The sequence below is a fragment of the Schistocerca americana genome, chromosome 7 (assembly GCF_021461395.2).
Source record: "Schistocerca americana isolate TAMUIC-IGC-003095 chromosome 7, iqSchAmer2.1, whole genome shotgun sequence".
NCBI classification, from domain to species: domain Eukaryota; kingdom Metazoa; phylum Arthropoda; class Insecta; order Orthoptera; family Acrididae; genus Schistocerca; species Schistocerca americana.
Genome location: NC_060125.1, coordinates 83,684,000 through 83,972,357, shown reverse-complemented (window position 1 = coordinate 83,972,357; position 288,358 = coordinate 83,684,000). Strand labels below are relative to the sequence as shown.

Here is a 288,358-nt window from a genome sequence, read left to right as displayed (position 1 = left end):
TGTAGCAGACAGTCTAGTCAGTTTTTTTCAGGGAAAGCAATGGAGAATGTGTGAGTGTTCATGATTTGAAGGCTCTTGTTAAATGTGGTCATTGCAAATATATGTACTTGCATATGGTTCAGTGATTGTTGCTTGGTGGTGCAGAAGCTTGTCATGTCCCATGAAGGATTGAATGAAGATCAAAAATGTTAACAGCTTGCTTTACCAGTGGTACCATAAACAGACAGTCTGCCACAAAATCACAGATTTGACAGAATCATTTTCAGAGAATTAGAAAAATAAAGTGCAAGCCTATGAACTGATTCAGCCTGAGGAAACTGTTATTCTGTAGGAAGCAGAGAAGAGGGCATTAGATGTGTTTGAAGGGACTTCCACCTCAGATATTGAGAAAGGTCAGAATTGAAAAAACAGAATGATTTAGCCATTGCTATCAGAGTTGCCATACAACTTGAACAAACAGATATTTGTACTGGTGGCTTAAGTGATTGAAGTGTTCTCTCCTTCGAGGTAAAACATTACAGATTTGGATGTGTATGCCATGTTAATAAGCAATGCCATTGACCCTCATGTTACAAATGTGGGTAAGTACACTATTGAGCATGTGATTGTCGGAGTAGGAAACAGGACAGTGTTAATATGAGTGTTCACTGAACAATTGTAGCTAAGATGTTCCCACAGAAACACACTATGGGTAACAAACCAAATAAATCATACTTCCATTGTTATTCTGTAACAAGCTGCTGGAGACTGTGGATCCATTATACCAAAATACTCACAGTACTCCTGAAAAATGTCTACAAGTTTGTTAGCGTCCTTGTTCACCCTGTATCAGTCCTCTAACCCTGAACAGCATAGTAAAATTGCTTTAACATTGTGTTCATTTGTGCAGTTATTAAGATTGTGAGCATATGTTAAATTCAGTGCTAACCAGAAATACACATAGCAAAACTGAAGCCTTAGAACCAACAACCTTATTGATTTAGTAGACATACTGTTCCCAATTCAGAGAAATAGTAATTGATTTATCTTAAGTTTCCGTAATTCAAAAATTATTAAGACAAGATTTCAGGACACCACTCATCTCCATATCTGTGCATTGGTGTATGGAATTGCTTGTGCGTTACTTAGACACTGACACACAGAATTGCTATTTATCGTCAGTCTACTCCCAAGGTATATAAAACTTTAATGGTGCCAGATATAGTCTTTGAATGCGGCGGCGGCGGCGGCAATTTTAAATCAAACACTAAATTAATATAAAAATTTCCAGAGTTTAAGACGCACCTGAATCTACGAGGCCATTTTTCAGAGAAAAGTGTCTAATAGTTCGTAAAATAGGGCGATATCTCATTGTGAGTAGTCAACAATGATAAGTGTGGGTTTGATTCCATCAGCAATGAACTCTTAGTCACGCTATTTATAGATGAAACATGCACATATATTGCTACTGGTACATCAAATTTTGCTAGAAAACAATAGTGATAATTCCTGGGTTTCTATCCTGGGAAGGCAAATATTCATTTGTCTTGTCATCTCAGGTTCAAACATCATGCTGCTGTTGAAAAAAATCAGTGTGTAAATTTTTATTGTGCTTAGTTAAGTCTGATTAGAACCCAGTCCACAATTGGAGTCAACACAAAAGTTTACATGATCTAGTTTCCAGTCTCTTACTTGTGAATGAAGCCGTATTTTACATCTTTGACAGTTGTTTCAAAGGGACAATTTTATTGGATCAGGACTCCTATCCAGTGACTAATATTTTCATCATGCAGTTTCAAATTCATCTATTCCAACTGATACTAGTTAAGAATCAGGTGTACCATGTCTCTTTACAGTTAGTGAGCAATGAAGATTTGTCCTATGTTTGACTCTGTCAGGTATGACAGTTTTGCTTCATTTGCTTTGCCTGCAGGTACTGAGTTTGAATACATGTTCAGAATAAATACAGTTGATATTACATTTTAAAGTTCAAACTGACACACAACTAGCTTTTAATGTAACTTTTTGTTAGGTAACGAGGATGATAAGGTGACTTTGGAGACCCGCATGGCATCATGAATAGTGAGATTACTAGTGATCCGTTGTCGATGGCGATCACTCGATGCTGAAAATTGCGATTTTCTAACTGGTTAGTTCACTAGTTTATGCAAACAACAGTAACATGTGGTTGCAAATTCTTGGAGAGCAAGAATGCTTCAATAATCATTGAGCTTTGGGAATCCACATATTCTTGAAAAATCTCTTATTCACAAAAATCGGGTTTGGGAAAGGATTACAGAATGACCTATGTGGTTGGGTCAAGGAAGTTAGTTGTTTGAGCAGCTAACAAGCGTGTTACAACATTTTAGAAATGTTACTTACTGTAATAATCTAGAGTAAGGAACACTTCATTATAGTCAAGGCAGTCCGTGATATTTGCAGTATCATTGTACTAATTTACACCTAGAGTTATTGCTGCACAGAGAAGTTTTACATAATGGTAAATTCTGGTAACCATTCTGCATAGTTAAACAACTTTACTGAGAGGACATTGGAGAAATTGCAAGGCAGTTAAGATATATGGGCAGCACACTAATCTGGCAGAATATGCAATTCATGTCATTCAGATACTTTTTGAGTGTGAGAGTTTAATTTGTCTGTACTGACTACTACACAGCTATAAATCCCAACACAACTAATCCTGGGTGTAGCTGCTTAATCCAGATGTTTGTCACCAGTGACTGTTGCCCTTCACTACTTCAAGATGCAGCATACTTACAGAATATCAGCTTTTACGAGGAACATCTCCAGTTGACTAGTCATGTAAAACATTTAAATTTAGTAAGGCACTGTTAGCTGAGATAAGTTGCCTGTTAAAAGGATGTTGTTGCCCATGCATATTTGATGATTTCCTCATGGGTACAAGTTATTTGTGTACTTGTAGAGTGTACATAAGTATAACGGATGAGAGTATAGGGTAATTTTGCGGTAAGGTTTTATGGGAACAAACTGCTGAGGTCAGTGGTCTCTAAGCTTAGACACTACCTAATATAACTTAAACTGACTGACGCTATGGATAATGCACAAACTCATGCCAGAGGGAGGACTTGAACCTCAGACAGGGGGAGCCACATGGGTAGGAGAAGCTTGGCAGCCTCTCAGTGCTCTTAAGAAGAGTAGGCCATCTGCTGGCACAAGGCTCCTTACAGTCCCCGATAGACGTATCACCATCAACAGTGTAATGAGCCTTCAAATTGAGGCGTTCAGAATTTCATTCAAAAGAATGTTGCATATCCTGGTGATCAGAAAGCTTACTCATCACCTCTACTCTCCTTCCTGGCCAAATATTGGCACCAAAAATTCTATACACTATGAGTATTTGAACTGGTTTACCTTCAAATTGAGCACCACCATGCAGGCTCACATAGCAACCTTGGCAACAGAAATAGGTTTGAGTATTATAGTCGTCTGGTTACATGCAAATTTGTAGCTTTACTCTGCAGATCTCTTCAGCGTCCCTCTAGAATAGTTGTTTCTATGATTGCATACATGATATGCTGTGGGGACTGTGATTCTGGTTTATAATTAGATACAGACTGCACAAGTGGCAAATACTTTCTTCTGAAAATAATGAAAGCAAACAGACCAAGAATGTATGTCATTCTATAATCTTCAGTTATCACCCTTACGCTCTTAGAAGGGACTGTGTCCAGACCTCCTACATCTGCATAAATGTCTGTACTCTCCAAACCACTGAAGGGTGTGGCAGAGGGTACAGCCCACTATGCCAGATACTAGGGACTTCTCCAATTCTATTCCATTCACGTTGTTCCAGTTACATATGGAGTGTGGGAAGAACGACCATATAAATGCCTTAGTGCATGCTGTAATTAATCTAACTGTAATTAGACTAATCTTCTTCTCATGAACACTATGGGAGTTATACACAGAGGGCTGTTATATGTTTCTAGAGTCATAATTTAAAGTTGGATCTTTTCATAAGTGAACTTTCCCTTTACAGTTGGAACTGGTAGTTTCTTGAAGATAGATGCAATTTCTGCAGCATATCTGCCACAGATCAAAATTAACCTGTGATTAAATAACTTATGGGAATGAGGCTGGGTGGTGATGTCAACTGACAATTTCTCCAGTTTTGCCTTGGAAAACACAGGGGGATGGTCCGTCACAATATTATGTGCTGTGCAAGGTAATTTGAAACACCAGTTTGCAGAGAAACGTTTGATACCTCCGGTATATTATTCTCAGGAACTCTTGTGACACACCCATCCACAGCTGCTGCAAATTGTTTGACAGTAGTCTGGGCGACTTCAGTCTCCATGCAAACATTATGTAACTCTTCCCATGTTTGAGAACATCATTCCCAGTGAGGCTGTATTGGTTAAAAACAGTCTTGGTTGCAATTTAGTTTTTTATTTTTCGACGATGCGTTTTGCCTTATTTAGGCATCTTCAGGTTATCTTTTCTAGATGGATGCGAGAGGCACCAAGATCTGCATAATGCATTCCCGTTCACAGGAGCAAGTAACAGAGTAAGATGGGGTCTCAGGTAGTAAGCATAATGCATTGTGGCTGGTGCAGTGTTCTGTGAGACAGTCAGTGAACAAATAACTTTAAATCAAGTGTGCTATCTTCTAGCCTGTTAGTCTAAATATAATTACTAATCTTTTGGAACTGAAACAATTAATGCAGAAAATCAGATTTCTGTGAAGAAAAGGCAACAGAAAAGCCTGAGGTAAAAATTAGTGGTCTCCTAAAACTGTGATTTTATATGGCAAACTGGAAAATAGCCTTACTTTCTTAATTTATGATATAAGTAGATAATATGCACTCCTCTTTAAAGGAAAATCTAGATGTAACAAGATACGCTAGTAAATCGGTATTATGATTAATTTAGTGTAGTACATATTATAACTACATAATGTGCCTAAGCTATAACAATGTTAACTTTCAAAAAACCTCGAAAGTTTACATTCATATACACTGAAATTGGTGGTGAAATTTTCCTTTACAATAACTGTGACTCGCAAATAGTGATTTGCTATGAGATATGTTGCCCCTAAAGTCTGTAACTCATGAAAATTTTCAAAAATATACTTTTGTAAATGCCCAAAAATTCTCAAAGTAAACCTATTTTTCGTGTAGTTGTACTATCAAATCAGGGAATGACTGCTCTACAAGAAACTTTCCCCCCCAGGGGGTCCACAACTCTTTTGTGGATAAGTGCGTAGCGAGCACGGGACCCCGAGCTAATGTGGCTTTCCTTCCTTTCTGGGCTGCATACCTTCCCTTTCCGCATACCTTCCCCATCCCCCATCTTCGCCCCCCACCTCCCCCACCTCTGGCTCTTTCCTTCCCTTTCTCCCCCTCTGGGAGTATGGTTTGTGCCTACGTCCGGAGACGGACGCTCGAAACAGTTGCAAGCGGAGAAAGCAAAGAATTTGTTAGTCTTCTCTTTTCCTTACCTCTTCTCTTTGCCCTTTTCTCCACTGCGGCGTTTGAGGCCCCTCTTCTTTCCTTTCCCTTTCTCTTTTTTCCACCCTGTGCGTGTCTGAAGGCTGACCCACGCATTTCTATGCATAGCCGGTGACGGGGTAATGCGTAATTCCCTGCCCCGGGTAGACAGGGAGGACACGTATGTACCCCCTGGTAACGGCCAGGCCCAGGGAGGGGTGATTACCCGAGCTGATACCTTCCGAAAGTGCCGATTGGTACCTCCGTCCGTTTGTCCGGAGGTGTGACCTGAGGTGTGAACAATCACCTAAGGCGGGAGTGCCCTCAGTGAGGGCCCCCACAAGGGAGGAGCGCACCATCGGAGACGCCGGTAATCATGGGGGATTCTTCCGCAATGGTTTCCTCACCTTCCACAAAGTCCGCTCACAAGTGTAAGTTCACTGAGTCTCAGCCACAGACAGTTCTTCATTCGTTGCCACAGTTCCTTGTTGTTTCTCAGTCTGACGAAGGTCACGACTTCTCCACGGTCAACCCTTTCATTATTCAGAAAGGTGTTGACGCAATTGCAGGTCCTGTAAAGTCTTGTTCCAGATTATGGAATGGTACCTTGGTGTTAGAAACAGTCAGTGCCCTCCAAGCACAAAAATTGCTACGTATTTCACTGCACCACACCTTCCCTGTCCGGGTTGAAGCGAACCGCACTTTAAATTCCTTGCGTGGAGTCGTTTATACGCGCTCCCTTGACGGATTGTCTGACTAAGAAATTCAGCACTACCCGTCTGACTAGGGCGGAACGGCTGTCCATAGACTTATGAAAAGGGTTGACACGAACATCATTCCAATCCGCACTGTCCTCTTGACATTTCACAAAGTTCAACTCCCATCGAAAATCAAAGCAGGCTATGAGATAATTTCCATTCGCCCTTGCGTCCCAAACCCTACGCATTGCTATCGGTGTCAGTGGTTCAATCACACCAGCCAGTCCTGTTCCAATCCGGCCAAATGTGTTACGTGTGGCAAGGACGCCCATGAGGGTGCTTGTCCACCTCCATCCCCTCGCTGCATCAACTGTATGGATGACCACGCTGCTTCCTCTCGAGATTGCCCCATTTTTAAAGACGAAAAGCTCATCCAGGAAATCAGAGTGAAGGAAAAGGTGTCGACTTTTGCTGCTCGAAAATTTTTCGCCAGTCGACAGCCCACTGTGCCTCAGACAGGAAAATGCAGCACTGTTCTTGCTCTCCTCGGCCAACAAAGGAGGCGGCCACGCAGACTTGCGACCTCACCTTTCGTGCCACGGTCGTCAGAACCGCCAGCGCAAAGTTCGCCCGTTCAACCTCACCACTTTCGCCTGCCCACTCTATGGCTCACCCTTCATCGGGTTCTGCTAAATCTCGAGACAAAAAGTCAGACACGAAGACTTCGAAAAAAGAGCATTCTCGTGAAGATATTTTAGGTACCCCAACTTCACAACCATCGGTTCCTCCTTCATCTAAACATCATGTTTCCAAGAAGGCTAATAAGAAACCCAGTTCCTCTCCTTCTCCGCCAAGGCGTGTCCCATCTACAGCACCACCTGGCGGAAATCGCCCTCGGCCATCTTCTGTGTCGCCGAGGCGCACTGCTGGTGGCCGGTCAACAGGCCGATCGTTGGTGGCAGGAGCTGCTCCTGACCAACCTATGGATCAGGATCTTCTGCCTTCGACTGAATGCCATTCCATGCTGCCGGTCGCAAGCTCTGAGCAGTCGTTGAGTTGACAGCAACCTTGGTCACATTCCTCCATTTTCTGTTCACCCTATGTCCATTATCCACTGGAATATCCACGGCATTCGAGCCAGTCGGGATGAATTGTCGATCCTCTTACGATCCTACTCGCTGGTCATCTTCTGTCTTCAGGAAACAAAGCTGCGTCCCCACGACCGCTTCATTCTCCCCCATTTCAGTCAGTCTGATTTGATCTCCCCTCTGTTGAAGGCACTCCAGCACATGGAGGAATCATGATTCTTCTCCATGATACTCTCCATTATCACCCAATCCCCTTAAACACTTCCTTCCAAGCTGTCGCTGTCTGTCTTTCATTTTCTGGATATACCTTTTCTCTTTGTACTGTATACATTCCATCGTCCACACCAATGGCACGAGCTGATCTCCTTCATCTTCTCAGTCAGCTTCCGCACCCCCTATTTGCTGGTTGGGGACTTCCATGACCATCACCCGCTTTGGGGGTCTCCACATCCACGTGGCTCACTATTGCTAGACGTCTTCCACCAAACGGATCTAGTTTGCCTCAACACTGGGGTCCCTACATTTTTGTCTGCCTCCACGACAAATTTCTCTCATTTGGACCTTTCGGTCGGTACTGTTCCGCTAGCTCGGCGCTTCGAATGGTTCGCCCTTAATGATACACACTCGAGTGACCACTTTCCATGTGTCCTTAGACTGCAGCCTCAACTGCCATAAATGCGCCCGTGACGGTGGAAGTTTGCCCAAGCCGATTGGACACTGTTTTCGTCTCTAGTGACATTCGATGACAGTCACTTTCCTAGCGTCGACGATGAGAAACGTGCAGCGGAAGTGCAACCTCTTGCTTTCTTCTCTCAAAATACCGAAAGCTATAATACTGTTTTCTCCATGCGGGAACTCCAACATGCACTCTCTTCTTCTCGCTCCTCCGCCCCAGGACCGAATGGTATCCACGTCCAAATGTTGCTGCATTTATCAACCCATAGTCTGCGTTACCTCCTTCGTCTTTATAATCGAATTTGGACCGACAGTACTTTCCCCAGACGAAGGCGGGAATCTATCGTCGTTCCTGTTCCGAAACCTGGAAAGGACAATCATCTCCCCTCTAGCTATCGCCCCATTTCTCTCACGAATAGTGTATGTAAGGTTTTGGAGCGTATGGTGAATTGCCGTTTAGCTTGGTGGTTGGAGTCCCGCAGTCTTTTAACACCTGCCCAGTGCGGATTTCGAAAGCATCGTTCTGCAGTTGACCATCTTGTTGCTCTCTTCACTTATATCATGAACAATTTTCTCCGGAAACGCCAAACAGTAGCAATATTTTTTGATCTGGGGAGAGCATACGATACCTGTTGGAGGACAGGCATCCTCTGCACACTGTTCTCTTGGGGCTTTCGAGGTCGGCTGCCCCTGTTTCTTCGCGAATTTATGGCAGAGCGCACATTTAGAGTGCGGGTGAACACTACTCTCTCCCGTACTTTCTCCCAAGAAAACGGGGTACCCTAGGGCTCCGTGCTGAGTGTTGTACTGTTTGCCATTGCCATCAATTCAATTATGGATTGTCTCCTTCCTGATGTCTCGGGCTCCCTCTTTGTGGACGATTTTGCGATCTACTACAGCTTTCAACGGTCCAGCCTTCTTGAACGACGTCTTCAAGGATGTCTCGATCGCCTCCACTCTTGGAGCATCGAAACCGGCTTCCGTTTTTCTCCCAGTAAGACCGTTTGTGTTAATATTTGCGTCGTAAGGAGTTTCTTCCACCCTCCTTATATCGAGGACCTGTCAACCTTCCGTTTTCGGACGTCGCTAAATTCTTGGGTCGTATGTTTGACAGAAAACTGTGCTGGTCCTCCCACGTTTCCTATCATTCGGCTCGCTGTTGCGATCCCTCAACACCCTCCATGTCCTGAATGGTACCGCCTGGGGAGCGGACCGAGTGGTCCTTCTCCGCTTCTATCGCACCTTAGTGCGCTCGAAATCGGACTATGGAAGCATAGTCTACTCCTCTGCTCAGCCATCTATTCTTCGGCGTCTCGACTCTATCCACCACCGTGGATTACGTGTAGTGTCTGGAGCTTTTTACACCAGCCCTGTGGAAAGCCTTTATGCTGAGACTGCTGAACCTCCGCTGTCCAATCGGCGAGCAGTCGTTCTGAGTCATTATGCTAGCCGTCTGTCTTCCATGCCTGCTAATCCAGCCCATGACATTTTTTTCGACGCCTCCTTGGATGTGGGGTATGCAGGCCGCCCTTCCTCTCTACTAGCACTGGGAATCCGCTTCCGTCAACTGCTCCATTCTCTTTCCTCCCGCTTTCCTGAAACTTTCTTGACAACTCGGGATACAGCACCACCTTGGCTCCGTTCGCGGACCTGCCTGCTCCGTGACCTTCGTCAGTTTCCCAAGGATGGTACCCCTTCACTTGTTTATCGTCGGGCATTTTCTGCTCTATGTGCACAAATGAAGGAAGCCACATTTATTTACACTGATGGCTCGAAAACATCGTTAGGTGTAGGGAGTGCCTATATTGTTGGCGACACCCCAAATCGATTTCGGCTTCACGACCAGTGTTCGGTTTATACTGCGGAGCTTTACGCTGTTCTCCAGGCTGTCCACTACATCCGCAGCCATCAGCGGATACAGTATGTTATCTGTTCAGATTCTCTCAGCTCTCTCCTCAGTCTCCAAGCTCTCTACCCTGTCCACCCTCTGGTCCACCGGATTCAGAACTGTCTGCGCTTGCTCCACCTGGGTGGCGTTCCTCTGGCTCCCGGGACACGTTGGTATCTGTGGAAATGAGGCGGCCGATATTGCAGCCAAGGCTGCAGTCTCTCTTCTTCGGCCAGCTATTCAATCGATTCCCTTCGCCGATCTACGGAGCGTTTTATGTCGTCGTGTTGTTCATTTATGGCACGCGCATTGGTCGACACTTCCCCATAACAAATTGCAGGACGTGAAAGCTCTTCCTTGTGCTTGGACCTCTTCCTCCCGAACGCGTCGTCGGGAGGAGGTAATTTTAACTAGACTCCGGATAGGGCACTGTTTTTTTAGCCATTGACATCTTTTAAGCGGCGATCCTCCCCCACTCTGTCCCCACTGCTCTCAGCTGTGGACGGTAAGACACCTTTTAATTGAGTGCCCCTATTTTAATCCGTTACGCTCCCGTCTACAGCTATCGCCTGATATATCGTCGATTTTAGCAGATGACACTCGCCCAGCCGACCACGTTCTCAAGTTTATTAGTGCCAGTGAAATGACGTCAGTCATTTGAAGCTTTTTTTTTTTTGGGGACAACCAACCCCTTTCTGTAGTGGATTTTTAAGCCTTCCTTCTGCTTTTAGTTTCTCCAATTTTATGACTTTCGTTCCCATTGCTGCTGGTTTCCATTTTCGGTTTTTTACTGTTTCCTAAGTCACGGACCGGGCGCTAATGACCATAGCAGTTTTGCGCCCTAAAACCAAAACAAAAAAAAAAAACAAAAAAAATCTACAGCGGCATAAGCGGCACTCTTCCCTGGAGCACCTCATAGCCTTTAAACGGCTCCGTGCCTGTGTTCGCTACCTTATCTCTCCCAACAATCCTCCTTCCGTTGTTTGATAAGTCTCCACCATTGGATGCCACACGTCACGTTGCCCCAACACAGCTCCTGGGCCTGATCGCATCCACAGGCAGATGATTAAACATCTCTCATCTGACTACAAGCGATATCTTCTCGTCATCTTCAACCGGATCTGGTGCAATGGCGTCTGTCCATTGTAATGGCGGGAGAGCACCATCCGGTGCACAAACCCAGTAAAAACCTGCTTGATGTGGATAGCTATCAGTCCATCAGCCTCACCAACGTTCTTTGGAAGCTGCTGGAACGAGTGGTAAGTCGGCGGTTGGATTGGGTCCTGGAGTCACATGGCTTGCTGGCTCCATGTCAGGGCGGCTTACGCCGGGGTCGCTCTACCACTGATAATCTTGTGTCCATTGAGTCTGCCATCCGAATAGCCTTGCAGTCTTTTTTGACTGCATAAAGTATACGACATGAGTTGGTGACATCATATCCTTGCCACATTGTATGAGTTGGATCTCTGGGGACCACTCCCGATTTTTATCCAAAACTTCCTGTTGATCTGTACTTTCCGTGTCCAAGTTGGTGACTCCCATAGTTCCATCCATATCCAGGAGAATAGTGTCCTGCAGGGCTCTGTATTGTCTCTCTATTTTTAGTGGCCATTAATGGTCTAGCAGCGGCTGTTGGGCACACTGTCTTACACTCTCTGCATGCAGACGACTTCTGCATTTCGTACAGCTGCCCCAGTACTCTTGTTGCTGAGCAGCGCCTCCAGGCAGCTATCTGCAAGGTGCAGTCATGGGCTCTAGCCCACGGCTTCCAGTTTTCAGCTGCAAAGTCGTGTGTCATGCACTTCCGTCGGCGTCGTGTCGTTAATCTGGAACCCTCACTTTATCTTAATGTCTATCCACTCACTGTAGTGGAGACATATCAATTCCTGAAACTGGTTTTCGACGATTGATTGACTAGGCTTTCTCATCTTCTTTAGCCTAAGCAGAAGTGCTGGCAGCACCTCAATGCCCTCCATTGCTTGAGCAACGCCAATTGGGGTGCAGATCGCTGTACACTGCTGCAGCTGTACGTAGCCCTTGTCCAATCCCGAATTGACTATGGGAGCGTGGTTTATCGTTCGACAGCGCCTTCAGGATTGCATTTAGTCAACTCTGTGCACCACCGTGGAGTTCGATTAGTGACAGGAACTTTTAGGAAGAGTCCAGTGACCTGTGTACTGGTAGAGGCTGGTGTCACTCGACTGCAGCTCGCCAGTTACGCAGCACACATTCATAGTTCCCCTGAGCATCCGAATTACCGTCTCCTTTTCCCGCCCGCGGCAATCCATCTCCCGCATCGGCAGCCCAGATCGAGGCTAACGAATAAGGTTCGTGTGCAGTCCCCTCTCTGAAATGGAGTTCTTCCCTTTACCACCTGTACTTGCGATCCGTTCACGTATGCCTGCATGGTGTACGCCTCCCCCCTGCGGGTCCGTGGTAAGAATAGGCCCGAGGTATTCCTGCCTGTCATAAGAGGCGACTAAAAGGAGTTTCAACCGTTTCGGCCTTCCATGTGATGGTCCCCCTTGGGGTTTGACCTCCATTTTTCAAAATTATACAGAAGTACGAGCCTTTTGGGGAAGGACGCCTTACGTGGTGTATCACTGGTCCTCAGTGCACTACGACCTCGGCACTCAGCATTGTAACGGCGTTGTAACCACACCCATTATTCCTCAATTTGAGCCTAAACGCCTGATGGGTTGCACAAGTTACGCCCATAGTGCATCCCCATCTGCACCTACGATCATGATGGACTTTCCATGGCACCCGAAATCCAGCACGGTAGCCAGCCCGTTGTGGTGGGGTCGTCATGTACCCTCTAGGTTGTAGCCCCCTGACAACACAGGGATCGTACTGCCGATACCTGAGCTGCACCCTCCCCATGTCGGCCAAGGAGTAGATGCCCGTCTCCTTGGGGCATCAGGACTCCCGGCAACGGTCATCCGGCCAGGTGGCCCTTGCTGAGGCTGGGTGGCGCCCGTGGAGAGAGCCCCTGGTCGGAGTGGGTGGTATCAGGGCGGACGTTTTGCAGATGAAACGTCAACATGTATCAGGTCGCTCTGCGGCCGAGACTTTTAAAAAGGAAGGTACTGTCTCTGGTTCTGGTTCTCCTGCCCTTTCCCCCTTGGCCACTGACTGGGAGGAAGGACAGGCCCGCCGGCTTGGGGCGAAGTACTTCCCCCGCTATTTAGTCTGTTCTCGGACCGATGGGAGGACGTTCACCACCTCCAAGTCCATGTTCTTTGTTCAGCACATCGAGGACATCTTCGGGCAAATCGAGGCTCTCAGTAAAATGCGTTCGTGGTCCGTTCTTATAAAGACCACCTCCGCCACACAGTCGGCGGCGCTCCAGGCGTGCAACCGACTAGGGGACATCCCAGTGTCCATTGTCCTGCATCTGGCATTGAATAGGATGCAGGGGGTTATTTTTCATCAGGACCTCCTGCTGCAATCTGATGAGGAGCTCAGGGCCAACCTGGAGCGCCGAGGCATGCATTTCGTCCGGCGAGTCCAGCGCGGCCCCGAAGACCGTCGCATCAATTCCGGGGCCTTTATCCTCGACTTCGAGGGGGACATTCTCCCCCCCTCCGCCGCCTGAGAAGTGATCCTCTTCTCAGGCGTCCATCGGGGAACCATTCCGGACCCCGGCTTCCGGGGTCCGGCGTTCCAAAACGAACCCCGCGCGTGAGGACCTTCTTCGGGTCCAGCCCACCATCCTCGATCCTCATCGGACTTCCAAGAAGGTCTCCAAGAAGTAGTCTTTATCCCCCTCACGGTCCTGGCACGTTTCGTCTGACGCCCCATCCGTGAGTCACTGCTCCTGGCCATCCTCAGTTTCACCGGCACGCTCTGCTGCCAGGCGCTCAGCTGGCCTCTCGTCGGCGTTCGTAGGCATTCTGACTGCACTTGAAAGACAGGTATACAGTGTGTTTCACAATTTCTATTACAGGTTTCTAAGGATTGTAGAGGATAATTAGTAAATAAATTTTTGTTTAGGATCCCAGTGTGGAGCAGTCACAGGGCAAACCTCAGAATGTCACATACGGTTTAATTTTGTGTCCTGTTCTATTTCTTATACATGTGACTCACTCAACTTCACATACAGCAGGCAGAGTTAAATGTAATATAAAATTGTAAAGTTTGGATCAATTTAAATCTCCCGCTTCGTGGTACATACACAAAGCAAAGGACATGCTGTCAACAACCACTCTTGTAATTGTTATGTCATGTACCATTTTTGCCCAACTACAACAACAGCTGTAAGGAACTGATAGATTAGAAGGGTTGACTAGTGCTTAATGGATCTGCCTCACTGTCAACATTGAAGGAGATGTTAAGGGCTCCTGCAGAACATACATGTCAGAGCTCGTTGTTTCCACTATCTGCACATTGTGAAGTGGGGAATTTGAAAGTGATCAGATTTTCAAACTTAGTTTTGTAACTATTAAGTATCTATGAAGTACACTCTAAGACAGAAAGAATCAATGCACTATGAAAGAATTATCCTAATGGGATGGAAATTGGTAGATGTGATATTCATGTACAGATGAACAAATGAGTACAATTTCAGAAAAAATTGGATGATTTATTCAAGACAAAGAGCTTCACAAACTGAGCAAGTCAGTAACAAGGTGTTCCACCCGTGGCCCTTATGCAAGCAGTTATCTGGGTTGGCACTGATTGATAGAGTTGTTGGATGTCCTCCAGAGCGGTTGTTGTTGTTGTTGTTGTCTTCAGTCCAGAGACTGGTTTGATGCAGTTCTCCATGGTACGCTATCCTGTGCAAGCTTCATCATCTCCCAGTACCTACTGCAACCTGCATCCTTCTGAATCTGTTTAGTTTATTCATCTCTTGGTCTCTCTCTACGATTTTTACCCTCCATGCTGCCCTCCAATACTAAATTGGTGATCGCTTGATGCCTCAGAATATGCCCTACCAAGTGATTCCTTCTTCTAGTCATGTTGTGCCACAAATTTCTCTTCTCCCCAATTCTATTCAATACCTCCTCATTAGTTATGTGATGTACCCATCTAATCTTCAGCATTCTTCTGTAGCACCACATTTCGAAAGATTCTATTCTCTTCTTGCCCAAACTATTTATCATCCATGTTTCACTTCCATACATGGCTACACTCCATACAAATACTTTCAGAAACAATTTCCTGACACTTAAATCTGTACTCGATGTTAACCAATTTCTCTTTTTCAGAAACGCTTTCCATGCCATTGCCAGTCAAAATTTTATATCATCTCTATTTCGACATCTCTACTCTACCATCAGTTATTTTGCTCCCCAAATACTCATTTACTACCTTAAGCTCCTCATTTGCTAATCTAATTCCCACAGCATCACCTGATTTAATTCGACCACATTCCATTATCCTTGTTTTGCTTTTGTTGATGCTCATCTTATATCCTCCTTTCAAGACACTGTCAATTCCGTTCAGCTGCTTTTCCAGGCCCTTTACTGGCTCTGACAGAATTACAATGTCATCGGCAAACTTCAAAGTTTTTATTTCTTCTACATGGATTTTAATACCTACTCCAAATTTTTCTTTTGTTTCCTTTACTGCTTCCTCAATACACACATTGAATAACATCGGGGATAGGCTACAACCCTGTCTCACTCCCTTCCCAACCTGTGCTTCCCTTTCATGCCCCTCGACTCTTATAACTGCCATCTGGTTTCTGCACAAATTGCAAATAGCCTTTCACTCCCTGTATTTTATCCCTGCCACCTTCAAAATTTGAAAGACAGTATTCCAGTCAACATTGTCAAAAGATTTCTCTAAGTCTACAAATGCTAGAAACATAAGTTTGCCTTTCCTTAATCTATTTTCTAAGATAGTACTTAGGGTCAGTATTGCCTCACGTGTTCCAACATTTCTACAGAATCCAAACTGATCTTCCCCGAGGTCACCCTCTACCAGTTTTTCCATTCGTCTGTAAAGAATTTGTGTTAGTATTTTGCAGCCATGGATTATCAAACTGATAATTCGGTAATTTTCACATCTGTCAACACCTGCTTTCTTTGGGATTGGGATTATTATATTCTTCTTGAAGTCTGAGGGTATTTTGCTTGTCTCTTACATCTTGCTCACCAGATGGAGGAGTTTTGTCAGGACTGGCTCTCCTAAGGCTGTCAGTATTTCTAATGGAATGTTGTCTACTCCCGGGGCCTTGTGTCGGCTTAGGTCTTTTAGTGCTATGTCAAACTCTTCACACAGTATCATATCTCCCATTTCGTCTTCATCTACATCCTCTTCCATTTCCATAATATTGACCTCAAGAACATCACCCTTGTAAAGACCCTCTGTATACTCCTTCCACCTTTCTGCTTTCTCTTCTTTGCTTAGAACTGAGTTTCCATCTGAGCTCTTGATATTCATGCTAGTGGTTCTCTTTTCTCCAAAGGTCTCTTTAATTTTCCTGTAGGCAGTGTCTATCTTACCCCCTAGTCATATATGCTCTACATCCTTACATTTGTCCTCTAGCCATCCCTGTTTAGCCAGTTTGGACTTCCTGTCGATCTCATTTTTGAGACGTTTGTATTACTTTTTTGCCTGCTTCATTTACTGCATTTTTGTATTTTCTCCTTCCATCAATTAAATTCATATCCCTTCTGTTACCCTACGATTTCTATTAGCCCTTGCCTTTTTACCTACTTGATCGTCTGCTGCCTTCACTATTTCATCTCTCAAAGCTACCTATTCTTCCCTACATTCTTGTCAATCATTCCGTAATGCTCTCACTGAAACTCTCTGCAACCTCTGCTTCTGTCAGTTTATCCATGTCCCATCTTCTTAAATTCCCAGCTTTTTGCAGTTTCTTCAGTTTTAATCTACAGTTAATAACCAATAGATTGTGGTCAGTCTACATCCACCCCCGGAACTGTCTTACAATTTAAAACCTGGTTCCTAAATCTCTGTCTTACCATTATATAATCTGTCTGAAACCTTTAAGTATCTCCAGGCTTCTTCCATGTATACAACCTTCTTTTATGATTCTTGAACCAAGTGTTAGGTATGATTAAGTTATGCTATGTGCAGAATTCAACGAGACGGGTTCCTCTTACATTCGTACCCCCATTCCATATTCACCTACTACGTTTCCTTCTCTTCCTTTCCCTACTGTCGAATTCCAGTCACCCATTACTATTAAACTTTGGCTCCCTTGACTATCTGAATAATTGCTTTTATCTCATCATATATTTCATCAATCTCTTCGTCGTCTGCGGAGCTAGTTGGCATATAAACTTGTACTACTGTGGTACGCGTGGGCTTTCTATCTATCTTGGCCACAATAATGCATTCACTATGCTGCTTGTAATAGCTTACCCGCATTCCTATTTTGTTTTTTGTTATTCATTATTAAACCTACTCCTGCATTACACCTATTTGATTTTGTATTAAAACCCTGTAGTCACCTGACCAGAAGTCTTGTTCCTCCTGCCACCGAACTTCACTAATTCCCACTATATCTAACTTCAACCTATCCATTTCCCTTTTTAAATTTTCTAACCTGCCTGCCCGATTAAGGGATTGGACATTCCACACTCCGACCCGTAGAACGCCAGTTTTCTTTCTCCTGATATCAACATCCACCTGAGCAGTCCCTGCCCGGAGATCTGAAAGGGGGACTATTTTACCTCCAGAATATTTTACCCAAGAGGACGCCATCATCATTTAACCATACAGTAATGCTGCATGCACTCTGGAAAAACTACGGCTGTAGTTTCCTCTTGCTTTCAGCTGTTCACAGTACCAGCACAGCAAGGCTGTTTGATCTGGCCTTGTAACACTGACCAAGTCAGTCATCCAGACTGTTGCTCCTGCAACAACTGAAAAGGCTGCTGCCCCTCTTCAGGAACCACGCATTTGTCTGGCCTCTAAACAGATACTCCTCCGATGTGGTTGCACCTTCGGTACAGCTATCTGTATCGCTGAGGCACGCAAGGCTCCTCATCAATGGCAAGGTCCATAGTTCGTGAAGGGGAGACTCCAGAGGGGTATAGTGCCAAATTCTGTGCAACTGGTGCATTGGATTATCAAAATCCAAAGCTAGTTGGGGGCCCTGCCCATAATGCTCCAAAGGTTTTCAATTGGTGAGAGATCCGGTGACCGTGCTAGCCAAAGTAGGATTTGGTAAGTACAAAGACAAGCAATAGAGACTCTTCCTGTGAGAAGGGATTATTTTGTTAAAATGTAAGCTCAGGATGGTGTCCCATCAAGGGCAACACAATCCTCAGATGACAACCTAACAGGTCCTGCTGTGAAATGACATGGCACCCCAGACAATCACAATTGGTTGTCTGGCCATATGACAGGTGACATTTGGGTTGGTACCCCACCACTGTCCAGGGCTACTCCAGATACATCTTTGCCGGTCATTGGGGTTCAGTTCAAAGATGGATTCATCATTGAAGACAATTCTACTCCAGTCAGTGAGATTCCAGGCCGTATATGCCCGAAACCACTGCAGACAGGTTTGTTGTTGTACAGAGAACAATGGTGGTCAGCACAAGTGGCACTGAGAGCTCAGACCTCTTTCTGAGATCCATTTATTAATGGTCCTTGTGGTCACTGAAGCATCAGTTGCTCGTCAGATTAATAGTGATGGTGAGTCAGGGGCTCTGAGTGCCTCTGTAATGATTGCTGAGTCCTCACATTCTGTTGTCTCTCTAGGTCAGCTGTTTCCATCCCAATGCTGTGTTCAGCCACGGTTAACCCATTCCTGCCAACATAGTCGAATATTGGCATCACTCGAATTCATTGTGAGTGATTCACTGGCTACTCCAACTGTCTTTTTTGAATCCAACTATGCGCTGTCATCTGTGTGTATTGTTCACGTGGCACTCTGTAAGGCATAGCTACTGTCAAACTGAGTGCACTGAATGGAATGTGCAATGACTGTATGTCTTGGTATCAACATATCCCCAGTTTACTAACCTTGCCAACTGTGTGGTGAAATTTCATTGCACCATCATACATCCACCTGTCGACCACCAAAGTTTACAGTTTTGCTTTTTTTGTGTGATAAACTTCGCTCAATTGACGAAACTCCCACTACATGGCATTCTTACCTCTGTCTTTCCCAGTAGGAATCTACCATTTTCTGCCATCTTCATGTGTCAACTTAGTATGGCCCACACAGTTTTTTACTACACAATGATCCCCTCCCCCCCCCCCCCCCCCCATCCCCGTAGTGGGGCTCCCCTTATGGTGATTCATATTTTGCTCCCCTCATGGTGATACATATTTTGCTGGACTGCCCCTGCCTTTTGGTCCTTTGCACTAAATGTGCCATTGCGAGGTGCCAGCAGCCAATCCTTGGATGCTTAAGTCTGTCCTCAGTTTTCTTTGCGAAAGTGCTTTGTCCTCTCAGGTTTAAGTTCTTGAATTTTTGTCTGGAATTGGAGTCCCTTGGCGTTCGCGTTGGTTATGGAGGCCATGGCCTTGCCTCCACACCAGCTAGATTCTTTCCACCATTTCCGCTACGTTTTGTGCAGTTTTTTCCCCATTTTCATGTGTCTTCTTCCTCTGGTGTTGTCCCCATAATGTTGTGATCGTGGTATATAATATGCAGTTCGGGAAGGATCGATGCAGGTGCTGGTGCCCCAATGTGCGTAGCATTTCTGGGTCACCCTACTCTCCCCCGTTTTTTTTCCTCTCCCTGGTGCCCCAATGTTCCTTCTACCTCTTTGTTAGCCCGTTTTTCCTTCCCCGTGACTGGACTGTGGTGTTTGTGTTTATCAGCCAGGCTAAGGATGGTGCGATCCTGTAACATATTGGCATACTTCACACCTGCCATGCTGACAATTCAAAAAGCAGTACTATGCATTTCCTCAAAGAAAAAAAGCCCAATCATGAGTGATGTGGTAAATCCACACCACATTGTGACTTCCCCATCATGCCATTGAGTTTCCAGTGTCATTGACTTGTTGGCTGGTTTTTGCACTCATTATTGATTTCAATAAAACTCCATGTCATTTCAGACGTGTAACAAGTTGTACCTCTCTACCTTCTTTATTCTGTGTATTAGTGCATTTTCAAATGCTAACAGACTTTTGTGTCACCCTATATTTTACTCTTAAATTTACTTTGATCTTGTTCTTTTGTTAGATGTAATGTAATGTGAGTGCAGACTTCTATTTATTTCTTTTTTGTGTTCACTAGGTCTATGGGAAGCACGTACATCGATCACACAACAGCTTCAGTAAAATCAAGACTCAAAAGTGATACTGTGACACTTGTTGATGGCAATACCTGCAAGCTCATAGGACAGTTTCATGATGTACATAATTGTAAGGATGTCTACAGTTTTGTATCTGAGTTTTAAGGTGTTATGTAAGAGCTAGTCAAATGAAAATGAGATAGATGGCAAAAAAGTAAGAAAACTGTTTATGATTTAAAAAGTAATCATGATAACTGTGAATACACTGAATGTGAGACAGGTTTGCACAGGGAACAGAGTTTGGCAGTAACTTTTTTCAATAATCTACACAAAAAAACACTGATTTAATGGAGAGAAAGTATAATCCATCTGTTCAGATGCAAACCAGAAACATTGGGGAATAACTGTTGACAAGTCGCTAGGTTATGTTTTCCTCCCATGGTGTAGCCCAGGAGAAAAAGTTTCTAGGGTCACAATAATAAGCACAAAATTGCAATCTGTTCAAAAAGTCTGCAGAAGATTCATGGCCACCAGCTGACAACTTTGGTCATTACATGACACAAGACATTCACCACAATTCCACCTACTCTGAATGAAGGATCTCACAATGCATGCCACCATGTCAGAACAAAGGCCACCTGGCACAATGGTCAGTGCCCAGAGTCTCAATACCCCAAAATGGCAGGCATCTACTGCTTTGTGTAAGTGGGAGGTGAAGGCTTGGGTATGAGTAGTGTGATCCATGTGTGGTCAGGAGGGCTACCAACATACTGGTACTTGATGACACTCCACCCCCCTGGCCCCCTCCCATCCAGACTAGCTACGTTGCTGGATGGTGGGTGACCCATCTCGCATGACACCATGGCTAGGTTAGCAGAAGAGTTTCTGTGTTAGAGTATAAGTCAGAGAAAATATATAGTCAGAGTAAAACTTCACCACAGGTAATGAAAAGGTCCTGCAATGGTTTGTGGGTCCATGCTCATCACACATATACACATAAGAGTTCTGAGCTACCTAGGTGCAAGATTCTTATGTGTGGTATGGTTCATTTATAAAGAATTCTTTTAAAGCAGTCTGTCTGAATGAGGTATTTAGTCTCTCACACCTGTAATCAAAGGAATTATACCATTTTTGCCCATGCTCTCCCTTACATCAGCTGAACTGACAGCTGAAAATGTATCTTTTCTCGTCCTGTTACAGTTTTGTCTTGTTTATTTCTGTCTCCCAATAGCAGCAATGTGCACAGCTTCAATGTGAGCGACAACCAATGTCAGTAGAAATTCAATGCTCCCCTGACTGCTCTGTTCATCCAAGATTGGCCCACATTTGTGTGAGAGTTGTGACACCTAGCTTATCCCAGTCACTTCTGATACTATCTCAGCTTGAAGGCCACAAGTCTTTGCCTGTTGTTCTTGAACCTCATGTCTTTTACAAAGAAACCTACATATCCCTGTGAAGAGTCTCACCAGAAATCCCTTCTCCTATCCCACTGCAGTTGTCAGTACAAGGCAATTCAGAGTCACCACCCACACACCAATACCAAACTATTAACTAAATTAAATTACACAGATATGTCTCTACATAATGGGTCTGTTACAGCTGTGTTGACAACTGCTGACACACAAAGAGAAGTGTGGCCTACTTGTCACACTGTAATCAAACCTGCTTTAATTTCTATAGATAAATAGGAAGTACTACAACACTTAGTCTTTTAAATTCAGGTGTACATAGTACTTATTTAACTTTAGGTCACAATATCTCCGGATGTAATTAACATTTTAAAATGCAACAAAAGGGCACTGATTACGTATTTGTTTATATGTTCAGATGTGCTAACAAAACTAACGTGGTTCCATTTAAAAAAAAGTAGGTTTGTGTTAAAAAACATAGTTCTGTGCATTTTTTTTATGGTTTGTATCAACCAATTACACTAGCCCCTCTCCTCACGTTCGTTCTGTGGAATAGATTCATCAGTATTTGATGTGGTTTACGAAATATATCTAGCGGTAATGTTAGGTGACTCACCCTGCATATATTTTGTAATATTACTAAGGACACAATATCCAAAAATAAATTTAATAACTGCAGGGCTCTGTTAACGTTGCATGGACGTAAATTATGTGGTGTGAGGTGTCTTTGTTTGTGTGTGCACGTGTTTTTGTTAGTTTTTGGTTAGTTCTGTCACGCACTCTAATTTTACACTGGCGCTACCTCTATACCCCCATCAAACGTGCACACTTCTCCCAATACTAAATACTAACTTATTGTACTACCCTATGCCTTTGCTAATACTACCGAAGCGAAATTTAATGCATTTTATTCCTTGTATACTCCTCTTTTATTTTTCGATGTCCGGCGGTGTTTGTCTGCTGACGCTGAAGTGGTCAAGAAATGCGTCTACTCACTCAGGTGCTGGTGATTTGCCTGAAATCTTCGCAAAATTACGTGTACACAATCATAAAATGTCACTGCATAGTACAAGGATGCCTGCTGTCTCCTCCGTCAGAATCGCTGCTGCTGAAATGAAACACAAGCATCTGCATTATTTTCTAATGTAAGTCTCATCCATGGTCCGTCAAATGGTTCAAGTGGCTCTGAGCACTATGGCACTTAACATCTGAGGTCATCAGTCCCCTAGAACTTAGAACTACTTATACCTAACTAACGTAAGGACAGCACACACATCCATGCCCGAGGCAGGATTCGAACCTGCGACCGTAGGGGTTGCGCGGTTCCAGACTGTAGCGCCTAGAACCGCTCGGCTACTACGGCCGGCCATGGTCCGTCACTTTGTTTCTGCTTCCTGCTTCTGGGTGTGGGGTGCGCCATTCTACCGTGACTTGCATTTGTCCGTGCTAATTCCCCATACACAATATTACGCCGACAGCGTTCACATAGCACTGGCAAAATTCCACCATGAGATAGGCTACACCACACCACAGGCGATGGCTCATAACACACCGAGTCTTAGCAGTCCCGGCTTTAGGCGCGTGTCGACACTAACACCATACGAAACACATCTGAAGGTCGAGACGCACATACTCATAACACACTGAGTGATCCACACTTTGGTTGCGTGTCGACTGTGTGACTAACACCACATGAAGCACATCCAAAAATCGAGATGCACATCTTGACTGCACTGAAAACATAAAGTGACGTACATCTGTCCCTTGGGCAGTGTTCAAGAAACTGCTTTAAGTAAACAAACAAGTTCAGTGCCATGGTGATACTTGTGAAGGCTCTGAAAGGTGGCTTTCATTTGTGACATTCATTTCACAGATTATTCTGCATATTTGAGATAAATAAACTCATATAATGGTTAATTAGTTTTATTTGGTGGATTAGAAAGAGATATACATGATGATTAAACACATATCTGAAATAATACGGGCTTTGGGAATAATAATATTTAGTTGCATGCTGTAGGTGTAAGCAAAGTAAATTTGCCAGTGGAGGCGAGGAGTGATAGGGCACAGCCGGGGATGCAAAGGCCGGCGAGCGCCGGAAGAGCATTGTGCAGGGGCTGGGGTCCCAGGGGATGGGGCCAGTGACCCGCAAGCATCAAAAAGGAACGCCGCCGGGTGCCAGGTGTGTGTGTGTGAGAGAGTGAGTGAGGGAGGGGGGGGGGGGGGGGAGGGGGGAATGTCGAGCAGACAGAGAGCGTCCAACGTACGCGCTGGCGCCGCCCGGTCGCGCGTTGTTTTAGCGGCAAATGGGCTGAGCTCTGATTGGGCAGTTCATAAGAAAGTGCGGGAAGCGCTGGGGATCAACGCCCGCTGTTTGGACAGAGAAATTTTTGGATAGGTGGAGAAATTGTATCACTCCGCGAGGGAGATGTGGGAGGCCTTTGCAGCGTCGGGATTGGCTGATTAGAGTTTGGCGGCAAGATTGTCGCAAGAACATCGAGCAGAGCGAGGCAGAGGGGAGCGTCTTGTGCCGTGAAAGCGGACAGTCGCAAAGTTCGATAGCTCTGAGATAGGGACTTAGATTTTGAATAATGTGCTGTGTATGATGTAGAGTCTACAGCTGCAGTGGGACACCAGCGTCCACGATAGGCATTGCATTGACTACTAGTATAATTGCACTTGATTCCGCCTTATAGTCTGGCAGTCACCATTGAACGTAGTCAGCCACTGCACAGAGATATCACACTGGTATTGCCCGTTAGTACAAGACACACTGGGCTGCACCTTAAAGGTTGTTGAGCCAGTCTTGAAAGCGTTGTATACCATTTAGAGGATATATATAGTGCTTGTGGTATTAGCAGTTTCTGAGTAGTTTATTCTGCTCAAGGTATTTGAGAGACTTATCTTAATTCAGCGACATCGCAGCGGCAGTCGTCGCCCCAGTAGTATCGACGGAGCCAGCACGCTGGTAGACGGTATTGTAAAACTTGCAGCACCGGCAGTAAAGTTCAGATATAGTTGTTGGATCGTGTTCTTGCCATCCACTGAGCATCCGTGCAGTTTTGCTTACGATTTGTTATTGGTTATTTATCTTTTGCACGTTGTTTGGTTTGTTTCTTGGTGGTGGTGGTGTCCGAAGTGCGTATTATTTCAGACACATTGAGATTATAGGAACACAGTCAGATCGCATTTATCATTTGCTTGTCCAGGGGCATAATTAAATCTAACTTCGCATCAACTTAAATTAAACAAATTGTAGACTGTTCATAGATATACTACACTGGTAAGATTGGCTCTCAGCTCTTAATGTTGTTTTCATTCATGATTTGTTCAATACGATCTAATTTCTATTGTGAGATAATTTACAATAAATAAAAGTTATTTACTAATATCGCTTTTGGCTTCAGTAGTTGGTGGTAGTTAGCCGTCACTTTTCCAGTAATATATTTTAATCATGTTTAATACCGGCCGCTATCCCAATAGGAACCTCTACAGCTCTTCGATGAGAAGGCTATCACAGTACGATGCTCAGTTGTGGTCAACTTACGACAGATCTCCCCGCTCCTCTGGGAGTGGAAATCAGACAACAATTGTGAGGTCCATAGAAATAATAGCAGTACTTGGTTTGTAAGGGTGGGGGGTTTTGCTTTTGCTTGCTTATTCTTGAATTGAGAACAACTAATGTGGTGAGAAATATTGCGACATTAAACTTGTCATTTCTCCTGACTCACAGCTTTTCACACAGTTTTCAACTCGCCAACATAAAAACAGCACAATGGATAATGCATATTGCCAACATCAAAAAGTGAAATAAGTTTATACACAACAATGTTAAGTATTACCTCTCTGAAGGAATATTAATCTTAAGCACAATAATATGAAAGTTTAATTGAACATTTCTTTACAAAATTGCTCCTACACATACGTTATGGTGTTGGTCAGTACTACGAAAATCGTCCGATTCCGGTTCGAAGTTCGTTACTGTTTAGGATGAAAATCATGTCCACGATGGATGATTAGTCAAGTGACAAATTTGAGCACAAGATTACCCAAGGCCGCTCGAGTTTACGGTGGATGCAAGCTGGTGAACCAACAAAGTTTACCCCTCTGCACGTGGTATTTACCTTACCTTAAGCTGCGACGTGCTACTGTCTGCAAGGCCGTTCTCTCCCACTGAAATTCCTACAAGACTAATCCGGCCATTGCTGAACTTTCCAGCAGATACTTTCCCTATGTTTCTCGTTATGCGAGAGAACATGCACTTAGCCCTAGTCTTATTATGTGGCGATATACATGCGCGTGGTTGGAGCAGGGTGCATATTATAGTGCCCTCTGTTCTTGCGAGAACTGAATTAACTAATTTGGCTCGTTCGTTTCTCCACAGTTGGAGCTAAACGTTGCTACAGCTAATTTCAGTTGGAGTGCAGCCGCTGTGAACGCAGTGTCCACACCAATTTCTTCTCTGCGTTGTCCGAAGCGTTAAGTGCTTTGTTCTGCACTTTATGCCAGTTCAGAGAAGAGTCCCCCACCAAAATTTCTCTCTTGTCCTACTCATAGCAGAACTGCCTCCCTCCACTTGGGTTCCTTTTGCACGTCACGGCTTTTTTCAACCAATAGGGGCGTTCCTCTTATTTTGTAGAAACACCCTCCACCAATCGCAACGTCCCTTCTATCAAACTGCATCGACACCTCAGTAGTTTTCTCGTTCCTAGTGAGTTTCCACCAATCGGATGTTTTGTGCCCATTCTAGATGCCTAAAGTACATTGACCTTCCCATGTGTTGCACTCACTGGACGAAAATGCGTCACTCTTTTGTTCCCGTTGGAATTTCGAAACGCAGTTTTCTAAAGCTGCTTCTCTGCCCTTGTGCCGATGCCCTCGCTACAGGCGGCCCTCCAGCTTGAATACCCTGCCCAAGGTCGCTGTTTTCCTTCCTGCCACCCCTGTAAGTGGTTGCCAGCGTAACTCCCACAGTGCAGCTTCGCTACGCCATCGTGGAGCTGGCTTTTCAAAACTAAAAGTGACTCGACTCGCGTTCCCTATTCTACCTTCCGGTCAAAGACATGCGTTGTATAGGAATGGTGTGTTAATTACCATAGATTGACTGTCATCCCTTTTTACATTACGTACTGATAGGCAAATGTTCTCATAACTGTCTATTTACGTTAGGTGTCACCTTCTCCTTCTCATTGCGATTTGTAAAGATCTCATGCAAGGTGCAAATCTTACTATTTATTCTGCCACCTTACAAGTTGTTTGGAGTACTCAGTATTGCAATGTGCCTGGTTTGGCATGCCACAAAAGATGTCAGTTGTTGATGACATATAACTTGCAACTGAATTTTAATTGAATCTGACACCTGCCAGTGAATGATGCTGTGAAGATGTCACAAACACACAACTCATTTGACCACGTTCAGCAAGGACTCATTTTGTTTGTCATTTCCATTAGTTTTCAGCATAATACCAAAATAGAACAAATGGAAAATTACGCTAAGCAACACAATATCAACATTAAATTACGTTAAACAATTCATCCATAGAGACCATTTACAAACTGTACCACCTCTTCCCGTAGCGGTTCTCTTGTATTTTCGTACTCTAACAGGTTAATATCGCTCGTTCCGATAGTTTCTGCGGCATTGTTTTGAGCTGAGTCCGCAGTGGCTGTGTGACAATTCCTGTTTGAATTTTATCTGCACTGCTACTGCTTTGCTGTTGTCCCTAGAATCCTGTTGACCTTGGTTCGAGTTCTGTTGCTCTTTCCAGTTTCCGTTTCGTCGGTAGTTGTTATTATGATTATAATTTCCGCATCTTCTTCTATTTTACCATGATGGCTGGTTATTCCAATTGAAGTATGAATTTTGGTTTCGATTCGATCGATGTTTTCGTCCATCGTCATTCCTCTCTGGGGAACCTGGCCAGTTAAGGTCATTATTTCTACTTCTTTCCCGCGTGTTGTGATTTTCATTCATGTACTCGAGTTCGCACAGCTCACTTCTTAAAGCTTGGATTGAATTGCTGCATCTACTGATGAGCAGTTGCTGGTAACGTAAAGGTAATTTAATGTAGCAGTGCTTTATAATTTCCTTGGGACTGTACGGTTGATCCAAGAATCGGTTCTTCTTGACCAGGATACGAAGAATTTGACAGGACTGCGGAATCCTGACGCTTCTAAGTCCTTTCCTAACATGATCTCCTGTTTTATCTTCTCCTGTGTGTCTTGCGACCAATGTGTGCTAAGGATTGCGTCCTTAAATTCTTGGTAGGAGCGACAACTCTCCGCAACTCCGCGCATATGTTCTGCAATCGACGCTTGTAAGAAACCACAGATAAACTGGAGCTTGTACTTCAATGGCCAAGATTCTGGTAACACGTGATCGTACGGAGCCATCCAGGTCTTTGGATGCAATGCGTTGTTTGCCTCCTTGTAGACTTAAACTTTTCTTGATCATCCAGAATTTTTGTGGTCGAAAGGTTCGTCGTATCCGCCGTATTTAATGAAAACAACACGTTTACTGTTACCAGTCCCTGTTTTATTTATTTCCACGACGCGTTTCAAAGGTTTAAACCTCGATCATCGGGTGGATTTACATTAGTTAGTATGACATTTGTGTGTGTAACGATTTTTTGGAGGAACTTGTGCCACTGTCTATTGGAGAAACAAGACACTATTTCAGAACATGGTTTTGGGTTTCTTCTGACAAAAATTAAACTTATATCTAACGGTAAACATAAAATAAGTAAAATAGAATACCTCCAGTGCTCACAGGTTCGTTTCGCTGTCGTAACGCATCACATGTACACTGTCACATTTGTAAACAAATATGGCGTCTGGAATCTGCTGGGTGCAAGGTTCGTATAGCAAAAGAGAAGACATAATCGCAAAGTACAAAGAATATACATTGTAACAATATTATTGTTGTTGTTGTGGTCTTCAGTCCTGAGAATGGTTTGATGCAGCTCTCCATGCTACTCTATCCTGTGCAAGCTCCTTCATCTTCCAGTACCTACTGCAACCTACATCCTTCTGAATCTGCTTAGTGTATTCATCTCTTGGTCTCCCTCTACGATTTTTACCCTCCACGCTGCCCTCCAACGCTAAATTTGTGATCCCTTGATGCCTCAGAACATGTCCTACCAACCGATCCCTTCTTCTAGTCCAGTTGTGCTACAAACGCCTCTTCTCCATAATTCTATTCAATACCTCATCATTAGTTATGTGATCTACCCATCTAATCTTCAGCATTCTTCTGTAGCACCACATTTCGGGAGCTTCTATTCTGTTCTTGTCCAAACTATTTATCGTCCATGTTTCACTTCCATTCGTGGCTACTCTCCATACAAATACTTTCAGAAACGACTTCCTGACACTTAAATCTATACTCCATGTTAACAAATTTCTCATCTTCAGAAACGATTTCCTTGCCATTGCCAGTCTACATTTTATATCCTCTCTACTTCGACCATCATCAGTTATTTTGCTCCCCAAATAGCAAAATTCCTTAACTACTTTAAGTGTCTCATTTCCTAATCTAATTCCATCAGGATCACCCGATTTAATTCGACTACATTCCATTATCCTCGTTTTGGTTTTGTTGATGTTCATCTTACACCCTCCTTTCACCCCCCTGTGGGTTCGGGGGTAAGAATAGGCCCGCGGTATTCCTGCCTGTCGTAAGAGGCGACTAAAAGGAGTCTCAAACGTTTTGGCCTTAATGTGATGGTCCCCATTAGGGTTTGACCACCATTTTTCCAAATTCCACAGAAGTACGAGCCTTATGGGGAAGGACACCTTACGTGGTGCACCATCAGTCCTCTGTGTCCTATGACTTAGCACTCTTGATCGTCTTGGCGTCGTACCTGCACCCTCCATCCCTCATTTTGGGCATAGACACCTGATGTATTGTGTAAGTACCGCCCTTAGTGCGTCACCACCAGGACCCACGATCACTATGGACTACCCATGGCACCCAAAATCCAGCACGGTAGCCAGCCCGTTGTGGTGGGGTCGTCATGTACCCTCTAGGTTGTAGCCCCCTGACAACACAGGGATTGTACTGCCGATGCCTGAGCTGACACCTCCCCACGTAAGCCAAGGAGTAGATGCTCGTCTCTCTGGGGCATCGGGACTCCCGGCAACGGCCATCCTCCCAGGTGGCCTTTGCTGTGGCTGGGTGGCGCCTATGGGGAGAGCCCCTGGTCGGAGTGGGTGGCATCGGGGCGGATGCCCCACAATGAAGCGGGTGAAATCTCAATGTGGTGGTCGTCCGACCGCCAATGTCTCTAAGCGTGGTAAGGTGGAATTTAACGCTGTGACGTATAACCCGAAGTCATTCCCTTCCCTAGTCACACCATGGGAGGAACGTAGGGCTGCAGACAGACAGGAGCCGTATTCGCCACGATACCTTGTATGCAGCAGAACTGATGGGGATTCGTTTTTGGGGATTAAGCCTCTTTTCTTCGTGCACAATCTCGAAGATAAGTTTGGGGAAGTGGCGTCTCTTTCGAAAATGAGGAGCGGGGCCATTTTGATACAAGCAGCTTCATCTGCGCAGTCCCAGGCATTACTCACCTGTGAGAAGCTTGGTGACGTCCCCATTACTGGCACTCCCCATAAGTCCTTAAATTTGGCCCAGGGGATTATTTTTCATAAAGATCTTCTGCTACAGTCTGATGACGAGCTACGTGAGAACCTGGCACGAGGTGTACACTTTGTCCGTCGTGTCTTTAGGGGGCCGAAGGATAATAGGGTCGCTACCGGTGCTTTCATCCTGGCCTTTGAGGGCGACTGCTTGCCTGAGAAAGTCAAGGTCATGATATGTCAAGCCCTATGTCCCGCCCCCTATGCGATGCTTCCAGTGCTGGAAATTCGGACACATGTCCTCCAGGTGCACTTCCAGCCCCACATGTCGTGATTGTGGACGACATCCACATCCTAATGCTCCATGTGCTCCACCTCCCACCTGCATTAACTGTGAGGAGCATCATTCTCCCTGCTCACCAGACTGTGCAGTCTATCAACGAGAGCGGAAGATACAAGAAATTAAGACCTTGGACCGTTTAAGTTACCAAGAGGCAAAGAAGAAATTAGAGCGACTCACCCCTACACCTCTGTTGAGGAGTTATTCTACCGTCACACTGCCGCCACCAGCTCCTGCACAGACTACCTTCTCTGTTGGCCCACAGAGAAATCAAGTAACGTCTGCCCCACCGCTGGGACAGGCCGCTCTCTCTTCCAATGCTCCCAAAACACCGAGTTTGGGAGCAGTGCGCCCCAAGCAACCGGGCACGTTAGTCCCCAACTCTCAGCCGGAGCGGCGACAGCCCTCTCCGGCTCCTCAGCCGGGGAAGCGACAGCTCTCTCCAGCTGCTCAGCCGGAGACGCAACAGCCTCCTCCGGGCTCACTTGTTCTGATAATGCATCAGGAAAGCCCTCCCAGCATGCCAGCCCTCCTCCCAAAGATAAGAGAGAGAAGAGGAAGCTCTCCAAGAAGGATAAGGACCCAGTGGTTCCAGCACCAACGCTCCCTGTCAGCTCAGCCTCTGAGGACGAGGTCGAGCTCTTTGCGTCCCCTGATGACCTGGATCTCGCCGTCTCCTCAGAAACGATGGCCGTAGTGACGTCCGTCGCTCAGTCGGTGGCAGCATGTGACCCTGCCAAGTAATTTGCCTTTTCAGTGCCTGAATGCCCCTACCGGACACGCTTTGTACAATCCTCCAGTGGAATTGTGGCGGTATTTTAGCCATCTCCCTGAGCTACGACAGCTTCTAAGCCTGACACCTGCTTTCTGCATTGCCCTCCAGGAAACCTGGTTCCCGGCAATGCGGACCCCTGTCCTTCATGGATACAGGGGCTATTACTGCAACCGTAGCACTTACAATTGTGTGTCAGGTGGAGCCTGCGTGTATGTCCTTACCTCTGTATATAGTGCTCCTGTGCCCCTTCAAACATCATTGGAAGCTGTGGCTGTCCGTGTAAGGACTACCCAGGACATAACCGTCTGCAGTGTCTATCTCCCTCCAGGTGGTACAGTCTCCCTGACCGAATTGGCTGCACTTGTCGCCCAACTCCCCACGCCTTTTCTTCTCCTGGGGGATTTTAACGCCCACAATCCCCTGTGGGGTGGAACGAAGGTTACTGGCCGAGGCAGGGAGGTCGAGAATCTCATCTCTCAACTCGACCTCTGCCTCTTAAACACTGGCTCTGCCACACATTTCACTGTGGCGCATGGCACGTTCTCGGCCATAGATCTGTCGTTGGGCAGCCCAGGGCTTGTACCATCGGTCCACTGGAGAGTCCACAAGGACTTGTGTGGTAGTGACCATTTTCCGATCTTCCTTTCACTACCACAGCGTCGCTCCCTTGCGCGCTCGCCTAGATGGGCATTTAGCAAGGCAAACTGGGACACGTTCTCCTCTGCTGCCACTGTTGAATCTCTCCCCCATGGTACCATCGATGTGGCGGTTGAGACACTGACTGCAGCGATTGTTTCCGCTGCGGAACGTACCATTCCTCGTTCGTTAGGGTGCCCCCAGCGAAAGTCGGTGCCTTGGTGGTCTCCAGAGGTCGCTGACGCCATTAAAGAACGTCGGCGGGCTCTTCAGCGACATAAGCGGCACCCGTCTTTGGAGAACCTCATTTTATTCAAACGTCTCCGTGCTCAGGTACGGAGGTTTATCAAACGGCGGAAACAGGAGAATTGGGAGAGGTACGTTTCCAACATTGGTTCCCGTACTTCCCCCTCCCAGGTGTGGCTGAAGATTCGGCGCATCTTTGGATTGCAGTACTCTACAGGTGTCCCAGGGCTTACCATCAATGGGGCAGTATCAACCGATGCCGATGCAATCGCCGAGCATTTCGCACAGCACTATGTTCGGGCCTCTGCGTCAGGGAATTACCCGCCTGCGTTTCGCGCGCTCAAACGCCGGGAGGAAGGCAAACGGCTTCCTTTCGCTTCTCGCCACCCTGAGGCGTATAACGCCCCATTCAGTTTGTGGGAACTCCAGAGCGCCCTGGCGCTGTGCCCCGATACAGCCTCTGGGCCAGATGGCGTCCACAATCAGATGCTCAAACACCTGTCCCCGGACTGTCAGCGATGTGTTCTTGCCATCTTCAACCGCCTATGGGTTGATGGTGTCTTTCCGTCGCAGTGGCGAGAAAGTACCATCATTCCGGTGCTGAAGCCTGGTAAGCACCCGCTTACTGTGGATAGTTATCGGCCCATCAGCTTAACAAATACTCTGTGCAAGCTGCTGGAACGCATGGTGAGTCGACGGCTGTGTTGGCTGCTTGAGTCTCGGGGACTTCTGGCTCCATGCCAGAGCGGCTTCCGTCAGGGCCGTTCCACCGCCGATACTTTAGTCTTCCTTGAGTCTGCAATCCGCACTGCTTTTTCCAGGCGCCAACACCTCGTCTCCGTCTTTTTCGACCTCTCCAGAGCATATGACACGACGTGGCGGCACCATATTCTCGCCATGTTGCACGGGTGGGGTCTCCGGGGCTCTCTCCCCATTTTTATTCAGAATTTTTTATCTGTTCGGACATTCCGCGTTTTAATTGGCACATCCCATAGTTCACTTCATATCCAGGAGAACGGCGTTCCACAGGGCTCTGTATTGAGCGTACCCCTTTTCCTTGTGGCCATTAATGGCCTTGCAGCAGCAGGGTCGTCTGTCTCACCCACGTTATATGCTGACGATTTCTGCATCTTTTTCAGCTCCTCCACCATTGGTGTTGCAGAACGTCGGTTGCAGGGAGCCATACGCAAGGCGCAGGCGTGGGCCCTAGCCCATGGGTTTCAGTTTTCTCCTGCGAAGACTTGTGTTATGCACTTTTGTCGGCGTCGCACTGTCCATCGCCACCCTGAGCTCTATCTTCAGGATGTTAAGCTCAGGGTTGTTGACACTTACCGTTTTCTGGGATTGCTGTTCGATGCCCGGCTTACTTGGCTTCCACATATTCGTGAGCTCAAGCGTCAGTGCTGGCAGCATCTGAATGCCCTCCGCTGCCTCAGCAACACAACTTGGGGTGCAGACCGTAACACGCTGCTGCAGCTCTACAAAGCCCTTGTGCTGTCCCGACTGGATTATGGGAGTGTGGCGTATGGCTCAGCGTCACCCTCAGCGTTGCAACTGCTGGACCCCGTTCACCACTGTGGGGTTCGACAGGCGACAGGAGCATTCCGCACCAGTCCTGTTAATAGCCTACTTGCTGAGACTGGGGTTCCTCCGCTCCACATTCGGCGTCAACAACTCTTAGCCAACTATGCTGCCCACGTCCATTGTTCTCCCCGTCACCCTAACTACCGTCTCCTTTTCGCCGATGCGGCAGTCCATCTTCCACGCCGGCGGCCGTGGTCAGGCCACGCAATTGGGATCCGTGTTCGGTCACTCCTTAGTGAACTCGAGTCTTTGCCTCTTCCATCTGCTTTTCAGGTCCGCCCACATACACCACCTTGGTGTATCTGTCGGCCGCAGCTTCAGCTGGACCTCTCCCAATGGCAAAAGGATTCAGTTCCTCCTGCAGTCTTGCGCCGCCAATTTCTTGCTCTCCTCGACGCATCCCGTGACTCGGAGGTTATCTATACCGATGGCTCGATGGTTGATGGCCGTGTGGGGTACGCTTACGCTCATGTGGACTATGTCGACCAGCGCTCCTTGCCGGATGGCTGCAGTGTTTACACCGCAGAGCTCACAGCTATTTTTCGTGCCCTTGAGCGTGTTCGTACCAGCGCTGGCGAGTCTTTTGTCATTTGCAGTGACTCTCTCAGTAGTCTCCAGGCTCTTGACCGGTGCTACCCACGCCATCCCATTGTTGTTGCCATCCAGGAGTCCGTTCATGCTCTTGAACAACGTGGCCGTTCAGTGGTGGTCATATGGACCCCGGGACACGTTGGGATAGCGGGCAACGAACACGCCGACAAGTTAGCTAAAGAAGCCACCTGCAAACTGCCGTTGGAGATTGGCCTCCCGGCAACTGATCTCCGATCGGTGTTACGCCGTCGGGTCTTTGGGATGTGGGCAGACGAATGGCGCACCCTGTCTGTACCCAACAAGCTGCGGCGTGTAAAGGAGGCCACGACCGTGTGGGGTTCCTCCATGCGGGCCTCTCGCAGGGATTCTGTGGTTCTCTGTAGGCTCCGCATTGGTCACTCTTGGCTGACGCATGGTCATATGCTGCGTCGAGAGGACCCCCCTCATTGTCGCTGTGGTGCGATTATGACGGTGGCCCATATATTGTTGGACTGTCCTCTTTTAACCGCCCTCAGGCGAACTTTTAATCTCCAGGGTGCTTTATCATCTCTTTTAGGTGACAATGTCTCTATGGCAGATCGGGTTTTACGTTTTATTCGCGCAAGCGGCTTTTATAAGTCCATTTAAATTTTTTTTTAACATCACCCTCTTTTGAGCTCTCTCTTTTAATTAGTTTTGTGTTGTGATTCGACTCCGCCCTAAACTTTTAGGCTGGAGGTTTTAACGTGTTGCAGAGTGGCTGGCTCATCCTATTATTTTCGTGATCAGCCAGCCACAGTCCTCTGCTGTGCAGTTTTAATTCCTTCTGCCTTTGTTCTCTATGTTGTTCTTGTTGCTGTGCTCTGTTTTCCGTGTTGTCTTACAATGGACTATGGGGCTTTTCTTCCCCCGGAATTTTTCTTTTAGTGCTTCGCCTGACTGGTGGATAGTTTCACTCTGCTCTGTGTTTTTATGAAACAAGGGACCGATGACCTTTGTAGTTTGGTCCCTTTAATCTTTAACCCAACCAACCCTCCATTCAAGACACTGTCCATTCCGTTCAACTGCTGTTCGAAGTCCTTTGCTGTCTCTGACAGAATTACAATGTCATCGGCGAACCTCAAAGTTTTTATTTCTTCTCCCTAGATTTTAATATCTACTCCAAATTTTTCTTTTGTTTCCTTTACTGCTTGCTCAATATACAGATTGAATAACATCAGGAAGAGGCTACAAACCTGTCTTACTCCCTTCCCAACCACTGCTTCGCTTTCATGTCCCTCGACTCTTATAACTGCCATCTGGTTTCTGAATAAATTGTAAATAGCCTCTCGCTCCCTGTATTTTACCCCTTCCACCTTCAGAATTTGAAAGAGAGTATTCCACTCAACATTGTCAAAAGCTTTCTCTAAGTCTACAAATACTATAAACGTAGGTTTGCCTTTCCTTAATCTTTCTTCTAAGATAAGTCGTAAGGTCAGTATTGCCTCACGTGTTCCAACATTTCTACAGAATCCAAATGGATCTTCCCCGAGGTCGGCTTCTACCAGTTTTTCCATTCGTCTGTAAAGAATTCGCGTTAGTATTTTGCGGCTGTGACTTATTAAACTGATAGTTCGGTAATTTTCACATCTGTCAACACCTGCTTTCTTTAGGATTGGAAGTATTATATTCTTCTTGAAGTCTGAGGGTATTTCGCCTGTCTCGTACATCTTGCTCACCAGATGGTAGAGGTTTGTCAGGAATGGCTCTCCCAAGGCCGTCAGCAGTTCTAATGGAATGTTGTATGCTCCTGGGGCCTTGTTTCGACTCAGGTCTTTCAGTGCTATGTCAAACTCTTCACGCAGTATCATATCTCCCATTTCATTTCATCTACATCCTCTCCCATTTCCATAATATTGTCCTCAAGTACATCACCATTGTATAGACCCTCTGTATACTCCTTCCACCTTTCTTCTCTCCCTTCTTTCCTTAGAACTGGGTTTCCATCTGAGCTCTTGATATTCATACAAGTAGTTCTCTTTTCTCCAAAGGTCTCCTTAATTTTCCTGTAGGCAGTATCTATCTTAGCCCTAGTGAGAAAAGCCTCTACGTCCTTACATTTGTCCTCTAGCCATCCCTGCTTAGCCATTTTGCACTTCCTGTCGATCTAATTTTTGAGACGTTTGTATTCCTTTTTGCCTGCTTCATTTACTGCATTTTTATATTTTCTCCTTTCATCAGTAAAATTCAATATTTCTTCTGTTACCCAAGGATTTCTACCAGCCCCCATCTTTTTACCTGCTTGAACCTCTGCTGCCTTCACTATTTCATCCCTCAAAGGTACCCATTCTTCTTCTACTGTATTTCTTGCCCCCATTCCTGTCAATTGTTCGCTTATGCTCTCCCTGAAACTCTGTACAACCTCTGGTTCTTTCATTTTATCCTGGCCCCATCTGCTTAGATTCCCACCTTTTTGCAATTTCTTCAGTTTTAATCTACAGTTCATAACCAACAGATTGTGGTCAGAGTCCACATCTTCCCCTGGAAATGTCTTACAATTTAAAACCTGTTTCCTAAATCTTTGTCTTACCATTGTATAATCTATCTGATACTTTCTTGTATCTCCAGGATTCTTCCATGTATACAACCTTCATTCACGATTCTTGAGCCAAGTGTTAGCTATGATTAAGTTATGCTCTGTGCAAAATTCTACCAGGCGGCTTCCTCTTTCATTTCTTACCCCCAATCCATATTCACCTACTAAGTTTCCTTCTCTCCCTTTTCCTATTACCGAATTCCAGTCACGCATGACTATTAAATTTTCGTCTCCCTTCACTATCTGGATAATTTCTTTTATTTCATCATACATTGCTTCAATTTCTTCATCATCTGCAGAGCTAGTTGGCATATAAACTTGTACTACTGTAGTAGGTGTGGGCTTCGTATCTATCTTGGCCAAAATAAGCGTTCACTATGCTGTTTGTAGTATCTTAACAGCATTCCTATTTTCCTATTCATTATTAAACCTACTCCTGCATTACCCCTATTTGATTTGGTGTTTATAACCCTGTAGTCACCTGACCAGAAGTCTTGTTCCTCCTGCCACCGAACTTCACTAATTCCCACTATATCTAACTTTAACCCATCCATTTCCCTTTTTAAATTTTCTAACCTACCTGCCCGATTAAGGGATCTGACATTCCACGCTCTGATACGTAGAACGCCAGTTTTCTTTCTTCTTCTGATAACGACGTCCTCTTGAGTAGTCCCTGCCCGGTGACCCGAATGGGGGACTATTTTACCTCTGGAATATTTTACCCAAGAGGACGCCATCATCATTTAACCATACAGTAAAGCTGCATGCCCTTGGGAAAAATTACGGCTGTAGTTTCCCCTTGCTTTCAGCCGTTCGCAGTACCACAACAGCAAGGCCGTTTTGGTTAATGTTACAAGGCCAGATCAGTCAATCATCCAGACTGTTGCCCCTGCAACTACTGAAAAGGCTGCTGCCCCTCTTCAGGAACCACACGTTTGTCTGGCCTCTCAACAGATACCCCTACGTTGTGGTTGCACCTACGGTCTGGCCATCTGTATCGTTGAGGCACGCAAGCCTCCCCACCAACGGCAAGGTCCATGGTTCATGGCGGGAGTACAATATTATTACAGAATAGTTATTTAAAGGATTTGGAGGTGTTTGTTTTGAAGTGTCGAATACATGTGTGTGTACTTCAGGTGGCACATAAATCCGATTTTGACAAGTTAAAACAGCTTAAATTTCATACTCGTTTATACAGTCAGATAAAATGTAATATTTCACCTGACTGTCATTAACAAGTATGAAGTTTAAGCCACTTTAACAGACTTTGAATACAGTGATCATATTGGCTACAGCAATAAAATTATACATAAATGACAATACTGGTGTACATACAGTTTCAAGCTGACAAGGGGTATAAGCTGTTGGTGCGATGAATTATTTGTAAATGAGGTCAATCTCTTGTATTCTTGGCGGCTGTCAATATTTATGGTAACTATTAAGGTTGTGTGTGTGTGTGTGTGTGTGTGTGTGTGTGTGTGTGTGTGTGTGTGTGTGTGTGTTAATGATGTAGGCTGTTGCTGAAAATAGAGATAATACTATTGTAAATGTTGTCATTTTTGTCATTTAAGATGGATTCAGGTTGTTTTATTTGGTGTTTGGAGTGTTTCGAGGACGTCTAGTTTCCTGCTTTTTGGTTGGATGTGTAGGATGCTGATACTCGTGTTGTTAACATGGTGTTTTGTTTCATGCAGGTGGGTGGCTATTGTTGATTTTTTTTTTTTTTTTTTTTTTTTTTTGAGCTGCCATGTGTTCCTTGAATCTAATGTCAAATGATCTGCCTGTCTGGCCTATGTAGAAGCAGTCACAGTCCAAACATTCAATTTTGTACACACCTGTGTGATGAAGTGGGTTTCATGTGGCGATGTTGTGGTGTAACTTCTGTCCAATTTTGTTGTCTGTTGTAAAGGATACGTTTATGGCCTTTCGTTTGAAGACATTGGCAATCTGATATGAAATGTTCCCTAGAAAGGGGTATGTATGGAAGATGTTATTTTCTTTTTGTTTTTTGTGTTGATTGCTTTGCCATTATTGAGTGTTTTAAGGTGCCTCCTATGGAGCTGTTATAAAACAAACAGCTTTTGAGAATGGTTATTATTTCAAGTTCTTGATCACATTTCTCTTCTGAGAGTGGTAGTTGGATAGCTCTATTGATCATGTACCGGAATGCTGCCATTTTGTGTGCTGTGGGGTGACAAGAAGAGTTGTGGATTGTGATATGTGTAGTGGTAGGCTTCCGATAAATTTGACTGGTTCAGCTCACTGAAGTCATCTTTAGTGCCTTTGATTAAAATGGTGTTATCTACATATCTGTAGTAGTAGATGATATTTTCCAGGAGGTGGTGATTGGAATTTAGGATTTTGTCTTCTAGGTTACTTACAAATATTTCTACTAGCAGTCCGGAAAGATTTGAGCCCATTGCCAGACCATCCGTTTGTTTGTGGATTTTATTGTTAAATTCAAAATAGTTGTGTGAAAGTGTGAATTCAAGCAGGTCCATTAGTTCAGAAACGTGAGTTGAAAGGATTTTTTTGTGTTTATGTAGGTTGGCATTGATTATCTGTAGTGTGGGTTCTATTGGTACAGAGGAATAAAGGTTTTGTATGTCCAGTGAGGCAAGTGTGGCTCCCTCAGGTACTTGTTTGTTTATGACCAAAAAAAATGGCTCTGAGCAGTATGGGACTCAACTGCTGAGGTCATAAGTCCCCTAGAACTTAGAACTACTTAAACCTAGCTAACCAAAAGACATCACACACATCCATGCCCGAGGCGGAATTCGAACGTGCGACCGTAGCGGTCGCGCGGTTCCAGACTGTAGCGCCTAGAACCGCTCGGCCACTCCGGCCGGCTGTTTTTGACATATTGTGTGAAGTCTGTTGTGTTTTTAAGTGTTCTCTCATTATTGAATGTGTACGGTATGCTTCTTTGAGAATTCTGAAGAGAATTTTGTTAAATTTGAATGTTGGGCTGTTCCTACAGTTCACTATAGGCCTGATGGGGCTCCCATTTTTGTGGATCTTTGGTTGTGATCTAAAGCAAGGTGCTTGTGGGGCCATATTTGTTTACAAATGTGACAGCGTACATGTGATGTGTTACGACAGCGAAACGAACCTGTGACCACTGGAGGTACTCTATTTTACTTATTTTATGTTTACCGTTTGATATCAGTTTAATTTTTGTCAGGAGAAAACCAAAACCATGTTTTAAAAAAGTGTCTTGTTTCTCCACTAGACAGTGCCACAAGTTCCTCCAAAAAATCGCAACACAACACACACAGAAATGTCATACTAACTAATGTAAATCCACCCGATGATCGAGGTTTAAACCTTTGAATCGCGTCGTGGAAATAAATAAAACGGTGACTGGTAACAGTAAACGTGTTGCTTTCATTTAAAATCAGTAACAGTCACGGTAAAGCCTAACCTAAAATGTTCGTATTTAAAGTATCCGCTGTACTAATTTTCACTCTCGTCTGCAGCGCGTGATTCTATGTATCCGTGCCCCAACGGTCCCCGTGCACTGTTTTGGTATCCTCTCGTGTTGTCAGATTCACGTAATGACATTTCTGACGTCCGTAGACGTATGCAATTGTTTTCCGGCTCGGTCTCTGCTCCTGCCGCGGCGGAACGCACAGCATGTCAGATTCCTGTTGCATTCGCCTATGTGCAGGGGGTGTGTCCTCATACAGCGGTTCGGAGAGTCGGAAAACATTTTCGTCACTTCTGTGATGTTCTCGATGGCGCTCTGCCGGACGAGATTGTGTTTGCAATTACGAGACCCGTTCATGTGCCTGCCGAACGTCCTTAGCCAACTCGTTTTAATGGACGGCGACTCGGGTCTGCTGAACTTTTACACATTTTTTCTTGCGTTTTTTGAACTATTTTTTTCTTTGCCTTGATTTTGGAGAGTTGCAAGTGCCTTTTTGTCTTACACATCTCAGTTCTTGCCAGTTTAATTTGTTCTTTGGCCACTGATGCGTCCTTTCTTGCTACTTGCGCTACCAATCGCACTGTTTTGGCATCGCGCTTCGCCTGGTCTGCGACGTCACGTGTTTCTACTGTCGTTTTCTTGACATTTTCTTGGATTCCTGCGATCTCTTACTTGATTCCATCTATACCGTCTGTGACCGTTCTTATGACTAATTTCTGTCTTCCCTCCTCTTCCTCCCATCTCTTTTTCTCTGTCTCTTGCCTTTTCCTTTCTGCCTATTGCATGAATTGCATGAGAGCCTCCAACTGAGATCCACTGTTAACACCTCCAGGATAGATAAACGAGATTCCATCATTCTGTGACGCTTCGTTCGTTATTCTGGTCTGCCAGCCTCACTGATAGTGCTTCTCGTACCAGGATCGCATACACATTGTTCTGCTGCGGTCTCCCGTTCACTTTCGTCATCTGACTGAGACATGTCGTCATACTCTGCAGGTTCTACATTCGACATATCTCCCCGGCATGCAACAGCATTTACCTGAGAATCCCGGATAATATCCACCTGGGTACCGCTAATAATCTGACGTGGATCCATGGTTAACAAAACACAATTACTTCCCATATTCTGTAGCAAACGTGCCTTGCTTCTTGTAAGCATGCACCCAAACGAATTTAAACACTACACATTGCTATGCCCCACAGAGTCTACTCTAAATTACGCTCTTGTGAGCTACTGATTCATTGTTCCTGACAACGGATTCAAATAACAGCACGCTTGTCTATACTCACAAACGGAAATCTGAATTTACCCTAACAAATCAGTACAACGCCTTCGCCGTCAGAAACAAACAATCAAGTGACACAGAAGTCACAACCACAACATGAAAATACACACATGCTATAATTAAGTATTAGTACTGAAGTGTTGGCAGAAGAGCCAACCCCGTGTTGCTAGAGGAGGCCGAAATGCACGCTTTTAAGCTCACGCAGATTGGTGTGAAGTCTGGAACAAGGTGAAGTAATTATCCTATAAATAAAAGAACGTAGTTCTTGGAATACTTAACTTTAATCCATAATTGTAGAACAACGCTCTTGATTGTACATGCTTCAAGATAAACATCAAATGCTATGGCGCCTTGCTAGCTCGTAGCAAATGACGTAGCTGAAGGCTATGCTAACTATCGTCTCGGCAAATGAGAGCGTATTTGTCACTGAACCATTGCTCGCAACGTCGGCTGTACAACTGGGGCGAGTGCTAGTATGTCTCTCTAGACCTGCCGTGTGGTGGCGCTCGGTCTGCAATCACTGACAGTGGCGACACGCGGGTCCGACGAATACTAATGGACCGCGGCCGATTTAAAGGCTACCACCTAGCAAGTGTGGTGTGTGGCGGTGACACCACATTCCTCCCCCGCAAAGCGGCGTACGGTTGTGTTATAAGGCTTCCGCCCGCCGTGGGGAGGACCCCATGTTGACGTATGCGACGAGGTGGGGAGCCTAACAAAAGGCGAGCCTGTGCCACCCGCACCCGGCCATTCGGTCCGAGGGGTGCTAGGAAACGCCTGAAAACCAAGTCCAGGGTGCACGCCAACATGCGGTGTACGCGCCCGTAGATAGACAGGAGGGGCCGAAGGGTCGACCTCCATCGCGTCGGGGTGCCCGACGGGCGAAGACGACATCTGGTCCGGAGCGGGCAAGAGTTCTATGTCGGAGGACAGCTGGTCACGGGAAGCGATCGGCGGCGCGTGACCCAGGGAGGCACCCGGCAGTTGCAGCGACGCGTCCACTGCGGGCGTCGCCGGCGAGAGAACAGGCAGCGGCGGCGGCGCGTCGCCCTGGGGCAAAATGGAAGGCAGCGTCGGTAACACCTGGGGATGAGGCGAGCCAGTAGATGGGTTCCCAGGGCGCTGACCGGACGGCACCGTCGCTGAAAGCAGACGGGGAGCGGCAGAACCCGTGCGACGACAGAGGCGCAGCTGATTGGTTTTGGGGGCCTCTGGTGAGGTACGTCGGCATCTCAAATACATAGCGCGGTAGAGGCAGCGAAGAATGCGCCCTGCGAGCCAACGCCGTGAACCTCGATAGTTCTGATAGTAGACAACGTCGCCTGGAGCAAAAGCAGGTGTCTGCCGCTGCACAGGAACCTGATGCGGCGGATGTAGCAAAGACATCAAAGTTCGATGAGGACGACCGTGTAGCAACTCAGCCGGCGAGCGACCATCTCGGGGCTGAGAGCGATACGAGGACAAAAAGAGCAATAACGCATCCTCCCGAGAATGCGACTCTTTCAACTTCAACATCTGTGACTTGAAAGTCCAAACCAATCGTTCAGCGGCACCCTTTGACTGAAGCGAAAACGGCGCGCATGTCAGATGTTGAATACCATTGGCCTCACAGAATGACTGAAACTCTGCGGACATGAATTGTGGGCGGATAGCGGATAACGCTTGGATGGTGGCAGATGACGTCGTGGAAGACATCCAGACAACAAAAGGAAAATTACTGAATGAATCGACCAGAACCAACCATGGAGCATTCCAAAATGGACCAGCAAAATCGATGTGTAAGCGTTGCCAAGGGGAAGTGGCGTTCGGCCATGCAAAGAGTTTCTGCGGTGGGGCGGAGTTTTGTTCGGCACACGCCATGAAAGAAGAGCACATATTCGTAATCGCAGCTTCGATTCCGAACCAAGTACAGTGCTGACGAGCAAGTTCTTTCGTTCGCACTATACCCCAATGTCCTTGGTGGAGAAGCCGTAAGACAGAGGACTGTAATGAACGTGGGACCACGACCCTGGACTGATCATTATCAGAACGCAACAGCAAAACACCAAGTCGTACAAAAAGTCTCTCCTTGTGAGCAAAAAATCGGCGAACCAACGGATCCTCGATCCGTGATTTCGACAAGGGCCATTGCGTGGCAACAAAACGCAGAACGGTAGCAAGGACAGGGTCAGCAGCTGTGGCTGTAGCTACACGACGAAAATCAGTCGGAAACGATTCGACCACGTCATCGGTTTCCGCATCAATGAACATGCAAGCAAGTTCGGAAGAATCGAACGCTCTATCCTCAGCAACAGGCAAACAGGACAACACATCGGCGTTTCCGTGCTTAGCAGTGGACCGATACAAGATATCGTAGCGGCACTGCGAGAGGAAAATAGACCATCGAATGAATTTCTGCGCTGTACGTGGAGGTACAGGCTTGTTCGGATGAAAAAGCGATGTCAAAGGTTTGTGGTCTGTGACGACCATACAAGAAATCATGAAACTTAGTAACACCAAATACGAGCGTCAGTGCTTCTTTCTCGATCTGTGAATAATTTCTTTGTGCAGACGAGAGCAATTTGGACGCAAAGGCAATAGGGCGATCGTGTGAACCATTTTTGTGCGCAAGCACAGCACCGATTCCGAAATCCGATGCATCTACCATCAACAAAAGGGGTTTCCGGGGATCGAATGGCGTAAGGCAAGTATTAGAAAGCAACGCCGATTTCAGCTGGCGAAAGGCGCGCTCGCATTCCGTCGTCCAGACGAATGGAACATCTTTACGGCGTAAGCGATGAAGCGGAGCTGAAATACAGAGGCATGTGGCACATATCTGTGGTAATAATTAATTTTTCCCAGCACACTCTGTAGCTGCTTCAAATTCTGCGGCGAAGGCAAGTCTTCTATGGCATGGAGGTGCTCGGGACCCTTGGGATGTATGCCTTGGGCATTGATTACATGTCCCAGATATGGTACGTCACGAGCAAAAAACACACATTTGTCCTTCCGCAAGCGAAGACCAGTTTGTTGCAAGACCTGAAATAATGTCCTGAGATTGGCTAAATGTTCTTCTTCCGTCTTTCCGGTGATCACTATATCGTCCAGGGACCGAGGCACAAACGGTTTGCAGATATTGCTGAAACAATGCAGGGGCGGATGCACACCCGAATGGCAGTCGTTTGAATCTGTGGTTAACACGCATCTTGGTTTGTACCAAGACGTGCTGGGAGTCGTCGTCCACTGGTATTTGCAAGTACGCTTCTGCGAGGTCCAACTTCGAAAAATATTTACCTGGGCACAGTTTGTCAAAAAGATCTTCCGAGCGGGGTAAAGGAAAAGTTGCAATCACCAGTTGTGGATTCACTGTTGCCTTGAAGTCCACACAAAGTCTCAATTTTCCGGAAGGTTTTGGCAAAATTACTAAGGGTGATGCCCAGAGAGAAGCCTGCACACGTTCAATCACACCTTGTGATTCCAAATCGTGTAATGTTTTTGCGACCTCATCACGCAATGCATGGGGAACATTGTGTGCTCTGAAAAATTTCGGTTGCGTGTTTACTTTCAGTTCCAAATGTGCTTTATAGTTCTTAGCGCAACCAAGGCCCGGTGCAAAAATGTCTGTAAATTCTTCACACGGACAAGAAACACTGTCTGAAGGCACAGTCTCGTTCACTGATAGGACCTGATTTACTACAGACAAGTTAAACAACTGAAATAATTCGAAACCAATCAAGTTCACTGCAGAAGAAGAACGAAGGACGTACAATGACACAAGTTTTGTTTGTCCTTTGTATGTTGCAAGAAGGCTGCACTGTCCTAACACAGGGATTGCTTGTCCTGAATAACTACTGAGCTTAACATTTGCGGCATGCAACGGAGGTGTGTCCAGCCGTTTGTACGTGTTGTGATTGATCAGTGAAACTGCAGCTCCAGTATCGAGCTGGAATGGTATCACTTTGCTGTTAACGTCCAAGTCTACAAAAAGTTTATTGTCCTGCTGACGACAAGAGCGACTGTCTCATGCAACGTGAACTGACACTGGTACAGAATCACTTGCGACTTGACAGGATTTCCGGCGATGTCGATGCACACTATTTGTGGGACAAACACAGTCACTGTTAGAGAGAGTGGCACTGGTCAGAGTGAAATGAACTACATGAATATCCCTGGGCGAAGTTTCGCAAGCCTGAGTATCCTTGGTTCGATTCCGATTCCGGCGCGAAGCAAAGGGCCTGGAATGGTTGTGAGTGTCTGATCTAAGCTTTTTCTGGCAAACACTCTGAACATGTCCTTTTTTATTACAGAAAAAGCAAGTAGCCTGGTGTGACGGGCAATTCTCACGCGAATGTCTAGTAGCACACTGCAGGCATGATTTTACCACGGCATTTGCTTGGCTGCGCAGCACACGTTGCTGAGAGCCTGGTGGCAGCTGCGCGGCCAGGTGCAAGGGCTGTTTACTGCTCCGTGCAGCTCGCCCGGCGGGCCAGTTAACGTGACGCATGGCTGGTGAAGTTTCAAATGATTCCTGAGCAAAGTCACATGTGTCCTACCGATCCAATATGTCCATCACTTGTTGAAGGGAGGGATTGACTAGTTTCAAAATCTGTTCCCTTATATGAACATCAGAAACGTTCTGTGCAATTGCATCACGTACCATTGTATCTGAATATGGGAGTCCACTTTGACACTCAACAGCACAATCCCTAGTAAGGCCTTGCAAGGTTGCAACCCACTCCCTATTAGTCTGACCTGCCGTACGTTTTGTATGAAAGAAGGTATACCTTTTTGCAACGACATTGACTGATTCTTTGAAATATGCATCTAATGCAGATAAAATTTCGTCATAGGAGAGAGTTGCTACGTCGCGTCGGGGAAATAATTTGAGTATCACACGGTATGTTTGTGCTCCTACGGAGGAAAGGAGAAAAGGCTGCCGCTCATTACCTTGAATTCTGTAGACGGCGAGATAGAATCCAAATTGGCGTGACCACTCCGTCCAGCTTTCCGGTGCAGCATCGAAAGGTCGAAAAGTTGGTGCAACAGCGTGTTGTGGCTGCGTTAGCGGTGGAGCGGCGGCTGCTGCATCGTTTTGCATCGCACGTTGACCCTGGACGAGCTGTCCAAGGGCATCCAGTAAGGCCTGCGTCTGCTGATTCTGTAAGCAATAAAATTCGGACAGAACATCTGAAGATGGTGGCGAAGCCATTACACAAGTAAATCAGGGCTGTATAGTTAAGAACGCAGTGTTGCCTCGTCGCCAAAATGTTGTGGATTAGCAGGAGAGCCAACCCACGAATGTTAGAGGAAGCCGAAAGGCACGCGTTTAAGCTCACGCAGGCTGGCGTGAGGTCTGGAACAGGACAAGGAATTTAGACTTCAGAAAAAAGGAGGTAACTGGTGGAATACTTAACTTTAATCCATTAATGTTGAACGTAGCTCTTGTCTGTACATTATTTACAATATCAATAGTAACTGAATGTGGCGCCTTTCTAGGTCGTAGCAAGTGACGTAGCTGAAGGCTATGCTAACTATCGTCTCGGCAAATGAGAGCGTATTTTGTCAGTGTTGCATCGCTAGCAAAGTCGGTTGTACAACTGGGGCGAGTGCTAGGAAGTCTCTCTAGACCTGCCGTGTGGCGGCGCTCGGTCTGCAATCTCTGACAGTGGCGACACGCGGGTCCGACGTATACTAGTGGACCACGGCTGATTTAAAGGCTACCACCTAGCAAGTGTGGTGCCTGGCGGTGACACCACAGATGGCACTAAAGCCGGCGCGGTAGCTCAGCGTGTTCGGTCAGAGGGTTAGCTGACCTCTCTAATAAAAAAAAAGAAAAAATCTGAGTTAATCGATCAACAAACAACTTAAACGGATGTCTTACGACGTCTGCCCCGAGCAGATGCAACGCACAAACGAAAAATTCGGTACAGTAACTCAGTTTCTTATTACAGAGGGCAGCTAACCCTCTTGACTGAACACGCTAAGTTAATGGATCAACGACGAACTGAAACGGGTGTCTTGCGACGCCCGCCCGGAGCAAATACAACGAACAAAAACGAACAAAATGAGAGTAATAATAAAAAAAAGGATGGATATAGCGTCTGCCATCCAAGCAGAAGATCCTGGGTTCGAGTCCCGTTTGGGGCACACATTTTCAACTGTCCCCGTTGATGTATATCAACGCCTTTCGACAGCTTAGGGTGTTGATTTATTTATCATTTCAGACAAATGTAATATTTTTCTTCAGAAATTTGTCACTTTCCTTGACTGTCCAGTACATTAAAAATTATAGAGACATATGTACTACTAATAAATAAACAATCTAGATAATTAATGGCATTACAATATCATGTAGGAGGAAACAGGAGCTGTATCATAATACCATCTCTGACTATTCTTCAGATTTTGTAACAAAATTTCACTAGAGATAATACTGAAAAGCGATGGATAATGTTATCAAACATGCCAAAACACTGAATTACACTCGGAGCATAGAAAGCTTTCAGAACAAAATTATTCCATAGGGTCAATTTTGAAAGAGGCACCAGGGCAGAATGTGGGTGCTCAACTTGGTACACCTCTTTTATGTGGGAATGAAACTATTAGTGACACACCAGGATTGTGGAATATATTTCCTAATCATTTCTTGCCAGCAGTCAGCAACTTAAACCATAATTTTAATAGTACAGGTAAACATGTAGAAACATGGTGTTCCAAGACAACTACATCTCATTTTCTTAGATTTAATAAAACTGTTTCATTGCGTGGGCTGTACAATACTTTTGCATAAGTTTGAATCTTATGGAACTGGGGAAGCATCTCATCATTGGTCCATTTCACATGTGGAAAGTAAAAAGCAAAGATTGTCCTCCATTGCCAACAAAAAATTGCGAGGATTGAATTTAAGTGGAGACATTTCAAGTGGGAAGGGGAAACACAGGTGTCCGTTCTGGATCCATTGTTTTTCTTTATATACATCAATAATATGCCACTTTAGAGACGAATGGAAAAACTAGTAGAAGCCGACGTAGGGGAAGATCAGTTTGGATTCCGTAGAAATATTGGAACACGTGAGGCAATACTGACACTACGGCTGATCTTAGAAGCTTGATTAAGGAAAGGCAAACCTACGTTTCTAGCATTTGTAGACTTAGAGAAAGCTTTCAAATTCTGAAGGTGGCAGGGGTAAAATATAGGGAGCGAAAGGCTATTTACAATTTGTATAGAAAATGGCTCTGAGCGCTATGGGACTTAACATCTGTGGTCATCAGTCCCCTAGAACTTAGAACTACTTAAACCTAACCAACCTAAGGACATCACACGCATCCATACCCGAGGCAGGATTCGAACCTGCGACCGTAGCGGTCACGCGGTTCCAGACTGAAGCGCCTAGAACCGCACGGCCACATCGGTCGGCTATTTGTATAGAAACCAAATGGCAGTTATAAGAGTTGAGGGGCATGAAAGGGAAGCAGTGGTTGGGAAGGGAGTGAGACGGGGTTGTAGTCTCTCCCCGATGTTATTCAATCTGTGTATTGAGCAAGCAGTGAAGGAAACAAAAGAAAAATTCGGAGTAGGTATTAAAATCTATGGAGAAGAAATAAAAACTTTTAGATTCGACGATGACATTGTAATTCTGTCAGAGACAGCAAAGGAGTTGGAAGAGCAATTGAACGGAATGGACAGTGTCTTGAAAGGAGGATATAAGATGAACATCAACAAAAGCAAAACGAGGATAATGGAATGTAGTCGAATTAAGTTGGGTGATGTTGAGGCAATTAGATTAGGAAATGAGACACTTAAAGTAGTAAAGGAGTTTTGCTATTTGGGGAGCAAAATAACTGATGATGGTCGAAGTAGAGAGGATATAAAATGTAGACTGGCAATGGGAAGGAAAGCGTTTCTGAAGAAGAGAAATTTGTTAACATCGAGTATAGATTTAAGTGTCAGGAAGTCTTTTCTCAAAGTATTTGTATGGAGTGTAGCCATGTATGGAAGTGAAACATGGATGATAAATAGTTTGGGCAAGAAGAGAATAGAACCTTTCGAAATGTGGTGCTACAGAAGAATGCTGAGGATTAGATGGGTAGATCACATAACTAATGAGGTGGTGTTGAATAGGATTGGGGAGAAGAGAAGCTTGTGGCACAACTTGACTGGAAGAAGGGATCGGTTGGTAGGACATGTTTTGAGGCATCAAGGGATGACCAATTTAGTATTGGAGGGCAGCGTGGAGGGTAAAAATCGTAGAGGGAGACCAAGAGATGAATACACCAAACAGATTCAGAAGGATGTAGGTTGCAGTAGGTACTGGGAGATGAAGAAGCTTGCACAGGATAGAGTAGCATGGAGAGCTGCATCAAACCAGTCTCAGGACTGAAGACCACAATAACAACAAATATGCCACTGAACTTGACAGATCACACAAAAATTGTTGTCTTTTCAGATAGCACTAATATTATTTTGAAAGACATGGAGCGCAATGTAAACGATGTAGTTAATAGGATACTCAGTAAAGTCAGGACATGGGTTTCAGAGAAGGGATTAATGGTGAGTCGCAGAAAAACGTAATTCATACAGTTTCTGACACAATACACTTGTAAGAGCGAAATTTTGCGGTCTGAAGGTGATGAAAGGGTGAGTGACGTTTACCATTTCAAATTACCAAGAATGAGGATAAATGGAACACTTTCTTGGAAGTATTTCATCATTCAAGATTTTGTGCAAAAACTGAATGCTGCAACAACACTGGCCTCCAGTCTCTCTGATAATGAAACGTACAGGCTTACTAACTCTGCTTAGTTACATTCTTTAATCTCGTATGGTGTTATATTTAAGGCAACTCTGTGCACTCGGCAAGAATATTCTGAACTCAGGAAAGCGCGGTCAACCTGGTCTGTGGTCTCAGTTCGTGAACTTTCGAGCAGACCATCATTCAGGTGTCCCGAAATATTAACCCTGACGCATTTGTACATATAGTCGTCATGGGATTTGCAATTGGGAATAGTGACTCATTCGGAAAAATCTTACAACATTTGTTCAGTGAATACTAGGAAAACAATGCGGACTTCGGTGACGCATCCTTAAGTATTGTGCAGATTGATATGCGTTGTTCGATAGAAATCATTTTAATAGGTTTCGATCATAAACGAAAAATGTGTGTGTTTAATCACAGGTACTGAAACTTAGGTAGAAATGTTTCTTTGTGGCACCTACAGTCTATCCTGTACAAGAGTTCTTCACAGTAATGAACTTTTCTCTGTAAAATGTTATTTGTTTCTAAACTCTCTCGCAATATCGCTCCTGTTTTATTAACACTTTAATTCTTTTTATTGCCATTATTCCAGTTAGGATATTGACGTTGTATCCGGCCACTGTGGCCGAGCGGTTCTAGGCTCTTTACTCCGGAACTGCGCTGCTGCTACGGCCGCAGGTTCGAATCCTGCCTCGGGCATAGATGTGTGTGATGTCCTTAAGTTAGTTAGGTTTAAGTAGTTCTAAGTCTAGGTGACTGGTGACCTCAGATTTTAAGTCCCATAGTGCTCAGAGCCATTTGAACCATATTAACATTCTGTAAACTGTTTACTGGATTGTTAATGAAAATGCAGTTTTGGCTTGCAAAATCACACGAAATCTGACTGCGTAGTGTAACGACGTAAGTTTTTTATAACCGATTTTCGTTTGATATATGACCATGTGCAGACTTCGTCACCTACGTCAGTTACAACCCACTTCAAAATGATTTATATGCTTTTTAAATTGTCATAGAATGGTTCTTGAACGAAACTGTAAAACATCAGTTGAGTCGTATGCAAAGAATTACATCACTTGGGCCAATTGGTTTTCGTAACTTTTTCGATTTAAATTTCGTTTGTTTCTCCTCAGAAATTATATTGACACACGTTATCTTGATCTAATCGATATCAGAATCACACATTAAATAAACTTTTGAGATTCAAAGTTTCGATGAACGCTGTCAGAATCAATAATCTTGTCAAATATATTATTAATCCGTTCACATAATTCTTCATAAATAAATCCTCAGAACACGTGTTTCAACTTTAGTAGCATACACTATTTTATTAGCTTCCTACACATACAGATGTGAACTTGACCGTTGACAAACAATGACTGACTTTTCAATAAGATTAAGCTCTATATGCCGTCATTGTTGTACAAAAAGAGTATAAAAATTCATTTTTAATTTTTAGAAGCACGACGCAACATCTCGGTTCCAGGATCTTCTGTTGCTCCTTGGCTGTCGACCCGCGACGTATAGCGGCCAGCAATTTCCTCTCTGGTCGCGGCAACGAAGATGCTGTCTCCGTTCGTTGCGCCGCCCTCTCCGTACATGAAACACATAAAAAAATACAAAACTTTTAGATAATTCACAGCAAAACTAAATTAAACTTATATTCACCTGCAAACTAGGCTGACACTGGTGGATGGGTGACGCTTCAATTTCGTCCCACTACAACTGGTAAAGAGATAAATAAATAAAAAATTCCATGTTTATTTCTATTGTAGGTAGCGACACTACTCGAAATTCTGACTACCTCCATACAACTGAATACTTCGGTCACTTCCTGAAACGGTACATGTGTTCTGATCAAACCCCTCGCATTTTTCAACACTATGGTGCTAGACGACAGAATGCCAGGTCACCAGTGATCTCGATCTCGGTTGATGCAGTGGGCACACATCAGGTAAGAATATTGGGCGCACTCCACCGAGCGAGCTGGCGCATTGGTTAGCACACTCAACTCTCATTCGGGAGGACGACGGTTTAATCCCGCATCCGGCCATACTGATTTAGGTTTTCCGTGATTTCCCTAAATCACTCCAGGCAAATGCCAGGATGGTTCCTTTGAAAGGGCACGGCCGACTTCCTTCCCCAGCCTCCCCTAATCCGATAAGACCGATGACCTCGCTGTTTGGTCTCCTCCACCAAAAAACACCCAACCCCCAACGGGCGCACTGCGCTGTTTCTCCTTACAGAAAACAAGGAGCGGTGCTTCCATCCAGCGGAAAACACAATTGCGTTGGCCTCGCGTTACCACACTACTAGCCATTAAAATTACTACACCACGAAGATGACGTGCTACAGACGCGAAATTTAACCGACAGGAAGAAGATGTTGTGATATGTAAATGATTGGCTTTTCAGAGCATTCACACAAGGTTGGCGCCGGTGGCGACACCTACAACGTGCTGACATGAGGAAAGTTTCCAGCCGATTTCTCATACACAAACAGCAGTTGACCGGCATTGCCTGTAGATACGTGTAAGGAGGAGAAATGCGTACCATCACGTTTCCGACTTTGATAAAGGTCGGATTGTAGCCTACCGCGATTGCGGTTTATCGTATCGCGACATTGCTGCTCGCGTTGGTCTAGATACAATGACTGTTAGAATATGGAATCGGTGGGTTCAGGAGGGTAATACGGTACGCAGTACCGTACGGTACGGCCTCGTATCACTAGCAGTCGAGATGACAGGCATCTTATCCGCATGGTTGTAACGGATCGTGCAGCCACGTCTCGGTCCCTGAGTCAACAGATGGGGACGTTTGCAAGACAACAACCATCTCCACGAACAGTTCGACGACCTTTGCAGCAGCACGGACTATCAGCTCGGAGACCATAGCTGCGGTTACCCTTGACGCTGCATCACAGACAAGAGCGCCTGCGATGGTGTACTCAACGACGAATGTGGGTGCACGAATGCAAAACGTCATTTTTTCGGGTGAATCCAGGTTCTGTTTACAGCATCATGATGGTCGCTTCCGTGTTTGGCGACATCGCGGTGAACGCACATTGGAAGCGTGCATTCGTCATCGCCATACTGGCGTATCACCCGGCTTGATATTATGGGGTGGCATTGGTTACACGTCCCGGTCACCTCTTGTTCGCATTGACGGAACTTTGAACAGTGGACGTTACATTTCAGATGTGTTACGACCTGTGGCTCTACCCTTCATTCGATCCCTGCGAAACCCTACATTTCAGCAGGATAATGCACGACCGCAAGTTGCAGGTCCTGTACGGGCCTTTCTGGATACAGAAAATGTTCGACTGCTGCCGTGGCCAGCACATTCTCCAGGTCTCTCACCAGCTGAAAATGTCTGGTCAATGGTGGCCGAGCAACTGGCTCGTTACAATACGCCAGTCACTACTCTTGATGAACTATGGTATCGTGTTGAAGCTGCATGGTCAGGTGTACCTGTACACCCCATCCAAGCTCTGTTTGACTCAATGCCCAGGCGTATCAAGGCCGTTATTTCGGCCAGACGTGGTTGTTGTGGGTACTGATTTCTCAGGATCTATGCACCCAAATTGCGTGAATATGTAATCACATGTCAGTTCTAGTATATTTGTCCAATGAATACCCGTTTATCATCTGCATTTCTTGTTCGTGTACCCAATTTAATGGCCAGTACTGTATGTCAATATAGAATGCTCCCACGACTCAGTTATGAGTGCACTATCCCTGAAATGCACTGTTTACTACTGGATTGTTTACTGTACAGTGGCTCAAATGGCTCTGAGCACTATGGGACTTAACGTCTATGGTCATCAGTCCCCTAGAACTTAGAACTACTTAAACCTAACTAACCTAAGGACATCACACTCATCCATGCCTGAGGCAGGAATCGAACCTGCGACAGTAGCAGTCGCACTGTACAGTGAAATAAACACACAGCACGAGTAGAGTTTTCATATTTTATATGCGTTAGAGACGGAATGCAAGAAATAATCACAACTATCGGCTGTCCCTTCACGATAGAGACATGCTGATGAAGCTACACTGCCATAATGTGCACTGGCCTCTGCCAAAACCTGACCCCACCAGAAAGTGCTGCGTCATCACTGCTGCTTGTTTCCTTTGCCGTGAGTTCTTTGTTGGTCTACGTCTTCTACTAGTGGGCAACTGTGTTGTTATAACTTTAAACTTCCATAGGCTTATGTGAATAATTAATTGAACTGTGTGCAATGGATATATTAGATTTAAAAGCGTGACCTTAATGAAATGTGAGACTTGGGTTGTCTATCTAGTAATATTCAGGATGATTTAGCTGCTCCTACCACAGTGTTTTATGCAACCAGCAACGCCTTCAAATACCACATGTAAGTTCTTCACATTCTCGCGCTCACTGCGCGCAAACTATTATTTCTACAGGAAAAATGAAAGGACTTTTCTGTAGGAAATTTAATGTAGTTAAACTTGATACTGACCTATTTTTTCGTTTTAGGCAGTGGTTTTCGAATTATTCCACAGCTGTGACTTTCAGATGCGTTTTTATTGAATGACTCGAAAACGATGGCCTCCAACGGAGACATATCTGGTCATTTTTTCTGTAGGAATAATAGTTCGCACGTAGCGAGCGGGAGAATTTGCGAATCTCATCTGTCATTGTTGCAGGCATTGTGGGTTGCATAAAACCGATCAGTAGGGGCAGCTGAATCACGCTGAATGTAATTAGCGCCAAGCAGGACATCCAATTACCAAGTGCAACGGATTCCAAATCACATTAATTTATTATCAATTGCGGTTAGAAACGTCAGCAAGAATTTAATCATACAGTCTGACTGAACATCAGAATAGGGAAGTTAACAGGCTAAACGCTGTTTAACATGAGTAACCCTAAATTCTTGGGAAAGACGAGAGTAAAATGAAGATGCGTGATGTTACCGTCTCATAAGTCGTCTGTACAAATAGAAGTAGTGGTACCCACTCGGCGAATGCATCATTACGCCGAAAGAATGGCTATTAAAGCGTATTTACTGCATCAAAAAATAAACTGAATGTATTCAAATTCTCTCCATGAAATAACCACATCGAATCCATTGCTCATTCCTAAGACCACGCCTGCCAATAAATTATAAGTCTCCTCACCCATTTGCGTAAGTTTTCGTCATCTTACCAGACTCTGCACTTTATGGTGCCCAAATCATGATCTGCTCGTAAGTGTTGCTGGTGGGGAAATCTGCACTGCTGAGGGTGCACATTTTCCCCGATAGCTGCTGGAGAAGAAGGCTGTGCTTGGCATCAGGTGAAGTCCATACTGTTCTTTCTCAAGAGTAACTCTCACTTCTGCATCTGTATATCTTTCGCTGGGCCAATAACAGGATTTTACAAAACCATCAATGTCATCAGCGAATGAACAATTTCCGAATTTGCGATGTTAACATATGGAAAGATTCAGTCTCGCAATGCCACCACTCTGACATCGAGTTGTCTCTCTAGCCACTCCCCTGACTTTACGTTTTAGGCTTCCTGGAAACCAGCACTTCGTTTCTCCCCTCTGCTATATTTTTATTTTTCACTAGTAAGGACACTTGTCCTAAATTTTCAATAAACTGGCCGGGCTGTCTTGTATGAGGACTTAGGAGGTATCTTGCAGAACTATGAAAAACAGCAAGGCCTAACCTCACATGTCTGCACTGAGCAGATCACCAATCAATCTGACTGCTTGTGGGGACACTACGGCTGCGTAGCGGACCATACCTCCCTGCACTGACAGTATTGGGGAGATTAGTAGTATTCGGTGCAAGTTTCTAGAAGTCCGACAGCAAACCGACGCGGCCAGACCACGGACACAACGATATTAACAAATAGTCCACACAAAGGCAAACGTATCGAAGCAGACCTGGATCCGCTAAGAAGTGGGGGTCGACTGATCAGCTTGTGCATGGCCCTTAATACTCGACACAGTGTGGAGGGGAAGGGGGACAGGACGGGTAGCGAAGCCACTCAGACGAACTGGCCCTGAAGCCGAAAGGGTGGTGGTTGCCCTTGAGTGTTATCTGGGACTTCGCTTCACTGTCCAAAACAAGATTCGCAGGTGGCTTCTCGGCCTAGGTTTGGAATCCGTTCCATTTGGTAATTAGATGACCTGATAAGCATTAATTATACAGGGCGGTCCACTGATCTAGACCGGGACAAATATCTCAAGGAATAAGCGTGAAACGAAAAAACTACAAAGAACGAAACTTGTCCAGCTTGAAGGGGGAAACCAGATGTCGCCATGGCTGGCCCGCTAGATGGCGCTGCCACAGGTCAAACGGATATCAACTGCCTTTTTTTAAATGGGAACCTCCATTTTTATTACAAATTCGTGTAGTACGTAAAGAAATATGAATGTTTTAGTTGAACCACTTTTTTCGCATTGTGACAGATGGCGCTGTAATAGTCAAAAACATATGGCTCACAACTTTAGACGAACAGTTGGTAACAGGTAGGTTTTTTAAATTAAAATACAGAACGTAGGTACGTTCGAACATTTTATTTCGGTTGTTCCAATGTGATACATGTACAGCCATGCTCAAAAGTATCCGAACGACCTGAATTGCATTTCGCCTGATTCGCATACAACCCATATAACGCAGCTGTCTAGCAGGTCTTCTAATCGCTCCCTGGATCAGTCGTTTGACTATTGAAAATAGTTCTAACAAGTCACCACTAGAAAACACTACTCTGTATCGCAATAAATCTAGATGTAAAGAAATACTACGATAATACACATATCAGGGAACACCTTATCACAGGTAAGACTGTCCTTGAGGCTTGTAAGCTCACATTTATTACAATAAATGACATACCTGAAATGTTACCACTCTCATTATTACGTCAGATAGGTAATGCACCTAGTGAGTTCGTCGTATTCATGATTTCCTCTTCAAAGCAACATACCGTACTTATTATTTAACACAAAATGACATTAAAAATTTAAGTTATTCACGAGCAGCTAGTTGACAATATGTATGAACTTCAAATGACACGACGAACCGTCTCGTTCTGCATATGGATTCAAACCCAGGTCATGCAGACTAAGCAAAGATTTCGTGACTGACGGAAACTAACAGTCATTCCTGATTAGGCATACAGAGAGTGATATACCTCGATTTTAGACAGTATCAATTAGCAAATACCAACTTGAAATTACATAACGCAAACATTTTTTAACGGACCCGAATTCCTACCCAGCTCCTATTGTCCCTGTTAACGAACTATGAGGGATGTTAAATATTGCTTCTTAACAAGTAACTTATTTGAAATGCCGTGAGGTAAAGCTTTGTGTTGGACAGGGATTCGAAACCAGAACCTAATCGGATAGATATCGAAGCACAATCAACTGTGACATATCGCATTTTCTCGGCAGTAGCTAGATGTTTTAACTGAATTGACGAGACGAAACATTAATTTTTTCCTTCCCAGGACTCCTACCCGGCACCTATCGCTGTTATATTTTAGAGAAAACGAACGTTAAATATGGGTTTGTTGCACCAGCAGCGACATGTGAGCATGTTTGAACTAGAAATAATATGACGAAGAGTTCAGTGTTGACTGGGAATAGAGCCCCACACATATCGTTGTTGACTACACGCAAAGAGAATTTTTCTCCACCAGCAGCTCGGAATAACATCTTGTTGAACTTAAAGTGATCTCGCAAATAGTTGTGTCTCAATGGGAGTCAAAAACGTCAAATATCGTTAGTGTTGACAACGAATGAAAATACATCAAAAATCGAAATTATTATCCACCAGCAGATAGGTGTTCTCATGCTAGATCTTATAATAATATATAATGAAATCTTTAGTGCCGGGCCAGGATTCGAACCCATTCACGCCAAATATGTGTAGATGTTGAGGAATCTGCAATTTTGAACTAACAAAAAATTGTAGCCGAGCTGTATTGTCACGAAGAGAACAAATTCCGCGTTGAGGGCGGTTTGAGTTGCATTCACAGTTCAGAACCAATTTTATCGACATACAGAGGCTCAGATAAAAGATGGAATATGTGTCCTGTGAGCCTACATAGCGTTTGTTTCGTCACTAGAAATAAATGACTAGTATAAGAAAGGTTACTGGTGATAGAGTTTCTACATGTCGCCACTCCAGACTTTATTGTGGCTCAACCTAACGTCTACTTGGTAGAGAAGGAACACCATTTTTAACGTGAATTTCAGACCACAATGCCATTATATCTTCTTCACTTGGTGTAGCCAGAAGAGAATGGAATCTGTCTCCCCCTATCTAAAATCACTGACCGAAGTTGGAATCGAACCCAGACCATTGATATATGAACCTCTCATCAGCCCAACAGACCACCAAACGCTATTATGAGTGGCTCTTTTTTTCTATCATAACGCCGTTGTGCCACACTGGCTGAGAATTCTGACACACAGGCTCCCTGTATCAGTTTGCAGCATGTTCAGTAAATTCATTTACTTGGTTGACCGAATCACCATGAACTAGCTACCACGGCTACTCAGTGCATACATTCAACTTTATTTTGTAATCACCAAAATAAAATCACGTAACTGCCACCAACACAGAACTGCCAACAGTGTAGGATGCAGAAATTTAAATAGGATGTGTTCCTTTCCACTTGAGCTACTCTATTGCGCTATCTGTTTGTTGAAAACGTCGTGCAGTGCAAAAGAAAAGGTATAACTGTTTGTCTCTCATAAGTATTGACCTGGCCATATGCATTATACCACAGCGCTGTGGAATGCAGAAGTTCTGGAGGAATTGTTTTTGACTTCTGGAGCTGTTTTAGCTGTGTGTCGGCTAGTAGCGTAATGTTGAGTATCGCGCACGGTAGGTATGATGTCGCGAGTTCGAGTACATTCACTGCTATATTTTTTAAAACGCAAGTCTGCTGTCTGCTTAAGTTATCAATCTAATGGAACTTCTAACATAATTCCCTTCACTTCCTAACCCAAAACAGTCGTATGTGGAAAAAGGGCTAACTTCTGCGACATTTTGTTCATTTCAGGTTTAACAGACAGCCAGACAGTAGATGCATCTCGAAACCTTTTGTATTATGTATGGGTAGAGCACATCGTACCAAAATACGTCGGAAAAGTATTTTCTATATTAGCTGTCTTCTGGTAGTGGCATTTCATTCTTCTTCAAACCTTGTTTGAGAGCTTTAGCTCAGAACAAGTTTTCTACATGCATGTAATCAATAAACTGCATGTGCATTCTCACTGTTATAGATAACATCAGAGAATTCGCATATATCGTTGATGATTAATTTCTCTCTCATGTTTACTATTGTTTTAACAACATTAAAGGAAACCTTACGAAAATTGTCAACTGTATAATAAAAAATGAAATAAAACTACCCACGATAACCTTACGACGAAAGTCTGTTTTAATAAAATTGAGTATCTGTACACAACCGTGCCTCTATCGACACGAATTGGTAAAATACTACTCACTTAGATTTTGATTGGGTTTGTGTTTAATTGGTATGCTGTGTCATACTCAAGATGTATGCAAATGTGGCATTTTATAAATAAAGTTATGTATTCCTAGAAACCCAAAATTTGCTTTTCAGCAGCGGAAAGAGGCGTTACCTGTTGTGCAGCATTGTAAGTTTTTCACCATTGCACTATGAGCCGAAAGTATTTTCTTGCGATTTCCTTGTCGATGTTTGATTTGACTGTTTGTAGCTCTTTCATAGAAGGGATAGAAGCGTTACACTCAGTGAGACTGGAGCTGTGAACCATAACAGACGTTGTTTCACAGGTCAGCACGTTACTACAGAGCTGGCGAAGAAGTATGTCTTAGTTTCCTCTTACGAGACCAATAGTGGCTAGAACTCGTAAACAGCTATTTGAAGGACGAGATTAGTTGCGATTTCCACGTGCAACGACTTTCCTGGGCTGAAAACCGTAAATTTGCAATCTTTTGTTACACCTCAAGCGATAATAACAGATTATTCAATAGAAATGACAGGTAAAATAAGTGAACTTTGAGGCTTAATTCCTTGCACACCAGGAAGAAACTCGTTGAACACAGAGTTGCCAAACATACATTGCCTTGTTGCCAAATCTCAGTTACAATACCATCAGGAAGAAGACGAACCGATGTGATCTTACAGCGGGCTGGGAAGTGACCATAGCTGGTGTCTCTAAGTCGCAGCTGCAACGGCTTGGAGTACGTAATGCGTCTGATTCGCATTTCTGTAGCTAGGTTTATTGAGTGGAGAGTAGTTGCTAATAATACTTATAAAAACAACTATGAGAGTTACTGATTTATGATGCATAGTTTGCAGTCACTTGTATTTCTTTCGTAAGTGTACTCAAAACTAAGAAACTCATTCACAGACGTTTTCGTGCCTCGCCGATAGTCGAGCACAACAAATAAATAAAATTAAAAAAAGAATGTGTGTATGTGTGTGTGTGCGTGCGTGTGTGTGTGTGACACACACAGAGAGAGAGAGAGAGAGAGAGAGAGAGAGAGAGCGATAAAAATCAAAAAGAATGAGAGAGAGAGTAAAAAATTGTAAAGAAATTGAATCATGGTATGTAAAGAACTCTTTCATTAAAATGACACGTTCCACATCATTACGATAATCGTTTTCGTGATCTATGAAACAAGAATTAATTTAATGTAATCTAATCTAAACATATCATATTGATGACTAGCCATGAAGAGTAATGAATTACCGAAATTTTTGCTAATACCAGTAACCAAATCTAAACTTAAAAGACAATTTTTGTAATAAACCAGGACTTTTATCAAGACCCTTTCGTCCCTGTTAATTAACCACGTAAGATGTCTGATATACCTCTATTCTGAAGTAACAAAGTGTGCATGCATTTAAAGATGAAGTGCATGATGTGAAGTTCTGTGACAGAGATAAGAACCCATCACGGTTCATTCCCTGTCTACGGAATCCTTTTCAGGTTAATATCAAACATCAGCAATTACTCGTAGATTACATTAAAATTAAAGTAGTTGATGAAGACGTTACTTGATAACAAAAACGCGGTGCCTTTCTTCATTTAATTTCTCCTAGAAATGGCTATCGAGTACTGCCAACCCCCCGAAGGCAAGAGATCTTACTGCCTTCTGATATACGTCCTGTTTCAAGTTGTGCATGACAGAGAATGTTTTAGAAAATCATTGTTTTTCTTTGCAATATTAAGAAAGATTTTCATTCTAAGTATCCAAGTACAAAATTTTCGCAATATTAGTTCAAATTTAATATTCGCTTCTATAATGTAGGAAAGTATTTCACAGTTGCAATACTCGCATCCATCTCATTGACCTTACGCTTAGTCGCTGACCATAAATTCTAGCTCAGAGTGACACCAGATTAAGTAACCTAATGTAGCGAAGACTGTTTGCCAGTGCTCTTTCTCACCGGAAAATATGCATTCACTCATTGGGCTCCATAAGTACACTGTAACAGTAATTTCTGTGTGTATGCAATGCATACTGATTAGAATTTAGGGGTCCTCTCTCTTCCACTTCTGTATACAATATGCCTGACCTAAACGGGTCCTTCATCATTACAGGCTCTGGGCAGTGCAAACATCATACTGACAACAGTAATGAGCTAATACTGACAACCTGACTGTTCGTTATACCTGATTTTGCAATCACTTAAGTAAAACAACGTGACCTTCCAGTGTGAGGCATTTCGTCCATCCTTTCCTTCTGTGAAATTTGTCAGTAAACTTTTTTCCTTCCAGCCAGCTAAATGCGGCAGAGTAAGGCCGGTAAACGATTCACAAACCAGGATTTAGTGCCGTTAAGACGATTTCTTTAAACATTGTTGTAGCTGAAGGAATTTAGTTTCGTCTTAAATCGTCTCAGTCAGCAATGTTCACAGACACCTCAAATAGGAAAAAGCTCATTACCCAGGTACGAAGGTTGCAAAACAAACGACCCACAGTTTGTGTCAAGTTGATCTTTTCGTCTGATAGCACTGCGTAAGTATTTGGTCTATGAGGTATCACAAGTAGTGTTCCCGTAGCTGTGGGAATCATTGGTTGAAAACGAGTTTAACACCAATGGGTACAGTACTGCTAAATATTGTAAATGATTATCAGCCTAAGTCTGAGTTCTTCCGCAAACTGAGGCGAATTTATAATATCAAAGCTAGGCTGTGTATCCCAGTCTTCTTTGAGTGGGAATTGGAAGGCGTTTACACACACACACATACAATACTATGAATACTTCGAACGCTATAGTTAATATTGCTCTCATAAACTACTTTTGTTTTTTAATTGTTCTGGGTCTTCAGCGTGCAATATGTGTTGTAGATATAGCCTTAGAGCAAAAAAGTCGTTCACGTAAGGTGGGCAATGCAGTCGTGCTCATCTCAGAATCCTATGCCCGGCAATATGCTCGATTTGGCAACATTGTAGACTGCGGCACTTCCCAGAGGAAGTCTTGACTTCAGTCTTAGTACTTTATTCTTGACTACGACCGTAGTCTTGAGGTAAAACGCGAGACTAGCTAATGCGACGTGTGGTAACTAAAAGCACACGTCGACAAAGTTTTTATCGCCCCTTTCCTCTCGGTGCTAAAGCCATGAGTGTAATTCAAGCGAATCTACAATAGATTTCGCTTTCTGTCACACTGGTAATGACAGTTTGGTCCAACAATGTTTTAGCGAAAGATTTCTTTGCCAACCATCAGTCTCTGAACACCGCATGCGTCTGAGTTCTCTGGGACCCGTTTGCTGCCTACCGGCGGGGGCTGAGACACTGCATTGTCTCGCCTTCTGCCGACAACGTCTGCTCCACTCCGAACTCTCGACCATGTAAAATGTTTTAATGTTGTTGAGTGGTGACCCATAAAATCTGTCTACGATTTGTTCAAATGGCTCTGAGCACTATGGGACTTAACATCTGTCGTCACCAGTCCCCTAGTACTTAGAACTACTTAAACCTAACTAACCAAAGGACATCACACACATCCATGCCCAAGGCAGTATTCGAACCTGCGACCGTAGCGGTCACGCGGTTCCAGACTGAAGCACCTACGTTTTGTGTTTCACTCTTGATAGCAAAGGAGGCACAAAACCGTTCTTATTTGATGATTATTTTATTACACTAGAATGCAATACATCAATGTGGCACAGAATTAATTTCGTTGTTTCTGATCCAGTGCACTACAATTAAAGCGTCACATTCTGTTCTTCTCCCCTCATGGGAAGTTCCTCAAATAATTTATTATTGTCATGGATTCATATGTGTTAGTCATATGTCTGCAGGGAGTTCCTAATTGCTTCTGTGAAATTTAGCATAGAGACCCTGATCAAGAAGTTCATTTCCTTCATACTTATCACCCTGGCATTTGAGTCTTAAGTGAAGAACAATATTGAAATTCGTATCGCTGATGGTCGATTCTAATTTCTTCAGAGACACTGGTATTGCGAAGCAGCTTGGCAGTCAGAAACCCAAGATCTATGACCATTAACAGAACATACTGAGTAGAGCTACCAAGAGGATTTGATGTCTAAAGGTTTTCTTCCGATTTCGATACAGAATTTTTTCTGGAAATTCGCAGCTCCATAAAATATATCAGGAAAAAAAAACTCACGTACGCTGGCCCCTACCACGGTTACAACTGACGACTGATTGAGCCGTTCTAACCCAAGACACGGGCGGTACCACGGGACTACGGACACACTGCTGCCTGTACGGCACTCTCATCATGGTAGTTGTCGCTCAGCCTCATAACGCATCGTGAAAGATAACAAAAGTTGTCACTTATGTGAAGAATAGTATTTCTTTAGGCAAAAAATTGAATTTTCTGTCTCAGTGTCTTAGTTTACATGAGGATTATATAGCACGAGTCATTCAAATGGAAATGGAATATCAAGTGAATTTAGCGAGTCAATTCAGTACCACACGCGGAAGTGATTGCACTGTCACAGTGTTGCCTAATGTTTGTGACGATGTTGCCAATTCTCAGCTGTGCTAGGAACAGATCTGTAACGGTATGCGAGGAGAATCCCGAGCTCGTGTCATAGGAGGATATGGAGAGGAGGCGCGGGGTTTGGTTAATATGCAGAGTTTTCTCCTACCAGTTGTGTCAAACATTCAGGTGTATCATCTTCCATCACGATTACAGTTTCCTACAAAATATATACGGATAAAACACTTACCTTGTTACTTTGTGACAAAATATTATTTCAGTACAATAAAAAGTCTTTGGAAATCACTTATGCCCACCTGTCACAAAAGTAAGATAACAAACACTTTGCTCCTCAAAATCGATTGCACCTATGTGTGACGTTTAAATATATCGTCTTAACGGCACAAAATCGTGGTTTAGGAATCATTTACCTGCCGAACTCTGCCGCATTTCGCTGGCTGGAAGGCAAAAAGCTTACTGACAAATTTCACAGAAGGAAAGGAAGTACGAAATGCCTCACACTGGAAAGTCATGTTGTTTTATTTAAATGATTACAAAATCAGGTAAAACGAACAGTCAGGTTGTCAGTATAAGCTCATTACTGTTGTCAGTATGACGTTGCACTGCCCAGGGCCTGTAATGATAAAGGGCCCGTTTAGGTCAGGCATATTGTATACAGAAGTGGAAGAGAGAGCACCCCTAAATTCTAATCCGTATGCATTGCATACACACAGAAATTACTGTTACAGTGTACTTATGGAGCCCAATGAGTGAATGCGCATTTTCCGGTGCGAAAGAGCACTGGCAAACAGTCTTCGCTACATTAGGTTACTTAATCTGGTGTCACTCTGAGCTAGAATTTATGGTCAGCGACTAAGTGTAAGGTCAATGAGATGAATGCGAGTTTTGCAACTGTGAAATACTTTCCTACATTACAGAAGCGAATATTAAATTTGAACTAATATTGCGAAAATTTTGTACTCGGATACTTAGAATGAAAATCTTTCTGTTTATTGCAAGGGAAAACGAGTAATTACTGATGTTTGATATTAACATGAAAAGGATTCCGTAGACAGGGAAAGAATCTGTTCTTGGGAAACTACTTCTATAGTGACCAAAAGGCATCACATGATCTTCAAGTACAGTGTTCCAGCAGCGGTATGAAGAAAATGATAGTAATAATGACGGTAATAATCGAATTATCCTGTAACTTCACACCTCACAGTGGATTTTCTCGAACTAAGAAATTTGCTGAATTTGTGAAAATTTCAAAATGCCTAGAAGAGTCCTTACATCCTGCTGACATGTGAAACGTACCCCTTGGAAAAATTTATACAGGACTGTGCTTAAACTGGCACACAGTATTTTTAGCGCAACGCAATCTGACTTTCAAAAGTCCCTACAAAAGAATGGCCCTGAGAAACATTAACCTATACCTTTCACAAATCACTTACCTCACCAAAAATCTTCGTTACTCGAACTACTGCAATACAGCGAGCGCCACTACCGCCAGCTAAATAAAAGATTCAAACTACGGAAGGCACTGACTACTGATAGGCATAGTTAGCAAATGAAAGATTTTAATAGAGAACAAACAATGTATTTACCTTAATAGTCATAATATATATAGCAGCTCATGACATCCAGTCTTACAAATTTCAAAACTCCGCCATCTCTCTCCCCACATCCACCACTGCTGGCGGCTCACCTCCAACTGCGCAACGCTATGCGCTGTTAACATCCAGCTGCCCAACACTACAGTAGCCAACAACAATGCAAACCAGCCACAGACTGCACACAGCACAGCCAGTGATTTTCATACAGAGCGCTACGTGGCGTTACCAATATAAAAACCTCAACAGCCTACTTACATAGCCCCCATGCTCCCCACAAAAAAATTTACAAATTGTTTTGGGAAGTGGCCAATAAGGATTTGATAAAATTTTTCATAATTACAATAACAAAGAAATCAAATGCACACACTTATTGATACAATGTTGGTCAAAAGCTAAAATTTTCTCACAGTACATAAAGACAGTCCTGATCAATCATCACAGTAAAATTGCAGTTTTTTTCAAAGTCTGAGCAGTAAAAGAAAATGCACACGGAAGTAGTGGATTTCCATGCAGTCTAGAAGAAGTGGTGTTGTCCTTCCAACGGAAAGACAGAGCTGACCCTCGACATGCAGACACGTAATGGGCAACAACAGATGAAACCCACAGCAGAGTCAGTCTACGTTTTGAAGAATATTGGTAGGTAGGTCATCACAGCGTAGACCCACTGTAGTCCTGGTAGAGATTATGGTATTGGTGGGCCACCAGAGGTGCAGACCCTCTGCAGTCCCTGTAGAAATAATGGTATTGATGGATCATCAAAGATGCAGACTCACTGTGGTCCTTGTAGAAATAGTGGTATTGGTGGGCCATCAAAGATGCAGACCCACCGTAGTCCTTGTAGAGACGGCCAGCAACCATCTGTTGCGACTGTGCGGGTGCACAATCACCATCGAAGAGTCTTGCGGAGAATATAGCAAGTCCATAAACCACCACTTGTGTACTCATAAAACTTTTTGGAATGTCCTTAGAACCAACAATGCTGTTATCCAGTCCCTTGCTGAATTATCAACACATGTGCAAACACTAACAGTCGCTACTTCTCACATATTGTCCATATACTATGACCAACAGAAACGTGTGCAGTGAAATGTAACTTACAAGTTACTTAATTTGATGAACTGGTGTCAATTACAATTTTATAACATAAGAATACAATTACAAAGGTACAAAATGCATCATTAAAGAACATAACAATACAGATAACATTTGTAGTACAGGCTTTACAAAAGAATCGAAATAACATATACATCAGTGTTACAGCAATTGTGACATAAGTTCATACATAAAAGATCAGAATAACTTTTGAAACATCAACTTCACACATGAGCATTAAAACAAAACAGAATAAATAATGTCCAAACATCTTTACAAAGAAAATAACATATTATTAGAAAAATTCCACAACATAACTCATATCAGCTAAACACATAAAGACATGAAAAACACAAATGTACAAGAGTACACAAACACATAGCAGAATAACACAAGAGGAAAGGGCAGGGTTTGTTTTCAGTGTAACATTTGGTACTGCAGTCCAACCTAAAACTTCATTCCATAGATCTGTCGTCTTATTTCAACGTTTGTTTCCACCAAAAAAATCCTATCCAAGCATGCTTTCTGTATTTTTATGTTCACATATTTCTCACCTCATTATTTATTTTCCATTATCTTACCTCATTATTTATTTCCAAGACAATCCTACCTAAACCTGTTGTCCCTAAACCCTACTTTTTTGCTCATATCCTCTTTCAAAATACTTTTTTTTGCCAAACCATTTTCTTATAGCCTCTCAATGCATTTCTTCCAATTCATCTCATATAGCCTACCCCATCTTAAGCTAACTTAAATCTACTGAGCTCAGATGCTAAGCTAAGGAACGAGGCAATGCAGCAGCACAAAACAATTAACACAAACAGCAATGATAAAAAATACAAATGGCAAAGCAAGCAGCATAAATTAGCAAAGCAATTGCAATATTACAACTAATATAAGGCAATGTGCAGCAAACAATAAAAATAAATTAGTAGTAAAACTGGCTTAACAGAGTAATACAAAGTCAAATTCAGTAACACTATGCCTGGCAAGCAGCAGCAGCAAATGCAATAACTTATACCCAAACATGACAAAGCTCAAGCAGAATAAATAGTACACTAAAGACAACAACGCAGACAAGGGAAATGTATATTCACATCTTAATGTCTATGTAATTAAAGTGGTGCACCACAAGTTACTCTACAAAAGAAATTACCAAGTACTTGAAAAGAAAATTCTGTATGCAATTCCTGTGAAGGGAAATGTCTTTTTGTGATCCTTCGTTTTTTTTAAGTACATCATTAAATTACTGTTTACTGGATCTGTAGGCATAAAATATCTATATTAGTACACCTATTAAATTTTATTTTAACCAATGCTGCAGTGCAGCTAGAAACTAGATATTAAACAAAATGAGCAATCTCTCAACTAGAAAGACAACAGATGTAAAATGTTTATCATCATTCCATTAGGCATTTTAGTAAATATCATAAATTAAGAGCTCCACAGTGTAATCATATGTTTCCAAGTTTGAGTGTATCGTATTTGCAACGCTTTCTAAAAAGAAATTTCAGTAGCGAGGATAATGGCCTCCTTTTTTTTACCTGTGCCTCTGAAAGGCACACACTAATGGCTTTTTTCCAGGCGACTGTCGGGCAGCTGGGTGGCCACGACACATTACGTGAAGGTGGTCACTTAACTTTCTTACCGAAATATTTATGACACCAGTTTCCACAACAGTGACAGTCTCATATAAAATTTCACAGGTGGAGAATTTGCGTTACAAATGTGTAGAAACAAAATCCTTTAAATATAATAATGTCCAAATAATGTTGTCAGTATTGTGATACATTCATGCATTTACACACATTTCATAAGTCATTAAACAACGATTCTTGGTTTCCATCATCCTTTTTCACAAGTCAGAGTCCCTAACCACTCCTCCTTATTCCTTACCTTATTACACATATACATGTTCATCAACACATCTTCAATATTTCATCATAATAAATATGTAGCATAATCAGATTCCTCATATAGCATCAGCTTATTGATCATAAACATACCTCAACAGCATAATACTCATCGTCGTCGTAATAATAACATCGTAACACCTCAGTCAAATCTCAAAAATGTCATAGCTTTCTGCAATAATTTGAAAACTTAAAAAAAATTATCTGCTCATTTAAATAGTGTCATCTACCTCAAACGTACTTTAAAAATCATGATCCCATACCAAATACATCATTCAAAGTTCCCAAAAAATATGAACAGTTCACAAAGTACAGACAAAATACAATTTCATAAGTATGAAATTATCCAACTGAGTAATTGCATAAACATGTGTCACTGATGTAGTAAAAAAAATGTTTGACAGCTATCCGATTATTTAACAGAGAAACAAATTCTGTGTTACAGAAATATGGTGCCGATGTGTAAAGTTGTATAAGCAAATACCATATTAGCTAGGGCTCCTTGTGCTTGCCAAACACATGGTACACAAAGTAAGTGTGTACCCCCCCGAGGATTAATGTAATTATACCCTCAGGTGTTACAGATTATTGCAATGGAATGAAATGTATCATGCAAAAACTTTGTATCATTGTACTTCAAATATCTTTAATTTTGTACTTAAAACATTTATTTTTAATCACTCAACTATGTGTACTGTAGCGCTAAACTGTGCGTCTTGTTGTAAGATAATCTCTGTGGAAGTGTCGTAGTTATCGTCCTCCGAAAGCTAAGTTCTGCAGAAGTCAATGTACTTACTTCATCATAAACGAAAGCGAAATTCATTGCGTATAGATATCGTAGTTATTACGTACCTTACTGTGATCAAGAAAGTACTATAATGGAACGTATTGTTGTGCTACAGAAAAGGCTGTCTCACTGTAGCTATACCACAAAAGTTACTACTAAAACATGTTTTACTTTCCAGAATAATTCAGAAAAACTGTGCAGATATAAAACAGATACACCGCAAAAGCAACATTGTAAATCGTCACTCATTAGTAGCGTCGTGATAAAATCGTGTAGCTGTCACATAAACTAACCACTGTGTCATCTGGTATCTCACAGAAAGTACTTTAAATCCAGAATGTATTTTCAAGTAAACCAAAATGTTGCATTAAAATCTCATTAGCGGTACTGGTAAATGTTCTAAGTATGTGAGCCTTATAGTCGTTACGTAATCGTGCAACTAACAAGCAAGAATGTACACACACAATAACACTGTGTCGACTGTTCACAACAACAATGCATTCGTAATTTCTCTTTAAATAAGTTCTCTTGGTTCTTGACTGGATATTTAACTTCAAACATTGTTGCATATTAACAGATTCTAAGTCTGACAAGGCATACTAGTAAAGTGAAAAGTTATATGGCAAAGACAAAGTTAAAAAGCAGATTATGTTTCAATAAACGGGTTTACATGTGAAATGTGGTGCAATCTTTTACCCTCTATAGTCAGCAGACTTTCAGTTTCAACGTAATTCTCATGTGGTATACGTCGGTAAGGAATACTGGAATTTTTCTCAAGGTTAACTTATGTTGTTTTTCTCAAGCCCAGCCGGCGCACGTGGCTGCCTGCGAAGCCAGTTATTGTCTGCTATCTCTTTGTTGGCGTGCATCGTTATTGGAATTAGGAGACCTAACTTCTACAAATACACCTTGTCGAGAGCGCCCTGCTCTGTTTGAATCTCGCCAGTTCTGATGCAATTCAGGTCTGTCGTTACGATTATATCGTCTGTCGTCATGTCGGTAATTTCTGTAATTAATTTCTTGTCGGTCATGTGGTGAGTAAGCAATTAATAACTAAGCTATATTCGTGGATGCACGGTAGGTGTGCAGTTCGATTGCCGCTTAGGCACAAAGGTTTGTATCCTAATTTTAGATTCAAACACCTAGCAGCTGGTAAGAACACCCGATACGAAACATTTGATTTTACTTAGTTAACAAACCGATTACGTTTTCGGCTCTTCCCTCCGTCACAGAACTTCACATCATGCACTTCATCTTTAAATGCATGCACACTTTGTTACTTCAGAATAGAGGTATATCAGACATCTTACGTGGTTAATTAACAGGGACGAAAGGGTCTTGATAAAAGTCCTGGTTTATTACAAAAATTGTCTTTTAAGTTTAGATTTGGTTACTGGTATTAGCAAAAATTTCGGTAATTCATTACTCTTCATGGCTAGTCATCAATATGATATGTTTAGATTAGATTACATTAAATTAATTCTTGTTTCATAGATCACGAAAACGATTATCGTAATGATGTGGAACGTGTCATTTTAATGAAAGAGTTCTTTACATACCATGATTCAATTTCTTTACAATTTTTTACTCTCTCTCTCTCTCATTCTTTTTGATTTTTATCGCTCTCTCTCTCTCTCTCTCTCTCTCTCTGTGTGTGTCACACACACACACGCACGCACACACACACATACACACATTCTTTTTTTATTTTTATTTATTTGTTGTGCTCGACTATCGGCGAGGCACGAAAACGTCTGTGAATGAGTTTCTTAGTTTTGAGTACACTTACGAAAGAAATACAAGTGACTGCAAACTATGCATCATAAATCAGTAACTCTCATAGTTGTTTTTATAAGTATTATTAGCAACTACTCTCCACTCAATAAACCTAGCTACAGAAATGCGAATCAGACGCATTACGTACTCCAAGCCGTTGCAGCTGCGACTTAGAGACACCAGCTATGGTCACTTCCCAGCCCGCTGTAAGATCACATCGGTTCGTCTTCTTCCTGATGGTATTGTAACTGAGATTTGGCAACAAGGCAATGTATGTTTGGCAACTCTGTGTTCAACGAGTTTCTTCCTGGTGTGCAAGGAATTAAGCCTCAAAGTTCACTTATTTTACCTGTCATTTCTATTGAATAATCTGTTATTATCGCTTGAGGTGTAACAAAAGATTGCAAATTTACGGTTTTCAGCCCAGGAAAGTCGTTGCACGTGGAAATCGCAACTAATCTCGTCCTTCAAATAGCTGTTTACGAGTTCTAGCCACTATTGGTCTCGTAAGAGGAAACTAAGACATACTTCTTCGCCAGCTCTGTAGTAACGTGCTGACCTGTGAAACAACGTCTGTTATGGTTCACAGCTCCAGTCTCACTGAGTGTAACGCTTCTATCCCTTCTATGAAAGAGCTACAAACAGTCAAATCAAACATCGACAAGGAAATCGCAAGAAAATACTTTCGGCTCATAGTGCAATGGTGAAAAACTTACAATGCTGCACAACAGGTAACGCCTCTTTCCGCTGCTGAAAAGCAAATTTTGGGTTTCTAGGAATACATAACTTTATTTATAAAATGCCACATTTGCATACATCTTGAGTATGACACAGCATACCAATTAAACACAAACCCAATCAAAATCTAAGTGAGTAGTATTTTACCAATTCGTGTCGATAGAGGCACGGTTGTGTACAGATACTCAATTTTATTAAAACAGACTTTCGTCGTAAGGTTATCGTGGGTAGTTGTATTTCATTTTTTATTATACAGTTGACAATTTTCGTAAGGTTTCCTTTAATGTTGTTAAAACAATAGTAAACATGAGAGAGAAATTAATCATCAACGATATATGCGAATTCTCTGATGTTATCTATAACAGTGAGAATGCACATGCAGTTTATTGATTACATGCATGTAGAAAACTTGTTCTGAGCTAAAGCTCTCAAACAAGGTTTGAAGAAGAATGAAATGCCACTACCAGAAGACAGCTAATATAGAAAATACTTTTCCGACGTATTTTGGTACGATGTGCTCTACCCATACATAATACAAAAGGTTTCGAGATGCATCTACTGTCTGGCTGTCTGTTAAACCTGAAATGAACAAAATGTCGCAGAAGTTAGCCCTTTTTCCACATACGACTGTTTTGGGTTAGGAAGTGAAGGGAATTATGTTAGAAGTTCCATTAGATTGATAACTTAAGCAGACAGCAGACTTGCGTTTTAAAAAATATAGCAGTGAATGTACTCGAACTCGCGACATCATACCTACCGTGCGCGATACTCAACATTACGCTACTAGCCGACACACAGCTAAAACAGCTCCAGAAGTCAAAAACAATTCCTCCAGAACTTCTGCATTCCACAGCGCTGTGGTATAATGCATATGGCCAGGTCAATACTTATGAGAGACAAACAGTTATACCTTTTCTTTTGCACTGCACGACGTTTTCAACAAACAGATAGCGCAATAGAGTAGCTCAAGTGGAAAGGAACACATCCTATTTAAATTTCTGCATCCTACACTGTTGGCAGTTCTGTGTTGGTGGCAGTTACGTGATTTTATTTTGGTGATTACAAAATAAAGTTGAATGTATGCACTGAGTAGCCGTGGTAGCTAGTTCATGGTGATTCGGTCAACCAAGTAAATGAATTTACTGAACATGCTGCAAACTGATACAGGGAGCCTGTGTGTCAGAATTCTCAGCCAGTGTGGCACAACGGCGTTATGATAGAAAAAAAGAGCCACTCATAATAGCGTTTGGTGGTCTGTTGGGCTGATGAGAGGTTCATATATCAATGGTCTGGGTTCGATTCCAACTTCGGTCAGTGATTTTAGATAGGGGGAGACAGATTCCATTCTCTTCTGGCTACACCAAGTGAAGAAGATATAATGGCATTGTGGTCTGAAATTCACGTTAAAAATGGTGTTCCTTCTCTACCAAGTAGACGTTAGGTTGAGCCACAATAAAGTCTGGAGTGGCGACATGTAGAAACTCTATCACCAGTAACCTTTCTTATACTAGTCATTTATTTCTAGTGACGAAACAAACGCTATGTAGGCTCACAGGACACATATTCCATCTTTTATCTGAGCCTCTGTATGTCGATAAAATTGGTTCTGAACTGTGAATGCAACTCAAACCGCCCTCAACGCGGAATTTGTTCTCTTCGTGACAATACAGCTCGGCTACAATTTTTTGTTAGTTCAAAATTGCAGATTCCTCAACATCTACACATATTTGGCGTGAATGGGTTCGAATCCTGGCCCGGCACTAAAGATTTCATTATATATTATTATAAGATCTAGCATGAGAACACCTATCTGCTGGTGGATAATAATTTCGATTTTTGATGTATTTTCATTCGTTGTCAACACTAACGATATTTGACGTTTTTGACTCCCATTGAGACACAACTATTTGCGAGATCACTTTAAGTTCAACAAGATGTTATTCCGAGCTGCTGGTGGAGAAAAATTCTCTTTGCGTGTAGTCAACAACGATATGTGTGGGGCTCTATTCCCAGTCAACACTGAACTCTTCGTCATATTATTTCTAGTTCAAACATGCTCACATGTCGCTGCTGGTGCAACAAACCCATATTTAACGTTCGTTTTCTCTAAAATATAACAGCGATAGGTGCCGGGTAGGAGTCCTGGGAAGGAAAAAATTAATGTTTCGTCTCGTCAATTCAGTTAAAACATCTAGCTACTGCCGAGAAAATGCGATATGTCACAGTTGATTGTGCTTCGATATCTATCCGATTAGGTTCTGGTTTCGAATCCCTGTCCAACACAAAGCTTTACCTCACGGCATTTCAAATAAGTTACTTGTTAAGAAGCAATATTTAACATCCCTCATAGTTCGTTAACAGGGACAATAGGAGCTGGGTAGGAATTCGGGTCCGTTAAAAAATGTTTGCGTTATGTAATTTCAAGTTGGTATTTGCTAATTGATACTGTCTAAAATCGAGGTATATCACTCTCTGTATGCCTAATCAGGAATGACTGTTAGTTTCCGTCAGTCACGAAATCTTTGCTTAGTCTGCATGACCTGGGTTTGAATCCATATGCAGAACGAGACGGTTCGTCGTGTCATTTGAAGTTCATACATATTGTCAACTAGCTGCTCGTGAATAACTTAAATTTTTAATGTCATTTTGTGTTAAATAATAAGTACGGTATGTTGCTTTGAAGAGGAAATCATGAATACGACGAACTCACTAGGTGCATTACCTATCTGACGTAATAATGAGAGTGGTAACATTTCAGGTATGTCATTTATTGTAATAAATGTGAGCTTACAAGCCTCAAGGACAGTCTTACCTGTGATAAGGTGTTCCCTGATATGTGTATTATCGTAGTATTTCTTTACATCTAGATTTATTGCGATACAGAGTAGTGTTTTCTAGTGGTGACTTGTTAGAACTATTTTCAATAGTCAAACGACTGATCCAGGGAGCGATTAGAGGACCTGCTAGACAGCTGCGTTATATGGGTTGTATGCGAATCAGGCGAAATGCAATTCAGATCGTTCGGATACTTTTGAGCATGACTGTACCTTTGTAAACTTATCATTTCTGAGAACGCATGCTGTTACAGCCTGATTACCTGTAAATACCACATTAATGCAATAAATGCTCAAAATAATGTCTGTCAACCTCAATGCATTTGGCAATATGTGTAACGACACTCCTCTCAACAGCGAGTAGTTCGCCTTCCGTAATGTTCGCACATGTATGGACAATGCGCTGACGCATGTTGTCAGGCGTTGTCAGTGGATCACGATAGCAAATATCCTTCAATTTTCCCCACAGAAAGAAATCCGGGGACGTCAGATCCGGTGAACGTGCGGGCCATTGTATGGTGCTTTGACGGCCAATCTACCTGTAATGAAATATGCTATTCAATACCGCTTCAACCGCACGCTAGCTATGTGCCGATCATCCATCATGTTGGAAGTACGTCGCCATTCTGCCATGCAGTGAAACATCTTGTTCTAACATCTGTAGAACATTACGTAGGAAATCAACATATATTTTACCATTTAGATTGCCATCGATAAAATGGGGGCCAATTATCCTTCCTCCCATAATGCCGCCCCATTCATTAACCCGCTAAGGTCGCTGATGTTCCACTTGGCGCAGCCATCGTGGATTTTCCGTTGCCCAGTAGTGCATATTATGCCGGTTTACGTTACCGCTGTTGGTGAATGACGCTTCGTCGCTAAATAGAACGCGTGCAAAAAATCTGTCATCGTCCCGTAATGTCTCTTGCGCCCAGTGGCAGAATTGTACACGACGTTCAAAGTCGTCGCCATGCAATTCCTGGTGCATGGAAATATGGTACGGGTGCAATCGATGTTGATGTAGCATTCTCAACACCGACGAGTTACTGAATCTGTACAGAAAACTGGAATAGAGATCAACATAGACATCATTACCGCCCTTTCTATTGCTCATAAAAACTACACATTGCGTGTTGCACCCCCACACAGCGAGACCTTCAGAGGTAGTGATCCAGACTGCTGTACACATAGGTACCTCTAATACTACGTAGCACGTCCTCTTGCATTGATGCATGCCTGTATTCGTCGTGGCATACTATCCACAAGTTCATCAAGCGACTGTTGTTCCAGATTGTCCTACTCCGACGGTGATTCGCCGTAGATCCCGCAGAGTGGTTGATGGGTCACGCCCTTTTCAATCTATCACAGGCATGTTCGGTAAGGTTCATGTCTGGAGAACATGCTGGCCCCTCTAGTTAAGCTGTGTCGTTATCCTGAAGGAAGTCATCAACAAGATGTGCATGATGGGGGTGCTAATTGTCGTCCATGAAGACGAATGCCTCGCCAATAAGCTGCCGATGTGGTTGCACTATCGGTCGAAGGATGGCATTCATGAATCGTACAGCCGTTAACACGCCTTCCATGACCACCAGCGGTGTAAGTCGACCCCACATGTTGCCACCCCAAAACAGCAGGAAACCTACACCTTGCTACACTCGCTAGACAGTGTGTCTGAAGTGCTCAGCTTCACTGGGTTCCCTCCAAACACGTCTCTGACGATTGTTTGGTTGGAGGCATATGCGACACTCATCGGAGAAGAGAACGTGACGCCAGTCCTGAACGGTCGATTCGGCATGTTGTTGGGCCCACCTGTACATCGGTGGATGGTGTCGTGGTGGCAAAGATGGACCTCGCCATGGACGTCGGGAATGAAGTTGCGCATCATGCAGCCTATTGCGCACAGTTTGAGACGTAACACGACGTAGTGTGGCTGCACAAAAAGCGTAATTCAACATGGTGGCGTTGCTGTCAGGGTTCCTCCGAGTTATAATCCGTAGGAAGCGGTCATCCACAGCAGTAGTAGCCCTTGGGCGGCCTGAGCGAGGCATGTCATCGATAATTCCTGTCTCACTGTATCTCCTCCATGTCCGAACAACATCGCTTTGGTTCACTCCGAGTCGCCTGGACACTTCCCTTGTTGGGAGCCCTTCCTGACACAAAGTAACAATGTGGACGCGATAGAAGCGCGGTATTGACCGTCAAGACATGGTTGAACTATAGACGAGACATCTACCTCCTTCCTGGTGGAATGACTGGAACTGATCGGCTGTCGGACCCCCTCCGTCTAACAGGAGCTGCTCATACACGGTTGTTTGCATCTTTGGGCGGGTTTAGTGACATCTCTAAACAGTCAAAGGGACTGTGTCTGTGATACAATATCCACAGTCAACGTCTATCTTCAGGACTTCTGGGAACCGAGGTGATGCAAAACTTTTTTTAATGTGTGTATTTTCGCTGGAGGCCACAGTTTTCGAGTCATTCAATAAAAACGTATTTGAAGGTCACTTTTGTATGTGTTTCTGGAACAATTCTTAAATTACAGCCTCTAGCGAAAATATATCCCAATACGAAATTTAACTGCATTAAATTTCTTACCTAAAAGTCCTATTCATTTTGCTGTAGGACTAACGGTTGGGGCGACGTGATCGAGAAAATGTGAAATCTTGAGTATGGTATTTGAAAGCGTTGTGGGTTGCTTCAAGCCCAGTGGAAAGAGCAGCTGAATCATCCTGAATATTAATAGATGGTCAACTCAAGTCTCACATTTCATTAAGGTCTCGCTTTTAAATCTATTTTATCCATTGCATAGAGTTCAGTTAAGCCTCATGAGGTTATGGAAGTTTAGAATTATCACAACACAACTGGCCACTAACAGAAGCCGTATACCAACGAAGCACTCACGTAAAGAAAACAAGCAGCAGTGATGACACAGCACTTTTCAGTGCAGATTGTGGCAGTGTAGCTTCATCTGCATTTCTCTATCGTGAAGGGACCGCTGATAATTGCGATTGTATCTTGCGTTTGATCTGTAACGCATATAAAATTCGACAACTCTACTTGCGCTGTGTGTTTATCTCACTGTACCGCAAACAATCCAGTAGTAAACAGTGCATATCGGGGATAGTGACATGCATGACTGACAAGGGGAAGGCCTCAGACACGGCCAACCGATTCGGCTCAAATTTTGCAGGTCGCTTGTGTACAACCTACAACGAAGGACTCTAAGACATTTTGGGTCAACACCCCCGCAATTTTGAGAAAATCACCCCTAAAGGTTATGACGAGCAATCGACTCAAAATTGGAGGGATCTATGGATAATTGTAAATAGAGCATTTTTCATCATCAGGTGTGGGGTCCGCAAACGCATACTTTTCCAGAAATCGAGGAAAGAAACTTTTACAACTGCCGCTTCTGTACCCACATGGTAAACGCTTTTCGCCGACAGCGGCTATAGAGCAACGGCCAAGGTAGCTGGCAGGGAATCGGAAAACCCGGTTTCGAATTTCGAGGAAACTTAGCAGATGCTATTCTTTTCGTTTGTATTTTTCCATATCTCAATTGATAAGGATAGGAGGGTTAATAAGGTAAGTAAATCAATAAGGAATGATAATAATAAGGTAGGCAAACTAATTTCCCAAACGCAGTGAGTTAGTAAAGTATTAAACTTTTAAGCCTTGTCACATGAGAACAACTCCTAGTAAGAGTGCTGCGAATTCCTCACGAGGGATCACAGATAGCCAACTGCGCGACCTTGTTCTCAGCGAGGCGCGGGATGGAATGCACGGGACGGAATGCAGGCGGGGAGAGTTATGTTGTCCCAGTTGCCTCTTCATCACATCATAGTTGTGAACCTGGAAGAGTGAAGGTGTCCAGCACGAGCCTTATAGAAGTCAATCGGAAAGAGTTGTTTTCCGTCATTAGGCTGTCGCGAACCTGTAGTGATTTTTCCATCGTTAATGCGCCGAATGATTACGTTTTGTGAATGAATACAGTGTTCTTCCGTAAGTAACATATGACGAGTACTGTATGTAGTTTGTAGTAATTAGCTCGTCTGTTTATACCGTAGTAACTAATTAATGTTTGTTGTGTCATAACTTTCAGGTGCATAATCTGAATAATGAAGGATGTACACCCTTCGACTAGCGCTGTAATATATAGTTGAGAGCCTGTCGCAGACGATGGAAAGAGGGAAGTTACCGACGCTGTGTTTTGGTTTGTAAAAGTGTTGCAAGACACATGCATTATCAATGCACTACCGGAAGCAGGCAGTTCTGTTTCTTGGCGTTACAAGATGATAGGAGCGGCTGTCGTCGAGCGATTTTTGGAGCTGACGAACGAAATGACTTTTGTTGATACTGAAGTACTACACGATGAAGACGAAGCAGAAGGTGATTCAGTGGAAGATAATCCCGACTAGTGAATCGCAAAATGGTCATAACACTTGGGAAATCTCCACGTCACTGGGAATATGTGCTTCATCTGTTCCCGATGAGTATTACGAACCGGTTGCTAAATGATTGAACTACGGTGCCATACCCCATGAAGCAAAAGTAAGGCGGTAGCGCTAGCCAGGAATAATCCAAACTGGAACTTACAAACACTGCAAATGAATGGAGCAACTACAGCCCTGAAAAGGATGAAATTGTGGGAAAGTGATATTGTTAAAGGAGGGACAAGATACGACAAATACCAGGCGATAAATAAGTGGACATACGACAGATATGTCGAATCTCGTTGTCGTAACGAGAATGTAACAACGAGAATACTTCAGGAGTGGGCTGCAAGTGCAGCGCTTTAATATACGGCCGACAAGGATTTCATGTTTGCTGCATCATTATCCTGGGCAAGAAATTTCAAATTGGAGTACAAAATTCGTCAACGGCACGTTACTAAATACGTCTCTCATATGGAGGTACAAAACATACAAGATATACAGAAAGTGGCGGCTCTTTTCAGCACGCAAACGGCGTCACTTATGACCGGTTTTAATCGTAATTACGTGATCAACACCGATCAAACAGGATGCGAGTATATGCTGAACATTCGACGCACGTTATCGCATAAGTGAGAAAAACGAACCCTTGTCGCAGTTGGTAGTAAAAACGAACTAACACATTCGTACACGGAGCAGTATGCCATCACCGCCTCTGGAAAAGTGTTGCCTAAGGTTTTCCTGTGTTTACAAGAAACGAATGTTACATTTGGTCCTCGGGTTGTAGAAGAGTTCAATCGTTTAACCGACTCGTTGAAAAATGTTTACATTACCTGCTCCAAATCCGGGAAACTGACGAATGCAATTTACGGAACATTTCTTGAGAATGTTTTAAAACCATACGTTTCTGATACCAAGTTTCGTCTAATATTGGATTCCTGGAGTGGAGAAATTAATACCACAATATATGACACAATATTTATAGATGGCGAGGGTCAGCCGACGTGCACAGTAGAAGTAATACCGCCAAACTGCACACCTGTATACTAACCGTGTGATGTTTATTTCTGTCGCCAGGTTAAAAACTTTATTTCCAGGCTTCAGAATTGCAGTGTGCTTCTGGAAACCCAACGATTTTTCAGGCAATGATATCGTATGCGTGGTACGCATTAAAGTTAATTACCGAAAAAGACATATTTTTAAATGTAAACCAAGATTGCTTTCCGCCGACTCTTCGGAAGGAACAGTGTAGCTGTCGAAAGATTGCATTCATTAGATTTTCTTGGTGCGGTGAGTATATTTGTTTCGAATGTTTGTATGACAAGTACCATCCATCTAGTTGTTCGAAGAAAGGTGAGGAAACGTAACAGTGACTGGAAGAGCCGAAATTTATTTGCCTACATTATTATTATCATTCCTTATTGACCCCATACCTGATGATGAATCATGCTCTATTTACAATTATCTATCGATCCCGCCAATTTTGAGTCGATTCCTCGTCATAACCTTTAGGGGTGATTTTCTCAAATTTGCGGGAGTGTTGACCCAGAATATCTTAGTGTCCTTCGTTTTAGGTTGTCCACAAGCGACCTGCAAAATTTGAGCCGAATCGGTTGGCCGTGTCTGAGGCCTTCCCCTTGTGAGTCGTGGGAGCATTCTATGCTGCTCACATAGTATCGCTAGGCCGACTCAGTGGTGTTTTCCACTCAACGGTAACGTCATACGTTGCTTTGCTGTCAGGAGAAACAGCGCATTACTCCTAATGGCCTTACCTGGTGTATGCCCACTACATCTACTGTAACGGAGCAAGTTATTGGTTCAAATGGCTATGAGCACTGTGGGATTTAACATCTGAGGTCATCAGTCCCTTAGAACTTAGAACTACTTAAACCTAACTAACGTAAGGACGTCACACACATCCATGCCCGAGGCATGATTCGAACCTGCGACCGTAGCGGTCGCGCGGTTCCAGACTGAAACGCCTAGAACCGCTCGGCCACAGAGGCTGGCTAACAAATTATTACCAGATAACGTTCATTTCAGTATAGAAAGCGAAGGCTGTAGGAAGAAGCCTCAGCTATGACTCACGCGCAGCTATCGCTTGCGTCCGTGAGCACGGTGTCTCTAACGCCTTGTAGGAAGGCAAATTCATGCCCCCTACGAATCTAAATAAACTATAGTAATTATTAACAATTTTGTTCAAAGTTGGTATACCATTTTTTGTTATTAAGGAAAGGAGCCTATTAAAATTTCAAAATTGTATCTATTATAGTTTTGGAGATTGAGAAAATTGCTTAAAAGACAGAAAACCGACACTTAGGTTGCAGAATTCAGTTAGGAACAATAACAGTTTGTCTTTGTTTATCCTTTAAAGTCATCCCAGAATTTTCAATATATAAAATAAGTTAGTTGGATATTTTCTTTTCAAAACTTTAATTACTCTGCTTTTCATAGTGTTAAATTATTATTCGTTTATTATTATGTCGTGTGAATAAATCGGAACGCATGAGAGAGTGTATTTGGGACAAACGTGAAGACTCAATATTAATTTTTGTAATACATTATGAAATTGAAGCGTGGGAAAATTGTGTCATAGCCACGACGCTGATGACGTATGTCTAGGTGTGATTGCTTTTGTAAGAAGGCAGCCAGAACATCAGTCTGAAGTGTAAGAAGTTTCTAAATTAATTTCTAGATTAATTTTCATTTCGGTCTGTTTTGTTACACAATGTGTTAGTATTTGTATTTTCAATGACGTCAATGACATCCTGTTTAGTGATTGGTTTAAGCACGTATTGCAGTGAGAATGATCTAGAAGGATGATTCCGATTGGTCAGTCAGACCTATGAGCCAATCAGATGTTCCCGCGCACCTAAAGTTAGATATGCAGAGAGTGGGGTAGCATCGATATAGTCGCTCGCCGGCTATCTGACGTTAAGGTCATGTTAGATGTAAGGGTGCGCATTATGTGTAAGATGATGAAATATTGAGTTCCTCGCGTTTGCATTTTGTAACCAAGGAATTTAGGAATTACGTACATTTATGTAAAAGTTTGGCGTTTCTGAGTACATATCTTGGAAAGTTATGAGCGTGTGAGATTCCGGCTTTTAGTGAAAATTCCACGTGGCATGTTCCGCATTCATTATGGAATATTTGGCGAGCACTTCTATTATAGAAGACCACTGATAAGATCGAATGTGAAACTCGCTTATAGTAGTGGCTCAGTCACTGTGAGGTCGCGTACTCAATCGGATCGGATGTGTAAAAGATTCTGGCTGCTTTTGCGTGTGAAATTTGTTGTTTGACTGTGAACTTAGAATGACATAGCTGATATATTCACTGTGGACTTGATAGCGATTTCCGTATGTTGCCTAAGCAATAAAAAATATTGTCTTAGAATGTTCGGACACTTAGTTCAGTCAAAGTACTTTCTCATTTCACCCGAAATGGTGCTAATAGAATAGGCACATAGAGAACACATACGACACTGTATTGATGGGATACATGCGCAGGAAACAGTGGCGCTCTGTAGCACGACATCAATATGGGATATGATCACCACGCACATATACACAGGCCGCACAACGGGTTGGCATACTCTGGATCAGGTGGTCGAGCAACTGCTTGGGTATAACCTTCCATTCTTGCACCAGTGCCTGTCGGAGCTCCTGAAGTGGCCTAGGTGTGTGAAGACGTACAGCGATACGTAAACCGAGAGCATTTCAGACGTGCTCGATGGGGTTTAGGTCTGGAGAATAGGCAGGCCACTTCATTCGCTTGATATTTTCTGTTTCAAAGCACTCCTCCACAATGGCAGCTCAGTGGGGCTGTGCGTTATCATCCATCAGGAGGAAGGTGGGACCAACTGCACCCCTGAAAAGCGGACATACTGGTGCAAAATGACGTTCCGATACACCTGACCTGTTACAGTTCCTCTGTCAAAGACATGCAGGGGTGTACGTGCACCAATCATAATCCCATCCCACACCATCAAACCACGACCTCCATACAGGTCCCTTTCAAGGACATTAAGGGGTTGGTATCTGGTTCCTGGTTCACGCCAGATGAAAACTCGGCGAGAATCACTGTTCAGGCTATACCTGGGCTCGTCCGTGAACGTAACCTGGGACCACTGTTCCAATGACCATGTGCTGTGTTCTTGACACGAGGCTTTACGGGCTCCGCTGGAATGCACCTTTCAGGTCTCCGGGTGAATAAACGATGTCTGTTCAGTCGTCTGTAGACTGTGTGTCTGGAGACAACTGTTCCAGTGGCTACGGTAAGGTCCCAAGCGAGGCTACCTGCAGTACTCCGTGGCCGTCTGCGGGCACTGATGGTGAGATATCGGTCTTCTTGTTGTGTTGTACACTGTTGACGTCCCGTACTGTAGCGCCTGGACCCGTTTCTTGTCTGCTGGAATCGTTGACACAATCTTGAGAGCACACTTTGTGGCACACGGAGGGCCCGTGCTGCGACCTGCTGTGTTTGATCAGTCTCCAGTCGCAGTAGGATTCTACCCCTCATAACGTCATCAACATGTGTCTCTTGAGCCATTTTCAACACCGTCACCATTAGCACGTCTGAAAACGTCTGCACACTTACTCGCTGCACCATATTCTGACATCCACCAACACACCTCTGCGTATGTGAACTGCTACCAGCGCCACCGTGCGATGACCGCAGATCAAATGCACCGCATGGTCATACCATGACGTGATTTAAACCCGCAAACCGCCAACCAGAGCGTTGTTTCACCCTGTATCAGCGTTATCCTTAATTTGTGAGCATGAGTGTATATCATCATACGAGATAATAGAACGGAACCAAGCAAAGTTGGTAAGCCTTTATGTTCCATTATCAGAGACAGTGGAGATCAATGTTATTGCAGTTTTCAGTTTTTACACAAAATCTTAAATAATGAAATACTACTAAGACAGCCTTCCGTTTATCCTGATTCTGAAGAATTTAAAAAGCTAAACTCCACTCACTGTTTGACAATCTTCAGACAGAAAAATTTCGTAGAAGAATTTCGTGTCAAACTGAATGATCCGTACTTAAAGAATGGAAAGTTACACAGGTTACACCAATATTAAAAAAAAAGGCAACAGAAATAATCGACTAAATTACAGGCCCATATCTCTAATGTCGATATGCAGCAGGATTTTGGAATATATATTATTTTCGAACATAATGAATTATCTCCAAGACAACTGTCTATTGACACACACTCAGCATTCGCGAAAACTACAGATAGTTTTGCATGAAACTTTGAGGTATAGGTAGAGATGTAAGATGTTAATTGTCGTTCTAATCTCCGCAATCACTGAATACTGATTTCTATAAATAAAGACATACATCAACTAGCCTCAGTTGAACTCAAACCAAATGAAAGAAAGTACATTATGACAGTGAAACATAAAACGTTTCAGTTTAGCTTTAGACTGACACTTATCACTTCAGCTACGGTTTTTATTTACCCTGTAGCATTGCTAAATATCAAAGAAAGAAAAAATGTGACTCATGTGACACACTATAGATCCAAAACGTCAAACCCTGACGAATGTAACGATTTTTATCCACAGCGTTGCCTCTGGAAATGTTTGATAAATTGTAAAATGACGAGATGCACCGTGGTTAGCAGTCAACATTAAACTGAACGTCTCGCTATAGCTGGCTGCTAACAAAGTTCGAACGTCAGATGAAGATAAGGCGTCCGCTTATCCAGTAGCATCGTGCCTAGTAAAGGACTGCGATTTTCAGTCGGCCTTTAGTCAGATTATCTTACTTTATATGTCACAATTAAAAAGTTAGTGAAATATCTGCGAGAAACGCTCTTGAGGTATGTGGCTGTAAAGTGAACTTTTTCGCAAGACGGTTATAGTTCCGATTCTTGTTCCAGATAAGCAACGGACTTCGCGAGCATTTTGGAAGGACCTTATGTACGTGCCTTCGACATAAAAAGAGACGTAGTAATTGCTGCAACCATTGCCTAAAGATCGCGTTTTTCACTAATAACTTACATGAACTGGATCCCAGATTCGACTCTGCCACTACTCACATTTGGAATAAAAATCATCAACAATGATGACTTCTGGTATAAGTAGACACTTTCGTTCTACCAACAACATTGCCAGAAAGGGCGGATGGACGGTCACTTTCGGGGCAGCCTCTTTAGTTTGGTGTCGGAAACTGCTGACAAATGGTGGAAGAATCGGTAATGATCAACGGCATGAGGCAGCAAAAGTCAATGGTGGTAGGGTTCCTGCACTTAACTTAGGATCCACTTAGCAACTAATAAATACACGAAACCCTCCGTTGTCAAATTTATCTTTATTGTAATTTTAATTAATGTGGAAGCCATAAAACACCAAACATGGAGGCGAAATGTACGCATCTAAAGGCTACTTAAAAAAGGAATAAAATCACTTGTATTCTGCTCTTGTGGAAACAAATTTAACTTCCCAATTCACATTTTACTGACAAAATAAATAATCATACATGTGACGAGAACAAATGAATAACAAAAAATGGTTCAAATGGCTCTGAGCACTATGGGACTCAACTGCTGTGGTCATAAGTCCCCTAGAACTTAAAACTACTTAAACCTAACTAGCCTAAGGACATCACACACATCCATGCCCGAGGCAGGATTCGAACCTGCGACCGTAGCGGTCGTGCGGTTCCAGACTGTAGCGCCTTTAACCGCTCGGCCACTCCGGCCGGCAAATGAATAACACTACCAATCTTTACAGATGAGAATACGACTATATCCACGAAGGTTCTCTCTATGACAAGGGAGATACATAACTTCAACATTTAAGGTGATTACAGTAAGCCCCAATTCCACTCGACAAACGTAGTAACGATATAAGTGAGACAAATGTACTGGAGGAGGATAGCCGGATGTGCCGTAGTAAGAAGGGCCACTATTAACCCCGTCAGGACGCGACCCCCGTCAACACGTCAGTTTCAGCTACCTGCAACATACACAGAGTCATTTGTAGCTTCTCAAAAACAATTAACATGAAAAGGCACAACGCGTAACTCACTAATAAAATATAAACGACTACTTCACAGAACTAGCTCTTCTTTAGACAAAACAAACAGCAGAATATTAATAACACGTAAAATACTTCTAACCTATAACAAACTAAGGTACCACGTATTAGAACATCGTCTTGAGCTCATAGAATACTCAGTTTGACTTGCCTGTTTATAGGTCTTACAACTCAACAGTGTCAGCTTAAGCAAACCCGCGAATACAAAACTCGAAAGATGACAGGAATAATGCTAGGCTGCCACACAGAGGAGACAATAGCAATTTACAGCGGCACACAACCGACCTTACATCTCCTTAAGTAGTTCTAAGTTCTAGGGGACTGATGACCATAGATGTTAAGTCCCATAGTGCTCAGAGCCGGTTGTCATCAAACCAGTCACCTTACATCTCCGATTCAGTATAATCAGAATAAACAATTTTGTGTATAATAATTACTTACAGTACCATGACAACCTCCGAATAACACTTATTACCCAAGGTTGGTGCTGGTATCGAAAGGCACCTTTAGTAATGCAGAGTTCCAGTGTATTCATTTATTGGAAGGGTTTCAACTTTACATCCCTTTCCACATAGCTCTCTGTTTACACACTTCTGCAACTAAAGAAGGGCATATAAATGCACATATAACTGAACAGATTTAAGCAGAATAAAACAGTACCTTAGTATGGCGCAAATGGCTTCATTTGCTTTATAAGTGGGATATCTTCACCATTCAGTAATTCCGAAATATATTCAACAACGCGTGAGAGCAAGACGTCGCCGTGGTATCAGCTATTTACTTCACATATTTTCCTGCACAGACACAAGGCAGACGAAGCGTTTTCACATACAATAGCGACGAGCATCACACATTTCCTCCGTCACGCCATAGACACATCTCAATTTCAATGGCCAGTAACAAGAACCTATAGATGCCCTCACAGCAGAAAAGCCCCAAAACACAAAAGTGCACCACTGCGATACCAAACCCGAGGTCCCATCAAGTCACTGCCGGGATCTCTCGCTGACCCTGCCCATAGCGTACAGGCGTCGTACCACAGGCCTCACGGTAAACGTCAACAAGCCACCTCCGATCCTGCGAACATCCACTCCGCTATCTGTTTTCTCTCTCCGTTAACCACCCGACCACCGGCCTGAATCGCGGAAGGCAAAGATGATGACCCTATAACCGATGGCAGCGATGCCATGTACACTGGGGCCGGCCACACCACGGCTCAAATGGAAACCACTGCATTAAAAAGACGTAATATGTATCCACAGGACATTTTGGCCTGTAACTGAAAAAACGTACCATGGTGACCTCTTCATAGGCAAAAGATATTGGATCAGTTCCCCACTCGGATCTCTGGGACGAGGGAAGTGAGGATTTGCGAGAGGTTTGAAACTGATGGTGAAACTAGAAAATCGGAAAACCATCAATGTATATGCAAAGGGGACAGTGGCGTGAAGTAGAAAGAATATAAAGATCTCTGATCAAACACATGTAGGGTAATAACAACAGTCACCGAAAGGGGTGTAAGTTTCCCTATGAACAGCGAGGTGTTGCTGGGAATGAACTGTTCAATGCTAGCTGGGGTTTCGCTCATCAGCATTGACAGCAAACCAACTCTAACAACAATAGTTGTAGCGTACATGCCGATTCCACAAGTGAAGCAATGGAAATGATGAAGGCATTGAATTGGGTATTCATTATGTAGATGCGGATGATAATCTAATAATCATGGAGGATTGGAGCAAAGTAGAAGGAGAAAGTTTTGTTTCGTCTCGTTGTCACTGTGGGCTTGTACCACGGGAAGCAAGGAGAGGATGTGTTTGGTGGCCGGTATCTTCCTCTATAACGCAAACTGCACACATGTATTAACAGACTGATGACCATAGATGTTGTCCCATAGTGCTCAGAGCAATGTATTAACAGGGCTCTTTATCCTTAGGAAAAAGAAGTTACTTAACTTGAGATAGTTCAGATGTTGTGGTACAAGCTCTACTGTAATAGTCCACATTAGCCTCGCAGTTAGTGGAGTACACATCCTGCTGTTCACACCTCTTTGGTCGCTGGGTACTGACCAGCTCTGAGCTGGAAGCTGGGATGTGACTAATGACGACTCGTTGACTCACTGGATGACTGACTGACAGGGTCCTCTTGTCCGCGGTGGCGATCTAAATACTGGCGGTCGAAAGGGCGTTGGCGGCACATTTCTTGCGAGTTTGTCTTTGGCCTCTTTCCTGACACGCTCGCTTGCTCCGACACCTACTATCGATCTTCTCGCAGCCTCTTTGCCGCTCGGAGTGCTGGCGACAGCTTACACCAGCACAGAAAAAGTCGAAGTCAAACATACAGGAAAAGATGGAATTGGTAGGAGGAATGTGAGAGGAAGAAGAGCAACTGAATTCCGCAATAAATATCTGCAAGTAATAGGGAATATCATGTTCAAAAACTAAGAGATGGAGGAACCCTCGGATAAGGCCCACAGATACCCAAATATTCCAACTGTATTACATCATGTCAGACTGGAATCCGAATTCTGATACTAGATTGTAAGGCATATCCAGGAGCAGATATAGGCTTGGATGACAGTTTAATGATGAAAAACATTTGATTACAGTTTAGAATTGTCCGGAAGAACCATATGGAACAGAAGTTGGAGGGAGAAATGACAAAGTGTGTTTGAAGTTTTGTAAGACTGTAGATACTCCCATAATGAGTACCATAATACAAACTTCAGTTGAAAAAATGGATATCTCTATAAAAAGCAACGACAGAAGATAGGTAGACAAACTTAGCTACAAGAAATGTAGTTGCGAAAAAGCTTTAGGTAAAACAAGACACACTTCAGCTGCTTGACGAAAGAAGGAAGTACAAAAGGCAGGAATACAGCAACGTAAGTCACTCGGGGAGCGAAATCAACAGCAGGAAAAATGCCTGCAGGAAAAATGTGAAGATGCTCAAAGAGAAATAGTTATCGGAAAGATTGATTTAACATATAGAAAACTACAAACAACCGCCCAGGAAATTAAAAGCCAGAGCATCTAAATTAAAAATGCTATAGCAATTTCGCTAGAATACGCAGAGGGAAGAGCAGGCAGATCAAAAGGGTACAGTGAAGACCATCATGAGTGGGAGGATTTGTTTGATGACGTCACCGAAAAGAAATGGAAGTCAATATGAGACACACAGGCGATCCAGTGTTAGAGTCAGAGTTTAACAGTGCTTTGGAAGACTTGCAGTCAAATAACCCTTTCTTCGAATTTTAAGAAATGATTCAGGGTAAGTGGAGACACAACCAACTATTCAAGTCGGTGTGTACAATTTATGACACCGGAAACACACCATCATTTTCGGAAAAATATTATCTACCAGAGAGACTGTTTCGACATTACGAGTGGTGATGCAAGAAAGATTTTTAAAAACCAACTCAGTACACGTTCATAGGAATTGTAAACCTAAAAAAGTGTTCTACAGCGTAATACGGTGAAAAATGTTCAAAGTTCTGAGAAAAATTGTAAGTTACAGGGAAAGACGAGTAATATACAACAGGGAACAATCAAGTGCTCGGAAAGGAATGCATACCTTCTCCCCTATTTAATTTACCCATCGAAGAAGCATTTACGGAAATGAAAGAAAGTTTCAAGAGTGCGATTAAAGTTCAGGGTGAAAAAATGTAAATGATAAGATTCGCTGATGTCATTGCTATCCTCAGTGAAAGTGAAGGAGAATTATAGGATCTGTTGAACTGAATGTATAGTCTAGTGAGTACAGGCTGTGAATTTAGAGTAAACTAAAGAAAGGCGAAGGTTATCAGGAATAACAGAAATGCGATGAACATTAATTTTTGTGACCAAGAATAAAATGAAGGAATTCCACTACCGCGGAAGTAAAATAACGTATGACGTACGATGAAAGGACGACACAAAAAGCAGCTTAGCACGGGCAAAGAGAGGATTTCTGGCGAAAAGGAGTTCACCAGTACCAATCACACGCCTTAATTTGAGGAAGAAAATTCTGAGAATGCATGTGTGCAACATAGCATCATGTGGAAATCAATCATAGGCTATGGGAATAACGGAAAAGAAGAGAATCGAAACGCTGAGAATGTTGAAAATTTGGTGGACCCATAGGACAGCAAATGAGGGGATTCACTGCGGAATCGGGGAAGAAAGGAACATGTCTCAGACACTAATTATTACAAGGGAGAGGCTAGCTGGACGTGCGTTAATGTAATAGGGAACGGTTTCCATAATACCAGAGGAAGCCATAGACGGCAAAAACTGTAGGGGAAGACAGACCGGAATACATCTAATAAATAACTGAGAATGTAGGGTGGAAGTGCTACTTCGAAGTGAAGAGGTTGACGCAGGAGAGGAATTCGTGGCGGGTGACAAAAAAAAAAATAAAAATAAAAAAAAAAAAGAAAAGTTGTGTGTGTGAAATCTTATGGGACTTAACTGCTAAGGTCATCAGTCCCTAAGCTTACACACTACTTAACCTAAATTATCCTAAGGGCAAACACACACACCCATGTCCGAGGGAGGACTCGAACCTCCGCCGGGATCAGCCGCACAGTCTATGACCGCAGCGCCACAGACCGCTCGGCTAATCCCGCGCGGCAATCAAAAGACTGCTGACATGTAAAAAAAGGCACAGTGCAATACGAAATCTAACTTCTAATCGGAACACAAAACTTAGGACCGTTTCGCGACTTCGTTGAGTTCTCGTTAAACATTAATGAGAAATGGCCTTCATAGTGAAGGTAAAGCTCTTCGTATGAAAAAATCCTTTATTCTGTCACACGTGGGTAAAAGATACCAGTGAATGTGGCTGAAAAAGATAAGAAAGTCAGTTAATTAGTTTTCGACATAAGTCCCAGACAGTTGTTAAGACACGAGTCATATACATATCTATTAACAGTCAGACACAGCTGTGAGGTCAAGAAGATTTCTCTCTACTGCCTAGATGTCACAGGTAACGAGGTGTTTTATTTACGAACTAACTCAGAGAAATTTAAGTGCGTGATTCCTTACCATAGCCCGAATAGGAGGCCAGACCATTACTCATCAAGGTAAAACCTAAAGGTGATCGCGCTATTCAAGCTCTTCTGAAAGTTTCAGTCAGCCTAAAATCTTTCCCATTTTCCACAATCCACGCTGACTGCTCTCCTTACTGAACCAGGCCTTCCCTTCGGGAGAAAGAAGTATCCATATTAACAGCTGCAAGATAAAGATCAAAATTGGACAACACATTCGTAGTAAATTGCGCGCGTTTCCTCTCTGTTACACAATAACTGAGCTTGTACCGGAGCAACTACCTTTTACGACAGCACGAAGGTATATTTTTCACTTGTCAAGCAAATGACTGCTGCACACGGTAATTACACACCTTGTAAAATGTGGGACCGTCGCCTTCATTTCTTTATAACTTTTATGTTCCTTATCTGTGATGTCACCCTGTTATCCTTGTTTATTCCTTTTACAAGGCTCGAGTGGTATGCACGAAGTAACTTCGTACTTATTGCCACACCTCTTCCGATAAGGCAGTCACCTTGAGAATGTCGCATATAGACCTCATCGCCGTCGCGACAGATCAGTGTGCGATGCACGTCATGGTTGCCGTCCAGCGGAAGGGTTCGTTACTGCCGCTGCTCGCCTTGTTAGTCCTCGTCACAGCAGAGGACGGCCCCAATAATGTTAACTCCGACGCCTACCTCGACACGGTGAGAAACACTCTCCACAGGCAAGTGTCAGAGAGAGAGAGAGAGAGAGAGAGAGAGAGAGAGAGAGAGAGAGCGAGCGAGTGTGTGTGTGTGTGTGTGTGTGTGTGTGTGTGTGTGTGTGTGTGTGAGACAGAGTGAGAGAGTATGACACAGAACAGTTGTACAATTCCCAAAGTTGGCACGCGCAAGATTTGCTGTCTGAAAAGACAATAATGGTGGGGTACATCACCAATTGCTCGTCTACAAGGTAGAGCTAGTCGTGGAAAGAGAACAAGACTTGTAAAAATCATCAAAAGCGTCCGACTCTAGTGCCACATTCACCTACAATGACATCTACATACGTACTTCAGTCACCGTGTGGTGCATGGCAGAGGCACCTTGTACCACTACAGTTCAATTCTTTTATCTTGGCGGTTCGCGCATGCCCGCCCAGAAGCGGGAGATGGCTGCGTTCCCAGTTGCATGCGCCATGAGAAGCAGCGCCATAGTATTAGTTCGCAAACTTACGTTTAGGGGGGGAGCGCGCAGTTGATGAAGTAAAGCCACCACGGCCGCATTAACCCTTTCGCTGCTACAGAGACGGCTCCCCGCATTCCGCGATGTACGCGACTTTGTCATCATTGCACTGCTCGCCTGTGGACAGACACATGGTCTTTCGACTGCTTTGGCACGCTTTATCATTCGATTTCGCAAAAACTATTTGGCCCAAAATTTTGATTTTTACACATCTTCTTGACTGATACCTTCCCCCCATAAATGACTTAATTTTGTTTCGATGTTCAACGCAGTTATTGTGCAGCATTAGATGTAGTAACCATTGCACGAAATTTTGAAGAATTTGCAGAGGTAAAAGTCCATAGCGTAATCGACCATACGGAAAGTATACGCTAACGCAGCTCGTCATCCATTTCATCTCCCAGAGGACTTTAAATTATCACGCAAAATACCGACAAAAACTGTTGGTATGGTTATGAATTACTCACGTTTCGTCGAAGTACAATAGGAAATAAACAATTACCGCTGTTCTTTATTGCGAAAAAGCGGTTAGTGAGAATGATACAAACACCTTTCCTTGCTATCGCCTGAATTAGGAGGCTTATTGCTTGTTTGGTTTAATTAATTCCCCACTATCGTCCTTACGATCTTGTTCAATTCAGGTCGCTGTACAACGTTACGTCTAGATGTTTAATCGACGGGACTGTGTAAAACAGCACGCTACTGATGCTGCATTCGATCATTATATGATAGCTTTTCCAACTCATCTGCATTAATTTACATTTTTATCAATTTAGAGCAAGCTGCCATTCATCAGACCAAGTAGAAATTACGTCTAAGTCATCTTGTATCCTCCTACAGTCACTCAACCTTGCCGTACGCCACAGCACTATCGTCAAATAGTAGCAGATTGCCGCTCATTAAGCCAGATCATTTATCTACACTAATGGCCATTAAAATTACTACACCAAGAAGACGTGCAGATGATAAACGGGTATTCAATGGACAAATATATTATACTAGAACTGACGTATGATTACATTTTCACGCAGTTTGGGTGCATAAATCCTGAGAAATCAGTACCCAGAACAACCACCTCTGGCCGTAATAACGTCCTTGATATGCCTGGGCATTGCGTCAAACAGAGCTTGGATGGCGTGTACAGGTACAGCTGCCCATGGGGCTTCAACGCGATACCACAGTTCATCAAGAGTAGTGACTGGCGTATTGTGACGAGCCAGTTGCTCGGCCGCCACTTTCAATTGGTGAGAGATCTGGAGAATGAGGTGGCCAGGTCAGCAGTCGAACATTTTCTGTATCCAGAAAGGCCCGTACATGACCTGCAACATGCGGTCGTGCATTACCTGGCTGAAATGTGGGGTTTCGTAGGGATCGAATGAAGGGTACAGCCACGGGTCGTAACACATCTGAAATGTAACGTCCACTGTTCAAAGTGTCGTCAATGCGAACAAGAGGTGACCGAGACGTGTAACCAATGGCACCCCGTACCATCATGCCGGGTGGTACGCCAGTATGGCGATGACGAATACACGCTTCCAATGTGCGTTCACCGCGATGTCGCCAAACACGGATGCGACCATCATGATGCTGTAAACAGAACCTGGATTCATCCGAAAAAATTACGTTTTGCCGTTCGTGCACCCAGGTTCGTCGTTGAGTACGCCATAGCAGGCGCTCCTGTCTGTGATGCAGCGTCAAGGGTAACCGCAGCCATGGTCTCCGAGCTGATAGTCCGTGCTGCTGCAAGCGTCGTCGAACTGTTCGTGCAGATGGTTGTTGTGTTGCAGACGTCCCCATCTGTTGACTCAGGGATCGAGACGTGGCTGCACGATCCGTTACAGCCATGCGGATAAGATGCCTGTCATCTCGACTGCTAGTGATACGAGTCCATTGGAATCCAACACGGAGTTTCATATTATCCTCCTGAACCCACCGATTCCATATTCTGCTAACAGTCATTGGATCCCGACCAACGGAAGCAGCAATGTCGCGATACGATAAACCGCAATCGCGATAGGCTACAATCCGACCTTTATCAAAGTCGGAAACGTGATGCTCCGCATTTCTCCTCCTTACACGAGGCATCACAACAACGCTTCACCAGGCAACGTCGGTCAATTGCTGTTTGTGTATGAGAAATCGGTTGGAAACTTTCCTCACGTCAGCACGTTGTAGGTGTCGCCATCAGCGCCAGGCTTGTGTGAATGCTCTGAAAAGCTGATCATTTGCATATCACAGCATCTTCTTCCTGTCGGTTAAATTTCGTGTCTGTAGCACGTTATCTTCGTGGTGTAGCAATTTTAATGGCCAGTAGTGTATACAAAGTATAACAGTGATCCTGTAAAGCTCCTATGGGGCACTCGTGACGTCTCCGACGGACACTCATCGTGCAGAAGAACATACTGAATCTTGTCACTTGAAACGTATTCGAGCCACTTACTTATCTGAGAACCTATTCCGTACGTTTGTAATTTTGCCATAAGTTTGTCGTCGGTCATGGTGTGGAACGGTGTCCGAACTCCAGGAATATGGAATCTGCCTCTTGGCCTTTATCCTTGGTTCGCAGGATATCATGTGAGAGTAAGGTATTAATAATTGTCACTGCGTCTACGAGCACATGACCACTTTTCATCTCTAGTGCCACGTAAAAGTAGCAGAGAACGACTGACCAGAGTCGAATGTGTCGTTTTGAGGTCTCAAGTCTTATTCGCATTTGTCCCAAATGCGGTAAAGATAGTAAGCTTCACAGTTACGTTTAATCTAAAACGGTAAATGTAGCTTTGTACAAATTCTTCCAATCCATATGTGGCATAAAGCAAACCAGTGCTTAACAGTAATGGTTAAAAACAGTCTTGGTTGCAATTTTAGTTTATGATTTTTCAACGACGCGTTTCGCCTTATTTAGGCACCTTCAGGTTAACTTTTCTAGATGGACGCGAGAGGCACCAAGATCTGCATAACGCGTTCCCGTTCACAGGCGCGAGTAACAGACCATTTTTGGAATTCCTGTGTGATGGTCTGGATAGATGTCTGCTGTTACACATTACGACCCTCTTCAACTGTTGGCGGTCTCTGTCAGTCAACAGACGACGTCGGCCAGTACGCTTTTGTGCTGTACGTGTCGCTTCACGTTTCCACTTCACTATCACATCGGAAACAGTGGACCCAGGGATGTTTAGGGGTGTGGATATCTCGCGTACAGACGTATGACACAAGTGACACCCAATCAGCTAACTACGTTCGAAGTCTGAGTTCAGCGGAGCGCCCCATTCTGCTCTCTCACGAAGTCTAATGACTACTGAGGTCGCTGATACGGAATATCTGGCAGTAGGTGGCAGCACAATGCACCTAATATCAAAAACTTATGTTTTTAGGGGTGTCCCAATACTTTTGATCACATAGTGTACTTGCGTCCTGCATTGCTACATTATAGACTACAGTTCGTCATTACCAATTTCACAGCAGCTATTAGCATTTTTGCCCACAGTCCGCGTTATGTTCGCAGTATCGTAAACACTGAACAAAGTTAACTAGAACTGAATGTTTCACTTCCTTGAGCGTCTGTTTAACAAATGTTTAACTCAGGACTTTATTAGTTGTTTATTTATAGATGCAATAACTTTCTTATGACACAGTCATAACCGGTTTCAGCCGTACAATGACCATCTTCAGATTCTAAAGGCAGCATACACTGAACACAGGTTCATCCATTGAGTTTGACAATGCCGCCTTCAGAATCTGAAGATGGTCATTGTATGGCCTAAACAGGTTGTGACTGTGTCATAAGGATGTGATTGCGTCTGTAAATAAACAAAAAAAACTTCACAAAATAATAACTCATTGACAAAATGTTTTTTCCAAAAGACTGTGCACTAGTGTTCAACTGTTAACAGTTTTAGTTCAAATGGTTTATCAGGCGAATTCATAACACCATTGACCTAGGTCACTGGTATCGTAAAACAAGAAACCAACGGTGTTGAATTAGTGTACAGGGTAACACATATCACTGAACATTATAAATTACTTTCGTTAATTATGCACATCTGCGCACATCTAGGATATTCACCCTATGGCGAAAATTCTGTTTATCCATTAGCTGACTGATAAATGCGTATACTAAACTTTAAATAATGACTATCAAGAAATCTTAACACGGCAACACACTGAGTTCCGTGTATGTAGCCTATGATAACACCCACAGCACGGACATACAGAAGCATAGAAAACCCTTGGCATTAGATCAAGTCCACTATGCTGAGTGATACATGCAAGTTTCAACAGGAGATGCACTGCGTGACTATCCTAGCATGTATTAAAAGGACTGATGGATGTAAATTTAACTGAAGAACAAACAAGTACGAGCACAACACGTTATATTCACATAAGTAGAGTAAGTGTTACACAGGTGGATGCATGACCTACATACTACCGGATTGGTTCTATCACGACAAAAATACAACTTTTATCTATTCATTACTTTGTCTTATAGGGGCAGCCTATGTACATATTACAAACTACGTAAGATACCGACAGGGCTATAATCCTCTTACTTTCCCTGAAACTGAATCCATACAAACTATAAGGTGGATGTGTGTAGGTATGTACGGATGTTCCACACCGGGTCCTAAAGCACTGGATCTATTTGAACCAAACTTGTCTGCAAACTAGCACTGTGGGGAAAAGAAGCACCTCCCTCTCAAAGGGGTGAGGGCGGAGGTGAGGAGGGAAAGTAACTGAGTTCACGACGGGTAAACGGACACACTATGTTCATCCAGTACTTGAGAATGAGAGTACCTAGTGACTTACAACAAATCATGCGCGTAGTTTCAAACGTTTGCGAGCCTTTTTCTCGCTGACAACCCCAGCAAAATGATCGAAGGGAAAAAGTTTATTGTTTGCTACATTTTCGCTGTTCATGCAGAAAAACTCCCGCATCAGGCATGTCGTTTTAATTTAATACTTCTTTACTACTAAGGCTATTCGCGTCACATTTTGCGGACGCTATTCGCCTATACCCCTGAATACAGCTCCAAAAGAATATCATTGGATGACACTTAGTTCAAGATGTGTGACGTCATAAATGCTGAGATGCGTGAAAAAATGTCGCATTATGCATGGCATTTTGATTTATTATTTCTTTACTAATAAATCCGTTAGCCAAACATTTGGCAGACCGCATCCACGTATAACATACACCTTCACACTTATATCACTGTACGACACATAGTTCAGCAGGTATGATGTCAAACTTTGAACTGCGTGAAAACGAAACTGCAAGACAAAATTCGATAGACACGCAGATGAAATATGTGTACAAACATGATTGAAATACGCCAAATATATGTGAATTATATATGAGAAGTATGAATGCAGGCAAAGCTCCGCCTGAAATTCTGTATCATTGGTACACAAATTACTATCTCTAAATAAAAACTATGGGACTAAGAACCAGAAGCCAACTGTTGAGACGGAAGTGATAACGTGGAGAGAGAAGGGGGAGGAGGAGATGGACACATGTAGAGGAGATGGACACTGGACACTGCTAGGGGGATTAAGAAGATGGACAGACAGTGGGTCAGAAAGAAATTGACAGAGAAAGAGAAGATGAATGGAAGGTAGGGATAGGGAACGTAGAGTGAGGAGGCAGAGAAAATGGACGGAGAAAGGGGAAGAAGTGGACAGTGTGAGGGAAGTGGGGGAGATGGACACAGAAAGGAAAGCGGAGGAGATGTTGAGAGAGAGAGGGAGACGAGATCGACAGGAAGAGATGCGAGGAGAAGATGAGCAGAGAGAGGGGGAAGGGGAGATGGAATCAGAGGGTCAAGGAGGAAATGGAATGGGATGAGGAGATGGACAGAGAGAGGTGGAGGAGAGGGACAGTGAGAGAAGGTAGGAGCAGATATAGGTGGTAAGGAGGATACAGAAGACATGACGAGGAGATCAAGGGGATGAGAAGATGGATTTGAAAGGATGAGATGGAGGAAGGAGGAAGGAGTAGATGGATACGGGGAATGGAGTACATCGACAGGTGGGAGAGGGGCAGATGGGCAGAGAAATGACCAGAGAAAGTGGGGGAAAGGGGGGAGGAACAGTTGTAGAGACAGGGGAAGGAGGACACAGACAAAGCGTGGGTGACAGGGACAGAGTAGGTGGACGAAGAGAGCAGGGAGGAGGCGATGAACAGAGGGAAAAAAGCAGGAGATCGACAGAGAGAGGGGGAGAAGGACAGGTAGAGCAGAGAGAAGAGGAAGAGTAATATGGACAGGGAGTGGAAGAGGAGGAGATGGACAGAGTGTGGGGATTGGAGGAGGTAGGCAGAGAGAGGAGAGAGGACGAGATGGTCAGAAAGATGCGGAAGGAGTAGATGGAGTGGAAAAGGGGGAGTTGAACAGAGAGATGGGGGAAGAGGGGGAAGGAGCAGACTGACAGAAGGGATGACGAAACCGAACCCTCAAGATTTTACAAAAATAAATTTGTGCTTTTATGTGAGGTGACAAATTGCATACAATCGCAACAATTACTTAATTATCAGTGATAACAAGACTGATATTTAGAGTCTAGTTGGTTGGTTGTTACATATGTTAATAGTGTTTAAATGAGCAAAGTACTGCCACAGTTCCTCATCACAAGACGCTACTCGCGAAATTGGACGCTGCACCTGCGGTCTGCATACCTTGGCTGGGAAAGAGAACGTAGCTTTGGCCTTCGCAACAGTCCTCAGTGAATATAAAAGCTTTACCCTATTACTCAGCAGAGCATTCGCATTGTTATTACTTGTCCAAATAACGAAATTATTATCACTGTCTTTCTAATGTTAATCGCGTGAGCTCTAACTGGATTGTTGTTGCACAATTAAGGCAATCGACTACTAAGTAACTGATGAAGTAGGTGCCCGCACGTATTCTTCATCCACTATTACTGCCTTAAATGTAACGCTGCCTACCTTCAGTATTGTTTTCAGACCGTGATTAAATCCGCCAATAAAAACAGTTTATTTTTGCAGGAATAGGAAAAGGGATGTTTGTAGCTCACCTTACTAAATCCTCTCAAAGAAATATTATGTTCAGGCTCTTCCAGTTGCAAAACTCTGAAGAAGTTAATCTGCTTTCGATTTATTATGAAATTTACTGCGAATTTAAAAAGCAATGTGACTTACACTTAAAACTGCGAGACGGAAGCAAGCAATAATGATTCAAATACCACGTTCAGACAGCCACCTTTAAAATCTTTACGTTATTAATTACTCAAACTTATTGACTGAACTGTGAACTTTCTTTCGCCAAAATTCACATCAGCAAATGCATTTATTTTAGGTTTAAACCCATTTAAATTCATTTATAAGTAAATCTTATATTTTGAATGTTCACATTTCACACAGTGCAACCTACAGCATCCTTTCTTCCTATGTGTTTCTTTCACTTGTTTAGTGAGTCCTCTTTCTCATTATTTTCAAACATGGCTCTTTACTTATTACCCACTCGTGAGGTAACTTTTGCCAGAAAACACTTTTTTCCCACGCATAACCATACATCAGCATCTACATCTACATACATAATCAGTAAGCCACCGTACGGCGCGTAGCGAAGGGTGCCCTGTACCATCACTAGCTATTTCCTTTCCCGTTCCACTCGCAAATAGAACGAGGGAAAAACGACTGCCGATATGCTTCCGTACGAGCCCACATTTCTCGTGTCTTGTCTTCGTGGTGCTTACGCAATCTATGTTGGAGGCAGTAAAATTCTTCCGCAATCAGATTCAAATGCCGGTTCTTCAAATTTTCTCAATAGTGTTCCTCGAAAAGAATACGCCTTGCTGCCACCAGGGATTCCCGTTTGAGTTTCCGAAGTATCTTCATAACACTTAAATGTTTTTCAAACCTATCGGTAACAGCTCTGACAGCCGGCTTCTGAACTGCTTCGATGTCTTCCTTCAATCAGATCTGGTATGGATCCCAAACACTACAGCAGTACTCAAGAACAGATCGCACTAGCATCTTATCTGTGGTCTCTTACACATCTACATCTACATGGATACTCTGCAAATCACATTTAAGTGCCTGTCAGAGGGTTCCTCGAACCACCTTCACCATTCTCTATTATTCCAGTCTCGTAAAGCGTAGAAAGGACGAACAGCTGTATCTTTCTGTACGAGCTCTAATTTCCCTTATTTTATAGTGATGTTCGTTTCTCCCTATGTAGATCGGTACCAACAAAATATTTTTGCGTTCGGAGGAGAAAGTTGGTTATTCGAATTTCGTGAGAAGATTTCGTCACAAGAAAAACGCTTTTCTTTTAATGATGTCCAGCTCAAATCCTGTATCATTTCAGTGTCACTCCCTCCCATATTTCGCGTCAATACAAAACGTGCTGCTTCTTTGAACTTTTTCGATGTAATCCGTCAGTCGTGTCTGGTAAGGATCCCACACCGCGCATCAATATTCTAAAAGAGGACGGACAAGCGTAGTGTAGGCAGTCTCCTTAGTAGATCTGTTACATTTTCTAAGTGTTCTGCCAATAAAACGCAGTCTTTGGTTAGCCTTCCCCACATCATTTTCTGTGTGTTCCTTCCAAATTAAGTTGCTCATAATTGTAATTCATAGGTATTTAGTTGAATTTACGGCCTTTATATTTGATTGATTTATCGTGTAACCGAAGTTTAACGGATTCCTTTTAGCACTCATGTGGATGACCTCACACTTTTCTTTATTTAAGCTCAACTGCCAATTTTCGCACCATTCAGATATCTTTTCTAAATCGTTTTGCAGTTTGTTTTGATCTTCTGATGACTTTATTAGGCGATAAAAGACAGTCATCTGCAAGCAACCTAAGACGGCTGCTCAGATTGTCTCCCAAATCGTTTATATAGAAAAGGAATAGCTAAGGGTCTATAACACTACCTTGGGGAACGCCAGAAATCACTTCTGTTTTACTCGATGCCTTTCCGTCAGTAACTATGAACTGTTATCTCTCTGACAGGAAGTCACAAATCGAGTCACATAACTGTGACGACATTCCATAAGCACGCAATTTCACTATAAGCCGCTTGTGTGGTACAGTGTCGAAAGTCTTCCGGAAATTCAGAAATACGGAATCGATCTAAAATCCCTTGTCAATAGCCACTCAACGCTTCATGCGAATAAAGAGCTAATTGTGTTTCACAAGAACGATGTTTTCTAAACCCATGTTGACTGTATGTTTTCGAGGTAATTCATAATGTTCGAACACAATATGTGTTCCAGAATCCTGCTGCATATCGACGTTAATGATATGGGCCTGTAATTAGGTGGATTACTCCTACTACCTTTCTTGAATATTGGTGTGACCTGTGCAACTTTCCAGTCTTTGGGTACGGATCTGTCGTCTAGCGAACGGTTGTATATGATTGTCAAGTATGGTTCTAATGCATCAGCATATTCTGAAAGGAACGTAATTGGTATACAGTCTGGACTAGAAGACTTGCTTTTATTAAATGATTTAAGTTTCTTTACAACTCCGATGATATTTACTTCTACATTACTCATGTTGGCAGCTGTTCTTGTTTCGAATTCTGGAATATTTAGTTCGTGAACGCATTCCGGAAGGCTGTGTTTAGTAACTCTGATTTAGCAGCATTTGTTTGACAGTATCTCCATTGCTATCACGCAGTGAAGGCATTAATTCTTTCTTGCCGATAACATACTTCACATACGACCAGAATCTCTTTGAATTTTCCGCCAGGTTTGGAGTCAAAGTTTCCTTGTGGAAACTGTTATATGCATCTCGCTTTGAAGTCCGCGCTAAATTTGGAGCTTCTGTAAAAGATCGCCAATCTTGGGGATTTTGCGCCAGTTTAAATTCGGCATGTTTATTTCGTTGTTTCTGCAACAGTGTTCCCAGCAGTTTTGTGTACCAAGGAGGGTCATCTCCGTCGTTTGTTAATTTATTTGGTATAAATCTCTCAACTGCTGCCGATACTATTTCTCTGAATTCAAGCCGCATCTGGTCTACACTTACATTATTAATTTGGAATGAGTGGAGATTGTCTCTCAGGAAGGCGTCAAGTGAATTTTTATCTGATTTTTTGAATAGGTAAATTTTTCGTTTATTTTTAGAAGTTTTGGGGGTTACAATATTCACTCTCTTTACGACAGCCCTATGTTCACTCATCCCTGTATCTGTTTTGATGCTCGTTATCACCTCAGGATTATTTGTTTATTTGTTGCTAAGAGATCCAGTGAGTTTATGAGCCCATGCGATTAGTAAACGGTTGTAAAAACAAACTGCCCGAAATAATTTTCAGAGAATGCGTTTAGCACAATTTCGGATGATGTTTAATTCCTGAGGTACGCATAAAACATGTGTTTTCGCCAACATATCGAGGGTAAATTAAAGTCACCACCAATTATAATCGTATGAGTCGGGTACGTGTCTGAAATCAAACTCAAGTTTTCTTTGAACCTTTCAGGAACTGTATCATATGAACTGGGAGGTCAGTAAAAAGGATCCAGTTATTTTATTCCGGTTGCCAACAATTACCTCTTCCCATACTAACCATATCTACAGATGAACTCACTTTCCTAAAATTTACCCCAATAATGTGAACTCGACGATTCGCCTTTTCTACCACAATCCTCACACATCCGTTCCGTTTCAAATCGCTTTGCAACGTAACGCTCAGTTATTTAAACGTCGTGACTATCAACCAAGACCCTACTGACGCTGCATCCAGTTGTGAGCGGTGGGATTCCACTTTGATGTGAATCTCGCCGGCGCTGAAAAAGTCTAACAGAGGTGTCCTCGTAAGACGAATGCTTGGGTTCTGGGCCAGAACGAACACAATGGAATGAACAAAGAATAGTGAATAGTAAAATGTATTACTCAACTTTAAAAACATTGGCTACAGCAATGGTAAGATGCAGGTTTAGCCTTTGTGTCCTGCGTTGATTACAGTTCCATGATCAAAAAACTGAATAATGTTTTCTGAACTAAAGTCGTAAGAAAGGTAATCTTGTGTCTTTATGCACTATTCGAAGAACAGATCCAAACTAATCATACGCAGTTAAATCCCAAAGCAGCCAGTCTCTGCCCATACACGAAAATTCTATTCACTGTTCTGTTTTGAAGACTAACCACTGGTTGTCTGTCAGGCACTGTTTCTGTCTTAGCGACTTGAAGACAAGGTGAACGTTCTGCAGGAACTGTCAGAGACCAGTATCGCTTTCTCAGAATGGGAGTATCGGGTAAAATTCCTTTGGTTGCCACTGGTAGGCTATCGTCATTGGATATATAGGGATTTTTCCCACGCTTCTGAGGTGCGGGAGAAAAGTAACGGGACTGACTACACGGCTAGCGACCTGGCAACGCTGTGTTGTTCCACATGTGTAGACCGGTGTGTTCATCCGTTCCAGATGCTCAGCCTATATTTCATCGCCGTTCAGCCATCACTTGATTTTTCAGAGCGCCGTCAGTGATGCTGTGTTTTCGTCGTGTATAAAGAGAATGGAACAGCGGAATTTAGAGCAATGCTATGCCATCACGGTTTGTGTGAAAGTTGGTGAATCCGCGAGTGTGATTTTTGGTAAGTTGAAACAGACCTATGGGGAACATGGCCTATCAAGAGCACAAGTTTCTCGCTGTCACAAATCATTTTTTGGAAGGCCGACAAGTCTTTGAAAATGAACCTCACTCAGGGAGCAGAAAGAGGAGATTAGTGTTTAACGTCCCATCGACAACGAGGTCATCAGAGACGGAGTAGAAGCTTGGATTAGGGGAGGGTGGAGAAGGAAAGCGACCGCGTCCTTTCAAAGAAACCATCCCGGCATTTGCCTGAAGCGATTTAGGGAAGTCGCGGGAAACCTAAATCAGGTTGGCCGTACGCGGGTTTGAACCGTCGTACTCACGAATGCGAGTCCAGTGTACCAACCACTGCGCTGATCCGCGTGGTTAGCTCAGGTAGACTTTCAGTTTCAAAAACAGACGAAACGCCGAAAATGCGCGCGCTCTTGGGAGATCAGAACATCGTCTAATAATAAAGGTGATATTTGACGTGTTAAATTTGAACAACCTTTTAAACTTAGCCCCTTTCCCCATACATCAAATGTTGACAGAAGATTGACACATGCGAAAGGACTGTCCCAGTATGGTACCGAAAAACCTCTCAATGGAGCGAGCATGTGGGCAATCTATGTGTGTATTGCTCTTGTTGAGAGGATTGCCCATGAGCATCAATGGTTCATTCTTGTGATCACAGGTGATGAATCCTGGATTTTTTAGTAGGATCCTGATGAAGTGGAGAAACGAGGAGTGGCACACTGAGACTTCTCCCCGATAGAAGAACGCTTGAATAAGCACACCAAAGATCAAAACAATACTGATTTGCTTTTTCCACAGTAGGGATATTGTGCGTAATGAATTTATTCTTGCAGGATAATCTTTCAACCAAGTACTATACAAAGATGTCCTTGAGAAGCTGAAGAAAAATTGAGTGAGACCGGAAACTGTACACAAGTCGATACTACATCATTACAACGCCCCGTATCACACGGTCACTTTCACCACATAATTTTTGATCTCAGCAGGCATTCCTGTTATTCTACAACCCCCTATCTACATCTACATGGCTACTCTGCAATTCACACTGAAGTGCCTGGCAGAGGGTTCATCGAATCATTTTCATACTACTTCTCTATCAGCTAAATCTTTCCGTTAAAGCTTCAATTTATCTTATTATTGTGATCATTTCTCCCTACGTAGGTAGGTGTCAACAAATATTTTCGCATTCGGAAGAGAAAGATGGTGATTGAAATTTCGTAAATAGATCTCGGCGCAAAGAAAACAGCCTTTGTTTCAGTCACTGCCACCCCAACTCGTGTATCATATCAGAGACACTCTCACCCCTATTCCCCGCTAATACGAAACGAGCTGCCCTTCTTTCCACTTTTTCGATGTCTTCCGTCAATCCTACTTGGTAAGGATCCCATACCGCGCAGCAATATTCCAGCAGAGGACGGACAAGTGTAATGTAGGCTGTCTCTTTAGTGGGTTTGTCGCATCTTCTGAGTGTTCTGCCAACAAAGCGCAGTGATCTGAGTTGTTTCGCCTTCCCCACAATATTATCTATGTGGTCTTTCCAATTTACGTTGCTCGTAATTGTAATTTCTAGGTATTTAGTCGAATTGACAGCCGTTAGATTTGTGCGATTTATCGTATACCCAAAATTTATGGGATTTCTTATAGTACCCATGTGGATGACCTCGCACTTTTCTTTGTTTAGTGCTAATTGCCACTTTTCGGACCATACAGAAATTCTCTCTAGATCATTTTGTAATTTGAACTGATTGATGATTTTACTAGACGGTAAATTACAGCGTCATTTGCAAACAATCTAAGGGGGCTGCTCAGATTATCACCTAGATCATTTATGTAAATGAGGAACAGCAGAGGGCCTATGACACTACCTTGCGGAATGCCAGATATCACTTCTGTTCTACGCAATGATTTACCGTCTACGGAAAAGTGTATTCAGTAACTCAGCTTTAGTGCCACCATCATCTGTACCATTTCCATCGCTAGCGCGCAGTGGTGGTATTGACTGTTTTTTTGCCACTGGTGTACTTTACATACGACCAGAATCTCTTTGGGTTTTCTACCATATTTTGAGGCAATATTTAATGGTGGAAACTATTAAAAGCATCTCGAATTGACCTGCGCACTAAATTTCGAGCGTCTGTGAAACTTAGGCAGTCTTGGGGATTTTACGTTCACTTGAACTGATTCCTTGCGGCTTTCCGCTTTTCCCGAAATTGAAGAATGTCTTTAAAGGACATCATGTCGGGTTGCTGGAGAACTTTCCAAAGAATGTGACTTTCATGTTAAAGGTCGTACCAGTTAAAGCCTTTCACCGCTTCGACTGGGAGCAACGTCTCCGTCGGTGTGCAGCTGCCGAAGGGAACTGCTTTGTAGGGAGCAATATTGTTGTTTGGAAAAAATGAAAGCTTTGGCACATGAAAAATCATCTCATTAATTATGTTGGAGATGAGTTATTGGTTAAAATTCTTCCTGCTGCTATTGGTGGACCACCGTCACTGGATAGAAGCGAGACGTGAGGAGCAAGAGAAGGGGAATGGTCGTCAAAAATAACATTAACTTCAATAGAGAGGGCGGCTGTAGGCTTGAGGCTACATGGCTCCCCGCCATCACGGATGTGAACACGCGGCACCTGTGTGCGAGAAATACAGTGTCGAAGAAGCCACTTCTGATTACAAATCCAACACGCGGCATGGTGCACTTTCTCACGGGCCGTGGCCCGTGTCCTGTGCATCTCCACAGGTTTGGCTTGAAACAGGCTTACACTTGCGTCTGTGGTGGGAATGGCACACCTGACCACACAGTGCTTATCTGCGATGCTCTTGGACACGTAAGACCGAGTTTAGGAAACCAGAACACAGAGCAGTTAATACGCAGGCAAGATGAGTGGAACTCTACAAACAACACCACAGATGAAGTTACGCGGGCACTACATGCGACATACAAACGGGAGAGGCTATACGCTAGAGTAAGACAGGCTTCACATCGGACGCACTAAACGACGCAGACACTAACGCAGACACCAAATCGGATGCAATATCACACACAGCAAGTGAAGACAAGATAAACATACAAACATAGCAAAAGTAATTGAAGGTTCTTCAACACTTAATCGAATCAATATGAAATTATAACTCTCTGCGTAGCTGTTCGTTATACCGTTTCATAGCAAGTATCGCTATCTGAAGATGTGACATTTCTTCTTCTTTCGCTGCATCACGTGTGCCTGGTAGTTTTACCAAGCAGGTTGTAAGTAGGCTGTTTAGGTTTTTATGTTAGTAACGCCACGTAGCGCTCTGTATGAAAATCACTGACTGTGCTGTGTGCAGTCTGTGGCTGGTTGGACTCATTGTTGGAATATTCGCTTGTGTTGTATTGGGCAATCGGGTGTAAACAGCGCGTAGCGTTGGGCAGTTGGAGGTGAGCCGCCAGCAGTGGTGGATGTGGGGAGAGGGGGGGAGAGAGAGAGAGGTATATATACACTCCTGGAAATTGAAATAAGAACACCGTGAATTCATTGTCCCAGGAAGGGGAAACTTTATTGACACATTCCTGGGGTCAGATACATCACACGATCACACTGACAGAACCACAGGCACATAGACACAGGCAACAGAGCATGCACAATGTCGGCACTGGTACAGTGTATATCCACCTTTCGCAGCAATGCAGGCTGCTATTCTCCCATGGAGATGATCGTAGAGATGCTGGATGTAGTCCTCTGGAACGGCTTGCCATGCCATTTCTACCTGGCGCCTCAGTTGGACCAGCGTTCGTGCTGGACGTGCAGACCGCGTGAGACGACGCTTCATCCAGTCCCAAACATGCTCAATGGGGGACAGATCCGGAGATCTTGCTGGCCAGGGTAGTTGACTTACACCTTCTAGAGCACGTTGGGTGGCACGGGATACATGCGGACGTGCATTGTCCTGTTGGAACAGCAAGTTCCCTTGCCGGTCTAGGAATGGTAGAACGATGGGTTCGATGACGGTTTGGATGTAGTGTGCACTATTCAGTGTCCCCTCGACGATCACCAGTGGTGTACGGCCAGTGTAGGAGATCGCTCCCCACACCATGATGCCGGGTGTTGGCCCTGTGTGCCTCGGTCGTATGCAGTCCTGATTGTGGCGCTCACCTGCACGGCGCCAAACACGCGTACGACCATCATTGGCACCAAGGCAGAAGCGACTCTCATCGCTGAAGACGACACGTCTCCATTCGTCCCTCCATTCACGCCTGTCGCGACACCACTGGAGGCGGGCTTGCACGATGTTGGGGCGTGAGCGGAAGACGGCCTAACGGTGTGCGGGACCGTAGGCCAGCTTCATGGAGACGGTTGCGAATGGTCCTCGCCGATACCCCAGGAGCAACAGTGTCCCTAATTTGCTGGGATGTGGCGGTGCGGTCCCCTACGGCACTGCGTAGGATCCTACGGTCTTGGCGTGCATCCGTGCGTCGCTGCGGTCCGATCCCAGGTCGACGGGCACGTGCACCTTCCGCCGACCACTGGCGACAACATCGATGTACTGTGGAGACCTCACGCCCCACGTGTTGAGCAATTCGGCGGTACGTCCACCCGGCCTCCCGCATGCCCACTATACGCCCTCGCTCAAAGTCCGTCAACTGCACATACGGTTCACGTCCACGCTGTCGCGGCATGCTACCAGTGTGAAAGACTGCGATGGAGCTCCGTATGCCACGGCAAACTGGCTGACACTGACGGCGGCGGTGCACAAATGCTGCGCAGCTAGCGCCATTCGACGGCCAACACCGCGGTTCCTGGTGTGTCCGCTGTGCCGTGCGTGTGATCATTGCTTGTACAGCCCTCTCGCAGTGTCCGGAGCAAGTATGGTGGGTCTGACACACCGGTGTCAATGTGTTCTTTTTTCCATTTCCAGGAGTGTATATATGCTAGAGTTTTGAGAGGTTGCTATAAGCGGACGACCTGGACGTGTGTCGGCCAGAAAAAGGAAATTTGTAAAGATGGATGTCATTAATTGATAGATATATACATGATGAGTTTTGAACACTATTAAGGTAAATACATTGTTTGTTCTCTATCAAAATCTTTCATTTGCTAACTATGCCTATCAGTAGTTAGTGCCTTCAGTAGTTTTAATCTTATTTGCTGACAGTACTGGTGCTCGTTGTATTGCAATAGTTCGAGTAACGAAGATTTATGTGAAGTAAGCGATTCATGAAAGGTATAGGTTATTGTTAGTCAGGGCCATTATTTTTTTAGGAATTATTGAAAGTCAGATTGCGTTTCGCTAAAAAAGTATTGTGTTTCAGTTTAGTGATGATCAGAATAAGTAAAGAGAGAAACGTCTGAGTACATTCAGTTTTGCTCATCTGTTTGAAAATCAAATAACGTAAGAGGTTTTCCAGCACTGTCATTCATAATTTTTCGAAGGGGACGTTACAAGGCGACTATGACATTTACAGATCAATCAGGAAATACAAAGGCAAGAACTGTCATGTAGCACCTAAGTCAAGTTGCCATCTGTTGTTTCTTCCATTAAATACACTTTTAATTTTTTTAAAAATACATCAAAACCTATTATGTGTCTTACTTGTTACCAATATCTAAGTTAGCAACTAGTTTATACAAAACTGTGCATATATAGGGTGAAGCGAAATTCGCGCACTCGGGCTTCGCAGCGCGACTCCTCACGTGTCAGAGATAAAAAAAACGTCACAAAATTTCGTCCGGCGAGTACAACCGGCAGAAAAGGACGTTAAAGAGTGGCAGTCTGGCAACACTGTAACCACATGTATGTTAACTACATCTGTCAGCACATATGGACTGTGCTGTGTAGGTGGTGCAGCTGATAGGGTTTTGGGTTAGCCTGCAGGAGGTCAAGGGTTCAATCCTGCGTTGGTTCTATTTTTTTATATGCTAATTTCATTCTGACAAATTTAGGACACATGTGAGCTTAGAAATGGTGTATATTACAGTACGAAATAACATTTTGTAGCGCTGAACATGAGAAATACCTAGTTTGAAATAAGAAATAATCAGTTGAAACAAATGACCTGCCATGGGGCAGAATAACTACAAAAAATTTATCAGTTTCGAGAGGCTACAGATGATAGCACAGTACAATAACGCAACATCTACTTATCACTTATACTACATGTAATATGAGCGCTCAGGTGTCCACCTTAGCAACCAGTGACAATAATAATGTCCATGACCACATGATCTTCACAACAGAATACGTTGTCCTCAGAACAACAGAGGCTCTACATTGCGCAACCCGCCGGATCATACCGCTCTCGACCCTTTGTAGCAAAGCTGCGTCCACTGTAATAATAAAAATAAATAATAATAATGCATTTAGATACGTACTAACCAGCAGGAAACACCAGACTCAGCGTTGAAAGGCATAATTAGTTGGACCATGGTGATAATACACACACATAGTAACAGAGTTTGAATATTATTTGCAAACCACGTTGCTAGTCCTACAGGCAACGTGAGGCCCTAGCGAAATGTAATGAACCTGAACGAGGAAAGAATAATAGTTTGTACTGGTCTATGGGACCATTGGAGGAGGGTACAAAGAAAACAGGTTTCGCATCTAATAGATGAAATTGTGCCAATAAATTTATGTCCACGATGTGGAAAGGGCTTCTTTCAAAGCTGACCGATCTTACATTTCTGTAATTGTAGTGTGTAAGTGCAAAAGTTTTCTAGACCACCCACTGCAATCGCAGTTGATTAAGATGCCAGATATCGTACCACATCGACTACATTTACCACATTTACCAAATAGAAAGCATATGCCTTAACGCAGGATCGAACCATCGACCTCCTGTATGCTAACCCAAAACTCTACCCACTGCATCAACTGTACAGCACAACTGCAATCTGCTGACAGCAGGGCTTTGAGCTTCGTTGCAGAGCTGCACGAACTTGTCAGATATATTCCTGTGTTCTAACTGTCGTTTCAGGTCTATTATGCTTCTCACTAATTACAGAACCCGTCTCACGCCATTGTTTTGCTCATCTGGCTACCGTATTTCTGTCTGAAGCACGGAAACGTGTCGTGTGCTGGGCGTTGCCTTGATGGAGCCACCAACTCGTCCACTGCCTCAGTACGCACTTGCACTGGTCAAATTCCACACAACACAGGATGTCATAATATATGGATCCGATTAGAAGTGGGCCTCCCAGGGGACACCGCCTTATAGTAGGCAACTTCAGTGCTGGATGGGAGGGTTTGCGTGCTTCGTTGAAGTCGAGAGCTATGCGGGCGGTAGCATAGCTATTGGCAGGGTCACCCAAGCTGGATTGATCTCAACCGAGGAGCCAGACAAAGTGTGTCCCACAACATAGGGCATGGAGGGCTCTAGAGGCGTAGTGAAGCCAGCTTCCCTAGAGGAGTAAACCTCATACAAACTCTGGTCTTCCAGGTTGGGGGTTGGGCATGGTGCTAATAAACTCATACTGTAAAAAAAAAAAAAAGAATATTACGGAAATTTAATAGAAGCCTGGGAAACTGGATGGAAAGCATGTATCACGACCAAATGGCTCTGAGCACTATGGGACTTGACATCTGCGGTCATCCATCCCTAGAACTCAGAACCATTTAAACCTAAGGACATCACGCACACATACGCCCCAGGCAGGATTCGAACCTGAAATCGTAACGGTTGCGCGGTTTCAGACTGAAGCGCCTAGAACCGCTCGGCCACACAGGTCGGCCAGGTATCACGATCCCAGCAAAGGAAACGGATAAAGGATCTGGCAGTAGCATCATGGAATGTGAGGACAATGCTTCAGCCTGGAAAAATGAAAGAAATAGCCAATGAAATTTTAAAATTCAAATATGATATCGTAGGGCTACAGAAAATAAGATGGAAAAGGGAATGGGCAGATAGATAAACCTGAGTACTCATAGGTATAGAGTGGACCAGAAGAAAGAACAGGCCAACTTGGAACAGGGTTTATAATAACTAGGGAAGTTAGGAAAAGCCTTCTAGAATTTGAACCCATAAATGAAAGAATGTGCGGAATCAGACTAAGAGGGAAATTTGGGAATATATCAATAGTTAATGAACATGCACTAACAGAGGAAAAAGAGGATAAAATTAAAGAACAGTTCTACGAAGACTTGGATAATGTGTGCTGCGCAGTACCTAGTGCTAGTAATAGGAGATTTTAATGAAAAATAGGGAAAAATGAACACCCATATGGAGTTTCTGGAAAATATTCACTACACGAAGAAAACAACGGGAATGGAGACTTCCTATGCCAATTCGCAGCAAGGAATTATATGATTATTGAAAGTACATGCTTTCCACACAAAGGATCCATCTAGGTACTTTTAAGTCTGCAGCCAATGGATCAGTCAATCAGATTGACCATATTTTAGTGACTACAGGTCACTCCACGTCAGTTACGGACGTACGGAGCTGCAGAGGACCAAACTGTGATTCAGACCACTTTGTGATAAACTCAGTCTTGAGAGAGAAACTGTCACTAACAAATGGCAACAGAATAGGGAAGATGATGAACTGGAATACAGACGAACTGAACATCCGTGATGAAGTAAAAAAGTACCAATTAACACTAAGCAGAAAGTTGGACAATGAAGAGACGGCAGTAGGAGTAGAGGAAAGGTGGAACAGCATTGAAAAGCCATTAAGGATGCTACACAGGAAATAATAGGCGTAAGAAGGAATAGAAGAACCGAGGAATGGTTTGATGAAAATTGCAGGTGAGCAATAGAGGAAAAGAACAGAGCAAGAACGAAAGTGTTTCAGAGAGACCAGAAATAATGTGGAACAATATAGAGAATTAAGGAGAAGAGCTAACAGACTGTAGAAGAGAAAGGAATGAGAGTGGAATAAGAAGAAATTTCAAGAACTAGAAGAATTAAAGGAACAGCGTTAAATAAGGAAGTTCTATCACGCTACAGGCAAAATGAAGAATAGATTCCAACCAAAAACAGTGGCCTGTTCCAGTAAAGATGATAAAATGATAAGGAAGGAAGAACAGATAGTGGGAAGATGAGCAGAGTATTTCAAAGATATACTAAGCACCAGCCTAGAAGATGAAGAGACAGCCGCACAGGAGGGAAGAGTGGAGCTGGAAGTAGACAATGAAATCAATGAGGCAAGAAAGCCAACACTACAAGACGTCTCCCAGGCTGTGCACAAGTCCAAAAACAAACGAGCCCCTGGGGAAGACAGCATAATCGCTGAATTAATAAAAACTGGTGGTGAGGCTGTAATAAAGGAACTGCACACATTAATATCAGATATATGGGAAACAGAAACTATGCCAGGTAATTGGAAAACTGGAATAATAATTCCCATTTATAAGAAAAAGTGCAGAACAGCATGTGAAAACTATAGAGGTATCACACTCCTAAGCACAGCTTATAAGATGTTCACAAGTATATTAAACGAAAGGATGCAGAAGTTTGCAGAAGTCATACTAAGGGAATATCAGTGTGGCTTTCGACCAGGCAGAGGAACAGTTGATCAAATATTTGTGATAAGACAAATTATGGAAAAGATCTATGAATATGATATAGATCTGCATTTCCTATTCATCGACTTCAGACAAGCCTTTGACAGCATAAATCGGCAAGAACTATACAGAATAGTGAACGGAGTTGGTATATGTGCTAAACTAATAACACTAATCAGAATGACAATGACAGAGACAAGAGCAAAAGTACAGGTCCTTAGCTGAACAAGTGAAAGCTTTCACTTTACTAAATGTGCGAAGCAAGGTGATAGTCTCTCCACTGTCCTATTCAATATAGCCCTGCATAGTGTAGTAAATAAAATCAACAAAAGAGGCACCATATTTATGAAAACCAGCCAGATATGTGCATACGCTGTTGTCATTGCTGTAGTAGGAAGAAATATCAACACTCCTAGAAACATACCAGGTAATGGAAACAGAAGCCTTAAAAATTGGCCTCATAGTAAATGAAAACAAATATATGGTAATGTTACAATCTGAGGCCAGAAGAACCCTTAAAAACCTAAACATCAATGGGAAATGCTTCAAAGGAGTGTCCTCTTTTAACTACTTGGGAGCCCTAATAAGAAATGATAACAGTATTGGAAAGGCTATAAGAGAAACAATACAAACAGGAAACAGAATTTACTTTGCAACTATACAACTTTTCAAAAATAGCCTTATTAAAAGAAAAACAAAACTGCTAATATATAATTCCCTAGCCCGCCCAGTTATCACATACGGGTCAGAGGTATAGACGTTGACAGAACACGATAAAAATGCACTAAAAACCATTGAGCAGAAAGAACAACGCAAAATCTATGCGCCAATAATGGAGGAAGAAGGCTTTAGAATACGCTACAATGCCAAATTATAAGAGTTAATACAAGGCAGGGACATTGTAAAATTTGTGAAATCACATCAAATACGATGGCTAGAACATTTTGAGAGAATGGCAGAAGATAGAATTCCAAAGAACATGATGAAAGGTGTGATCCATTCAGCTAAGCGAAAAGGGAGACCTAGAAGAAGATGGAGCGACGAGGTAATAATGGCTATCAAGGTAATAATGTATATCACCAGTATGGGAGTCCCGGGGTGGAAAAGAGCAGCAAATAACCAAGTAGTATGGAGGAAGATTGTTGAAGAAGGCAAGGATCACCAATGGCTGTAGCGCTACTGAAGAAGAAGAAGAATAGAAGTGGTAGACGCGTCGAGCACACCTAATGTTAGCGTGGTGGCCAACTGAAAGCTTACTATTTACTACGGGCCACCTGTAGCACTTCCTTTGGGTCTGCCCACAATTACTTAACGCACCACGGAAAGGAATACTCAGACGTATGTGTTCGTTCCGGACTCTTCAGTTCGGTCGCAAAACTATGCTACATGGATAAAGCACCTCTGCGCTAGCGCCTATATCTGATGACAGAAGGTAGAAAGGCACATTACGAACTAAAAAGCTAATGGCCGAAGAGTAAAACTAAGCGTCTTTTTACAGAAGGAAGTGATTCGTTCGAGGAAACGTCATGTAAAATTCGTGTGCTTTATACACTACTGGCCATTAAAATTGCTACACCAAGAAGAAATGGCGATGATAAACGGGTATTCATTGGACAAATGTAATCACATGTCAGTTCTAGTGTAATACATTTTCACGCAATTTCGGTCCATAGATCCTGAGAAATCAGTACCCAGAACAACCACCTCTGGCCGTAATAACGGCTATTAAACGCCTGGGCATTGAGTCAAACAGAGCTTGGATGGCGTGTACAGGTAAAGCTGCCCATGCAGCTTCAACACTGTACCACAGTTCATCAAGAGTAGTGACTGGCGTCTTGTGACGAGCCAGTTGCTCGGCCACCATTGGCCAGACGTTTTCAATTGGTGAGACATCTGGAGAATGTGTGGAGTCAAACATTTTCTGTATCCAGAAAGGCCCGTACAGGACCTGCAACATGCGGTAGTGCATTATCCTGCTGAAATGTAGGGTTTCGCAGGGATCGAATGACGGGTAGAGTCACGGGTAGTAACAAATCTGAAATGTAACGTCCACTGTTCAAAGTGCCGTCAGTGCGAACAAGAGGTGACAGAGACGCGTAACCAATGGCTTCCCATACCATAACGCCTGGTGATACACCAGTATGGCGATGACGAATACACGCTTACAATGTGCGTTCACCGCGATGTCGCCAAACACGGATGCGACCATCATGATGCTGTAAAATAGAACCTGGATTCATCCGAAAAAATGGTGTTTTGCCATTCGTGCGCCCAGGTTCGTCGTTGAGTACACCATCGCAGGCCCTCCTGTTTGTGGTGCAGCGTCAAGGGTAACCGCAGATATCGTCTCCGAGTTGATAGTCCATGCTGCTGCAAACGTCGTCGAACTGTTCGTGCAGATGGTTGTTGTCTTGCAAACGTCCCTATCTGTTGACTCAGGGATCGAGACGTGGCTGCACGATCCATTACAGCCATGCGGATAAGGTGCCTGTCATCTCGACTGCCAGTTATACGTGGTCGTTGGGATCCAGCACGGTGTTTCGTATTACCCTCCTGAACCCACTGATTCCATATTCTGCTAACAGTCATTGGATCTCGACCAACGCGAGCAGCAATGTCGCGATACGATAAACCGCAATCACGATAGGCTACAATCCGACCTTTATCAAAGTCGGAAACGTGATGGTACGCATTTCTCCTCCGTACACGAGACATCGCATCAACGCGTCACCAGGCAACGCCGGTCAAATGCTGTTTGTGCATGAGAAATCGGTTGGAAACTTTCCTCATGTCACCAAGTTGTAGGTATCGCCACCGGCGCCAACCTTGTGTGAATGCTCTGAAAATCTGATCATTTGCATATGACAGCATCTTCTTCCTGTTGGTTAAATTACGCGTCTGTAGTTCGTCATCTTCGTGGTGTAGCAATTTTTAATGGCACGTAGTGTGTACTTCTTGGTTTTTCGGAAGACATGGCCACTTATACAGTTGAGACACCTGTTTCGTGCGATTGTATGAGCTGGATCACTTCTGTTCCAAATTTTAGCACCGAGTGTGCAATTTGGTTTCCATTTCTCTTTGTGCAGCCGGGACTGATCGAGAAGTACGGCTACCCGGTGGAGCGGCACCAGGTGGTCAGCCAGAGTGGCTACATCCTCACGCTGTTCCGCATCCCCCAGGGCAAGAACTGCAGCGCGCCGGGGGAGCCCGTCCTCATGCACCACGGCTTCCTGGCGGATTCGGACACGTGGCTGCTGCAGGAGGACCAGTCGCTGCGTAAGAGCTCTGCCGGTCCCCACTGGGCGCCGCATTCGCATCAGTTTTGTCAGTTTAAAAATAAAAATCACACCCAAAGAAACACGGACAACACGTTGCTGCGACGTTGCTTGGTGCCACGATGAAATCCCTCACGTTTGTCTGCCACTTTCAGGTACTGTTAGCGCACATTCGATAATCGAACGTGATATTCTGCTATCGAAGTCTTTGGGTCCAAACGATACATATTGAACGTGCGATCAAAATCGATCATGCGACTCCGGTGGCGGGCGTTGTGCTCAATTATTTTTGATCGTCATTTTGTCTGCTTTCCGTCGTTCCCTTACTTGCTCCAAATTATTTGTGAGCTGCTAGGGAAATCCAGACGATTTATGTCGTTAGTGAGTGGAATGTCTGGCGTTCTTGACGTTTCTTCTCTCAAGAGGAAGAATCTAATTTTATGTTTGACCAGCGTAGAAAGTTGTTCGACTTTTTGTCGCAGATATGGAGTACTACCGGACGAGGAATGAAGGGACTGTGTAGACTGTGGTGGTGCAAAGTGTGCTAACCTTTAGGAACAGCTTCGATGTTGAAATACCGTTAAATCTCATCGCGGACAGTGCGGAAAACGAACGAGTATCAAGAAGAATACACGGTTCGATTCTTCCAAATTATCCATCCAGAACACCGTAAAGGACTATCTCGTGACAATACCGACGACGAGTAAGGTAAGTCGTCTCCTTTACAATTACAAGTATTATTGTAACGCTCTTATTTTGTCGTTGCTGTAGTGACCAACGTAAACATACTCATAACGCCCGCCACCGGAGTCGTATGATCGATTTCCGATCGTACGTTCGATATGTATCGTTTGGGCCCAACGACTTTGATAGACAATCATTCTTGGAAATTACTCTGTTTCCAATTATGTTTAGTTTGAAATTATGTACGTAAAACAGTTGTTCTAAAACCAAATTGATCGTGATTTATTTTTGCAATTTCTTACGAAAATCAGCTTTGAACTGATTTTGTAGAAATTTAGAAAGTAGTACGTGAATGACATTTTATGTGAGAAAACCTTATGTTACTAACAACGGGAGGTCGCGACGGGGGAATCACGGATTTACATCAGACTTTGTACACCTTTAGTAGACCATTAAAACAACGTAATGTGCCAGCAGTAAGGTACACGTATCTGGCAATTCCGAGAAGTTTTACGTGTCTATTATATAACTGATGTATCTGTGCAATGTTATACTTCGTAAAAAGCCATTGTGGGCAAGTGGATGCCGGCACGGTAGCTCAGCATGTTCGGTCCGAGGGTCAGCTGACCTCTGTAATAAAAAAACTGAATGGATCAATGATGAACTTGAATGGGTGTCATAGTGCATCCACCCAACCAAATGCAACGAACAATAAGGAGCAAAAAAAAGCCATTTGGTTTGCGGTGAGCAAGAGGGTCCACAAGCGGGTTGAGGGTTTGAATCCCGCTGCCACTTCCTTTTTAATCTATTTTTTCGTCACAGGTCACATTATTTAATTTATATGAAACTGACATTTAATGCGTGTTTATCAAGAACCGTAAATTGGTCCCAGTTATATTAATGGGAATGTAAATACTCTCAAGTATCTCCAGTTACTAGGATATGCTGCTGCGATCGTTACTGGAAGACATCCCACTGGACGTGTGACAACCTGTGTGGTACAAACATGACGGATGTCCCATTCTGCTCATGTAATAACAGACCCTCCTAAACGAACATTTGGAGGCAATTGCAGCTGCCATTCAGGAAACTCAAAATGGTCTGCACACTCGCCAAACTTAATACGTCTACACTTCCCTATGTGAAGCAAAATAAAACAAGAGATCTTCAAGGAAACACTAGTGACCCTCGAATAAACGCCTTACAACACGGGCTTGTGCTGCCGATGATGAAAATCAACGTACAGTATTGTTTCTCCAGAATCACTTTTCAACGTGTAGCAGTGCTTAACGTCATCATTTTCGGCGATTCTTATGGCATCCGTGACAGTAAACTCAGGAGTGTAGGTGAGTTGCGTATTTGCTTACACTTGGTATAATAGGGCAGGTATTTGTGGAATCTGATCTTCTGACGGCGTGACACTGGTTACAGCACAGTGATCTTAATACTATTTGATTAAGCCATACATGTCATGTAGTCCATGTTGTCTTAGAAGCTTCTTTCGAATGCACAGAAAAAGTACATACTGTAATTCCATCAAAAAAGTGGTGTCGAAATTTGGCAACTATACGAGGGGCGGTTTGAAAAGTCCGTGCAAAGTCCGAGAGATGGCACCACCAGCACGTATCGAGGTCACGTTTAGTTAATAGCATCTTTGGAAAGAACTCAGACCAATATGGCTGAAACTTTGTGTATTTCTTTGTGTTTGGCATTCGTGTGAACCAAGGAAGTGCAGTGATTTTCAAAAAATGGACGAAGAAGAATTTCGTGTGGTAATTAAACATTACTTTACGAAAGGCAAAACGCCTCAGGAGACTAAATAGAAGCTTGAAACACATGACGGTGTGTCTGCACCTTCGATTAGAACAGTTTATAAGTGGTTTCAAAATTTTCGGAGTGGCTATATGGCCACAAGGAAATGCTGAATGTCCTGTGGAGGTTACGACTCAATATATCATTGATAAAATTCATGATATGGTGATGGATGACAGAAGAGTTAACATGTGTGAGATTGCTAGTGCTGTGTGAATCTCGAATGAATGGATACATAATATTTTGCATAAGCATTTGGAAATGAGAAAACTATCTGCAAGATAGCTCACGCTTGACCAAATACGGAATCGTGTGAAGTGTTGCAAGTACGGTTTGGAGCTGTTCAGGAAGAAGCCGCAGGACTTAAAGCGTCGTCACTGTGGATGAAACATGGACACATTACTATACTCCTGAGACCAAACAACAATCTAAACAATGGGTTACCAAGGGAGAGAATGCACCAAAAAAGGCGAAGACCATTCCTTCGGCCGAAAAGGTTATGGCGACTGTCTATTGGGGTTCGCAAGGGATAATCCCATCGACTATCTGATAATGGGTAAAAGTGTTACCGGTGCATATTATTCATCGTTATTGAACCGTTTGAAAACAGAGCTTCAAGAAAAACGCCGGCGATTGCACCGCAAAAAAGTCCTTTTCCATCACGACAATGCACCAGCACACACCTCAGCAGCTGTGATCACAAAATTAATGGAAATAGGATTCCAACTGTTCTCCAGTCTTGGCTCCCTCGGACTACTATTTGTTCTCCAACTTTAAGAAATGGTTGATAGGACGAAGATCTTATTGAAACGAGGAGGTGATTGCAGCAACTTATAGCTGTTTTGCAGACTTGGACAATTCCTATTATTCAGAAGGGATCAACAAATTAGAACAGCGCTGGGCGAAGTGTATAAGTCTAAAAGGACACTACGTGGAAAAATGAAAAAGGTTTGGAATAAACACTTTAGTAGTTTTTATTTTTGCATGGACTTTTCAAAGGCCCCTCGTATACGATGAATGCTACCTGCGAACGTCAGGAAATTCGCCATATGGTCCACTATCACTTGGTGAAAACAGCAACCCGATATATTGATTCGTTCTGAAATATTTGGGATGGCCCGTTTTCGCTGCCTCACCTTGTATTTTCTTAGCCACCACGCGTTCACAACGAAGTCAGGCGGCATTCAATCTTGCTTTGGCAATTATCATAGTGTTTTCGTTCTGTAGTGAAGGAGATTACGATGAAACAAGATGATGCAGTTGTCTGTGTTCTAATATACTTTACGTGGAAGAACCGAAAAAAGTACTGAAAATAGTCATACAGTCATGATGTAGGTTGACGTCTGTCATTTGTACTGTTATACAATACATACCATGTATCTCCCGTTAAGTTGTACAAATATGACATACTGAATCATTTACATCACTGGGAAATTAAACGAGCTGTCACGAAACTTTTAAATCTTTTAGTAAAAGAATGTTGTCCGTAAAGGATTTTGACGCGTGACCTGAGTAGCCACGAAAAAAGATTGTCTGTCTTAGCGCTCTGTATTGGGCACACAAAAAGTATATTGCTAATGTCCTCCATTTCTCTATATCCACAATAACGGATATCCGTTCTACGACATTTGCGTACCTATTTTAGAAGAGTCGGGGTTAAACCATAGATGTGAAGCTGTTGCCCCCACTTTGTTGGATTCCGAACAATTCCGTTTACTACTCGTGATTTCGTCGTGTTATTTGTTAGCGTTTGTACATATCCAATATATCTCACCGTGAGACCGTGCTGAGTCTTTGCCGTACCATTTTCCTAGTAATTTTGTCAGTGTTGACCACAAATTCACTGTCGTTAAGGCTGCAGTAGGATTCTACTCGCTCGATGGTGATAGTTATGCACATATTTTTAGTTTTTATCTGTAGTTGTATACACTGAAATAATCTGCAACCAGTTGGGTAAAATAAATTTAATTTCTTAACCCTTTTCGGGCACTTAGTGCCCTTCTTCAGAAGTTTATACGTGTCGCATTATCTGCGAGTGTCAGCGATAACATATATACAGCAGAATTCCGTGATCCTAATAAAATGCATGTGCAATAAGTAATGCAGTACTGAATCTATTAATACAACAAGAGCTCGTAGATGCATGTGGTCCATAGTGCCTGTACGAAAATGTACGTACCCTGCAAGCCGACAGTGTGTTCACTTCATACATTAAAGGACTATGAAGCCATATGCAAGAGTGAATACAACGCTATTATTTTCTCAGCAGACTCCACAACAGACTTTGCAGCTGTTATTATGATAATCAGTTCTGGAGTCGACGTTGTTCCATTTAACTTTGTAATTAAGTTTCACACCATACAGGCACACTGGCATAGCGGCTCACTTTTAACAATAGTGATTTGGGAAGTTTCCTCCAGTTTAAATACAACTTCTCTCGCCTTTTTGCGTCGTCGCAGGTGCAATTATCTGTCTGTGAGGCGACACAGTGGTCGGTTATCACTTATCGCCGGTGTTTTCCTTGACAGCTCTAGCTTTTCCTGCTAGCTTCACATTCACAGTTGGCTCTCGCTTTCGCCGTTGACATCTCACGACCGGACATAGACCACTGTCAACGTCAGGGGAAGGTTCTGGTTTAACGCCCAGTCTAGAAGGAGTTCATTTGTGGTGGAGCACAGGCACCGATTGGGAACGCTAGAGAACGTAATCAGTCGTGTCTTCTTCAAAGGAACCATCAAGGTATTTGCCTGGGCCTGGACGTCGTGGCCTGCAGTTTTTACTGGTATTTTGAAATCTAATGACTGAAGAAATTCAATAGATACTGGAATAAAACTTTAACCAAATAATTAGTATGTTGTGACTTCCATGTGAAACAAACTTAAAAACTGTGGAACATATGGTGGAGTGAATATTCATATCTGTGTTGCACGCTGACTTACTTGTTCTTTTTATTTTAGGTACACTGTACTTCCAAACTTTTAAAAAACAAAAGGTAAAAACAAATTTTTTCCTTCAATTATTAACTTGTTGAAACAGCAAACCAGGAATATTTACCAATTTGATATTTTGTGTTTTTCCTCTCCTAATAATTTAAGGATATGTAACATGCTCAGGCTTAAAATATTTAATATATTGTTGAATAATATGGTTCACTGTGTAAGTAAGCACGCTACTATTATTCCATGAAAAATTTCATTTTTGTAGGCTTAATGCTGGATGAGATAAAGGTGCCTAAGCATGCAAAAACTTTGGTTACGAGAAACTGAAACGACACATTTGTATGTCATTTTCTTCCCAATGCTAACGTGTCAAAACATTCCAGCACCATAACCTTGTTGATTCTGAATGCCCTTCTTCATTTTACTTTCTTTTCTTTGTTATATTCGCCTTTGTCATGCTTTCAGCAGCTTTAAGTTTCACTGACAAAAATTGCCTATCCACTCGTAGCAGCGCACTTTTCATGTTGCCACCAGTTTTTATGCCTAGTCTGCTCATGGTTTTAACTGCTTGTTACTCCATCATGAACACATATTATAGCGTCCATCATACCAATCTAAAAAGCTGACATGCCGACAAACAGTTTTTGGCAAGTGCTCCCAAATGCAACTACTGAATCTTTCATTCGGATTCTGTTTTTTGCCAAGTTAACATTTTTTCATGAGTTTAGAATCTGAACGATCACTACTATTGGCTTTAGTTCTACCATAATAGTTCCTGGCAACGGGTGTGCATGTGCATGTTTCTGTCCAGTTGCTTCACTCCTGCATGTGTTTTCCTTTGGACAGAGGCCGTGCTGTGGATGATCATCAGCTGATATTCTGTGAAACAGTTGACCAAACTGCTTTTGCCATCTCAGTGTCATTTTCGTTGTTTCTCTTGATGGATTGACCATCAGGTTTTTTTTATTCGTTATTTGGGAGTCTGCCTTGTCTACCAATTAACTTGCCATCAGACTTCCTGTTATGTACTTCCAGAGTTTCCTATGTCTTACCCCCATTCTCTCCTCACATGTCCTACACATTCCACCGTTCTAATATAAGTTTCACCTTATCGTTTTAGGAGCCACAGCACTACTGGAGCTTTAGAGTCGTCAAGGTAGTGAGTGTGTTTCACACCAGGTCTAGCAATTGACCTACTAAAAATAGACACTGCCCTTGATTTCAACATTGCCACTGAAACCTTCAAAGTTTTTGTCACATTTGTTTTCAGTTACGTTATTGGTAAAACCTTGGCAGCGTTTTGTGACATTGACAGTCCAGCACCTTGCCTCTATCTAAAGAGGTAACTGTGACTCCTCTATTCGGCGATGTATGACCAATCTCCTGCCATGAACCACCCAATGCAGCTACAGTATCAGTAAATTGGCAAATATCTACGGTTTCTTTCGCTGCCCTCTGCATGGATGCCTCACTGACTTCTGTTAGGGCATCATGCAAACGTCCGTAACACATCTCAAATTTGACACGCGCTGGTGGGATATCCTCATAGCACAGAACATCTGGACTGTTTTTTTCCCCTTTACATTACACCTCATGGCATAAGCAAGGCGGCTATTCACTTCACTGTATTCTCTGTATGTTACGGGCGATGTCATAGTACATTTCGTTACTTTATACATTTGAAACTCCACTTAAATTTTTCTGACGAGATCTCTTCTCTTACTTATGTCCTCACTAAATTTAAGAGATTTTTCAGTATTACAGCATTTACATTTAGCAACAGAACAGTAGTTCGAAAAACTTCCACTTATTAATTAAAATGTAACAGATTTTCCCTATTTCTGACACCAACAACTTGTTTGGTAAGATGTTTGAATTTGCGAAACACTGCCTGGCGAACTTTTAGGCCCAATCTCACTTCGCTGCGGCCTAACAATATCTTCATTTTTACGAGTTTCAACAACAAGCTTGTGTTGATTACTGTAAAGCTTACGACTGCAATTAAACTTCTTCATTTTTGGCATTTTACGATGTAAAATGTTTGAAAGACGCAGTTACAAAAACAAGTTTAACACTCGTACCCACACGAAAAACACAAGTAAACCCAAATGATCTACTTGTATCGACAGAAAGATGGATTGGATTTTTTTTTTTTTTTTGGTTTTAGGGTGCACAACTTAAATGGTCATTAGCGCCCTGACTACTCTAAGAATGCACCGCGAGGCACAAGTTGACCACAACAACTAAAAGGGAAAACACGATAAAAGACAGACTGACAGGCATAGGATTAAAAAACAGCGTAATCAAATGTCCTTAGCGAGGTTTGTCAAATTGATAAAACGAAGAACACGAGCAGCTGCTCGTGGGTCATCCGCTAAAATGGCATCGAAAGTATTTGGCAGGTTAAGATCGAGGCGCAGTGTGTTAAGATCTGGACAGGACATTAAAATGTGGCTAACCGTCAGCAAGTGCCCACATGGGCAGAACGGCGCCGGCGCAGCCGTCGGCAGATGGCGATGGCTGAACCGGCAGTGTCCAATTCTTAACCGGGCTAAAACGACCTCCTCCCACCGAGAAGGGCGTGAGGAGGACGTCCAAGCCACGGGAAGAGGTTTTAAGGCCCGAAGCTTGTTGTCTGTAAGTGCAGCCCAATCGGCATGCCACAGCGATAAGATGCGCCGACAAATGACCCTGCTAAAATCGGACGAAGGGACACAACAAGAAGCTGTCCGAGGCTGGAGGACTGCAGCCTTGGCCGTGGCATCTGCAGCTTCGTTCCCAGGGATACCGACATGGCCAGGAACCCACATAAAGCTAACTGGAGAACCGACGTCCACCAGCTGCTGAAGAGAGCGTTGGATCTGGTGTACGAAAGGGTGAACCGGGTACGGATCACTGAGGCTCTGAATGGCGCTCAGGGAATCTGAGCAGATGACAGAAGCAGAATGTCGGTGGCGGCAGATGTAAAGAACAGCCTGGTAGAGGGCAAAGAGCTTAGCTGTGAAGACCGAACAATGGCCATGGAGCCGGTATTTGAAACTTTGTGCCCCGACAATAAAGGAACACCCGACCCCGTCATTGGTCTTAGAGCCATCTGTATAAATGAAAGTCATGTTGATGAATTTCGAACGAAGTTCCAAAAACGGGAGTGGTAGACCGAACCGGGGGTGACCTCTTTTGGGAGCGAGCTGAGGTCAAGGTGAACGCGGACCTGAGCCTGGAGCCAAGGTGGCGTGCGGCTCTCGCCCACTCGAAAGGTTGCAGGGAGTGAAAAATTAAGGTGTTGAAGGAGGCGACGAAAGCGAACTCCAGGGGGTAGCAGGGCAGAGACATAAAACCCGTATTGACAGTCAAGAGAGTCGTCAAAAAAGGAACGATAAGACGGATGGTCGGGCATTGACAGTAGCCGACAGGCATACCGACAAAGCAGAATATCGCGCCGGTAGGTGAGTGGCAATTCGCCAGCGTCAGCATGAAGACACTCTACGGGACTGGTATAAAATGCTCCGATCGCAAGTCGTTGTATGGAGTTGAGGCGGCGTAAGATGGATGGCCATGCAGAGGAGTATACGAAGCTCCCATAATCCAGCTTGGAGCGGACGATCGACCGATATAGACGAAGTAGGACGGTTCGATCCGCTCCCCACGACATACCACTGAGAACACGGAGGACATTTAAAGAACGGATACAACGGGCGGCCAAATATGACACATGTGGAGACCAGCTAAGTTTCCTGTCAAATGTAAGGCCTAAAAATTTGGTTGTCTCCACGATTGGGTGAGCAACGGGACCGAGTCGTAAGGACGGTGGGAGAAACTCTTTGTAGCGCCAGAAGTTAATACAGACCTTCTTCTCGGCAGAAAAACGGAAGCCATTGGCGACACTCCAGGAGTAAAGACGGTCAAGAGAACGCTGAAGACAGCGCTCCAGGACACGTGTACACTGCGCGCTGCAATAGATGGTAAAATCGTCCACGAAAAGGGAGCCTGATACATCAGCTGGGAGGCAATCCATTATTGGATTGATCGCGATGGCGAAGAGAGCGACGCTCAAAACTGAGCCCTGTGGCACCCCATTCTCCTGGCGAAAGGTGTCGGACAGGACAGAACCCACACGTATCCTGAACTGTCGATCCATTAAAAAGGAACGAATAAAAAGAGGGAGGCGACCGCGAAGGCCCCATGTATGCATGGTTCGGAGAATGCCCGCCCTCCAACAGGTGTCGTAAGCCTTCTCCAAATCAAAGAACACAGCCGCGGTCGGGCGCTTCCGCAAGAAGTTATTCATAATGAAGGTCGACAAGGTAACCAGATGGTCAACACCAGAGCGGCGCCTACGAAATCCACATTGTACATTGGTAAGTAGGCGTCGAGACTCGAGCAGCCAAATCAATCGAGAGTTAACCATTTGCTCCATCACTTTACAGACACAGCTGGTAAGCGAGATAGGTCGATAACTGGAAGGCAAGTGCTTGTCCTTCCCCGGCTTAGGAATCGGGACAACAATAGACTCGCGCCAGCATGCGGGAACGTGTCCTTCAATCCAGATGCGATTGTATGTACGAAGAAGAAAACCTTTACCCGCAGGAGAAAGGTTCTTCAGCATCTGAATATGAATAGAATCTGGCCCTGGAGCGGAGGACTGTGATCGGCCAAGTGCGTTTTCGAGTTCCCGCATGGTGAATGGGGCATTATAACTTTCACAATTCGAGGAGCGGAAGTTAGGTGGCCTAGCCTCCTCTGCCTGTCTGCGGGGGAGGAAGGCAGGGTGGTAATGAGCGGAGCTCGAAACCTCTGCGAAAAAGCGGCCGAAGGCATTGGAGACAGCCTCAGGGACCACAAGGACGTCATTCGCGACCTTCAAGCCAGAAACTGGTGAGTGGACCTTAGTGCCAGATAGCCGGCGCAGGCTACCCCAGACAACAGAAGAAGGAGTAAAACTGTTGAAGGAGCTTGTGAAAGCAGCCCAGCTGGCTTTCTTGCTTTCTTTGATAATACGACGACACTGAGCACGTAATCGTTTATAATTGATACAATTCGCCACTGTAGGGTGGCGTTTAAATGTGCGTAAAGCACGTCGACGAGCACGTAAAGCGTCTCTACATGCGGCCGTCCACCAGGGGACCGGTACGCGACGTGGAGAAGAAGTAGGGTGAGGGATGGAATATTCAGCAGCAGCGAGAATGACTTCCGTGAGGTGTGCGACCTGACGATCGCAGCTTGTGAAGGTTTGATCCTGAAAGGTCGCCCTGGAAGAGAAGAGCCCCCAGTCTGCCTTGGAGATGGTCCAATTAGAGAAGCACGGAGAGGGGGTATGCTGCAGGAGATGGATAACACACGGGAAGTGGTCGCTCGAATATGTATCAGAAAGTGCATACCACTCAAACCGGCGTGCAAGTTGGGGAGTACATATAGAGAGGTCTAAATGGGAATAGGTGTGAGATGTGTCCGAAAGAAAAGTAGGGGCGCCAGTATTGAGGCAGACAAGATTGAGCTGGTTGAAAAGGTCTGCTAACAGGGAGCCCCTTGGGCAGGATGCTGGAGAGCCCCAAAGGGGATGGTGGGCATTGAAGTCTCCAGTTAACAAAAATGGTGCAGGTAGCTGAGCAATAAGGTGCATCACGTCTGCCCTGGTAACGGCAGATGACGATGGAGTGTAAACGGTACAAAAGGAAAACGTAAAAGTGGGGAGAGTAATGCGGATGGCAACTGCCTGCAGGCCAGTGTGCAACGTGATGGGATCATAGTAAATATCATCCCGGACCAGCAACATAACCCCTCCATGAGCTGGGATACCTACCACAGGGGGTAGGTCAAAACGCACAGAGGTGTAGTGTGCCAAGGCAATTTGATCGCATGGGCGTAGCTTCGTTTCCTGGAGGGCTACGACGAGCGGACGGTGCAAGCGGAGCAGCAACTTCAAGTCCTCTCGGTTGGAGCGAATGCTGCGAATATTCCAGTGAATAAGTGCCATCGTAAGAAAAGGAAGATGATAGAAGTGGTCACCTCGAAGGCCGCTTATGGCCTGGCTTCGAGCGTGCACTGCCGCCGCTATCAGTAGGCGGACAGTCATCGTCCATTGGGTCTATAGGGTCATCGGCCATCTCGGGAGGATGGCCGGGAGGGGGAGCTTCCTCCGCCGGTGAACGGCCAGATGTACGGCTACCAGCGGTGCGGCCAGGCGAAACGGATGACGGCCTGGGGCGGCAACCGCTGGGTGGCGCAGGAGAAGAAATGCGCCGTGGCGGAGGAGGAGAACTGTGCTTCCTATGCGCCTTTTTGGAAGGACGTTTGGTGGAAGTACGGGTCGAAGGCTGGGAGGTCGAGGTACAGAGGAAGTCTGCACGGGATGGTTCCTTCTTGAAGGCCCGTGCATCTGACTTCGAGGAAGTGGCTGGTGTCTGTGGGGTGATGGGAGGAAGAGGAGACGTCGACCGCGCGATCTTAGCACTGGCCGAACGGACGACCGTGGTGCTGAAGGTCAGATCGCATGTCTGGGTTGCTACCTCCCGGGTAGTCCGAGGAGAGGCGAGGACAGTACTGTATTTCCCCGCTGGGAGCAGCGTGGGCTTCCTACTAGCCAATAGCTTGCGAGCAGCCGAGGTGGACACTTTCTCTTTGACCCGAATTTCTTGGATACAGCGTTCTTCCTTATAGACAGGACAGTCGCGGGAGGATGCGGCATGGTCACCCTGACAGTTCACACAACGAGGAGACGGAGGTGGACAGTCACCCTCATGGGCATCCCTGCCACAAGTGACACATTTAGCCGCATTGGAACAAGACTGTCGAGTGTGATTGAAACGCTGACACTGGTAGCAGCGCGTAGGTGTCGGGACATAGGGGCGAACAGAAATAACCTCGTAGCCCGCCTTGATGCGCGATGGCAGCTTAACACTATCGAAGGTCAAGAAAAGTGTCCGGGTCGGTACAAGGTCATTGTTGACCTTTTTCATGACCCTATGGACAGCCGTCACGCCCTGCTCAGCGAGGAAAGATTGAAGCTCCTCGTCAGTCAATCCGTCGAGGGAGCTAGTATAGACTACACCACGAGACGAATTCAAAGTTCGGTGGGGCTCCACCCGGACAGGGAACGTGTACAGGAGGGTGGCCCGAAGCAGTTTTTGTGCCTGAAAGGCACTCTCAGTTTCTAGTAATAAGGTGCCGTTACGCAACCTGGTACAAGATTTGACAGATCTGGCTATGGCATCTATGCCCTTCTGGATAACGGAAGGGTTGACAGAGGAAAAATCCTTTCCGTCCTCAGATCGAGAAACTACGAGGAACTGTGGGGCAGGCGGTAGTACTTTTGTCACTGTTGGCTGGTCACGTTTCCGTTTTTGGGTCGATGTCGAGAGAGATGGAGTAGAATCCATTGCGGAGGAATCCCCCATGATTGCCAGCGTCTCCGATGGCGCGCTCCTTCCTTGTGGGGACCCTCTCAGAGGGCACTCCCGCCTTAGGTGAATGTTTACACCTCAGGTCACACCTCCCGAGAAACAGACGGAGGGACCAATCGGCATGGTCAGAAGGTATCAGCTCAGGCAATCACCCCTCCCCGGGCCTGGCCTTTACCAGGGGGTACGCGCGTGCCTTACATGTCTACCCAGGGCGGGGACTTACGCGTTACCCCGTCACCGGCTACGCGTGCGAACGCGTGGGTCGGCCTTCAGGCACGCACAGGGAGGAAGGAAGAAGAGGAAAAAGAAGAGAGAGAGGGAGAAAGAGGACAGACTGTCTCAAACGCCGAGGCGGAGACCAGAGAAGGCAAGGAGAAGGCAATGAGAAGGCAAGGAGAAGAAGGCAAGGAGAAGAAGGCAAGGAGAAGAAGGCAAGGAGAAAAAGGCAATGAGAAGGCAAGGAGAAAAAGGCAATGAGAAGGCAAGGAGAAGTCAAGGGAAAGAGTAAGGAAGACAGTGAGGTGGAGAAGAGCAAAGAAAGGAACCAACAAAAGGAAGGAAGAAACGAGAAGTGAAAAACCAAAAAGACCACGATTATAGGTCGTGGAACCGTCCGTCTCCGGACGCAGGCGCTAACTACCCCCGTGAGGGGGATGGACTCCTTTTAGTCGCCTCTTACGACAGGCAGGAATACCGCGGGCCTATTCTAATCCCCGGACCCGCAGGGGGAAGATCGATTGGAATAAACCCTTGCTCACAGTACAGTCGATATGTCCTTCAAGTATGTTACACAAACAAGTTGCTATCGAAATAGAGGCGCAAAAATTAAATAACAAGACATCATAGGCAAAGTTTTGTTTGAAAGTAGTGTGACAGCTAGGCACTGACTTTCCGCATCTGCTTTAGAAAGCAATTAATCACGGTTTTGATGAGGTATTATACGTTAAGTACTCGTATATATTTTTAATATCAGAAAGAACCATAAAATTTTATTAAATAAAACAATTCCATGTCTTGGCCCCCATGACGTCCAAGTCCCCTTAGGCGATTTATGAACACCATGCAAAACATAGATCTGGAGGGTTGCAAGGAGACGAACCTTTTTCATCTGAAATCTGAGTACAGTGACTTGTCACTGCTTGGTGCGGACAGTACCGGTGAGCGAGTAGAGCTTCAAAAGTAGCTGAGTTACACAAGGTTACTAGAAACAGTCGTGGGTGGATTTCTTCAAAACACCATCTTCGCTTAACAAGAACTAGAGAAGAAATAAGAGCGATGAGATATTGCTCCGGTGGTCTCTTTGGCGCTGAACGCTCGCTCTGACACCAACAGGCATAAGAAACGTCCTCCCACTTCGTTACCAACAACTAGCAACAGTTGTAATTGACTTTTATTACCATTTACCTACTCGGGCTTAATACATTACAAACTACTGTCATCCGAATGTCCGGCACTCTTTCCATCCAGTTCGTTGTCGATTGCATTACGATTTGAATGGCCAATGCTACGAACGGTATCGATTCAGTAATCGAGTTGTACCCTTAAGGGGAGCCGGAGGTGCCTATGCTGCCCATGTTAAAATCACTAAGTTTGTGGAACATTTATGAATAAACTACCAAATAGAAAAATTTGAATTTTTTTTTTGCATATAGAGTGGTTTAGTATTGCAGTTATGACAGAGGGATATTGGAGTATCTTTTCTAGTTTCCTTCCAATTACTTTTTTTACTAATGACCCAAATTTTTTTACCAATAATTGCTTTATAATTAAACTGAAATGAAACTACTGAACATATTGCCAAATGGCTGTGTTACAATGTAAGTTTGACCACTAGGAGTGCTGTACAAAAATTTCATCTCTCCAGCTTGAGTGGATTTTGAGAAAATTTTCCTTATATTCGAAAAATTCTAATTTACGGGAAATGGCTATCAGAGTTTCTCAATACATTCCTGCACTATAGGATGGATTATCAGGGTCTTCTTCATCCTCCAAAAGCTTCCTCTTCTGTCTTCTTTTCTGGCCTCTTGTTCCATCATACTTCATATGCCTTTCTCTTCTTTCTGCTCCTCTTATCCTTTCTCTGTCAATATTTCTTAGTGCTCGTACAGTGTTCACCCCAGCTGTAAATCCTAATGCCTTCAGAACTTCACACTTCAGACTGTTCCCTTGGTTGTAGGTTGCTATTGCATCATCATTGCCAAAGTGCAGTGTTTTTATGCTTACAAACACCCTTTTAGGAATCACTTTCGAAATCAAATTGTTTACGCTCTCATTAGGATTCTGCGTCTTTCCGTGTAGACACTAACAATTCTGGCTGTGCTAAGTCATGAAAAATTCGTTTTACTCCATTTATCACAGCTGCTGGCAAACCATGTTTGTGATCATAGTCCTTTTTTGCATTATATTTGCACCAGGAATCTTTTGGGCACAGGCTGTGTTGAAGGTATTCATTGGAAGAGGCAGTATGAAGGAACAATGCCCACACTGCTTTTCGCATGTCACTAACATTACTAGTATTTTGCCCTACAGCATACCCATAGTATCTCTGTAGACGTTCAATCACCTCATCAGTAAACCTGCCTCTCCCTCCTATTGTCTTTCCATCACTAAGCTTACCTGAACCCAAAGTAGTTTTTTTTTTTTTTTTTGTGTTTGTGGTTTTAGGGCGCAAAACTTCTATGGTCATTAGCGCCCAGCCCGTGACGTAGAAAACAGGAAAAAAACGAAATTTAAAATCAGCGGCAATGGGAACAAAGTCATAAAATTTGAGAAACTAAAGGCAGAAGGAATGCTTAAAAATCCACTATAGAAAGGGGTTGGTTGTCCCCAAAAAAAGCTTCAAATGACTGACGTCATTTCACTGTCACTAATAAACTGTAGAACGCGGTCAGCTGAGCGCGTGTCATCTGCTAAAATCGACGATAGATCAGGCGATAGCTGCAGACGGGAGCGTAACGGATTAAAATAGGGGCATTCAATTAAAAGGTGTCTGACCGTCCACAGCTGAGAGCAGTGGGGACAGAGTGGGGGAGAATCACCGCTTAAAAGATGTCGATGACTAAAAAGACAGTGCCCTATCCGGAGTCTAGCTAAAATTACCTCCTCCCGACGACGCGTTCGGGAGGAAGAGGTCCAAGCGCAAGGAAGGGCTTTCACTTCCCGCAATTTATTATGGAGAAGTGTTGACCAATGCGCATGCCATAAATGAGCAACTTGGCGACATAAACCGCTCCGTAGATCGGTAAACGGAAGAGACTGAATAGCTGGCCGAGGAAGAGAGACTGCAGCCTTGGCCGCTATATCGGCCGCCTCATTCCCACAGATACCAGCGTGTCCCGGGAACCAGAGGAACGCCACTGAGACGCCCCCCAGGTGGAGCAAGCGCAGACAGTCCTGAATCCGGTGGACCAGAGGGTGCACAGGGTAAAGAGCTTGGAGACTTAGGAGAGAGCTGAGAGAATCTGAGCAGATTACGTACTGTATCCGCTGATGGCGGCGGATGTAGTGGACAGCCTGGAGAACAGCATAAAGCTCCGCAGTATAAACCGAACACTGGTCGGGAAGCCGAAAGTGATTTGGGGTGTCGCCAACAATATAGGCACTCCCTACACCTAACGATGTTTTCGAGCCGTCGGTGTAAATAAATGTGGCTTCCGTCATTTGTGCACATAGAGCAGCAAATGCCCGACGGTAAACAAGTGTAGGTGTACGATCCTTGGGAAATTGACATAGGTCACGGAGCAAGTAGATCCGGGGACGGAGCCAAGGCGGTGCCGTACCCCAAGTTGTCAAGAAGGTTTTAGGAAAGCGGAAGGAAAGAGAATGGAGCAGTTGACGGAAGCGGACTCCCGGGGGTAGTATGGAGGAGGAGCGGCCTGCATACCCGACATCAAAGGAGGCGTCGAAAAAAATGTCATGGGCTGGATTAGCAGGCATGGAAGACAGATGGCTAGCATAACGACTCAGAAGGACTGCCCGCCGATTGGACAGCGGAGGTTCAGCAGTCTCAGCATAAAGGCTTTCCACAGGGCTGGTGTAAAAAGCTCCAGACACTAAACGTAATCCACAGTGGTGGATAGAGTCGAGACGCCGAAGAATAGACGGCCGAGCAGAGGAGTAGACTATGCTTCCATAATCCAATTTCGAGCGCACTAAGGCGCGATAGAGGCGGAGAAGGACCACTCGGTCCGCTCCCCAGGAGGTACCATTCAGGACACGGAGGGTGTTAAGGGAACGTAGACAGCGAGCCGAAAGATAGGAAATGTGGGAGGACCAGCAGAGTTTTCTGTCAAACATAAGACCCAAGAATTTAGCGACGTCGGAAAACGGAAGGTTGACAGGACCTAGATGTAAGGAGGGCGGAAGAAACTCCTTACGTCGCCAAAAATTAACACAAACGGTCTTACTGGGAGAAAAACGGAGGCCAGTTTCGATGCTCCACGAGTGGAGGCGATCGAGACATCCTTGAAGACGTCTTTCAAGAAGGCTGGTCCGTTGAGAGCTGTAGTAGATCGCAAAATCGTCCACAAAGAGGGAGCCCGAGACATCAGGAAGGAGACAATCCATAATGGGATTAATGGCGATGGCAAACAGTACAGCACTCAGCACGGAGCCCTGGGGTACCCCGTTTTCTTGGGAGAAAGTACGGGAGAGAGTAGTGTTCACCCGCACCCTAAATGTGCGCTCTGCCATAAATTCGCGAAGAAAAAGGGGCAGCCGGCCTCGAAAGCCCCAAGAGAACAGTGTGCGGAGGATGCCTGTCCTCCAACAGGTATCGTATGCTCTCTCCAAATCAAAAAATATTGCTACCGTTTGGCGTTTTCGGAGAAAATTGTTCATGATATAAGTGGAGAGAGCAACAAGATGGTCAACGGCAGAACGATGCTTTCGCAATCCGCATTGGGCTGGTGTTAAAAGACTGCGGGATTCCAGCCACCAAGCTAAACGGTAATTCACCATACGCTCCAAAACCTTACAGACACTTCTCGTGAGAGAAATGGGGCGATAGTTAGAGGAGAGATGTTTGTCCTTTCCAGGTTTCGGAACGGGAACGACAATAGCTGTCGGTCCAAATTCGATTATAAAGGCGAAGGAGGTAACGCATTCTATGGGTTGATAAATGCAGCAACATTTGGACATGGATACCATCCGGTCCTGGGGCGGAGGAGCGAGAAGAAGAGAGGGCATGTCGGAGTTCTCGCATGGAGAAAACAGTATTGTAGCTTTCGTGATTTTGAGAGGAGAAAGCAAGATGTCGCACTTCCGCTGCACGTTTCTTCGGGAGAAATGCTGGCGGGTATTTTGAAGAGCTCGAAATCTCAGCAAAGTGCTGACCCAATGAGTTAGAAATTGCGACGGGGTCCACTAAGGTATCACGCGCGACAGTGAGCCCAGAGACCGGGGAGAAACTAGGCGCGCCGGAGAACCGTGGAAGCCGACTCCAAACTTCCGAGGAGGGAGTGAAGGTGTTAAATGAGCTAATAAGGAATTTCCAGCTTGCCTTCTTGCTATCGCGGATGACGCGACGGCATCGCGCACGGAGCTGCTTGTATCGGATACAGTTGGCCAAAGTTGGATGGTGACGGAAAATGCGAAGAGCACGTCGCCGCTCACGTATTGCGTATCGGCATGCCTCGTTCCACCAAGGAACTGGGGGCCGCCGGGGCAATTCGGAGGTGCGTGGTATTGAACGTTCCGCAGCTGTGAGAATAACGTCGGTAACATGTGTGACCTCATCGTCGACGCTGGGAAAGCGACGGTCATCGAATGTCGCTAGAGACGAAAAAAGTGTCCAATCGGCTTGGGCAAACTTCCAGCGTCGCGAGCGCATATATGGCAGTTGAGGCTGCAGTCTAAGAACACATGGAAAGTGGTCACTCGAGTGTGTATCATCAAGGGCGAACCATTCGAAGCGCCGAGCTAGCGGAACAGTACCGACCGCAATGTCCAAATGAGATAAATTTGCCGAGGAGGCAGACAAAAATGTGGGGACCCCAGTGTTGAGGCAGACTAGATCAGCTTGGTGGAAGACGTCTAGCAATAGTGAGCCACGTGGACAAGGATGTGGAGATCCCCAAAGCGGGTGGTGGGCATTGAAGTCCCCAACCAGCAAATAGGGGGGTGGAAGCTGATCAAGAAGATGAAGGAGATCAGCTCGTGCCATTGGTGTGGACGATGGAATGTATACCGTACAAAGAGAGAACGTGTATCCAGAAAGGGAAAGACGGACGGCGACTGCTTGGAAGGAACTGTTTAAGGGGATTGGGTGATAATGGAGAGTATCATGGAGCAGAATCATGAGTCCTCCATGGGCTGGAGTGCCTTCAACAGAGGGGAGGTCATATTGGACGGACTGAAAATGAGGGAGAACAAAGCGGTCATGGGGACGCAGCTTTGTTTCCTGAAGACAGAAGATGACCGGCGAGTAGGATCGTAAGAGGATCGACAATTCATCCCGATTGGCGCGAATGCCGCGGATAATCCAGTGGATAATGGACATAGGGTGAACAGAAAATGGAGGAACGTGACCAAGGGTGCTGTCAACTCAACGACTGCTCAGAGCTTGCGACCGGCAGCATGGAATGGCATTCAGTCGAAGGCAGAAGATCCTGATCCATAGGTTGGTCAGGAGCAGCTCCTGCCACCAACGATCGGCCAGTTGACCGGCCACCAGCAGTGCGCCTCGGCGACACAGAAGATGGCCGAGGGCGATTTCCGCCAGGTGGTGCTGTAGATGGGACACGCCTTGGCGGAGAAGGAGAGGAACTGGGTTTCTTCGTAGCCTTCTTGGAAGTATGATGTTTAGATGAAGGAGGAACCGATGGTTGTGAAGTTGCAGTACGTAAAAACTCTTCACGAGAATGCTCTTTTTTCGAAGACTTGGCGTCTGACTTTTGGGCTCGAGATTTAGCAGAACCCGATGAAGGGTGAGCCATAGAGTGGGCAGGTGAAAGTGGTGAGGTTGAACAGGCGATCTTTGCGCTGGCCGATCTGACGACCGTGGTACTAAATGTGAGGTCGCAAGTCTGTGTGGCTGCCTCCTTTGTTGGCCGAGGAGAAGCAAGGACAGTGCTGTATTTTCCTTTCTGAGGCACGGTGGGCTGTCGACTGGCGAGTATCTTTCGAGCAGCAAAGGTCGACACCTTTTACTTCACTCTTATTTCCTGGATGAGCTTTTCGTCCTTAAAAACGGGGCAATCTCGAGAGGAAGCAGCGTGGTCACCCATACAGTTGATGCAGCGAGGGGATGGAGGTGGACAAGCACCCTCATGGGCATCCTTGCCACACGTAACACATTTGGCCGGATTGGAACAGGACTGGCTGGTGTGATTGAACCGCTGACATCGATAGCAACGCGTAGGGTTTGGGACATAAGGGCGAACGGAAATTATCTCATAGCCTGCTTTGATTTTTGATGGGAGTTGAACTTTGTCAAATGTCAAGAAGACAGTGCGGGTTGGAATGATGTTCGTGTCAACCCTTTTCATAACCCGATGAGCAGCCGTGACGCCCTGGTCAGACAGGTAGTGCTGAATTTCTTCATCAGACAATCCATCGAGGGAGCGTGTATAAACGACTCCACGTGAGGAATTTAAGGTACGGTGCGGTTCCACCCGGACAGGGAAGGTGTGGAGCAGAGAAGTACGCAGCAATTTTTGAGCCTGGAGGGCACTGTGTGTTTCTAACAACAGGGTGCCATTCCGTAATCTGGAACAAGACTTTACAGGACCCGCAATTGCGTCGACACCTTTCTGAATAATGAAAGGGTTGACCGTGGAAAAGTCGTGACCTTCGTCAGACCGAGAAACAACAAGGAACTGTGGCAACGATGGAAGAACCGTCTGTGGCTGAGACTCAGTGAACTTACGTTTGTGAGCAGACATAGTGGAAGATGAGGAAACCATTGCGGAAGAATCCCCCATGATTACCGGCGTCTCCGATGGCGCGCTCCTCCCTTGTGGGGGCCCTCACCGAGGGCACACCCGCCTTAGGTGATTGTTCACACCTCAGGTCGCACCTCCCGACAAACGGACGGAGGGACCAATCGGCACTTTCGGAAGGTATCAGCTCGGGTAATCACCCCTCCCTGGGCCTGGCCGTTACCAGGGGGTACGTACGTGTCCTACCTGTCTACCCGGGGCGGGGAATTACGCGTTACCCTGTCACCGGCTACGCATGGAAGTGCGTGGGTCGGCCTTCAGACACGCACAGGGAGGAAAAAAGAGAAAGGGAAAGGAAAGAAGAGGGGGTCTCAAACGCCGCAGCGGAGAAAAGGGCAAGGAGAAGAGGGAAGGAAAAGAGAAGGACAGAGGAAGGACGAGGACTTGCAAGTCTATAAAGCAAGGAATTTGGAACAGTTTCGAGCGTCCGTCTCCGGACGTAGGCACAAACCATACTCCCAGAGGGGGAGAAAGGGAAGGAAAGAGCCAGAGGTATGGGGGGGGGGGGGGCAAAGATGGGGGACGGGGAGGGATGCGGAAAGGGAAGGGAAGGTATGCAGCCCGGAAAGGAAGGAGGGCCACATTAGCTCGGGGTCCCATGCTCGCTACGCACATGTCCACAAAAGAGTTGTGGACCCCCTGGGGGGAGAACCTAAAGTTTGTTTGAGCCTCTTAGCGCTTAATTTGTCACAGAAAACAATGTAGCCAACCCTTGCACACTCGCTGTATGCGTAACATAAGGCGCTGTATGCGTAACAGGCCGAGAAAATCCCAAGCAGTTCGCCAGGAAGTCACGAGAGGGTGTTAGATGCATTCAGCGGCCGCCTATTTCCTCTGCAGACGTGGGGGAAAATGGTAATAACTCCACTTCTAGGGTGAGTAGAACAATAATGCAAAGTTTACATTAAAGAGGAATGTTCCAATTAATTTTCGGTAGCAAAAAAATCGTAATTTTTTGTATTTGACCAGCTCCGGCTCCCCTTAAGTTAATTTCATTTTGCGCTATTCTCCATCTCTGGGTGAGCCAACAGCTCGTTCGCATTCGTCCGGCCACCGCACTGGTACATGTCGTGCGCACTGACTGGCACAGTTTTGCGGCCGAAGCTTACATTCCCATTTCTTTGGTTTTCCGCCTCCCCTGATCAACCACATGCAGGTGTTACATTTTTCTTTTACTCGCTGGTCCCTCCATGTACTCTGCAGGAATGGCTAACCCACTAAGCGTTTGGCTGTCGAAATTAATAATGTACCTTCCTTAGATGGAACAGTACCGTCACTGCGTTGTCACAGTTAGTTGCATTGACATGCGTAGTAACAATTGCCAAGCAGATCGACTTCAGCCTGGGAGAGTATGGATCCACACACGTGCATTTATACTACGACTACACTACTACAGCAAACTACGAAGAACCCCCGTGGTCGTGAGATTCTAAAAATAGCAGTATGAGCCCAGATTATCTTCTACAAGATAAACTAGACTACTGTCATTGAAATACCAATCAGATAAGTTGATTCACTCTTAAGGATCAGATGCACTACGTAAGGGTTCTCTGCGCATTAATGGGAGTAGGACGCCAAAGGGGCCGACTTTGAGCAGGAGAGGCACCATACGACATTTTAATTTCCACTGTCTACACTTTTACAAGTAAATTCATAAAACTTTGTCAGAATGATCAGGTGGGATTGAAGATTCACACTCATAGCAATGGAAGTTCAAAAACAGAACAAAAAATTTTTTTAAAAATGAATTTTCATCTTTTTTTCACTTGCTATTGGCTGCATTTGTAGCTGTAGGTACACTAGCCTTCATAAGTAAGAGATTCTTCGGTGAATTTTCCACAGCATACAAACCATACTTAAGTCTACAAACTCCAGAATTTATTTAATTTATGAAAAAATGAATGAGCCGTTACATTTGGAACTTCATGTTTAGAAAAAACTCAAAAACTGTAGTAAAAATTGAGATAATTATCTATAAAATTTAATAGATTTGCAAAATTCTAGGGTTTTACATTAAGGAGTTTGTCTTTAATTAGCAGACTCACTCTCACTTATGAAGAAAAGTGTATCTATAGTAACAATTGCAGCCAATAGTAAGTAAAAAAGGTTGAAATTGCACATGTAAAAAAATTAGTTATTTTTCTGAACTTCCATTACTATGAGTGTGAATCCTAAATCCCTCCTGGTTACGCTGAAAAAGTCTTATGAATTTATTTGTAAAAGTCGGTCCGTTTGACGTCCTACCTCTCCTTTAAATTGCTATTTCGAGGTTACTGATCTATACACGCTGTTTCAGGCACGGTTTTCTTGATGTCAGAAGCTGCAGCATAACTTTGAATCCTTACCTTTATACTCCCACGTAACTTGCATACTAGCAGAGCGCTTTAACGTCGTTCCGGAAAGGAAAAACAGTTCTGATATTGTTGTATGTCACGGGAGTATGGTTTGAGTTAGTAAAGAACTGTTTCAGTTTCTTGATTTCTTGTTTCTTTTCTACAGTTCACTATCAGTGCGGCAATAATATCTATTGATCCATAAGTCGAAGCAAGCAGCACGTTGTTTTCGTCAAAAATCTTCGTGTAACTGTTTGCCAAAAAACACGGCCGCGATGAAGTTCGCCTTTATCGTAGTAACCACTGAAGCTTTGTTCCCGCTAAGACAGTTCTGTCGATACACGAATTGGTCTGCTGCACCTTCGGAAGCGCACCACTTCGATATTCGCATCTCGATTTGGACGCTGTGTAATCGAGTCACTGTTGTCACGTCGTCACAGCATGTCAGTGCACACACTCCCAACTTAACGGTTTGATCCCCGCCTTTCGCAATTTTCCACCGGGCTTCGAAAGTTCACACCATTCCATCGTTGAGCGCGTATTAGCGAATTACGACCTTTACCATTTGCGCCTTGAAAGTGACGTGTTAACGTGTCGAAACATCGGCGGTTGTCGTAGACCTCATCTGACTCTGGACATAATGATGTAAGTTGCTTGAATATTTTCAAATTTGCCGTTAAACTCCGGCTGGATGTACTAGGTTAATAAATTAGCAGATATACCCTGAAATACTGCCTAGAAAAGTATGATTAACTATTCCGAGTAAGCTTACTGGATAAAAAATTATTCACCTTTTGCACACGCGTTGATTAATCTTGAATCCTTTGAAGATGACACATCGATCGAATCACGCCCTCAGTCAGACGTGAAGACAAGGCAGTGGTGATGAGTGAGATTCAAATGGCTCTGAGCACTATGAGACTTAACATCTGAGGTCATCAGTCCCCTAGAACTTAGACCTACTTAAAGCTAACTAACCGAAGGACATCACACACATCCATGCCCTAGGCAGGATTCGAACCTGCGACCGTAGTGGTCGCGCGGTTCCAGACTGAAGCGCCTAGAACCGCTCGGTCACAGCGGCCGGCAGTGAGTGAGACATTTATGTTTTAAACGGTCATTGGATGTAGACATGGGCAAATGTAAGGACGTGAGAGATCGGCAAAGAAGAACCATCGTCTTTGCACACCGAACGGAGATGGGCACTACCAAAGTTGCAGGGGTAGTTGGTGTTTCGTGGCGGACTGTTCAACGTGCCTATACGCAGTGCTGTAAAACAGGTGGCCACGAAACATGACGTCACAACTGTGCAGACATCGGCAATTTAGGGTTTCGTGCCGGACCCGACCGTTAAACAGGCTGTTTCAGTAATGGTGTTTCAGACATTCAGGGACGCTCAAGAAAGGTAAATGTATGAGTTTGAGGTAAAGGAGCCTGGTCCGGGACCTTCCGAGTTGATAGTTGTAAGCGGAAGTCGTTCCGTTACATCTGGCAGTGGCACACAGCGTATCAGTACTGTTGTTGCTGAAGGCTGCAGGGTAGGCAACATTCATAGGTGACAGCTGTGCCGAGGCAAAAGTCGCCGCCGTTGCGATGCATCTTGCATCTGCGCTGTTGGGCGGCGGGGTGGGTAGTGCGACGATGACAAAGGGATGGCGGTTATCGCTGTAACAACCGATTTTCAGTTATACCGGCTCTTTTCGTCGCCAATTTACACTGACTGTTAAAGCCTCTCAAAATAACCGGTTTCTGAAATTACAGATTTTCGGTTTTTTGGTTTATCACTTCCAGTAATAAACTTAGATTTCGAACAAATAATGTAAAAGTATAGTGACGGTGAAGAGCTAGGCGCTCACGATCTATACGGAGTTGACGGTGCTGCAGAAAACCGTCTCGTTGTCTCCAGCGAAGGTTGAGAAGGTGAAGGATGCGCGCGCCGCCAGCGAGAGCTAAAGGTCGCAAGTTGCTGAGTTACCTGCATCGCCACTTTCGGATGGCATCAATTTTTCACCGTGAAGCAACCACAAAACTAAGGGTTCAGTTATTATCTTAAGTTTATGACACGGAAATAGAATTATAGCTGCATCAATGAATTGTTCCATCATCCAATTTTTAATCTTTTAAAGCAATAGAACATCGTATTTTACTGCTACCACTCTTCGTGAGATAGTTCCAAAGTAGGGATTGTAGCATTCAGCAATACAGAGGGGTCCAAAAAAATGTATCCACTGTTTAAAAGTCCATAATTTGCAAACTAATTGACGGAGTTGTCTCATTTTTGGTGAACGTGTAGCTTAAAGTCCATCTGAAATATATCACTGTCGGTGTTCGAAATGGTCACACACAAACGATGCCGCCGAACTGCAGCACGAACTACTGACTGCAGTGTGTTCAGTTGGATATTTGCACATGAATGTACGATGGATTCTCGAAGTTCATCCAATGTGCGTGGCTTTTGTTGATAAACGACGTCCTTTGGTGTTGCCCACAGGTGAAAGTCCAGAGGAGTTAGGTCTGGGGAACGTGGTGGATACTCCACAGCACCTCTACGGCCTATCCATCTTCCTGGTAGATTTTCGTCGAGATACGCACTAGCACGATTTTGGTGGTGGGCTGGGGCACCATGTTGTATGGAGACGGAAGAGTTTACCTTCAACAAGTCTCTGATGGCAGGTAAAATGGATGTCTGAAGCTTCTGAAGGTGCACCTCACCGATAATTGTGCCGTCAAAGGAGAATGGCCCAATCAAGCCCTGTAAGACAACCCACACCACACATTTACTCCTAGCAAATTCACGGCTGTGTCTACATGGACGTTCGGACTTTCGGCGGCCCAGTAGATGCAACTGTGGCGATTTACTGTACCACTGAGTTTGAACTGTGCCTCATCAGACCACACAATCATCTCTGCAAACTTCATCGTTGCTCACCATGTTAGTAAACCACTCGCAGTACTCCATTCTACGAACTGGGTCGTCCTCGTTCGTTGCGTGTAGCAATCGTGGGATGTAGCACTTCCACTTTGCTGCCTTCAAAATTCGCCGAACACTTGAGCGACTCACTCCAGTTTCACGGGCACACTGTATCACAGACTTCTGTGGTGAGCGAGTGAATTGTTGTAACACACCAAGGGAGTTAGCTGGACTTGTTACTGTTACAGGTCGACCAGATCGTTGCTTGTGTACATCTTTAACATAGCCTTCGGCTTAAAATTTGTCTAGAATACGACGAATCGTTAAATGTGTCGGTGGCTCTGTTTGATACTCATTTCGTCATTGCCGTTGAACCTCAATAATGTTTTCGTACTTAAAATACCACTTCAAAACTGACTTCCTTTCATCGAATGTAAGCCTTGCGCCAGGTGCAACTAACAACAAACCACTGACTATCTGGCGACTGTCATCTGAAAAAACGAAACAACGCAATACAACGCTTGTGTGGCGATTGCCGGAACTACAAACTATTACGCTACCAAAGATGAGACAGTTTACCACTTATGGACTTTTAAACAGTGGATACATTTTTTTGGACCCCTTTGTATAACAGATGTCCGAGGACGACAGCGAGAAACCAACGTATAGATCATATGGGGGCAAGTCTTGCACCCTGCACTGAGACACGTGCCGTCTAGTAGGCCAAGACAGTGCAACAGGTACATTACTGTCCCTACAACGCTGTACCGAATCGTATATCATGTGGTTGCTACTTAGCTTCTAACTGTAGGCGTCGTTATTAAAATGGTACTGACCAATTTCTGTTACAACCAAATAGTTCAAAGCAATGGAAATATTACGAATAAAAATTACAGAAACTTATCTACAGCCACTTCGGTTGCACAAAATTTTGTCAGTTGACTGCGGTTTCCACTGCAATAGGGCAATCTTCATGTATAAAAAGTTACATGGAATACGTGTAATCACACCATGGTTTAAAACGACTGAGCAAAAGTGCTCTCGTGTCAAACAATAATGACATTTCCTACAAATTGACAGATTCCTACGACATTTCTGTTTGAGGAGGGCACTTTTGTTCAGATATTTTAAACCATGGTGTGACGACAAGTACTGTATGTAACTTTTCTTACTGATGAAGATTGCCCTAGAGCAGTCGAAACCGTGGTCAATTGACAAAATTTTGTGCAACCAAAGTGACTGTACATACGTTTCTGTAATTAAATAGGGTAAGGTTGCTGAATCACAGCCAATAAAATTTCAAGAATAAAAACTGCTCATTAAAAACGTTATATTTAAGTTTTAGCACTGCTGTTATGGCAAACTGATATGTCGGTTATTTTACCAGGTTATTAGTAAAAAAGGAGAAAGCCTGCAATAACCAATAACGAAAGTACCGGTTGCTCAGAAACTACTGCAGTCGGCTTTAACTGGTAGGTTTCTGCCATCCCTACTGTGGCGTCGCCTGAACTAAGTTGCCCGCCGTCTGCTCCAAAGAGACTTCAGCAGCTCTCTTTGTCCATAAGCTTTTGAACCTGCGGCGACCATTGTCGCCGGAGTCCACCCCACTGGAGCCCTGCCTGGACACGTCTCTTTTTGCTGCCTCAGTACTGCCGGCGGCGACGCCTGCCATCATATGATCCAATGTCCTAATGGTCACCTGTCCGTGGCTATGCGGCTCGTTGCATGCTCAGAAGTGCTGTGTGGCTTATCTGCTACCCAAAAAGGCTCTGTTGGTGACTCAAGAACCAGCGATTTGGGGGTGCTGCGCCAGATCTCAATAATGAACCGTGGATTTAGTTTTCAAAGACTATTCTTAACAATTTATTTTATTTACTAGCGATTCATCAGGAACATTAACACATTTAATCACACTATTGTGAGCGTGAAAGTAGTTGTCAGGGAGTAACTGATGAAATCAAAATCAAATTGCTTTTAACAAATGGGAATTTTATTTCTAAAAGCTTTTTTTTAAAAGAAATAGATTTAAAATTATAAGCAGAAAGCACACTGTAAATATCAAGTTATAATTTATTCAGAGGGGCCGGCCACGCTGGCCGAGCGGTTCTAGGCGCTTCAGTCCGAAACCGCGCGACTGCTGCTGCTGCTGCCTCGGGCATGGATGTGTGTGATGTCCTTCTGTTAGTTAGGTTTAAGTAGTTCTAAGTTATAGGGGACTGATGACCTCAGATGTTACGTCCCATAGTGCTCAGAGCCATTTGAACTATTTTTTTATTCAGAGGCAGAAATAACTTTTTTTTAGTATGAGCTTTCGGGCTAAGAACCTTGCCGCTCCCTTTTAACACGGCCGTAGTCACGACCGCTCACAACAACATCTTAAGGACTACACTGGTGCAAATCTGCAACACACCAGATACCATAAAGTAAAAGTTTTAACAATTCACACAAGCACACAAACTATGCAGCCCGTAGGAGGGATGGAAATGGTACAAAACACTAAAATTAAAAGATTAACTTGCCACCGAAGGTGCAATTTGATTTTAAGAAAAGTCTTACGGTGGAAGGGTGACAACTTCATATACTAAAATGACCATTTAAATAAAGGCCCATCAAATGCAATCTTATATAAAATTATACAAGGTTGGCCAAACCAGATAAGATGTTCTACAGTACACAGATACCGCCCCTCAAGATCATAGGCAACGTCAAAACATATTTCAGGTATTAGGCCATTATTCTCCAAGCAATAAATTCGTTAACACACCAAATCCGACAAACATGACAGGTAGCTCCGAACGACAGACAAACATTAACTGCCTAACAAACGCGGACGAGAGACAGACGAGCAAGCTGGGGACGAGAGACTGACCAAGAAAACTAAGTAAAATTTAACAAGAGTAAATCACAACATATCACCAATCACCTAACTTATAATAACTGCGATTTCTCGAGAAGACCTGCCGCAGCACCCCCAAATCGCTCTCCCGAACCGTCCGAAAATGGCTCTGAGCACTATGGGACTTAAAATCTCGGGTCATCAGTCCACTAGAATTTAGTACTTAAACCTAACTAACGTAAGGACATCACACACATCCATGCCCGAGGCAGGATTCGAACCTGCGACCGTAGCGGTCGCGTGGTTCCAGACTGAAGCGCCTAGAACCGCTCGGCCTCAAACCGTCCACTGCCATCCGCTTCAACGGGCGCGGCGATCTCCCGTCTTTCCTGGTCCACACTAACCGACCGACTGCCCGCTGCTCTTTCGCGACTGCACTGCAGGTGCGTCTCCGACTCTCTTCCAGACACACGACGGAGGCAATACTGGCTCGAACCGAACCGTGCTGAGGAAACACGCCCACTGGCAAAACGACATCCCTGCACCAGGAGAGGACCGAGCCAAGCTCCACAAGATGGTAACTGAAGGGGCCCAGTAGCGCTCGGAGAACCAGTTACACCACGGCGTCGCAGCTCGCACCGGCCAGACCGATGTCGTGGGTTGACTCCTCTTGCTCTCGTGTCGGCCGCGAAGCCACTACCCCTCGCTATGCGGCGTGGGCCACTGGACTGACGTGGCGACCTCACATGGTGTGGCAGGCCTAACGCATGTTGGTTTGTGTTACGTAAAAAATAGCAGGGAAACAAGAGAGTCCAATTTATCTCTAAGTTCGAACAGCCGGTGGTAAAGACACCGTAGCAAACTGAAGACTAATTGTGGGGTGGCAGGTTAATAATAAGTTTTTCGGCGTCTTCGTCGAGATCCTGAAAACTATTTTTGTGGTCAGCCAGAAAGCGATGGAGAACATACTGACTATAGTTTCCAGTCTGCAAGTCCACATTCTTGTCTTGCCCACTGAAAGAAATGTTTCTACTCTATTCAGCGGGATCAGGAACTATAATTATAAATAAAAGTTGTGTGTTAACTGATTCAATTATATTTAAGAAAATTTCACACGCAAAGAACAGTAATATTCCTGATAATAATAGTAATAATAATAGTAATAGTGGAAGCCCGGGAAAAGAATAGGCCTCCGGTATGTTCTGCCAGTCGTAAAAGGGGACGAAAAGAACAAACCACTAATAGGGCTAACCCCCTTTTAGTGTGATTAGTTGGTTCAGGACAGAACTAATGAAGCCTGGGACAAGCGCTGTCATGGTCGGGGACGATGCTTGAACCCTATGCTCGTCCACAATGGTAACGACACTGCTAGCGACACGGTAAATGATTTAAATCCAAATAGAGGTGTTTTGCAGGATATGCTACCTGCAACCACGCTAGAAGGAAAACAAAGAGGATGAGATGGTCAGATGAAGTTAATCGACACCTAATGTTCTGTTATTACGAAGCAACAAACCTAGAAACCAACACAACTGGATACAGATTACAAGTATACACAACATTTATTACCAGATACCCAAAATTAAAATTTTTAACAGAACAACAACTAGCTGATCAGATCCGTGTAATAATCAAAAATAACAGGATACCCCAGTCAGAATTAGAAAACATCAAACAGGTACAACAAATACTGGGACAAAATAATGTGCAATCAGAAGAAGAAGAAGAAAATAAAGTAATGGACTCAAACATCCCAGAGCAAACAAACAAAGAACAACACGCATCAATTAAACAATCAGAGGAAAACGAAATATTAAGACACCCACCAGAACAAGCACAAATAGAACACGAAGTGACACATGTTAGATATAGAAGAAAAATTTCAGCTGACATACATAGAATACAAAGACACGAATACAGACAGACCATTCTTGCATAGACCACCAAATAACCCACAAGTCGAAACAACAAAAACTATCAACACAATCATTCACAACAAAATAAATGAAAACTATGGAAGAGTTACAACTACTGGTTTATATAGGAGCACTCACTACACTAAATATACGCACTAGGCAGAGATCAGAACCAACCAACACAGAAGAAACCCACAAAACCAGCATGGCAACACAGGCTACAGATCAGAATATAAAAACTGAGAAAATACATCGGACAGCTAACACAATTTATAAGAAATGAAATGTCAGAAAAAAAACGAAAAAGGTTAGGTAAAATCTCACAACAAGAATCGATAGAGCAATTAGATGAAAAGAAGCAGAAATTACAAGCATTGGCCAAACGACTTAGATGATACAAAAGTGAAAATAGAAGGAAACAAAACCAAACATTCAACACAAACCAAAAGAAATTTTACCAGACAATAGATAACACACACATTAAAATAAACAATCCACCAAACATAACAGACATGGAACACTTCTGGAGCAACATATGGTCAAACCCGGTACAACATAACAGGCATGCACGGTGGATACAAGCAGAAACAGACACATACAAGATGATACCACAAATGCCTGAAGTGATAATTTTGCAACATGAAGTCACCCAAGCAATTAATTCTACTCACAATTGGAAAGCCCCTGGAAAATATAAAATAGCAAATTTCTGGCTAAAGAAGTTCACCTCAACACATTCACATCTAACTAAATTATTTAACAGTTATATTGCAGACCCATACACATTCCCTGATACCCTTACACATGGAATAACTTATCTGAAACCTGAAGATCAAGCAGTCACAGCAAACCCAGCTAAGTATCACCCCATAACATGCCTACCAACAATATACAAAATATTAACTTCAGTCATTACACAGAAATTAATGACACATACAACACAGAACAAAATTAAAAATGAAGAACAAAAAGGCTGTTGCAAAGGAGCACGAGGATGTAAAGAGTAACTGATAATAGATGCAGAGGTGACATATCAAGCCAAAACTAAACAAAGGTCGCTACACTACGCATACATTGATTACCAAAAAACTTTATAGTGTACCCCACTCATGGTTACTACAAATATTGGAAATATACAAAGTAGATCCTAAATTGATACAGTTCCTAAACATAGTAATGAAAAATTGGAAAACCACACTTAATACCCAAACAAATTCAAATAATATCACATCACATCCAATACAGATTAAGCGTGGAATATACCAAGGCGACTCATTAAGTCCTTTCTGGTTCTGCTTTGCTCTGAACCCACTATCCAACATGCTAAATAATACAAATTATGGATACAATATTACTGGAACATACCCACACAAAATCACATTTGCTATACATGGATGATCTAAAACTACTGGCAGCAACAAATCAACCAATTACTAAATATAACAGAAGTATTCAGCAATGATATAAATATGGCTTTTGGAACAGACAAATTTAAGAAAAATATCATAGTCAAGGGAAAACACACTAAACAAGAAGATTACATATTGGATAACCACAGCGACTGCATAGTAGAGGTGGAAAAAACATATCTAGGATACAGACAAAAAATAGGAATAGATAATACAAATATTAAAGAAGAACTAAAAGAAAAATATAGACAAAGACTAACAAAAATACTGAAAACAAAATTGACAGCAAAAAACAAGACAAAAGCTATAATTACTTGCGCTATGCCAATATTGACCTACTCATTTGGAGTAGTGAAATGGAACAACACAGACGTAAAAGCATTCAATATACTTACACGATCACAATGCCACAAATACAGATTAAACCACAATCATTCAGCAACAGAAAGATTCACATTAAGCAGAAAGGAAGGAGGAAGGGGATTTATCGACATAAAAAACCTACATTATGGACAGGTAGACAATTTAAGAAAATTCTTTCTAGAACGAGCAGAAACTAGCAAAATACACAAAGCAATCACTCATATAAATACAACGGATACACCATTGCAATTTCATAACCACTTCTACAACCCTTTAGATCACAACATCAACAGATATGAAGAAAGTAAATTGGAAAAAGAAAACACTACATGGCAAGCACCTGTATCATCTAACACAGCCACACATCGATCAAGACGCATCCAACACATGGCTAAGAAAAGGCAATGTGTACAGTGAGATGGAAGGATTCATGATTGCAATACGGGATCGAACAATTAACACCAGATGTGTCTAGACAAGACAGCCTAGACACAATGAGAGGAAGCCGAAAGGCACGCGCTTAAACTCAAGCAGGCTGGCGTGAGGTCTGAAACAGGATACGTAATGAATGCTATAAAGAAAAGTACGTAGCTTCTGGAATACTTAACTTTAATCCACATCTGTAGAACATCGCTCTTGATGATACACTAATAGAATCTCAATATCAATTGAATACTGCGCCTTACTAGGTCGTAGCAAATGTAGCTGAAGGCTATGCTAACATTCGTCTCGGCCAATGAGAGCGTAGTTGTCAGTGAACCATTGCTATGAACGTCGGCTGTACAACTGGGGCGAGTGCTAGTACGTCTCTCTAGGCCTGCCGTGTGGTGGCGCTCGGTCTGCTATCACTGACAGTGGGGACACGCGGGTCCGACGTATACTAATGGACCGCGGCCGATTTAAAGGCTACCACCTAGCAAGTGTGGTGTCTGGCGGTGACACCACACCAGATATTACAGCAAGCATATTATTAAAGATCCCAATACCACAAAAGATAAATGCAGACTTTGCAAACAACAAATAGAAACAGTAGATCACATCACAAGCGGATGTACAATACTAGCAAATACAGAATACCCCAGAAGACATGAAAATATAGCAAAAATAATACATCAACAACTTGCCATACAACATAAACTAATAAAACAACACGTTCCCACATGCAAGTATACACCACAAAATGTACTGGAGAATGATGAATACAAATTACACTGGAACAGAACCATTATAACAGATAAAACAACGCCACATAACAAACCTGACATCATACTCACCAATAAAAAGAAGGAATTAACACAACTAATCGAAATATCCATACCCAATACAACAAATATACAAAAGAAAACAGGAGAAAAAATTGAAAAATACATGCAACTGGCTGAGGAAGTCAAGGACGTGTGGCATCAGGATAAAGTTGACATTGTACCAATTATACTATCAACTACAGGAGTCGTACCACACAATATCCACCAGTACATCAACGCAATACAGCTACATCCAAACGTATATATACAACTACAGAAATCTGTAATTATTGATACATGTTCAATTACCCGAAAGTTCCTAAATGCAATGTAACATATACCCCACAGTTAAAAGGAAGTCACGCTTGATCAAGCTCCGCCTCATTTTCCGTTTTTAACCAACGTCTGAGAAAGGAAAGAAATAATAAAAATAAAAATAATAATAATAATAATAATAATAATGTGTATACCATAAAGAGCACTATGAACAGTTCAGTAGCGACCTCTACGGCGAGTTCCCAATAAATGGTCTTTCGCCTTGACTTCTAGTAATGTAAGTTAATTTCTCGCCACAAAAGTGGAAAATAATCTCACCACTTGCCACGCGTTTTATTAATATTACGGGAAGCACACAAACTGTTTCTTCCGCGAAATCTAAGCGATCCAGGACATTGCATAGTGCTCGCGGGTTCACTTCATATTTGTGCCAAAAACATAGGTTTTGTATCGGTGGGTTCTGACGTCACCTGAGACAGCCCCTAAGCCGGCGTTTGACTGACGCTGACCGTATGGTAGGTAGGTGCGAAGTGAAGTATAGTCACTGCTTCGCAGGTCGTGTTTCTATATGGGTGCAGCGGACGGCCGAAGGGAACACCTGCAGTCATCCGCTCTATTCCCAAATAGCAGCAACTAAATGGCCGCTTTCTCGGAAATGTACTATGTAATTACTCGGTTATGAATCAATTTAGAATGTTCGCAATTTTTGTATGACAGGCTTCAGTCACAAGAAAAATTATAGCTCGCCCACCTACAAACTTTTCCCGTCTAGAATTTTTAGAACGGAACCTACAGTGGAACATGACTTCTGAACTACATCCTTATGAGCCCTTGTATTGACTGGTATTCGCATCAAAGTCTTGGAACTTGTTATATCTCTATTATTTAATGGGTTTCATCACGTGCTGTAATCAAAACTATCATTAATATAAACATATTTAATCTACTACAAGTAAGGACGCTTTTGTTCCAAATGTAGATTTCAGCAAATTACTCGAAAACTATTAGAGATAGTTTAATGGGGTCACATAGCTTTTTTTATATCAAACTGAAACTTCATAAAAACTTTCATATTTCTAATATTTAGCGCCTTCAATTTTTCTTAAGAAATCCGATTTTGATCAAAATTCTGTTCTGAAGAATCAAATTTGTAACAGCTGATTTTGACATTTGCACATTATGACCAACTTTTGGCATTCTGGCTTTATATTTAACGCCACTTTTTTTTTTATAAAGCGATGTATTTAGGGAAAGATATTCATCTGATCACTGAGATTTAACAGTTTAAACATTAATATACTGTAGCGTATGTTGACAAAGTTTGTAAAAGCCTTTGTAATTTTTAATTTCATTCTTAAATTATAGCGCAATACTTGTATGCTACGCACAGTCGCGTTATGATGGTGTGGCGTTAGTAGCGGTGAACTGGAGTAAGTCCCGGCACACTCGATCGCCTCTGTATCTCTCAAATGATACAGCGCTGGTTTCGCCACATTCTGACAAATTGTGAAGAGCAGAACCGATTCGGCCATTACGAACGACGTCGTAACGCGGAGCCTCTCCTCCTTGACACAAAATACTCCACCCCCACTAGCCTAGAACACTCGATCAGTAGCATTGATGACGTTCATGTCGTTCAAACCCGATCCTCTGGTTATTGTATGGTGACATTGTGTGTGTGAGGTTGTTGCAGTGTTAATCTTCTTCTTGAGGCCTCACGAGAACATCAGCGATTAGTAGCTGCGGATAGTGAACCAGAGTCCTAGGACTGAGTATGCAAATCTCCAGGGCAGAAGCTGCCCTAAAATTGCAGCTTTGCGCGAGTACGACCGCCTGACGTACCGCCGGGCCAGGTTCAACGTTAGGCACGACATCACAGCGCCTGACATGCGGTCCACCTGATGGAAGAAAATGGGCAGCGATCTGGGAGGGATTCGGTACTACCCGAAACGGCGTGTGAAACAGACACACACGTCTCCTTTAGCGACACCTACACGCAGGGCTACGAATAGGACGCGTCTGCCTCCCCAGCGGGCGGCAAACCACCGCATCAGGGTGTCATCGTCTTCTGCTCTGAGCCGATGCAGTGTCCCCAGCAGCCGCGAGTCCGCTGTTCGATTCGGCAGATTCCTCTCCAGATTTCCTCGTCAGCAGCCGTCGCAGAAGACGCGGCAACGACTTGTGCGCTCAGTAATAAGTGGAATAATGTTGAATACTGTTTTACTGCGTCTAACGACGCACACACGGGTCGTCGGTCTGCATCCTGCCGAAAGAGTAGGGGTTTCCAGCGCGGAAGTAGGCGACCCCTACAGCTATTTTGAGTTTCACTACGGTGGCTATATCCAGTCTCGCAGGTTCCTTTATTTGATCAGTGCTTAGTGTTGGGAACAACTTATGTATATCATAAGTTTCATTAACTGTGTTCATGAACGTGAATAGTCGATTACTACGAAAAATAATTTCTTTTTTTACAGTGAGGTTTAATGTCATTCAGGTAACAGCTGTATTTTTTCGCGCGCTGATAATAGCGATTTACGAATTTATTTCACTATCGTGTCTTTAATGTAGTGGCATTTTATAATTGTTGAGAAATTTGAAGAGACGAATACTGTTGTTTTCTTTTGACGGTTGAATAGTTCAAATGTGTGTGAATTCCTAAGGGACCGAACTGCTGAGGTCATCGGTCCCTAGACTTACACACACAACTTAAACTAAACTATGATAAGAACACCACACACACACACACACACACACACACACACACACACACACACACACACACACACACACACACGCCCGATGGAGGACACGAACCTGCGGCGGGAGGGGCCGCGCAATCCGCGACATGGCGCCTCAAACCGCGCGGCCACTCAGTCCGGCAAAAGTGTAATGTGTTTCGAAGAAAAGTACACACTGACCTTAATCTAGTCCTTCCACTCTTAAGTCGTATAGACGAAAAAAGAAAATAAATGCGTAATAAACATGGGCTCCAAACCGCATACCATAAGAGCTATGGGCACTTGTTTGGAGGAAGCAAGGGAGAGGATGCTGTTATTCTTTTTCTACAACACATATGCACACTTGGATAAATACGGTTCTTTATTTACAAGAACCTGCTACTTAACGTGAACAGAGTCCATGTTCGTGTTACAAGCTCATCAGTAATAGTCCTCCTGCAGACAATTGCGGTAACCTCGCTATTACACTAATCTGGTCGCTATGTACTATCGTAACCTGAGATGTGAACTGACAGACGCCAACTGGAATATGTTAAAAACTTCGATGCAAAAGCAATAGGTGTGTCTTGTGCGCCAATTCTGTGCGAAAGGACAGCGTCGATTCCGTAGGAAGAAGCATCGACTTGCAAAATTACTAAGCAAGGCATTTTTGAGTTTCTGAAATGCGTCGTCACAGTCTTTAGTCCACACAAAACGTACATTTTTTCGACGCAAGCGATGCTATGGAGTCGCCATCTGAGCGGCATTCGGTATGAACCGAAAGTAGTATGTCATCTTGCCTAGTATTGACTGCAGTTCAGACATATTGCGAGGAACAGGCAAGTCACGGATTGCAAGCAAATGAGACTGGAGGGTGTGCATACCCTGACTGTTTATCACGTGACCTAAGTACTGTAGTTCAGTTTGAAAAAAGTCACACTTTTCGAGACGAAACTCGATAGAGTGTACGCAAATTGGCAATGCTTTTCTCTCGTATACGCTTTGAGACAATATCGTCAAAGTAATTTGAACAAAATGGCTCTTTTGCAATCAGCTGTTCAAAGTAACGTCGAAAAATGGTGGGTGCATAAGCACCGCCGAAGGGCAAACGCATATACTTTAACAGTCCCAAGTGTGTATTTACAACAAACGTTTTCTCTGATACTTCATCCAATGGTATCGGCAAGTGGGCATGACGCAAATCTATTTTAAAAAAGTGATGTCCTGCACCAAGCCTGTCCATGAGATCCTCAGGGCAAGGTAACGGTTAAGTGGCATCTACTGTCTGTGGGTTGACTGTAGACTTAAAGTCGACACAAATGCAAATGCGACCAGAAGGCTTAGGCAACAAAACTAGAGGACTTCTCATTGACTAGTTCGAATGGGAGTAATTACACCATGATCGTGCAATCTTTCACTTCACCGGCTATTGTGTCTCTTAAAGCTATTGTAACGGGTCGGCCCTCGAAAAAGACTGTGCATTGTCTTTCAACGTAACATAAGCTACAAAAGTCCTCCTAAAAATACTTCAGAAAATTCTTTAAGCAAGCTTAAGACACTGTCTTTTGGAGACAAAACAGTCACTGAAAGTACAGTGTCTTGGATGCTAAGCGCAAACAAATCAAAGGCATCTAATGCGAGTATATTCGTAATATCTCTTGATTTCAACACAGTAAAATTCACTGCTCTAGTGTGAGATTTGTAAGTGGCAGCAAACTACACTGTCCAAGCACTGGAATTTCCTGTCAGTTGTAAGCAGTGAGGTTCTCGCTAGATTTAGAAAGGAGTGGTGAGCCTAACCGTTCGTACGTGGCATGACTGAGCAAAGCTACTGAGGCACCTGTGTTACAAAGTTCACACGACAGCCAGCAATTCGCAAGAGACAAATAATTTGTTAGATCGTCGTTACAGAGCGTTAGGGCTAGAACGAGGCACAACCTTAATCTTACTTTTGTCAGAACCTGTTGTAGCTTTTGAAAACACAGCGTTGACTGCATGTGCACGAGCCTGTTTTTTCTCCGAGCGTGGAAAACTGGCGGCTTTCTGCTGTTGCAAACAAATTGCTTGGGCATGGCCTTTTTTCCACAGGTGTAACACGCTGCGTTACGTGATGGGCAATCCTGTCTTCGGTGTCGAGCAAACCATCTAGGGCATGACTTCACTAAATTTACAGGCCTATTTACATGTCTATGTGGCTGTGTACGCAACTGTGTACACGCTCGTTGTTGTGGTTGTTTTGGTCTATCGCGACCAAGGAACGACTCAAACCGAAAAATCTGGGCCTGGTCAAACTTACCGGCCGCTATGGAAACCGAATCATATTGCTCTAAGATTTGCAATACTTGGGGAAGTAATGGATCAAAGTACTTTAAGAGCTGTTCCTGTATTCTGCTATCTGCCACATTGAATGTTATTGTATCCCTTCTCATTAAATCACTGTAAAAGTTGCCACAACTACACTTAAATTTACACTTCCTAGCATGCCCGTTAATTCTGTGTAGCACTGGCGGTACGTCTGTATCGGCTTTTCCTGCAAGCGAAAGAACTGATATCTAGCTGCAGCAACGTGGATTTGCTTGTCATAGTATATAGTTAATGCAGCGATTACCTGGTCATAGGCTAGTTCTCGCCGGCCGGTGTGACCGATCGGTTCTAGGCGCTTCAGTCTGAAACCGCGCGACCGCTGCTGTTGCAGGTTCCAATCCTGCCTCGGGCATGGATGTGTATGATGTCCTTAGAACTACTTAAACCTAACTAACCTAAGTTCTAGGGGACTGATGACCTCAGATGTTAAGTCCCATAGTGCTCACAGCTATTTGAGCTAGTTCTTAGGGAGACGCAGTAGGGAAACTTGAACACTGGGGACCCTGTAGTCGAATGGATGTATTGTAACTTTACAGAACATTGAACATGATGAACTTGACAGTGTACTTGGAACTGAGTCAGGTATTCAATCTATTCGTCTGTTGGGCTGATTGGTTGGTCGATTGTGGTTGTGCGGCCGACGCAGCTGGTGCAGCCAGTAGTAGTTTTACCGTCGTCAGAGAGCGACTTGGTTCTGCAACTGAAAAACTTGTGTTAGATCCATCAAATTGGCCGTCTGCGACTGAGGCGCGGAGGCAGGGGGTGGAGGGGACGGGGTAACCATGGTTTACACAACTACGGTATATCAAAAAGGAAGCAAAGTATCTGAAAAGAGAAATTTGACTAGTTCTGCGGCTCTCCTCCAGAAATACATGCAAGAACACAACAACAAATTAGCAATTAGAAAAACTTGAAAACGATCACCCCTGCAATCTGGAACACAAAAGACGCAAGAAAAATCTTTAGCCAAGTTGATTATCTTCTATCGCCACTGAATTACCCGATCCTAGTCGATAACGTGGAGTCTTGAGTCTTGTACCGCAAGGAAACAAGGGAAAGAATGTTGTTATGGGTGGCCGATAACCTTTTTCTACAACGCAATTGCACAGGTGGATGAATACGGTTTTTTATTTACTTGAAGCTGCTACTTAACTTGAACAGAGTCCATCAGTAAAAGTCATCTTGCAGACAGTATCGGTAACCTTGCTATTACACTAATCTGGTCGATATGTACAGTCGTAACCTGCGATGTGAACTGACAGACGTCAACTATAGTGTGAGTTAGTGCCTCAGGCTCTCCGGTCAGCGGCGGCGGTCTGGATACATGTTGTCGAGAGGGTGCCGATGGCGTGTTGCTTCTCGGTGTATCTCTGGTCTCTCTCGCGATAGACGCGCTCGATCCAGCGCCTACTGTCGACAGGTTACACCAGCACATTGTTCATAGGAGGGATGTGTTTCACAGAAGGAAAGATGAACAACTGCTCTTAGCTCTTAAGGTATGCATTTTAGAGCACATGCTTATTATACATTTTTTTCTTGTTTTGGTCCTCTGAAAGCTGCCTACCTACAATCTTAGCAGTGACAGAACTGGTACACGTATTGCACTGTCAAAGGCATCAGAACAATTTTCGCTTATAACTTTGAACTCGATCGTTTCCAGACTGGTGATCATTACCACACATTGGTACATATATCCCTGTCCATGATCCCTGAAAGTTTGTAACATCACGTGGAACTTACGGAGTATTCTTTAGAATTGGAGACCATTCATCGAATATCAGAAGCGTTGAGTCATTGACGGGTATACATAAAAGAGGAATTCCTGTGACGAGCTAAAGTACAAAACACACACACACACACACACACACACACACACACACACACACACACACACACACACACCATGCACCTGTAGATCTATAATGTAAAGCTGGACATCGATAACGTATTGTACAACTGGTTGAACTACGTTAAACCTGTATAAACTCATGAGCCAAAACATTATGACCAGTTGCTTAACGATGTGTTGTTTCACCTTACGAGCACAATGTAGTAGATGTTCTGCGTGGTATGTATTCGACAAGTACTTCGTAAATTTTCGGAAGTCCACAGGGCACGTAATTACCGTACATGACGGCCTGGTGTCTTGTAAGCGCGGTGCTGGCACCTCTAGCGTACCAGGTACAGTCCATTGCGGAGAGATCAGGCGAATTTGGTGGCCAAGATACGAAAGTGAGTCCACTGTCGTGGTCTTCAAACACCTGTAGTACGATTCTGGCCTTGTGAAACGGACAGTCATCAATCTGGTTGATGCCGTCGCTGTCGGGAAAGACATCACTCCTGAAGGGATGCAACTGTTACGAGTAATGTTGACGCAATCCACAACTGTCAAGGTGCCTTCGATTACTGTTACAGGTCCCACTGAAGCCCAGGTGAATGTCCTCCACGGTCAATACTGCCCCCACCGGCCTACGTCTGTGGCGCAGTGCATGTTTCGAAATAGCCGTTCGCCTGCTTGATGCAACATCCAGACATTTCCATTTATGCACGACCCAGCTCGATGACACAACCAACGTAATAGCAACTAATGACATCGTGGAGTCGTCGTGAGGACGTGAAAGATTCGTCGGCTGTGAAATCATAGTTCAACAATGTGCACTGAATGGTGTGCTCCGCAACACTTGTGTCTGCACCAGCATTGTACTCTGTCGCCATACCTCCCACAGATCGCCACTGATTCCTCGACATCCATTTTCCGTTATGAGGTGTGCGCGTCCAACACCCTGTCGGCTGCTAGCGGTTTCACAGTACTTCAACCACTTTCCACAGATGTTCGTGACAGTAGCATACAAACAGTCAACCATCTTCGCAATCTCCCAGGTACTAGACCGCAACAATCTGCCCTTTACCAAAGTCGCATATGCATTTGCAGCTAATATCCTCGCTAGAATGATTCCGCACTCGCATCTGCCCATTTTATACAGGGTGTTACAAAAAGGTACAGCCAAACTTTCAGGAAACATTCCTCACACACAAAGAAAGAAAATATGTTATGTGGACATGTGTCCGGAAACGCTTAATTTCCATGTTAGAGCTCATTTTATTACTTCTCTTTACATCACATTAATCATGGAATGGAAACACACAGCAACAGAACGTACCAGCGTAACAGGAAATGTTCAAAATCACCTCCGTTAGCGAGGATACATGCATCCACACTCCGTCGCATGGAATCCCTGATGCGCTGATGCAGCCCTGGAGAATGGCGTATTGTATCACAGCCGTCCACAATACGAGCACGAAGAGTCTCTACATTTGGTACCGGGGTTGCGTAGACAAGAGCTTTCAAATGCTCCCATAAATGAAAGTCAAGAGGGTTGAGGTCAGGAGAGCTTGGAGGCTATGGAATTGGTCCGCCTCTACCAATCCATCGGTCACCGACTCTGTTGTTGAGAAGCGTACGAACACTTCGACTGAAATGTGCAGGAGCTCCATCGTGCATGAACCACATGTTGTATCGTACTTGTAAAGGCACATGTTCTATCAGCACAGGTAGAGTATCCCGCATGAAATCATGATAACGTGCTCGATTGAGCGTAGGAGGACGAAACTAAAATGAGCTCTAACATGGAAATTAATCGTTTCCGGACACTTGTCCACATAACATATTTTCTTTCTTTGTGTGTGAGGAATGTTTCCTGAAAGTTTGGCCGTACCTTTTTGTAACACCCTGTATACTTTCTGTACCGAGCCACGAGCTACCAGGCGACTTTGCAGTTGGCAGTGGTCATTACGTTTTGGCTAATTGAGGTTGATCTCCAGTCGAAGTGTAACAGCGAGCCTTTCTCTGTTTAGCGTATGTTCTGGTGGACTCTAACGAATGCTACGACGTGTGGCTGGCCAACGGACGAGGGAACAGGTACTCCAGAAACCACACGACCCTGGACCCTGGCAAGAGCGAATACTGGCAGTTCAGGTGAGTTCCGCGCCAGCTGATGCTTGCCCATCAGTGTGTGTGCCTTAGTAAAACGTTCACAGACGCCCGTTGGGCGTTTCATGCTAAAAGGCACTAAAATATTTGGATGTGATGGCAAAGGGGCCACAGTTCCTGCCGTAATGCGCAAAGCAAGGGTTGCCGATAGCACACTTCAGGACAGTGCAGACAACCCGCATTACTTATGGTAGAAACCGTGGCTCCATTTCCATTATTAAAAGTATTCCGGTAGGTATAAGGTTTAGAGTAGTGAAACAAAGTCCGCCATCGCCGATTGTACGTTTACTTTGCATTACAGCGGTAAAAACATCTACCATTTAAAAAAAAAATGTAACTTTGTGTTGAAAGTTAGGATTTTGTGCACGAACTGACCTCTCGCTTATGCCCATATGTGTTCAATGGGATTCATGTCGGGCTATCTGGGTGGCCAAACCATTCGCTCGAATTGTCCAAATGTTCTTCAGATCAATCGTGAACAGTTGTGGCTCGGTACCATAGAACATTATAATCCATAAAAATTTCATCGTTTTTCACTGCAAATGGCCTTCATGCAGTCAAACATAACCATGTCCAGTCAATGGTCGGTTCTCTTGGACCAGAAGACCCAGTCCATTCCACACAAACATTGCCCACACCATTATGGAGACACCACCAGCTTGCACATTGCCTTGTTGAAGACTTGCTTCCATGTCTTCGTGGGGTCTGGGCCACATCGAACCCTACCATCACCTCTTGCCAATTGAAAACGGGACATCTGACCAGGCCACAGTTTTCTGGTCGTCTAATGTCCAACCCGTATGGTCACGAGCCTTGGTGATGTCTTACTGTTAGCAAAGGCACTCACGTCGGTCGTCTGCTGCCATAGCCCATTAACGTGAAATTTCGCCGCACTGTCCGAACGGCTATGTTCGTCTGTCGTCCCACATTGATTTCCGAGTTTATTTCATGCAGTGTGACTTGTTTGTCAGCACCGACAACTCTACGCAAACGCCGCTGATCTCTGTCAATGAGCGGAGGTCGTCGGCCACTGCGTTATCCGTGGTGAGAAGTAGTGCCTGAAATTTGGTATTATCGGCACACTCTTGACGCTGTGGACCTTAAATTATTGAATTTCCTAACTATTTCCGAAATGGAATGTGTTATATAGCTAGGGAAGGCCGAAATGCACGCTATAAGCTCACGCAGGATGGCGTGAGGTCTGAAACAGGATACGTAATGAATGCTATAAAGAAAAGTACGTAGCTGCTGGAATACTTAACTTTAATCCATCATTTGTATACATCGTTCTTGATGAGACATGCTTCATACGATAACTATCAATTGCTATGGCGCCTTGCTAGGTCGTAGCCATTGACTTAGCTGAAGGCTATTCTAACTATCTTCTCTGCAAATAAACGAGGCTTCGTCAGTGTTGCATCGCTAGCTAAGTCGTCCGTACAACTGGCGCGAGTGCTAGCAAGTCTCTCGAGACCTGCCGTGTGGTGGCGCTCGGTCTGCGATCCCTGACAGTGGCGACACGCGGGTCCGACATGTACTAATGGACCGCGGCCGATTTAAAGCTACCACCTAACAAGTGTGGTGTCTGGCGGTGACTCCACAGAATGTCGCACGCGTCTAGCTCTAACTACAACATCGCGTTCAGAGAGTGTCACAATGCCCGTCGTGCGGTCTTAATCAGGTGGAAACGTTTTCACATGCATCACCTTATTACAAACTACAGCTCCGCCAATGCGTTGTTCTTTTACACGTTTTTGTCATCTCAATGTATGTATAGGGTGGGGCAAATAAAATCGGCCTGGACTAGTGGATCCCATTTGTGACACCATTAACGGAGGGGAAAAAGACCTACAGATACTTCCATGAGGATAGAGGAACATCCACGCAGCCGACCGAACCTTGGAACACATTTACACAATATTCACGACTGGCAGAGTTGTTAGCAGAGGTCTCGGTCGTAGCTGGCCACCCAGGTCACCTGATCTGTCAGTGTACGATTACTTTGCGTGGGGAGCTCACACGTCTGAGGTGTGTCGCAACATCCTTCGTAGTCCAGAAGAACTGCAGCAGAACATTTCGGAAGAGATTGCAGAAATTGCAGCAATCCAGCTTCGACCCGCCTTCAGCAACTTGTTGACAAGGGCCATGAATGGCGATCACTTTCACCATCTGCTGTAGTCAGGTATGTACTATATTGCCTTTCCTCTGCTGTGTTCCTTTGTACCCTGGAGCGCTGGGCCACTTTTATTTGCCCCACCATATATGGTGGTCCATTGACCGGGCAAAATATCTCACGAAATAAGCGTCAAACGAAAAAAACTACAAAGAACGAAACTTGTCTAGCTTGAAGGGGGAAACCAGATGGCGCTGTGATTGGCCCGCTAGATGGCGCTGCCGTAAGTCAAACCGATATCAACTGCGTTTTCTTAAATAGGAACCCCCATTTTTTATTACATATCCGTGTAGTACGTGAAGAAATATGAATGTTCTAGTTGGACCACTTTTTTCGCTTTGTGATAGATGGCGCTGTAATAGTCACAAAAATATGGCTCAATTTTAGACGAACAGTTGGTAACAGGTTTTTTTTTTTTTAATTAAAATACAGAACATAGGTACGTTTGAACATTTTATTTCGGTTGTTCCAGTGTGATACATGTACCTTTGTGAAATTATCATTTCTGAGAACGCATGCTGTTACAGCGTGATTACCTGTAAATACCACATCAATGCAATAAATGCTCAAAATGATGTCCCTCAACCTCAATGCATTTGGCAATACGTGTAACGACATTCCTCTCAACAGCGAGTAGTTCGCTTTCTGTAATGTTCGCACATGCATTGACAATGCGCTGACGCATGTATCAGGCATTGTCGGTGGATCACGATAGCAAATATCCTTCAACTTCCCCACAGAAAGAAATACGGGGACTTTAGATTGTGAACGTGCGGGCCATGGTATGGTGCTTCGACGACCAATACACCTGTCATGAAATATGCTATTCAATACCGCTTCAACCGCACTCGAGCTATGTGCCGGACTTCCATCATGTTGGAAGTACATCGCCATTCTGTCATGCAGTGAAACATCTTGTAGTAACATCGGTAGAACATTACGTAGGAAATCAGCATACATTGCACCATTTAGAGTGCCATCGACAAAATGGGGGCCAATTATCCTCCCTCCCATAATGCTGCTCCATACATTAACCCGCCAAGGTCGTTGATGTTCCACTTGTCGCAGCCATCGTGGATTTTCAGTTGTCCAATAGTGCGTATTATGCCGGTTTACGTTACCGATGTTGGTGAATGACGCTTCGTCGCTAAATAGAACGCGTGCAAAAAATCTGTCATCGTCCCGTAATTTCCCTTGTGCCCAGTGGCAAAACTGTACACGACGTACAGAGTCGTCGCCAAGCAATTCCTGGTGCACAGAAATATGGTACGGGTGCAATCGATGTTGATGTAGCATTCTCAGCACCGACGTTTTTGAGATACCCCGATTCTCGCGCAATTTGTCGGCTACCGATGTGCGGATTAGCCACGAAAGCAGCTAAAACTTCTACTTGGGCATCATTTTTTGCAGGTCGTGGATGACGTTTCGCATGTGGCTGAACACTACCTGTTTCCTTAAATAACGTAACTATCTGGCAAACGGTCCGGACACTTGGATGATGTCGTCCAGGATACCGAGCAGCATACATAGGACACGCCCGTTGGGCATTTTGATCACAATAGCCATACATCAACACGATATCGACCTTTTCCGCAATTGGTAAACGGTCCATTTTAACACGGGTAATGTATCACGAAGCAAATACCGTCCGCACTGGCGGAATGTTACGTGGTACCACGTACTGATACGTTTGTGACTATTACAGCACCATCTATCGCAAAGCGAAAAAAGTGGTCCAACTAAAACATTCATGTTTCTTTACGTACTACACGAATATGTAATAAAAATGGGGGTTCCTATTTTTAAAAAACGCAGTTGATATCCGTTTGACCTATGGAGCGTCATCTAGCGGGCCAACCATAGCGTCATCTGGTTTCCCCCTTCAGGCTTAGTTCTTTGTAGTTTTTTCGTTTGATGCTTATTTCGTGAGATATTTGTCCCAGTCACTATCAATGGACCACCGTATATATATCGCTTGTATATTACCAGCCATTAAGATGAAAGAGCCAGTCACATATCAGCATTTTACCTCCACTTGACAATAAACAGTTTGATTACGTGCCCTTCTTGGTGCAAGGCTCGACCGAACGCTAAAATTAAGTTCTTTCAGGTTTAAATTATCTATATTATTTACCAAAATACAATTGACACCACTACCGATCTAATACACATATTTACCTGCATTTTTCAGTGAGCATTGTTCGATTATTGTACCAGACTTGGTGCAAGACACAATGGTCACCACCACTAAATATTTCCGTGCCTAAAATATCTGAATTATTTGTCATAATACACTTGGTACTACTGTTGATCGACCTTTTAAGTTAAGCTACACTGTTTTATTATTTTGTAGCACTTTGTGTAAGGCACATTGGACCCCCCCCAAGTTACATATTTCTATATCTAACTTATGTGTAACATTACAAAACACACGTAGCTACTAATAACATGCTTGTCCAAGGAAGTGCACTCAGTGAAATATGACATGCTTGGAGATTTCATTAACGCCCATGCACATAAGTTAGCAAGTCTAATCATAACGTCACTTCTCGCTATGGTTCCTAAATTTCTAGCAGTCTCGACTCGTCTGAAAGGCTTACTAAGCATACCTAGACTACTCGTTAGATAAACAGTTCACGTTTTTCTCTTTTGGGCAGTAAGATTACGTCATCAGCAAAACATATCGCTGATAACTGCTCCCTTTACAATTGCTATTCTTCCAGAATTTTCTTTCAGTTCATCTAAGTCAATCAAAATCTTCTTTAGTGTTTCTCGCTGCACAATACCTTATTGTCTAATAACGTTCTCTTCCAAAAAAAAAGAAGAATTGGGAAAACCAATGGGAGTTTCAAATGTAATTCAGTTTCGCCTTCAAAAACCAAGTGTGAGATGTTCATATTCTTTCGTTCGCTAGGTGCATTCTATTAGTGCTTCAGAAAAAAAATGAACAGGACCATGTTGTAGGCAGTTTAAAATAGTTAAATTTTGTGTTGGTTTAAATTTTCGTTAGAGGCCTTAGTTTTCGAATTATTCAAGAAAAACATACAAAGTGACATTCAAACGAGTTTTTCTTGAACACCTCGTGACCCCCAGCGGAAACGATACAAAATGATCTTCAAACGCGTTTTTCTGAGACTTCGAAAATCGTTGCCCCAGCGGAAACATATTCCATTAAAAATTTAACTACATTAAATTTCCTACAAACATCTCCTCTTCATTTTGTCTGCAGGACTAATAGTTTACGCATAGCGAGCGAGAGAATATGAAAAGCTTACGTGTTTTGAAGGCGTTGATAGTCGTATAAAACCCATAGGTACGGACAGCTGAATCATTCCGTATGCACGGAGCAACTACAGCTAAATGGTACAAATGGCGAGGGGACGGGGAAGGATAGACACATCAGACACCAAAGGTAAAGTGTCGTTGATGCAGCCACCTCTGACCCACGCCATTTGGTTGCAGCTGCTGCATTCGTTCCACTTACAAGATGTTTTATGAGAATCTGTTAAGGAAATTTCGTTTGCGGTTAAATAAATTTTCTTCTCTATATCATGTTACTCAACGTAACTTTCTGTTAAATTTCTTTTAGCATTTTTTCATTAGGTTTCCTTTTAGTCCACCATGATTTTATGGCTCTGCTCCAATTTGTGAGGCAGCGGTTGAGCAGTTTAGCATGCCCCTGAGATGCTACAGATCCTGTGCCCAGTGACCTAGAGAGATGGGAAGCTCCCCGTCAAATCATGGGAATTTAAAGGAAACAAAATTGCGCAACAGATAACAGATTATTAAACGAAAATTAGCAGGTTTGGCCCAATTAAACATGAAAATATGAGTATCACACTTCATACCGACATATTGATAATGTCATACATCAAATTATAATAGAAAATTAATGGTCACTACAACAACCTGGTTTGTTCTCCAAAGACATCAAAATTGTTTTATCCACTGAATGACGTGCACAGACAATTAGTAATTGGACAAGGGGTTTTACAAACGTACTATAGATTTGACACAGCTGGGCGGACACATGAAAGAATGATAAAAAACTGTGTTGCGAATATGGCCAATGATTGCAAAAACCTTAATGAGTTAAAGAGAGGTCCCGAAAAAACAATAACAAACACCAGCACTCTCACCTAAGTGCCTGATGGGTGCAACTAAGTGGCTGTGAAAATTGGATCAGCAAAACGAAACTCTGATGCAAGTTAACTGACTTTCCACTTGCTTCATCTCGAAGATTGCAAAGATGGCCCTTGCTTACCACTCTTAAGATGTGTGAGGGCAGAAGGTAGCTGCAGTAGTGGCCAATAATTCTAAGATCAACATGGCCTCTGTGTGCTGCTCTAACTCAAAGACACTTCACACTCAAGCTCTCTGCAATGGCCCAAAGCTGGTGATCTCTACGGCGCTCTCTGGAGCTTTGCTCTCTTAGTTTCCTATACGAGATTCGCTGATTCGGATTGCGTCTGAAACCCACTGGCCAATTACAGTGGACCTTGAGGGTTACTTATTTATCTACAGGTCAAGTTCGGTGGGACCAAATTGAGGAGCAAATCTCTAAGGTCATGGAAAGTGTCAGTACATGAAATTACAACATAAAAGCAATAACAGATAAAAATAAATGTTTGTGAACCTGAAAAAAGTCAGTCCATAAGTTTAAGCAAACGCAATCAACAATGCAACAAAAATCAATTTAATTTTTCAAGGAACTCCTCGACAGAATAGAATGAGTGACCCATGAGGAAACTCTTCAGTTTCGATTTGAAAGCGTGTGGATCACTGCTAAGATTTTTGAATTAGAGTGGTAGCTTACTGAAAATGGATGCAGCACACCTTTCTGCACAAGAGTTAAGCAGGTCCGATCCAAAGGCAGGTTCGATTTCTGCCGAGTATTAACTGAGTGAAAGCTGCTTATTCTTCGGAATAAGCTAATATTGTTAACGAGAGGCCTATGTCAAAATACCCAGACTCGTGAACAGGGATCGACAAGAGGTTCGTGAACTTGCGCCACTTATTGGCCGAACCACCCATTTCCGAGCCGAAATATCTTTTTAGAATGGGAAGAGTTACCCCAAAATACTATACCATATGACATAAGCGAATGAAAATATGCAAAGAACACTAATTTTTGTGTCAACGATCACTCACTTCAGACAGTTCGAATAGTAAAAATAGCAGCATTAAGCTTCGAACAAGATCCTGGATGTGGGCTTTCCACGACAGCTTACTATCTATCTGAACACCTAGAAATTTGAACTGTTCAGTTTCACTAATCATATGCCCATTCTGTGAAATTAAAAGGTCAGGTTTTGTTGAATTGTGTGTTATAAACTGTAAAAACTTAGTCTGTGATTTAGCGTTAGTTTATTTTCCACAAGCCATGAACTGCACTATTTGAAACCGAGCCAATGTTGCACGCAACATCCTTTACTTCCAAGTTAGTCTCATCAGCAAACAGATACATTTTAGAGCTACCCGTAATACTAGAGAGCGTATCATTTATATAAATAAGGAACAGGTGTGGCCCCAACACTGATCCCTGGGCATCCCCCACTTCACTGTACCCCGTTCAGACTCCACATCACAGCCATTCTCAACATTGTGAATAATGACCTTTTGCTTTCTGTTGCTAAAGTAAGAGCTGAACCAATTGTGAGCTACTTCTCGTATTCCGTAATGGTCCAACATCTGGAGCAATATTTTGTGATCAACACAATCCAATGCCTTAGCTAAATCAAAAAAATATGCCTAGCGTTCGAAACCTTTTGTTGAACCCATCCAGTACCTCACAGAGAAAAGAAAATATAGCACTTTCAGTTGTTAGACGACTTCTAAAGCCAAACTGTACATTTGATAGCAAATCGTGTGATATAAAATGGTCAATTCTCCTTACATACACAACCTTTTCAATAACTTTTCCAAACACTGATGGCATAGAAATATGTCTAAAATGGTCTACATTATCCCTTTCTCCCTTTTTATTAAGCGGATTTACTACTGAATCCTTTCATCGTTCAGGAAACTGGCCATTCCTAAAGGAAAATTTAAAAAAAAAAAAAGGTCAAATGGCTCTGAGCACTATGGGACTTAATTTCTAAGGTCATCAGTCCCCTAGAACTACTTAAACCTAACTAACGTAAGGACATCACACACATCCATGCCCGAGGTAGGATTCGAACCTGCGATCGTAGCGGTCGCGCGGTTCCAGACTGCAGTGCCTAGAACCGCTCGGCCACCCCGGCCTGCGAAAAGTTACAAATACGGCTAAATACAGGGCTAACATGTGCAGCACAGGTCTTTAATATGCTGCTAGGCACTCCATCATAACCACGAGAGTCCTTAGTGTTCAATGATTCAATTATTGATCCAGTCTCCCCCTTGTCTTTATCACAGAGGAGTATTTCAGACATCAATCTCGGAAAGGCATTCGGCAAGAAAGTCATAGGATTCGTTGTAGAAACTAAATTTTTATTTAATTCACTAGCAATGCTCAGAAAATGATAGTTAAATACTGTACATATATCTGATTTATCAGTAACAGAAACATTTTTACTGCGAACTGACTTTATATCACCGACCTTGTGCTGCTGACCAGACACTTCCTTCACAACTGACCATGTGGTTTTCATTTTATCCTGTGAATTAGCTATTCTGTTTCCATACTACACTCTCTTTGTCTTCCCAATAACATTTTAAGCACCTTACAATACTGTTTGTAACAGGCTACTGTAGCTTGATTGTGACTACTTCTAACATTTTGATATAATTCCCGCCTTGTTCTACAAGATATTCTAATCCCACTAGTCAGCCACCCAGGCTGCCTATTACTGCTAGTGCCCCTTTGAGAACGTTGTAATGGAAAGCAACTCTCAAAGAGCATGAGAAATGTTTTAAGGAAAGCATTATATTTGTTGGTTGGTTGGTATGGGGAAGGAGACCAGACAGCGTGGTCATCGGTCTCATCGGATTAGGGAAGGATGGGGAAGGAAGTCGGCCGTGCCCTTTCAGAGGAACCATCCCGGCATTTGCCTGGAGTGATTGAGGGAAATCACGGAAAACCTAAATCAGGATGGCCGGACGCGGGATTGAACCGTCGTCCTCCCGAATGCGAGTCCAGTGTCTAACCACTGCGCCACCTCGCTCGGTGCATTATATTTGTCATCTATGTTATCAGCACTATAAACATCTTGCCACTCTTGTTGCTTGACAAGGTTTAGAACACTATTGCTGTTGGATTAACTTTCCTACATAGTTCGTAATTATATATGACATTTGTTTGAGTACAAAAGCTTTTTAGTGTTAAAATCTGTGCATCATGGTTTGAAAGGCCATTCACCCTTTTACTAACAGAATGCCCATCTAGTAATGAAGACTGAATAAAAAAATGGAAATACGGAAGCGTCCGATCCCGCCCGTCTGCTTTGACCCATGACGTCACAAATATGGCGGAAACGAAAACAAACACACACACACACACTTTCCACAAGAAGCCTAATGACACTAACGGGACAAGCGCGGGAAATAGGGTGTTTTGGGTGGGGGGCAAACTAAATATAAACAAATTTAGACGCCTTGCGTAGCTACAACGTGTTAATGAAGACAGCCATGCATGAATACCCACCCACCTCCCCAGGGGTCGTAACGCCTGCAACCCATAGAAGATAAAGATGCTTCAGTAGCTGATTAGTGTTTTTTGTCTTTTTAAAAAAATCTCACGAGATAGAACGAACAGATCAGAAAAGTAAATAAAGTAAGATAAAACAGAACTGGAGACAGCCACAGACAAACCAAACTCCGCGCCGTCATGACGTCACACACGACAACACCCTTACGTCACGGGTCAAAGCCGACGCGTGGGATCGGACGCTTCTGTCGACCCAAAAATATAATCTATCGCTGTACTGCCGCTCCCCTGCACCCTCGTTGGAAAAAAGCACATTCTGCATCAGATCATATGAATTTATGAGATCTACCAGCATCCTTTTTCTTGTTACATCATATACAAAATTTATATTGAAGTCACCTCATGTAACTAATTTCTAGTACGTCCTACAAAGTGAATCAAGAACCCTCTCTAGCTTGAGCAGAAATACTCTGAAGACAGAGTTAGGAGACCTATAAACAACAACAATTAGGAGTTTAGTCTCACTAAATTCAACTGCCCCTGCACAACATTCAAATATGCGTTCAGTGCAGTGCCGTGATATGTCTATGGAGTCAGACCGAATACTGCTTTTTATGTATATAGCCACTCCCCCAGCCCGCAAGGAACTACTTGAAAGACTGTATCCTGGTAAAGGAAGGCTCTGAATTGTCAAATTATTTAAGTGGTACTGTGATATACCAATAATTTCAGAGTCACTATCTACAAGCAGTTCACTAACTTTATCCCTAATACCCCATTTGGATGAAATATTCTAATTCCTTCTCTACTTGGAAACATTAGATCCTCAAAAGGTGAGCACTTGGAGGGACTTCCTTTAAGCAGGCATACTTATCAGTGACTTCAGTCTGAAAAAGGTGCAGGTCTAACCAACTACTATAGGAATTTTTCCATGACTGATCCCACCACCCACTATACTGTCACCTATAAGCTTTGTCAGCCTCCCCTTCCCATACCTATTGAGGTGTAGGCCGTATCTAGTGAATCCCCATCTACTGATGGACCCAACTGGCACCATCGGGATGTGACCCATGCCCTCTGCCAACAGCACCCTCCCCAGCCCAATGTTAAAGTGCCTCACAGCTGCATTAAGATGAAGTCGGTAATTACGCTGAAACGCATGAAATGCACATTAGTGCCACCAGTTTGAGTAGCTATCTTTACCAGGTCACCACCTACATCATAGTCCCCGTCCCTATCAGGACTGTTCCCTGCTCCACTCACTATCACTATCTCATCCTCCTCCATAAAATTCCTACATAACTCCCCTTTGCTGTCAGTCACTTGAGCAAACCCTGCACTTGGCTGCACAATGCTGGTGACCTGGTACTCACTCCTGAACAGTTTCTGAAACTGCTGGGCCACACCTCGACCGCGCCAAGTACCTAGTAGCAGAACCTACTTTCTGTTAGACTTTGCAATTAACCTAGGCCTCCTAACTGCTGAGTACTGCTGCATGTTCCCTAGATCTACAGCTACACGAGGCTCCTCTCCACTCAACTCTGACAGTTGGTCAAATCTATTGCATATACGCAAAGTAAAACTGTGAATACCTCCTCTTTCTAGCTGCCTTCTTGCCAACTGCCATTTCTCATTTCCCACCACCCTTCATCCTCCTCAACCTATCTAGTTCCTCCTTTGCGCGTTGTAACTGCACCTGAAGGGCACAGATCTTACGCTCCTGCACCTCTATGAAGTTATTTCCACTACAGATTCTGCATTCCCTGTCTTCCCACTGCTTTCCCCCCAGTGAAAATACTTTGAACAAATCCCACACCGTAACCCACTACTCACAAGCCTACGACAGAGCCCACACTTGTCACTCATGGTAAAATCTTACAGTTACTGAAAAAACTCTACGTCTACGTTACCGAAGTTCAGTTACATCAGTAGAACTATTTATAGAATTAACAATAGCGGTTTCGAAATTCTCTGTCCACTAAGAAAGCAACTACTTTTATTAATACTACTACACCACAACTACTACCAACGAAACTTCACAAAAAATTCGAACGGTCACTGGAACACTCAATGAAGTTAATACACTGAGTGAGAATTTTACTGAAATATTTCACTATAAACAATAAGAAACGCCAGCTGAAAACTAAAGCACGAAATTTTCTAACCGACTTCAACGCACAGAAAACTCTAAAAAATACGGCGAGCGAACGTTTCCAGAAATTTATTAAATGGTTATTTCGCCACAAACAGCACGAAACACCGCTTAAAACTGTTAAATTTAATAACTGTATAACAGTGCAGAAATAAGTTTGTCACTACTTAGCTTTATAACTTCTACAGCTGCAGTGTACGCCGCAAATTGTAAACACACTACTGAGGCGTGAGGTTTAGACGAACGTCGTAAGCACACTCACGAATAACAGACCACTCGAGTCAATAACACAGGAAGGAAGACTGAGATTAATGCAAATCCACTAATAAGTTACTTTCGCAGCTAATCTTAACATAAATAAACTTTAAAATAATTAACAGAAGACTGAAACTTTATAAAATATTGACGACCAATTTCAACAGCTATACAGCACACGTGAAGTCACACCGAAGACGTTCTGAGCAAAGTTTAAACAGCCTTAACAATTTCCTACTTTTACGATGTTTGTCGTCGTTAACCAATTACGCCCAGTGCAAAGATGTCCATGTACACATACGCTCCCCCACTATCGAAATAATTACTGTGAGCCACCCAGAGAAACCATCCTTAAATCTGAACAAACATTCCAGCTTGCTCATCTGGGCTTAACAACTGCTCCCACACTTCGTAGGCTCGTATTCTCTATTGTCTTTCTGATTTTTATCTCTGCTGAAAAGGACTCCTTTCATTTGATGCACAATGACGGATTATGTCACCCAAGTTCTCCTCTCTCCACACTCTTACTGGGCTGGAGCGGCAGACCGTTCTGCCCTGTGTTATACATGCTAGAGACTGGCTTTCAGCAGCATACATCTTCATGACTAGTGCCATTCCGCCAAGAGAATTTTCGATTTCGCCAGCCAGCTGAAAGTCCCGTGGCTGTCGTAATTACAAGACTCCTTCGCCGTAGCAAGAGGAAAAAGAGATAATAATTAGAAATGCAATCACTATCAGTTGTTATTGTTGCTTGCTGTTTTTATGCAATGTTAGGGATTTGACTTGACTTACAAGTCAGATATGCACAATTACATGACAGTTGTTTTAGAAAAAGCTGCCACATAACAATGTCCACATCTCTCACAATGTGTTTCCGCACGTCTTTTTTAACTATGTGTAATTTTGTGTAGGATGTGTCTCCCAATCAGTAACATGTAGTGACCCACTGGGTGCCAAAGACCGTGAGACGCACATTACATGAAATCGCTCACAGTAAAAAAAAAAACTGGGAAAACACATTGATAGATGAAGATGATGTGATGAAAGATCACAATTGGTATAACGTTTGACTAGTAATTCAAAGCGTGTTCAGGCCCACATGGACGTCATTGTCTCTCATGAACTTTCATCACATGGGAAGCAATGACGTCCATACGGGCCTGAACACGCTTTGAATTATAGTCAACCGTTATACCAATTGTGATTCTAATATAGGAACCATGAACGCCAGCTAACTGCACATCCAAAACCATAAAACGGACAAATTGTGGCTTTCGCTCTAATCACTAATTAATGCAGACAATAAAGATAGCTAAAAGAGACAGAGAACCTACGAAACATTTATTAGCTCCACACTATATCTCCATGTGCTTCCAGTGAAGTGTCTAGAACAGGGTAGTCAAACTTTTTTATCCACAGCCCATTTTTGTATCCCTGCTAGTGGTAAAATTTTGTAACCGCCTGTTCGTTCGACAGTAATGGTAACTTATAAAATAGCGAAAAATACTTTACTTTTGTAAAAGCCGGCCGGGGTGCCCGAGTGGTTCTAGGCGCTACAGACTGGAACCGCGCGACCGCTACGGTCGCAGGTTCGAATCCTGCCTCGGGCATGGATGTGTGCGATGTCCTTAGGTTCGTTTGGTTTAAGTAGTTCTAAGTTCTAGGGGACTGATGACCTCAGAAGTTAAGTCTCATAGTGCTCAGAGCCATTTGAACCATTTTTTGTAAAATTTGCGGAGCAGAGATACAGCAAGTTAAAGCATATAATAATTATGTTCCAAATACTTTACGCCAAAATTTAACTAAAACCTAATGAAAATGTTTTTAAAACCCCTACCACCTACTGCCCACCATGAAAGCTGGAACGGCCACTAGTGGGCGGTAAGAACCAGCTTGACTACCACTGAACTAGAATAAGACTCCAATGACTGAGAGTTCGTCTCGCGAAAAAATAGTATATTTACGGCCTCCTATTACGCGAAAAGCAGGCTACAGAACACCTACAACATACGTTGAGGTGAGGATTTTTGCTACCAACTCAAGAGCTCGCTGAGCGACCCTTCTGATGCATCCAGATTAGTTTCTCTCCCCTCCGCCATCAACAGCCAAGTGATTCCTGTTCACATGAGGACTTTTAACTCAGTCACATTCTCTGATCAACCTCACTTAAGAAACAAAGCAACACACCCATGGACTGGACCGAAAGACTGCTTCATGTGTATCGACGGTATAAAGATAGCTCTGCTTCAACAGACATATCGTATACTAAAGCAGTAAGAGGAGTGTGATGAAAGTTTATTCTCGTATATACACACACCTTTCATTCTTCATAAAGAGTAGAAAAACACGCACGCACACGCACACTGAATCTGTAATAATCGTATGTTTTTATAGTAAGAGGTTACTGTTTATCATACATTGTACTTTATATGTACTCTTTTACAATTTATCTTGGGTTGCATGTTAACATAGGTGGTGACACGTAACTTTTTATGTACGAATGTTGGTATTACAAGTTAAATCTTTTCATTTTACAGTGTCATTGTTCGTTTGTTAGCCTTGCTTAGACTGGTTTTTCACTTATATAGGTCTAAAGATAAATGCAGCTTATTATCGAAATATTGTATGATTAACAACTCACTGCTATCTGTACAGATAAATAAAAGAGATCAGCTTAAATATTGGATGGGATTAATGGAGGAGGAGGGAGAGAAGGAGATTATTGTCTAACGCCCCATCGACAGCGGGGTCATAAGAGAAATTGGATTAGGGAAGGCTGGAGAAAGGAAGCAGCCATGCCCTTTCGAAGGAACCATCCTGGCATTAGCCTTAAACGATTTAAGGAAATCACGGAAAACATAAATCAGAATGGCTGGACGCTTGTTTGAACCGTCGTCCTCCAGGATGGGAGTGCAGTGTGACGAAATTGACCCAATAATAGGGAAGCAACTGTATGATGTTTGGTACCGTAATGTTCATAGCGAGAAGGGAGGAGAGCAGGAAGAGGTGATACCATGATGTACATGTTACAACATTCCATCTATTTATTTGTATATATGTAAAAATAATAGTAGCGTGCATGTTAAAATATGTTCGAGCAAAAGATTTGCTACTTGCGGAACATATAACTCATTGAGTGTATATCAAGCAAATTGATATTGTTGCGCTTAGGAATCCTGCATACTCAGTTCGCTAGAGGAACAATCAAACAACTCGTATTAATGAATTTTATTGCAAGACAAATACAAGTACTTAACTTTGATCTGAGAATTCTTGTAGCCCTTCATACATGATCACTCATAAGTACAATTACACACAGGTATCGTAAGCAGAGGCCGAGATGCAAAACAATCAATCTTTTTCAGAATAGTCAAACACAAGTAACACTTCTGGTGCTAGCGACCGCTATTAACAAAGTCAGTCAACTGAACTGTAGTGACTGCTGATCTCTAACTGTGCTACTTAGGGATACTGCAGTGCATTGGCTAATGAAGTGGCTAACGTTGAAGCTGCTATCGAAGTGGGCTGCCACCAGACGGGCGCGGCGCTTATGTCGTTTTACTCTAGGGATCGCTGCTGTTGCGTTGTCGTCCTGGAGGGAGGTCAGTCAGCATGCGACTGCCTGACCTCTTCTCACAGCCTTCTCTTCTCTGTCGTTCCCGACTGCCGTACTGGTGCTGACAATACGCCGTAACATTCCTCCCCCCAAAGTCCTCCCCCCCCCCCCCCAAAGCGACAGACCGTCGCCGTAGAGCACGACAACGGGATGGGGAGCCGGGGGGGGGAGGGGGGGGAGAGGCAGGAGCGTCGACGCTCAAATGGACCAGAAGCTGTGGCTGACTTCCGGTCGTACCCGACATCCAGCCTTGGCTTTGGTGGAAACGTCCCCCAAAAACGCCCAGAAGGGTATGCATCCAGCTCCTGAGGCCCATACAAAGAAGTCGTCGGCTGCTGCGGTGTGGACGGGTCCAACTCCATCAGTAGGACGAGAGGAGGTGGAGGAGGCGAAGGTTCCGTCTCCATGGGGTCGTCCCACGGTGTCTTGATGACAGTAATGACACCTCTGGCGCCTGCTGTGGCTGCGCTGTCCTCTGAATCCATGACTCTGGGGAAAGAGATACGGAAGGATCACCGTGCACATGCCAGTGGCTAATTTGGTTGTGATGTCAGCGCTGCAGTGCGTCTGAGCTTGAAATGACGTACATGCATGCACCAAGTCGACGAAGTCGCACGGCCAATCAGAAGACATGTTTAGCTGTCGAACTATACACATACTGGTATTGAGACAACAAGAAAGCCCATCTTGGCAATTTTTGGGCAGTTCGTACGGGAACTGGCTTCATCGAATGAAACAAGGACTGCAATGGCTTGTGACAAGTTATTAAGTATAATTTTCAGCCATACACATAGTGGTGGAATTTGGTGACTCCATGCGCCTCTTTCTCTACTTGTGAGTAGTTACACTGAGCTTTGGGTAATACTTTTGATGCGAAAGCAGTAGGCCTATCTTTACCGCCAAATCCGTGTGAAAGCACTGCACCGATTCCATAATTCCATAAGGGGAAGCATCAACTTGCAACACAACTGGTTTGTCAGGATCAATGCATCTTTAAGTTTTTGAAAAAGCTTCTTAGCACTCATCTGCCCAAACAAAGAGGACGTTCTTGCGACGCAATGGAGCTGCGATTTGTGCAGTATTCAGTATGAGCAGGATATAATAGTCCATTTTGCCATGCGGCAATTCTGTGGCAGTGCGAGGAACTGGCAGGTCCTATATGGACGACAAATGTGACTGAAGAGGGCGCACACCTTCACTGTTATGACATGACCAAGATTCTGCAACTCAGGTTTAAAAAAATCTCACTTGTCCAGTCTACAGTTTAGTCCTGCATCAGATAACACACGAAACAAAGCACACAAATTTGCAATGCGTTCTTCGGGTGTATGACCTGCTATGACAATATCGTCCAAATAGTTTGAACAGTTTAGTACTTGGCCAGTCAACTGGTCCAAATACAGTTGGAAAATGGCTGGTGCGGAAGCACTGCCAAACAACTAACGCAAATATTTAAATAAGCCCAAATGAGTGTTAACAACGCACACCGTTTGAGATTTTTCATCTAATGGTATCTGAAGATACGCGTCGCGCAAATCAATTTTTGAAAAGTAGCGGCCATTGCCTAATCTGTCCATGAGATCCTCTGGGCGTAGCAATGGATAAGTATCAATGACAGTTTGTGGGTTGACTGTAGACTTAAAGTCAACACAGAGGAGAATGTGGCCTGAAGGTTTGGGGAGCAAAACCAGTGGACTTGCCCACTGACTAGCTTATATGTGCGCAATAGCACTGCTGTCATGCTAATCAGGCAGCCACATTGTCCCTTAATGCAATGGGAACAGTTCTGGCCCGGCAAAATTTCGGCTGAGCATTGTCTTTCATAGTAATATGTACAACAAAATTGTTAGCCTTGCTTAAACCTACAGAAGAGAATTCAGGGAATTCTTACAGCAAGCTAGCTACACTGTCTTTGGCATTGGATGCAGTCACTGACAACACATTGTCCTGAATTTGGAAGCCAAACGAATCAAACGAATCAAAGCCAAATATGTTCTCACAATCACGTGATTGTAACACAGTGAAAGTCACAGTTCGCAGATGAAAGCCACACATGGAAACCAATGTACATTCTCCAAGAATGGGAATGTCTTGACCATTATAAGCCATCAGGTGCGTGCTAGTTTTCAACAGGCATGGGGAGCCTACACTTTTTCCACTAAGTTGCAAATGAATAAAACGTGTGTTGGACCCGCGTAGCACTGAATAAACTGTTTGCTTCCTAGTTTTGCTAACGCCTGCAGCAGGCTGTGAGTACACTGCATTCATTGCATGGGCTTTGTGACTAGATTTTTGTGAGTGGGCGGATTACATGTGACCTTTCTTGTCGCAAGCTTGTCTGGACGGACAGTCTTGGCGTTTGTGCCATGAATACTACCGAGGGGATGACTTAATTCTGTTCGCTGATGTAACCCCCCGTATAGAGAACTCTTTACACGGCTTGGCGTGCGCGTGCTGTTGCTGCCCACTGGCCTGGCCGTGAGCAAGGGACAACTCAACCCAACAAGTTGGTGGCTGATCAAGGGTATCGGCCGTTACGGCACCTGAATCATACTGATCTAGAATTTGCACTACGTGATGAAATAATGGATCTGATTGTTTCAAAATCTATTCTCTAAGTTTGACATTAGTTAAATTGTACACGACTGCATCACGCAACATAACATTTGAATATAAAGCACCACAAGCACATTTGAATTTGCATTTCCCCATCATATCCTGAAAATCTGTTACCCACTCATGATAAATTTGTTCTGACCATTTCTTGCAACAAAGGAAATGGTACCTAGCTGCCACCACATTAACTTGTTGGTTATAATAGTTATTTAGAGAATCTACAATCTGACCATAGGGAAGTTCACTCGAAGTGGCGTTTCTGAATGAGGCGAAAGACTGCACTTGCTACCACTGTCAAAAAGCATTGTGGTTTCACAGTACCTGATACTTTGTGAACAATGATGTGGGCTTCATACTGTTGCTGAAACCCAGGTAACAGATTCAGGGTAGGAAAGGATCAAACATCAACACATGGATGGGGACCCAACATACTGATCAATTAAATTCCAAATTAATAGTGACATGAAAACCATCAGAACTGTAGTGACATATGAAGTGACAAACTACTGAAATTTACCAGTATAAGAAAAAGATAACAGTATTCAATAAACACAAAGCATCTGAGTTTATAACAGTAAGAACGAAATTTGAATATTAATTTACAGAAGTTCATGAGTTCATCCCACCAGCTCCACAGTCTAGAATCCTGGCAGCAGTCGCACAACCAAGGTATGGCTCTAAGGAACAAGACAACTACTCAGCTTTTGCTAGGTATGACAGATGATGCGGCAAAGCGCTCCCGCCGCAATAACTTAGACCTCGGGCGTTCGACAGGTAGCGGCCCAGAAGTCACGGCTGGAAACACCAAGGTAGACCCGCATGTTTGCAATCAACTGTGAACATAATCACACGCGAGGCAGCACCCTCAAACCGTAAGAGAATATACACTCACAAATGATGCGACTTTCTTTAACAAGATAAATACAACTCGTAAACTTAGATAAAACAAATAGGTAAGGCAAACTTCAATAAACCTTCACAAAGCTTTTAATCAGATCACGGGAAACTCGCTGAGAGTGACAGAGATAATTAGAATGGATTTCGTCGTACACAATAAATACATACGTCTCCGTCTAGGTAAGATGATAAGCGAGTACATGTAACTGATAAGGTGCAGGTACAAACAGAGCAGTTGCAGTTAAACCCTTAAGCAAGACAGAAGATTTCACTCAGTAGTAGCCGTATGTAGTTAAATTATGACTAAAACACATCAACGTAGGTTAGAATGAATACACGTTACTAAATCGCAAGTAGATATCAAATTCACACCCAGTGCCTGATACAGTCAATATCACTTCAACTCATAATATCGCACTCCAAGCGGGTGCACACAAGCGGTTTACCGATTAACAGAATCATGTGGCTTCAAAGAAGAGGCACTAACAACCATTGGCCCCTCTCAAGTCAAGGCACACTGCAGAAGAAACATGTTATTTATCTTTAATGCAGTGGTTGCTATTGTATTCTGCACCCTCCTGCCGTTGATCATTGCTGATCCTTCCGCCTTTAGGGACAGTTTCCCACCCCAGGGGCAAGAAAGTGCTCTGAGCCTCTGCCCGCTCCTCCTGCCTCTTTGACACGGCCATTGGCAGTATGAGGGTAGCTGCTTATGACGGAATACTTCGGCCACCGTTGCTGATTATTTTTGTTCAAACTTTTAAGTGGTGGCAGGTTTCAAACCCGGGACTGAGGACGTTTTGATTACTAGTAAAAGTCGTATCTCCTTTTTTGGTTGATCTCATTTTGTTCATCATTTTCGTTGCATTTGTTCGTGGCGGACGTCCCATGACACCCGTTCAAGTTTATTGTTGATATACTCACTCAGTTTTTTTTTAAACTACAGAGGGCACAACTATCCCTCTGACCGAACACACTGAACCACCGTGCCAGCTTCACCCCTAGACCATTGGTGTGGGCATTAACATTCCTCAAATGGATTGGCTTGCTAAGCCTACCGGCCTGAATACAATGGGACACGTTTGTGGTGAGTTAGAACGTGGATTCCGTACAGACTGCAGTGCTCAACAAAAAATGGTTCAAATGGCTCTGAGCACTGTGGGACTTTACTTCTGAGGTCATCAGGCCCCTAGAACTTAGAACTACTTAAACATAACTAACCTAAGGACATCACACACATCAACGTCCGAGACAGGATTCGAACCTGCGACCGTAGTGGTCGCGCGGTTCCAGACTGTAGCGCTCGGTCACTCCGGCCGGCCCAGTGCTCAACATCATTACCTTTTGTGGTTCCAGCTCTTCATGAAGAAAGGTCTGTTGTTCCTCCACAGATATTCAGCATCCTAATTGAAAGTGTTGTCAGAAAAGTTACAGCCACCATAAAGACGAAATGTGGGCAAAGGCCTTGTTAATGTGCACTAACCGGTGTCCGGCTACTTCTGATCAGCCGGTGTATGAGCTTCACCCACACCTGAAATATATAGAGGGTGCCAGGGGTATAAGTGCAGTATTTCTGTTAATGATTAAGGACAGAGTACTGTACAACATTACATTAGCATTTTCGTCATTTGCAGACTCAAAATTGTAGCTATCACGAGTACTGCGTTTTTAGGTTGGCTAGTACATGTGGCACAAGCAGGCCACTAAAGTTTACTATCACCTGGGCAGCTGGTCAGGTACTGAAGTGTGGACACGTGAAAGTCTATTCTGACAGGTGTAGTCCACTTTGTGGCGCAGTTACGACAGCGCAGAAAATATCAGGGAGTGCGTTATACGATGTTTTTGCGGGAAGAGTGTAGGTACATATTAAGGTACCAACTATCGAAATATCTGTGCCTATTCTCCTGTCATTCTGTATAGGCCTATCTTCTACATGAACCTCCAGAATTAACAATCTTCATAATTAGTACCATTCGCTAACGCCCAACTTACTTGCGATTAATTTATTGAGTGAAAGTTTCATTGCAACTTGCACTTCTGCACGCCAAATTACATCAGTAGCGTATTGCTTATTCTCACGTTACACTAAAAGTTTTCGATTTTTCTGCAGCTGGCACGAGCAGGGTGCACACGATATCCCAGCAATTATCGACTACATACTCAGTGTGGCTGGAAAGAGTGCCCTAATGTACTTGGGACATTCTATGGGCACCACCATCTACTTTGTGATGGCGTGCGAAAGGCCGGAGTACCAACAAAAGGTCCAGCTGGCTGTCTTGCTGGCGCCTGTCTGCTACATGAGCAACATCCCCAGTCCGATCATCAGGTTCATCTCTCCGTCCGCAAATCCCTTGGCGGTAAGTATGTACAACTTAATCTCTCAGCACCGCATTGAACTGGAGATACAGTAACTAGATGTATCCTGTAAACGTCTCAAATCGGCTCTTCGGAGAATATCTTGTGTTCAAGCATTGTCGAGTATAAGAGATCACAATTACACCTCAAAAACTTCACGAATTAGAGCAACAAATAAAGTAATGAATAGACGAAGGAAGAAAGCAGATCGGCAACCAAGGATAAGCACAGTAGGTTTCGTAATATTTTTATTCTTTCTTCCACGTGTTAGGTATAATATTTTTTGGGCTGCCTCGCTACTAATTTTGCTCCTAGATTATCCACTCTGTTAGCTGTAAAACATTCATATCGTACAGGGACAAATTCTTAGCTAACTTTAAGACGATTCGTGTGGGTATAGTATGCAACTATTCCCTTTTTTGAACTTTGATAAGATTTTTTTTTTCCATTTTGACATGTACATTTGCAGGTTGTACAAGCTACACACACACACACACACACACACACACACACACACACACACACACACACACACACACACAGACAGAGAGAGAGAGAGAGAGAGAGAGAGAGAGAGAGAGAGAGAGAGTCTGTTTAGGTGCACTCGATTCCACAACTAAATACTGCATGTGTGTATGTATGTGTGTGTGTGTGTGTGTGTGTGTGTGTGTGTGTGTGTGTGTGTGTAACTTTGTCAGAATGAATTTGTAACGGCTACCATGAGGCAGTACAGTCTCCACGATCTGGACATGGTTCATCCGATGGTAAGCCTGGAGTGGCTAGAAAAATTTTTGTATGATTAATAAAGTAATTCTTATGAAAATTCAAAAAAGCGACTCACTGCATATTATACCCACATGAATCGCGAATATAAATCGCGGCTACAGTTTGCCGTCCAGAATCGATGCAATGAATAAATATAATTCCTAATGCACTGCTGGCCTCTTCTTTTACCGACATGATTTCACTTTTTTTTCTCATTTGCACCAGCTGTTGGCTTATTACTGACAATATTAAGCTTTCCATATTCTGCAATTACTTCCTGATACAAGCACCCCTTATTAAACTTGATTCTGTAAAGGTTTATCAGTAATTTTCATTTCACATCAACAAAGTAAAATCGCCAGCTGGAACGGGACTCTAGACCAGAAACTCTTCTTTCGCTTGTAATACTCTTACCGCTTGACCTATATTTCTTCTTTTCTTTTCCTGGCCATCTCCGTACTCTATCTGTATATACTAATCACCAACCAAGATCAAATTAGACGACCAAATTCCTGTAGGCCGACGATCTGACCGTTCCAGCTGAAGAAAATAGTTTGAGGAAATAAAACAAAACCTGGAACGCACTCCTAAGCACCATTCCTCTAAAACCAAATCTCACAAAGAGAGGAATCAGTGGCTTTCACCATCGTCCAAGGGAAACAGAAAGCTGAAAATAGCCTGGAATAACATCAACTTGGAACACTCAGGGAAGCCGACTCACCCGGATGTCGTACTTGACATTGACGTACAAACCTCACTATCAGACCCATCCAAACTGGGAACATCAGATTGAGGAAATTGGCTAAAAGCAAAAGGAGTGCCATAACGAAGCTGCTAAGAACCATAGGCCATGCAGAATAAGCCTGTCCCGTGTGGTCCACGTCTGTATATGCCACAAAGGTCAACCTTAAATGAAAGGTTCCGACTAACAGCCGATCGCATGAAACCCACGCCTCTCGATAAGCTATACAGAGCCGCCGGATTTACCTACTCCAACTCCTGATGAGCCGTCACTGACACAATGAAAAGCTTCAGCATTACTTTTATGAACGCCACGTCCTATTGACGACTGCCCTGGACCTGAAAGACTCAAATGCCACAGGATGGTCCTGAACAAACGACTATGGAAGTGAGCGTTTGGCGTCATTGGCTGGGAGGCCCCTTGCGGGGCAGGTCTGACCGCCTTGGAGCAGGTCTTATTATATTCAACGCGACATTAGGCGACCTGCGCCCCGGGTGTGGATGAAATGATGGTGAAGACAACACAACACCCAGTCCCTGCGCGGAGAAAATCCCCGACCAAGCCGGAAATCGAACCCGGGCCCCTTAGGACGGCAGTCTGTCACGCTGACCATTCAGCTATCGGGGCGGACCACTAAGGAAGATGCCCGGCGGCGAGTACTTGAGGTGGAAGATTTGGAGGAGCCTGAAGCGCGTCGGAACAGGCAGGCCTAATCGAGAGGTGAATGTAGCGACGCATGTGACTGTGGGGAATATCAGGATAAGGAACCTTTCATCTGTCCCAGTACATGTTTCGTCGATGAATTATAGCAGGGAAGCATTTGACGTAGCCCAATTCTGGCCTGAAAAATGTTGATCTCCATACAGGAAAAATTAAAAAATAAATTTCTTTCCCTTTTCTTAAAGATACTTATATTCTATATCATAGCCAGAGTCCCGACTGATTGACTCACTCACTGACTAATCATCACCCAGCCCAAACCACTGATATTTGGCGAGGGTGTTGATCTTATACTGTAGGCGTCGTTTGAGAAGGGATTTTTCTGAATCCCACTCCTTTGGGGGTGAAATAGGGGATGATTTTTTTAAAAATATGTTACTATTAATCCGATTTTGAAACAGGACCTACGAGAATTGTTTTCTTGGTCAGAAATAAAGAAATACACGTTTCAGAAGTTTTGGAAATTTGACCCCTAGAGGCGGTGAAATGGTCGGTGTAAGTATTTAAAAAAAAATCATTATTGGACAACTGCTAAAGCATTTCCGATACCACATCTATGAAAACTGGTACTTGTCTTCTTGATTACAAATGAAAAAACATGAGTTTTAGTGTTTGTGGAAATTCAACCCCTGGGGGGCTAAAATAGTGGATAAAATGTTTTACGAAGTACTTCATTATGGGATTACTTTTAAAGCTGAATCTATGAAAATTTTAATTTGGCTTCTCGGTTAGAAATAAAAGATACGTGCTTCACTGTTTTTGTAAAACCAACCAATAAGGGAATGAACTATGTCCACACTGAATCACCGACTTATCATTGCCCAGCGCAAACCGCTAAGAACAGAAACTAGAGATGAGGAGAAGGTTTGCATCTCACACTGTAAGCATTTTTAAGGAGGGATTTTCGAAATTACACTCCTAAAGCAGTGAAATAGGGGTGAGAGGCTTTTTGAAAATATGCCGCTGTTAAGGCAATTTTGAAGCTAGAATAATAAAAATCGGTATTCGATCTCTCCGACAGAAATAGAAAGTACGCGTTTCAGAATTTTCGAAATTCAACCGAGAATGGCGTAAAACAGTGAGTGAATTTTTTTTGGAAAGCAATCATTATTAAAAAAAGTAGTAAAGCATTTTTAAAGCTACATACATGCAAATTGATATTTCACTTCTCAGTTGGAAATAAAAAATACTTTTTTCAGCGTTTTGTAAATTCAACCCCGTAGGGGTTTCGAAAATATTTCGTTATATTAAAACAATTTTAAAGCTGAATCTATGCAAATCGTTGTTTCATTTCTGGGTTAGATATAAATAAATATGTGCTAGTGGGTGAAAGTTTCTATGGAAATATTACCACAAGAACACAACAGGCATGACTGACAAAACCTTGGACTCCTGCTGCCAGAATCGTTTTTTGATCACAAGAGTGTTATTCATAATTAAAGAGACAAATTGGTCTGGGGAAAAAACTGTTAGTAGGGAAAGTTTGGTGCTTTTATGGCGTTAAGTTGGCATCACTAGGATGGGCCCTGATCAGCTGATGTATGAAAATCGTTTTCTTTATAACCTCAAAAATACATTTCAAGATGGCGAGTCCGCTTGAAACGACCACATTAGTTGTACAAAGTTCTGTTATTCGTTTTTTACTTACTGAAGACGAGAAACCAGTGAATATATAATGAATAATTTGTAAAGTTTATTGAAGGTTATATGAATCGTGCAAATTTTTACAAGTGGGTAGAGCAGCTCAAAAATGGTCGCAACTCAGTGATTGACGAACACCGTTCTGGCCGACCACTTGCAGTTTCAACTCCCTCAGTTGAAAATCGAATTGATGACATTATTCGTGCCAACCGCCGTGTGACTATGGAAATGATAGTTAATAAGGTTCAAGTTAGTATTGGTACAGTTCATAACATTATCTGTAACAAGCTGAAGTACGGCAGAACTTGTGCAAGATGGGTCCCTAAGGAATTGACACGGCTACGCAAGAAAACAAAGTTGAGAGTGTGCACAGAGCTGAAGGAATGTTATTAAAGAGAAGGTGAGGACGTCCTCAACAAAATTTTAGCTTGTGATGAAAATTGGGTTCACTATTATGAGCCAGGATCAAAAAGACAAAGCATGGAGTGGAAGCACACCAACTCACCTGTCAACAAAAAATTCAAAACCCAAGCATCAGCAGGAAAAGTCATGTTGACGGTGTTTTGGGATGCTGAAGGCCCAGTTCTTTGTGATTATTTCGAAGTGCAGCGTACAATGAACAGTCAATACTAATCAGATTTGCTTTTAAACAAGGTGAGAGCGAGACGTCGTGGATCTCAGAGGGGAGGTGTGATTCTCCAGCAAGACAATGCATGTCCTCATATTGCTCAAGTAACCCCTGAAACCATCGACAAAATAGGCTGGAAAGTACTATCTCATCCCCTTTACAGTCTTGCTTTAGCATCTAGTGATTTCCATTTGTTTGGTGCACTGAAGGAGGCATTACGTGGGAAAAGGTTCCAGGACAACGAAGACGTGAAAAAGTTTGTGGGAAATTGGTTCAAACATCAAGATAGAGATTTCTTTGCAGCCGGAATAAAAAAGATTGTAGCCCGTTGGAACAAGTGCATAAATGTTCAAGGGGATTATGTTGAAAAGTAGAAAAAGTATTGTTTTGTAAAAATAAACGCTTTTTTCTGCTAACCAATTTGTCTCTTTAATTATTGCATGACCCTCGAACATTCTAAAAGACCATTTTTCTGTGGCTTTAATACGTGGTAAAAGCTTAGAAGTTGTAAAAATTTGTGAACAAAATAAAAATACGTTTAAAGAAAAACAAAATCTGTGCAGATCATACAGTCTATGAGAGCGAAGCAGCGGGCGGCTAAGTTAGTTTACATGAAATTGATAAAAAAAATTTAACAGTTGTGTTTCTGCAGACAATCCCCTCTGCGTATCTAGACACTGTTTGTTTGGGCTGACTCCATATACGCGCTGTAAAAACAAAATTTCAGATATCTGCCGAAGAAAACAGAAGAAATGCCGCTCACGACTTTTGGAGATACACGCAGTATGTACAAAGCTGCTTCAAATTTTGTGTAGATATGTTTTTAGCTACAGCTCTTACCCGTAATTGTCCGATGCAGAACCGTGTCAATTTTACAAAAGCTACATTCACGCATTTGTCCCTACGCCTTTTGCGCACACGACTGATTTATAATCGCTGGCGCAGAGAGTCATTTCCTAGCGGGTTTTTGTTGTAGATGTGGAATATTGGAGCCATGCAGACTACAGCAATGAAGTTACTAACCTGCTGCGATTGTGTTGGCCAAGTACTGCTGTTTATACGTGGTGTGTCTAAAATGTTAGATGAATGGTATCAGACAACAAACAAAAGAAAAGATGCAAACAAATATTCTTTATTGCACTTCAAAATAGTATCCACCCGCTACAACAAACTTTTGACAACATTCGTACAGCTTCTGGAAACTCTCCGCAAGGGCCTTCTGTGGAATCGGTCCCAAAACGGATGTCATACGATCTTTGATAGCATTCACGTCCGCACGACGTTCATCTTTCATAGCCGCCTTCAAGCGAGGAAACAGGAAGAAGTCTGCAGGAACCAGATCAGTGGAGTACGGAGGTGTTCAAGAACAGTTACCATCTTCTGCGCCAGGAATTGGCGCACATGGATCTCGCAGTCTGCAGGGGCATTCTCATGGAGCAGTATTCCTTTTCCAGTCATGTGGAACTCTGGCCTAACCCGCCGGATACTCTGTAGCAATCGGTTCAAAACAGACTGGTAATGCCGGTCGGAGTGGCCGAGCGGTTCTAGGCGCTACAGTCTGGAACCGCGCGACCCCTACGGTCGCAGGTTCGAACCCTGCCTCGGGGTTGGATCTGTGTGATGTCCTTAGGTTAGTTACGTTTAAGTAGTTCTAAGTTCTAGGGGACTGATGACCTCAGAAGTTAAGTCCCATAGTGCTCAGAGCCATTTGAACCATTTTTTTTTTTACTGGTAAAATACAGCATTAATGGTTTGACCTGCAGCAACAAACTCCTTTTGGATGATGCCGTTGTTGCCGAAGAAGGCGATCAACTGTGTTTTCACCTTATATTCTTGCAGACTTTTTTTTTCGTCGCGGGGAAGACGGTGAACACCATGACATCGATTGCTGTCTTGATTCCTGATCGAACTGGTGGTACCAGGTCTCATTTCCCGTGACGATGATGTTCAGAAGCAACTGATCCTGGTCACACATGGAAATGAAACCATCAGCAGTTTCCATGCGTTTTGCTTTCTGCTCGTCTGTGAGCTTGTGCGTCACAAACCGGGAGCAGATTTTCCGCTTATGCAAATCATCACGGACGATGGTGAATGCCCAGTTCCTCCGCAATCATTCTTAGAGTCCGTCGTCGATCTTGTTCCAGCATTTGTCGCACTTTCTCGATCTCATCTGGGGTTCTGTTCGTCGATGGCCGCTCTGAACGTGGCTCGTCCTCCGTTGTTTCCTTCCCTTCACGGAAGCGCTTAAACCATTCGTAAACACATTTTCTGCTCACGGCTTCCCTCCCGTAGACATGCGCCAACATTCCATGTGTCCCCGTTGCAGTCTTCCCCAATTTGTAGCAGAACGTGATTTTTACACGTTGCTCCATTGCGCTGTGACATTTCCTCCCACACTGACTACGTTCAACTAACTGGTCGCAGTCTGTTTACACAGCCCGTCACACGCAGTGCATGCCGTGTATCGATTCTCCTCAAGTCTATGAAGACCCGTGCGCGTGCACACACACATTCGCCATGTTGCCGTTCAGGTATGACGCCATTCACCGAACTTCGTAGACACACTACGTAGCAGCGAGCTCGCCGATTTCCGAGAAGCAACGGTCGTTGTGGGACAATAGGCGGTACATACGTGTCCGCAAACACGCGAATATCTGCCGTCAGCCTGCCACGGGTGCAGCCGTTTTGCGTATGGGTGTGATGAAGATGTGAAGAAAAACCCTGAAACATTGAAAAGGTGAGAAGGGAATAACTTGGTAACATGTGTGTGGGAAAGTTTCGCGTGTGTTTTTCTGCAAAACTTTCTACATCTACATCCATACTCCGCAAGCCACCTGACGGTGTGTGGCGGAGGGTACCCTGAGTTCCTCTATCGGTTCTCCCTTCTATTCCAGTCTCGAATTGTTCGTGGAAAGAAGGATTGTCGGTATGCCTCTGTGTGGGCTCTAGTCTCTCTGATTTTATCCTCATGGTCTCTTCGCGAGATATACGTAGGAGGGAGCAATGTACTGCTTGACTCCTCGGTGAAGGTATGTTCTCGAAACTTCAACAAAAGCCCGTACCGAGTTACTGAGCGTCTCTCCTGCAGAGTCTTCCACTGGAGTTTATCTATCATCTCCGTAATGCTTTCGCGAATACTAAACGATCTTGTAACGATGCGCACTGTTCTCCATTGTACTTCTCTATCTCTTCTATCAACCCTATCTGGTATGGATCCCACACTGGTGAGCAGTATTCAAGCAGTGGGGGAACAAGTGTATTGTAACCTACTTCCTTTCCTTAGAATTCTTCCAATGAATCTCAGTGTGGCATCTGCTTTACCGACGATCAACTTTCTATGATCATTCCATTTTAAATCACTCCTAATGCGCACTCCCAGATAATTTATGGAATTAACTGCTTCCAGTTGCTGACCTGTTATATTGAAGCTAAATGATAAGGGATCTTTCTTTCTATGTATTCGCAGCACATTACACTTGTCTACATTGAGATTCTATTGCCATTACCTGCACCATGCGTCAATTCGCTGCAGATCCTCCTGCATTTCAGTACAATTTTCCATTGTTACAACCTCTCGATACACCACAGCATCATCCGCAAAAAGCCTCAGTGAACTTCCGATGTTATCCACAAGATAATTTATGTATATTGTGAATAGCAACGGTCCTACGACACTCCCCTGCGGCACGCCTGAAATTACTCTTACTTCGGAAGACTTCTGTCCATTGACATGCTGCGTTCTGTTATCTAGGAACTCTTCAATCCAATCACACAATTGGTCTGATAGTCCATATGCTCTTACTTTGTTCATTAAACGACTATGGGGAACTGTATCGAACGCCTTGCGGAAGTCAAGAAACACAATATCTACCTGGGAACCCGTGTCTATGGCCCTCTGAGTCTCGTGGACGAATAGCGCGAGCTGGGTTTCACACGATCGTTTTCTTCGAAACCCATGCTGATTCCTACAGAGTAGATTTCTAGTCTCCACAGTCCATCTACTCTTAAATCTATAAACAGTGTCACTAACACATCTTTCAGCAGTCGTGAATCAACCAGTGGATGAGTCCAAAATATCCTGTTGTGTTTCTCGATGTATTCGTAAAATAAGCAAAAGACTGCTTCCTTTCTTCCGGCTACATCCACATCGGTTACCTCCTGTCTAGTATCTCTGCACGATTGTCGCTGCAATGTTGTCGTGTGTGTACCGAAGTGATTTCTGGCGTTGCGCGCGCACCCGTGTGGTTCCCACTCGTGTCCGTCGAGCCTAAATCACTCTTCCACCTATCGTCTTATCGCAGAGATTTTGCATGCAGAATCAGCTTTATTTGTTCATGAGGCCCAGAAAATATTAGATACAGGCTCCCAGGTAGATGCCATTTTCCTTGACTTCCGGAAGGCGTTCGATACAGTTCCGCACTGTCGCCTGATAAACAAAGTAAGAGCCTACGGAGTTTTTAGCAAACAGAACACAGCATGTTGTTCTCAATGGAGAGACGTCTACAGACGTTAAAGTAACCTCTGGCATGCTGCAGGGGAGTGGTAAGGGACCACTGCTTTTCACAATAAATACACTCCTGGAAATTGAAATAAGAACACCGTGAATTCATTGTCCCAGGAAGGGGAAACTTTATTGACACATTCCTGGGGTCAGATACATCACATGGTCACACTGACAGAACCACAGGCACATAGACACAGGCAACAGAGCATGCACAATGTCGGCACTAGTACAGTGTATATCCACCTTTCGCAGCAATGCAGGCTGCTATTCTCCCATGGAGACGATCGTAGAGATGCTGGATGTAGTCCTGTGGAACGGCTTGCCGTGCCATTTCCACCTGGCGCCTCAGTTGGACCAGCGTTCGTGCTGGGCGTGCAGACCGCGTGAGACGACGCTTCATCCAGTCCCAAACATGCTCAATGGGGGACAGATCCGGAGATCTTGCTGGCCAGGGTAGTTGACTTACACCTTCTAGAGCACGTTGGGTGGCACGGGATACATGCGGACGTGCATTGTCCTGTTTGAACAGCAAGTTCCCTTGCCGGTCTAGGAATGGTAGAACGATGGGTTCGATGACGGTTTGGATGCACCGTGCACTATTCAGTGCCCCTCGACGATCACCAGTGGTGTACGGCCAGTGTAGGAGATCGCTCCCCACACCATGATGCCGGGTGTTGGCCCTGTGTGCCTCGGTCGTATGCAGTCCTGATTGTGGCGCTCACCTGCACGGGGCCAAACACGCATACGACAATCATTGGCACCAAGGCAGAAGCGACTCTCATCGCTGAAGACGACACGTCTCCATTCGTCCCTCCATTCACGCCTGTCGCGACACCACTGGAGGCGGGCTGCACGATGTTGGGGCGTGAGCGGAAGACGGCCTAACGGTGTGCGGGACCGTAGCCCAGCTTCATGGAGACGGTTGCGAATGGTCCTCGCCGATACCCCAGGAGCAACAGTGTCCCTAATTTGCTGGGAAGCGGCGGTGCGGTCCCCTACGGCACTGCGTAGGATCCTACGGTCTTGGCGTGCATCCGTGCGTCGCTGCGGTCCGGTCCCAGGTCGACGGGCACGTGCACCTTCCGCCGACCACTGGCGACAACATCGATGTACTGTGGAGACCTCACGCCCCACGTGTTGAGCAATTCGGCGGTACGTCCACCCGGCCTCCCGCATGCCCACTATACGCCCTCGCTCAAAGTCCGTCAACTGCACATACGGTTCACGTCCACGCTGTCGCGGCATGCTACCAGTGTTAAAGACTGCGATGGAGCTCCGTATGCCGCGGCAAACTGGCTGACACTGACGGTGGCGGTGCACAAATGCTGCGCAGCTAGCGCCATTCGACGGCCAACACCGCGGTTCCTGGTGTGTCCGCTGTGCCGTGCGTGTGATCATTGCTTGTACAGCCCTCTCGCAGTGTCCGGAGCAAGTATGGTGGGTCTGACACACCGGTGTCAATGTGTTCTTTTTTCCATTTCCAGGAGTGTATAAATGACCTAGTAGATAAAGTTCCATGCGGCTTTTCGTGGATGATGCTGTAGCATACAGAGAAGTTGCAGCATTGGAAAATTGCAGCGAAATGCAGGAAGATCTGCAGCGGATATGCACTTGTTGCAGGGAGTGGCAACTGACCCTTAACATAGACAAATGTAATGTATTGCGAATACATAGAAGGAAGGATCCTTTATTGTACGATTATACGGTAGCGGAACAAACACTGGTAGCAGTTGTTTCTGTAAAATATCTGGAAGTATGCGTACGGAACGATTTGAAGTGGAATGATCGTATAAAATTAATTGTTGGTAAGGCGGGTGCTAGGTTGAGATTCATTGGGAGAGTCCTTAGAAAATATAGTCCATCAAGAAAGGAGGTGGCTTACAAAACACTCGTTCGACCTATACTTGAGAATTGCTCATCAGTGTGGGATCCGTACCAGGTCGGGTTGACAGAGGAGATAGAGAAGAACCAAAGAAGAGCGGCGCGTTTCGTCACAGGGTTATTTGGTAAGCGTGATAGCGTTACGGAGATGTTTAGCAAACTCAAGTGGCAGACACTGCAAGAGAGGCGCTCTGCATCGCGGTGTAAATTGCTGTTCAGCTTTCGAGAGGGTGCGTTTCTGGATGAGGTATCGAATATATTGCTCCCCCCTGCTTATACCTCCCGAGGATATCACGAATGTAAAATTAGAGAGATCCGAGCGCGCACGGTGGCTTTCCTTCCCGCGAACAATACGCGACTGGAACAGGAAAGGGAGGAAATGACGGTGGCACGTAAAGTGCCCTCCGCCACACACCGTTGGGTGTAGCTTTGTTTTGTTCTTTATAGAGGTACTTCTGTGGACTTCAGGCCCTCTGCTGCTGCTGATATATCCTGTTCTGTGTCGCCACAGCATCTTCTGGGCCCACTGCTTCATTGGGAGATACCACCCAGTCAGCCGCCAACACCGGAGTCAGTCGAGACGCAGGACAACAGCACCGTGGCGCAGGTGCTCGGGATACTGGGCGCCGTCCTGGGGACCACCAACATCAAAGAAGTCAACATCGTAAGTACTCACCTCCCAGATTTTCTCGGCAGCATTGATTAATGTACAACTTCCGGGTGTTGTGCCGTATTATCTCCATTTAATGCACAATATGCTGTCGACCAACACAGCCTTTCTCATTAGAAATCTACGAGCTTTGCTGCAATGTGCATTCGCCCTCCGGACTCCAACCAGACTGTGAGAGCTGCGCGGCGTAGCCTCGTGGTCTTTGGGCGTCTTGCCACGGTTCAACGCCCCCCCCCCTCCCCCACGTCGCAGGCCCGGCTCCTCCCTCGGGCATGGGTGTGTGTGTGTTGTCCTCAGCGTAAGTTAGACTAAGCCTAGGGACCGATGACCTCAGCAGTTTGGTCCCATACGAGCTTACCACAAATTTCACAAAAAAAAAAAAAAAAAAAAAAATCCAGGCTGTGACCTATTGTTGGTCTCGTGTCGTTATTCGTAGCTGAGTTCGATTCCTGTCGTCCAATATGCCGCTTGATGCTCTTCTGTTTTTCGGAGACTGCACTGCCATTCTGTGAAACGTAAGTCCTCTTAGAGGTTCCAAGCTCGGCTGGACGTGATGTCAGTCAGATCTTAGATTGAGTTCCGGACCCCAAACATTGTTTAAACCGAAACCTCCATCAATTTTTATTGTTTTTTTCATTTGTGTGGCCATATTGTCCGTAGTTGCTTTGCAATTTCTGAGGGTATTTTCGTTCTGTCGTTGCAACTACAAGAAAATGTGCGCTTTTTTCACCAGATGCGTTTCGCGTTATTGATGTAAAGCATCATGAGTGGTTTATAATAAAGGATATTTACAATCTGATTTGTTTTTAAGATCGAGAAGCGGTTCGTTGCATTTTACTTACGGTAATTTCCACTTGGTTTCTCGTCTACATTGAGAAATGCCACCTACTAGCCCATCGTTGGTGTTTTTCTACATCAGACACTGATACTTGTAGTCTAATTTTTAGTTTTTTTCTGTTTTTTTTTGTATACTTACAAATGTGTAGTGTGATTTGTGTTTTGTTGTGTTGCCAACTTAACATTGCCGTTAGTTTGTCTTTAACCTATACTTCTTTTATCTTAGTTAATTGTATGTATGTAATTCTATCTAATTATGTTGGTGTATATTTATACACAGCGTAAGAGCAGAGAAGGAATAATGATGGAGTTGTTTTTTTTTACTAGGCGGAGGAGGGAGAATCAAGATGAATGGTCATAAGTGTATAGCAGTGTGATGTGTGATGGAGTGTTAGTTGGGGGAGAAGGTGAGGAGTAAGAAGTGAAATGAGATCGAAAGGGCTGGGGATGGGGTGGGAGAGGGTAATTTATGGAATAGGTTTTATTTTTCATGTAAGAGCCTTCTCCCACTCAAACCCCAGCCCTTACACTTTCATTCCACTTCTTACGCTTCACCTTCTCCTCCAACTCATACTCCATCACACATCACACTTATGACCACTCATCATGGCATATCCCTCCCCCACCTAAAAAAAGAACTCCATCGTTATTCCTTCTCTGATGTTACACTGTATATAAGTACACAGAAACATAATTAGCCGGCCGGAGTGGCCGAGCGGTTCTAGGCGCTACAGTCTGGAACCGCGCTACTGCTACGGTCGCAGGTTCGAATCCTGCCTCTGGCATGGATGTGTGTGATGTCCTTAGGTTAGGTAGGTTTAAGTAGTTCTATGTTCTAGGGGACTGATGACCTTAGAAGTTAAGTCCCATAGTGCTCAGAGCCATTTGAACTATTATTAAACATAATTAAATAGAATTACACACATGCAATTAACTAAAATAAAAAAAAATAGGTCAGAGACAAAATAATGGCAATGTTGTGTAGGCAAAACTACAAAACACAAACCACGATACACCCTTGGAAGTATAAAAATAAACAGAAAACAGTGGTGCGCGAAAAACTGTGCCGTGTAAAACATAATAAATGCAAATTTCTGCAGCGAAACAAAAAATTAAAATACAGGTATAAGTGTGTAATGTACTAAAACGTCAAAGATTTGCTAGCAGATGGCATTCCCGATGTAGGCGAGACACCAAGCGGAAATCACCGTAAGTAAAAGCAACATATTGTTAACAATCTGTTTTTAGATCTTAAAAACAAATCAAATTGTAAATATCTTTAATTACAGACAGCTGATGATGCTTGACTTCAATAAAACGAAACGCCTCTGGTGAAAAAACACCCATTTTCTTGTAGTTGCAACAATGGAACAATAATACTCTCAAGAATTTTTATTGTTCTATGACGTCTATATTTCAATACACTCTTTAATTATTCTGTGCCAGACACTTGGCGTTTGCACCACGATTCCCGTCTCATCGTATTTCATTTCATGATTATATTCGAGGCATTTGGCAAGAAAGAATATATAAGATAGCTGTTCTTGTTTCAAAGTCCGATCGGTCACGAAATTAAAACCACAGCGAAAATCTGATGAAGGTTTTTGCACATATATGTTTCACAGTGTCTCTAGCACGCCCGTCGAACTTTTCTGTTCTGAGCGTGCTGTGGGCAGGTAAAGATGCCTAGAATAATAGCGTCTGCCGCCAGTCGTGAAGTGCGTGCTGTCATTCAATTGCTTTTCTCTGGGGGGTACCGCCTGATTTCATGCAGTTCATGCAACGAAAGTGAAGCGTGACGAGTGATTCAGGTGCTCAGAGAAGCAAGGTAGTAGAGTCAGTTGGTGATTTTGTTCAGCGAGTGGATCAGGCCATTCGAGAAAATCGTCTGCGAAGGACAATTCAGAACAAGTGAAGAGGAATGTTGCCATCAGGCACTGTACACGTTGATGACAATGCTTGGCCGCACACCACAGCTCCAACAATGACGCTGATACAGCATTTTCGATGGGAAGTGTTTGATCACCCACCATACGTTGTCTGAGTAGCTTCTTCTAATTATCACCTCATCCCTCACACGAACCGAGGAAAGGATTTTGGCAGAGAAAACGAGCTCCTCGCCAGCACAGAGGACTGACGGAGAGCGTGGCAGACGGGTGCCTTTAGTAAAGAGGGTACTGGAAACTTAGTTTAACTCCACGAAAAATGTCTACGTAGGAGCGCGATTATGTGGAGAATTAGCTGGAAAGTATAGCTCAATGTTGGAAGTAAAAACTTTTCTAATTTCACTGTGGTTTCCATTTCACAAACAATCGAACCTTTAAAAAATAGCCCTCACTAAATAAACACCGACAATACATTGTGTGTAATGCAATCCACAACACACTTACTTGCTTTAGTAAGCAACTATGCTTACTTTATTTCCAGATATCACTAACACAATCTTTCTTTTCTACGCAGTCACAATCGAGGTCGGCCAACAGAGAGGTAGTCAAACATTGCTCTCACGCCTCTCCTGGTTTATCTTCGAAAAATTTGCCTTCGTAGAAGAAACAATGAGCATCATTGTCTGCTGGTACAGTGGATGGTACAAACTCAGACGGTGCATCATAATGGAAAGAGTCGTCACCACCACTCGAATCATCCTGTGAAGAATACCGTAATTTGTTGAACAGTTTCTGTTTCTTCTTTTGATTGCGAGGTTTCCGGTTTGTTTTGGCTGTTGCTATACTCTTAGTTCGTCCTCTAATTCACTGCAGAGTTTATTATAGATGATCTTCCAGTCACGCTACTCCTATTGGATGCCTTTTTTTAGTGATAATCATATATCCATGAATGGAACCATAGTTTTCGATTAGATAAGCGCTGGTTCGTAAGAAAACTTGCAATATCGTGTAACAGTTGCATCAGAACTCCGGTACACTATATTAGAAAAATATCCCTTTTGTCGCTAAACAAAAAGTTGACAGCTCAAAACTAGAAAACGACGGGTGCTTAGTAAACGAATACTCGTTGAATACGAACCACACTTTTATGAATGCCTAAGACACCCATCTACCAGTTGATATAGATGAGACGTGGGACTTAGGGAAGCCGGTCGGAGTGGCCCAGAGGTTCTAGGCGCTACAGTTTGGAACCGCGAGACCGCTACGGCCGCAGGTTCGAATCCTGCCTCGGGCATGGATGTGTGTCATGTCCTTAGGTTAGTTAGGTTTAAGTAGTTCAAAGTTCTAAGGGACTGATGACCACAGCAGTCAAGTCCCATAGTGCTCAGAGCCATTTGAACCATTTTGAACTTAGGGAAGGCAGGAAAAGGTGTGGACGGGGCCTAATCAGTTACCATTGGTTGCACAGTAAACACGTACACTTTATTTAAGGAAATAATTTTTCAAGAACAACCGTTTTAAAAAAAAACTGACTATAACACAAGCTACACTGACGGCTGAAGGACTAATTAAGAAAGAATTCAAAATTATTTGTCGGCTGAAGGCCACGACCAATACTTCAGAAGAATCGATCAAACGCTTAAAAATTCTCTGAAATTTTCCAACCTCTATAATATGGTAAAGCAAGGCCAATTGTTCTCCATAGATTGTATTTCCGCGAGGCAGAATGCTCGCCTATCATGTGTGAGCACTGATTCGATTCCCAGTCCTTCGTAAAATTTTAAACAAAGTTGTATGTTCTATGAACATATCCATGACGCCTAAAATACGTAAGGTTGAGAAACTATTCAATTTCTTATATTTCTTAATATGAACAATCTTCTATAAAAAGCAGTAATTGAGGATGTGTGTGTGTAGAGCAGTGTCTTTCGCTTTATGTCTTGCCTTACTCAGCTTCCTGTGGTTTGTCGCTTCAGCCTTTGGGCTTTGATGTGGTAGCAGACACGGTCAACTTGCGAATGCACATATTTCTTTATCTGGTACGATGTTCGCATCATGCAAGTCATATCGTAAGCCCATTCGCATGAGCAAGTCCTCATGCAAGCAAATGAGAAGTCTCCCAAGTTAAACATAACTTGTATCTTCTTGGATCTCTTCCTCATAGCTAACTAAACTTTACACTGCAGCCAGAATATTATGACAACCGGCCTACAATCGATATACACCCGTCCAGGCGATAGCTGCGTCTCCTGGCGAGGCATGATTGCTAGTCAGACATACGCATCGTTCATGTAATATCAGTGAGCGTGCTGTCCGTGTGTAGATGGGGAAGGCGCGCGATCTGTCTGAGTTTGACAGAGGGCAGATTGTGATGGCCCGGAGGCTCGGCACGAGCATTTCATAAACTGAACGACTTGTCGGATGTTCGAGAAGTGCTGTGATGAGCATGTGCAACATGTGGCGGAACCAAGGTGACGTCATGGCTTTGGGTGGCCACCCCTCATTACGGATGTCGGACGTCGTAGGCTGGGCAGACTGGTAAAACAGAACAGGTAGCGAACTGAGGTGGAACTAACATCAGACCCTAATGGCTGGCTCTGAGCACTATGGAACTTAACTACTGTGGTCATCAGTCCTCTAGAACTTAGAACTACTTAAACCTAACTAACCTAAGGACATCACACACATCCATGCCCGAGGCAGGATTCGAACCTGCGACCGTAGCAGTCGCACGGTTCCGGACTGAGCGCCTAGAACCGCTAGACCACCGCGGCCGGCAGACCTTAATGCTGGGCAGGGGTTGTCAAAACACACAGTTTGCCGAACACCCCTAACGCTGGGCCTCTGCAGCCGACGACCCATGCATGTGCCAATGCTAACACCACGACATCGGCAACTACGACAGTGATCGGCACGTGGTCATCGGCAAAGCATGGCAGGGTCTAATGAATCCGGATGCTTTCATCATCATGCCGCTGAGAGGACGCGAAATAGCTCCTTGTCACCTCTACTGTGGGACGGAGCTCGTGGAAGGCATCATTACAGCCAAGGAGTTTCGTACACTGGTTGCAGAACACGTACACCCCTTGATGGCGATCAAATTTCCCGACGGCAGTGGCATTTTTCAGCAAGATAATACACCATGTCTCAAGGCCAGGAACGTGATGGGGTCGTCCGAGGAACACGGTCGCGAATTCCGACTGATGTGCTGGCCCTGCATCTCGCCAGATCTGAAACCGATCGAACGCATCTGCGATGTGACTGAACGTGTCGTCATAGTTCATCAGCCTCCTCCCCGGAATTTGCGGAAATTATTGGCCTTGTGTGTGCAGATATGGTGCCAGCTCCCTCGAGCGACCTACCAGGGCCTCACTGCCTCCAACCGATGACCTGTCGCCTCTGATATCCCTGCCAAACGTAGACATACCGGCTGTTAAGTAGGTGTCCATAATGTTCTGGCTGATCAGTGTATATTTGCAATGAAAACTCGATTTTTTGTGCGCGAAATATAACTAGAAATGGGAAGACGTGCATTTTTCAAAAAAAATAGTAATTAGGTTTTTTATAAAATGCATTTTAACCATCAGCCGTTTATTGTCTCATTAGTCATCTACCGGTTTGGTTATTAACCACCATCCAGGATGTAGGATACAACAGATTAATTATTATGTTCTCCTGTAATGTCTGTACGTTTGACATAAAATATGAGTCTCACCAGCTGCGACATAGTCGCGTATACAAACAGTGATCCAATACTTTCAAATATTTTTTATTCCAGTCTCTGATCAATTCTTTAGACGGTGACCGGTTTCAGTCCGTAATGACCATCCTGAGATATAAAATATATAAATATATACATCCTGTGAGCAGTGTGTCTTTCAACATAAAACAGCAATATGTATCACAATATACTGTCATACAACCAGGGAAATGTACAGATAAAATACGGTAAAACGTACCTTTTTCACACCATGTCCTAAAGTGATAAGGCCATAATGGCATCACCGAGCGAGGTGGCGCAGTGGTTAGACACTGGATTCGCATTGGGGAGGACGACGGTTCAATCCCGCGTCCGGCCATCCTGATTTAGGCTTTCCGTGATTTCCCTAAATCGCTCCAGGCAAATGCCGGAATGGTTCCTTTCAAATGGCACGGCCGACTTCCTTCCCCGTCCTTCCCTAATCCGATGAGACCGATGACCTCGCTGTCTGGACTCCTTCCCCAAAACAACCCAACCCATAATGGCATCGTCAAAACATATACATATAATCAGCACAGCATCGTCATATGGTTCTAAAATAAGGTGTAGAATTGGCTACATCGTCCACATAGTGATTATAGCAACTGGCTACTGAGGTACAGTAGCAACCAGAAACCTGTTTGCCTACATCCTCCCTAGATGTCGCTACTGTGGGCTTAGATGTAGTCATCATTTACGCAAATAACATAATCTGATAAAAACACATTACGTAAAATGCATGTAGCAGACTTATTAAAATTGATGACTATCATAGATGCCATTATGGCCTTATCACTTAGGGACATGGTGTAAAAAGGTACGTTTTACCGTATTTTATCTGTACATTTCCTGGTTGTATGACAGTATATTGTGATACATATTGCTGTTTTATGTTGAAAGACACACTGCTCACTAGATGTATAGATTTATATATTTTAGATCTCAGGATGGTCATTACTGACTGAAACCGGTCATCGTCTAAAGAACTGAGATTGTGATCAAAGACTGGAATAAAAAATATTTATAAAATATGAGTGTCAGGATGTAGGGCACAACAGATTAGTTATTATGTTCTCCTGTAATATCTGTATGTTTGACATAAAATATGAGTGTCAGTATTCCAAGTACGATTATGGATACTTTCGATATGGTTCAGCTTGAAAAGAATATGGGATGTTTCTAACTAATCTGCCGGCCGAAGTGGCCGTGCGGTTAAAGGCGCTGCAGTCTGGAACCGCAAGACCGCTACGGTCGCATGTTCGAATCCTGCCTCGGGCATGGGTGTTTGTGATGTCCTTAGGTTAGTTAGGTTTAACTATTTCTAAGTTCTAGGGGACTAATGACCTCAGCAGTTGAGTCCCATAGTGCTCAGAGCCATTTGAACCATTAGCCATCTAACTAATCTGTTGTACCCTACATTCTGTGTGGCGTGCGCAGTATTCGTGGCTTGGTTATGTGTTGTGCTATTTCAGCAAGATCACAAATAAACCAGTTATCTATTATCAACGTAACAAGTCGTTTGATCTTAACATTGCTTTTCCCGGCTAATAATCGTCACTTTGCTAAAGAAATCTCCATGTGAGATTTGTGTAACAATATTGTCTGTGAAGTAGTGTAAATGGTACCAAATTGCAGATCGTTTATCGAATTTAATACTACTGTTATATGAGGTGGAGGCATTTCTCTCTAGCAAAACGAACAGTTTGTCACAGAATACTACACGCGCGCCACACTGGCGTATTTTTCCTGTTAAAATATTTCATGAAAGTAGTGCGAAATAATCACGCTTCATACATCATACATCAGCAGATAAGAATTTTTATGACGTAACGTGCTATCTGCACTGCATTTAAAGATTCAATCTAAGCTGAATTTGTCTTTTCAAAGTAGGTTCTGGGCCACCAATCCACAATTATTATAGTAATTATTTATTGCCAACAACATTCGTGTCTCATAAAATTTCTATTGAAAACTGCCACTGCAATATTTTACTAAGATGGCGGCTGACATGAGACATTCACTTATCGATTGTCGCTTCAGATCCTATTATACCACAAACAAATAATATATATTAAATCATTTCGCTTTAGCCTCATTGTGCATTAACACTTGAAAATATTCTGTATGAAAATTACTTATTCCTTTCCTACCATTTACTAATAAACTGCACTGTAAATTACTAACGCTAATGGCTGCGCTCCTTAGTAGCTGAGCGGAAAAATTAACACTTATATAGGACGAGAATTACAATGGATTAAACATTGAAATAAATAAAAATCAGTTCACATCCAAAGTAACTCTATTTTGCAAATATTAATTAACAACACATTACAGTTCCTTGCAGACCTCAATGTTACATCAATCGCGTCCAGTCAGCTCAATGGTTCGAAGAAGAAGCGTCCTTCATCTACAATTATCACAGATAACCAAAGATGATTTGCATTGTCTGTTTTCCACGAACATTGTCTGAGATATTATTGACACAGAAAATTAAATTTTTACACAAATAATAATTATTTATTATTATTTTATAGTGTCGATGAAGTCCTTTTTATTGATAACACGATAATGTTGCATCAAATTCCACACACAATTTTGTGGTGAAAATTATTCTGAGTAAAATATAGTCGTTGATATTACACCCAGATGACTGTTAATAACCCAAAACAGTAGATGACTAATGGCACAATAAAGAGCTGATGGTTAAAATGCAATTTTTAAAATACTTTACGGCTGTTGAACCTCGCCTTATGGAAACATTAGTAATTAGCTATCTGTTAGCTAGCATACAGTTGATGAATTTTATATTTAAATGACGTAGATATTCGAACTGAACGGTAAAGAACGAAAAAATAATGACCGAAACGAGACTCGAACTAGTGATTACCAATGTGATCTAACTTTTCTTTCCACGTTCATGCATTTTAAAGTTCACAGAATTGCTGCTAGGACATGCACCTCTGTTTAAGAATCTACATCAGCCAGGAACTGAAACTAAAATGCTACGTGGGAGGCGAGCATTCTAGCACACAGCCTGTCGAGAGAAATCGGCCTTGCTTTAACGTAATAAAGACGCTCTGAAAACTTCGAAGTCGCTTTTTCTCGAGAATTTTTGAGAGTTGCATCAATCTATTTTGGGAGATTAATATTAGAGTTCTGAACTTCACGGAAAAAAAACTACAAAAATCAGATTCTCGTGTTGTCCTCTCGTTAGACTGTTTCGTGTGTGCAGACACAAGACGCTCATTTCTGACTGCAGTGCATTAAATTTAGATTGTTAACTGCTTGGGCGACGACACAGAGACCCGGATCCTTGTGTTTCAGTCGAGGTACGAGGCGCAGCACTCGCGGGGCATCAGTGGGGGTTCCGTCCGCCAGGCGGTACACTACGCCCAGGAAGTCGTGAGCGGTGAGTCACCGGCCGCGCGCTGCTGAGCCACTATGCTACGACCATCGGCCTGCAGCGTTGGTCGACCGGCGCAACGCAATAAGGCGAATATGCTGCACGTTATGGATTCGAAGAGTCCTCGATAGGTTTCTGCAGGTGGGACCAGATGTCCGCACCAGAGGTGTACACATGTCTCTTTTAAACTGCCCCAGCGTGACTGTCAAAGCAGTATTACACTACCATCTACCGCGAAAGGCACTGGTCTAGGGCTACGGCGATCTAACGGTAGAACGGGTGAAACTACGAAAATAAGCAGACACGTTATCCGCGTGCTAGAACAGAGCAGTTTTAAACCGCCGACAATCCGCGCATGCGCACTAGGCATTGTTAACTCGCACATGCGTAGAATGGGGCACCGCAGTGGTTTCTGCTTGTTATTTGATTATTGTCAGGTGGCCAGTGGCTAATTACAAATTTTCGTGTTAGAGATTTTCCGCATTTTTTTCAGTAAGCAGCTTTTCATAAATGCAGTTAAAAAGCAATATTTTTTACCAATAGACTTTCTTTTGTGCTGTTTGTATAATCATTCTTGTATTGATTGCTTCATATTCTAGAAATAGAATGGAGCAAAGAGGCGTTTAACGTCTTAATTCAGGCGTACAGCGAGGAAAGGTGTATGTATGACCCGCTATATCCTAATAAGGTACATTGGCAATCGTTTATTTCTGGGTAGTATCCGTATGACGTTACACGGTAATTTCCGACTTGATTAGCTTACAGAAGTTCATGTTTCATTTGACTGCATGTCTTGCTTTATTTCAGTATGCCAGGAAAGAGAAACTGGCAGTGATAGCCGAGAAAGTCCGTGCAGTTTTGCCCAGATGAGGACTGCGAAACTCTTAGTGGCCCATGTATATCGGAAAATAACACAAGTGCACCTTTAAATGCTGGTGATTTAAAGTGTTGCAAATTGCAGTGCATACATCCACAACTTTTGAAATGGTGGGCTGTGCTATTCTTTGGCTAAATGCCACACTCATAAATGATTCCCCAGTCGCCAGGAAACGTAATGTTACAACCAGCTTGCAACATTACAGGACATGTGCCGGTATTTCATCAGTGAAAGTAATTCTTACTTTCGAGAAGGCAGATAGCATAAAAAAAAGGTTCAAATGGCTCTGGGCACTATGAACTTATTAGGTCATCAGTTCCCTAGAACTTAGAACTACTTAAACCTAACTAACCTAAGGACATCACACATATCCATGGCCGGCCTGGGTGGCCGAGCGGTTCTAGCTGTTACAGTCTGGAACCGGGTGACTGCTACGGTCGCGGGTTCGAATCCTGTCTCGGGGATGGATGTGTGTGATGTCCAGACTGTAACACCTAGAACCGCTCGGCCACCCAGGCCGGCCATGGATATGTGTGATGTCCTTAAGTTAGTTAGGTTTAAGTAGTTCTAAGTTCTAGGGGACTGATGACCTAAGAAGTTCATAGTGCCCAGAGCCATTTGAACCTTTAGGTTTTAACACATCCATGTCCGAGGCAGGATTCGAACCTGCAACCGTAGCGGTCGCGCGGTTCCAGACTGTAGCGCCTAGAACCTCTCGGCCACCACGGCCGGCGGCAGATAGCATCCCTCATGACTATATCACACTTGCTAATCCCATCTTGTGTCATAGACAGTAGCTTCTCGCAACAGGCCACGTCCATCCTTACGAAGTTCCGAAATTGTTGCGGATCATCGGACCTCAGTTCTTTCATTAGCAAGTCTTCCATTAGCTGCCTTCGTCTCTTTATTTCAGTCAGGGTCGAACCCAGCAACGTCTGGCTTTTCGTTTTCGTCGTCGTTCTGCTCTAATCCGCAGATTTATTGTCAGTGTCATGGCAAGAGCTCCAAAAACAAGTGGATCCTCCATGTTGAATATGCTATATAAATGTAAATGTAGATATACATATACCTGTGTAAGCAAGTGTTGTAATATAAAGCTAATTATGGAGTCTGTAATTCAGAACAGTAGTAACCTACATGAGAGAATAACAATTACGCAATAAATAATGATAAAGAACAATTTCTTATTGTGTAAGAACCTTGAGCTCACAGAAGTAATTTGAACAAATGACGTTCCAGTATCTCTCGGTCATAGCCGTGTTTCGCGCAGCAGAACGGAAGTCGTTACAAAAGTTCAGACAGCTCTATTTGCACTTGGCGCGTTACTACAGTCTTCTGCACATGTGCACCAGGTATATCCCGCATGGGCGGTGTAATAGAGACCAGTGAACCAGTCTGTAGTTACAGATATGCACGCTTGGGGCGCTGGTGCATAGGTGAACTGTAAGTGCATCGTGTAATAGGGGTACCTATTCTGTATCTTTCCGCCATTGTGCCGATCGCTTCGGTCCTTAAGAGCACCGAACGGTCTGGTACTCGAGTTAGAGCCCCTGCATTATTCAGTACGCATTTCGGTAGCGATACCGTTCGGGTCTAGAGAACCGAAACGCTGTTGTCGGTTCGCGTCGCAAAAGCCAATGAAAAGCAAGCGGTCGCAGATCCGCGCATGCGCACTGCAGCGCGCACAGCGCCACGAACACAAAGCGGCTAGCAGACGGCACAGGCGCGCTATTCTTCCAAGTACTGAAAATCGCGTTTACGTTGCCATAACGCATGACGCCGCGTTCCACCGAGCTGACGTGCCCGCCTTCATCGCTCTTGCATCCTCCTAAACAGTATTAGATGCACTATACCCATTTCCATGATTCTCAGCTGAAATGCAAAGAAATTTTTATAGTTTCCCTGACCGCATGCTTCCATGTAAGCATAATAACGATAGCGTATTTGACTGTATTCTGCAGATTGTCGTAAATGCCGCATTATGTCATCTTATTCTCATTCACACTGACATAGTGTTTTGGATTTTACAATTCGGAAAATGAGTTAGGAATAGTGTGTAGGACCACATTGTACTACTACATCTATAAAAACACCAGAAAACTTGATTCTGAGAATTTCAAACAGGAAGGAGAAGAAGAGGAGGGTAAGTGGTTATACACTCCTGGAAATTGAAATAAGAACACCGTGAATTCATTGTCCCAGGAAGGGGAAACTTTATTGACACATTCCTGGGGTCAGATACATCACATGATCACACTGACAGAACCACAGGCGCATAGACACAGGCAACAGAGCATGCACAATGTCGGCACTGGTACAGTGTATATCCACCTTTCGCAGCAATGCAGGCTGCTATTCTCCCATGGAGACGATCGTAGAGATGCTGGATGTAGTCCTGTGGAACGGCTTGCCATGCCATTTCCACCTGGCGCCTCAGTTGGACCAGCGTTCGTGCTGGACGTGCAGACCGCGTGAGACGACGCTTCACCCAGTCCCAAACATGCTCAATGGGGGACAGATCCGGAGATCTTGCTGGCCAGGGTAGTTGACTTACACCTTCTAGAGCACGTTGGGTGGCACGGGATACATGCGGACGTGCATTGTCTTGTTGGAACAGCAAGTTCCCTTGCCGGTCTAGGAATGGTAGAACGATGGGTTCGATGACGGTTTGGATGTACCGTGCACTATTCAGTGTCCCCTCGACGATCACCAGTGGTGTACGGCCAGTGTAGGAGATCGCTCCCCACACCATGATGCCGGGTGTTGGCCCTGTGTGCCTTGGTCGTATGCAGTCCTGATTGTGGCGCTCACCTGCACGGCGCCAAACACGCATACGACCATCATTGGCACCAAGGTAGAAGCGACTCTCATCGCTGAAGACGACACGTCTCCATTCGTCCCTCCATTCACGCCTGTCGCGACACCACTGGAGGCGGGCTGCACGATGTTGGGGCGTGAGCGGAAGACGGCCTAACGGTGTGCGGGACCGTAGCACAGCTTCATGGAGACGGTTGCGAATGGTCCTCGCCGATACCCCAGGAGCAACAGTGTCCCTAATTTGCTGGGAAGTGGCGGTGCGGTCCCCTACGGCACTGCGTAGGATCCTACGGTCTTGGCGTGCATCCGTGCGTCGCTGCGGTCCGGTCCCAGGTCGACGGGCACGTGCACCTTCCGCCGACCACTGGCGACAACATCGATGTACTGTGGAGACCTCACGCCCCACGTGTTGAGCAATTCGGCGGTACGTCCACCCGGCCTCCCGCATGCCCACTATACGCCCTCGCTCAAAGTCCGTCAACTGCACATACGGTTCACGTCCACGCTGTCGCGGCATGCTACTAGTGTTGAAGACTGCGATGGAGCTCCGTATGCCACGGCAAACTGGCTGACACTGACGGCGGCGGTGCACAAATGCTGCGCAGCTAGCGCCATTCGACGGCCAACACCGCGGTTCCTGGTGTGTCCGCTGTGCCGTGCGTGTGATCATTGCTTGTACAGCCCTCTCGCAGTGTCCGGAGCAAGTATGGTGGGTCTGACACACCAGTGTCAATGTGTTCTTTTTTCCATTTCCAGGAGTGTAACTCGCTCCTAGAGATCCAAATGATTAAGTAGCCCACTTCGCTATATGATACATCAAAGATTTGGATCTTAAAAACAAAATTGAAAAAATGCATTTTCGAGAGCTCCTGCAGTTCGTAGAAGTCTACAACATGCATCTCATGAATGACAATGCTTCGCATACGGTGCTACAGTCTAAAAATATTACGGTGGAGATCTTTCATCTCTTTCTACTGTGGCTGAGAATTCTATCGCAGATAAATATTTGTGACAAGCAAGATTATGAATATGACTGCTGCTAATTACATTCCCAGTAATCTAAGTTGTGCTCCTAGATTGCTGTCTAGCCGCATACTCGGAAATCGCTACATATTCGAAAAAAATGGTGAATATAAAGGTCAGTGTCGGTTGTTGCAGTCACAGCAATTTCATATTTCGTTTTTTAAATACACAGAAATGACAATATCATTACTGAGGAATTGCGCTCTTACATGTAAGTAATAACGAATATTGCAGAAAAATCTTAACTTTCACAAATAATAATGTCTCAGAACGTGCTGCATACCTGCCACACGTGCCGGCCTTCATCGCTCTTGCCTCCTCCTAAACAGTATTAGGCGCAGTATATCCATTTCCATGATTCTCAGCTGAAATGCATTCCCGCGCGCTAACCACGTTTTTTTATTTCTTTCATTTTGTTCGATTTAGTTCCCTGCGTTTGGTCTGGGAGGACGTCACAAGACATCCATTCAAGTTGATCGTTGATTCCTTGCCTCAGATTTTTATTACAGAGAGCACGCGACCCTCTAACCGAACACGTTGAGCTACTGTGCCGGCATTCACTTGGACACGCCAAATAACAGAAAAGTAGCGCTCATTTCTCGTACTATTGCGTAGAGGAAGGTAGGCTGACTTCGTTGCCAAATGGTGCTGCGTAAGTCATAAATGCGTGGTAGTTTGGGAGGTTTGCAATATCAGGCTTCACATAATTGCTTTCCATTATTACTTGAAAGTTGTAAACACGTTTGGATAGTTACTAACCATACTATTTGTGGGAGAAAGTGCACAAAGTCACTAGTAACGTCAGTTGACTCTCATGTAATATATGTAAGCAGAGCCTATGTCTTGATTTAATGATCTTTAAACTCTTATTTGCATAAAAATAACACGTATTTTGAGAGAATATTGACCAAAAACGTTTTTTGGATGTAATCATTCACAGTAACAACCTAACCTAACCATATTTCTAACAAAGGAAAATAGTCTATTATGAACTCACTTTCCAACCGGATGCGTCCTCTGGTGATTCTTTAGTAACACAATCACTAAATCCAAAGCTAAAACCGCTAAATATGTTTAAAATAACAAATTATAGGTGTACAAAAACCACAGCTCACCCGTCGACAGGGCCACACCGAAATCCAAAACCTCTCGGTACAATTGTCGTAAAATCGGTGGGAGGACTGTTCGGAAACAGGTCTCAGAAGCTTACTGAATAGGATATTTAGATAAAGAACCGAAAATGACGTCAGTACCGAGACTAACCTACTACACCAATCGGTATGAACGATACAGAATAGGACCCCAGGTAGGCAACCCGCCGCTCGTCATCAGCCGAACGGGCAGGGTGCCCAGTTGCGTCGAACCCAGGCAGGCTGAAGGAGTCTTGCTTCCATGCAGCCCGTCTAGCCACGGTGGTTCGCTACGTGGCATTTTATTCTGTGCACTTTCACTGTAGTGTTACGAGTACGGTTCGAAAGTTTCTTTACCACATATCACAAGACGAGACCCAATACACTATACAAATTCTTTCAGCCCAGAAGACTGTGGGTTGTATTTATCCTTATTTCTGGCTCATTTATTTATTTCCATACGAACGTTTTTCTCTGCTACTTCTTTCGTCTACTACTATCTGTGCTTATTTAGAACCATCGTCAGATCACATCTAACAAATGTTTTGTATAGTGACCAGAACCATCTCTGAAAGTCGGGATCTTCTGTGCCATCTCTGAAAGTCGAGATCCTTTGCACTTAAGAACCTGAAGATGTCTATTATACTGCAACGCCAACTAAAGTGAGGCTTTGGAAGTCCAGTTTCTGTATCCTTAGTGTGTTTCAGCCAAATATGATCCTAGTTATAACAATGTAATTACATTTGCCAGATAGTATACTGCAGGTTCGCTGAATTCATTGTAAGTGGAGTAATCTATCCCTCTCTCATTTGTTGATTGTCTCTGACTTCATATTAGTTCTTTTAATAAGCTTCGAGAGGAGTAAGACTTACAATAAACTTTTTACGTATCTTCTTTTCTCGTAGTTGGCTCCAGTTCTTCACATCTAGGGGTTGATTCTTGAAGCTGAAATTTTTAATATCATAGGTTCTCATTGATCCAACTGACGTAATAGTTTTTGAAGAATTGCCTGAATAGTTGATTTTACTCGCTTACATTTTTCTATATCACACTGTCTTTACAATTTCCACTTTAAAACCGAAAACTACTTTGTTATTGTCAGAAATAAAAACACGTCCGAAAGCGTCAGAGGCATACCCATTGCTAATCCATTCTGAGGTACTAACAATATTCCAAATAGTTAACAAATTTTCTTGACAAATGAATCTCCACCAATTTATATCATTATTAAATAAATGAATCCAAAATTAAACGTAATAAATATCGTCAGATTTCGGAATTATTAATAAGGATTTTAAGTGTGCCAGATATTCCGTAATTTCAGATAATTCTAAAAGAAAAAATAATTTTAACTGTACATACAGACCTAGTACATATCGATTGTAACAACGACAATAAAGTAATTTCTTTTTATGGAGTATAGCCTGAAATATACCACGTCGTGCAGAAGATCATATGAAATTCTGTTAGAAAAACAGTTGAGATAATATTAACCTAAGTGTTATTCAACCCTCAATATGGAAATGTTCTATTAAGAAGCGACGGACGAATCCATAAATAAGATTAATATTAACCTGTTCAAAAATTCGTAAGTATTTTTGGTATCACCTACTTCTGTTGAGGAAAAGTAATGCTACAGGAGGGTGTCCCATTACAATGGGCAAAATAATTCATTCAAAAGTCCCCAGATGCATTTTAGCAAACACGAAGTTCGTTTGTCGTATTACGTTAATCTAAAAAGTAGATGTCCGAAAGAAGAAGCTTTTCTCTCATAGTAAGCTTTCTTCGCACTACGTTGCATACAGCCAGAATGTGGTTTTTAATATCCACTGAGCCGTATATTTTTCCTAAGTTTAGAAAACCTAAAGTGCCAAATGGCCTCAAGTCCTTCGCACACATTTCCACACACTTCTCAGCCACTTTTTTTCTCTTTAAAAAAGAATCATGCACTATGGAAGCTGCTGGTCAAATTTATATACACTAATGGCCATTAAAACTGCTACACCAAGAAAAAATGCAGATGATAAACTGGTATTCATTGGACAAATATATTATACTAGAACTGACATGTGATTAAATCTTCAAGCAATTTGGATGCATAGATCCTGAGAAATCAGTACCCAGACCAACCACCTATGGCCGTAATAAGGGCCTTGATACGCCTGGGCATTGAGTCAAACAAAGCTTGGATGGCGTGTACAGGTACAGCTGCCCATGTAGCTTCAACACGATACCACAGTTCATCAAGAATAGTGACTGGCGTATTGTGACGAGCCAGTTGCTCGGCCACCATTGACGAGACGTTTTCAATTGGTGGGAGATCTGGAGAATGTGCTCGCCAGGGCAGCAGTCGAACATTTTCTGTATCCAGAAAGGTCCGTACAGGACCTGCAACATGCGGTAGTGCATTATCCTGCTGAAATATAGGGTTTCGCTGGGATCGAATGAAGGGTAGAGCCACGGGTCGTAACACATCTGAAATGTCACATCCACTGTTCAAAGTGCCGTCAATGCGAACAAGAGGTGACCGAGACGTGTGACCAATGGTGGCACCCCATACCATCACGCCGGGTGATACGCCAGTATGGCGATGACGAATACACGCTTGCAATGTGAATTCACCGCGATGTCGCCAAATACGGATGCGACCATTATGATGCTGTAAACAGAACCTGGATTCATCCGAAAAAAATGACGTTTTGCCATTCGTGCACCCAGGTTCGTCGTCGAGTACACCATCGCAGGCGCTCCTGTTTGTGATGCAGCGTCAAGGGTAACCGCAGCCATGGTCTCGGAGCTGATATTCCATGCTGCTGCAAACTTCGTCGTGCAGATGGTTGTTGTCTTGCAAACGTCCTCATCTTTTGATTCAGGGATACAGACGTGGCTGCACGATCCGTTACAGCCATGAGGATAAGATGGCTGTCATCTCGAGTGCTAGTGATACGAGGCCGTTGTGACCCAGCACGGCGTTCCTTATTACCCTTCTGAACCCACCGATTCCATATTCTGCTAACAGACATTGAATATCGATCGACGCGAGCAGCAATGCCACGATACGATAAACCGCAATCGCGATAGGCTACAATCCGACCTTTATCAAGGTCGGTAACGTGATGGTACGCATTTCTCCTCCTAACACGAGGCATCATAACAACGTTTCACCAGGCAACGCCGGTCAACTGCTGTTTGTGTATGAGAAATCGGCTGGAGACTTTCCTCATGTCAGCACGTTGTCGCCACCGGCGCCAACCTTGTGTGAATGCTCTGAAAAGCTAATCATTTGCATATCACAGCATCTTCTCCCTGTCGGTTAAATTTCGCTTCTGTAACACGTCATCTTCGTGGTGTAGCAATTTTAATGGCCAGTAGTGTATTACATGCCAGTATTCCAAGAAGAATCGCAGCTGTATTAGCGGCAAATAGGGCTCCAGTCCCTTATTAATGAACCATTTCCAAGTAAGTGTAGGTGTTCACATCATTTTGCCTATCCCCTGCACATCGCAAACTTGGCTTTTATGTAGTCAAGTAGGACCGCTAACGCAACCTGTTTTCCGGTGCAGTGGGCTGAGGGGTCCTGTGAAGCTTGCCGGGCTTTCGGAAACCCGAGCTGGCCTGCTTTAACCACTGTGCATCAGTACACGTGCACTCTCCAGTAACCTTTGCGGCAGGTTGAGCTCCTCTAGCGGCTGCGGCGGAGATAGGGGCAGGCAGGCTGGAAGGTGAATTTGTACATCTCTGGTCCGCATAGAGGTCGCGCAGTTTCTTGCAGATTACGAGCTGGTGCTTTGTGGGTGCGGGGCTGCGTCCCAGATGTGCCCCATAGGGGTGATATGAGCCGGGTTTGGTGGCCGAGATAGCGACGTGAGTTCACTGTCTTGCTGCTGAAGCCACTGAAGCACGATTCTGGTGTTGCGACAATGACATTAATCGTGCCGCATGATGCCGTCACAGTTGGAGAAGACATCGAGCGGCAATAATATACACGTACACCGCAACTATCAGGGCGCCTTCCATTACTACCACAGTGTGCACCCATCTGCAGGTGGTCGCTCATGTCGGCACCAATGATGTGTGTCGCTATGGATCGGAGGAAATCCTCTCTGGCTTCCGGCGGCTATCTGATTTGGTGAAGACTGCCAGTCTCGCTAGCGGGATGAAAGCAGAGCTCACCATCTGCAGCATCGTCGACAGGACTGACTGCGGACCTTTGGTACAGAGCCGAGTGGAGGGTCTGAATCAGAGGCTGAGACGGTTCTGCGACCATGTGGGCTGCAGATTCCTCGACTTGCGCCATAGGGTGGTGGGGTTTCGGGTTCCGCTGGATAGGTCAGGAGTCCACTACACGCAACATGCTGCTACACGGGTAGCAGGGGTTGTGTAGCGTGGGCTGGGCGGTTTTTTAGGTTAGATGGCCTTGGGCAAGTACAGAAAGGGCAACAGCCTCAACGGGTGCGGGGCAAAGTCAGGACATGCGGGGACCAAGCAGCAATCGGTATTGTAATTGTCAACTGTCGAAGCTGCGTTGGTAAAGTACCGGAACTTCAAGCGCTGATAGAAAGCACCGAAGCTGAAATCGTTATAGGTACAGAAAGCTGGCTTAAGCCAGAGATAAATTCTGCAGAAATTTTTACAAAGGTACAGACGGTGTTTAGAAAGGATAGATTGCATGCAACCGGTGGTGGAGTGTTCGTCGCTGTTAGTAGTAGTTTATCCTGTAGTGAAGTAGAAGTGGATAGTTCCTATAGTTCCTGTGAATTATTATGGGTGGAGGTTACACTAAACAACCGAACTAGTTTAATAATTGGCTCCTTTTACCGACCTCCCGACTCAGCAGCATTAGTGGCAGAACAACTGAGAGAAAAATTTGGAATACATTTCACATAAATTTTCTCAGCATGTTATAGTCTTAGGTGGAGATTTCAATTTACCAGATATAGACTGGGACACTCAGATGTTTAGGACGGGTGGTAGGGACAGAGCATCGAGTGACATTATACTGAGTGCACTATCCAAAAATTACCTCGAGCAATTAAACAGAGAACCGACTCGTGGAGATAACATCTTGGACCTACTGATAACAAACAGACCCGAACTTTTCGACTCTGTATGTACAGAACAGGGAATCAGTGATCATAAGGCCGTTGCAGCATCCCTGAATTTGGAAGTTAATAGGAATATAAAAAAAGGGAGGAAGGTTTATCTGTTTAGCAAGAGTAATAGAAGCCAGATTTCAGACTACCTAACAGATCAAAACGAAAATTTCTGTTCCGACACTGACAATGTTGAGTGTTTATGGAAAAAGTTCAAGGCAATCGTAAAATGCGTTTTAGACAGGTACGTGCCGAGTAAAACTGTGAGGGACGGGAAAAACCCACCGTGGTACAACAACAAAGTTAGGAAACTACTGCGAAAGCAAAGAGAGCTCCACTCCAAGCTTAAACGCAGCCAAAACCTCTCAGACAAACAGAAGCTAAACGATGTCAAAGTTAGCGTAAGGAGGGCTATGCGTGAAGCGTTCATTGAATTCGAAAGTGAAATTCTATGTACCGACTTGACAGAAAATCCTAGGAAGTTCTGGTCTTACGTTAAATCAGTAAGTGGCTCGAAACAGCATATCCAGACACTACGGGATGATGATGGCATTGAAACAGAGGATGACACGCGTAAAGTTGGAATATTAAACACCTTTTTCCAAAGCTGTTTCATAGAGGAAGACCGCACTGCAGTTCCTTCTCTAAATCCTCGCACAAACGAAAAAATGGCTGACATCGAAATAAGTGTCCAAGGAATAGAAAAGCAACTGGAATCACTCAATAGAGGAAAGTCCACTGGACCTGACGGGATACCAATTCGATTCTGCACAGAGTACGCGAAAGAACTTGCCCCCCTTCTAATAGCCGTGAACCGCAAGTCTCTAGAGGAACGGAGGGTTCCAAATGATTGGAAAAGAGCACAGATAGTCCCAGTCTTCAAGAAGGGTCGTCGAGCAGATGCGCGAAGCTATAGACCTATATCTCTTACGTCGATCTCTTGTAGAATTTTAGAACATGTTTTTTGCTCGCGTATCATGCCATTTCTGGAAACCCAGAATCTACTATGTAGGAATCAACATGGATTCCGGAAACAGCGATCGTGTGAGACCCAACTCGCCTTATTTGTTCATGAGACCCAGAAAATATTAGATACAGGCTCCCAGGTAGATGCTATTTTTCTTGACTTGCGGAAGGCGTTCGATACAGTTCCGCACTGTCGCCTGATAAACAAAGTAAGAGCCTACGGAATATCAGACCAGCTGTGTGGCTGGATTGAAGAGTTTTTAGCAAACAGAACACAGCATGTTGTTATCAATGGAGAGACGTCTACAGACGTTAAAGTAACCTCTGGCGTGCCACAGGGGAGTGTTATGGGACCATTGCTTTTCACAATATATATAAATGACTTAGTAGATAGTGTCGGAAGTTCCATGCGGATTTTCGCGGATGATGCTGTAGTATACAGAGAAGTTGCGGCATTAGAAAATTGTAGCGAAATGCAGGAAGATCTGCAGCGGATAGGCACTTGGTGCAGGGAGTGGCAACTGACCCTTAACATAGACAAATGTAATGTATTGCGAATACATAGAAAGAAGGATCCTTTATTGTATGATTATATGATAGCGGAACAAACACTGGTAGCAGTTACTTCTGTAAAATATCTGGGAGTATGCGTGCGGAACGATTTGAAGTGGAATGATCATATAAAATTAATTGTTGGTAAGGCGGGTACCAGGTTGAGATTCATTGGGGGAGTGCTTAGAAAATGTAGTCCATCAACAAAGGAGGTGGCTTACAAAACACTCGTTCGACCTATACTTGAGTATTGCTCATCAGTGTGGGATCCGTACCAGATCGGTCTGACGGAGGAGATAGAGAAGATCCAAAGAAGAGCGGCGCGTTTCGTCACAGGGTTATTTGGTAACCGTGATAGCGTTACGGAGATGTTTAATAAACTCAAGTGGCAGACTCTGCAAGAGAGGCGCTCTGCATCGCGGTGTAGCTTGCTCGCCAGGTTTCGAGAGGGTGCGTTTCTGGATGAGGTATCGAATATATTGCTTCCCCCTACTTATACCTCCCGAGGAGATCACGAATGTAAAATTAGAGAGATTAGAGCGCGCACGGAGGCTTTCAGACGGTCTTCTTCCCGCGAGCCATACGCGACTGGAACAGGAAAGGGAGGTAATGACAGTGGCACGTACAGTGCCCTCCGCCACACACCGTTGGGTGGCTTGCGGAGTATCAATGTAGATGTAGATGTAGATGTAGGCCCCACGACAGTAGTGTTGAACGTAGAGTTAATGCCCCAAGTGGCCTGCAACCATGGCGGAGTGCATGTTTCGAGCAGCTGTTTGCCTGCCTCTCACGACCATCGACCTGTTCTGACCATAAACGGCGACATGTTTCCATTGATTCAGAGTCCACCCTCAATGAACAACTACAGTCGTAACTGCTGTGTGGTAGGGAGCTGATGTTGAGTGGAAGGATGCTGGGCCACAAGTTTATTAACGTATTTACTAAAAACACAAATCAGTTTATTACAGCACAGAACACGATGCAAGGCAATCCGAGAAGTTACCTCGCAAATTAATTAAACTGACTTTCAACAAGACAACTGTTGATAGATATTACATTGCCTTCAACAACGACCGAATGATTGTTTTTTAAAAATATTTTTTGAGAACGACATTAAGTTAAAATTTGATAAATACTTATGACAAGTCTACAAAATTTGAAAGAAGATTACGGTTAATGAAGTAAAAGATCCACGCAGTGGACACCAAGTGAAAAAGCTATCCTTATGTTTCTGATCTACACTGCCATGAAAATGCGAAGGAACTGTTAATCAGAACTCAGGAAGAAGTTGTAGTCTAATTCACAATCGATTTATTGATCTTAAACAAGACAAGACAACAAAATTATTAAAGAAACATCATACAAAAAATATTTATTTAACAAAAGCCTTACTAAAATGGGATCTATGGTGGACAAAGTGATCTGCTGGGGATCGACACACGACACTAACCCGAACTGCCATGATTGGCAAGACAGCCAACCCACTAAGAGAGGAAGCCGAAAGGCACGCGTTTTAGCTCACGCAGGCTGGCGTGAGGTCAGGAACAGGTCAAGGAAATGAGACTAACAAAAAACGTACGTAGCTGCTGGAATACTTAACTTTAATCCATAATTGGTGAACATCGCTCTTGACGGTACATGTTTTACAGCATCAATAGTAACTGATAATGGCGCCTTGCTAGGTCGTAGCAAATGACGTAGCTCAAGGCTATGCCAACTATCGTCTCGGCAAATGAGAGCGTATTTTGTCAGCGAACCATCGCTAGCAAAGTCGGCTGTACAACTGCGGCGAGTGCTAGGGAGTCTCTCTAGACCTGCCGTGTGGCGGCGCTCGGTCTGCAATCACTGATAGAGGCGACACGTGGGTCCGACGTATACTACGGACCGCGGCCGATTTAAAGGCTACCACCTAGCAAGTGTGGTGTCTGGCGGTGACACCACACGAACACTACTCGCTCTATCTCACTCCATACACGTGAATCCAGGTTATGGCATCAAACTACGCCACCACCAAGCATCTTTACTCTACCATACAAAAAAAGGAAAAATATGGTTCGAAAGAACAGGGTGCTGAGAAATAGATATTATAGCCCTACTTTGCAGCAGCGAATACTTTACCATCCTACTGGTCAAGGCGCCACACTACGATGCGTTCGGTGACTGAAGTCATGGACGGCGGCAATCTGCTATTACATGCGCGTTCCCGAAAAATGCAAGCATGCGGTCTTGCATTCGGTTAATTCAGATCGCAGGTACTTCCCTAAGAGCCTCTGAAACCCCCATGGATTCCAGTGTGCAGGTGGACCCGTTTGCTGGTCTGCCAAACCAATTTGACTCAGTGCCACGACTGTGCGTGTCGGAATAAGTCAAATGTTTAGATGGCCGACTCAAGACAAATAAGTACACCCACGCATCACTCGTTGTGACCGTGATGATATAAGCAGTACCCCTGATGGTTCAAAAGGTGACTGGCACAGGCTCTAAGTCGCACCCTAGTAAAGGACACAAGTCTCACCATTTAGGTAGAGATCTGCAGTTCTTTACTAGGGAAGCGCCAGTACAAGAGACTTGTACAAGAGTGACAATCTCCCTTTCTCTGTGTTGCCTCCTCAGCTCGGTTCCAAAAGCACATTTCTCTTTTTTGACTTCCCCCAATTTCGCACAAGCCAATCACGAGCTGGAACCTGGCATTCTAAGCTCGGTGAATGGTCTTTGCACTGCAAACCGATTTGACCAATCAGAGACTTAAAGTTAATTTGCAGAAAATGGAAAAAAATTCAGCTTTGCGGCCTCTTTCCCACGCGTTTGCTGTGTCTTTTGCTAACACAGTACAGGGTGGAAGCACAGCCCTCCCTAAACAGCTTGTTATCTCCCCTGTTGTGTACATTTCAAAGTTTGCAGGGAACGTCCATAAACTCGCATCAACAAAAGATGTTTTGAAACAGAGTCTGCACGTCTCGGCGCCCGTTTTCTCTGTCCCATGGACATTTGCAGAACGTTTACATTTCTTTTGGTGGCTTGCTCGCTAACAAGGCCCACAATGCGCTGTCGGCGACTTTTCGGCGCTAGGCCTTATACCTGGACGTCTGGCGCCAAAGCTAATGTGTTTGCACAATGCAACCACAGCACGGGGCTGTCTGGAAATGCCTCTTCATCATTCTCCAGAAAAAACGCGCTTTGTCGCCCCACCAACGCTGTGCTTTTACTGCAGTCATTTAAGTCGGCACCCTGTTCCTTTGAATGCAGGTAAAGCTTACGGTATTTCCTTCCCTAGAGCACGCAAACAAGACCATAAACTGTTGCCCACCACAATGTATGAAGTCAAATCGCTGTAGATAGTATTCCCTACACCAAATCAGAAGTGAGAGTGCCCTGTAATCTCTCAAATTAACTTGCATATTCCACATTACAAATTTTAATAACATACCCAGAATACATAACAGGTCATTAACATCAGCCATCCACTATCACGTGACTGTTTGCAGATATTTAGAATGGAGACCACTAGTTTCGAGCAAGCGGAATAAGCTGACAATATTAAATTCAAAGTATGATACAGATGGGAGTTGCCAGAGCCAAGTAATGTCTCTTTCTTCACTTAAGGGAGGATGGCGATCGCCACTACACAGACAGATACTCTCAGTAAAAACATTTATCGTGCCTAGGCCTCTTTACCTGGATCCACAATATAAACAACAGATTCATCGAGCTATCCTGTAACATATGAGCCATTAATTAGCAGTTTGCATTAACAATCCAAATAGACACTGGAATTTTCTAGCAGATTAAAACTGTGTGCCAGACCGAGACTCGAACTCAGGACTTCTCCAAATCCGTATCCTCATCGGCTGAGGACTACATGGCGGTCGGTCAATACTGTTGGGCCATCCGGGGCCAGTTCGGATGGAGAGAGAGAAAAGTGGAATGGTTAATGAGTGAAATTTCCTGGAAGATTAACACAATTTGCCAGACTGGTGCTTGAACCTCGAACCTTTGCATTTTGTGGCAGGTACTCTAGTGACTGAACCGTCGCAGCAAGACTCAAGACCAACACTCGCAGCTTTACTTCCGCCAGAACCTTCTCATCTAACTTCCAAAATTCTCAGTTCTCCTGCATACTTTGCAGGACTACAACTCCTGGAAACAGAGAGACTGTTGAAAAATTGCTTGGACACAGCCTTGGGATTTTTTTTTTTTTCACTCTACAGTGGAGAGTCCAAAATGCTCTGCCGCACTAGCCCGTGCATTAGAAATGCTCCAGGTTTGAGACGCGGCTGAGCACAGAGTGTTAATCTGCGAGGAGGTTCCGAATCAGCGCACACTCGGCAGTAACCTTTCTTTCGGAAGTGTTAGTCCTGCAGGGTAGCCGGATGAGCTTTTGAGAATTTGAAGGTAGAAGTACAACTGTAAGGGCAGTACGTCAGTCCGGCTTGGATAGATTGGTTAATAGGGCACTTCCTCGCGAAGGTCCCAGGTTCGATTTACGGCTTGGCACACAGGTTTGAACAACATGGTTGAGGAGTAACAGCGATTGATATAAACTTAACTTAGTGTTAAGAAAACAGTCTTAATCGCGGTTTTTTTTATTTGTTTAGTGCCGACCGATTTCAGCCCATGGCAGGGGCCATCTTCAGGGCGAACATATCGCGGTTTTGACCTACCAGGAAAATTCAGATTAGCGCGTATTCTGCTGCGGACTGAGCATTCACGTTGGCTGATTATTAATTGATGATGATATTTTACACTTTTGATTTGATCTTCTTAGTATTTAATTCATTTTGTAACAGAACTGATTCAAACTGATTTTTGGGTGGCACGTGCCACTACAGAGGAGTTTGATGCTGGGTGTTGATTTAATTCAGTTAACCACGGAGACCTGAGGAGTTTATCCTCATTAACCAATGAGAAACGGCATTCAAACAAGTGCAGAACATGAGGCTCGTCCACAAAGGCGATTGCGCTCGAGTGCATTTCAGAGGGCTGAAACATGAATTCGAGCTAACTACGTTCCTAGGCTCCTAATTGAGAAATACTCGCACACGGAGCATACCCAGGTATACCGTTTTTGACCATTCGCCATCCGCCTATTGGTCGCTAAACTCTAGCAAAACACACACACACACACACACACACACACACACACACACACACTCACTCACACACACTGATATCCGCTGGGATGTGCGGAGGATTCACTGTTGATGGAAGGTGACAGTCTGTATCGCACAGCTTCGTATGTAAACATTTCCAAGTGTTCCACATCTTCGACCTAAACACCAAACAGAATTCCGTTTTCCTTCTCTGCTGCCGCCACATCGTCCGTCTGCCTGTCTTGCCTTTTCTCATGTCTGGGTGTCATATGGAGTAATTTTTAACCATACTACTTATGGTAACTTGAATATACCTCTCTTTCCTTTTGTGGCGATTCGTACTGGCGACTTCTGCAAAAGCGGCCTTTAGGTTTCTAATTTCACAGACATCTCCATACAGTTCGTAATACCGGTAGATTATAATTCAAGTGCAACTACTCACGGAGGTCCAAGGTGGGTTGTTATTATCGCGAGGTAACGAATCTTAGCTAGAAATGGTAATGTGTTAATGCGGAAACGATTTACGCTACGAAAAAATTGGTTCCGGTTTTGGTCATCACGTGCAAATTTGGCGCTGTGAATGCAAGAAATGTTTCCATATATAAGTCATTAGGACCGGGACGTGTGGGAGAAGTGAGAAAGGCATAATGTCGATTTTATTATAAACGGTCTCTTACACATTTTATTGCTCGCTGCAGTTCCGGTTGATCTGAGAAACGTGTTCCTGTATAAGGCGGAGACCGAACGTGTCCTCTGTAAACGTGGTCTTTTGGAGATCCCCAGAGCCAAAAAGCACATGGGCTCAAATGAGGTCATGTTGCAGGCTGCGACTCAGGAAAACCCCTGGAGACAACACGTTCGTGCAAGGCTGCATTAAGCACATCTTTCACTGGGCGAGGGAGAGAGATAAGGCACTGTCCCATCTTGCGTGAAGACAGTGCTTTCCGCACAGTTTCGCTCATACATAGCAGAATCCCATGTTGTGCAAGAAGGTCTCGATAATGTGCAGACTTCGCATTAAAGATGACAGACACTCTGGGTACATTTTCTGCCAAGGGGAACGGACCGAGAATAACGGTACTCATGAATCCACACCATGCAGCCACGTACGACGAGCGCAATGACACTTCGCGCAGCAAGTGGTTTAACAGTACCCCAAATTCGACAGTTCTGTGTGTACCCTGTGTATACCCTGTGGTGGAAAATGTGGCTTGTCACTACATGGAATATTGCCGGTCACATGTCATCAACTTCGATCTGTGCCGGAATTCGGAGAGCAAAATCAGAACGTTGCTGCGGATTATGAGGTTTCAGTTGCTGCACCGCCTGGGTCTTGTAAGAACACTGCAATGGTACTTTCGCGTTCTCGTCAATACGGTACCAGAACGTTTAAGTTCTACCACTGTAAAGACGGAAGATCCGCGATTCGGAATGTCAGAATTGTGCCATAAGTAGCAGCAGGAACTCCATCACAAAATCACGCAGCATTAACACTTCAAACCATCGACTCTCGGAGGGAGATTTTAACCGTGTGCAACCCAATGGTAAAGTATCGAACTATTTTTCTCCGAATCATACAGTTTGTGGGAAAAGCAGTGAGAATAATTACTCTTGGAAGCCTTTTATCAGACAAAGCCTGTTATAACAATAAACCGTTTCGCTTAAAAAAACGGCCGCCAGCTCAAATCGGGCACAGTGTCTACACAAAAAGATGAAGTCAATTTTCGACACTGAATAAATAACTACTTTCATTTACTATGGTCACTTGGCAGTTAGTACTATTAATCCCACTTTCTGTTACTTACGGAATTTATCACTATACTTAAGTAATTATTTAAAGAACACACACGTATGTTTCAACAAAGATACAAAAAAAATATTAAACTTATAGCTGTCATTCATATGACCAAAATTATTATTTAACACGACTAAATTTCATTTCTTTAGGACTGTTATTTGTTAACGTTTTACTAACACCAGTATTTGTCTGGCTTTCTTTGACATGGAGAAGTAACACGAACAACTACTGTTAAGATTGTTGCAGTTAAACAATTATGTTACTTTACTTTCAGAAATATAATTGAAAACTTATCCTCATGGTCACGCAATGCTGTGGCCCTTAAACTGATACGTGCAAACTTTAGTACTCAATAATGATATTCAGAATTTACTACCAAAACAGTACTCTTGCCAGTAATTTACTGTTATTCGAGCTTCAATAAACATCAAGATACTCGGAATAAATTCGTTTAGGTAAGGACCCTACTGAGGTAAATGACATAGGAAAATCACGGTTAAACACAGAGGTACATTTAACACTTATATTCCGCTGATTGAAGATGGATGGCTCATACTGTGATACACTTCTAAATGAAGTACTTTGCCTGTTACTGATGTCGAAGGTGGCGTGAGGCGGTGCTCCGTAGTAACATTGCGCAGGTACGGCTCTTGATGTACATTGCTCTGTCTTCCTCTTGGTGGCGACGATAAAATTACAAATTTCTGAGCTATTAATTTATTGCCGTACTGCACCAATCATGTAGAACACGTCCGAGGCCAAAAAACCAGTCTTGCAGGTAAATTCGGGGCCTCTAGTGCTTGACCAACGTAATGCGTGTTCACCACTCGCAGGGCAGCTACCGACTGTGTGAGCCACTTGCGCGCCAAATCTCACTCGCGCGCCCCACCACCTTTTCCATTCCACCACAGAACAGAATTCCGTTCTACCTATGATCCCTACACCTTTCCAATTTACACTTCTGCTTCCAAAAACCCTAAGTATGAACCATCTACAATTGCATGACAGCATATACATACAAAACTGACATGATTAATTACAGTTGTACTTGAAATATTACATAATTATTTACAAAATATGTTTTAATACATTTATTCCACCTACATCAAAGAGGTTATTTTAAATAGATAAACTAAACAAAAGGTTACTCTCGTTATAGTATTTTCTTAATTTTTCAAAATTATTATGGAACAAAAAAAATTTAAAGTATACAGATGAATGGCAGTATTATATTTACAATAGCATTACATTACATGTTGACCACGGGATGGACAATACTTGCGGCACTGCAAGAGCGCTAGCACTGCCCGGGGCATGTGCTGCATGGTCAGCAGCAGCAAACTCGTCAATAGCTTCCTCTGGGATGGGACGCCTTCCTTTTCCATGTTCCACACCAAGCAAACTTGTGTTTTAGAATTTCATTATCGACTTTTTTAAATCGTTTAATGACATCAGGCTTCTCCTCAGGCGTTTACGTTGGCGGTACAGTCGCAGTGCAGCAGTATAATTGCTGCTGTTCAGATGAAACAGTTACTCTAACGGCAAACGGTCTCTCTTCCCGACAGCCCTACTGTTCAGTCAGTTAATGGCTTGTCAAATGACAGCGTGGATGTTATACCGTTATACAGAGGGTACAGCGCCAGATTAGCACTCCCGACCAAAACTGAAAGTAATTTATTTCCAGTGTAAATCTGCTCCGCATTGACGTACAATTTAGCATGTGTACTAATTTTCGCTGCCGTACGATAATTACAGCCCACACTGGACCTCCATTGCTTCATGTCTATTCATAGTTATAAGGGAATAGTGAAAGGTGTCGGTTTGGAATACATGCCAGGCAAAAATAATTTGTTTCGTCCTTTCAGGTTCCAATATCACGTTATTGGTGAACATATTTAACATCTGTCATCTGATTGTGTTTAGTTAACAATTTGTGTAGGTACTAGGTTCTACTCGCCGTCCATCACCACAACTTTGCTTCATGGCGTTTGCCTCTTGTGCTTTGCACTGCATTATATACCTTTCGTAGTTACTTCTCAGGGGCGATATAAGCTTCATGGGGTTCCCAGTACAGTGCTAAACGTATCGCCACTTATTTCCAGGTTCGCACATTCAACTTTGTAAACTGATACTCGTGAAAACCATATTTTACGTCTCTTTATGCCTAGCCGAGTCTCGATCAACGACGCCAGATTTGTTTGGCTAACAATGGGTTCAAATTCAGATCATGAAAGAGAACTCTCATATCATTTTATGGCTGGGTAAAGACTTCTGAAGTGTCAGTTATTGTACTGAACTTTAACTCCCAAGTTTAAGGAGTGTCTCATCTCCAGTAACGTCTTTTCTAATATTTCTTGTCTGACGGTATTGGTTTACATCTGGACTGACTGCCATAATGAACAGTGTTCTCTTGTGGTAACCATTGTGTATAGTCAAACATCTGTACCCCACCGGGTTTTGACGTTCAGAGGACCTGCGACACAGCTAAGTTATGTTGGTTGTGTTCAGCAGTGGCCCACTTATTTTGCTGTCAGGTGTACGAACAACTTAACACAAGAATATCTTTGAATGTACACTATATGAAAGGCTTATTTCAATAGTGGCACAAGTCCATTTTTGTTCATTTGAGATACAGAGTACTAAAGTTAAATGAGCGCTGAAAAATCTGCAGTTGAGATACCAGAAATCCTCAAGCATACGGCTTCCTGCTAGAGATCAACCTTTCTTTCTGTTTGTTTGGATCATTAACTTCAGAAGCTTTATAGGCAGAAAAGTGGAGGCAATGGACTTGTACCACTATTGAAATAAGCCCTTCATATATACTTTAATCTAACTACGACATCTATTCCATGTGTAATTATTGCAAGTTGTACTAGAAAATGACAATAACGCTGAAATAACCTAATAGTACGAAAGAATAATAAACACTAAGAGCTAACAGGAATTAACTATTCATAATTGATAAGAATTATGAGAACTCCTTTGTTCATCCATTTCCAGCTCTTCGATGCGTTAAGCCATTTTTCATCAGAAACATAGAGCATTTCAGAGTACCTCTCTATATCGCAAAGACTGCCACAGTCAGCGGCATGTCTGACCTCGATAAACGGCATGGTCAGTCGATGCCCTGTGGTTACTATGAAAAGGTTTTAGGTTGACTTTATGTCCCATACTGTGAGCAAGTGATGATGTTATACTGGTCCCAGGTGTTGAATGGCGCAGAAAGTTTTTCTCGGACAAGTCCTATCTCCCTGTCACTTTCTCTCTCTCTCTCTCTGAGTGTGTATGTGTGTGTGTGTGTATGTGTGTGTGTGTGTGTGTGTGTGTGTGTGAGTGTGTGAGCGCGCGCGCGCGCACGCGCTCGTATCTGTATTAGGCTATTCGAAACTTTACCTGTTACAGGGCACTTCCGTCAATACGACTTTGGATTGCTACGAAACATAAAGAAGTACGGCAGTACTTCTCCACCAGATTACAACCTCAGAAATATATTTTCCCCCGTCATCGCCATGTATGGCAACGGTGACTGGCTCGTTGGGGAGAAGGTAAGTCCTTATCCTAGTTTTTTTTTGTTTTGTAAATAAAACTGTCTTTTCCTGCTGCTAGTCGCTTTATTTATCCCATACGCGTTTCTCCTTCTCCTAAGGCATCATCAGCGGGATCTATAACGATACAGTTTTGTTAGTCTTAGATTATCAAACAGTTCACTTCGCGATTTTTTGTAAAAAAAAAAAAAGTAACTACTTACGACTTGCTGATCTGCGTTTCCTCACATCTGGTCTGGAGGTCGGACTACCACTTTTATCACTGCCATATCTTTGTGTTCTCGCCTTCCATACATTGTTCACCATGTTTCTCACTATTTTTTGTGGTGGACTATTGTTCTTTTGTCACTCGATACAACTATTTCGTCGTACACTGCTTTTCACAGCGTAAATATTGCGACTCCATTACGTGTTTCATCTTCTTTGGTATGTTTACCTATTTGATGCCAACCTAAATAAGTATATGTTCGATACTAACTTCTATTTATGATGTTTATACCGTGTGTGTGTGTGTATGAGTGTGAGAGAGAGGGGGGATAGAGCAGACTTCTTTTTTTTTTTGGGGGGGGGGGGGGTGGTGTACTAGCTGTTAGCGAGTGGCTGAAAACTTTGATGACAGCTGGACACCTGTTTTGACTCCTCGTTTCAATATTCTGTGGAGGGGTTCGTGGATGAGTGAGTGTAAAGATGTTGGGTTCTATTATTATTACATTGGACAATATTATTATATAAATGCTTTTTGCGAACGTTATTCTATTATTTTATCTATTAGTGTAAATAATGAATAGCTTGGCATGTGTACTTGGTCATTCAACAGTATTTTCCCTTCTACTTTAGTTTTATGTATGTGGTAATTTTCTTGCATTGTCAGAAGGTGTTTTTTATTGTTGATTCTAATTATTTTCATGTCATCTTCTCTACTGGTTGGTTTGTGGTCATTTTCTCTTAGATGTTCTGCAAATGTGGAGTGATTGTCCCATATTCCCAGGCTCTCATGTGTTCCTTTTATCTGACATCAAATGTTCTCCCTGTTTGCCCTATGTATGTGCCTTCACAAGTGCTACACTGCAACTGATATATACCTGCTTTCTGGTATATGTCTCTGTTTCTTTGTTAGTTTTGGGGTGTATTTTTGTATAGAATTGTCTGTTGTGTATGCTATGTTTATTCCCTGTCTTTTGAAAATGTTGATTTTATGGCTGAATTTGTGTTTGTATGTCATTGTGTACCATCTTGCGTTTTCTTTCATCTTTTGCTGATTATCCTGTTATGGGACTGCGTGTTTGTGTTTGGTTCTGTTGTGTTGTTGTCTGTGGTTTGGAGCTTTCTACTTTTATTTTACTTTTAACTTTGTTGTTTAGCTTTGTGACTGTGTTATTATTGTAACCATTATTTTGTGCTATCTGTATTATTATGCCCAGTTCTTTTTGGTAGCTTTCTTTGGTGAGTGGTACTGTGTTGAGTCTATGGAGCATGTGTCGAAGCGCTGCTTGCTTTTGTGCATGTGGGTGATTCGAGGATTGGGAAATGATAATGTCTGTTGCTGTGGGTTTACGATAAATTTCAAACATATGCTTACTGTTTTGTTTTTTGATTGTTATATCTAGAAAGTTAATTTGGTTGTTCTGTTCTCTTTCAATTGTGAATTTTATATTTTTATGTATCTTGTTGATGTCAGTATGTAGTTTATCAATTTTTGTTTGTGGTTCTTGTATTAAGCAAAGCAAAACAACGAAAGCATCATCTCCTTGCTCATGTGCTCATTAAAGAACCAGATAATCTGTAAATACCACTGCACCAAGCTTTTTAACATAAAGCTTTGCGGTAGGTAGGAGCTGATGGTAGGATACAAGTGTGGGCGCAGACCCCAAGAAGCCATGGAACCAAGCTGTCAACAAGGCACTGTGCGAGCTGATGGTTTCACCATAGTGGTGTGGGCTGTATCTATATGGAATGGAGTGGGTCTTCTGGTCCAACTAAACCAATCATTGATTGCAAATGGTTACGTTCGGCTACTTGCGTAACATCTGCAGCCATTCATGAACTTGATGTTCCCAAACTACGATGGAACTATTATGAATGACAATGCGCCATGTCACCGGGTCACAACTGTTCGCAGTTGGTTTGAAGAACAGTCTGGACAATTCGAGCGAATCATTTGGCCACCTAAAACGCCTGGCATCAATCCCATCGATTTATCGAACAATCGAGAGGTCAGTTCGTCCAACTTTCTCAATTATGGACGGGTGTGGAGGCAGCACGAGATATCCCATGACTTTTGTCACCTCAGTGTAGGTACATGCAGACAAATGTACGACGGAAACGAATAGTCCAGAGATACGAATAGGCAAGCATCTGCAAGTCGTTCTTACTGTACAAGACTGGTAGAGTTCAACGCTCATTCACATAGTATCAACTGTAGGCTTCTTCATCCGAGGCTGCTGTCGCTGGAACTCTCTAACTATAGCTCTGCCTTGCTTGGCGTTTGAGGACCTTATACAGGGTGGCTCAAAAGTAACTTCACAGACTTTGTGGGTATAATTTGTGCATCAAAACAACAGCCAAATGTTAAATAACGTTTTTCTGAATTTGCTTTATTTTCGAATTATGATGCATAATGTCATTTGTGGCAGGTATTACATGATGGTCAAGTACAGGCTTTTGGCATGTCGAGTTTACCTGCATATCGACTGTTGTTGCTTTTGCCACATCTCTACACTGCTCATTCGATTCTGGCAATAAGCCCTTTTGTTTACTTGACTTTGGTGGGGGATTGTACTCTATGACGCTGTTGTAGTGAAGCGGCTTCAGATGTACTACGTACATTCATTCTGACGGTATTCGTTGTGTACGGTACGATGACGTACTCACACGGTGAATACGCGGATACGCACCCCTTTACGGTGCAGAAAAAGGCAAAGCACGCGCAGCAAGACGAAGGCATACGGAAATGTTTCCGAACAGAAGACTACCAAACTATCAGACTTTCACACTTGTGGACAGGCGTGTAAAGGAATGTGCCATTCGGGGTGTGCCACTTTTAGGTCGGTCTCGACTGGATGGAGTGGGTGGTGAGAAAGAGCTCGTATCTAGTACTGTTATTGAGAAAGTAGCACAGCTACACCAGTGAACTTAAAATGGATGTGCAGCTGTGCAAAATAAGATGAACAGAGTTTGCAAGATTCAGACAGCGGTAAGACATCGAGATGAAGATTCGATGATAAGTACCCCCCGTATAAGTAGGCATCCCTCAATCAACTGTATGGCGCCTCCTTCGGAGACAGCAATAGACCCGTTTCACCTGCAGAAGATACAGGAGCTGACGCCTGTAGTCTACCCTAGGCTTCAGAAATTCTGTCAATGGTTACTCGAGCGCCATGCTGCTGATCCACGGTTCGGTCGCCGGATACCATATGCGGATGAGAGCCTCTTTACCTGTGCAGGTATCGTGATGACGGTGTTTGGTCTGTGGGGCGCTCGACTCCGCGGTCATCAGCGCCCGTGTAGGTCTCAATTTTTTAACAGTCCAATTTTTTACACAGTGCACTCTAGCCACTGTCACGAATGATGATGATGATGAAATGATGAGGACAACACAAACACATAGCCCCCGGGCAAAGAAAATCCCCAAGCCGGCCGGGAATCGAACCGGGGACTCCGTGATCCAAAGGTAGCAACGCTAGCCACTAGACGTGCAGGTATCGTGAACGCTCAGAAGATGCATATGTGAGCATATGAGAGTACTCGTGCAATTACACTACGAGATATCAACATCGTTTTTCAGTGATCACTTTATGCGGCGCAGTGGACGACCAGTGAGAATAATGCATTCCACGATGCCTGACTGGCAGAGTGTATCGACAGATTTTGGAACATGGATTGGGAGACCTGCTTCGTGATGTCGCACTTGCTACACGAACAAACTTATGGCTTATTCTCGATGGTAGCCCTCCGCATATCAGTGGGGAGACTAGATAGTATCTCAGTGTTGCTAATCCCGGTAGGTGGATCGGTCGTGCCGGACCAATTGCTTGGACTGCGAGATCTCCACGTCTTAATCCCCTGCACTTTCAGTTTCGGGGCCATCTCAAGGAGCCCGTGTGTAGTGCTTCTATTGAGAATGTAGCAAAACTACACTAGCGAACTAAAAACGGCTGTGCAACTGTGCAGAAAGAGATGAAAGGAGCCTGCAACATCAGAGAGGTGTAAGACAGCGAGCGCGTCACTGTTTTCGGCTATATGGACATCATTTTGAACATGTTATTGGGTACATGTACAATATGTACACTACTGCCCATTAAAATTGCTACACCACGAAGATGACGTGCTACAGACGCGAAATTTAACCGACAGGAAGAAGATGCTGTGATATGCAAATGATTAGCTTTTCAGAGCATTCACACAAGGTTGGCGCCGGTGGCGACACCTACAGCGTGCTGACATGAGGAAAGTTTCCAACCGATTTCTCATACACAAACAGCAGTTGACCGGCGTTGCCTGGTGAAACGTTGTTGTGATGTCTCGTGTAAAGACCAGAAATGCGTACCATTACGTTTCCGACTTTGATGAAGGTCTGATTGTAGCCTATCGCGATTGCGGTTTATCGCATCGCGACATTGCTGCTCGCGTTGGTCGAGATCCAATGACTGTTAGCAGAATATGGAATCGGTGGGTTCAGGAGGGTAATACGGAACACCGTGCAGGATCCCAACGGCCTCGTATCGCTAGCAGTCGAGATGACAGGCATCTTATCCGCATGGCTGTAACGGATCGTGCAGCCACGTCTCGATCCCTGAGACAGCAGATGGGGATAAGACAACAACCATGTGCACGAACAGTTCGACGACGTTTGCAGCAGCATGGACTATCAGCTCGGAGACCATGGCTGCGGTTACAGACAGGAGCGCGTGCGATGGTGTACTCAGCGACGAACATGGGTGCACGAATGGCAAAACGTCATTTTTACGGATGAATCCAGGTTCTGTCGGATGAATCCAGGTTCTGTTTACAGCTTCATGATGGTCGCATCCGTGTTTGGCGACATCGCGGTGAACGCACATTGGAAGCGTGTATTCGTCATCGCCATACTGGCGTATCACCCGGCGTGATGGTATGGGGTGCCATTTGTTACACGTCTCGGTCACCTCTTGTTCGCACTGACGGCACTTTGTACAGTGGACGTTACATTTCAGATGTGTTATGGCCCATGGCTCTACCCTTCATTCGATCCCTGCGAAACCTTATATTTCAGCAAGATAATGCACGACCGCGTGTTGCAGTTCCTGTACGGGCATTTCTGGATACAGAAAATGATCGACTGCTGCCCTGGCCAGCACATTCTCCAGATCTCTCACCAACTGAAAACGTCTGGTCAATGGTGGACAAGCAACTGGCTCGTCACAATACGCCAGTCATTACACCTGATGTACTGTGGTGTGGTATTGAAGCTGCATGGGCAGCTGTATCTACACATCCAAGCTCTGTTTGACTCAATGCCCAGGCGTATCAAGGCTGTTATTACGGCCAGAGGTGGTTGTTCTGGGTACTGATTTTTCAGGATCTATGCACCGAAATTGCATGAAAATGTAATCACATGTCAGTTCTAGTATAATATATTTGTCCAATGAACACCCGTTTATCATCTGCATTTCTTCTTGATGTAGCAATTTTAATGGGCAGTAGTATAGTTATGTTGGATTTCAGGTCCCTACGTGTCCTTTCTTTCTGAGAAGAATTAATTTTGTGTTATTTGTGTTGCACTTGTGATCCCTAATGTACTGCATTACTCTGAAATAAAACAGTTTGAGACAAAACGTTATTTAACATTTTACTGTTATTTTGATGCATACACTACACCCTATATATGACGTTTGGGACTGCTTACAGATGGGACGTGAATGCGTCGCTTTTTACCTCCAGTTGTTAATCGGTAAGATTAACTAGTGTAGCAGAGCATTGGAGAGAGTGATCTTTCAGTGCCTTGGAGCGTTAAGATGTGTCGGGTTTTTTCAGTTCGTAGTAGCTCGCAATGAACTGATGAAAGCGGTTGTAGTGTGCACCTCTACATAAGTCTCAAGACTTACAGCTAGTACTCATACTTAAATTATTGTTTCTTTTTCTCTGACAACCTTTCACGATTCGGCCATTACAATTTACAGGATACATAATGGGAAGAAGCATTCCAAGAGCCCACGTTAGACAAGTAATTTAATTCTTAAGAATATAATTGTAACACTCTCAATTCAGATTTTCTTTGCAATGGGCCAGACACAATTACAATGGAGGCTAGAAGAAACTGTGGCACTGAAAAAAAAAAAAAAAAAAGAAAAAGAAAAGAAAAACTCTGCCATTTTCACATCTATCATCGCGAGAAGCATCCGAACATAATGAACGCATATAGAATAGGACCTCATACTGTTCTTCCTGTGTGTGAGGACGTAAAAAACATGGCATGTGCGAGATTTGATATTGTGCTCCACAGGAAACCCACGGATTCGTTCCCATAAGCCACACACACCGTTACGCAATACAATGATTTTCGCCGTTCATACCGTTACTGCATCGGATGCAAGGCTCCACGCCAAACTACGCTGATGATACAAATTATTACGACCATTGCTCACCGCGAGATTCAGTCCCACCTGGTTCGTGGGCGTATGAAGCGGTAAAGAAACTATGTACGCAGAGACGAATGGGGTAGCATTCAAGCGATTATACGGGACACATATGGGGAAATCCACTGTCAAAATACTGAAACACAAAATAATGAAAGAAATTATCTGTCTGGAAATGACTGTACGACAAGTTTCGTTAAGCATCAAGCTGTTGTCGCTGAAAAGAATAGATACAAATTGCAGGTTTGGAATTACAGTCCTGCTTTCAGTCTTACGAAACAAGCTTACGTTGTAGGAAATACAACCCGATACCATCCACCAAGACGATCATGTACCTCTGATGAAATTTAATACGGAAGAATTTAATACAAAACAGAATTAAATGAGTTTAGTAGTAACTAAATTCTCGATACTTGACAACCACACATAACCTACCCCATTGCGTGTGGATACAGAAACATATAACATCGCGCGAAGGATATTTAACAAGAATTGAGTCGTCTTAGACGGTAAGACTGATCTGAGAACAGTAAATAATTTGGCAGTGCCTTAACGGCAAGTTTGCACGTCTTAAAAACCACTCAAAACCGTGGGTCTTCATCAAGCACAGTAACTTAATCAGGACAGTTTGCTGCTTCAAATATAGCTTCAAAACCTGACACGTCTTAACGCTTCAAGGCACTGAAAGATCATTCTCTCCAATGCTCTGCTACACTAGTAACAAGAAGAAAGGCAATAATGGATGGGATCTTTTCGAAAAAACAAGCACAGGCCACTATCTACCGCCAAGGCACGTAATTGCCTCCGGACCTATAGCTCACCAAAGACAAACATTCCGATGTAGTCTTTAAGTAAAGAGTTTGCGAGGGGTTATCCTGTTAGTGTTTCATTTGTCATGGTCATCGGCGAACAGACGACGCACAAGAAATCTGTCTGTCCGCCCTATGTTTTGAATCTGCAGGCAGTGTGCTGAGTTGAGATGTGATCATTGTTTACCATGCCCCACTCACGTGTACATAGCCCTGTTCAACAGCTTCAACCATTTAAACAGGTTCGCGTTGCGGGCTTGGGGAAAGCTGGATGGATGTATCGACAGACTGTTGAACATATTGAGCGCAACATAACGGTGGTATATCGCTGCTATCAACTGTCCTATGTGGAACATCCCCACATCTGTAGACCAGATTCTGGACGTCTGCGTAGTACAGACGAACGTTTACATCTACATCTACATGGGTACTCTTCAAATCACATTTAAGTGCCTGGCAGAGGGTTCATCGAACCACCTTCGTAATTCTCTATTGTTCCAATACCGCGCGGAAAGAACGAACACGTATATCTTTCCGAACGAGCTCTGCCCGTTTCTACCTATGTAGATAGGTGCCAACAAAATATGCTCGCATTCGGAGGAGACCGCTGGTGACTGTCATTTCGTGTGAAGATTCCGCCTTTGTTTTAATGATGTCCACCCCAAATTCTGCATTATTTCAGTGACACTCTCCCCTATTTCGCGATAACACAAAACGTACTGTCTTTCTTTGCACTTTTTCGATGTACTCCGTCAATCTTATCTGGTAAGAATCCCATATCGCGCAGCAGTATTCTAAAAGAGGATGGACAAGCAGTCTCTTTAGTAGGTCTGCTATATTTTCCAAGAGTTCTGCCTATAAAACGTAGTCTTTGGCTAACCTTCCCCACAACATTTTCTATGTATTCCTTCCCATTTAAGTTGTTTGTAATTCCACAAGCTGCGACATTGTCGCGAATAAAACAGTGACCCGTATATACAATAAATTTCCTTTAATTTACGTCTATGGTCACAAACCTTTTGTTAACAGATTACCAGTTTCGGTCCATAATGACCATCATCAGAACTGTTTTATAAAAGCAGATTCTGGATGTCTGCGTAGTACAGACGAACGTCTAAATCTACATCTACATGGGTACTCTGCAAATCACATTTAAGTGTTTTTATAAAACAGATCTGATGATGGTCATTATACACCGAACCCGGTAACTTGTTAACAAAATATTTGTGGCCTAGACGTAAATTAAAGGAAACTTATTGCTCGTAATTGTGGCTCTTAGGTATTTAGTTGAATTTACTGCCTTTAGATTTGACTGATTTATCGTGTAACCGAAGTTGAACGGATTCCATTTAGAACTCATGTTGATGACCTCACACTTTTCATTATTTAGGGTCAATTTCCAATTTTCGCACCATGAAGATATCTTTTCTATATCGTTTTGCAATTTGTTTTGAGCTTCTGATGACAGCGACATCTGTAAATTCCCTAAGAGGGCTGCTCAGATTGTCTCCCAAATCGTTAATATAGATAAGGAACTGCAAAGGGCATATAACAGTACCTTGGGCAACGCCAGAAATCACTTCTGTGTTACTCCATCACTTTCTGTCAGTCATTGCGAACTGAGACCTCCCTAACAGGAAATTAAGAATCCAGTCACATAACTGAGAAGATATTCCATAAGCATGCAATTTCACTGCAAGCCGCTTGTGTGGTACAGTGTCGAAAGCCTTCCGGAAATCCAGAAATACGAAATCAATCTGAAATCCCTTGCCAATAGCACTCAGCAAGCGATGTTATCTAAATCCATGTTGACTGTGTGTCAATAGACCGTTTTCGTCGAGGTAATTCATAATGTTCGAACACAATATATGTTCCAAAATCCTGCTGCATATCGACATTAAAGATATGGCCATGTAATTTAGTGGATTACTCCTACTACCTTTCTTGAGCATTGGTGTGACCTGTGAAACTTTCCAGTCTTGGGTACGGATCTTTCGTCGAGCGTACGGTTGTATATGATTGTCAATTATGGAGCTATTGCATCAGCATACTCTGAAAGGAACATAACTGGTATGCAGTCTGCACCAGAAGACTTGCTTTTATTAAGTGATGTATGTTGGATCACAACTCCGAGGATATTTACTTGTACGTTAGTCATGTTGGCAGTTGCCCTTGATTCGAATTCTGGAATATTTACTTCGTCTTCTTTCGTGAAGGTATTTCGGAATGCTGTGGTTAGTAACTCTGCTTTGGCAGCACTGTCTTCGATAATATCTGTTGTGGATTGGCAGGAGAGCCAACCCAGGAATATCAGAGGAAGCTGAAAGGCACGCGTTTTAGCTCACGCAGGCTGGCGTGAGGTCTGGAACAGGACAGGGAAATTAGAATGTAGAAAAACGGACGTAGCTGGTGGAATACTTAACTTTAATCCATTAATGGTGAACGTCGGTCTGACGGTACATGATTAACAAGATCAATAGCAACTGATAATGGCGCCTTGCTAGGTCGTAGCAAATGACGTAGCTGAAGGCTATGCTAACTATCGTCTCGGCAAATGAGAGCGTATTTTGTCAGTGAACCATCACTAGCAAAGTCGGTTGTACGACTGGGGATCGTGCTAGGAAGTCTCTCTGGACCTGCCGTGTGGCGGCGCTCGGTCTGCAATCACTGATAGTGGCAACACGCGGGTCAGACGTATACTAACGGGCCGCTGCCGATTTAAAGGCTACCACCTAGCACGTGTGGTGTCTGGCGGTGACACCACAGTATCTCCATTGCTGTCGCGCAGAGAAGGCATTGATTGTGTTCTTGCCGCCAGCATACTTTACATACGCCCAGAATCTCTTTGGATTTTCTGTCAGGTTTCGAGACAAAGTTTCGTTGTGGAACTATTATAAGCATCTGACATCGAAGTCCGCGGTAAATTTGGAGCTTCTGTAAAAGATTGCCAATCTTGGGGATTTTGCGTCTGTTTAAATTTCGCATTCTTGTTTGTTGTTTCTGCAACAGTGTTCTGACCCGTTTTTGGTACCAAGGAGTATCAGCTCCGTCATTTGTTAATTTATTTGTTATAAATCTCTCAATTGCTGCCGATACTATATCTTTGAATTCAAGCAATATCTGGTCTACACTTACATCGTTAATTTGGAAGGAGTGGATGTTGTCTCCCAAGAAGGCGTCGAGACAATTTTTATCTGCTTTTATGAATAGGTATATTTTTCGGCAAGATCAGTGCTCTGTGCGAGCAGCGTTGGCTGACCTAAGACCATGCAGGTATAAAATCGAGGTGCGTGTTGCCCCTGCTGTATTATCAGGCAGCACTGGGGACCATCTGCTTGCAACAGAATGAAGATCACTTGTGTCCCTTGCCAGGGTACCACTGACACCATGACACCGCCGAGCACGGCCGCTCTAGTGTCACGGAAGACTCAACTGGAGAGTTGAGTGGTGCTCTGTTGTCTCCAGTGATGAGAGGGGGTTCTGTCTGTATGCGAGTGATGGATGTACACTTACGGGGCGTAGACCTGGTGACCGGGCTACTCTGTAGTCGTCCACGGCTCTCAAGTCCCACCCCGGGTTTCATGCGTTTGAGGTCATAAGTTACAATTCGTAGTCACATTGTAACGTATGTGCAACAGTTATGTAACGTAGCTACAACAAATATGCCTCTATGTTCGTCTGTGAAAATAGACTCGACAAGCAACCTGAGCTGTCAGTAAGCGGAATCTAACCTGCATAAAACTGTGTGCGTGTTGCGTGTTGCATGTCCTTTAAGCCCTCAACTGATCGTGTCATGAAAAACTTAAAACTAAAATTTGGATAAGCTATCTGACTGCGCTTTTGAATAAGAATTTACGAGTGAGACAGAATCTGACTTGTGCAACGGAATTTACTGGATTAGAGTACATGACACGTTGTGGTGTGACAGTGTCTCTGTTATGGCCCTAAGTTTTGCACTCACCTTTTTAGATGACTGCCTTTTTCCATGTGGTTTACACCAATTCACAGCAGCATGCACCAGCAGCGGCAAGGGATTATTGTTACTAAGAATGAATTTAATAAAAAGAGTTTTGCTTCGGTCCTGTTAACTACTAAATAACTTGTGAGAAGGGATTTCATAGAATAAGTCTATTTAAAACTTCAAATCATCACAACCTATAACGAATAATAGACAATGACAATTACAATGACATAGCTATCAATAACGACTGAGTGCCAGATTAACAAGCGATTTCAGGTTCAAAGTTACATTAACATTTAATAACCACAGCATGCCGGCCGCTGTGGCCGAGCGGTTCTAGGCGCTTCAGTCCGGAACCACGGTCGCAGGTTCGAATCCTGCCTCGGGTATGGATGTGTGTGATGTCCTTAGGTTAATTATGTTTAAGTAGTTCTAAATCTAGGGGACTGATGACCTCAGATGTTAAGTCCCATAGTGCTTAGAGACATTTGAACCATTTTTTTTAACCACAGCATATTTATTAATTAGATGTGGATAATAGTTATTATTGCTTGGAGGATAAGGAGGCATCTTTAATCGACAAGCAAAACATGGGATTATTGCAAACTCGGACTAACAATCACCAGCCTAACCCTGCAATTGCTTTTGCGCTGTGCTTGCGAATTTTACCTTGAATGCCATCTTCAAGCGTAGCTAAGCCATCTAAATCGCTCCTGGCTATATAAATGAAATCAGGCCTTTAATGTGGTGAGATCTGCCATCAGCGACGTGAGGACAGCACGACACGCCTTCTGTCTTCGAGCTCTCGAACGACACCACTGCTTGCAGACGGATCTCGTCCCACAACAACGCTTGGAATCGCGGTCCCATATTCCGCCCTCAGATTGTTACCATCGGTATCTGAGTGCTTACACAATGCAAAGAATAGCGTTAAGTTGGCTATATTGTTTTCAATTTAATGGTGAGTTCTGACACGCTCCTTACAACATCCGGTGTTTCTGCAGGGTAATGTAACCAGTGCCCGCTAAACTGCAAGGGCTGTTAACCCTGTGCTACTGCCATTTCTTCGAAAGAAAGCTGATGTGCTTTTTCAGCCGTAAAATGCACGTCCACATACGTCTGCTGTTTCAGCAGATCTATCGTCTGTTGAACATGTATGGGTCATGATGAAGCGGACACTTACTCGTTCTCCAGGGCCTGCAGGAACCACAGAAATTCGACAAAAGGCGCAACGTTGTTGGGACAGTGTATACCCGACTGTTTGGGCACCATTTACTGCGACATGTGTGTTTTATTTGGTCTCAATTTCTTGTCATTCCCTCCTACAAAGATTAAATACTTCCCGCCACACTTGCCTTCAGGGCTTTGCATTCCATTCCAGCAGTTTGTACTGAAGGTGTGGAAGTTTAATATCTTAGAGGTTGTTTTACAGTAAATATTAAAGACCTTAAAGAAGGTAAAAGAGGTACAAAGAAAATAAAGGAACCAATAACAGGCACCTTTCGCCGTCTACAAGGATGTACCACTCTATTTCAAAATTCCTATCGAATTCAAATAATAACACGCTCTTAATTTCTGTTGTGTACCCGACACTTCAGTAAATATATTTAATAATATGTAATAACAGCCCAGGTGCAAAATTTTGTCATCCTTATAATAGTCTCATTTCTTGATCATGGTTAACATTTAGACAGTAGTGTACAATTGTCTAGTTGTTGGAAATCCCGAAGATACTTAATACGCAGTAACAAGATGCGACCAGATCTATCACAAAAGATAAGGCACTGCCTCTAATAATACTCGTCTCTGCCCGCAGGATGTGAAGCGCCTAGCCAATGACACGATGTCTAATGTCCGGTTCTACCGCGTGCCGGAGGACGGTTTCGCTCACTCTGACTTCCTCATCGGGAAAAACGCCCCCACGCTAGTCTACCCTCTCGTACTGGCTGCCTTTGCCGGTGAAGACATCGGCGCCAGTAAAGACGTAGACGTAGACACGGATTCGACCAGCAGGACGTCGATGCGACTGTCGGCGCCGACCCAGCGTTCACGGCCGGAGGGGAGGAAGAAAAAGAAAACGCAGACGGCGAAGAAGACAGTTCCTAAAGTCGGCAGCTCGCTGCGACCCAGGTCGGGCAGACACCAACGCTTGTAGAGGCGCCATAGAGCCTAGTCTTTGAGACAGCCATAAATATCTTAGCACATCGAATGTAAAAATGTTACACGTTATAAAGACTACACGCAGCAGTACATGTTCTATTTCCCTCTTCTCCTCTCCTTTCCACCACGACATAAGGCGACCTGGAAAAATTGTAGTTGCCAGTTTGAAAGAGGGGACGGCTATCTGGAGCACTGTAGATGTTATGGAACTGGTGTCAGGCTGCTATGTGACACTCCTCCGCTGACGTGAGTAACGGCAATGAAGTGGTAGGCACGTACCAGTAAATTTTATACATTCAGTGCTGTAAAACTGGTGAATACAGTGGCGTGACACAACAGAAGACATGAGTTACCTTGCGTGCATGTGGCCACCACTTTCTTTCTTTTTCTTTCTCTTGCTTATGCCTTGTTCCCTAGGGTCGGCATGGTTAATCGGATTTGGCAAGGTTAATTGAAGGGGTGGCCGGATGCCCTTCCCTCCGCCATCCCGTACCCCCCAGGATGGAATTAGTGTACCCCAACTGTCTGCGTCTATAGTAATCCATGGAATAGTGTGAATGTGTTCAGGTGTCTACGGGCCGTGTAACTGGGGCGGGGCGTCGGGACGAGCCCAGTATTAACCCAGTGGAATGTGGAAAGCCGCCTAAAAACCACATCCAGGCTGGCCGGCACTCCGGCCTCCGTCGTTAATCCGCCGGGCGGTTTCGATCCGGGGACGGCACGCCTACCCGATTCCAGGAAGCACAGCATTAGCGCTCTCGGCTAACCTGGCGGTGTACATGTGACCATCACCTCACCGTGAATTAAGCTGCTGATTTGTTGATGCATCAGTGCAGACTGTTCAAGGTGTCTACTGTTAGTGTACCACTCAGACCCTCATCATCACTAGTGGCACGACAGCTCTTTGTGCACTTTGGCCTTCTGTAGAAGAATATTCCATTCTTTCCTGTTTATCGGCGAACTCCTCCAGTTCTGGATTCCAGTTTTCCATATGTACTTCTCTAAAACCTTCCTCACATCTTAGCTCTAGTCTTCTAACCTGCTGATACCTTCACACTGCAGTGCATATCTTCTTAATCATTCTGCCACTATCTCTTAGTACAAGCCCTGCCCTTCCAGCCTTTTATACTGGGTGATTAAAAAGTCATTTCCACAGTACAATGGCTACATTGGTGATTCACTACTATGAGTCTACTGCACAAAGTGGTAACTAGTGGAGATAGCGAAAATACAAAGAGACAAACGCATGCTACAAATATGCTTCAACTGTACAAACAAAATGTTACATCATCGGTCAAAGATGACCTGACAGTCAACAATACAGTGCAACAGCCGTCCCCAGTCAACTGGCTGCATATTCCTCTAATGCAGAAGGTGTTTAAACTGACAGCCGTCCTACAGACGACACATCTGGACACGGCGAGTGGCCGTGCTGGACGCTGACCACAACGCTGCTGTTGGTGTTCCTGCAAATGCTCTCGTGACATTCTCCTGCGGGTAAATTGATGTGTCTTGGTGCACACTGCAGATTTGTGGTGCCCCCAGAGGTAACAGTCCGGTGGTGTCAGGTCCGGCGACCTAGGTGGCCATTCCACCAGACCCCGTTTACCAATACAACGCCCAGGAAGAGTCTCATCCAGGAGCCGGCGTACGACCAGCCATGTGCTAGCCTTCACTGCATTTCGGCGGTATGGTGGTGGTGGGACATTCCTCTCGTTGTAGTTTTCATTGTCTCGACTAATACAGAGTCTTTCGAATGCAACACGACTTTTGACTCACCCTATATAGGTTATGTAATTTACAGCCCAAACTCCTCCTCAAGAGACTGTTTTATTTCACTGGCCCAAAAACTGGCATCATGACATTTATTTCAAATATGACGATTTGCTTGTCATAGAATTTCGTTTCTAGCTAGGTTCCAGAACATTACGTTAGCATCATTACTGAAGTTCTATACAGCCATAACTTTTCGCTGCTTAGATTTCAGACGTTTTCTGAGGCAATGGTAGCATTATCAGTGGACAATATTCGCTTTTGGGTTTCAGGGCTGCCATAGTTCTTAATAACTGACGTCTCTTCCAAGGTAAGTGAAACTACGTACAACATCGAACTTACATGAACCGATTTCTATGAATATGAGTTCGTTAGGATAATCTTTCTTATTTACAGGCATATGCCTAGTTTTCCTTCACTTATCTGTACAGTCATCTTTCCAGCAGCTCTTTCAGGGCCTGAAAACGCTTCTTTGATGCCCTTGCCGTTCTTGCAATTATATACTATGATCTACATTTGTCAGTACCTGAGCTCATCAGTATAGGACAGTCTCCACTGTATTGATGTCCGTATGCCTGACAACCTTTTCAAGGCGTAAGTCCAGTGGCTGTAAAAAGGAGACAGGTGTCACTTCTTGTCAATGACGATCGGCATCAAACCCGACAGAAATTTTTTGTGTCAGTGAATGCAGGTCCACCTCAGCCAGTTGCTAATCGAAAATTCCGAAGCGAAGTGCATACAGTGGAGCTTTGGAGTCACGTTGCCGCATAAGGCCATTAGACCGGGACATTAAGCTGCACCTCTTCAGCACGACAGCAGGTAATTGTACAAGTAGACGGATAGCATGATCCGAAGAGTCGCGATTTTCCGTATTTTAAACGATGTGCACCAACGGCCTAATAACGAATTCACCCCACAGTGTGTGAAGGGTTTGTGCATGCTGGTGGTGGTTCTGTGATGCTTTGGGGTTGCTTCTCGTACCGTGAATTGGGACCACTCTTTCAGATTACCGTGAACTACAACCAGGATTTTTCTTTGGACATTCTCGATGACCAAGTGTTACCCTTCTTTGTACACCTTCAAGATCAGTATGCTGTGGACACAACCGCGTTTCTAGATGACAACGGTCAAGTCCGCAGTGCCAGGTTGCTACTTGCCTTCGATAGGAGTCGCCAAATGCAAAGCTGCTGCAAATGCAAAGCTGCTACTCCTATTAAGAATACTTTCATTGAAATCGGACCTCGTTTTACAAGAGACGCTGAATCCTAGAGGACTGCCCACGGCTGTGTAAAAGATTTGACGCAAGCTGCCGTACATGATGCACTTTGAAACTTGTCCTGCGGTATCGAAACGAAACAGACAATTAATGTAAGTTTCGCCTCATTTTTAGCTACCATGCATGCAATGTCTACCATCCAGGATGCTTATCAACCTTATCAGATTGTACAACGGTAATACGGTCCACTTGCAAGGTGAAGAGATACACCTCAAAAGACACTCATTATACATAAAATCTCATGATGAACTGACCTGAGATCAACAGCTTTCGGGAGAACATTTAGAGGCTGTGCGAATACATGACAAGTGGGAACCTTTGAGAGGCTATTCTGCTTAATACTGTGAATTTATTACAATGATTGATAACGCACATGGGATAAAATTTACGTAGTCCTTCATTAGTAGTAGGCAGGCTTAAATGAAGTTGCAAGAGAGCACCAACACAAATGACCTCAAAGGCAATAACATTAAAAAAAGAACATGAAAAGTGAGGATAATCCTGCATTAATATCAAAATATACACATGCAACATAGTAAAAAAAGGTACGAAGTTTCCTCAACCACTATCTCATCAATTGAGAGCAAGAGGTCGTGGTACAAAGACGCTTAAGTCAAAGTCAAAGCTTTCTCAACAGATTTAAAGAAATCCGTAATTTTCGTCGTATCTGAAAATTGCTATGGATCTGCCATACTCACTAATAGGCGCTATGCACGCAATATCTTCACTTAGTGCAAACATGATGGTCGAGTCGCGTGAAAATCCAGTAACGAAGAAACAAAATTCAACTCACCTTATCCAACCCACTACAACAGTGTGAGACTATCACTGAAGGCAAAACTGACCGAGCAGATGCAAACTTCAACTTTGTTTTGCATGAGGCTCATTACTCGAAATCATTAATCCGCTTATACCGACGAATGAAAATTTTGTCAGCATCGTTAGGGTCACAAATTTCTGAAAGCAGTTTCTCAGGTGAAGGAACACCAGTCTTTATGGCAAGTGGTTCAAGTTGGCACGAACAAAGAAAGAAATCTAATTGACACATTGTCCACGAAAATTGATGAAAAACTCAACAATTCGAATGGGAAACACGCCCTAATGCTTAATGAAATAAATGAAGCAGTTTCCTTAACTACAACAGCAAGATATACCAAAACATACTTGGAAGAACGTTATGCCTCCCCACCAGTGTGTGGACCAAACGTGAGAACCCTAAGTCTCCGTCATGCGGCCGTTGCCGTGGGGATCCGCTGTTCCTTTTTTTTTTAAAAGAAAAAAAACGAAAAAAAAAGAAACGGGTCAGTTGGATAGCCAGTGGCTCCTGGATATAGAAGACTGAGAAACGCCCTGATTCACACAGAATCAAACATTATCAACCATCCAAAAGGTTGCTGCTCAGACCATTACTTTTCCTATTTGACGCATGGGTGGTTCTCATTGGCGATGTTTCAGAGAGATCAAAATGGAAATTCTTTTACTCAAAAATAAACACTTTATTAGACCTCTCTGGAGAAGCTTACAAGGATAGCACTACACTACCAGACAAGACAAGAGAGTTTTCCTCACCAACAGATTCGAACACACATCCACATATTGCAGAGACTAGCCTGGCATTTGGAGACGATGAGGACATGATGCTGGGGATTACACAAAATAAATATTGTCACACCACTCATATTTTCTTCCCAACGGGCTACAACACACAGAAAAATAATTTTTTCAATACATACACGAGTCAGTCACCCGAGTGTCTACCAAAAATGCGTGAGCTTATGTGCTCACCTTCAGGAAATTTCGCAGGCAGCGATTGTTTTGAATATTTAAAATAACAATGAACAGGAATTTTCTCACCCTAACTTTGGTTACTTAGAAGGGGCCAAAATAAACACCAACAAAACGGCTTGATCTCTGCAATGAAATAGATAGAGGAAAGAAACGCTAATGGTGATATATATACACCTGTATTGTACAGCAATAGCACAGAAAAGAAAAACATTGGACACCTTGCCAACAAAAAACATTTTCTCCACAAGGAAACCGAGAAAGATGGCAAGAATAAAATACCAGTGATAGAAATAAGAATCAAATTAGGCTCCTTGATCAATTAGGCTCATTATATCAAAGACAAATCTCAAAATTTACAGTGTTCACCATATATTTTTGTTATTGATTAGGGACACAATCAAAATCCAGTGCAAGCGTATACAGTTCTGGGTTTATTGGAACAATTAAACAACTGCTAATTTTGATATATACAGTGTGAACATTAAAAAAAGCGATAAACTGCAGGGACGGATTCCCGACTGGAAATGGAGAAGAAAGTCCTATGAAGATGTGTCCGGAAAAGCATGGCAGCCACGGTAAATGGCGCTGACGAATCAAAGTTCCTCTGAACGCGTGTTCTTTTTGTGTTGCAGGCTCTGTGATTGACACAGCGTACTGCAAGCGGCAGAATGGTCCAGTATTCATGTCGAGAACACGAAGAAGTGGTGTGTGTGTACGGCCAAGCATATGGAAACTGTCGAGAGGCAGCACGGCTACACCAAAACAAGTACCCTCACAGGCACCAACCAATCACACAACATTTCGAGCGCTTTTTGGGCGTTTGTGAGATGAAAGATCTTTTCAGACAGACGAACGTACAGGGAGGCTGCGCACTATGCGTGCACCAGACTTGGAGGTCTGTGTTCTGCAGTATATTCAGACGAACCCTTGTACAAGCTCCAAGCAAAGTGGTGCGCCAACATAGTGTAAGCCAAAGATCCATTTGGTGTATCCTGCACGACACCTGCAACGCGTGCAAGGATTATCAAAAGCGGATTTCCCTTTGCCAAAATGAATTTCTTGATGGTTTTTGCACCGGATCATCACAATTATGGGATGTCTGTCAAAGCAATCTTTACCAGAATTGACATCGTCATTCTGCATAATCGTCGCCTGTGGGCTGAAGATAATCCTCGGGGAATTGCCGATGTCTCTCATCAACTTCGGTACAGTATCAACGTGTGGACACAGATTCTTGGCGACCGCACACTTGGATCGGTTATTAGTCCACTACACCTCGATGGAGGAATGTACCTGGATTTCTTGCGGAATAGTCTGCCTGGAATGCTTGGGAATACGCCTTTGACAATACGACAGGTTATGTGGTTCCTTCATGATGGAGCACCATCCCACTTCCGCTTCATATTTCGCCGATATCTCAACAACACCAGACGTTTGATAGGACACGGAGGCTCTGCAACATGACCTGATAGGTCACCGGACTGGATTTTTATCTGTGGAGGCATCTGAAAAGAGTTGAGTATGTTGAATCAGTTGCTGATGTACAGACCTTTCAACAGCGTGTTTACGACGCCTGTGATGCTATTCGAAGAGAGGCCAAAACGTGGAAAAGAGTACGGCAATCCATTATGCGATCTGTGAACGCGTGTTGTATCACATGGGGGCCACTTTGAACATCTGTTGTGATGTGGATGCAATGCACCTCTGTACTGTGTTCCGGGACGATTTGTTCTCGTTGCATGCACACCATCCGTTTCCCGAGACATGTTCGTACGACCTGTCAGGGACACACAGCCACAAAATTCGACAAATGTAAAGTTTCATGCTATAAAAGAGAACGTTGGCTACATTACAAAGTTTACAATATCAAACACAACAAGGAACTAATTTTGGCTTGAGGCTTGCTACACGTAATTCATTCATCCCACTGCATTTGGAGAAAGAGTTGGATAACATAGTGACACAGTGTTTTCTCCTAACATGTAGTGTTACAAATACTTTCATGTAGGACGTTGAATAAATGAAATGAAAATGAAAATGCAGTGAGTATTACCCTACATCCGAAAGACAGTTCCTTCAGAACAAACTCAAAGACGATGGTGTACATGACTCTAGAAAACATAGCAAGGGGGTAGGACGTCAAACGGGCCGACTTGGAGCAGGTGAGGCACCGCAGGACATTTTAATTTCCGCTGTCTATACTTTCACAAATAAATTCATAAAAGTTTGTCAGCATGGCCAGGAAGCATTCAGGATTCACGCTCATAGCAGTGGAAGCTCAAAAACATAACAAAATAAACTTTTTTTATATGTCAAATTTCATCATTTTTTTCACTTACTACTGGCTGCATTTGTAGCTATAGGTAAACTTTTCTTCATAAATAAAAGAGAGTCTTGGATGAATTTTGTGCACATTACAAAACATACTTACAGCTGTTTGAAACTCTAGAAGTTCCCAAATCTATTAAAAACTATGGTAAAAATTCGAATTTTATAGCTTATTATATCAGTTTTTTCTAAACATGAAGTTTAAAATGTAACAGCTCATTCATTTGTTCATACAGGGTGAGTCACCTAACATTACCGCTGGATATATTTCGTAAACCACATCAAATACTGACGAATCGATTCCACAGACCGAACGTGAGGAGAGGGGCTAGTGTAATTGGTTAATACAAACCATAAAAAAATGCACGGAAGTATGTTTTTTAACACAAACCTACGTTTTAAATGGAACCCCGTTAGTTTTGTTAGAACATCTGAACATATAAACAAATACGTCATCAGTGCCGTTTGTTGCATTGTAAAATGTTAATTACATCCGGAGATATTGTAACCTAAAGTTGACGCTTGAGTACCACTCCTCCGCTGCTCGATCGTGTGTAGCGGAGAGCACCGAATTACGTAGGGATCCAAAGGGAACGGTGATGGACCTTAGGTACAGAAGAGACTGGAACAGCACATTACGTCCACATGTTAACACTTTTTTATTGGTCTTTTTCACTGACGCACATGTACATTACCATGAGGGGTGAGGTACACGTACACACGTGGTTTCCGTTTTCAATTACGGAGTGGAATAGAGTGTGTCCCGACATGTCAGGCCAATAGATGTTCAATGTGGTGGCCATCATTTGCTGCACACAATTGCAATCTCTGGCGTAATGAATGTCGTACACGCCGCAGTACATCTGGTGTAATGTCGCCGCAGGCTGCCACAATACGTTGTTTCATATCCTCTGGGATTGTAGGTACATCACGGTACACATTCTCCTTTAACGTACCCCACAGAAAGAAGTCCAGAGGTGTAAGATCAGGAGAACGGGCTGGCCAATTTATGCGTCCTCCACGTTCCACGCAACTGAACGTCGGAGGTTTCAAGCGTCAATTTTAGGTTACAATATCTCCGGATGTAATTAACATTTTACAATGTAACAAACGGTACTGATTACGTATTTGTTTATATGTTCAGATGTGCTAACAAAACTAATGTGTTTCCATTTAAAGAAACGTAGGTTTGTGTTAAAAAACATACTTCCGTGCATTTTTTTATGGTTTGTATTAAACAATTACACTAGCCCCTCTCCTCACGTTCGGTCTGTGGAATCGATTCGTCAGTATTTGATGTGGTTTACGAAATATATCCAGCGGTAACGTTAGGTGACTCACCCTGTATATTAAATAAATTCTAGAGTTCCACATTTCTTCATAAGTAAGAGAGATTCTTCGATAAATTTTGCACAGCATACAAACTATACCTACAGGTGTATGGAACTCTAGAAACTTGGTGGAGCCACTGCAATCTGACGAAGTGTCTACAGAATGGGACGTGTGTTCAATTTTTGTAATTTTATTTTCTTCAGCTATTGCCTGCAGTTTAATACTCGTAATTATGGGTGGAAGACCTGTCAGAATGCACAACGCTTCAGTAGACGTCGTTCAGTAAGCCTTAGCAATCTTCAGGTTGATGAAGTCCAGGATTCTAAGAATCTTCATACAGTTATAATTTCTTCTTAGTGCGCAAAACCAAACAGGGCTGCATATTCCAATATTGGTAGTATGGCGCCTTTGTAAGTTATTTCCATTGTTCATAAACCAAGTCCCCAATTGACACTTGCTGGTTAAGATAAAAAACGAATAAGTTTCATGTATTTTTCAGTCATGTACTGTATTTGTTCATTAAACAAAAATTTAGAGTCAATCATTATACCCAAGTATTTTAATCCTTCAACTTGTTACAAAACATTATCGTTAAGAACGAGAATAACTGTTGCTTTGTCGTTTCGCCTTCTCCTTGTTGTTACCATTGCTTTCGACTTTTGCTCATGAAAACGGATCTTCTTGTTTGTAAGCGGGCTGCTGGTAACGCCACGTATCGCTCTGTATGAAAACCACTGACTGTGCTGAGTACAGTCTGTGGCTGGTTGGCATTGTTGAAATATTCGCTATTGCAGTGTTGGGCAGTTGGATGTGAACAGCGCATAGCGTTGCACAGTTGGAGGTGAGCCGCCAGCAGTGGTGGATGTGGTGAGTGAGATGGCGGAGTTTTGAGAGCGGATGATCTGGACGTGTGTCCATCAGAGAGAGTAAATTTGTAAGACCGGATGTCATGAACTGATATATATATTATGAATTTTGACACTATTAAGGTAAATACATTGTTTGCTCTCCATTAAAATCTTTCATTTGCTAACTATGCCTGTAGTAGTTAGTGCCTTCAGTAGTTAGAATCTTTTATTTAGCTGGCAGTATTGGCGCACGATGTATTGCAGCAGTTTGAGTAACGAAGATTTCTGTGAGGTAAGTGATTCATGAAAGGTATAGGTTATTGTTAGTCAGGACCATCCTTTTGTAGGGATTATTGAAAGTCAGATTGCGTTGCGCTAAAAAAAAAGTATTGTGTGTCAGCTTACTGTTGGTCAGAATAAGTAAACAGAGAAATGTATGAGCACGTTCAGTTTTGCTCAGCTGTTTGAAAATAAAATAACGTAAGAGGTTTACCAGCACTGTCATTCATAATTTTTCTAAGCGGATGTTTCATAGGTCAACCCTTAGCCGAGGATACCTCAATGGAATCTTTTGATTTTTTCTTGTAGATTGTGTAATTAGTGTAGCAATTGTTTATTGCTAGCGTGGAATTGTAGAGAGAATCTTCTTTGTAGTTGTAGTTTTTCATTGTTGTACAGTAAAACAGTTGTGGCATGCATGTAGATTCGCACCAAATGTTTCGCAGCTGTGCTTGCAATTAATTAGATATTATTTTCAGTGCTATTTTAATGTGTTTTCTTATTTTACTCTTCAAATTGTGCTTTCTGTTTTATCGTGAGAAATATTGTGACAATTATGGCGTGTGAAAAACGTAGCCTAATACTAGGCTCCAAAGTAAACTGAGAAAGGACAGTGAAGACTAGAGCAGTGTGTTAGCGTCACTGTGTAATGAATTAATTAATGTTCAACATTGTAATTTGGTAATTGTGCATAGGGAAATGGAGCGGGCGGCAAGTAATGGTGTAGACAGTAAAACAATTAGTGAACAGGGAAACATTGTCGATCGATCGGTTGGCAACAGCAAATGACGGGACAAAATTTTGCAAATTCTGTAGATTCAGGTGTTGTGTCCTCACCTTTTTCTCAATTAAGTCAAGACACATCTTCTGCTTTTCAAAATGCGAATGTTGCCGGTGCAAACGCACTGCCGAAAGGCATAAAGGAACAGATTCCAGACACTAATACATTATTATTGCAACTAATGCAACAAATCAAACAAAATCAGAGACAAACACAGCAACAGCTTCAAAAGTTAGACGCAATGGAGCAAAATCAGAAACAGTCACAGCAACAAATGCAACAAAATCAGAAACAAATTAAAGAAACACTTCAACAAACGCGTGAAGATTTAACTACTGAGTTAAATAACATCGAATCGAAATGTCAAAAAGTCTGTAATGACTAAAAACACAAATTTGTGAGCATTTTGAACCTATTTTTTCGCGGCATGAAAATGCATTACAGAATAAGGAAGCAGCCATAAAAGAACTGCAAACTATTGTTCATGAAAATCACGAGACCTTGCAGGCTGAAAGTGACTCAATTGCATCTACCGATTCGGTTGTGCAACTTGCAAAAACTCAGGAAAACTTAAAGGACACAGTAGGTACTCTGAAAATTGGTGCAGAAAGACACATGGAGGAAATTAGTTCATTATCAGAGAAAGTAGTCGAACTTTCGGCTCAGCTAAATAATTTATCTACGAAGGTAGAAGATAATCTGAATGACACAGAAGAGTACGAACAAATCAGGAAATTCAAACAAAGTCAGAATCAAATTAATACCCAACACAAAAGGGAAATTCGGGAAGTACAAGATCAGTTGGCACAAGTTATACAAGAATTACATATTTCAGAGGGGACTCTTGCTCCAACACGGGAAGAGGGACTTAGAAATATGGAAAAGCCACGAAATAATAACACAGGGCATTTCGGAAATTATGAAAGAAATTGGCAAGGTGCATCGAATTTTGAGATGGAACCGCCGACACGACGTAACAATGACCGATATGCGACTCGCCGACACGATGACTTTGACTATAAGCTGTTCATTACTACGCATAAATTGAAAACATTTAAGAATTATGGCAACGACATTTATGCACAAGCGTGGCTCCATCAATTCTCTCATTATCTTCCTCCCAACTGGTCATTAGAGCACAGATTAGAATTTATGTGTGGCTATTTGGAGAATGAACCAACTGTAAGAATGCGATCGATCATTCACGATTGTCACAGTGAAGGAGAATTTTATCATGCCGTCCTCTCAGCATATTGGTCTCAAGCTACTCAAGAGCGAGTAAAACATAGCATCATAATGATGAAACAGTTTGAACAATTTGAATTTTCCAGTCTTGTCAAATATTTTGAAGACATGTTGCACAAGAATCAGTACCTGTCAAACCCATACAGCCGCTCAGAACTTATCCGCATTTGCTTAATCAAATTGGCTGAACATTTAAGACATATTGTTTTCGTAGCACGTTGCAAAGACGACATTGAAGCTTTTCAGGGACTCTTACAAGAATTAGAAACTGACACAGACAGTCGCGGGATGCGCAAACAGGAAAACAATCATTACAGATCACATCCATCACAATTCCGTGACGACAGAAAGAATAACTGGACACGACAAGGCTATTCTTACAACGCAAATCGTGACCAAAACAGACACCACCCATATGACAACCATTTGCAGAGTACTAATAATTACAGGGAACGCTCACCTCTCCACAGTAATGACTATGACAGAGACAATCAGAAAAACACAACATGGGAACCAAAATAATTATTATCAAGGGAGACAGAACAATTTCATACGCAACTGCCCAGCGTGCAGTTACAACTCAGGGAAAAGTTCTCCACCACGTGACCGACAAGAAAGAAATTACAGAAACTAGCGACATGACGACAGACGATATAATCTTAACAACAGACCAGAATGTAATCAGAATTGGCGGGATTCAAACTGGGCAGGGGCCTCTCGACAAGATGAATTTGTAGAAGTTATGTCTCCAAATCCCAGTAACGATGCGTGACAACAAAGGTAACAGACAATGACTCGCACCGCAGGCGGCCACGTGCGCAGGCTGACTCAGAGAAAAATAACATAGAAGCTAACCTTGAGAAAAATTGCAGTATTCCTTACCGATGTATACCACATGATAATTGCGTTGAAGCTGAAGCTCGGCGTACTAGGAAGAGTAAAGGATTGCACCACATTTCACATGTAAAACCGTTTATTGAGAGATAATCTGCCTTTTAACTTAATCTTTGCTATAAAATTTTTCACTTCACTTTACTAGTATGCATTGTCACACTTAGAAACTGTTAACATACAACGATGTTTTAAAGTTAACTATCCAGTCAAGAACCTAGGGAACTTATTTAGACAGTAATTACGAATGTATTTTTGTAGTGAATAGACGACATGGTGTTACTGAGTGTAGATTCTTCCTTGTTCATTGCACGGTTACGTAACGACTATAAGGTTTACATACTTAGAACATACACTGGTACTGCTGATGAGATTTTAATGCAACATTTTGGTTTACTTGAAAATACATTCTGGATTTGAAGTACTTTCTGAGAGACACCGGTGGTTAGTTTATTTGACAGCTACACGATTATATCATGATGCTACTAATGAGTGACACAATTTATATTATTGTTTTTGCGCTGTATCTGTTTTATATCTACACAGTTTTTCTGAATTCTTCTGGAAAGTAAAACATGTTTTAGTAGTAACTTTTGTGGTATATGTACAATGAGACAGACTTTTCTGTGGCACAACAATAAATTACAGCATAGTACTTTCTTTATCACGGTAATGTACGTAATAACTACAATATCTATATGCATAACATTCCACTTTTGTTTATTACAAGATAAGTACATTGACTTCTACAGAACTTTGCTTACGGACAACGATAATTACGACACTTATCACATTTTTACCGTTAAGTAATGACAGAAATGATCTTACAGCTAGTTTAGCGCTACAGGACACGCATTTGAGTGATTAATTTTTGTACTTAGAACATATATTTTTAAAGATTGTTGATACAAAGATACAAAGAAGGTTCTTGGTTGATACATTTCAGTCCATTGCTGTAATCTGTAATACCTGAGGGTACAATTACGCTTATCCTCAGGGAGTACATGCCTTCTTTGTGTACTAAGCCTGTGGCAAGCGCTAGGAGCCCTAGCTAATTTGGTATTTGCTTATACAACTTTACACATCGGTACCAAATTTCTCTAACACAGAATTACACAGCTATCTGATCATTTAACTGAGAGAGAGACAAACATTTTTTTTACTATGCCAGTGACACATGTTTACACAATTACACAGTTGGATATCTTCACACTTATGAAATAGTAATTTGTCTGTACTTTGTGAACTGTTCATATTTTTTCGGAACCATTGTGATACTATGAAAGCTTTGAATGTTGTATCTAGTAAGGAATCATGATTTTTAAAGTACGTTTGAGGTAGATGATTTTATTGAAGGTTTTGAAATCATTGAAAGAAGCTACGATGATGATGTTATTACAACGACGATGTGTATTATGCTGTTGAGGTATGTTTATGTTCAATAAGCTTATGCTATATAAGGAATTTGATTATGCTACATATTTATTATGATGAAATATTGAAGAAGTGTCGACGAATATGTATACATGTCATAAGGTAAGGAATATTTAATAGAAGTTAGGGACTCCAGTTTGTGAAAAAGGATGTTGGAAACCAAGAATCGTACTTTAAGAGTTATGACATGTGTGTCCATGCGTGAATGTATCACAACACTGCTATTCATGAGATTTCGTTTCTACGCATTTTTACTGTAATTTTTCGACTTGTGAATTTTTTTTGTATGAGACTGTCGCTGTAGCGGAAACGGCTGTCGTAAATGTTTCGGTAAGAAAGCTAAGTGACCTTGATGTAATGCGCCGTAAGCTTCCACCTATGCTACAGTCGCCTGGGAAAAAAGCCATGCCTTTCAGAGGCACAACAAGAAGATGAGAGGCCATTAACTTCTCTTTTGACATGTCTTTGTAGAAAGCATCGCAAATATGACACGCTCATACTTGAAGACATATGATTACACTTTGGAGCTCGTAATTTCTGATATTTACTGAAATGCCTAATGAAATGATGAGAAACATTTTATGTCTATTGTCTTGCTAGTTGAGAGATTTTTTTACTATCTTATGAAATGCCATATGGCTAGTGAATAACGTTTCACACCTTGCTTTATGTATATATTTACTCATTTTATTTAATATCTAGTTTCTAGCTGCACTACAGCATTGGTTGAAATGAAATTTAATAGATGTACTAATAGAAAAGTTTTCTGTCTACAGATCCAGAAAAGAACGATTTTATCATCTACTTTCTTAAAAAAGGGAGCACAAATAGACTATGCCTCTCAGTAGTTAGTGCCTTCAGTAGTTAGAATCTTTTATTTAGCTGGCAGTATTGGCGCACAATGTATTGCAGTAGTTTGAGTAACGAAGCTTTCTGTGATTCATGAAAGGTATAGGTTATTGTTAGACAGGGCCATTATTGGAAGTCAGATTGTGTTGCACTAAAAAAAAAAGTATTGTGTGTCAGCTAGATGTTGATCAGAATAAGTAAAGAGAGAAACATCTGAGTATGTTCAGTTTTGCTCAGCTGTTTGAAAATCTAATAACGTAAGAGGTTTAACAGCACTGTCATTCTTAATTTTTCTAAGGGGATGTTTCATGTTTTGTGCTCAAACTGTTATTTTTTCCCCTTCTCTATTGCAGAGCTCCTCAGCAATAATGGCAGTATCTGCTTTTGTCAACACGTTTAAGTCATCTGAAAATCCTACTGTTTTTGTGCTTGATGTGTAATCCAAATTGAACAAAGAATTATACTGCATATTCCAAAAACCTGGGTCACAGCAAGATCCTTGCCGGAACGCATTTGTCACCGTTTCTAATTTGTTGCTGTTAAAGGCCAACACCGCTGTTCTATCACTGAAATAGTTTTTTGCTAGATTATATAAGTTGCTAGGACATTCAACTTCTAATAGTGCTTTAAGGATGCTGGGCTACCGAGCTGAGTCAAAAGCTCCATAATTATCAAGACTGACCATTGTTATATACTGTCCTTGCGACATGATTCTCCTCTATGAAGTTCTTAACAGCCAACAATGCATCGTCTGTCCCTTTCTGTGGAGTAAATCCATACTGATGGTTATTTACGAGATTCTTGGAGAAAGCATGCTGCCTAATTCTGTTAACTGATAGCTTTTCCAGTTTTTCCCCCTACATACAAAAAACTGTAAGGACAAAATTTAGACACTTCCATGCTGGTTTTTCTTTTTTTTTTAACCAGGTTTGAGAACTGATACTATTTTAAATCTCTTCGGTACCTCAGAAAGCAACTGTTCTTTAGGCAACTATTACATAAAGCTGGGATAAACGCTGTATAATTGACGAAGGATCTTGCTAGTAACATCATTTTCATCAGGAGTCCCGTTTTCAGGCAAATTCCTTATTATTTCCTCTATTTTTGTCTGTGTGAAAGTTACATTAATCTACCGCTCCGTTGAGTCGTACCGTTTGAGATTATAGTAATTTATGGTATTCCATGTCTTGGGTTTGATCGTCCTCAGGCACAAAATATTCGAACAAACAGGTGTCAGTTTCGGTTAAATCCGTTGTTGTCGTGTTATCACTTTGCCTTAGCGTTGTTATTGGAGTGTTATTTCTGATTTTTCTTGATGAGATTCAATAGACTGCGTTCCAAGGGTTATTTTTTGAGCTCAATCTGCAATATTGCTTCCAGTTTTTCTTTTTTTTCTGTATAGCTGTGCTTCATTCCTTCTTCTGTTTAAAATATTGTTGCCTTCGTAGCTCCCCAGCTGTTTGCTGCTCTTTGTCTTTTGATAAATTCGCCTTAACGTGTGGATTATTTACCGCATTGCAGTTAATTCAGATGTCCACCAGGGGATAAATTTTCTCCCATTTCTGTGCTTATTGAATCCTGCCTAGTCGCTAAATGTGGCCTGTCTGGGCAATCACCTTTCTCGGATCGCTAGACAACAACTCAAGCAAACCGTATTATAATGAGTTTTCTTACAAAAAAGTAATTGACACTACTTAACTTTGACTAGTACACAGAAGTGTAGCAAGCAAAAGGCGATCGACAAAATTAGCAAGATTCCTCAGTATAACATGTCCAAGATTGAGCTACGTAGAATATACGAGCAAAGTAATGAGCTTTGACACTTCTATCTAGTTGCTAGCCTTCAAGCTGCTATAGAACTGGCCCTTCGCCTGTCGGCACGACGCTTATCTTCTCTTCGCATAGAGTCCACTGCTGTCGGGTTTTAGTCCTGTAGACGGGTAGGTCAGCGAGCAATTGGCTGACGTCTTTTCCACAGCCCTCTCTGCTCTCTCATTCCTGGCCGGAATTCCGGCGCTTGACTTTACGCCGTATCAGTACTTCAGCTGGGTTTATATCGTGAATGCTTTTCTGCATGAGGTGTCTGAAATTTCTTCAGATTCTGTGATAAGAGTTCCATTATTTGTTTCCGCTTGAACTTTTGCTGCCAAGTCCTGGTCTGATTCTTCTAAGCTGTGTTAAGTCTGTGTTTGGTAAATATTTGTGTGTTCTTCCAACAAGTCTTCATCTGTAAGAACAAATTTTTTTCAGCTTGAATTATGCTTCCATCATATGCCGTTTGGCACTCTGAACGGGGCAGCTCTTTTCTTTGCCACACGTCCATTGGCTTCGCATCGGCAGTAGATGACAGGTGGCCACAGTTCAATCAATATTGCTCTTTCCTTTACTATTTTTAGAAGCTGGTCTGTGATTCCCCTCGTTCAATAGGTACAGATTAGTGAAAGCCAGGAATTTTCACACCTCTCTTACTCTGGAGTTTGTTACCGTATCATGCATGCCACATGCTACACCTTGGATTGCTGTCATAGCAATTACTATAACAACTCCTTTATTATAGGCTATTATGTCGAGGGGAGTGAAAGGGAAGCAGTGGTTGGGAAAGGAGTGAGACAGGGTTGTAGCCTCTCCCCGATGTTATTCAATCTCTATATTGAGCAAGCAGTAAAGGAAACAAAAGAAAAATTCGGAGTAGGTATTAAAGTCCATAGAGAAGAAATAAAAACGTTGAGGTTCGCCGATGACATTGTAATTCTGTCAGAGACAGCAAAGGACTTGGAAGAGCAGTTGAACGGAATGGACAATGACTTGAAAGGAGGACATCAGAAGAACATCAACAAAAGCAAAACGAGGATAATGGAATGTAGTCGAAGTAAGTCGGGTGATGCTGAGGAAATTAGTTTAGGAAATGAGGAACTTAAAGTAGTAAAGGAGTTTTGCTATTTGGGGAGCAAAATAACTGATGATGGTCGAAGTAGAGAGGACATAAAATGTAGACTGGCAATGGCAAGGAAAGCGTTTCTGAAGAAGAGAAATTTGTCAACATCGAGTATAGATTTAAGTGTCAGGAAGTCGTTTCTGAAAGTATTTGTATGGAGTGTAGCCATGTATGGAAGCTAAACATGGACGATAAATGGTGTGGACAAGAAGAGAATAGAAGCTTTCGAAATGTGGTGCTTCAGAATAATGCTGAAGATTAGATGGATAGATCACATAACTAATGAGGAGGTATTGAATAGAATTGGGGAGAAGAGAAGTTTGTGGCACAACTTGACTAGAAGTAGGCATCGGTTGGTAGGACATGTTCTGAGGCATCAAGGGATCACAAATTTAGCATTGGAGGGCAGTGTGGAGGGTAAAAATCGTAGAGGGAGACCAAGAGATGAATACACTAAGCAGATTCAGAAGGATGTAGGTTGCAGTAAGTACTGGGAGACGAAGAAGCTTGCACAGGATAGAGTAGCATGGAGAGCTGCATCAAACCAGTCTCAGGACTGAAGACAACAACAACAACGACGTCATGTCGTCAATTTTTCTCAGGTCATCTTTGATGGGTTTTGGGATATCTATGTACATGCTTGATACGAAAAAATGGAAATCCTACAAATATTGCACCTTCGTCGGACAGGTGGCTGATCATTACCGAATAAGTATCTTTGTTGGTTATCAGTATTGAGGCCCTTTTCCTTGTGTCCCCTGCGGTAAACATCTTGTAACCTCTAGTGATACCACCTTCGTTTTGTTGATATCAATGTGGTTCCTGTACAAAAGCAGTATCTGTCTGTTAACTGTTAACAGTAGGTTCACAGTTCCAGCTCAGGAGCGCTGAAGATTTATTTGTGTGCACTTGATTTGTTTTTGAAGAGACTTAGTTGTCTGGCTTGTATTTCATTTTCCATTAGTGATAATTAGTGTTCTATTTATGTCGGGCGTATCCACACCATTGCATTGTTCTTGCTCGAATTGTTCTTGGTCGAACATAGATCGTCGTTTCTTTTTTAATCCCACTTAACTGTCGCTGTAGGTGACGCCGTTCGTCAATTGCTTCGGTTTTTGTAAGTTGTTTATCAATTAATTGTTGTGAAGCTACAGAATCTTTAGTGAACTGTTTTGCAACCGAAAGTATTATTTTCTGATTTCTTGTCGTTTTGAAAAAGGCTTTGAATTCTTTTGAAGACATGAGGTAATCTTTATGGATATCTTCCGCCAGTGGCGCACATCTCATAGAGGAGTATGGTACTGACGAACCACATTCGGTTTCCATATCTATCATGTCACCGCTTAGTTGTGTAGCACCCGATGCTGGTAATATGTCAGTAGTACTGCTGTTCCTCGTGCTGTGTGAGCTTTAACGTTACGCTGACAGGTCTTGCTAAATTCACATGGCTCCTTAGTTTCCATAGGAAGGACACTGACAGTTTCATTTGACAGAATTTTAATCTGGCGTTTATTGGAAGAAATATTGTCAGTAGCGGCTGCTGTCTAAGAGCACAAGAGCACGTGAACACCCTAACTTTTGACACCTTGCGGATTTATTGGTCGTTTTTCATCGAATGCTGTTAAACGGGCCAAATACATACGGATTTGATTATCAAAGTGCACGCCCTTACCATTCAATTACTACAGTAGTTTACATCAGTGCCGCTAGGTGGTAGCACACTGCAGCAGACTTTTATCTACGTTCGCCACAAATCCCGCTAGGTGGTAGCACACTCCACAGATATGCGAATTCACGCGCTATTACTAAAATTAGATCGGAAATCGGTATATGTTATAGTTATACTTTGTGGGATTATGAATGAGACGTGGTACGTAAAGTTTTGGATTTTATCATGGAGCAATCCATGTAAGGCGCTGAGAACCATAAAGCGCATCATCGTCGATCGTGAGACTAGCATTTATTCGTGCTTCTGACATCTATTGATCTGTACCGTAGGCCCACAGGGTACATATGTTTGAACATTCACGAATAGGTGTCTCACTGGTTTCTCTGAGATTCACTTAAATAGGGAGGAGGGGGGGGGGTCAAAGACTTCTTTTGACACTTATGACTGTTAGTGACTCACACACATTCTAGCCAAGTTACCTTGCTTGTAGATAGTACTTATATCAGAGCATCCCTGAACTCATGAGCCGGGTGAAATATGTCTGACACGCCCTTACATACGTTCCCGTTTAGACATTTTGATAACTATTATAGCATCACTAGTTAATGGAAATACATTAGGAAAGACAACTCGTGTAGTCGCACTTTTAAAACGACTTACTGGCGTCAATATCTCTTTAACACACAAATTACCCTCTTCCACGACTACATTTTCAACAATTCTTGTAAAAATACAAATGTTGCTTCCAGATATGAGAGAGAAGTGCGTAATATTGATGCAAGAAATTATGTCGCTTAGAGTTTTTTCATAATCATATATTGGGGATATTGTCGATGATAACAGCTCTTTCTGGTGAGATTACAGTATGGGTAGAAACAGAACACTGTTGTTTTGCTGGAGCAGACGGTGTTTGTTGAGACGATTCAGGCCTGGAAGCTTCAATAAGGCGCCCATTTCCGCGCAGTTTCTTGGCTTCAGTGTTGACAACTCACTATATTGACACGTTGTATTCATTTAAGGAGATCGCCTTGCGGACGAAGCTGCACTATATAACTCTATTACACGGGGGCTGTATACTCTGAACAAAATGAATTAGACAGCAGTGACTCTTGTTAATTAGACTATAACAGAATCAAGTACAACAACTGTAGCAGTTGCTTTAAACCACAGTTTGAAAGACTTTTGCAATAGCAGACAGACACACGTGTCTACGTTCATTGCTAGTCAAATATACTCACATATGTAATTGCTTCTGGAGATTTCATTCCACACTACACTACGTCCTGGTATAAGCTGGCTAAGTTAAATATGAGGTTCTTGAATCAGTACTGGTCTGATTGTCACTTGAGAGATTTCATATATAACACCAAATAGAGGAATGGACATTGTTGTTGAACAAAGAAAGAAATGTTGTAACGTTTTTATAAGATTTATATCTACCGTGTTTTTGTTAGTTTGGTCGGTTTTCTCTTCCTCCCTGTAATACATAACATAAATATTTTATTGCTCGTGCCTCATTCATTGTAATCAACATGTAAGCTGAAATGGCTGAAGAACTACATCACCCAGCATACGAGATTTGTCCAAGCACTGAAGTTATCATGAAAGAAATTGATGACGTTCAGGAGGCTAATTTAAGTGACCAGATACCATATTCCAAATACAATTCTGGCTATAAATATTTATTGACTGTAATTGATGTGTACGCCAGATAAATATGGGACGCTGCTTTGAAGACTAAAACTGGTACTGACGTTGCAGATGTACAAAAAGATAAAAGATTTTGAATCACATACGAACCAGCAATCATATGTACAACACTCATTTGAACAAGAAAATGCAGAAAGATGAAATTTATCATTAGTCGTTACTGAAAGCTCCAGTTATGGAGGGATTCAATAGAATTCTTAGAGGATGTTTAAATATTTCACTGCACAGGAGTCTTTCAAATGGACTGATATGCTGCAAGATCTAGTAAGTCTGTGCAGTGACAGATAACATAGAACAATTAATATGAGACCTCTTGTGAAAAGTGACAGCATTTTACCTACTGTGTGTAATATTACTAAGATGAAAAGTCCATGAAAAGCTAAATTCATAGTCGACAGTTTTTTTTAGAATTAGCAATCATAAAACAATATGAACGGTTCAGAAAACAAACCGAAGCACATCTCTGCCGGAAGTTGACTTGTTGAGACGTGTAGCAGCTGACTTCTACAGCAAAGATCTGCAGAAGACCAAATATTCTTCCACGTATCAAACTGGAAATATGATATGAAGGAAAGGAAATACATTTTGCACAAAATGGCTTATTTCTGATATGACACACAATTCTTGGGTTACTTTATAACACAGGTCTGTGTAAGGACTTTTATGCGCGCAGACAATCTCATGCAGACGTTACACAGTGCGTGATTATATTCTGCGTTTCTGTTAAGTCAGCAAGGTCACAGACAATTAGAGACTTGACGAAATTGTGTGTGTTCTGCTGACAAAGCATTCAGCTGCTCTTCTTTCCTCCACCTGCCATAGCTTTCAACAGGCACATGCGGACGTTGCTGGGGTACATATAGATTGTTTCATTTATGCAACTGAGATCATTTAAAAAGGTGGATAACATGGTGGGGATACATTCTGCTCGGCTGTTTCGTTGTAATGGCTGGTAAAGTAGTGGGCTGTGGGTGTTGGAGAAAGGTGGGGGGGGGGGGGGAAGGGAGCGAGAGGGAGGGGGAAGGGATGCGATTACGCAACCCATTTAAGGTCAAGGTTACAGTCAGCAGGCATTGCTTCTGCCCTCTAATGTAGGCAACCCATAGGAGACGAGGTACTGGCAGATGCAAAGCTGTGAGGACGGGGCGTGAGTCGTGCTTGCGTCGCTCAGATGGTAGAGCTCTTGCCCGCGAAAGGCAAAGATCTCGAGTTCGAGTCTCGGTCCGGCACACAGTTTTAATTTGCCAGAGGTTTCATTTCAGTGCACACTCCAATACAGAGTGAAAATCTCATTCTGGAACGCATAGATCAACAGCCAAATTTGTCATCGAATTCCCATTGAAGTCTTACTTAGTCTCCCTGCGTAAAAAACTAGGTGTCAGTAGCTTTGTTATTCTGATCCTAGAATGGGTCATGAGTTCATCACAATAACAAAGTTTATGATTGGTGTAAGGGTGTAGGAATATGGCAGTGGTGAGTGAGCCCACTGTCACAAATTTATTTAACACAAAGAATTTACATGAGACACTCGCTGGTAAGCTGAGCATATTTAAATTTTGCAACGAAGCACTTGTGAACTGTAAAAGAATATAAAAGAAAGAAAGGAAGTCCTCCGCACCAAGAAGGAGTCATCTGAATGGGACGGAAATCGGTAGATGTGATGTAGATGTGCAGATAAACAAATAATTATTCGTCTTGCCACTGATGGATAGATTTGTTGGATGTCCTATTGAGGGATACATTGCCAAAACCTGTCCAATTTGCACATTAGATCGTCAAAATCTCGAGCTGGTTGGAGAGCCCTGTGCGTAATGTACCAAGCGGTCTCAACTGGGGTGAGATCCGGCGACCTTTCTGGCCAAGGTATGTTGATATTAAGTACAAACATGGTTTGTCTATTGCTCATTGTGACCTGTAATATTCGTTTCTCATGAAGTGTACATAGGTGACGAGGCATTGTTAAATCAGTTGAATATTGTGCACCCTTACTGTTACATTTGTCATTGTACTGAAGAAAAGGCCCAAAGTATGGAGATGCCGAATGAGGGCGAAGGTGAGTCGATCGTGGATATATCGTCCTCGTCGCAAGATCAGAATGCGCCCTCGTCTGGGTATGAGATGTAAGGGGCTACTGCGTTTCCCACTTCGATTCAGTGGATCAAAAAAACTGATAAATACATTAAAGTGACATTTAATTATGCCGTTAAGGACAAGTTTGAAACTTACGCCAGAAACTTTACTAGCTTCTCTTATTATAAGTTTAATGATGAAATGCAGTTTTTCAGTAATATGTATGATAAAGTAATAATCAATAAGGTTAATGTGTATATGTATAGGACTAATGTACATACTAGAAGATTTACTAACGACAATCAAGCTGCGAAGAAATTCTTTGAAGGACAAGGGCCTATAAAAATAAACTTGAGTAAATTTAGTAATAAGCTACTTATCTTTCCGCCATAGGAATTTCTTTGGACAGGTGTAACTTGGAAGTTGATATAATGATAGAAACCAATATGTATTACAATATACTCGAAATCAAAACAGTCCATTGAGTCCAAGAATATCACTAATTGGGCAGAGCTAGAGAATTTATGTGATACAAACAAGATATTGTTAGAAGACACAAATCGTTTCTATTGTGGAGCTGAAATTGCCGGATCCAAACCGAAGAAGAGTGATAACGATATAGTCAGAAGCGAAATATGAAGATTAGGTTGGTTGGTTCGGGTGAGTGGACCAAACAGCGAGGTCATCGGTGCCATCGGATTAAAGAAGGATCGGGAAGGAAGTCGGCCGTGCTCTTTCACAAGAACCATCCGGGCATTTACCTGAAGCGTAAGGGAAATCACGGGAAACCTAAATCAGGATGAGCGGACACGGGTTTGAGCTGTCGTCCTCCCTGGCGTGAGTTCATTGTGCTCAACATTGTACCACCTCGCGCGGTGAAGATTTTACGTGAACTACAAAAATATGCATGACTTTTTTAAGAGGAAAGCAGAAGTTACATCGCCGCGCGGAATGGCCGCGGTGTTTGAGGCGCCATGTCACGGATTGCGCGGCTCCTACCGCCGGAGGTTCGAGTCCTCCCTCGGGCATGGGTGTGTGTGTTGTTCTTAGCATAAGTTAGTTTAAGTAGTGTGTAAGTCTAGGGACCGACTTTTCTTCAGTTTGGTACCTCAGGAATTCAGAAACATTTGGACATTTTGAAAAGGTACATCCTAAATAAAGATTTTTTTAATGCAGTATATTTCTCCGTGGCTGTTGATTTATTCCAACTGTAACATGAAACATGCTGAATTAGTATGCTATTTCTCGTTAAGACGAAATTTGAGCCAGATTAGGTGGAGACTTACTCCAAAGGTTTACAAAAAAATGGTTCAAATGGCTCTGAGCACTACGGGACTTAACAGCTCTGGTCATCAGTCCCCTAGAACTTAGAACTACTTAAACCTAACTAACCTAAGAACATCACACACATCCATGCCCGAGGCAGGATTCGAACCTGCGACCGTAGCGGTCGCGCGGTACCAGACTGAAGCGCCTAGAACCGCTCAGCCACACCGACCGGCTTCGCCGAGCAGTTCTAGGCGCTTCAGTCCGGAACCACGCGGCTTCTGCGGTCGGAGGTTCGAATCCTACCTCGGGCATGGATGTGTGCGGTGTCCTTAGGTTAGTTAGGCTTAAGTAGTTCTAAGTCTAGGCGGCTGATGACCTCAGATGTTAAGTGCCATAGTGCTTAGTGCAATTTGAACCATTTGATTCGCTTTCGGACTCATATTTACTGGAAGCATTTTATTTTGATTATTGTATACGTTCATCCGCGTCAGTTATCACTGTTATACACGCTGTAAACTGAGTTATTGTCCATCTGTGCTCCGAATGGTAGTATTTTGACATGAATCTGTATAGTGAACGATGCATTCAATTTGTGTCTAATGATATTCTCGCGGTTTTGCGACAGCAGTCTAAACCAAATGGGCTATTGTGGCTGGCGTCGATATTAGTCAGATTTTCAAAATAAAATACTAGAATTAACACATCGGAATTTTTCAGTTTACTGTATGGATGATTACCACCTCACTGAGAAAACCCGAAACTGACCATTGGGACACAGGTCTAATACAACACTGGCAGTTGCGTGAAGCGAGATTACGTCTCGTTAATGTGTTCCAGGGATCGTAGGACGTTGTTGGTCTCACTTGGTGGTTTTTCCTCGAAAAGAAATATTGTCTGCTATGCCGCTCTTTTTCATGTTGCTATCTCACGTTGTCTGCAATTCTGAAACTGTCAGCAGGGACCACTTTAAAGCAGTCCTGCATATATTCTGTTACGGCACTTCCGTTGTATATCTGGCTACGTGAACTTGTGAAGAATTCCACCACAGTTACGTCAACGATTCAGATAAGAGAGTTGTTGGAAATTACTGTTTAAAGACGGACCGAGGAAGCACACAGCGGTAAAAGCGAAATGGCTCTCTGGTTGGGAACTGCGACACTCGTGGTGCTTTTGCAAGTCCACAACAGCAGGCTACAGCAAGACTACGAATACGACAGCTACGACAAGACGGTGAGAAACCCTCAGCAATATTTATAGGGGACATCACGCGATTTTCTTGACAATTTTTGCACACCCCTACGGTTGGGACGCCATCAATTTCTTTCTCTATCCACATTTTCTTCTACACTTCGCATATTATCAAAGCGCACTGCAGGGGTACTTTGCGTACTACCACAGTGTTTTTGGCCCATTCTGTTCGATGGACGGAGAGGAGAATCATCACTGCTTACTGGCCTCTGTGTGAACAGTTGTTCGGCTACATCTGTGAACCACAGTACAGAATACGGAGGACGGTACTTTGGAACACTGCTAGTCACTAAGCTCCAATCTCTCTCATTTTGCCCTTACGGTACTCATGCGAAATGAACGATGGAGGCAGTTGAATCGTCAGGTAATCTGTCGCAGGTGTTATCTCTCCCAGTTTCCTCACGGTTGCTCCGCGGAAAATTTCTCTTCATCCCTTCAATAATTTACAATTAAACTGTGTCGCATTCTCGTACTGGTCGAGTCCACTGGAAACATATCCAACAGCGCCTCTCCGTACTGCTGTGATCACATCTCCTGGTCTATGGAGTTATGTGTAATCTGGTTATTTGCATATTTCGGGGGCCGTAATCGTGATCTTTCGCTATGATGCGGAGTGATTAGACTTTGAAATCATAGTAACCCTTTCTGAGTGGAAAATTTGACAAAGCATTCACATATTTGTCTTAAACTAATTTGTCTTCTTTCTTTACGTTGAGTATATTTAACAGTGCTCAGTCAGTATCTCTCTCTCTCTCTCTCTCTCTCTCTCTCACACACACACACACACACACACACATCTAGAAGTAGTGATGAAGATGTATTGTCAGTATTTCCATTTGTTTAATGTGCCATCTGCAAGAGATTCTGAAGCAGACTCCACACACTAACACACTTGCGAGTCTCAAACACTTTCTTCCACAGTGACGAGTTGTCCCACAATATGGTGTCATAAGGCATCAGTGAAAGAAAATATGAAAAGTATGTCAACTTTTTGGCATTTTCGTCTCCAAAATCTGATACCAGTAAAGCAAAAGTTGCGGAGCTTACCCGTTTAAGAACATCTGTAAGGTGTGACTTCACTTCAGACTACAAATTTCTAATTTTCTGCTTCATTTATTTTTTATTCATTTACTCCAATACGTTGTTTCTAATGGTCGGGGTAGGCATATTTTTCCATTTAAAGTTCATTACGTGAGGCAACTTACGTGTATTAACTACCATGTCAATGGAGTCTTACTGTGCTGTTTGCTGCCTCCTTTAAAGATTGCGTCCTGTTCTGCTAAAAGCATCAACAATGATAGTCGGACTATCGGACGAAAACCGTATCAAGTAGTTCGGAAACTCGCACACCCGTAAAGGACTCAAAACGAAGACAAATATCTCAAATCATTCAGTTTAATATCCTCTATTATCTCTGTAATTTGATTTTGACCGTCAAGGCTTGTGTGGGACATCCTGGATAGTAGCTTAGAGGGTGGGGAGAGAGTTGGGGGGAGGCAGCCGAGGAGTAGAAGTCATATTAAATTTGTGAAAGGGGTAGGAATGGAAGCTAAGCACAATTTCTCACAAAATAAAGCTCGACGCTATTGCAAATCTGTGTTCATTGATCAACAATCATACTAATGCTAACAAAAACTACCTACTACCTACACTCTATGATCAAAATTATCTGGACACCCCCACAAATATACATTTTTCGTATTAGGTCCATTGTCCTGCCAACTACCGCCTGGTGCTCCATATCAGCGACCTCAGTAGTCATTAGACATCGTGAGAGAGCAGAATGGAGCGCTCCCCATAACTCACCTACTTCGAATGTGGTCAGGTGGTTGGGTGTCACCTATGTTATACGTCTGCACGCGAGATTTCCACACTCCTAAACATCCCTAGGTCCGCTGTTTCCGCTGTGATAGTGAAGTGGAAACGTGAAGGGATACGTACAGCACAAAAGCGTACAGGCCGACCTCGTCTGTTCACTGACAGATACCGCCGGCGGTTGAAGAGGGTCGTAATGTGTAATAGGCAGACATCTATCCAGAACATCACACAGTAATTCCAAGCTGCATAAAGATCCACTGCAAGCACTATGTCAGTCAGGCGGGAGGCGAGAAAACTTGGATTTCATGGTCGAGCCGTTAATGCCAAACGACGCCTCGTTTGGTGCAAGGGGCGAAACAATGGACGATTGAACGTTGGAAAAACGTTGTGTGGAGTGACGAATCACGGTACACAATGTGGCACTTTCTTGCTTCCCACTGTTGAAGAGCAATTCGGGGATGGCGATTGCATCTTTCAACACGATCGAGCACCTGTTCATAATGCACGGCCTGTGGTGGAGTGGTTACACGACAATAACGTCCCCGTAATGGACCGGCCTGAGTCCTGACCTGGATCCTACAGAACTCCTTTGGGATGCTTTGGAACGCCCACTTCGTGCCAGGCCTCACCGACCGACGTCGATACCTCTCCTCAGTGTAGCACTCCGTGAAGAATGTGCTGCCATTTCCAAGAAACCTTCCAGCACCTGATTGAACGTATGCACACGACACTGGAAGCTCTCAACAACGCTAAGGTTGGCCAACACCATACTGAATCCCAGTATTACCGATGGAGGGCGCCACGAACTTGTAAGTCGTTTTTAGCCCGGTGTCCGGACATTTTTGATCACATAGTGTATAGTGTTCTTAACAGACACTGTACAAGTGGTACGGGATTAGAACGTATTATTTTCTGTCAGAAACGAAATATTGGGCCACGTGCAAATGCTTTATTCACAATCTAATTGTTTTCGACATCAGCTGGAAACAAGAGGGAAAAAAAGGATTCAGAACTGATCGTCAATGGTGCTGGAAGAATTTAGTGTGATGTCACCGCCAGACACCACACTTGCTAGGTGGTAGCCTTTAAATCGGCCGCGGTCCGTTAGTATTCGTCGGACCCGCGTGTCGCCACTGTCAGTGATTGCAGACCGAGCGCCACCACACGGCAGGTCTAGAGAGACGTCCTAGCACTCGCTCCAGTTGTACAGCAGACTTTGCTAGCGGTGCTACACTGACAAATACGCTCTCATTTGCCGAGACGATAGTTAGCATAGCCTTCAGCTAAGTCATTTGCTACGACCTAGCAAGGCGCCATTACCAGTTTATATTGAGATTGTTATTAACGTATGAAAAAGAGCGATGTACAACAATTATGGATTAAAGTTAAGTATTCCAGCAACAACGTACCTTATTGGCTATATTAATTACATTGTCCTGTTCGAGACCTCACGCCAGTCTGCGTGAGCTTAACGCGTGCCTTTCGGCATCCTCGCATAGTGACTTGGCTGTCTTGCCAAGTCACTACATTTAGAACGTAGATTCACTTGGACTTTTCAAATAGCTAGGCGAAATGCGACGAATGACGAAGCAGTTTTGAGATTTCATCGATGACGACTTTGGCTGCATAGAACACAGGTTCAGATACATTACATATTCTGACTTTCTTCCCACTGGTACTTAATTTACATATCGGTCTACGTGGCGGTGCACGATGTGAATTACTTTTCCGGATATCATAATATTTTTTCCTGCATAAAATATACTCGATAGTAATTTTTGTATTTTTTCCTCCGATTTATGCTGTCTTTAACTGGCCTTAACGAGTTCATGCACGAGAGAAACAATACATTGTTGAAACAGCTGCCTAAAAATTTTTACAAGTAGATTATCATTCTCAGGATTAATTTCATGTCTGGTCATCTTCAACTATGATTAGTTTTCGTTGGGGATTCTGTTTCCTTTCGAATGTTCCTTCTTAATGATTAATGAAAGTTACCCCAGGTGTATAATTCCGCATTTATTGTGCTATGACCTGTTGTTTCGTTCTTGGAACCTCTTCCAGTTGCCGAGTTGTGCTGAAGTCATGATGTAAGCGGCGGGACTGTCGTACGTAATGTTAAAGACCGGTTCAAGACACAATGACCACAAACGTTCTGTCCAGACTGCCTGGGCAGTTATACGCAGCATGCTGTGCCTGCTCGCCATACTTCCACTAGGTGGTCGGCAGAAGTTTAGAGGACATTGTTTCTGGATTTGGACTAACATCACATACGACAAGCAGACCATTTACATCAATATTTCCGCGTAATTTGGCAACCTGAAGATATTCTAAGAAAAAAACCGGTCACAGCACAATAAATCTGTAATTATACATCTGAAATGGTTTTCATTAGTCATTATGACAAGAAAAAATTGTACAACTTCTCAAAAATTAAAAGGCATACCCAGTTGGCTTAGGCAAGCCCATGCGACATGCTAGAAATTGGTATAAGTAATCAAGAAATTAAAAACACAATAAAATACAAATATATAAATAAAATTGAGAACTGAGTTGTTTCCAAGACAAAACAGTTCCAAAATAAATGTGAACAGGATGTGCAGCAGCAGAGAGGAAAGAAAAATGGATAGGTAGTGGAGTGAATGTGAAGCTAACTTAGCATCTTAAACGTGATACCTAAGTATCCTGTAATGATAACAGTGAGAGAAAACCGATAAATTCCTTCCAATATAACGGAGCAATGAATGGGTTGCTGAAGCACGTCCCACGATTCATGGAACATAGGAACGGCGACGCGTTCTGTTTGGCCAGACGCGATTCCTCTGTTTGGTAAGAAGAGGAATTTTCCTTCCTGATTGAGTCGTTCATTCGGAAATCAAGGATTTTGCCGAACTGGCTGTTCTCACCTACCTATTCGGGCAGCAGACTGAACACTCCAACATCTCACAGGGACCTGAAATATGCTGCTAGTTCGTAGGCCGTAGTAATTGAACACAACAGATTACATGTCGAAATAACAAGCAACAAGTTGAATAAAAGAAGTTTACTTACTTAATCGTTTTCAGGCACTTACTGCCCTCTTTCAGAACCTTATAACTATCGCATTATTGAAAGATCCATGCATCATAATTCTGTGGTTATCTGGTTCATACTGTTTGTACAAAAATAGTGTAAAGATGCCCAAGAACAATTTCAGACATCATGCCAGAACTGGAGCTAATCAGCTAATTAGCTCCAATTCTCCTGTTCTGGCATGACGTCTGGACTTGTTCTTGGGCATCTTTACACTATTTTTGTACAAACAGTATGAACCAGATAACTGCAGCAGTATGCTACATACATCTTATGGTTGAAATTCGCAAATAATGCGATAGTTATAACCTTCTGATGGAGGACACTAAGTGACTGAAAACGGTTAAGTGAGTAAATTTCTTTTATACAACTTGTTGCTGATTATTTCGACATATACAATTATAGTTTCTAAAGATGTATAAAATACTAAATACAACAGATTATAACCATACGCACTGTAGTTACATAACAGTTTTTTGGGGGAGGAGTCTGAAACGCATCTGGCTGCTGCCAGACTGTCGCTTCACTCTGATTATCATTAATTATCCATCATTCAACGTGACAGCTTTTTCCCTTATTTTTCTCGATCAATTCAAACTTGGATGCCAAAAGGATTAATAAAAACGGTTGCAGAGATCAAGCTATTCCTCTACAAAACAAATTTTATTAACTCTGAATACAAATCGTCATTTTTTCTGTTTTCCGTTGTTCTTTAATTGGTTCAAAATTAGTGCAGGTATGCTTTGTCTATGCAGCTAATTGAAGGCGGTTTGTTTATTGCCAAACACGTTTCGATTCTTTAATTTGTGAAGCATCTTCATTGGCCTGTGAAACACGTTTCGTTTTGTACATATAACAAATGTGTTATGTGGTGGTTACATTTTGTCATGATTTTCTCTTGCCTTTTAGGTTAGAATCAACCTTTGTAGACAAAATTTCGTGATGTGAAATTATCGTTCGGAGATAGTTACAATTTTCAGCTCTGTTAGCCCTTGCGTGTGGTTCTGAAGATGTGTTCATTAGTCTCCATGCTCCAGTTGGCCGATTTCCGGCGTTCTTTCACCCACGTTTGATTCAACACATCGCGTACATTACTTGCACTTTACATTTTGTGTTCAACATGAGTGTGTTTTCGGTGTGTGGTGGTGCCAATGTCACTGTGTGTTTATATCTCGTCTTTTGCTTGTGTTTTGGTGTGTGGTTTGATATTTCCATTTGTTGTGTGTGTGTGTTTTGTTGTGTGTAAATGTGTCATCCTTTTCTTGACAGTGTGATTTTTTTGTATGGATATTTGTGTGTGTGTGTGTGTGTGTGTGTGTGTGTGTGTGTGTATGTGTGTGTGTGTGTGAGAGAGAGAGAGAGAGAGAGAGAGAGAGAGAGAGAGAGGGACGAAGGGAGGGAGAGCTAGAGAGAGAGAGAGAGCCGGCCGGTGTGGCCGTGCGGTTAAAGGCGCTTCAGTCTGGAACCGCGTGACCGCTACGGTCGCAGGTTCGAATCCTGCCTCGGGCATGGATGTGTGTGTTGCCCTTAGGTTAGTTAGGTTTAATTAGTTCTAAGTTCTAGGCGACTGATGACCTCAGAAGTTAAGTCGCATAGTTCTCAGAGCCATTTGAACCATTAGAGAGAGAGAGAGAGAGAGAGAGAGAGAGAGAGAGAGATGGGAATAGGCGAAGATTGTTGTTAAACGGAAATACGTATGCAATCTTACAAAAATTCTAAATGTTCTTCTAGATGAGGTACCACTGGATAAGTGGTTCCCACACGACGGCTACCCAGCTTCTTCTTCCCGTGTTGAAATGCAAACATTGGATGAAGAGTTCCCTGATAGTGGAACAGGACGGAACGCTGCATTACAGGCACCCGGCCAGGTCTATTGATATGAGTCCTCTTGATTTCTTTGGGGAGCACTGAAAGATGTAGTCCGTCATGAAGTCCCAACAAAGGCAGACGAAATGCGCCGCCGAATCGCCACAGTATGGTTCAAATCGCTCTAAGCACTGTGGGACTTAACATCTGAGGTCATCAGTCCCCTCGACTTAGAACTACTTAAACCTAACTAACCTAAGGACATCACAGACATCCATGCCCGAGGCAGGATTAGAACCTCCGACCGTAGCAGCAGCGCGGTTCCGGACTGAAGCGCCTAGAACCGCTCGGCCACAGCCGGCTCGTCACAGTATGCAACGACATATCACACAACGTACTTTCATCTCTATATCAACAAAATTTTCAAGGCTGTTCGACATCTGTATCTTACGAATATATCGTAAAAATTTCAGCCAATTGCTGTTCGTAGCCGTCTTCGAATCAACAGCTCGGTTTTGGTAGGAAAAAAAGGTTTAAAAAAAAAACACTTTTCTGCGGTTTACTGAGGCACTGCCCGTAAGCTAATAGTGCCCCCATAAGTCCCACAGTAGACCACATGCGTTGTGTTGTACAAGGGTCGGATGTCAGTTTGGAGGATGCAGTTGGTTCTTCAATACAGGGATGGTTAATGCTGGTTGTGGATGACGTTGGATTTGTCGTCCAATGATGTCCTAGATTGGAGACAGATCTGGTGATCGAGCAAGCCAAGGCAACATGTCGAGACTCCGTAGAGCATGTTGGGTTACATCAGCGGTATGTGAGAGAGCGTTGGAAAAGACCATTTGTTAAAGCTGTTTACGAACAGCAGCATGACAGTACGTATCACGAGACTGACGTGCAAACATGCCGTTCAGTTAACATGCGTAGGATAGCCACGAGAGTGCGCCTGCTATCATGCGAAATCGTGCCCCAGGCCGTAACTCCAGATGTAGGTCCATTGTATATAGCACGCAGATAGGCTGGTTGCAGGCTCTCAACTGGCCTCCTCCTAACCAACATACACTCATCGCTGGCATCGAGGCAGAAAACAGACATCCACTCTACCCCCCCCCCCCCCCCCCCAATCATGAGCTCTCGCTTGACATCGCTGAATTCGCAAATGGCGGCGATTTGGGCTCAGTGGAATTCATACTGCCTCGGAGCTGTCCTTGAAGTAACACATTTGTAACAGTTCGTTGTGTCACTGTGGTGCCAACTACTCGTCCAATCGCTGCTGCACCGGCCGTACGTTACACCAGAGCCGCACGCCGAACACGATGGCCTTCCCTCTCGATTGTGCCACGTGGCTGTACAGAGCCCGCTTTTCTAGCGACCGTACATTCTCCTGACCACCGCTGGCAGAAGTCATGTGCAACCGCTACATTCCTGCTTTGGGTCATTTTGCAATATCGCACAACCATATCATCTCAAACGTATACTCCTGTACGTGAAATCGCCTTTGAACGTGGTATCTATTTCGCCACCATTAATGATTAGTTCGCTTAGTAATTACAACAAAAACAATTTTGTAAACATATGTTAGGTCTACTGAAAAATGGTTCAAATGGCTCTGAGCAATATGGGACTTAACATCTGAGGTCATCAGTCTCCTAGAACTTAGAACTACTTAAACCTAACTAACCTAAGGACATCACACACATCCATGCCCGAGGCAGGATTCGAACCTGCGACCGTAGTGGTCTCGCAGTTCCAGACTGCAGCGCCTAGAACCGCACGGCCAACAACCATTCAGCTTCTCGTAGCTCTAGTACACGACGCCATTCATATTCAGTGGCATGTTGATCAGGTTGTCTTCGTTACCTTAAAGGCATTCTACTAGCGCCATTTTCATGTGACTCTCGCGAAATTTGAACAGACTCCATCGTTCAGATGTATAAAGACGCCATCCCGGTGTTGCGATTTTTTCCCCGTCAGTGTAGTACACTACATAGCTTAGTGCTCGCGTCTTCACTCGCTAGGCTATGTGGTGAGGACAGATTATGTTCGTTTTTCTTGAGTCGAATTTGTATTTTGTTACGCCTGTTTCTCGTGTGTAGTAGACCTACGAAATGTACAAATAGTGTACCCAGTGTACGAAAACTAAGCTGCAGACAGCTCTTTAAAATTTAATAAAGCAATTCTTCGTATTAGATTTGCACATATTTTTAAAGAAGCTTATTTGAAGTTATGTATTCTTACGCCCATTGTTCATGTACAAAGCAACATACAGAAACAGTCTACTTCGTCATCTCAAACGTATACTCCTGTACGTGAAATCGCCTTTGAACGTGGTATCTATTTCGCCACTATTAATGATTAGCTCGCTTAGTAATTACAACAAAAACAATTTTGTAAACATATGTTAGGTCTACTGAAAAATGGTTCAAATGGCTCTGAGCAATATGGGACTTGACATCTGAGGTCATCAGTCCCCTAGAACTTAGAACTACTTACACCTAACTAACCTAAGGACATCACACACATCCATGCTCGAGGCAGGATTCGAACCTGCGTGGTTCCGGACTGAAGCGCCTAGAACCGCTCGGCCTCTGCAACCGGCAAGTCTACTGAAAAATCAAGGTATGAAAGATCGTATTTACAAATTGCGACTCTTCCTAAATTTTCACGCTAATTGAGCCCACAGAAGCTTGGTCCTTTCCAAATGTGCTTCTGACCAAAGAGCGACTCTGGTAGCTGCAGTCCAACGTTTTTGTTAATCCTGTCTTTTCAGTTCTTTCCATATATATTTTATTTTTCCATAGAAACTTTCAGCCCCTAATACAAATTTCTCTATTAGCTTAGAATATGCTTTTGTTGTTTGTTTAGCAATGATTTATTAAAAAAGAATTCACCTACTATCTCACTCCCTCAGTGGATGAAATTCCAAAAATGCGAAACACGTATTTTTTCACTGCTGACCGAAAAGCCAAACACCGGATTTCGTTCTTGTAGCTTCACAATTTCCTTAGTAGCAATATACATTCAAAAAAAACTTCTCATCTATATTTCACTTGCTAAAGGGCGGAATTTCGAAAAATCCCTTCTTAAACGATGCCCAAATTATAAAATAAACACCTTACCCAAATTTAGAGTTTCTGTCCTTAGCAATTTGGACCGAGCGATAATGAGTTAGTGAATTAGTCGGGAAATTTTCTTGCATATACAGGGTGTTACAAAAAGGTACGGCCAAATTTTCAGGAAACATTTCTCACACACAAGTAAAGAAAAGATGTTATGTGGATATGTGTCCGGAAACGCTTAATTTCCATGTTAGAGCTCATTTTAGTTCTTCCACCTACGCTCAATGGAGCACGTTATCATGATTTCATACGGGATACTCTACCTGTGCTGCTAGAACATGTGCCTTTACAAGTACGACACAACATCTGGTTCGTGCACGATGGAGCTCCTGCACATTTCAGTCGAAGTGTTCGTACGCTTCTCAACAACAGATTCGGTGACCGATGGATTGGTAGAGGCGGACCTATTCCATGGCCTCCACGCTCTCCTGACCTCAGCCCTCTTGACTTTCATTTACGGGGTCATTTGAAAGCTCTTGTCTACGTAACCCCGGTACCAAATGTAGAGACTCTTCGTGCTCGTATTGTTGACGGCTGTGATAGAATACGCCATTCTCCAGGGCTGCATCAGCGCATCAGGGATTCCATGTGACAGAGGGTGGATGCATGTTTCCTCGCTAACGGAGGACATTTTGAAGATTTCCTGCAACAAAGTGTTTGAAGTCAATCTGGTACGTTCTGTTGCTCTGTATTTCCATTCCATGATTAATGTGATTTGAAGAGAAGTAATAAAATGAGCTCTAACATGGAAAGTAAGCGTTTCCGGACACATGTCCACATAACATATTTTCTTTCTTTGTGTGTGAGGAATGTTTCCTGAAAGTTAGGCCGTACCTTTTTGTAACACCCTGTATAGAGATTCTGCAGTAACGCAAGTACCTCCAGCGTTAAGGCTTAACTTCTTCATAGTTCATGTATTCGGTGCCATGTTCGTACGGTTTTCATATATTAACACATGTGTGCAGTTGACAGCCCGATATCATCGGCGAATACATAAGGTTCTTGCCCTGAGACTTTGGTTGATCAATCGTAGTCGTGGGAAATTTGATCAAATCCGATGGCTTCTTTGTATTGCTGTCGCTACATCCCAAGAGGCATTTTATACCGTACCCTGAGAAACACTAACGTTTTTAGCCACAGTCTCCTAATTGTCATAAAAATTCCAATATTTTGTTCAGTACAAAGAGCTCCACTTCTAGTTTCTGTCTTTCCTCCCAGGAAGTAATCGATAAGCCATTATACACGTTCTTTCGTAAATCTGAGCAGCTTTCATCAATTTCTTCTTTGTGAAGGAAACAACATCACCAAGTCTTCAATAAGTAACATCTGTGGTGAAACCACAGTTGAGGCGATTTAAGAGACTGCGACTCACATTCTGTGAGTCGCCGTTTCCTTTTAGTGACACCAAAGACGAGTCGCATTTCTGGCGGTGGAGGGGACGGGTCACCTTTGAAGTCGAGGCGCACGTAACGCTTGGCTTGGGACGCAGAGGTTTATTGTTACTCATCCGAGCTAAGGATTATAAAATGCGAATTTCAAGCCGCCGCTCACTTTTATTGACACTACACACAGCGTTTTACTACTCCTACCTGCAACGAATGCTCCGTAATAGTTAGTCCCACTTTTAACTCTGATCTACTGTGGAATCTTCGAACAAAAGAAACAGTGTCCAGCAGTTGGAAGAAAGCACAGGAATACCCATATACGACGAGGGTAGCAATATTGATCCATAAAACTATACAGTACATATCCTGGACACCCATTTGTTGCAGAATCTAAGAACATAATATGAACTTAAAGGTAATGAGGGTTGTCGAACACAATGAACAAAATTTGGGCGTAACATTGCAGAGCGATATGAAGTGGGACAAGCATGTAATGGCAGTTGTGGGGAAGGCGGATAGTCGTCTTCGGTTCATTGGTAGAATTTTGGGAAGATGTGGTTCATCTGTAAAGGAGACCGCTTATAAAACACTAATACTACCTATTCTTGAGTACTGCTCGAGCGTTTGGGACCCCTATCAGGTCGGATTGAGGGAGGACATAGAATCAATTCAGAGGCGGGCTGCTAGATTTGTTACTGGTAGGTTTGATAATCACGCAAGTGTTACGGAAATGCTTCAGGAACTCGGGTGGGAGTCTCTAGAGGAAAGGAGGCGTTCTTTTCGTGAATCGCAACTGAGGAAATTTAGAGAACGAGCATTTGAGGCTGACTGCAGTACAATTTTACTGCCGCCAACTTATATTTCGCGGAAGGACCACAAAGATAAGATAAGAGAGATTAGGGCTCATACAGAGGCATATAGGCAGCAGTTTTTCCCTCGTTCTGTTTGGGAGTGGAACAGGGAGAGAAGATGCTAGTAGTGGTACGAGGTACCCTCCGCCACGCACCATATGGTGGATTGCGGAGTATGTATGTAGATGTAGATGTAGACCTTCTCTATATTGATTAGCATGAATTGGCATACTGATCTTGTGAAACCCGACTCGCAGTTTTGTAACTTGGCTTGCTGAAAACCACAATCAGGGCAGTCAGGTAGGTACAATGGAACTCGCCGAGATGCGCCGACACTTTGAAACCATACATCTAGAATGCAAAGACATCAATCAAGAATTTTTTCTATGCAAGAAATAACAGTTATTAATATAAACGGTATATATCGAGTAGAACAGAAGTGATATCTGGCGTTGCGCAAGGTAGTGTCATAGGCCCTCTGCTGTTCCTGATTTACATAAATGATCTAGGTGATAATCCGAGCAGCTCCCTTAGATTGTCTACAGATGATGCTGCAATTTACCGTCTAGTAAAATCATCAGACGATCAATTCCAATTACAAAATGATCTAGAGAGAATTTCTGTATGATGCGAAAAGTGGCAATTGGCGCTAAACAAAGAAAAGTGCGAGGCAATCCACATGGGTACTAAAAGAAATCCGATAAATTTTGGGTATACGATAAATCACACAAATCTAAGGGCTGTCAGTTTGACTAAATACCTAGGAATTACGATTACGAGCAACTTAAATTGGAAAGACCGCATATATAATATTGTGGGGAAGGCGAAACAAAGACTGCGCTTTGTTGGCAGAACATTTAGAAGATGCGGCAAACCCACTAAAGACACAGCCTATGTTACACTTGTCCTTCCTCTTCTGGAATATTGCTGCGCGGTGTGGGATCCTTACCAGGTAGGATTGACGGAGGACATCGAAAAAGTGCAAAGAAGGACAGCCCGTTTCGTGTTATCGCGCAATAGGGGTGAGAGTGCCGTTGATGTGATGCGCGATTTGGGGTGCCAGTCACTGAAACAAAGGCGGTTTTCTTTGCGGCGAGATCTATTTACGAAATGTCAATTACCAACTTTCTCTTCCGAATGCGAAAATATTTTGTTGACACCCACCTACGTAGGGAGAAATGATCATCATAGTAAAATAAGAGAAATCAGATTTCGAACGGAAAGATTTAAGTGTTCGTTTTTCCCACTCGAGAGTGGAATGGTAGAGAAGTACTATGAAAATAGTTCGATGAAACCTCTGCCAGGCACTTGAGTGTGAATTGCAGAGTAATCATGTAGATGTAGATGTAGAAGCCGAATAACTACACTCCTGGAAATTGAAATAAGAACACCGTGAATTCATTGTCCCAGGAAGGGGAAACTTTATTGACACATTCCTGGGGTCAGGTACATCACATGATCACACTGACAGAACCACAGGCACATAGACACAGGCAACAGAGCATGCACAATGTCGGCACTAGTACAGTGTATATCCACCTTTCGCAGCAATGCAGGCTGCTATTCTCCCATGGAGACGATCGTAGAGATGCTGGATGTAGTCCTGTGGAACGGCTTGCCATGCCATTTCCACCTGGCGCCTCAGTTGGACCAGCGTTCGTGCTGGACGTGCAGACCGCGTGAGACGACGCTTCATCCAGTCCCAAACATGCTCAATGGGGGACAGATCCGGAGATATTGCTGGCCAGGGTAGTTGACTTACACCTTCTAGAGCACATTGGGTGGCACGGGATACATGCGGACGTGCATTGTCCTGTTGGAACAGCAAGTTCCCTTGCCGGTCTAGGAATGGTAGAACGATGGGTTCGATGACGGTTTGGATGTACCGTGCACTATTCAGTGTCCCCTCGACGATCACCAGTGGTGTACGGCCAGTGTAGGAGATCGCTCCCCACACCATGATGCCGGGTGTTGGCCCTGTGTGCCTCGGTCGTATGCAGTCCTGATTGTGGCGCTCACCTGCACGGCGCCAAACACGCATACAACCATCATTGGCACCAAGGCAGAAGCGACTCTCATCGCTGAAGACGACACGTCTCCATTCGTCCCTCCATTCACGCCTGTCGCGACACCACTGGAGGCGGGCTGCACGATGTTGGGGCGTGAGCGGAAGACGGCCTAACGGTGTGCGGGACCGTAGCCCAGCTTCATGGAGACGGTTGCGAATGGTCCTCGCCGATACCCCAGGAGCAACAGTGTTCCTAACTTGCTGGGAAGTGGCGGTGCGGTCCCCTACGGCACTGCGTAGGATCCTACGGTCTTGGCGTGCATCCGTGCGTCGCTGCGGTCCGGTCCCAGGTCGACGGGCACGTGCACCTTCCGCCGACCACTGGCGACAACATCGATGTACTGTGGAGACCTCACGCCCCACGTGTTGAGCAATTCGGCGGTACGTCCACCCGGCCTCCCGCATGCCCACTATACGCCCTCGCTCAAAGTCCGTCAACTGCACATACAGTTCACGTCCACGCTGTCGCGGCATGCTACCAGTGTTAAAGACTGCGATGGAGCTCCGTATGCCACGGCAAACTGGCTGACACTGACGGCGGCGGTGCACAAATGCTGCGCAGCTACCGCCATTCGACGGCCAACACTGCGGTTCCTGGTGTGTCCGCTGGGCCGTGCGTGTGATCATTGCTTGTACAGCCCTCTCGCAGTGTCCGAAGCAAGTATGGTGGGTCTGACACACCGGTGTCAATGTGTTCTTTTTTCCATTTCCAGGAGTGTATAAAGTATGCGACTCGAACTGCGAATGAAAGAGCTGTGGAGGCATCGTATTTGAGCAGCTATCGCCATTGCACAAGCAGGCGAAGCGCCGACTGTCACTTTCGAACGACAGTGTCACGCATCTAATTAGCCATCTCACAGGATGTATCAAACAAGAACTGTTTGATCGCCTTCAAGACAGCAATTTCGTCTCGCAAATCTATCAATCGACTGAAGCTGCAGGGCTGAGTATGTAACACCCCACCTGTCACTTATCTGGTTTTGGCGTGTGTTCGCCCCAGCTAATTGACTAACAGATCAACAGAGAGTGCAAAGCTGCCGCAATATCGGATAATGCAAAGAAAGTAATAAGGCCCTGTGACTCCTGATTGAACTGCGGTGGCACTGTTGACATTAATTGATTCACAATTGATCACTTTTAATTAAAAAGGGGTGCACATTGATGCTATATTCAGCTATTGAATACCAGATGCAAATGTTGAACATAAAATTAAGAAAATGACTTGGGATTTCAACTACTTGATTGAATGCAGTCGAGTAGCACAAATTTATTTTAACTCCAGACCTTCAATCATCACATTACAAGACTCTCCTATCAGGCAGTGGTAATAAATTGTGTTTGCGTGGAGTAAAGCGCGATAACTCAAAAGTAATTCCTATCGACTGACCCAGGCATAATGCGAAGTGTGAGAAGAATTCTACAATACACGGCCCATGAAACCCTCGAAGAAACCTTGCCAACGTGATCCAACAAATTAATCAGTGGCCGCAGCGGACGCAATATCACCGAATTCAGCATGGCGGAGCGTCGTCATTGTATGGACGTTGGCCGACTTCATGGTGCTGCAAGGCTGCGCTCGTCTATTCACTCCTAGCTATCTTGCTCAGTACGTAGCTGAACCAAAACTTCCTATCTCCAAGCTCATTCGTTCTATTTGCTAAGTCCTGAACTGCTGAGATGCTCACTCTTTCTCAGGTAAGCTGAGTTAAGAACGCGAAATCCGCACTCTAGGCAAGCTGGGAATGGAAGACCACTACAGAGACTTCTCCCAGTCCACTCTTCGCCTCGGTTTCCCCTCCAGCAAAATCACTTACGCCAATTGCAGCGCAAGTCGCGTTAATTATGCGTCGCTTCCCAGCGCCAACCAATGCCTGCTCTGGGAAGTGAACAAATTCCCACAAAATTTCCCTTCCTCTCAACTTCTGCTATTTAGCTCCTCCCAGGCCATCCATCAAGGTTAGCGTCTGCACGAAACACCAATTTTTCCGGGATTCTGACTCCCAGGAGAGTACTTCAGATTCCTTGGTCCTATGTTCCCATCGGAGGCCGGCGTATTTCATTCTGTCGCTCTTCACCTGATTTACTTCAGACTCTGCAGACCGTGAATTCAGCGTGAAGTTGCTATAGTCACGAACAAGCATATTTTGGCCTCTGTTGACTGCTCCACTGTAGCTTTGCACGGCTTTCTCGCATGTTTCACTGAAAACGGAATGACGGACATTTATCAACAGGCATACAAGTTCTCTGTCTGCTCCCCGGTACACCAGCATGGGGTCAACCACCCCCCCTCACTGTCACTCATCTTAAGGCAGCTGGAGGCTGTGCCCCGTTACTGATTTCTCAAGTGTTTGAGCCGCCCTAAGCTGCCTATGGTCGCTTCCCTTCACCGCTCCCCAGCTGCGCGCCGTGGTCAACTCTGAATACTTCCCTGGGATGAACTAGCCTCTAGAAAATCGACGCGTTTCCACAAAGTTTTCATGTCGTGTGAATTACTTTAAAACCATCACCCAAAATTAATTATTCCATACTATACCCTCTCCAAGATGCATTGTGCCTTGTCAGTCATTTTTGTTCAGCCCTACTGTTCGCTCAACGTGAGTTAGGTGATCTTTAACGACTTCATGTAAGGGGCATAGTTCTTGCCATCTTACAAGTACCTTGCTGATAGCTGTACAATATCCATACAGGCATTCACTCGAAGAAGACTTGTATATGTGTGCATCACTGCCAACTTCACCGACGTGATGAAAGTCATGGAATACTACCTACAATCGTGTCGGATATACTTATGCCTGGATAGCGCAGCAGCTCAACGTGGCATGGACTCAACAAGTATTTGAACGTCCCATGCAAAAATTCGGAGCCATTCTGCCTCTGTAGCCGTCAAGAACTGCTAAAGTGTTGCCGGTATAGGATATTGTGCACGAACTGTCTCTCGATTATATCCCACAAACGCTTGATGGGGTTCGTTTCCGCGATCTGCGTGGCCAAGTCCTTCGCTTGATCTGTCCAGAAAGTTATTCAAACCAATCGCAAACAACTGTGGCCCAGTGACTTGGCACATTGTTATCCATTAAAAAATTCCAGTTTTCTTTCGGAACGTGAAAGTCCATGAATGGCTACAGATGGTCTCCAGTCGGCCGAAAATAACCGAGGACCCAGTCCATTCCACGTAACGATAACTCACACCATTATGGAGCCACCACCAGTTTCCACAGTGCAGTGTTGGGGTCCATGGCCTCGTAGGATCTACGACACACTCGAACCCCACCATGAGTTCTTACCAACTGCAATCGGAACTCATATGACCAGTCCACAGCTGTCCAGCCATCTAGAGTCCGACCGATATGGTCACGAGACAAAGTGAGGTGCTGCAAGCGATGTCGTGCAGTTAGCTAAGGCGATCGAGCCGGTCACCTGCTGCCGTAATCCTTTAACGCCAAATTTAGCCGGACTGCCCTAACAGATACGCTCGTCGTACGTCCCCTGTCGATTTCTGCGGTTATTTCACGCTGTGTTGCTTGTCTGTTAACGATGACAACACAGCACAAACGCCGCTGCTATCAGACGATAAGTCAAGACCATTGGCTACTGCATTGTCCGTGGTGAGAGGTAATGCATGAAATCTGGTATTCTTGCCACACCCTTGACACTGTGTGTCTCCGAATATTGAATTCCCTAACGATTTCCGAAATGGAAGGCCCATGCGTCTAGCTCCAACTACCATTCCGCGTTCAAAGTCCATTAATTCCTGTCGCGCGTCCAACAGTCACATCGGTAACCTTTTCACATGAATCACCTGAAGACAAATGACAGCTCCACCATTACACACTGCCCTTTTATATCTTGTGTACGCGATACTACTGTCATGAGTATAAGTGTATATCGCTATCCTATGACCTTTGTCACCTCAGTGTAATACTACCGGAAAAGAAATTTTAACACGAGTAACCATCTTTTTCAATAAACCGTCTCAATTGGAACGATTGTATTGATGTTCGTACAGATGGGGCCAAAGCAATAACCGGTAAAACTGCATCACCTATAAAGCACAGACTGTAGTTGCAGCGCTGGTATTCTGTACAAAGAAGCAGACAATGAAGAAGATACCGCCAAACCTAAAACAGATAGTTCATGAAGCAGTCAAAATAATCAGTTACGTTAAATCGATAAATCAGTACATCTTTTGAGACGCATTTTCCTGAAGATCAGAACGCAAAACTGAAGATGAACTCATTGGTTCAAAATACTTTTGTAAAGAATTTGGGAAATCAGAAAACATGCTAAACGAAAATATGAATCCTTTTCAGAAATGAGATCGCATTCAAATACGGGAGGACGACGGTTCAGTCCCGCGTCCGGCCACCCTGATTTAGGTTTTCCGTGATTTCCCTAAGTCGCTCCAGGCAAATGCCGGGATGGTTCTTTTGAAAGGGCACGGCCGACTTCCTTCCCCGTCCTTCCCTAGTCCGATGAGACCGATGACCTCACTGTCTGGTCTGTTCCCCAAACAACCCAACCCCAACCCCTCAATTATGGGATTATTCTTCAGAACAATGCCACTTCATGATTTTATGGTGAAGGGCTCGTGATGAACATCCACAATTCTCCACACAGCCTGACCGTTCTCCCCTTCCCAACAACGTATTTGTGTGAAACGGGATTCTCAGTATATGCAGCTACAAAGACAAAAGACCGCAGTCGTCTGGTTGCAGAACCTGGCATGCGTCTTTAAGTGACTTCTGTCACGCCTCGCGTCAGTCTGTGGTTGAAAAATAAAAAATAATTTTAAGAAAACTTCATACCTGGCATCAAATGGAAACAATTTTCTTTGTTCAAGGTGAAATCAATACAGTGTTATTTTGTGTATTGTATTTTTGTGTGTTGCTTTGTATATTTTTGTAGAAGTCAGCCGTGTATAAAACACCTATTTTTGTACTATGTTCATTAAATTATTATTGTTAAAGAACGAACGCAAAACCAGTTTTTGTTTATTTTAGGACTCCGTAAAATATTTAGTATGTCAAAAGAATTCCGTCGCCAAAACAGTTTGCGAACCGCTATTCTAGAGTATTTAATCAAGAATAAATTTCCACTCTGCGGCTATCTCTTGGAACTGGCAGCACTGCAGTTCTTGTCCGTGCAACGAGCTGCGCGAACCACCATCGTACATGAACGCACTACATCACTCCAGGAGAAAAGGAGCTTTAGGATTCTTTCCAGAATGAATTTTCGCTCTGCAATGGAGTGTCGGTCGATTTCGAACTTCTTCGCAGATTAAAACTGTGTTCGAGACCGGAAGTCGAACGTGGTACCTTTGCCTCTTGCAAGCAAGTGCTTGCCCGCCAAGGCAAAGGTCCCACGTTCGACTTCCGCTCTCGCGCACAGTTTTAATCTGCGAAGAAGTTTAAGAGCGTTTATGTTTCTTGTGCCGCAAGTTGGTCACGAGTGCTGGACTAACTACAGCATAATCTCTATCCTTATAATCGGAAGATACTTGTTATTCTATGCTGCAGTTCTCACTCCTTAGTAGATTGACATTTAAAATGTCTGCAGTTCGTTCTCTAAAACCCTGCATCTCTCAGTCGTAAGTGCTGTTTTGTCTATCATGTCTGCTGCTCCGTTTGCAGCAACGCTCTGCAGTAACCTTATAGCCAAAACGTTATACGTAAGATGCTGAATCCTAGTTGTGAGCTTTAACAGCAGGTTAGTGATGTCATATACCACAGTATGGTTATTTCATCCACTGTAGTGGTACTTCAGTAATTCAAGCGCGTTATCTGGAGTCATAGAGGAAAACAGTCTGCTCATCTAGCTTATTCTCGGCGTATAGAAGCGTTAAACTGTCATAATCTTAGGCCCTTAGGAGGTATGAATTTCTTTCACCTGTGGTAGCTGTTATCGCAGATAGAGCAGCTAAATCCGTCTTTGTTTTTCGAAGCATCTGTGCAGACGAACTTTACATTTCTGTGTTTGCAAAGAGTCTTCGCAGAGGTAATCGTTTGGCTGATCACTGCCGAAGCCTAGGTCTAACACAATTAGTAACTGTCATGTCCTTCTACAGAAAAATTCCTTTGTACAAATGACTAGTTTTCATATGTTCTGCCGGCCGGAGTAGCCGTGCGGTTCTAGGGGCTACAGTGTGGAACCAAAAAGACCGCTACGGTCGCAGGTTCGAATGCTGCCTCGGGCATGGATGTGTGTGACGTCCTTAGGTTAGTTAGGTTTAAGTAGTTCTAAGTTCTAGGGGACTGATGACCTCAGACGTTGAGTCCCATAGTGCTCAGAGCCATTTTTTTCATATGTTCTACAACATGAACAGGAAGGTTTTTGTTGATTCAGCATCTGCACATTTAGAAGCCCCTCACCTTACGAATGATTTCATATACTCAATATTGTACAAGCCGTGATCGTTTTAGTAAACACTTAGCACTTAAGTATTTGCTACGAAGGCACAGAGGTAGCTCGTTCGCTTCAAGTAAGGGGTCCTTAACTGGAGCATATATCACTGGTCCCGGACTCACATTTATGTAGTCTTCTTAGACATGTGTCCGGACCTCACCAAAACAGTGGCATGGCTAGTCCTTACTGATGCACATTGTAACCTTAGTCCAAATGCACATCTCTTTCACACTATTACCCATGACTGAAAAATGTTTGAGACTATAATGTTTCTGCATTTTTAGGTCACTGAAAATTTTGTTTTTCTCTGTGGAGATCGTTACACTAGTTTTATTGGTTATCTTTTCGCGGCTGTATTTTTCAGATACTGCAGCAAAGCCGATTGATAGTAACAACCAGTTTACTTCACAACATTATTTCCTTGTTTCCAGCTTCGCCTAGACACTTGTGTCATTTTAAGTTTCCGTTTCAGTTTCTTTACACTTTCAGTTATTTAATAAAAACTAATTTTTACAAGTTTTGGAATAATTGTCCGAAAACGAATTCAAAGAGAAGATCTCATACTTTAATCAACCTGTGCTCCGTTGCGGCATCTTCAACGCCATCTAGTACAAAGTTTTGTAGACTCCTATCATGTATGCGAATTTTTCTGTACTGTTCTCTTGAGGGACGTCTAGTCCTCGACGTAATTTGATGCTTCAAACGACTCACCCTTTGGGTAGGAGGCAGTGTGACGCCTAAACGCCCTAAAGTGTGGAGTCAGCTATTGCTGCCCAAGTTGTGCCTTCGGCTCGTGGGTAGTCGCACATAACTACACTACTGGCCATTAAAATTGCTACACCAAGAAGAAATGCAGATGATAAACGGGTATTCATTGGAAAAATATATTATACTAGAACTGACATGTGATTTCATTTTCACGCAATTTGTGTGCATAGATCCTGAGAAATCAGTACCCAGAACAACCACCTCTGGCCGTAATAACGGCCTTGATACACCTGGGCATTGAGTCAAACAGAGCTTGGATAGCGTGTACAGGTACAGCTGCCCATGCAGCTTCAACACGATACCACAGTTCATCAACAGTAGTGACTGCAGTATTGTGACGAGCCAGTTGCTCGGCTACCATTGACCAGACGTTTTCAATTGGTGAGAGATCTGGAGAATGTGCTGGCCAGGGCAGCAGTCGAACATTTTCTGTATCCAGAAATGCCCGGACAGGAACTGCAACATGCGGTCGTGCATTACCCTGCTCAAATGTAGGGTTTCGCAGGGATCGAATGAAGGGTAGAGCCACGGCTCGTAACACATCTGAAATGTAGCGTCCGCTGTTCAAAGTGCCGTCAATGCGAACAAGAGGTGACCGAGACGTGTAACCAATGGCACCCTATACCATCGCGCCGGGTGATATGGCAGTATGGCGATGACGAATACACACACCCAATGTGCGATCACCACAATGTCGCCAAACACGGATGCGACGATCATGATGCTGTAAACAGAACCTGGATTCATCCGAGAAAATGACGTTTTGCCATTCGTGCACCCAGGTCTGTCGTTGAGTACACCATCGCAGGCGCTCCCGTCTGTGACGCAGCGTCAAGGGTAACCGCAGCCACGGTCTACGAGCTGATAGTCCATGCTGCTGCAAACGTCGTCGAACTGTTCGTGCAGATGGTTGTTGTCTGGCAAACGTCCCCATCTGCTGACTCAGGGATCGAGACGTGGCTGCGCGATCCGTTATAGCCATGCGGATAAGATGCCTGTCATCTCGACTGCTAGTGATACGAGGCCGTTGGGATCCAGCACGGCGTTACGTATTACCCTCCTGAACCCACGGATTCCATATCCTGCAAACAGTCGTTGGATCTCGACCAACGCGAGCAGCAATCTCGCGATACGATGAACCGCAATCGCGATAGGCTACAATCCGACCTTTATCAAAGTCGGAAACGTGATGGTACGCATTTCTCCTCCTTAGACGAGGCATCACAACAACGTTTCACCAGGCAACGCCGGTCAACTGCTGTTTGTGTATGAGAAATCGGTTGGAAACTTTCCTCGTGTCACCACGTTGTAGGTATTGGCACCGGCGCCAACCTTGTGTGAAAGCTCTGAAAAGCTAACCATTTGCATATCGCAGCATCTTCTTCCTGTCGGTTAAATGTCGCGTTTGTAGCACGTCATCTTCGTGGTGTAGCAATTTTAATGGCCAGTAGTGTATTATAGGAAAACGCTCGACAGTTAATATGATTCCAGAGACATACTGGTGCGAGTAGCACTCATGCGACACTGCTCACGAAAACAGGTACCGTAATACAGAAACTGGTCCTCCATTTCAGGGGGCTGCGATCGAGAAGTGTGGCTTCGCAGGCGAGCGGCACGAGGTTACGAGCAGGGACGGCTACTCCACCATTGTGTTCCGCATGCGGCAGGGCGGCGACGGCTCCGGGGGCCAGCCGGTGCTCCTGCAGCACGGCTTCCTGTCCAGCAGCGACTCGTGGTTCCAGCTGGAGGCCAACTCCTTGCGTAAGGCTGCCAGCGAGGTCCTGCCTAAACAACTGTAGTACCAGTTACACAGCTG

General features: G+C 43.6%; 1 protein-coding gene across 1 annotated transcript; it reads left to right on the top strand.

Moving 5' to 3' along the window:
• The first annotated feature begins 91,847 nt into the window (after positions 1 to 91,847).
• Positions 91,848 to 239,558, top strand: LOC124622730 (lipase 3-like). The gene is made up of 8 exons (XM_047148521.1): positions 91,848 to 92,012; positions 116,663 to 116,852; positions 159,851 to 159,971; positions 181,433 to 181,679; positions 193,070 to 193,222; positions 203,015 to 203,099; positions 225,842 to 225,984; positions 239,185 to 239,558. The coding sequence occupies exons 1-8, from the start codon at positions 91,848 to 91,850 to the stop codon at positions 239,521 to 239,523; spliced, it is 1,443 nt and encodes a 480-aa protein (XP_047004477.1). The 3' UTR covers positions 239,524 to 239,558.
• The last annotated feature ends 48,800 nt before the right edge of the window (positions 239,559 to 288,358 follow it).

Coding starts and splice junctions, on each gene's coding strand:
- LOC124622730 (XM_047148521.1), top strand. CDS start 91,848: ATGTCGCATATAGACCTCATCGCCGTCGCGACAGATCAGTGTGCGATG. Junction 193,223..203,014: donor ACATCAAAGAAGTCAACATC/GTAAGTACTCAC, acceptor CTTGTGTTTCAG/TCGAGGTACGAGGCGCAGCA. Junction 225,985..239,184: donor ACTGGCTCGTTGGGGAGAAG/GTAAGTCCTTAT, acceptor CTCTGCCCGCAG/GATGTGAAGCGCCTAGCCAA.